Source organism: Semicossyphus pulcher, unplaced genomic scaffold (genome assembly GCF_022749685.1).
Source record: "Semicossyphus pulcher isolate SPU_LCO1_2020_fin unplaced genomic scaffold, fSemPul1.0.p SCAF_23, whole genome shotgun sequence".
NCBI classification, from domain to species: domain Eukaryota; kingdom Metazoa; phylum Chordata; class Actinopteri; order Labriformes; family Labridae; genus Semicossyphus; species Semicossyphus pulcher.
The window spans coordinates 7,129,987-7,386,595 of NW_027211697.1; the positions used below are offsets into that span (position 1 = coordinate 7,129,987).

At 41.2% G+C, this 256,609-nt stretch overlaps 19 protein-coding genes across 27 annotated transcripts; 6 read left to right on the forward strand and 13 right to left on the reverse strand.

Moving 5' to 3' along the window:
* Nucleotides 1-5,544: 5,544 nt before the first annotated feature.
* stxbp2 (syntaxin binding protein 2) lies at nt 5,545-15,766 on the reverse strand. 2 transcript variants are annotated; one of them, XM_069674821.1, is made up of 19 exons: nt 15,723-15,766; nt 13,358-13,407; nt 13,197-13,278; nt 12,910-12,986; nt 12,748-12,823; nt 12,541-12,644; nt 12,211-12,359; nt 12,044-12,128; nt 11,308-11,438; nt 11,050-11,157; nt 10,315-10,372; nt 10,143-10,208; nt 9,755-9,835; nt 7,976-8,117; nt 7,783-7,889; nt 7,589-7,687; nt 7,420-7,505; nt 6,381-6,538; nt 5,545-6,277 (listed from the first exon to the last, which is right to left on the reverse strand). In XM_069674821.1, the coding sequence occupies exons 1-19, from the start codon at nt 15,757-15,759 to the stop codon at nt 6,198-6,200; spliced, it is 1,776 nt and encodes a 591-aa protein (XP_069530922.1). In that variant the 5' UTR covers nt 15,760-15,766; the 3' UTR covers nt 5,545-6,197. The 2 variants fall into 2 exon arrangements, with proteins under 2 accessions (XP_069530922.1, XP_069530921.1); XM_069674820.1 differs by having other exon boundaries at nt 6,381-6,541.
* Nucleotides 15,767-17,235: 1,469 nt separating this feature from the next.
* pet100 (PET100 cytochrome c oxidase chaperone) lies at nt 17,236-18,726 on the reverse strand. 2 transcript variants are annotated; one of them, XM_069674838.1, is made up of 4 exons: nt 18,640-18,726; nt 18,361-18,447; nt 18,212-18,244; nt 17,236-17,743 (listed from the first exon to the last, which is right to left on the reverse strand). In XM_069674838.1, the coding sequence occupies exons 1-4, from the start codon at nt 18,655-18,657 to the stop codon at nt 17,654-17,656; spliced, it is 228 nt and encodes a 75-aa protein (XP_069530939.1). In that variant the 5' UTR covers nt 18,658-18,726; the 3' UTR covers nt 17,236-17,653. The 2 variants fall into 2 exon arrangements, with proteins under 2 accessions (XP_069530939.1, XP_069530938.1); XM_069674837.1 differs by having other exon boundaries at nt 18,631-18,726.
* Nucleotides 18,727-20,213: 1,487 nt separating this feature from the next.
* brd4 (bromodomain containing 4) lies at nt 20,214-52,743 on the forward strand. 3 transcript variants are annotated; one of them, XM_069674804.1, is made up of 20 exons: nt 30,756-31,405; nt 42,789-43,182; nt 43,560-43,697; nt 43,792-43,927; nt 44,004-44,344; nt 44,512-44,901; nt 44,997-45,125; nt 45,623-45,853; nt 45,946-46,172; nt 46,383-46,714; nt 46,839-46,934; nt 47,014-47,139; nt 47,293-47,400; nt 47,697-48,515; nt 48,624-48,730; nt 48,816-48,966; nt 49,070-49,200; nt 49,312-49,517; nt 49,770-50,052; nt 50,181-52,743. In XM_069674804.1, exons 1-20 carry the CDS (start codon nt 31,308-31,310, stop codon nt 50,247-50,249), a joined length of 4,512 nt encoding a protein of 1,503 aa, XP_069530905.1. In that variant the 5' UTR covers nt 30,756-31,307; the 3' UTR covers nt 50,250-52,743. The 3 variants fall into 3 exon arrangements, with proteins under 3 accessions (XP_069530906.1, XP_069530904.1, XP_069530905.1); XM_069674805.1 differs by lacking the exon at nt 30,756-31,405 and adding an exon at nt 20,214-20,247 and having other exon boundaries at nt 47,014-47,400; XM_069674803.1 differs by having other exon boundaries at nt 30,755-31,405; nt 47,014-47,400.
* Nucleotides 52,744-56,131: 3,388 nt separating this feature from the next.
* lpar2a (lysophosphatidic acid receptor 2a) lies at nt 56,132-61,454 on the forward strand. Its single transcript, XM_069674832.1, has 4 exons — nt 56,132-56,304; nt 56,930-57,682; nt 58,196-58,458; nt 59,584-61,454. The coding sequence occupies exons 2-4, from the start codon at nt 56,932-56,934 to the stop codon at nt 59,671-59,673; spliced, it is 1,104 nt and encodes a 367-aa protein (XP_069530933.1). The 5' UTR covers nt 56,132-56,304; nt 56,930-56,931; the 3' UTR covers nt 59,674-61,454.
* A 1,855-nt stretch (nt 61,455-63,309) lies between these two features.
* pbx4 (pre-B-cell leukemia transcription factor 4) lies at nt 63,310-86,012 on the reverse strand. 2 transcript variants are annotated; one of them, XM_069674830.1, is made up of 9 exons: nt 85,359-86,012; nt 82,937-83,050; nt 81,390-81,463; nt 68,447-68,691; nt 67,300-67,490; nt 67,053-67,188; nt 66,680-66,836; nt 64,380-64,466; nt 63,310-63,391 (listed from the first exon to the last, which is right to left on the reverse strand). In XM_069674830.1, the coding sequence occupies exons 1-8, from the start codon at nt 85,541-85,543 to the stop codon at nt 64,423-64,425; spliced, it is 1,146 nt and encodes a 381-aa protein (XP_069530931.1). In that variant the 5' UTR covers nt 85,544-86,012; the 3' UTR covers nt 63,310-63,391; nt 64,380-64,422. The 2 variants fall into 2 exon arrangements, with proteins under 2 accessions (XP_069530931.1, XP_069530932.1); XM_069674831.1 differs by lacking the exon at nt 82,937-83,050.
* Nucleotides 86,013-88,357: 2,345 nt separating this feature from the next.
* On the reverse strand, nt 88,358-92,188 carry LOC138603218 (kinetochore-associated protein DSN1 homolog). The gene is made up of 11 exons (XM_069674918.1): nt 92,154-92,188; nt 91,827-91,863; nt 91,415-91,691; nt 91,249-91,322; nt 90,708-90,780; nt 90,493-90,580; nt 90,309-90,359; nt 90,135-90,206; nt 89,886-90,033; nt 89,180-89,267; nt 88,358-89,089 (listed from the first exon to the last, which is right to left on the reverse strand). The coding sequence occupies exons 1-11, from the start codon at nt 92,186-92,188 to the stop codon at nt 89,007-89,009; spliced, it is 1,026 nt and encodes a 341-aa protein (XP_069531019.1). The 3' UTR covers nt 88,358-89,006.
* Nucleotides 92,189-93,889: 1,701 nt separating this feature from the next.
* atp13a1 (ATPase 13A1) lies at nt 93,890-102,935 on the reverse strand. The gene is made up of 25 exons (XM_069674811.1): nt 102,462-102,935; nt 101,560-101,649; nt 101,052-101,315; nt 100,594-100,749; nt 100,290-100,359; nt 100,094-100,200; nt 99,845-99,974; nt 99,652-99,707; nt 99,375-99,501; nt 99,125-99,262; nt 98,875-98,995; nt 98,595-98,752; nt 98,218-98,393; nt 98,013-98,123; nt 97,775-97,900; nt 97,580-97,688; nt 97,220-97,413; nt 96,215-96,311; nt 95,945-96,129; nt 95,581-95,695; nt 95,281-95,477; nt 95,027-95,169; nt 94,795-94,906; nt 94,567-94,710; nt 93,890-94,468 (listed from the first exon to the last, which is right to left on the reverse strand). Exons 1-25 carry the CDS (start codon nt 102,813-102,815, stop codon nt 94,358-94,360), a joined length of 3,591 nt encoding a protein of 1,196 aa, XP_069530912.1. The 5' UTR covers nt 102,816-102,935; the 3' UTR covers nt 93,890-94,357.
* Nucleotides 102,936-103,308: 373 nt separating this feature from the next.
* On the forward strand, nt 103,309-105,460 carry LOC138603146 (coiled-coil-helix-coiled-coil-helix domain-containing protein 5). The gene is made up of 4 exons (XM_069674836.1): nt 103,309-103,395; nt 103,625-103,765; nt 103,856-104,007; nt 104,800-105,460. Coding segments are annotated over exons 1-4 (324 nt in total). The 5' UTR covers nt 103,309-103,393; the 3' UTR covers nt 104,829-105,460.
* A 1,620-nt stretch (nt 105,461-107,080) lies between these two features.
* lmx1al (LIM homeobox transcription factor 1, alpha-like) lies at nt 107,081-122,285 on the reverse strand. Its single transcript, XM_069674833.1, has 9 exons — nt 122,242-122,285; nt 120,340-120,428; nt 119,432-119,621; nt 108,769-109,001; nt 108,105-108,268; nt 107,879-107,956; nt 107,664-107,784; nt 107,404-107,559; nt 107,081-107,238 (listed from the first exon to the last, which is right to left on the reverse strand). Exons 1-9 carry the CDS (start codon nt 122,283-122,285, stop codon nt 107,081-107,083), a joined length of 1,233 nt encoding a protein of 410 aa, XP_069530934.1.
* Nucleotides 122,286-122,755: 470 nt separating this feature from the next.
* Nucleotides 122,756-134,437, reverse strand: gmip (GEM interacting protein). Its single transcript, XM_069674812.1, has 21 exons — nt 134,201-134,437; nt 133,412-133,502; nt 133,006-133,102; nt 132,771-132,834; nt 130,457-130,582; nt 129,571-129,635; nt 129,290-129,397; nt 129,105-129,185; nt 128,688-128,849; nt 128,406-128,543; nt 127,842-128,032; nt 127,377-127,468; nt 127,218-127,280; nt 127,040-127,111; nt 126,806-126,948; nt 126,542-126,718; nt 126,307-126,444; nt 126,001-126,200; nt 125,572-125,896; nt 125,086-125,188; nt 122,756-124,265 (listed from the first exon to the last, which is right to left on the reverse strand). Exons 1-21 carry the CDS (start codon nt 134,250-134,252, stop codon nt 123,640-123,642), a joined length of 3,114 nt encoding a protein of 1,037 aa, XP_069530913.1. The 5' UTR covers nt 134,253-134,437; the 3' UTR covers nt 122,756-123,639.
* A 1,204-nt stretch (nt 134,438-135,641) lies between these two features.
* colgalt1a (collagen beta(1-O)galactosyltransferase 1a) lies at nt 135,642-143,362 on the reverse strand. The gene is made up of 12 exons (XM_069674819.1): nt 142,980-143,362; nt 140,438-140,548; nt 140,220-140,337; nt 138,630-138,764; nt 138,333-138,537; nt 138,103-138,222; nt 137,887-137,963; nt 137,655-137,761; nt 137,436-137,568; nt 137,228-137,355; nt 136,937-137,143; nt 135,642-136,844 (listed from the first exon to the last, which is right to left on the reverse strand). Exons 1-12 carry the CDS (start codon nt 143,201-143,203, stop codon nt 136,577-136,579), a joined length of 1,833 nt encoding a protein of 610 aa, XP_069530920.1. The 5' UTR covers nt 143,204-143,362; the 3' UTR covers nt 135,642-136,576.
* Nucleotides 143,363-143,477: 115 nt separating this feature from the next.
* On the reverse strand, nt 143,478-146,541 carry pgls (6-phosphogluconolactonase). The gene is made up of 6 exons (XM_069674834.1): nt 146,454-146,541; nt 145,861-146,148; nt 145,670-145,777; nt 145,447-145,548; nt 144,542-144,682; nt 143,478-144,113 (listed from the first exon to the last, which is right to left on the reverse strand). The coding sequence occupies exons 2-6, from the start codon at nt 146,122-146,124 to the stop codon at nt 143,967-143,969; spliced, it is 762 nt and encodes a 253-aa protein (XP_069530935.1). The 5' UTR covers nt 146,125-146,148; nt 146,454-146,541; the 3' UTR covers nt 143,478-143,966.
* A 372-nt stretch (nt 146,542-146,913) lies between these two features.
* On the forward strand, nt 146,914-160,676 carry LOC138603219 (zinc finger protein 271). Its single transcript, XM_069674919.1, has 9 exons — nt 146,914-147,313; nt 147,415-147,493; nt 147,580-147,682; nt 147,969-148,642; nt 151,987-152,060; nt 157,583-157,962; nt 158,207-158,346; nt 158,469-158,574; nt 158,655-160,676. The coding sequence occupies exons 1-9, from the start codon at nt 147,018-147,020 to the stop codon at nt 159,263-159,265; spliced, it is 2,463 nt and encodes an 820-aa protein (XP_069531020.1). The 5' UTR covers nt 146,914-147,017; the 3' UTR covers nt 159,266-160,676.
* Nucleotides 160,473-163,208, reverse strand: LOC138603139 (gastrula zinc finger protein xFG20-1-like). Its single transcript, XM_069674825.1, has 4 exons — nt 162,781-163,208; nt 162,547-162,668; nt 161,700-161,805; nt 160,473-161,592 (listed from the first exon to the last, which is right to left on the reverse strand). The coding sequence occupies exons 1-4, from the start codon at nt 163,055-163,057 to the stop codon at nt 160,748-160,750; spliced, it is 1,350 nt and encodes a 449-aa protein (XP_069530926.1). The 5' UTR covers nt 163,058-163,208; the 3' UTR covers nt 160,473-160,747.
* Nucleotides 163,209-163,303: 95 nt separating this feature from the next.
* vac14 (vac14 homolog (S. cerevisiae)) lies at nt 163,304-166,598 on the forward strand. The gene has a single exon (XM_069674815.1). The coding sequence runs from the start codon at nt 163,398-163,400 to the stop codon at nt 165,768-165,770; it is 2,373 nt and encodes a 790-aa protein (XP_069530916.1). The 5' UTR covers nt 163,304-163,397; the 3' UTR covers nt 165,771-166,598.
* Nucleotides 166,599-170,058: 3,460 nt separating this feature from the next.
* trim35-13 (tripartite motif containing 35-13) lies at nt 170,059-173,377 on the forward strand. Its single transcript, XM_069674823.1, has 6 exons — nt 170,059-170,460; nt 171,141-171,236; nt 171,315-171,545; nt 171,664-171,686; nt 171,801-171,919; nt 172,012-173,377. Exons 1-6 carry the CDS (start codon nt 170,059-170,061, stop codon nt 172,548-172,550), a joined length of 1,410 nt encoding a protein of 469 aa, XP_069530924.1. The 3' UTR covers nt 172,551-173,377.
* On the reverse strand, nt 172,722-178,914 carry slc27a1a (solute carrier family 27 member 1a). 2 transcript variants are annotated; one of them, XM_069674818.1, is made up of 13 exons: nt 178,523-178,914; nt 178,065-178,232; nt 177,573-177,967; nt 176,852-177,019; nt 176,121-176,190; nt 175,949-176,040; nt 175,751-175,860; nt 175,424-175,633; nt 175,221-175,347; nt 174,986-175,123; nt 174,587-174,751; nt 173,909-174,055; nt 172,722-173,734 (listed from the first exon to the last, which is right to left on the reverse strand). In XM_069674818.1, the coding sequence occupies exons 2-13, from the start codon at nt 178,229-178,231 to the stop codon at nt 173,577-173,579; spliced, it is 1,947 nt and encodes a 648-aa protein (XP_069530919.1). In that variant the 5' UTR covers nt 178,232; nt 178,523-178,914; the 3' UTR covers nt 172,722-173,576. The 2 variants fall into 2 exon arrangements, with proteins under 2 accessions (XP_069530919.1, XP_069530918.1); XM_069674817.1 differs by having other exon boundaries at nt 178,519-178,914.
* Nucleotides 178,915-179,057: 143 nt separating this feature from the next.
* ptger1c (prostaglandin E receptor 1c (subtype EP1)) lies at nt 179,058-182,930 on the reverse strand. 3 transcript variants are annotated; one of them, XM_069674827.1, is made up of 4 exons: nt 182,617-182,930; nt 180,727-180,769; nt 179,701-180,624; nt 179,058-179,583 (listed from the first exon to the last, which is right to left on the reverse strand). In XM_069674827.1, exons 3-4 carry the CDS (start codon nt 180,622-180,624, stop codon nt 179,341-179,343), a joined length of 1,167 nt encoding a protein of 388 aa, XP_069530928.1. In that variant the 5' UTR covers nt 180,727-180,769; nt 182,617-182,930; the 3' UTR covers nt 179,058-179,340. The 3 variants fall into 3 exon arrangements, with proteins under 3 accessions (XP_069530928.1, XP_069530927.1, XP_069530929.1); XM_069674826.1 differs by lacking the exon at nt 180,727-180,769; XM_069674828.1 differs by lacking the exons at nt 180,727-180,769; nt 182,617-182,930 and adding an exon at nt 182,080-182,129.
* A 1,408-nt stretch (nt 182,931-184,338) lies between these two features.
* LOC138603220 (adhesion G protein-coupled receptor E5) lies at nt 184,339-192,041 on the reverse strand. Its single transcript, XM_069674920.1, has 17 exons — nt 192,011-192,041; nt 190,241-190,387; nt 190,001-190,150; nt 189,408-189,530; nt 189,238-189,281; nt 189,030-189,134; nt 188,609-188,762; nt 187,525-187,647; nt 187,255-187,427; nt 186,998-187,162; nt 186,711-186,905; nt 186,333-186,550; nt 186,184-186,244; nt 186,011-186,102; nt 185,747-185,915; nt 185,564-185,659; nt 184,339-185,246 (listed from the first exon to the last, which is right to left on the reverse strand). The coding sequence occupies exons 1-17, from the start codon at nt 192,039-192,041 to the stop codon at nt 185,208-185,210; spliced, it is 2,085 nt and encodes a 694-aa protein (XP_069531021.1). The 3' UTR covers nt 184,339-185,207.
* Between the last annotated feature and the right edge of the window lie 64,568 nt (nt 192,042-256,609).

Consider the following 256,609-nt stretch of genomic DNA (forward strand, 5'->3'; position numbering starts at 1 on the left):
ACATCGATTCAGTTGGTACAAATTGATCATTATCTACAATTCAGAGCCATGGAGCTATGAAGGAGCTCCACCTGCTCAACTTTAAATAGAGGGAACGTGTGATCAAAGTATGACAGTTCTGCTATGAAAAGCTGTTAAATTACAGCGTTGTAGACAGAAGAAAGTGCTTGCACAGACAAACACATCCTGCATACATTTCACCTGATTGGAATGTGACATTACAATAATAAGGAATATAATTTAGCAACATTTGACAATGTTCTTTGTTTGTGCTGCAACCACTATAGACTTTTGTGTAACTTACTCGGATTCCAGCCTTTTTATTTCTACCATTTTCTTTTCCTTCAGAGTTTCCACTTATCCCTGGCAGGGAAGGAAGGGAAACACGCTGATCGTCTAGCCGCCGTGCCTGACTGGAGGCAATGATCTTGAAGAATTTATCAGCTTCTGCACCTGTCATGGAGTGTCAAGAGTTACTTCTGTGATGTCTCAGAGACCGAAAACACATACTTGACCTCACTGGCAGTGTGTTTTTCTAACCTGTGGACACATTATTTAAAGCACTTCCATTGTGTGTTGGTGTGGCAGGTGTACTTCTGCTGGGTTGTAACGAGCAACGCTGCTCTTCCATGCGACCTCTTTGTGCATGCTTCATAATTTTAAGGAACTGCTCCTGCTCAGCTGGGGAAGTCTCCTTAAAAATGAGAAAGAAAAGAAATAAGATGTAGTACAACTCAAAAGCAACTTGAACTTTAATTTTAATGTCTTACTTAAAAGAAGGGAAGAACTATTGGCATTATTGGCAAAACTGTAAGCTTTATATGCAGCATGAAATCTCACCTGCCGATGCTGGTCATTTATGGTATTGTTAAAGGAGGCAGACCTCTGCGGAGGTTTATCTGATGGGTGTAACATGGAATTTTCTTTGCGCTGAGTAGAAGGGGTCCCCAGATTCTGGAAGATTTGGGGTGCAGAACATCGCTGTTCATCCATTCTTGAGCCCTGTAGGATAGGATTCATTGATGTAATGTTGGATAAAGGCATTTTGTTGCATTGTTCAAATAGAAAAACACATTTGGGAACAAAATGACGAAAGCCTGGCGATGACTTTTTACAATAGTCTTTCAACCATGTATGTATGTTGGGCCAACCTGGACTTTGGAGACCATGTAACACAAGTAGTTTGCGTCCTTCTCTGCAGCAGTAGATTTTGATGTGGTACCTCCATTCTGTATCCCCGGCAGGGAGGGAAGACATGCTCGCTGGTCATCAAGCCGTCTGCCCTGAGAGTTGGAGAGAAGGCTGAAAAACTTTTCAGAATCTGGACCTGCAAAGTTGAAAAAGAGTAAACAATGTGTAAATATGTAAACAAGTGTTAAATATTAACATAGGAGAGCAATTAAATTATCATTCAGAATAAAAAATGCAAGAAAAAGAAACAGGAAGGCAAACATGTTTGTATTCTAACCTTTTGGCACAGTGCTCTCAGTAGACTTGTGTTTGGGTTTGGACTGGGGACTAACATTTAAGACACATCGCTGCTCATCCATTCGCCCGCGTTGGAAATTACTCATTAGATTAAAAAAATCTTCCTGGTGAGCTGGATTTGGGATCTAGATAGGGAAGAGGTATACAGTTCATATTTAGATCAGTATATAAATAATCTGTAATAAAAACTCTAGTCGTAATTTAACATAATTATTTCCTGGGTTTAACAAATGACTTGAACATCTACCTGTTTTTGAGATGTTATTTCTTTATTCTTTGGCCGTTCTACGTCAGAGCTCGGGCTGAACGAGGCTGAACGTGGAGGGCCTGAACCAGACGCGGTATTATCCGTTTTTGTTATTTGAGGTAGAGAGCATCTTTGGTCGTCCATTCTCGAACCCTGAAAATGCAATGAGTCAGTTTCTTTAGTCTCCTTTATGAGGCACACTTCTTTAACTAACACAGTTTCACATAACAATTAGTACATTATGGAATCATGTAAAAAGGTTACAAATGACTAATCACAGCTTTCTGTAAGATTCACTATTGTGTGTAATTAATTAAGTAAAATAATTGCTTACTCTGAAATTAAATTTCCATGAAAACAGACAGAATTACTTAGCGTACAAAATATCGGGAAAAATCAAACAGCTTTCTATATTTTAAATGTATGGCTGTTATGGCTTTGGTAGCATCGTACAAATTACATTCTATTTGCAAGTTTTTTTTCCCCCATTCTGGTTATATTTTTGTTCAACATTTAAAGTCAGAGCTGACATCACCACAGTATTTTGATACTGAAATCAATTGCTGTTACAATGGAAAATATTTTGTTTGGTGAAAAAGGAAAGCACTAACCTGGACTTTAGAGACCATGTAACACAAGTAGCTTGAATCGCCCCCAGCATTAGATGTGGATTTTCCATTCTGTAATCCTGGTAATGATGGGAGAGACACCCGCTGGTCGTCAAGCCGGCGGCTCTGAGTGTTGGCCAAGAGGCTGAAGAACGTTTCAGAATCTGGGCCTGGAAAAGAAAACAGTTCAGAAACTGTACAGATAATTCAGGAAAAATGTATAAAGTGGCAATTGCAACACATTTCCGTAAATCTTCACAGAGGCCGATGTGTCACATACTTGCAGCAGGCTTTCTGTCTGTGTGTTTGGGCGTGCAGGGAGCACTCTTGCTAGGATTCAAAGAACAGCACTGGTCATCCATGCGTCCACGCTGGCCATGGCTGATCATATTCAGAAACTTCTGTTGTTCTTCAGATGGCTCTGTCTATTAGACAAAAACAATGTGACAAAGATTTGACCAAATTGGTATTAATAGTAACTTTTAAATAACAGGTAAAAACAACCAGAATGAAACAGTAGAACGGATCAGACCTGGACTGAATTTGAGCGGTCACACTGAGAGGGAACCTGTAATTGGTTGTCTGGTGCCAGCAGAAGCTTCCTGTTTCTATCTGGAGTACTCTCTGTTACAGATATCTGAGGCGCAGAGCCGTGATGGTTATGACCTCTAAGTACCTGAAGACCTGTTTGAAGCAGGAATTAAAACAATCAACAATCAATCTATAAACAGAAACATGCAGCCAAGATAGAATCTGATGTACTTACCTGCAGGCGAAGTTTTAATAGGACTCAAGGCACAACACTGTTCTTCCATTCGTCCACGCTGTGAGTAGCTGATTATGTTAAGGATCTGCTCGTGCTCTGGGGCTTCCTGCAACTCAGCCAAAATAAAAGCAAATGTTTACTATTACTATCACAACCTATTGACAACGTTCTCCGCAGCAGTAAATCAGTTATACAATCATTTGTTCCTTCACCCAATATCAATCTTAACATTAAAATGTGTATTCCTATTATCTTTAATCTACTAATCTCTAACATCACAGTAAAAGTCCTAAAACACATTAAGGGGAACATTGTTAAATATTAATGTAATATCAAAACAAAACACAATTACAGTGAAACATTGCCAACAAATTGTGACAAATTACTAGGAAGATGATTGTGGTACTTTCAGTACCTTTGTAAAATTAAACACAATTCTGAACCAAAATACAAGAAAATTTAAAATACTTTATGTTTTGCATTTAAAAAAGCAGCAAAATGTACACAAACTGTCAAGCATAGGAATGATCGTTATGTTGCAAAGGTCTCACCGGCAGAGTGTTTGTAGCATCTGAGTTCAAGTCCACTTCAGCAGCTGCCATCATGACAAAACTATACAAAGGTCCCGAGCTTAAAACTTCACAAAATGTGAAACGATATAAATGCTAAACAAAAGTACTTCCTGTAATTGATGAAGAATACTTTCAATACATTTTAAACGGAACTCTTGTATATGCAGTGGAAATGATGATGCTCGTCCAAATGTGTGTTGGATATGGCTTGGTGGAAGGCTTTTAAATAGAGTTAAGTCCTGAGTATTAACCCATTACCATTAAGACCCCAGCCTGTGTGCCGATCTTAATATTACCATCTGTAATCCCAGATGAAAACATAATCCTCTGCATGGAGGGGGATGATCTTTTTCACTGTTAGGTGTATATATTCTCCCTTCTGACCCAATACTGTACTTAAAGTTCATTTCTGCATTTGCCAGGACCCACACTGTACATAAAGGTTGCTGCAGACATATGCCCAGTTTGTTGTTTTTTTCCCAGATGAATAAAATTGCCATAAAATTCATGTATTGGTAATGATATGAAAAAAACCTTTACATTCGTACCATGAGTTCATTTCTGCATGTGATAATTTACCAATGGAGAAGCAAGGTCATACTAAAATATTTCAAAACGCAAAACACAAGTGAAGTCAGTTAAGAAATGCTGGTGACAAAGGTTGTACAGTAAATGAGTAATGAACTTAACCTTAAAGGAACTAATACTTGATGTTCGAAGATTTACATTTAAGTATTTTCACTGATTTTTTAAAGTTGGGTTGTATGACGGTCAATAGTCAGTGTTTTACCTACAGTACATGGCATCAGCACAGATTCATACTAACACAGCAACTAAAGTATGTTCCACTGAGAGAGGGTTTGGAGCAAAACATACTTTATCCGATTAAAAAAAACAGCCACCTTACATTACCTCAATTACTGAAAGTGTACACTACGTTTTTAATATCTTCAGAACATCCCCTGTCTGTCAGACAGCCCTTTCCTGTGGCCCATATGTAAAGGGGGACAAATACTTCATACAACCCCACTTCAAAAAAATGTCAACTATAAGACAGGATCAGGACACTAGGAGAGCATATAAGAGGTGGTTCATTGAGGTATGAAAGACCAGCTCCAGTCATGTTTAAAACATATAAAAATGCTCTGCTTGAAATAATAAATTGTGTCTGAGAATTTTTTTCCTGCAAAATAAGTTTAATTACCTTAAAAAAATCCTCCCAAGGCATCTCGTCCTTCTCCCTCATTAAAAATTCCTGAATCTGCTATCCAACTATGCAAATTTAACTGGTTCAGCTTCTCCTTTTGTAAAATTACAGCCGAAAACGAAACACATCTCTACCATCGTTTAATGGCAACTTGTTGAAACTTAGGTAGCTTGAAATGTAGTAATTAGTAGTAGTAACGTTAACGTTGGTAGTCAGTCATGAGTTTGCAAAAATTACAATGAATGTTACAGCTGGCTGTATCACCGAAGTGGTTGCCATAAGTACGTTACGATATGCATAGCAACACCCCGTCCATTAACGGGATTGGCTCTTTAGATTTGTGACATCACAAACCCCGCCAATCTGAAAACTTGTTGTTCAGCCTGTCCTTGGTACACTGCAGTTTAAAAGCAGACAGGCCCAGCCATGGTGATGACTGCTTATGTTGTCCCTGGTATGTCTTGTAGCACATGAAGAACACCACACGTAAATGCTTACAAGGTTAAAGCTTTAAAGTCAAAAGATCTCCACAATATTTTCAAAATAAGAGTGTAGTTTCACTCTTGACTTTGAAATCAGCGTGTGACAAAGGATGTAAACATTTTGTGACACATTCAAAAAATACCTTGAAGCCAATTAAAAGTCTCAGGATACAATTCAAAGTGAATATTATGTTTCTTTAATTAATCATATTTATCAACAAAGAAACAAACACCCACCACACTTGTTCCCATCAATATATTAATGTACATTAAAGTACATTCTAAATGTGCAAGACTTCACAACACAGCAGGTAAGACATTTTGTCTGAGATGGAATTTCCTAAACAAGGAAAGAAAGGAAAGGTACCTGAAGAAAAAATAAGGTTTTCACACTCACTGAATATACGATACATACTTCTATTGACTTATATACATCTACATTAGACTTGGATACGATTTTTGGTGTGTGATAATCCAGTGTCGAATACAAAATTAGGCAAATCAAATATATTCTGTGGTAACAAAACAGATTCTGAATGAGAATAGTAACATAATCAAAATATAGATATTATCTATTAAATATTTTAATACAATTCAAATCACAATAGTATAGGGAACCCGATTCACGACAAACAATGACATTTAAAATAAAATAAGAATCACAAATGTTTCCTTCCATGGTCACATCAAATATAAACATAAAATTGCTTTTCTTTTTTTCACTTCAGAAGTCAGAGATGCTACGAAAGAAGACCAGCAACTAATCATCTCAAATGAAAGACAAACCCTTATTCCAGTATGCTATTCCCTGTCTGGGGTCAAACTATCTAACAGTCAGGATTGGGAACTTGGTCCAGACTCTTCAGGTCATTAAGGAAGCTGGTTGGAGTCAGGATGTGAGATGACCCTGTCAAGGAGAAAATTATATGTTTATAATGGAGAAAGGAAAATCATAATGAATGCATTTTGCATTTGCAAAAACCATGTTGGTCTCAACAGTGATTGCTTACCAATCAACACTTCCCATTTCCCATCAGTGGCCCGAGTGACTTCATAGGCAGAGCGCATCTCAGAGTGTGACACCCCACCAATCACAAAAATAATAAGCCGAGGGCCGGAGCGATATTCTGTCGGGGATTTATTTTTGTGCCAGTGTCCAAACCGTGCACTGCTGTAAAAGATATCAAACAATAATTGGTCATTAATTATTATTAAAAATAAGGTGACTTTGTAACAATAAGCAGTGAGTTTAATTACACTGAGATGATCCATAAATATTCCCATCCTTCAATGTATGTAATGCTTCTCTTTGATGTTGCATTTACATGAAACTGACCCTTGTGAATGAATGTGCGTGTTAAAAAAAAACTATAAATAGATTAGTTCTATTGTCAGCATGTCTGACACACATCTCTTTCCAGTCTGTAAACATGTGGCTGATTGGTCATCAGCAGAAGATGTTTCAGGAATAAGTCAACACACATGTGGGAGTGAGCAAGCTGCATTGCTTTCACAGTACATTTTATTGTCTTTTGGTTTCTACCACTGCACATCAAAACATTTTTTTTAACTTCCTTTCCAACTGTAATGTCCGGTTTTATATAGACAGCCCAGACGATATTCTAGTGTTGGCATTAATGACTACTCAGTTTGAATTCTGCACTTTGCAAAAAAAGGAAGTAGACAAGCATTGTGCATTATGCAGATTATGAGTGAACGCTGGTCCATGAGAGTGGTTTGTATAAGCACTATCATTCTCTGGGGGATTAAAGAGAATTCCAAGCAAAAGTGTGTTTGTTTAACCTTTTCAGCTTTCCGTCAACAGGTTGGCTTTAATTCAGTTATAGAGATAAAAGTTCTAATTAAACAACAAAAAAATGTCTGTTACACCAGTTGAAAATACTATTTGAGCTAGCTGTAATGTTTCCCTTTTCAGAAAGTTATATTACCCATGAAACCAATCTTTTCCATTTCAATACATTGTGTAATAATATCAAGTAGCATTGTGCCGTTTATACATGATAAAAATGTTCTTTTTCCAGCACCCACCTTACTGCAGTCTGAGTAGTGTTGATGGGAGCAGGATCAGAGATGAATGGCCACTGCTTTCTGTCCAGTTTGTCGTCTATGGCACTCTGCAGTACAGAAAACACACATTGAGTGAAAAGATGTGAGCACAACAGCAGCAACATCAGAACACTCTTTATGGATTAAATACCTCCATGATGTCTTTGATGGTGGGTGTCCATCTAGAGAGCTGGTATGTGCTCTCTGTGCGCTCCCTCCGGTCTGGCAGGGTTTTCCCAGCATTGCGGCCCTAATTAAAAACATGCACATGCAACAGCTAATGAAGGAGTGGATCTATGTCGCAATAAAATTGATACTGAATCAAAGTGCAATCAATTAATTCACCCCAGATATGATGTTACAGCCCAGGTTCTGCAGGTTGTTGATGATGTTGCTGTCTGCTTGTATGTTTGCATGCTGAATGAGCTTGGCAAGGTTCTCCTCCCCAATGCCTACATGGACAAACAGAATCTTTTTGTATAACAAAAATGTTATATTGGTAAAAAAAAAAAAAAAGAAAGACTTGATAAGGGCACACCTTTTTTCTTGTGGAATATGTACAGCAGTATGATGCGGATTTTGTCATAGGCCTCAATTTCATTGTTGAGGAGCACAGGAACAATGCTCTTCATTGCATCCTTTAGAGGCTCCCCTTCTGCATTTGCTCCCATTGCCAGGTCCTGTGTGAGACACCCATGGTTAATCATTACCCATGTTTGTAATCTGAATTACCAATTACGTCTGAGATCAGCTGACAGCCAACTCTTCGATCAGCTGACACGGGAGGATGACTCGCCCTTCAACCTTCATACTACTTATCAAACCTCTTACTCTCTTCCATGCTATGGTTTTAAGTACGCGGCAATAGCACTATTGCTTTGACTCTTTTACTAAACTACTTAAAAGGTTAATGCTGGTGTTACATATACTGAAAACTGCTCTTTCCAGAGAGCAGAAAAAAATGAAACTGCCCTAGATGGCACAGTAAACTTCCAGAGTCGCATTTATAATCCATTAACTATGTCAAAAATGTTGGCCACTTAACTTGGGCTTCATAATTCCACGTAGATTTGGGATTTCCCTCTGCAATCCTGGGCACTGTGCGCTCTACATAAAAACCCTAGCTAAGCTTTATGACGTACTTGGACTACGGCTTGTTAGGGCCAATCAACAACTGAAACTAGAGAGTGGTTGGAACATCACATATAAACACACTTATCATTTTGTTCATAACATTACACACATAGGTTTGTCTTGGTCTGCCCAAACAATGTAGAGCACTTAAACAAATGACAGCTGACAGAGAGCTGTTGCTGTTTGGATCATACTGTCCATCTTAGAGCCAAAACATGCCCATTGGATTAAAGAGGCGGCTTTCAGACATGTTGACAATCCATTAATGTGGTCGAGTGATTCACTCGTACAAAAAGGCCCCATTAACACTTGCATCTCATAAAGCCCCAAGTATGCATCGCTTGTCATTTCCTGTGTGCTTGTGCTACATCTGATACAGGACTAAATGTAGCAGAATACATCCGCTCAGAGACAAAGCATGTCTGGCATACAAACAACACAGAGGGGCTTGGCATTGGTCTGGATCGCGGCTTTATCCCTGGCTCATGTTGATGGAAGGATTTCTACATTACCAAGAAGTACACTTATGAGTTACTAAATGCGTTTACACTCAGTAATGACATAACAGCTCCTTCTGCATCTCTCTAGATATATGGATGTTTACGTCCGGTCTCAAGCTTCTTATGCAATATTACTATTACAATTCTCCATTAAATATCACAGGACTGTGCCAGTGGCTTTTAAATATACCCCAGAGGAGCTAAAAATAAAGACGCCATCATGTCCAGGTCACATTGTTTGCCGAGTGAGTGGGACAGAGAAAGTCCATCTCAGATATTCTCTCTAAGATACTTACAGTCAGTGACTAACACGGTGGGACATTTTAGTTGATCCCCTGCGATATTAAAACTACAGAGTGACAGATTGTTTTGCCAACAGCTCATGACTAGCCATATTCCAAGAATATAACATTAAATGGCCAAATGGTCATCTGCGGGTGCCTTTCTCTTCGGGGATTATGAGAACATAATTACATTTCTATTTATATCTCCAACTACAGATGTACAGCATAACTAAAGCTTCAATCACTTCACTGCCATACAATTGTTGATGAAATGAACTGGACCTTCACTGTATAATAAACCTATGCAAGCATTTTGTTGTTAAAATGACAATGCCTTGAGATAACAACAAAATGTTGATGAAAATGTAAAACAATTTTACACCCCATATGAGTACTTACCTGTTCAACTTCACAAAGCTTGTCAAGAGAGGCCTTGAATTTCTTCATGCAAGCTTCAGCAAGGTGCAAGTGAGTGGAGTACTGTATATGAAAATGAATAAAGAATCATTATTAATGAAGTTAATTGTGGTTAAAACATTATAGGACATATAAAATGTATTACAAACATTTTTCCAAGTCAATGTATTGGCAAATTAACATGTTCAGAAATTAAAGCTAAGCTCCACAGAAAATGCGTCTTTTATGAAAGCATGTTCAAAACACTGATTGAGGAACAAAATCTCTTTTTTTATTCGTACAGCCCTTATCTGAAACTTCCCTTTAAAATAGAACAAATATCATTAGATGATGATACCAATAGGATTTGGCTTTTCTTCAGCCCACTCACCATGCTCAGCTCCTTCTGATACTGTGGCATCTTCTTCAACATCTGAGACAGATCTTTTATGTTTGCCTGAAACACAAAACATTTTTCTTTAACATAAAAACATCTTAATGTTGTATTACAGAAATCTCTAATAATAATTGAACCAAATTCAGTATTGAAAATGAACACTCACATTGTCAGTGCACATTCTCTTGCTCTCACAAAAGGTCCGAAGAAGCTCTGTCACTTTCCTGCAACAGACGGTTTTTTTAAATTAGTCACCTGCGCAAGAGTCAAGTTAATTTGAGCAAAAAATATTATGTTGCTCAATTTTGATTGTTCAAGTACCTTAAGGGATCAAAATCTTAATAAATAATTGTAGTTTTAAATAAACAATATTTAATAATAATTTTGCCCAACGTTGTGGTAACCAGCTTTTAACAGACATAATATTTTACAACATCTTCAAGCAAAGTTTCTTAATGCAAATAAAGAAAAGTGCTTAATATGATCACAATATAAGTAATTAATTATTTTCAATGTGCTCTCTACTCTTTTATACAACTTAAAGCTATTCTTATATACTTAAGCTATAAACTTGGCTTGTGTTGATTTTGGAGCCCCCTGTGGTACACGCTGTGCCTCTTATCTCCTTGCTGATTTTGTCCTGTACATGCTTAAGTGGTGGTTTTTAACAAAAAGATAATCCTAACCAGTGAAAAATTCCTCAAAGGAGCTTTAAAGCTTACATTTATTTGAAATGTATAATATATAATATATAATTTTGAGAATGCACACACTTGTGTGTGTGTGTATAACATGAATTGAGGTTAAAGCAACGTCCAGGACCAGTTGAGACCGATTTAAAGTGGATATTCAAGTATGTAAGGATATGACAAATATATATTTTTAGCTGTAACAGACTTACTTAGTGACATCTGCAATGTGCATATGTCTGAGCTGAACCCAGAGCTCATCATCTTCGTCCAACAACACCTCTCTGTCATTTGAATTTCCAATTCCAGTTGTCTGATAACTTAAAAAAATAAAAAACAAGAATATGTTAAACACAAATATGGAGAGCATTTGAGAAACAATATGCCAAAGACAGCACAGTAACCTGGCATAGAAAATTAACAGCTTCTGATATACAGCATATATATATTTTAAAAAACTGTTCACTCACGAATAGATGTCCTGCTTGATGTCTAGCAAGTCGTAGGCCATCGCCTGTAAGGTCAACTCATGTAGAACAGGAGTGATGGGATCAAACCCACGGTCAACAATCAGCAGCTGGGATCGTGCCTTATCTGCACCCTAAAAACAACGAACATAAGGGACAAAAACTACTACTGATGAAAAAAATCAAATGTATATCACAGATAAAATTAAAATCTACACTAAGCGTGAAATATCACCACTTAATTATGCTATTTGTACAGCTCACACAGTTAAAGTTATATAAGCTTTTAGCAATATGACCATCTAAAGAAATATGAGGCAGCACTTCAGAACACGTGCAGGGTAGTACAATAAAAATAAGTGAAAGATTAGACAGCACAGCATGATGAAGCACCTCAGATGAGTGGGGGCAAAAAGAGGACAGTAATACATGCCTGTTGAGACCCATCTCAGGAGCAAGGAAATGTCAGCTTAGAAGGAAAGAAAAGAAGAAGGGATAAAGACAAAAAGGTCCAGCAAAAGCGTGAGAAAAACAAACATGAATGAAACCCAGAAACCAGAGGCCCACAACATGTAAACACAAAGAGTAGCAGAATCCCAAAAGAAGCTTATTCTCATCTACATAAAAAGTTGGTTTAGCATTTAAAAGCAGGATAGGAAATCAGTTCAGTATTTTCCTTTAAAGAATTGTCTTAATATAGTAGAGCACATAAAAATTGTTGTGGGGGGTAGTTCCTAACCTCTCCCATGCTTGGGTTGTCTGCTTTATGAGCAGTTAGGCGCTGGTAGACTTCATCAGCCAGTCTAGCATTCTCCTCCGGTCCCCTTAGAGACAGAGAGGTACAACACTGAATCAGTAAATCCAATGGCAAAATAATTGATAAGAGTTTAATGCAAGGCTTCTTACTTGCGGTATCTGATTGCAGGGTACTCTTTAAGAGTATCACACAGGGTTGCTATCTGCTCCGCTAGAGTCTCCATCATTTTGTCTTTTCCTTCTTTCGGCTTAGAACTATAGAAGGAGTACAAGGAGGTCGGATCATCCAAGGAGAACACCTGCAGGGGGAAAAGGGATTGAGGCTTGTCTCAAATTTGACAATATTATGTTCACAATAACCCACAGTGTAAGTATAATAGCTACTTATTTAGTAAATATTTCAGGAGCAGCTGCTGGTAAACAAAAAACAGAACTCTCTGAGAACTCTGCAAAGTTTGTTGAATTGAAAAGTCCCCGTACCTGAGACTCATACGGCAGGAAAGCAACGTTGATCTCTTTCAAAGTCTTGACAACCTTTGCAACTCTAGATCTTCCAATCTCTGCAAAGAGACCATCTGGACAGGCTATGGCAAAGGAAACAAATATTTAATTAGAAAATAAATATTGTTCATCTTTAAATATTTATTATAGAACATTTGCCACACACACACACAAAAACAAACTTACTGTCAGTGAAGAAGATGTGTGCTGCTTTGTAAGTAAAGACAGCATCTTTGAAGTCGTTCAAGAGAGCACGAACAGACTATAACATGGGACAAAAGATTAAGAGAATGAGAAGTTTAATACAATGACTGAATATTGTTGAGGGGACTCCGAGGAGGGGCTTACCTTCTCCACAGGTGAAATCAGATAAATTGCCTCCAAACTAGAGATGGGCTCCCTTCGCTTGTTGATGTCCTCCACAACTGAAAAGGAGAAACGGAGGACTTTTAGCTCAATCCAAAGAATTTAACTTGGTCGATATAACATGCAACTCTAGATTAAGTCTTTAAATTGTGTTGAATACTTGATTCTGAGCAGACCACTGCTGTGAAGAAAGGACCATTGCTCGGAAAGCAAATCTGATCACAGACTGCAGAAGACACACAAAATACCATTAACTATTTGAAACTTACTGGTCACCCCCTCTGCCAAAATATCAGACATCTTGCAGCAAGAGGACAGAATCCGCATGCTCATGTGATCCACAATAAGAACCTGAAGAAACAGATACACAGGGGTTACATTCAGTTTGAGAGAGGGAATCTTAAATCCTACAGGGCAACTAGCATTTTACCTTCCACTCTCCATCCTTCTTCACACTCTTGATGACCCCATTGAGAATTTCTGGAGAAGAGGGGGGAAAAAAGGTTTACACATATTTAGAGAAAAATCATCAGAAACATTTTGACCTCCACACAAGAGAGTTCAGCGAAACATGAAATAAGTTTTGGAATTTTAGTTTAGAAACCTGTACGGCAATTCCTAACAATGCTGTTTGTGTAAACACTAGCAACACAACACCATATTAATATTCTATGTGATAGCTATGATTTACACAACTCTTGTTTATATGGCTATTTCCAGAATTTATAAAAAAACATTCTTCTCTTTTTCAAGGATGACAAGGAGTGTCAGTTGATCTATCATAAAAGTGTACATGTATGTAAACATGCCTGGCTTTGTTGTTGTTTTTCTTGAAACCGAAATGTTAATAACTTCAGGGTGATACAAGGGAAAATGAAATATGACCTGTATAAAGCTTTGTTTCTCAATCTAAATCAGGAAACTGGAACTTTTTCTCACATTTAGCACTTGAATTGCCCAACTCAGTCAGTTGGTGTAACTTCCTTTTGTTGAGATTACTGTGTATGATGATCAGATAATAGCATTTTGTGACTTCAGTGGCACAACAGCCGCGATGTGGTTCAACTGGAAAACAAAATGGAAAACTGAGGTGTTCCATGGTGAGCCATCTTGCTCAAAATGCCCTGAGTTAGGGGCAAAAAGGAAAAGCGCCATTTCACACACAAGAAAAGCTGTTAAAAACTGTAAACTGTACAGAAGGAGGGAGAGTTTGGGGACACGACATAATGTACTTTTATCAACATCCATTTTTAAACTAATTAGAAACACAACAGTGCCTCCTTAAGACATAACATAATGGTTATAAGTCTGCTACCACAATAATAAACTTGCCAATTGACATAATAATTGTCTGGTTTTGAGAATAGAAAAAACAGTCACACAAAATGCCACAATGTGGAAAAAAACCCCCTCTTCTTTAGGGTTTTGGGAATTGCAAAAGTAAGATTCTGCACTTTATTTGAAGAAAAACATTAATTCTTTGTTATCAACCTGTGCCAACAAAAGTTGTAATTACAATGTTATGAAGTGTTTCCAGAAAACATATACAGTGTTAGTGGGGTACTTGAATATTTCACTGTATTGTAAATATATTTCTTTTCAGGTATTTGATTGTTGAGATGTGAGGGCAGAATTATAATCCAGCCCTTTAAATGTATTAATGATGATGACATATTTTATTTAGCATCATTAACAGAGACCAGGGAAGGGGGGCCAGTACGATCTACCGCTTTAACTTTACTTGTGTGGGCAACAATGTTGTTGAGCTTTAAATCAAGCTCATAAAGACATCTCAACATGCCATTACACCAACAGCTTCTGCAGATATATCCCAAGCCAAGCTCTACATATGCATGTATTTTATTTACATTAGTGGTGATATCACAGAAGTGAAGAAACATATTGCAAAACTCACAGATTAAAAAGATTATAGGCCCATTCACCTATACGTTATAAGCAAGTAGCAAGTCATTAATGGTATTGTGCCTGAATCCTAGGCAAGGTAAGTGTTACTTTAATTATCTCTAACTATCTCCTAGCCCCTGACATCGTGAAAAGGTTGTATGAATCTAATAGAAAAGTACATTTAAAAAGTTGATTATATCTGATTTGCATAATTCAAATGCTTAAAATGTTCACTTAAAATATAAATATAATGCTACATAACATTGCCATATCCTAATGCTATTTTTTGTGTGTTGTGCGAATACACAATTAAATAAAAATAAATAACACTAAATTGTTTTAAAATCAAATGTCATTTAATACTTTATAACACTCTAAAAGCCTAATGTATTTTATGGCGTTATTGAAACAACTGTTATTTGTTAAACAAAAAAAAGAAGAGAAAATGTGATTAATTTGATTCGTTCATCACATGCGCAGCAACTTCCTCTTACGTTAGCTTGCTAAAGTTAGCCTGTAACTTGGACTGTCACAACATTTCCAATCACAAACGCCGCACATATTTCTCTTTTTATGACCGCCAATTGTCACAACATAGGTAAATACATAAGCAAATTCCGTTAACAGCACATACAACATTACAACGCTACTTTTAATCAATGATCCATGTCGCGTAAACAATATATTCTTCGGTAATGTTAGCCTTTAATAGGGACTGAAGCAGGAAGAAACCTCTGGTGGAGCAACGTTTCTAGTATTGCTTTGTGTTCAAAGTTGAGCGTGAAATTCTTGAGCTCATACGACACATGTAAATAAATATTCAGTGTCTCTTAGTTTTAGGTTAATAAACTTTTGATAGCAGACAATGTTACGACGAATTTTTCACTTACTTTCCCCAACTACCGCTTTCAGCCCACTCGGTGCCATCTTGACAGCAGTCTGCTGGCGAGTCGGTCACTTCCTTGTTGTTAAAACCCGTATGGTTCAAACCACACAGCTTTTGACAGCGAAACAACGCCCCCTACTGTCAGACAATAGCCTTGCAAAAACTCATATGTTATTCACATTTTCTCTTGTGACCATGCAGTCCATGCAATACATGGCGAACATCTGGAAAATGTTGAATTTCAGCATTTTAGCATTTGGATATTTCTTGTAAAAAAAATATTATAATACCATATATAGAATCTTTCTAGTAAATGAATATCAGCTGTAAAAAGGAGCCAGATGTTAGAAAGAAATAAACACTCTATCCTGCCAGGAGACAGGCTGTGAGGTATCCAAACTGGCCCCTTTTCATAGCCAAATATATCAGCTATCACCTGATATGATATCAGGTATCATCTGATGAGTCTTGGGAAAAACATGTCATCACATCTTCATGATGGATGACAAGTCAGGCACTTTGGGGATGTATCCAAGACTTGAGAGTATTTGAACAAGCCAAGTACAGTCCCCTCACATACTTGGGAGAACACAGATAGCGTTGTGGATCTGAAGTAAGCTATGGTCTTATTTCTATGTTATACAGCCTATGCCAAATCCAAAACATTTACAACTGTTATTCCAAAGTATGTGTGAGTAAGTGTTATTTCTAAAAACTACTGTTACTAAAATCCTGGCTACTGGTCAATGTGAATTGGCCAACTATCCTTGTTTCACAAGGTGGCTCCTTTGAATTGAGATTAAAGATGTGGCCATGGGATGTGCAGCACAAGATACATCAACATAGCCAAACACACTAAGGGCAAAAACATTTTTTTTGTTTTTTTACAATAGGTGAAACTAAATCAACAAACGACTTTAATGAAAATCATCATTATAATTCCATGTTAACAAAAGCAACACAAAATGCCCAGTTTCACTTCCTCACATCCCTTTAACTTTCTAAATGAACACAGTGCATGTAATTACACTTTGATGGCAGTGATAAACAGAAAAAATATCATAAAGTCTCAAAGTATTACACAACTACATTATGTCTAGTGAAGGCATTTTTTTTTAAAGAAAATCACGTGATTGTAAATACACCCACATTAACAAGTTAAAAATGCAGGGTGACTCAGCACAATTCAGTGCAGCTCCAATACCATAGCCAGTTTTGCCAGAGGTATAAGGATGTGTCCAACACAAAGTGGTAAGCTGTTTTATGATCTGATGATGAGGAGTACAAACTGTGCCTTTAAACATACTAAAGCTATGTTTAAAGTAAAACATAACCCAGCCATTACTAGAAAGGCATTAACCCATCATAAAGCCTGGTAGTGGGAGCATCATGTTGTGGGAATGCTTATCTGCAGAAGGACCCAGACTTGTGAAAGTAGACTTTTCACTGAATGCAGCAACATACAGATATATCCATCCATAAAATAAATGAAGACATGCTGTGGTGTGAAAGTGAAATGTGGCTTAAGGGATCATTTATTTTGTTATAAGACAACCTTGAATTGGAAGCTTGAGATACCCAGCCATTATAACATTGTACTTGCACAATACAATACTTGCTGCCACAGGAGCCTCTAATGAATATTGTTGTTTTTTTTAATAAAACTCACAATATTAAGTAGGATAATAACAATAAACCCTCTTTCATATAAAACTCAGTAAATATTTTATGACAGAGCAATAACAGCATCTCAACTGATAAGGCATTCAAGAAGAAAGAACTTGAAACGTCTCTAAATTTAACAGTATATTATGCACACTGAATAGCAAAATTATTTCCTTCTTAGAGATTTCATATGCACCATCCTCATAGTCCAGTCCATCCAGTCCAAAAACATTGTGTTAATCCTTCTTCGGTGCTACTGAGAACTAAAGCTTAGTTCTCAGATTCCATAGAAATCTCTTTTAATAGTCTCTGCTCCTTACGAACACGCATCCGCTCTTTGAAGTCCTCCAACTCTTTCCTCTGAAAATAAATATAGTTCAGTGATTATTATCATAAATGGTGCGGCACAGTAGAACCTCTAAACGGACATAAAGACACTGTCCTACATGACACTTTTAGAAATCTGATAAAAAAACATACTAATTACTTTAAACACAACAATGCTTCTTGTTTGAGAGTTGAATCAACATGGGAAGTGTAGAAAAAAACATCGTAGGATTATTAGCTATTCTTAAAAAGATAGTTTCAAACATTCAACGATGAAACAGTGTCAAAAAATACATTAGCAACCTCTATATTATTTTACTGTGAAAATATAATTATGTGGCACTGCACAGTCTTTACCACTCAATACAAGGTGATGGCAACCTAAAGTTTACGTCAAAACATTGCCCCACATTTATTTGTGCTACTGAACAGTGTTTCTGCAGTTACTGCTAAAAAGATGTATGAATTTTTAAACACTTGAGTACTGAACATTACACTTACATGCATTCCCTCGTTAGGTGGGAAGATCTCCCTCTAGTCGCCATAAAAGATGCCATCATAATAGAGAAAAAGAAACATCTGTTATAGCAAGAACACCATATCTCTGAAGACTGGGTTGTATAATTAATAATAAAAGCAGCATTACTTACCTTTCTCTTTACGATGTACTCTTCAAAGTAGTCTGCTTGATTTGAGACCCAGAACATGGCCACAGGAAAGGACAGATACAGCATCATCTGTTCAAAACAAAAACAAATAGACGAGCCAGTGAGTGAGAGTGGAAAACTGTTATATCGTGACTGCAATGATAGTGACTAGCCGGAGCTAACCCCGAAACCAAGGCCGATTTCAATGACTGTAAACCTTAGGCCCAATAAGCTACATATTAAGTGACGTAGTTAAAAAAAAATCCTACTTACTCTAAATACCTCTATTTTCACACCCATTATCACAGCGACTAATGCTCCAACAGAAATGATCTAATAAGCGACCATCGGAAAAGACCTTCAAAGTACTTCCGGGTTTGTAGAAGGTCCAATCATCATAAAGCCATGACGCATGCACTTTGGTTCTTCTTCTTCTTCTTTGGTGTTTTGCGGCAGCCGGCATCCATAAAGTTGCATTACTGCCACCCCCAGGTTTTACTTTTCTTCATTTTCCAACTATTTCCCACTGTCTCTATGTTATTGCATTGTCTACATAACATTGTCTACCTGTTAATTGAAGTGTACTTTTTAAGGTGCTGTGCCCTATCCACAGTCTGCTAATAATGATCTGTTCTCTCCGACTTGTCCCTCTATTTCTTGATATACCAACACTGCTTTGTATTTAATGTATGCCCTTAGTTTCATTATCCCTTAGTTGATGCTACTGCTGTTGCCAACTTTTTTTTTTTTTTTCAAAATTATGCCTCTACCATCTGTTTTTGATAATTTGATATTGATTTCAACAATTCCATTTTTTTTACTGCTTCTTTTTCAAAATTGTCTGCCCTCTCATTTCCTGGTATTCCTGAGTGTGCTGACCCACATGAAGCTGATACTTTTCCCTTGTCTTATTATGCACTTTGGCTGTGAGAAATACACATTTTGAAATAAAGTTGAAATAGACGAGCATGCGGCAATTTGTTCATATAAAATTGTTTCTCTTGATGAAAGACAATTTCTAAATTTTAAGCTTGCTTTTTGATCGCAGCTGACTTTGGCTTAATAAAAGCATTTTCAACGGTAGTTTGGTAGCTGTCCACTTAGGGGCGCCGCAAACCATTGATTGTGTTCAGATGTAGTTATGTCTGTGAATTTTTAGTAAGATTTTTAAAATTACCAGCAAAAAACCCTTCGGTGAATGCTGGTCCCGTTCTACTGACTGTTATTCAAGTGATTGAGTAAAAAGTAACACTGTCTTTCAAATCTAAAATATTTAAAAACAGTGTAACAAGCGATTTATAGTGCACCTTCAAACTCGTTTAAATGCCATTATGGCCATATCTGTTTTTATCCATCATGTCTTTACACTCGCCAAACGTAGGAAGAGATATCTTATACAGTCAAAGATAGAGACCTGTTAAATTTTTTCAGTGGGGTTTAACCAAATACTGTATATTTAACAGTAGTTAAAGCACTTAAAAACAACTGTAGAAGCTGTAACTTGTTTGTTAACGTAAGGATAGACTAGTGGGGATAAATACTGTTATTGGGTGATAACTAAGTATTTTTTGTTAAATGTGATTCCTGTCTGACTTTAACGGCTTAAAGTGCGTTTGAGAAGACGACTCAACTATAATGGAATATATAGTTTGGCCCTCGACCATATCTTTTATTTAAGATAGTTTTGTCCCTATTTGTCGTGTTGAATATGTCTGAAGTTTTTGCCAAATGTCATAAATCTACGGATACAATTGCCACAGAAGTTGCAGTCCGTGACACGCTCTTTACGTCTTCAACGATAGACCTACGTGTGACGTCATCGCCAACGAGAGGTGTTCAGGATCCTCGGAGAGACAGATCCCGCGCGCCCTGGCAACCTGATAAACCCAGGTAAACGCTGTTGTTTCGGCTAATTCTGTCAGTCAAGTTGTCTCAGTAGGCCGTATGAGTAGACAGCAAGACAAATAATAACAGCGGTGTGAAGGCTTGAAGGGTAGTTCTGATGCCCGGCGCCCACAGAGACCGTTCACTTGCACGGCGGCCTGTTCAGGCTAACGAGCTTGCTAGCTTAAGCTAGTTGGCAGTTGTCTATCAAAAGACACAATAAACGCACCTACATTGTGTGTCTCTCTGATATCCCTTGCCTGTCTCACCCAATGTTTGCCACAAATACTCTACTAATAGTCGGACAAATGCTGATACGAACACCGTGTTGGGCATCTATTGCTAGTTTGCTCGTCGACTGTCTTGTGTTATGGGAGACGGTGACGCCGTCACCGTGATGATGGCGCACACTCAGACTGGGGCTATTCGATGAGAATGCAGTCAATGGAGCTGATGACACAAAAATAACTGTAATGTCTATTTTCTAAAACGTGCTACCAAGAACAGTAGAACAAAGTGTCTTTACCTTTGTAGGCTTTCAGCTATGCACAGAACTGACGTCCATTACGAAACCCAAGCAATAATCTATGCCCCGTGGCCTAACGTCAGGATCTTGGCTCCTCGACGATGGTCGCTCGCCAACAGTCATTACTTTGCAGTTTATTGTTGTATCTGCCATATCTAGTGATGGTCCCTATCATAGACAGATGTGTTGTGGTCTGTAGTGTTCATGAAGCCGGGTTTTATAGACACAAAGCAGTGGCATCCAGCCGACCGGTGTGTGCAGATAGATTACTCATATTGAGGCCCGTTACTTAGCAAACGGTTTCTGCTGTTCTCACTTGTAAGAGGAACCCTGTATTGTATATGCGTGAAACGTTTTTTGATTATTATGGTTGCTGAGTGCCTCATGTGTAACAACTAAGTTATATCTAATGAAATCTATTTTTTTTACCTTCAGTAACATGCTGGCTTGGATATGTTCTTTTGCATAAACTTGTATAAAGGTTGAAGCAGTAAAAAGCTCTAGCTCTACTGTACCTGGCTGTCTATGTTTTTTCTTTGCCATCGCCCTTAAATAATTTGTTCCAGATCTGCACATATTGGGAATGAATGAAAGCTATGAAACTGGTTTGTGATGAAGTTGTGTGTTACTGCTTGGACATATAAATGTGTTATCACTGTCTACACCAAGTATGTAAATAAAGAGGATGAATTGGGTCAAAGGCCATGCAGCTACCAGGTAAACAGTAAATCAAACAAGCTCATAGGACTGAGCTTTAAATCACATTATTGCAAACTAAATGTTGTGCTGATAAGCTACCCCAAAACATTTCTGGACTCTAAAAATTCACTGCCAGAAAATATCTGCATTTGTGCTGAGTTATCAGAGTGTTGGCTTGATTTTGGTCAACACTATGGCCTATGCTAAGAACAAATTTTCTCACCTCATTTTATATATCAATTTAATTCCTTTTAAACACATTTTTTGGTTCAATTCTTCCTAGTTAGTTTCCATGGTAACACCATCCTTGGCCTAGTTGGGAATGACCTCTGAATGAAAAGAAGAGTTTGGTTCAAGGAACAATTGGGCGAAATCTATTCTAGTGTGTGTGTGCTTCATTTATAATTGTTGTCATTCTGTGGCATGTTGGGATCTGATGGACTATAATTGTTTTTTGTTATTTTGTGATGTCCAGATATTTATATTGCCTTCTCAGCTAACACCTATATTCTGCTTCCATTTCTAATACCACTGATGATGGCCTTCATCAATGGTATTAGAAGGCCCATATTGATCTATGCTTCAGTGTCATTAGAATTTGCCAGTGTAACACAGATCACTGGTTTCTGCTCTTCATCCTTTTAATAGAAAGCTCCTACTTTGTCACTTGAAGCAACAGTTAGCTTGTCTGTCACCCATGTGATTTTCAGAGGTCAAATCACTGCTGCTAAATGTCAGCATGCTCAGTGTTTAGTATAATAATGTTTAGAATAATCATCCTATGTTGGTTAGAATAAATACAAAAAATAGACAGCCTGAACTAAAATTTTCAACAGATCGAAAAAGTATGTGGCCTCTGATTGATAGTACATGTTGCTGGAACTTGTGTTCTATTAACAACGGTTTCCATTTATTGTTACTTCATCAAAACATTTCTTAGGCCTTCTTAAAAATGTTTTTTTTATACCTAGAGGTAGTAACCTATTTCAGAGGCCATAGGATCCTCATAGAGAACCATTCTGTGCCCCTTGCACCTGTTGAACCAGGTAAACACTGTTCACACAGGCACCCCTCCAAGACAATTTTTGGAAATTTTGAAGCGTACAGTGCTTGTGTGAAAGGAGTTTATAAATGAACTAGAGGTTGACCGAAAGTGGATTTTTAAAGGCCGCTATAATAACGATAGTTTGTACAAGGAAAAAGCCGATAGCGGATTAATCGGCCGATATCTCCCTACCCCCCCAAAAAAAGAAACTAATTTAAATAAACAATCTTTATCTTTATTACATATCCTTACACACAACTGTTGAACTGAAAGTCTATGTCAAATAAATAACAAAATAAAAATAGAATACCGAAATAAATAAAATAAGTAGTAAAGAAAATATAATCTGCAAATGAACATCAAACTCAAATTGTTGTGCCCACATTGTGCCCTTCCTCGTCCCATACAGGGACTCTGTTTCCTCCAGCTGCCATCTAATATAAGAAACAAGAAACATGTAAATCAATTCAATATAGCTATTAACTTAATAGGCTATCAAATAGATAATATATATATATATATATATTTATAGAGAGAGATATATATATACAAAACTTTATTATTTACTTTAATATATTTAATATTTATTTCAATCTACATGAATGATTTAAGTTGCACTTTATTAATCATTCTTAAATTGAAATGATACTGCAGTTGTTCTTTAAAGTCGCTGGTTTAATAAAACCTTTCTGATAAAGTAAAGTTTTACTAAAGTTACAAATTAATGGTTATTATCATCATGGAAGCATTCTGGCATATATTTGGTAGAAAAAAACAGAAACACTAATTCAGCAGACACAACGCAAGTAGCATCAAAGAAGTTACCATAAGAACCTCATTTAAAAAGCAAATGTATCGCCCCTGCGTCAGTCTCTCGCTCTTTTCCTTTAACTTTACCTACACATTGTTGTTCACAACAGTTTGTGTTGACGCTGTGACGTGCTTTACTCCTACAGCAGCCTGCCACTTCGACTTTGATAATAAGTACGGAAAGTATCCTTAAGTGTGATCTGCTGGATTACATCGTTGGAAATATGTTGGATTTCTTTACCTGGCGATGCGCTCTTCCGTGGCGTATATCAGGCCAGATGCCGCGCGTCCTGTTACATTTATAAATACCACTCTTACAAACTATTAGTGTTTGTGCACATTACCGGAGTGAGGGGGATCATAAAAAGTGTGATTTCATGTCATGAATGGGCAGTTGACGTTACGTGGTTGGATTATTTAGAAGAGAGAACGCCAAATTGGTACGTAATCTAAGTAACAGTTAAATGATTTATTTTCCTCCCTGCCTGCCTGTCTTGTAGAGATAACTTTTGAGGGGAGAAATAAACTGAAACGTGTCAGATATAATATGAATCACGTACCACTTGTCAGCTGTTCCTCGGTACAGCAAAGGTTTAGCCCCCACCCACCCCTCTCACGGTCTCCAAGTACGAGTGGCATTTCATGATTTTCTAACAGTTGTTAAGAGTATCCTCTGTAGTTGCACACGCAAACTTATATATTCAGCAAAAGTGCTCCTCCAATGATCAGATATGATCCAATTAGTTGTGCTAGGCTTGCACTCACTGCTAGCCAAATTGTAGCGAGCTTGCTAGCTAAACAGAGACAGCAGCATGAGCTCGGCAGAAAAGCAGTGAAAGTTAACGATAGTCTTATTCATTAATAATGCAATACTATAAACAACCACCTTATCATGATCATAATTTGTGAATAAATAACTTTCATTAATTATCCCAGGTACCTGCATTACCTGTATGTCACGTATGGAGACTCCATTAAAAAGGCGAATGCACGCGATGTACGTCCCCGTCTGAGGCTGCACAGCCATGGCCACTATCGGAGCCCAGATCCGCAGATGATTATAGTTTTTAATAAGTCCTATCGGGGCTGATTAATGATGAACATAGAGTACCTTGTAAAATTACATAAATAACTGTAAAGTACTCTCAGTTGCTAGTTTATAAGGACTGGACCTGATTGCATCTTGAATGCCCCTGTTTTCAGTCGTGCCAGGCTGCATGATAATACGACAGCATGTCTTGTTCAGCATGGATAAGAGCATAAGTAAAAATTTTACTCAGTAATTCCTGGAAGTCCCTTAAGTCCGGCCCAGGCATTTCAATTTCTCTTGGTTTTAATCAGGGTATGTAATTCATCAATTCTGCTCATGAAAAGTCATTTGGCATTAGTAGAACGTAGAGGACATACTAAGACAGTTAGACTTTGTCTCAGATGTAGGATGGGCTTGAGCAGAAATGACCAGCATCTTAAATCAGATTCCATCAGCCAGTGTTGCCCGGTGCAGAGTGCGGAGGAACAGTGTAAAGTGGGAGCACTTGGATAGGCTAAAGACTAGCTGGGCTGCTGCAACATGCAGTCACACCAGCCAGTGGCGGGTTGCAATAGTCTAGGTGTGAGATGAAAGGAGTCTGGACCAGGAGCTGCTTCTTTACACATGCAGGATTTAGGGAGCAACATTATCATACGTTTGGGTGTCATGTTGTTGGTCACCTGGTGATTGTACATACAATAATCCCTTTATCTTGTTATTGGTTTCTTTTGGTGCTTTGTGTTGCTAAATGCTTTACTCTGTTACGCATTTTGACACTTTATTATAAAAATTGTGATTAAAGGCCTTGCAGGGACAGATAGACATATATGTCAAGATATATGGCAGAAATTCACTTTAAGTCGTCATGTATATATACATGACAACTACATTTCTGCCAATGTCTAAAGGATTTTAGAATAGTAGATATTTCAGAAGATTTACCTTTTAAAATCTGATATCTTAAAAGCTGTCTCTCCTGTTTTTGTTGATGCAGCTCGCATCTGATATTACGATTGTAGCACTGGAAAAAGGTTAAAATATGTATTTCAATTAAAATGTCAATTCCACTGTTTACCCGATAAAAGCTCAAAACTACTCTAGAAAAACTGGAGTTTAGTGCGCAGTGTAAAATACATTGCTGGATTTCTAGAGCCCTTTTCCCACTGGTAAGAAACCCCACTAACACCCAGCTTTTTTGCTTAGTGGGAAAGGATACAATCGGCATTTTGACCCGGGTCAAATGACTCTGCAATAGACCCGGGTAATTATCGCCTCTGCTCGGATCGGCAATGATGGGAACACAAAACCCATGTCAACACGCTAATCTCCTGCGCCTTTCCGGCATGATGCTATGCTCCTTCTGTAACTTGTGCGACTCCTTGTCATCTCTGCTACAAATTCCAGCCATCTCTGTCCAACAGCGCTCAACATCATTCCAAATTTATTGCAGCAGAGTTTGATAAATAGACTGAATGAGTAATAGATACAGTAAAGACCTAACCACCGTAACGTCTTCACTGTTTACTCAACCTGTCTCCAGCGTGTTTTTGACGTCAGACGGTGACGCAGCAGAAAAGAGACGGAAAGGAGTATACTCCACTGGCAATGGAAAAAGGACAATCGGCATTTATTAGCGGGTCTTCCTGGGTCTGAAAAATCTGCGTCAACGCGCTGACTTCAGCAGGAAAGAGGTATTAGGGTCTGTATCTACATGATTGTCATGAATTTCAGAGGTCACTATGGCGGGACCCAGGTTACATATGATATTACTACTCAGTACCTCTTTTTACCACACGTTTTTTTATACAATATTACACATAAAGAAATACACAAGCTTTTTTCAACTCCAGGTCCCTGAAGATATCAGCTGTATGAAGTATTCTGGTCATTAAATGAAGTGTCTATAGACTTTCTTGCAGTCTGATCTCTGTGTGCACTACTGCCTCTCTGTCTGACCCAACCCCCCCAGACTAAAGGAAACCCTCTCCTTCGTGTCCCCCCTTAGTTTTGCTGTCATACCTTCCTCCTCCCCCATGTCTGAATAAGACCTCCCCCCACCCCTCCAGTAACAGAGCCATTGGTTTGGCCTCCTCTGAATTGCTGTAGGTTGGAGCTTTGTCACTCTGGCAGCTGCTGTATTGTCTTTGGGAATGGTGCATATGGCATGTGGACAGTGAAGTGGGTCTATTAGGACACTGTCTGGCTCCAGCTCAGATGAGCGGCTGCTTGTTTCATTTGGGAAAAGAGACATTGTGCAGTTTACTCACCAGTGTCCTGAAAAGTATACAGTGCACAGGTTGGCTCTCTACCTGCCTGATCTCTTGGCGTTTTGACTGATTTTGAAACTGTGAGGTTTTGTGCCAGATTGCATGCACAAGAGAGATAAGATATTGATTGAGAGGTTAGAGGTCAGTGGTCAACCTGCTTCTTGTAATGTATAGTAAGTACTTACACATAATGTTGTTGGTTTAATATACTCTGTTGGACAATGCAGTAGTTAATTGTTTAAGAAGTTATATAAATTTGTAGTGCCGGTTTAGTTCAGCGGTTAAATCGCGCGCCATATACAGAGGCCACAGTCCTCGATGTGGCGGCCCCGGGCTCGACTCCCACCCTCGGCCCTTTGCCGCGTTTCATCCCCACTTTCTCGTCTCCTGTTTCCAATACTATTCACTGTCCTCTCTCTCGCTCTCTCATATTATTGACATAAAAAAAAGTCTAGTGTTACTTCAACAGGTGTAAAAGGCTGCATTGTCAGGCAAGTTAGGCCCAGAGTAAACGGGCTCTCATTCTGTGTATTAATTCTGTCTTTGAGATTGTCTCTTGAGTCGTTATTCTGCCTGGATGTTTTGTAAACTTATAGCCCCTTTTACACAGCCAGTTGAAGGCGGGACTGTTATGCCATTATTTTGACTCACTATTCATTATAGAAGGTGCAGAGGCGTAATAGAGGGATGCCTGCGCTGTGTAGTGAAGTGGGAACTTCAGAGGAAGTAATAGAAGTGATTTGAAACTGACGTCTATGTAAATGGATGAGCCAGCAGAAGGGGACATCGCTGTTTGAGACACTTTTTTTGGACACACTTGGACAGTGATATTTGTTTGTTCAGTTTAAAACAACAATACCAGTGTAACAGCGGAGCTTCCTTACGGCGCTAATCAGAACCAAGGCTGGAATAATGTGGAATCTCTGTATAAAAAGGGCTTATGTTCATTGTTTCTACCATCATTACATAGAAATATCCCTGTTCCTTTTTGCAAGATTTTTGAGGCAGCATTTTCTGTTTTCTAACAAGGGTACAAAATTCTTACTTGCCCTTTACCTGGCCACAGGGTTGGAAATTAAGCACCCGCCACCTTTCAAATGCGGGTGTTTTTGGAGAGTGTCTACTACCCCTATTAAGTTAGCTATGATCAGTGTAGTCTGCAAGCAACTTGTCAACAGCTAACCACGTACATGTAGAACATATAGAGGAGAGGAGGTGCACAAAAACTGGAGACAGTAGAAAAGATGAAACAGATTAGGGGTGATTCGGACAAAGTGAGTCACCTCCTGTTTCTGTGCAGCTGTCATTTAAGCATAAGATCAGGAAGCACCCATCATTTCTTTCTGGCAGTGATGGAGAAACACATGGGAGAAGGACTTAGTATGTAGTATGAAGTATGTAACTATCTGGGTCAAAAATGTTGGTGATTTGACAATGTTTAAAACCATATAAATCCTTCAGCCAAAGGCTAACCTGAAGTTTTCTCTCAATAAGGTGGCTTTGGGGCAAAGTGAGCCAAATGCTTTGGGGTAAAGTGAGCCAGTTGTTCAACTTACACCACCATAAGGCTATAAAGTTACATTTCTTTCTTTGATAAAACAGTGTTTTCCTGTATGTAGCTATTGCTATTCATTTTACTAAAGAGCGGTCCAAATAGAAATGCCATAATAATAGCATGGTAAATAACAATAGCTTTAAATTAAACTGCTACTTTTGTTGTGTTGCTGTAGCTGAGTGGTGAAGCTTGATTTAATGTAACCGGTAGCTTTGCTCACTACACAAGACACACAGGCTGAAGAGGCTAGTTGTTTCGTTTTCCTAGATGACATTCCAGGCAGTGTTTTGTTCAGCATGACGCAAACATGCTTTGGATGACCATAAGACAACTAGTAGTTTCACTGTGGGAACTAAAAACCTGAAAGTGGAAACCATGAAAGACCATGAGTCATCTAAATGTGAATAAGAATGAAGGCACTTACCATCCTTAAGGATGTCAGTATTTTGTTAAAAGTTTAAATATTTACCTTATGTAGCATATAAATAATAATCGCTTGTATTATTTTCCACATGCAGTTACAGATGGTAAAAAAGTTGAGTGGCTTTTAGATTTTGGAATCCATCTGCTTCAAGTGCAGTGCAGTCACTGTACAGTAAAGAACTTCATTACTGGAGGTTACTCCTCTACAAGAAGACTCGGTGTGCGGTCTCAACCTTGTGCACCTTTTCTGTCACACTCACCGTTAGTCATCAGATAGTGTTTCCTTTATATCCCCAGTTTGACCATACTCTGCCCTCTGTTATCTCCTGCTTTCAGATTATTTATCAGTTAACCTTTAGCTTTACAATGTGCATTCATTGCAGTCACGCAGGTTTTTGGTTACACAGTGCACTAACAACTAATTTTGTTGATAGAGTGAAATAAGTCTTTATGCATTTGTGGTTATAAAATGTGGTACAAAAGCAAAACAAAAATCGATTTAATAGGAATGCACTGACCGATCGGAAGCGATCAATAACGGCCGATATGGGCTCTAATTAGGGGATCTGTGATCAGCTGATCACTTTTCAAAGTCACGATCAATCTGACCAATTGCGTGACGAAAAACTGAGCCACATTCACGCACCACACCGAGCGGATAGTTTTTTTCCTCAGTGACAGCGAAGCCAATAAAACACTCACTTGTGCAGGGGAGATGGCTGCAGGAGCGAATGTTATTTGGTTTTGAGTCTTTGCCTCGGACAGAAACCATCCCATGTTCTGAGGCTGAACCCGTGCTCTGTTGGAATTACCAGTGCCACTTGAGCCAAAGTTTAGAGGTCAGGCAACATTTATCCCAGGGAAGAGATCAGAAGTTAGCAAAATTCACTCATCGGATGCAAGCACTCGCTTTACCAGGAGGAAATCCTGCAGCCTGCTCCGGTGATGCAGCGCCACCGCTCTGTGACCCGCAGTGATTACAGACACAGGCGGGCTCCAAAGACGGTGGTCCGTTTAACACACTGTAAAAAAAAAAAGAGATTCACACTCTCAACCAACGGGACAGGGCTGTGAATGACTTCAAATTACTAGATCGCACTCAGTTTTATAATTTATCAAACCGAAGGACGGCTTAATATTTCTCCATCATCGTTAAAAATAAATCTGTCATTAACGGAAGTACAACTAGGTGAGATCACCCACTGCAGCGGTATACACACATGAGCCTATTGTTAAAGTTGTTAAAGTTCCTTGTTTGCACTTGAAGGTCGACCATGTTGTGACAGGCCTAACTGAACATTGTTTGTTTTCAGAGAATGGGTTCATTTGTTCTTAAAACAAGTCGTTTTTTAACTGGATGAACACAGAATACTTCTCCACGTGTTTGGGTGGTGTTATCATTTCCTATTTTTCTGCAATTGTTATCCTTAACATTATTAGGCTAAGTGTTTCAGAGCTGTCTCTTGTGGACACAGTTGATACAGAGAGCCCTATTTACTTGTTGTTTAACATGATTGCAGAGCCTACAGGTTTCAACTTATGTATTTGTTTATTTGCATTAATGGTCTACAGCAACAAGGCAGTTATCAAGTACAAGGGCGGATAAACACTAAGGTCATAATGTATTAATTTCTCTCTCTGTTATTATTTTTATAATCTTACAAATGTTGGAAAAATTCATTTAAATCGGTGATCGGCTGATCTCACTATTAAAAAATCGGTACCGGCCCTAAAAATCCTGATCGGTGCATCACTACTATTTAATGGATATTACTTGATCATAATTTTGCCATAATTGTATATTTTTAAACAGATTTTTTCTAAGATCTGATTAGTGAAGCAGACCAGTTGTCCACCCAAAATATGAATGTGGAGGAGAGGCTGGAGTGCAGATAAGAAAGGCTTTAAATTGGTGGGGGAAGGCATATACAAGATCACTCTGAGGGAAGAGTCAGTGGGGGTGGGGCATGATGAAATGGACGAAGGAAAAGACAGGAAGGGGGTGGGGTGATAAAGGTGTAACAGAGAGTGGGAGAGAGAGGAGAGCAGGACCTCAAGCTATTGATGGGGAAAAGAGGAGGGGTGGAATGAGCAAGCGCGTAAGAGAAAGGGAGGGGTGTGTGGGCTGAAGCTCCCCTGAATGAGGAAGCAGCAGAGCCATTTTTACTGTTGAGTAACTGCATGCTGGTCTGCCTGTGCTGGAGAGAGGGTGAGAGAGCAAGCTAGAGGAATAAAGTGCTCCTCCTGGATCTTATCGGAGCCCTCTCTCCCCTCTCTCGCCTTCCCCTCTCCTCCTTGTACACCTCTTTTTTGCGTCTTGTGTCCATTTAAGTTTGGGAGGCCCTGGAGAGGACACACAATGGAGCGAAGAGCCTGTGGCAACTGGGCCGTTGTACTGCTGAGAGGGGGATGGGGTAGAGAGAGGACCGGTTCACACAGCTAACACAGCCTGCCGGCTGAAGGCTCCCTCAGCCTTTCCTCCCCGCCTGGACCCACTGTTTCCAGGCTGAGCCCTTTAACTTCCAGCCTCTCTCAAACTCCACTTGGACCACACTGAGGATTACTCACCGTGTTCAGAGGGATTTTAGATACACACTGGAGCGTAAAGAAAAAATCCCTCCTGTGTTTTGGAGAACAGAAAGGGAAAACTAACTTCAGTGTAATCCTTTTTTGTTTTTTTGGTCTCTGTTTCTGTTAAGTGGAGTTCATAAATGGATTACAAGATGCATGCCAAGTCAAACGATTTGCTGGATTTTCAAAAACTGGACGCCCTTCTGGAAAAAATTGCACATTCAGTCTCTGTGAAAAGGTAATGTTATTTATGAGATAGACTCAGTTTTCAGAAATGTTTCCGACATCTAAGTATTTATCCGTCACACATACAAAATTGCAATGATGAAATACATGGTCACAAAGCTGAAGAGAGGGTTGAATTACAGACAACCTGGACTGATGGCTCTAGGGTTAATCATGTGGTTGGCACTAGATCTACTTATATATGGCATAGTATAACAAACCTTTTTAGACGCCTTCTGTATTGTATTAAGAATAGTATTGTTGTCCGGATTTCAGCCAGGACCAATACCCCTACCTCCTGATGAGAGAGGGGGGTGTGGGGGAAGCGAGAGTACTACAGAGGAAGAAGGGGGTTGTGTGTGTCGCAGTAGTAGAAATGTCTCCTAATTCCTGGTAGGGTTTGGCTTGCTTATCCCCAGCTGGAAGTTCAGCCTGAAAGAGCTGGCAGGATTCATACCTTTTCCTGTTACAATGTGCCTGACTCATGGTTAGTCTATTTGAGTCAGTTTGTGAGCTCATGCACTGACTCATTCAGTCAGTGCAATCAAAACTAGGGGAATTAGGGGAAAAGTTTACAACCTTGTGATGAATGCTGGTAAATAAATAAATATTTTTAGATGTTTGCATTTTTGTTTGATTACCCATATGACAGTAGTAAACAGATTTTGTGTTACTGGTAGCCCAGCATTGTACTTTCCTTGTGTTCCTTGTGTCTAAAAAGACACTGGAGGAACTAGGATTTAGAACCATCTGGATAAAAATACAGGTTAAGAAGTGAACTGTTACCATAGAAACCTTGGCAACCCTTGTTTTTCTTAAAAGATTGCAGAGGTACTGAAACAATTCAGCAACATGCCAATCACACACGATACAATGTGGAAAATGTTAGAAAAGTGAACTCTGCTTCATGCTTTTTGTGTTCTGGAAGTTTCCTTTGGCTGTATTTAGACTCCTTTTTTAAAATTGCGATAAAAGTGAGGACTTTGTCATTTTGCTGATTTTATACATCACCTTGAAAATGATAATTTCTGTACAGTCATGCAGGGTGTTTCCATAAGTGTTCTTTGTTATGCAGCTTCAGGTGTTGAGATAGTGGTAAAACTGTCTCTTTTATTGTTAAAAATTGAATTTATGATAGATTTGGACTCCAGCAGATGCATAAGTGATTTTGAATGGAGGAGGCTAGGAGTTGCATCAGGGCATCTTTGAATAGACAGGATTAAAGCAGCTGTGATGAACTTTTTTTTTGTTGACCAAAGAGATGTCCCTACTGCCCTGAAGTTATTGTTCTTCTTCTAGCATAGCATTTATTATGAAAGAAAAGTAAAAGAATGGTAAAATAACATTTTCTTAGTAAAGTAAACAGTTTGCAGGATTAACAATGATGAGGTAATATCTATTTGTGGCTTCTCAAGATTAATAACTTAAGTAAATTTGAGTAAACTTTGTTTCCGTTATGTTCATATACCAAGGCATACCTAACAGATTCGGGTTTTGTGATAATGGTAATGTTGTTGCAGAAGTTAATGAGTAAAACACAGACTCAAGAGAACTGGGAGAGCCGAAAACAAAAATGCCCTATTTGCACCATCTGCGATAAGTGGAATACGGTGTATTTTTCCTAAATATGGATCTAACCTATAAAAGTCAGCATTTTGCCTAACGTTAATAATGCTTTTTCACAGGTCCTAATATGAATGAACTGAAAACTTTGCAGCTATGTTTTGGTGTGTGTCTGAGAATGTCTGTCCCTTGCTCTCTGAAGCCACTTTCACACATGCACTGCACACTGAAAATGTCCCGACATTGTCCAGGTGGGCTGCATGTGTGAACGCAAACGGCCTGATTTATCACCCGACTTGATGTGAAATTTTTTTCTGCCAGCTTCCTAGAAAAATGTTCGCAACAAGTCGGGTTGAGCCGAAGTGTGAACGCAGCAGGTAATAGTCAGGAACATTTGCGATTGAGTGGGTGGGGTGATGTGGCTTACGTTGGCGGAGATTTGCTTCATACTTATGTCTTCAACTATTTCGTTTGTATTGTGGAAATGTCCTTATACATGTTGTAGTGATATAAACCCGGAAAACAGCTCTACCCAGGCACCCTCCTCACCTTAACCCCATCAAGTATTTGGAGATGTGTGAGTGGGTCGTCCTCTGTGTGGAACATGTGTAAAAGGCAATTCCGGAAAATGTCAGGACCTGAATTTGCTGAAATTGTCAGGAGTTCATGTGTGAATGTGGATTTATAGTCATGTCATAAGAGCCCTAAAAAAACTGTTGAGGGCCCTTATGACATGACTGTTGAAGTCCAGTTCAGATCAACCCCTTTTACATCCTATGCAAAAGTTGCAGTAGTGTAAACTGTAAAGGTGTGATGCCGATTGCCTCACCTGATACTTTGTGGCTGGTTGTAGAATGTCCTCCAGCTCACCCTGTTGTTATTCACAATGTGCATGGAAAACAATGTAAAGATAACATTTTTGACAACAGATCACTGTCATTGGAGAGCATAACATGCCTTGACACATTGAGTCAATAATCAGCTTTATGTTGTAATAAGGTTGTAGTAGAGTGTCTCTAGGTGACCATTGTCCCAAATTTTTAGTGTGGCTGGTACCTTTGGCACTAGTTGACTCCTTAGGCACCCGCTCCGCTCCTTTTCTCTGTACACGAGTTAGAAGCTCTGTCTGACAATGCAGCTGTGAAAGGCCACCTTTTTCCACGCGTTCCTGTCATATGGAAAATATGTTGTGGTCTGCCCTTGTTGAAGGTTCTGATCCCAGTTGCTTTGAGTGGCAAAGTGCCGCTATGTGCTATAAACACTCTGTTAATTGATGTCATGGGAATACACCGTTGACGGTTTATATTTCCTAGATCAGTCTTATTCCCGTTAGTGATCCACCTTATGTTATACTTATCTAATGTACAGTCAGTAAGGGGAGATGTCCTTTAAGGTCCTTTGGCATTTATCACCTAATTGGTTACCTTCATAATTTTTACATTCTACACAATCAAAAAGCTCTACCTATTGGAACTGAATGAATCCAGAACCCACTTGAGTTTGTAAAACATAACCTACATGTTATAAGTCTTCTAACCAATCTTCAGGGAAAATACTTGCGATGGAAGACACATCTCCATATGCTCTCATTGTACGGAACTGATGGCAAAATAGCCCCTGTGATAGGCGTTACCATCTTGCGATGGTGATGTCATTTGGAGCCAGAGTTGCGCAGTAGATATTGGCGGGTGGAGCAGCCGTAGCCACCGTAGCCACTGTAGCCACTGTAGCCACGTAGCCACTTCCGCTAACCAAAACACACACTTAACTTACCAAAAAAAAAAAAAAGCAAAGATCCCACACGCTGGCGTGCTTAACAGTAGAGCAGCTTCTTTGTGTTGGTCTGAGGTTAATGTTCACAGGCATGGAAACTTCAATGACTGTAGAGATTGTTTTAGTGACATTTCCTCTCGCCGTTCGTCCTCTACTCTGCTAATCCGGAACAGATCAGCTGCAGGAACCATGTTTGTCAACAGAGCTGTCAATCATCCTTTTTACAGCATCAAGTAACTAATTAAAAATGCACTTGGTCATAAATCAGCATGATAATAACTTACTAAAATGACAGAAACCATGTTTGAGAAAAATGTATTTGGCGTCTAGTTTGATTTTATAGTTTGACTCATGTCCCATCTGTTAACATGGAGGAGGCAGGCTTTATGACCTATACTGCAGCCAGTCAGCAGGGGGCGCACAAAATGTCTTGTCTTCACTTTTAGGGAGCGGTCATATGATCCATCTTTCGATACAGTATATGGTGCAGACAGACAAACAAATAAGAGCATCAGTGTGAACAATCAAGGAAGCCACTCCCTGGAGAAGGGTTGAAGGTGGTTTTATGAAAGAGTGAAAAGGCCAGTGAGTAAGCAGGGAGTGGTGTTCATGGACTCTCCACTGGTTCCATGAATTATTTATTTCTTTGCTTGTAAGAAAAACACAAAAAATCATCATTATAACACTTGGGGGGCCTCAAGTGGAATCTGCTGAAATCAACCCCCACCCTATACATGAATGATTAATAGTAAACATTAATGGGGGACATCCTTCCATTATGTTTTTACTACCCCTTCTATGTTGGACGGTCACTGTGATGCTGCACACAGGACAACATTTCCTAGTGTTAGATGTGCATTGCCCACCCCAGTAACCAGAGCCACTTCCTCTCCAAAAAAACATTCCACAGGAGTCTGCGTTGATGCATGTCCAGGTCAAAGGTCAACTGTTATTCCAGAGCTCAGAGCAATGTAGGACATGCAGCAACAGGAAGTGGACCTCTTGATTGACCTCCGAGGGCATCAGAGGGCATCCGCAGACTTGATTAGTCACACATGCTTACATTGCTCCTAGAGGGGTTTATTCTAATTTATCATATTGACAGGTGATTAACTTGAATATAATGACACTACTGATATCAACATCAAGTATAACTCAAAGTAAAAATCATATAAATGTTTACAGACCTACAATACTACTTCAGTGATAGTCTTAAGTTAACTAACTTGGGTCTCTAACTATGAACGTGATCACTTTCAAACAAAGTAATAACTTAAATTTGATAAATACTTCACTTTCGAAGAACATTCTTAACTGTTGCCATAGTTCCTGCCCTCAAAAGTTCCTGCTCTTGAGCTCTGGGGTTCGTCTTGCATTTATCTACATGTAATATCTATCGTTGAAATGACTCTACTCAGTAGAGAGCGGATCTCTGCCTGGTTTATTACGGCTGCATGAAGCTGGGGATCAGGGAGTGAAGGAACAGCTGTGTGTGTTCAGTGTGTATGCATGACAGTAGTGGTATGAAGGGTGGGCAATATGCTGTGTCAAGGTGTAGCCCGAGTGGTCTCTTTTTTGAACAGGAGCATCTGCAGGTTAATTTCATAGGGTACCTGACGTGTGTTTTCTTGTAGACAGATAGATACGCACTCTAATGTACATGCACAAACAAAATGCAAGATCCACCCAAGGCTTAGGATAATAATTAGTCAACTAATCAGTCATTTGATTGACAGAACATTTTGACGTTTATTAGATTTCATAATTTAAAAAAAAGGATCAACACATTAATCAATACTGAAAAGTTGCACCCCCATTCATGTTAATTTGAGGACCAGAATTTTTTCATGGCATTAATGTGTTAATGAAAGTAACTTGTTTTACTATTGTCAAGCAAAAAAAATAGAGGAACTGAAACTCCTGGTTGTTAAAATGTTCATAGTGTTTTACTTACTATGGGAAGCAGAAAAAAACAGGCTAAGCAGGTTGCCTTTCTAAATATGAATTCAACATCAGTTGTTCTTTTCTAATGCTATTTACTTTAACCGTGGCCATGTTTATTGGGTTTTTGTTTAGTAATGGGGGAAAGATCAAGACATCACAAACCAAACGACTGCAGTGGAAATGAAAACAGAAATGCACTGACCGAGCCGTTATCTCACGAGTTTGTTCCTAAAGCGGAGACTTGTTTCCCCCTGGGAATGTTTTGATGAAAGCTCACATATATCCATGCCTACAGTAGACTGTCCTCACATAACCCTGCAACATTGATGCACTTCCAGTCTGTGAGACTTTGCAAGAGTGGCTCTGCCTAGAGTGTCGGCTCCATCTGGATCTGACAGAAAATGATAGAGAAGGCTGTGTACCTATGTATTCGTGAAAAGACGCACATCATGCACATTTTCAAATCTTGATGTTGATGATGAAACAATATTCCCTTGTGCTTGAATGTTGTACAGAGTTAAAGCAATGGTAAGAGGTCAACTGCCTGTTGTCTCTAACTCTATTTGTGATCCCTCATTTTGTGTTTCAGTGAAGTGTAACTCAATACAAAACACATTGTTTGCATATCATCAAAGTTATTTTTTACAGAGCAAAAATAATAAACGGCACACTGGAGTTTGTACTACTATATTTTATCTCTATTCCCTTTTGCATAACCAATTCAAGTTGGGACTGATACTCCGTTATTCTGCCCTTACCATTCTGCCCAAAAGGTACAGAGGCAGATGTGAAGCGTGATGCCTGCTGCAATGCTGGATAGTGTGTAAAATCACACACAATATGACCGTTGGTTTGGTCCAGTGTCAAAAGACAAAGGCGGACAAAGGATCTTTGTAAATTGTCTTGTAGCGTGAGCCCACCTGTTGCTTGTCACTTGTGCAAACTGCAATGGCTTCACGATACCCCATCATAGGACAGACAGTCTTCTGAAACTATCAGTGCAGCAATCTAGCAAGTTTGATAGTTTGTCGGTTCTTTTAAAGAGTATCTCATCAAACAGGTATTTGGCAAGTATAGTGGGCTAAGGTTAACCGAATGCCATCATTAATAATTTATCATCATTGTAACACATGCCCTTGATGAATGTTGCAAAATAATTAAAGTGTGTAATCTGATAGCTAAATCTTGCTTTTCATGAGCAACAGTGTTTTCTGTGCATGAAAGACAGGGGCAGATAAATATCAGACAGACACGGGCAACAAGAGACTTTGGCAGAGTTTTTTTTGGCAGAGTTTGACCTGATTTTTCCCAGAAGTTTGCTTAGACTTGTCTTAGTTTGAATGCTTGAATACAGTTGACAGTTCCCTGTTATTGTGCTGCATGCAGCAGTATAGGCCTACTGGACGAGGCTCATTTTGTGGTTATGTTTTGATTATGTCTTTATGGAAGACCTGTTGTAGAACTGGCTTCTGTGCTATTAGTGCTTTAGATGTGTCTTTTTGTCATGCTTGCCTTTCATACATAACCTGTCAGTGTCTCTGGTCTTTTCAGAGCAGTTGCCTCGTCTGTGTCGACCATAGGTTTTGATTTAGTTGGACACAACATTTCCCTGAACATCTTCTGTACAGCTCAAGCCATTTAGTCAGCAGCCTTCCAGTTTGGTACACAACTATGTCAATGATGAGCAGCTGATACTCACTTACAGGCACAGACAAAACAGTAGAACCCGAATGCTGTCAGGTTTCAAGTTTGCAGAAGAAAAATCAGGAGATGCAGCAGCGGAACACAAAATTCAATACCGTCACGTCAAGCTTGGCAAGTTAGCAATGACAGGAGGTTTTGTAAGTGTATTTTCTACCAGACTTCCTGATAACTTGTCCATATGTTGTCTTTCTGGTTTTGCTAGGTCAGCTTTTTTTGTTTTGTCTTACACTTAACAAAATTTCTCACTGCGTTGTTGATCGAGGACAACTTTGCATGGCCTTTGTGTCACATTGAAAACATTGCTATCAGATATAATAGAAATGTTGTCTTCAAACTATTAAAAAATTATGGAATATTTCAAATGATTCTTGGTGATTTTTAAACATTTTACTGACATCTTGATGTCTTTCAGCCTAGGTCAGCCTAGGTGCTTTTTGAGGGAACTAGTTTGTCTTCCAGTAGATCCCAGGGTTCACTTACTGGCATTTATATATTTGTAAATGACCTGTGGAAACGTTGTCACTGGTTTGGTATCTTAAGCCACTTTCCCACTTGTCAAAAAACAAACTAACACCCGGCTTTTTTGCAAAATGGGAAAGGTTGCAATCGGCATTCAGACAGGAGTCAAATGACTCTGCAGTAGACCCGGTTAATAATCGCCGCCGCTCCGATCGGCATTGATGGGAACACAAAATCTGTGTGGACACACTAATCTCCTACCCCTTTCCGGCACGATGCTATGCTCCGTCGGTAACTTCTGCGACTCCTTGTCATCTCAGCTACCAATTCTGCCCATCTCCTTCCAAGCAGCGCTCGAACATCGTTCCAAATTTGTCGGTGCCGAGTTTGATAAACACTGAATGAGTAATAGATGAAAGAAAGACCAATGGTCAAGAGAAAAAGAATATTGTGCCACATTCCTTATTCTCTCTAGTTTTGACTTGTATTATAAATCCCGGGTCCCCTCTGACTGCACTGAGATTTTGCCCCTCCCCTATAAGTCCAAAAATAGATTCAGGCAATTGGACATCACTTTTCAAACGGCACAGGGAAAACAAACAGTCTGAGACAGTACCACAAAATGTTAAGCTTCTTATCCAGATCACCAATGTTTTCGTCTTGTGTGATGGAGCAACATAACTTCTGTTTGTGAAATCTGTTATAACTTATTTCCAAAATGAAAATATTTTACCTTTTTACCATCAAAGTCATCTACCATTTCCCTATTCTCTGCTGGCCTCACCTAATTTTCTGTCCCCTCATCCACTAAAATGAAAACTATGTAATGAAGCATAATTCTCAGCCAGGTTGTCACTTGAAGTCCAGCTCGAGCCGAGATGACTAATTGTGTTTATGATTTTTCCCATAATTGAACAACCCTTTACATCTGAAATGACTCTCTCTGAAATAAGACGATAGTCACAATATCATGAACACTTATCTGTGTTTTTTTATTTGTAATTTCCACTCATTAAAAAACTACAGCGGCCATGTGGTTACTTGTCTTTTTACATATTCAGTAATGCGATCCACTTTTAAAGTTTGGCTATATTGAGCTGGAAAAGAGCCATAGATGTTGTGTGCACATTCGTGCCTTGGGCTTAGACAACTTCTGTGCTTGTTTATTTTTGTCTTATTTGTGAGTTACTTTTGCTTCCAGCCACTAAAGTACCATCTGTGTTGGCTAGTACTGTTTCTTTTCATGTGTTGTCATTCAACATATTGGTCAGTTAGTCACATTCCCCACTGCGTTTTAGTGCCTTGGGGAGGCCAAGGCAGCGATCATGTGGTGTACAAACTGCTTCCCTCTTCTAAGAAAGTGACTCATCAAGAGTAAGACTAGTCACAGATCTATACAGTGTTCAGTGGTTTATCTTAAAGGCCCCGTTGTGGGGGTGGATTTCATCTTGCGAGACTGGAAGACGTACTTGTTTTTTATAGAAGCTTGAATACAAAACGTCATAAGTGTTATTCAGTATCATCCATTAAATTTTTTGTTCCCCAGTCTATTTTTAGTCAAGCATTTCTCGATCATTATTTGGCCTTGTGGCTGTCTGAACAGCCTCTGTGTGTATCTTGAATGTGATGTCCCTGGCTGCCTGGAATAGGACATTATGTAGGACTGAGCACTGAGTGGTGGAACACATAGTCCCTCAGCTGCCAGATGACGCTACCCCCCCCCCAGCCCTCACACCATCTATCAATGTTCGCCCACATCCCAAAACACTCCCTGGTCTTAAGACAGAGTGGGAAGACAAAGATCTCCTAAAACACACACTCACATGTTAGAGGCCAATTTGTTCCTCTGAAACACTCTCTGAAAGATTTTACAGTTATAATTTTGAATAAATACATGTCAATTTATTCATTTAAAAAAAAATATATATATATATAAGTAATAATGAAATGCCTGTGATTGTTTTGTGAGCGATCATTGAGTATGTTTGTGTGAATGTGTGTATGATATTTTTTAATACAAAGTAGGCATGAAATTATATAATTATGTTATATAAAGTCAAAACATTTATTCTGCTGTCTCCCTTTACTTATTTTAGCTGATAGTTTTTACATCTAGTAGCATGCACAGTTCTCCATGTTTCAAACTCACTGTTAATGCTTAAAATGGGGCTGCTGTGGCTCAGTGGTAGAGTCAGTCGTCTCTCAATCGGAAGGTTTGCGGTTCGATTCCTCACTGCTACAGTCACATGTCGAAGCAACCCCAAATTGCTCCTGGTGCCACAGCCATCGGGTATGAATGGACATAGATCTGATTGGAGACTGGCACTTAGGCCTTTGCCATCAGTGTATGAATGTGTGTGTGAAAGGGTGAATGTGACATGTAGTATAAAAGCAGAGTGGATAAGTACATAATAAGTACTGTCCATTTAAAATCACTTGAATCAGTAGGCAGAGTGGGAGTTTTCCGATTTGTGATGCTATGATGTATCCCACGAGTTCATCCTAAAACCAAGTGAAACTGTACAGTGAATGAAAATAACAAGGGGCATGAGCTACTTCATGCCGTGTGTTGTTTGTCCACTTCAGAAGGCTTAAGTGCTAATGCTGCTAAACAGCTATAGAAATGAGCCAAACATTGTTTAAACTTGCAGTGCATAACTTTTGTCTCCCCCCGGTGGTTGTAAAAGTGCTTACACAAATATTGATGATATATGCTTCCCATCTCTTCTTCCTGTTCTCTGCAACAAAGAAAAGCTTCACCAGTGGTTATGTGTGCTTTCCACACTGTTGATTGCTTTCTTCTTTTGCCAGTAATTCTTCCTCTATATGCAGAGTTTCTTTCTGTCAATAAAAGTGCACTCCCCACTCTGGCAAACCGATACCGCAACACTATGCGCCCGCGTCGGTCTCTGCTAACTGGTATACTGTCAAATACAGAGAGCTTCACGTAGACATGACAGGCTTATTCAAGACTGTTTAAACCTAATTTGCAAGGGCTGTATTAAATGTATTCACATGTGAATGTCCTACATTACATTACATATAATAATATGTACACTTTTAGACTCCCCTTCTCCTTGACAGAGAAATGAGCCAGAGGGACCTGTGTAAGGAATGAAAGATTGCCTGTGAGAGAAGTTTAAACCTTATCTACTTTGTAACCTCTGCACACTTCGCCTCTTGCTGCTAAAAGCGGGATTGTTGGTTTCTACAGTTACTGACATTTTCAGATGCCTCCTTTCAAAGCTAACCGAAGTCAGCAAGAGAGCTTTGTTAAATTTTGGGCTTGGGCTAAGCGATACAAATGGCCTCCAAATACAGTCTGAGTTCTCGTCATACTATACCTGATTTGTAGTATTAGTCCTGCTGCTGCTGTAGTTGCCACAGACTCAAGAAACACTTTACAGCAGACAGGTGTTTTTTGGGGGGCTTTTTGCCTTTTATTTGATGGAATAGCTGAAGAGAGACAGGAATTGTGGGGAGTAGAGAGTGGAGGATGACATGCACCAAATGATCGGCAGAACAGGAGTCGAGTCTGCGATCAGTGCATCGATGACTGTAGTCCATGTACGTGGGTCGCCTGCCCTTCAAACTGAGCTAAACCAGCGCTCCTGTTAACATCTTATTTGTGTCTGAATAGAACTTTTATATTACTACTATGAACAACAGGAGCTCAGAGTACTTTTTTACAGTAATGATCCAAGATAAAAAAAATCAATTTGCACTTTTAGACATTGTTCATCAAATTGAAGCAACGTCCCTGAACGTGAAAATGTTTTATCCAGTAACTATCTATGTAGTGAGGCTCTCGTAGTAAGGAGTGAGAGTTTTTTCTTGTTTTCAAACTTGATAGCATACTGTCCATCCAACATGGACACATTACAGTGAAATACTACCGAAGATTGTTTTTATAGACATGCTAATTACAGTGTGCCATTTTTTTCTCTTTTCAGAGAGTCCAGCGAGGAGTGCAATGGGATCAGCGGTGCTCTGTCAGTGGAGTCTGTGCCGGGGCCAAGACTGAACTGGTGTCCTGCCAACACCACTACCCCTGCCCCTGCTCCAGCTCCAGCTCCCGCTCCGGGGCCCGAGCCCAAGCCCAACCCTGTTAGAATGGGGGACGGCCTGGATGCAGCGCAGATGTCGGGCAGCAGCAGCGGCAGCAGCCAGGGGCATGCCCAGTCGATGGGCAACCCCGCACCTCCAGAGTATATCAATCCCAGCAGGCCAAAGCGCCAGACCAATCAGCTGCAATACCTGCTCAAGATGGTGGTGAAGGCCCTCTGGAAGCACCAGTTTGCCTGGCCCTTTCATTTACCAGTGGATGCAGTCAAACTTAATTTACCTGTAAGTACTGGCAAGTACCTCAACTCTTATGGACACATTAGGCAACATACAAATTATCACAGGGCTCTACGCATCTACATATACCAGCTGTACCGGCCTCCTTCTCTTCTCTGCAAAAAACACACAACATTGTTTGAGCTACAGGGCTCGTTTCCCTGCTTTCAGAAGACTTTAAATTGTTGCATTCATTCAACTGTTGTGTTGTAATGTAAAAACGTTTTCACACAAAAACATATCACACGTCTTTCTTGCAGAGTAGAGTGTTTCTATATCAGTTGACACATTGGTAGACCTGCTTTTGTCCCAAGAATCTGCTATGAATATAAAATGTGGGAAAAGTGTGGAAAACCATTTTACCTCATATGCAATCTTTTCAGGACTACTACACAATAATCAAAAACCCAATGGACATGGGAACAATCAAGAAAAGGCTTGAGAACAGTTACTACCGGAATGCCCAAGAATGTATCCAAGACTTCAATACAATGTTTACCAACTGCTACATATACAACAAGGTACATAGTTGTTTCCTGGAATCATTCTAATCATCAATACCAATGATTGCCATATACCTCTGCTTTATCTAAAAGTATTTGTCTCCCTCTGCAGCCTGGAGATGACATCGTTTTAATGGCTGAGTCTCTGGAGAAGGCTTTTCTTCAAAAGGTCACAGAGATGCCTCAGGAAGAAACAGAGATCGTTGTAATGACAGGGAAGGGACGTGGCCGGGGGCGGAGGGATGCAGGTATGTGACATACCTCTTCACATCCAAGACGCATTTTGTTGGAGCCGAATGTAAATGATCTTGTTCTCTCATGTAGGTCTGAGTCTAAAACCAGGGGCCATTATTGATGCATCGTCCACGACTCCTCAAACACGTGGTCTGTCAAACCTCTCAGCAGCACAGCAGACCAGAGCACCAGTGCAGGGCCCGCCTTCACTACCTCCACAGCCTTTGATGCAGGCCCTGCCGACCCTCGTGCCCCCAATGTTATCCAGCCATGCGCCACAGCTTGGAGCCCCCTACTCCCTGGGCCAATCTGACTGCGCTCCTCAAGTTCCCATCATGACTTCTGTGCCTCCCCCTGCTCAGACCTCCCTTCCCCCAGCATCCATCCAGAGCACTGCCCCCATGCTGCAGAACCCTATAACTATGACCAAAGTGAGTATGTCTGACACAGAGAAATAGGCTTGGGCAGCCAGGCACATTTCTGACCACGCTTGGGAGCATTAGAAAGCTGTGTTTGAATTTTGGCATCTCATTGTAATTACAAATTCCCTTGCCCTTTTGCCGAATTCTCTGCTTTCTGTATATTTACTTCTATCCAGCAAAGAAAGAGCCAGAAAAGGAAAGCAGACACTACAACGCCCACAGCAAATGACCAACTGAGTGAGTCTTCACCGGCAGAGTCTAAATCTGGGAAGACACTACCCAGGCGAGAGAGTACCCGACCTACGAAACTAATAAAGAAGGATGCTCCAGACTCCCAGCATCAAATAGGCATAGGCATAGGGATAGGACTGAGCGGACCAAGTGGAGGTCATAGCCCAAAGCCACAGGATCAGCTGGGATACTGCGCCAGTCTGGTTAGGGACATGCTGTCCAAGAAGCACGCTGCTTACGCCTGGCCATTCTACAAACCTGTTGACGTGGATGCACTCGGACTACACGATTATCATGACATTATTAAACATCCAATGGACCTCAGCACCATCAAGGTGTGTTTAGGAGTTTGTCAACAGGATCATAAAACATAGGAGAGTGGTTTTGTGTCATTGCATAAATATAATAATATTGTTAATTTGTTTCATAGGTAAAACTGGAGAACAGACAATACCGGGAACCCCAGGAGTTTGCTGCTGATGTTAGATTAATGTTTTCTAACTGCTACAAGTATAATCCACCAGACCACGAGGTGGTAACAATGGCACGCAAGCTACAGGTAAATATAGTCTAAAATGCACACAATGGTGCTTAGTTGAAAAAGGGCTGGCAGTTCATTAATGTAGATTCAAAAATCTGTCTTTTTGACAGACAAGTATATTATCAGCTATCATTTTTTCACCCAGGGATTAGTGTCACAAAATTATATTATTAATGCATTGGTCTTAAACACCAACTTTTATCTTAGACATGTGTCTTCTAAGTTGCAAACCTTCACTCTCAGAGATAAGGAAGCAACAATTAAAACATGTCACAGTATTTATATCAAAAGCCGAGTGTTTTCCATTGATTATTTACAGTAAACCACAAATGCTTTCATCAGGATGCTGCCTAAGAGCTTGATCAATGTAGCAATGAAGTAACTCAAAAGGTGAAGAAACGATTGAGTAATTGTAATTTGTTGTAATTTCATCGTTTGGTCATGTACTTTGGGTTTATACGTGAAATAATTACTTTCCACGTTTGACATGTGACTTTTTTGTTTTTTCGTTTTAGGATGTTTTCGAGATGCGCTTTGCCAAGATGCCAGATGAACCCGAAAGCAAGCCTCTGGTTTCAACCCCAGCTCCTCCACTTCACCATCCCGCCCCTGTGAAGCCCCAGCCTCCTCCTGCCCACATCGCCTCATCTTCAGACAGCTCCAGTGACTCTTCCTCGGAGTCTGAGTCTTCCACAGATGACTCTGAAGAGGAGAGAGCTCAGAGATTGGCTGAACTTCAGGAACAGGTCAGTGAGCAGCTTAGTATGGTGGCGGCAGCAAATTTCTCGTCCACTCCTTGTTATCCATCGCTGAGATTCGACCTCTTCTCTCGATACAGTTGAAGGCTGTCCACGAGCAGCTGGCTGCCCTTTCCCAACCACAAGCCAGCAAACCAAAGAGAAAAGAGAAGGAAAAAAAGGAGAAGAAAAAAGAAAAGCATAAGAAGAAAGGAAGCATTGCTGGCCTTTTAGAAGAAATCCAGGATGCTACACCTGTTTCTCAGCTGTCCAAGAAGACAAAGACCAGTAACAATAACAACAAAGAGGTATCCAAGAAGAAACCCAGGTGGGTGTTACACGTGCTCAAACTGACCGCCATGGATGAGTGTAAATTCTGTAAATGCTCTTTTTTTGAATTGCTCAATAAAGCATTCTCTGTAAATGTTAAAATCTGTGTTAAGTTGCAAAACACTGAAGGGTTTGTTTCTAGAAGGATAAAGGAATAACTAGAGGCTTATTTACACATTATAACAGATTTCTGTTTTGCCTTTTGTAGTAAAAAGGAAGGGATGAAAAACAATCATCCCTCCAACCTACAGCCGGTTCCCAGCCTAGAAGAAGAACTAGGGGCTGCTGGGTCATCAGCAACAGGAGAAAAGTGCAAGCCCATGACTTATGAGGAGAAGAGGCAGCTAAGCTTGGACATCAACAAGCTTCCCGGAGACAAGCTCGGCCGTGTAGTGCATATCATCCAGTCCAGAGAGCCTTCACTTAAGAATTCAAACCCAGACGAGATCGAGATTGACTTTGAGACACTAAAGCCTTCTACTCTACGCGAGCTCGAGAGATATGTGTCTTCCTGTCTCCGCAAGAAGAAAAAGACTGCAGGTTAGCCACCCTAGAAAACCAACCAACAACACTCACACCTTGCTGTGTGATTATCTGGTTTATTTAGAAATGTTGTGCTTTTTCTGGAAATGCATGTGCCAATTTTTTTCTCTTTTTTTTATAGTTGAGAAACCTGTGGAGTCCATGGCTACCTCTAAAAAGACTGGATCCTCTTCAGAGAGCAGTGGCACCAGCACAGATAGTGAGGCGGAGGGGACAGGTGACTTGCGCCAAATTTGTCTACTCAAATCTCAATTAGCAGAAATAGAGTCCCTAATCTTGATTTCTCTCTTTTTCAGGAATGATAAAGCCGCAGAAGAAAAAGAGTCAGTCGGTCAAGGAGGGGAAGAAGACGCATTCTCACATTCAGAGTGGCCCTGCTCAGATGGGGCTTCATTCCCAAACCGCAGGACTTCAGTCGAGCAGTCAGTTTAAGCACCTTCAGCAGCATCAACCATCTCCTGCAGGCTTCATTGTACCCCCTGTAGCTGCCCTAGAGTCTTCACAGTTACTGGAGACTAGCTTTGATTCCCTGCCTCCTTTTGGTCAGCCCCTCATGCATCTGTCCCACCACACAGGCAACTCCTCCTCACCTGCACCTCCACATCTCAATGCTCATTCTACTGGCCCAGTGTCCCCTGAGACCCACCCCTTCCTCAACCAGCATCCCATCCTCCCATCTCCAGGTAAAGCTTTATGCCGGATGCTGCACTTCTGGTGCAAAACTATAATGACTACTTAGATTAACAACGTTTCTGTCAGATAATTTCAATCTTTTCAGATGTTTAATTTCAATGACTGGTTTCTACTTTGATCTTGCTCCAACCAACAACTTTGTTTGAACTTGAGATCAAGAGTGGAGATTCGTCCGCACTCTTCTAAGTAACCATGTCAAGGATCACAATCACAAAATGATTTTGACAACAAATGTGTATTAACTGTTTTTCTTTCTCCTCTCTGTCCTGAAACTGTGCATCCTTAGCCTTGCACAGTACCATGCCTCAGCAGCCTTCTCGACCCAGTCACAAGGCAGCCCCTCTTCATCCCAAACCCCCTCAGCAGCAGCCAGCACCTCCTCAACAGCAGCCAACCCTGCAGCAGCAGCAGCAACAACAACAGCAGCTCCAGCCCCAGCCAGCAGCACCACCGCAGCATCAGCTCTCCGCTCAGATCCTCCACCCTTCTCAGCCCCTGCACCAGCGGCCCATGTCCCCTCCAACGCTCACACCCCAGGGCTTGCTGTCTTCCCAGCCTCCACAGATGCTGCTGGAGGATGATGAAGAGCCAGGGTCTACAACCCCTCTGAACCAAGTACAATTATACCTGCAGCAGTTCCAGCAAGCCCGTCAGCCCCAGCAGTCCATGCAGTCGCTCCAGGCGCAGGCTCGTCAGCAGCAGCAGCAGCAGCAGCAGCAGCAGCAGCAACAACTGCAACCACAACTCGGACAGACCTCTCTCCTACAGTCTGTTCAGACACAATCACAACTCTCCTCTCAACCCACACTGCCTCCTCCGCAGCTTTCTGTTCAGTATCAGGCTCAGCCAGCCCCATCACATCAGGCGCTACCCCAGCAGATGCCTCCACACCAGGCCCGCCACATGCAGCACGCTCAGCAGCAGCAGCAGCAACAGCAGCCACAACAGCAGCAGCTGAACTACCAGCAGGGTCCTGGATTAGCTGGCCAGTCCCAGGGATCACAACACAAGGTGTCCATGCCCCAAAATAAAGCACAGCAGATCATCCAACAGCAGCAAGAACAGCCCTCCCCTCGCCCAACCAAGGTCGACCCTTATAACACAGGTGGGTCTAAGAAGATGAGACTAAAATTCATTTTATATTTCTTGTAGAGACAAAACTGCAAAAAAGCTGTGTCAGCTGAAGTCTCACTCTCCTCCCTTCTGTTTGCAGGTCACATGAGGGACAACCCTTCCCCTCTAATGATGCATTCCCCACAACTCCCTCAGTACCCACCTGTCTCTCACCTCTCTCCCCCTCATAACATGCAGTCCAAAAAGGTGAGAAACATGCACAAGTTGGACACAGGCATGTGTTAGAAGTTTAGTACAGTGCTGATTGTGTTTTAATTTGCTTGTTATGCAGCAGAGGGCCCCTGGGAGTCAAGGTGGAATTAAAGAGGAGAAACTTCCTCTCTCGCCGGTGATGAGAGGAGAGCCGTTTAACCCTGCTTTGAGACCAGAACATCACAAACATCCTGACAGCAAGCCTTCTCAACCAAGCCATGGTCAACAAAGTGAGTACCAAGACTTATTTTTTCTGTACATGAAATGCATGAAAGAAAAGCTGCACATGATATTGAGACTATGCTTGTGTGCATTTGTCCTTGTGTTGAGTAGATGTGAAATCCATGGACAGCTCGCGACCCGTCATCCGCTCGTCTGAGCCCAGCGGGCCGCCCTCCTCTCTGCAAGACAAGGAGAAGTTCAAGCAGGAATCCAAGGCCCCTGTCGCCCCCAAAAAAGTACAGGTAGGTGTTATAGACACTTTTAAAATGATCTCCTCAGTTTCAGTTTTTAATATATGAACTTGCAGGATGTACTATTTGGTGAATAATTTGTCTGTGCGTGCTTTTTCTCAGGATGTAAAACTGAAGAATATGGGCTCATGGGCCAGCCTGGCACAAAAGTCCACATCTACACCCTTGTCTGCAGTGAAGTCATCGAGCGACAGCTTTGAGCAGTTCCGTCGTGCTGCCCGGGAGAAAGAGGAGAGGGAGAAAGCCCTGAAGGCCCAAGCCGAGCAGGTGGAGAAAGACAGACAACGCAGAGAACAGGACAAACTACGGTAAGGTGGTCTAGAAGAATGGGGACAAAATAAGTAGAGGGCTGCAATGTGTGACAGTGTGACGGCGATAAGCCTTTCTTTAATGTGTCGTGTGAGTGATCTTATTTCGTTGGCCTTGTAGTTTTATATTTAGTTCAGCCGTTTATCTGTGAAACATCCGGGATGGCACCGACGCAGCTGTGAACCCCCTACAGCAACATAACATGTATTTGACTTCACCTGGTGCGAGTTATTGGGCTAAATGTGTTCCAGGGGTCGAGATGAAGAGGATGTCATCGAGCCAAGCAGAAGGGTGCCCGAGGAGCCACGCAGACGTCTGGAGCAGCACATCCAAGCTCCCTCACAACAACAACAACAACAACAACAGCAGCAGCAGCAGCAGCAGCAGCAGCAGCAGCAGCAGGAGCCCCAGCCGACTGCCATTCAGCAGCCTCCTCAACCCCCCACGCCGCCTCAGCCTGCCGCACAGAACCAACTAGACCAACAGAGAGAGCTAGCACGTCGCCGGGAGCAGGAGAGGAGAAGGCGAGAAGCGGTGAGATAATTGTCTTATTATTTGCCAGATAGCATCATACTGAAGTGCAAATTATAGTTGTAGTTACATTTGTAGCTGCATAAGAATTCTTTTGAGAGGAAATGCTTATTTGTTTCTTTTCTCTCCAGAGTACAGCAACTATTGACATGAATTTCCAAAGTGACTTAATGGCTATCTTTGAGGAGAACCTATTTTGAGGCGAGGAGAAACTGAAACGCAACTGCAAAAAAAAAAAAAGAAAAAACTTGGATGATACAGACTTCCTCGAAGGAGAGATTTGGTGACCACGAACTACAGAGAGACACGGACTGTATGTGGATGTGACGGGCCCCCCGAGTACAAATGTTGGACGGGCAGTCACATCTCGCTTTGCCCCAGCGGACTGAACACACAACACATGGGGATACTCTCAATGTTTTGGATGTCATTTCCTGGGAATTTGGCATCGCCTGCCTGATATCTCGTAACAGGAGAAAGAGGACTCCTGTTGGCACAGTTGCCTTTCTTACACTTGCTTCTTATAGTGTTTGCGGGAGCAACAATAATTTGCAAGAGTAAAGACATCCCAATATCTATGAAAATGCTCTGATAATGTACTGACAGACTGCGCAGAGGTGTTTTGAAACTGCCAGATGTCGGAGGATGTGAAGAAGACTGGTCTTTTTATGTTCTGTTTTGTTTTGATTGTTGTAAGTGAACACATGACATGGTCGGGGGGGAGGGGCAACTTCCATACTGTAAATCATGTATATTTCTCAGTAGAGAAGGTACAGTTTGCCTTACACCTCTTTCCTAAACAGACAATTATGTTCTGTGGCCTGCACACATGGACAAACCAATAACATTTACAATGAGGAGTAGGAGCAGTGCAGAAACTTTTTCATCATCAAGTATCTACTGTAAAGAAGTATTTTCTTATACTACAATAACTGTTTATTTTGGATCCTCTTTTTTTTTTTCCTCTGTAGGTCTTTGAATCTTCACACCAACACACTCCACCACCTATGTCTATGCCAAACAACCCATTATCTTTTATGCTAAAGTACTTGTCCTAAAACATGGTAGGTAGCTATTGACAAAAACAAACCCTGAATATATGCATTATCACAGTTCCAGCAAGTATTTATCCGAAACAGAATCAGTTAAAGTTTTCATCCTGCTTTGTGTTTTTAATTTATGGCTACAACAGGAGTTTGTTAGCAAAAGAAGGGAAAGGTCCAGCCGTTTCCGGGCTCTAGTTTAATTATGATTTAACTGCAGGTGTAACACCATTATTTGTATTACACTTTATTAGACATGAAGTTGGAAATGTCCATATCATTAGCCTGGTCACGACAGTCACATTACTGGATCAGTTGTGTTTAGAGAAGGTGGACATCCCCTTGCTGTTCCCTCTGTGTGCGCTCGGATTTTACCTGAAGCTTTTGATGAAAACGTCAACAGGCAGAGTGCTCAACGCAGGAAGGGGACCATCAGGGCAATAGGATAAAAGACTCACCACTTTTCTGTAGCTGTTACTCAAATCAGGTTAAAAAAAAACATAGCTGAAGGGACTTGAAGAAGCTCCCATTAGTTTTTGCATCAAATGGTCTTCTAATTCACTGAGGGGCACAGTATCGACAGTATAGAATAAAAAGACAAACAATTACAAAAGTTATGAAGCGGAACATGCTGAAAAAAAACAGTTATGATTTATATCTTTGTTCTTGTTCGATAATAGTGGATGTGAGTTATAATTCTGTTCTAAGAGACATTGTTTTGACCGGGGATGGGTTGAAATCCGAAAGCATCTTATCCTCTTCACTTGTCTCTTTTGGTGTTTTTCTCCAGTGCCTGTATTGTATTGCAATTCTCGTTGGCTTATATTACACTTGGAGGGAGTAAAGAAAGGGGCGAGTCAGAAATGGGTGGTGTAATATTTGAACAGGGAGGGAGATTTTTTGGAAAAGTATGTGTAAAAAAAAAAAAAAAAACTAATAAAAAAAAGGAAAAGACAGCATTTTATATTTTACCCGTTGTCAATATTCGGGTTTTAAATTTAGTTTTAGCTGGACTTCTATGAGTGTACACACCTGACAACATCTTCTCATTTTGTTCAATCAGCTGATTTTAGGTAGATATGTTTCAGCGTTGCCACACTAGCGTTTAAGTCTGGTCTGTGAGTGTGACTTTGTAAATTTGGACGGCTGTGTGACTGCGTGTGTTTGTTTTTGTTCAAGTTTTTTTTTTAAAAGTGTGTGGTGCAGGGAGGCATGTTCCCCGATGTAGATAAGCATTCTATTGATGAAGAGAATAAACAGATAAACAGTACTTCAGGAGAACTTGTTTCTGTGCTTAAGTCACCTTTTTAATTTCTATAAAGTCCACCATATATGAGTATAGAATTTTTATTATTAGACTGGTTTTGAAAGGGTAAAAAAAAAAAAAACTTCATTCCTTTTTAGCCTTTGTTTCCCTTCTCATAATAACTGTTGGACATAATGTGCCATGAGTTCCACAGAGAATGTGCTGACCCGCAGCTCAGCCCAGAGTTTGCTTCATTCAGGTATTTTATTTTGTGTTAAATTTGTTCTGTTTTGGGGGTTTTGTTGAAACATTTTCCTCGATTATTGTTTGGTATGTGAGTGGTCTATCGAGGTCTCTGATTCAGTCTGTTATGATTATTGAATAAACTCATCTGTTTTATAGAAAATAAAAAATTAAACAAAATTCTGTCCGTTTTTTTGTGTGTGTTAATTTACCAAATTCTAAATGTCAGACCGGTTTTACACATGCAAGCTTGCTGCAGGAAGGAAAGTAACAGCAACTGCAGCCTCAGGCAAGTAGTTATCCACATCTGTAGCTGTGACACATGTGGGGTCTGCATGTGATGACTTACAGTGCAGCTTTTACTAGCATTGTTTTGCTTCTAAGTAAACAGAAGATAGTAAAGATCAATATGTGTGATTATCATAAAATACAATTTTATATATATATAAATGATAAATTAGATAATATAATATCTAAATAATTAGATATTAGAAATGTTTAACCTCAGTTGAACTTCTCACTGATGTCCATACCAGTGTCAGTGATGATAGCCAAATAATGTTTTCGGTTGTGCATGTATAGCCCTACTTAGCAGCATAATTAATTCTAATTAATGACATTTTATTTCAGGTTGTCGATTTGTTTTGAGAGTATTCAACGTATCGGTGTAGTATACTATCATGTCTGCCTTGACACCGTGTATAAACATCTTTGGTAGGTCCAAACCAGAGAAAACTAGCCTACTAATCGGCCTTATGTATTACAATTGTGTAATAAATTGACTTTTACATGCTATTAAAACGACCCTATAGATACAACTGTACAATTATAAAGTATAATGATAGTAATTGACAGGAAATTGTAGGGGGAAGATAATATATTTAATTGCGTATTTGTATTTATAAAACGTCTGATAAACGTTTTGGGGTTTTGAGGTCAAAACTATCCCTTAACACCGTTATATAAAATAATGTGTGTATTTTAGCCTGGGTGTATTCAGATTTATGAGTAATCACTGCCCTCTTGTGGACATATGGAAGAACTAAATTTTAGTGAGTTAGTCAAGGTAAACGTTTAAATATTCTACAACTTCCGGTAATTACTTTCAAGCTAAGACAAAAGGAAACAAAACTACAATGACTATGTAATGTATGTAACAATTCATTGTTTTCGTGCTTAATAAGAATTCTTTTTTTGGCGATAATTGTAAAAAATACGTTAGCTATGAATTAAATGCAGTGTTGGAGATCCTTATTGTGTCCACTTGTTACATGTTGACATCATATCAATGACCGCTAGAATCGTGTCGCACTGTTCTTATGAAATTTTAATACAATGCCTTAAAGAGACAATAGACTGTGATACAGCCTTATACGGGGAATGTTTTAGCATAACAGGAACAAGAAAAACGAAGTAATTATGACCCCATTCATATTATATAATAAATATCATATCATATTTGTGTCACTTTCGGTTTCTGTTGTTTTAAGTTTAGTGATTTTATTTCGAGTCCTCGCCGGAAGTAGTAGTTATGCCTGCATTAAAGGGCGTTCAACAAATTAAATGTTATAGTCGCTCGCTGTGACCACTAGAGGCCATCTCCATGGTGCTGTCGTAGTTCCGGTATCAGCAAGCTCGCTTACTTCCGCTATCATTCTGCAACTGCTACTGCTATGTTTTTGTGTCAACAATATCTCAGAAAAGAAAGTTTAAGTTTCAACGAACCTGGGCCTTAATAGAGGCCTATCTGCCATATATGGCCAATGTGACACAAGCACAGAGAGGCTCCTTCACAGAGAGTTCCCTAGCAGTAAGTAGTCTTGATAATAATGATAATAATAGTAATATTTCCCATGGATACAATCGGCTTGACAATGATCGGGGGTGATACAATTAAAATAAGTTGAAAGAAACATATATAAATATTGTTTTGAACAGACGCATTCCCTGCTGCCTATAGATGAGATGTTCATGTTTCTGAACTATCTTGCACTGGGTTCAAAACAGCGTGACCTTGCTGACCGATGTGGAGTCCTCCAGTCCTCACTCAGTGGAATTATTAAAACTTGGAGCAACTTTCTGTACACTGTGGCAGGGTCAGTGAGGATCTGGATACCAGAGGAGGAAATTAGGGAACATTGATCAGGCGAGTTCAAGGACTATGCAGACACTGGAGTCATCCTGGACTGCACAGAGCTGAGCATCCAGTGCCCATCATCACCACATCTCCAAAGTGAAGTGTTTTCTGCATACAAGTCCCACTGTACTCTCAAAGAGCTGCCTCGAGTTGCACCTCACAGGGCGGTTATCTCCACTGTATGCCAGCTCTATCAGTGACAAACAGATCATGTGAGAGTCTGACATTCCCTCCCTTTTGAGACCTGGGATGGCCCTCACGGTCCACAGAGGTTTTCTTGTTGATGACTTTGTGCATGTGTAAAATCTATAGGCCAGACCCTAGATGTCTGCCAACAATGTCTAACAGCAACTTTTCACTGATGTTACATTTGATGCAATCAATACACAGTTGTGTGTAGTGTGCAGTCTGGTAAACAAGTGCTGCCACATGGTTGCACAAAGCTGTAACAGCCACACAGGTGCACTGGCAGCTTTGTAGTTGCACAGGAAGGGAATCCCTAAGCATGAAAAGACACAAATTTGTTACAGTATACTTTCTTAATATGCACTTCATATTTGCTTGAGATTTCTTTTCTTTATGCCCTATTATAAACCAAGCCAAGCAACCTTGCAGCCTTTCTTATCTTGATTTAAACTCCAAATCAACTTAATTTAGTGATATATTGCAGTTCCCCACTGTGACCACAAGAGGGCAGGGGAGACTCATAAGTCTACATACACTCAGCTCCAATAACTCCGCCTAGTGACAAGACAGACATTATACCATATTAATACTTTCTGCAAATTATTTTTAGAGTAAAGATCCATAGACTGAAATACTACCTGACGACGAGGGGGAAAAAGTATTCTTAGTAAGTATCTTATTCAGTCTGACCGGACGCTTGTCGCCACATATCTTTTTTAACAATGTCAAAATAAAAGTAAAATACATAACCAGTATGCCCACCGCTGAGTTTGGAAATGTAAGATAATTTAGAATTAGTTTTGTCGTTTTATGAATGTCTTTATTCATACCTCTAATAACCGTCAGTGTTTATATAAGTTACAAATAAAGAAAAGTACATTTAAGTCGTTCTCAGTCAAAAGTTTGTTTTGTTGTGGTGCCTTCAGGTGCTCCTTCTAAATTACTCGGGACTGGTCCTGTTCGAGTTACCAGTGACAGTATTTATATATAATTTTTACGATTGTTTTTTCTGTTTTGGCGTCATGACTATATCGACTGATTCACTTGTAGCTCCACGTGAATAAAATAAATCCAGTTTAACATTAAGCTTTTTAAAAATATGACCACAAATTTGTTTAGGATTTGGAGACGTCCTCAAGGCAAAATATCCCTTTAAGAGGCAAGAGTGTGTTTGTTTTTTTCCGATATTTCAAGCTGCAGTTGGAGGCAGCACCGCTACCTGTCAGTCGAGTCCAGCTGATCCAAGTAAACGTGATTCAGAGGCGTCGAGTTGAAACTGTTGGTCGCATGGAAGAACAGAAGTGAGAGTAGCTGAGAGACTTTTCGTTTCATCAAATGGCAGCTAGCAACTCCGACTTTTTATCAGAGCTGTCTGGATGGAGGAGACTGTAAAAACGGCGGTAGGTTTTGAATAAATGATACAAAATGAAGCGTTTCTGGTGTAGAAAGTCCGGGTGAAAATATCTTCAGTGTCAGTAGCACATGTTTTACTGCAAGTTGATAAACGTCACATCCACTTAAAATGTGTTATATTTGACGGGCGTGTCTCTAATTTTAGTGCTGTTACCCTAGCATAAAATAAACATTTGGACTGTTTGTTGGACCAAAGAAGAAAAAGACAAAACAATTCACCTGTTTACCTACCTGGCTGCTTTGTGGAATCATCCCTGACACAGTAATGTATCTGTCCCCGAGACTTTAAGAATAAGCTGTGAATGTAGCCTGAATGTATTCACTCGGTACTGTTGATGTTTATCTGTATAGAGTCTCATGATAGCCCTGAAAAGCAGTGTGGTCAAGCTAATCCCGTTATGAGACAGTAATGTCCCGACTCACAAAATCAACAGTTGCATTTTGAATACACTTAAACAAACAAATCACTATTTCCAAGTTATTATAGCATTCAGTTTGCAAAGTTCATGGTGGACATGACTGTGTTACAAATTATACACAGTATAACCTGTTGTTGCAACCTTCAGAATACAGGTACACATGAAAACATAATTTCTGTTTTTATATTTGCAGTAATGGCCACTGAGAGCACTGTCTGGAATACCTGTGACTACAGCCACAATGTCACCTTCTTCTACAACTTGGTGGGTAAGAAGATCAGTGTAGCCTGGACACCACGGGACTATGTGGTGCTTGGACTGGGCTTGACAGTATGTCTCATTGTCGTCCTGGCAAACCTGATGGTGATGGCAGCCATCTTCATGAACCACCGCTTCCACTTCCCCATCTACTATCTTCTTGGCAACATGGCTGCAGCAGACATGTTTGCAGGTATTGCCTACGCCAACCTGATGTTGAACACCGGCCCCTGGACCAGCACGCTCACCAAGGAGCAGTGGTACATTCGCGGGGCTTTGATTGACATCAGCCTGACAGCCTCTGTGGCCAACCTGCTGGCTGTGGCAGTGGAGCGCCACCAGACTATCATCACCATGCAGCTGCACAGCAAGATGACCAAGCGGCGCGTGGTGCTGCTGATAGTCGGCATCTGGGCCGTGAGCATCATCATGGGCCTGGTGCCCTCGACTATTTGGAACTGCGAGTGTGATCTGGATGACTGCTCCACCATCGCTCCCCTCTACAGCCGCCGCTTCCTCATTTTCTGGGCAGTTCTCAACCTGCTCACTTTCCTTATCATGGTGGCCATGTACACCCGCATCTTCATCTATGTGAGATACGAGAGCAGATACACAGCTCAGCACACGTCAGAGACACGGCACAGCCAGACTGTTGTCAACCTGATGAAAACTATCTCCATGGTTCTGGGTGAGAAGTTGGGTTTTGCTGGATGTGTTTGTGTGTGTCACATTTTTAAGGTTTGCTAAATATTATTATAATAATAATATAATAATAATGATATTAAACCAGAAAATACGCAGATTCAGCAATCTTTCCATGAAAACACAGGTCTATAAAAAACTGTTGATTTAAGACGCTTGCTACTGGCCTCTTACTTCCCCCACAAACCAGTTTTGCAGCTCTAGCCTTTGTTTGTTTGTCAGACCTGGTCTGATCAAAGTAGGTCTTCCAGGTGAGACGGTTGTTTGGAATTTCCCGTATCACAGTGAAATCTCGTTTCTCATCATAAAACGCCTTTGATTTCTTAATGTCAACGATACCTGCCATTAGAATACTTTTACCGCCAGGGCATGAGTCACCTGAGCAAACAAGGCACAAATATGACTCAACGTTGCTACATTTTGAGTGTCAGGTTATCTCCCTGCTTCTGTGGAAGATTTTGAGTCAGAGTTTTGACTCATTAATATGACATGTCTGCAGGTGCCTTTGTAATCTGCTGGACGCCTGGCCTCATGACGCTCTTACTGGAGGGGCTGTTGGGTAAAGCCAGCCACGCCAATGCCTATGAGAAGTACTGTTTGGTGATAGCAGAGTGCAACTCTCTGGTCAATCCTATCATCTATTCGCTGCGAGACGACGAGATGCGCAGGACGTTCAAGTGGATCCTGTGCTGCCTGTGTCGCAGAGGTCCTGGCCAGCAGAGGAAGCAGTCACCTGTGGAGATTGCGTCACCACTGCCAGAGGTACAGAGTAACATTCCAAAAAGGTTATCGACCTGGAGTACAACAATCAACCTGTGAAAAGTAAACTTTATACCCTCACTGGAAACTTAAAACAGGCTGTATTCCATTTATATCAGAACCCGGAAACAAGGTTAACTGGAAAAGGACAGTATTGCTTAATTATCTTTGGCTCCAGGGTTTTATTTTTCTTACATTTCCTGTTGGTCAGTCATGCAGGTTTTCACTTACCAAACCAATGCATGTGCTGATATTTAAACTATATCAGGTACCTTGTACCCGCTCCTTGATTTATTGTTCATTACTTTTGGATTTTGTACAGTCAAGTAATTCTATTGCAACTTAATTGCCCAATTCATTTTGAAATTATTTGTCTGTGCTTTTTGCACTCACCTATTTCCTGCACATATGTACAGTTTTTAATTGCACCTGTTACCTATACTTATACGTATTGTTTTTATTGCCTATTTTTATCTTATTCTATTTGAGGTTATAAACTCGAAGTGCTCAATTTCAGTCTATTTGGCGGCACCTAGAGGCTATAAAAGGCTATTGCAGGCGCATACGTACCACATAAACAGACGTCTTCGGTTGGCTCCCTTCGTCACATCCTTTTTAGACTGTTTGCCTTCATCTGAGCGTTGAATTTGTTTCTTTTCCTTTGGATTTTCACGTATTTTTGGAGGTTGTATCTGTATCGATCTTTTCTTTGTTTGTTAAGCCATAGTACATTACTGGCAACACTCGCAACACTTGCAGAGACCAGAAAAGCAGCCGCTTAGCTCCGCCTACCCTCTCTGGCAGACCAACCGCTGCTGGGTAACGGAAAACGTGTCACTTACTGGGCGCTGCTTGTGACTTTTTTCCGTGAATGTCGCCACAGACACCTAGTCTGTAATAATACTATATACTGCAAATGCAAAGACTTTAATCAGCCATAGGCTCATTCCCCATTGTGTTACCTCATTCTGCGATAGATAGTGACTGCTGAAGTCTTTTCCTTATTTTTATTCTAGTTCTGTTAACAATTCTGCACCAAAACAAATTCCTTGTATATGTAAACCGACTTGGCAATAAACTCAGATTCTAATATCCTGTCATGCTCAACAAATTGTGTTTTGTCTGCAGGAAGCTCTTGGCTGCGTCCAGAAGTCAGAAGATCAAGCCGCCTGTGTGGAAGCAAACAAAGAAGACAGTTGGACGATGGCGGGGGTATGATGTCAGCAGGCCTAACATTGAAAAACACCTTTTTACTGTAATCTATCAAGCTCTCATTGTGTTGTATTGTCTCTGGTTTTTCTGCCAAACTACCTCTCGTCCATGTTTTCGTTTGTAAATTGAATAGAAAAACGTATAAAGATGCATCTGTTGAAAAGGATTTTAACCTGGTTGGACAAATTATTTTATTTCTCAGTATAGTGTTCTCCTCAGTCTCCACGACGCTGACAGATTAACATATTAACCATCAGATGGTGCAATCTCTCCTTTTATTACATTTGACTATCACAAGAGCATTTGTGACAAATAATAAAATGAAACACTCCTAAAATCTGAAATCAAATACTGAAAAATCACACTAAATCATTTTATTAATTTTCTATTAAGAACACTACAATTTGTCATATTCTTCCTTTTGTTTTACTCTTTCTAGAACAATTCTAAAGTTGAGGTATAAAAGGAGTTCATACAGACTCACAGGTCTGAAAACAGTGGGGGTTATATACAAGAGAAATGGAAAGACAGAGGTAGAGAGAGGGGTAAATACAAGGAAAAGAGGGGAGATACAAATATACTAATAAAAAAAAAAAGAAATCAAAAAGGTTTAAGAAGTTGTTTGGTGCTGTGGAAGTCATTTAGTCACTTAATCCAAAAGATTAAAGCATGAGCAACAGTACAACCTTTTTTATCATGTGTCAGTATTGTAGATCTTTTTGTAATATTAAAGGAGACCACAGAATTTATCCTTTACGTCTTTAGTGTTTAGACATGTACGCTTGCTGCGCATAGTTTTGAGGTGAGTGGACATGAGTGGTGCATAGCAGGAGCCAAGTGTGCATCATCTGCTTTAATGTGTCGTTCAGCCTCTCTTACTGTTACAGGGTGTCACAATTCCTTGTACATAGACATATTTAAATATTTTCTGGGGGAGGGACTGCCGTAAAAACAGTACATATCTGCTTGTTAACATTTGCTGTAAATGTGGGAGAGCTTAAATTTACAACTGTCCATAAAGCATAAAGACATCATTCATTGAATAATGAGCAGGTTTAAAACAGATTTAGAATTAAATGCTGCAAAAATAGGTAAATATTTGGGGAAGTGAGCGTAACTGAGGGTGTGACAGAAGTAGAGACTGAAGGGGATCCATAAACCTGTAAGGCAAAATACACCAAGTGTCCATTAGAGAACCTCAACTGATACAATTGTCTTTCCACAGCACCAAATGTTACACCTGTAAACTCTTCATTGCCTCCCGGTTATGTAACAAAGACCTAAATAATATTCAAAATTGATACAGAGTTATTGTGAATCCTGTGACACAAAGGCCAAATAAAACTGGCATCTCAACCAAACATCAAAGTTTATAAAAGAAAAAAAAAATACTGAAACATTACACAAACTGTACAGTGACATCCATTACAACAGGTAGAAAAGGGGGGAGGATGATAATTTGGTGTGGTGATAACGTTATTCATAAGATACACTCGTATGAACTGCGATGAGTAACAAAACAGGTAATTAGATGTGTGATCGCACATATGACCATCTTACAAGCTCAAGTTTTGTTCTGTAACATGGTTCAACAAAGTTTTGACTGACACTTATCATAAGGCTTTACCTTACTATCAAAATGCTTTGTTATTCACACAACAGTTAATGTATAAAATAGTTCCAAAGAATGAAAATTCCCCAAAAAACGTTGCAGGTTTGTCTTAAACAGAAGTTTTACATCACCCAGTGCTGCCTCTTTTTTTGGTAACAGAGGAGAGAGAGAAGCCCTTGCCCAATCGGCCGTAGAAGTAAAAACAAAACGGTTTTACCAGAAGGTGTTAAAAGTATGAATAAGGGGGAGAGCATACCGTCTATGCTCAAAATCAAATTGCAGATGTGATTTTAAGAGTCCTCACTCCTCTTACCCTCCCATGACGCCCCATAACGAAAAAACCCCAAAAGTCAAATCAAATTTGAGGCATGACAACACCACACAGAGAGACACAGATACAAATATAATTCCCTCCTCTCCTCAACTGAAAATGTGGCTGTGCACCAACTTCAGAGAGACACAGAGTAGCATTATTACATTGCTGAACGTGGTATTTTTGGTTTTGATACAACAGAAGGTTGTAGTGTGTTGCCTCGGGCTCACAAGCTTAAATGTTTTAAGATGGGGGAGGAGATCTCAGCTGAGCCCCACCTGGTGTGTCATTGGCTGGTGGAAGCACCCAGTCTCTTATAACTGCTTACAAAGGTCAAAGGGCACCAGCCAGTTTGACTAAGACATCCCAAGAACACTGTACACACGCCCACACAGAGACACACGCATCATAGCAATAAATGATGCACTTTTTCCTTTTTGGTCTGACTGTAATAATAATACCCTTTATTTTTTTGTTAATAAAAACGAAGCTAAAAACTTGGAAGGTTAAATGAAAACAATAATATCACGCCTAGAAGTCCTACATGCATGGAAGACAGTCACGTTTCTATATTCATGTCACGTTTGTCCCAATAACACATCGATGCCCCACGAACTTTCCATCCCTCTCTTCCTCACGTCATTTAGATGCTTTATTGAGCTCATTTTTGGTGGTGGCTGGTGCATTCTTGGTGAAACAGCATTAGAAAATAGCCTACAATCAAATAAACTAGTGGACAGAAAGCAAGAAGTAAAGTCTACAAGCCATCTACCAACACCCTCTATTGGTTAGCAACAAAAAGGGCTATTGTTACATCCACTCAACCAAATATAATCTCCTCTCTGCCCTCCTATTTCCACCAGCCCTATTATCGACTGTTCTGTCTGCTTTAGAACAGTGATCCCCTTAACTACCCATAACGAGGATGCTAACCGTTGTGCTTGACACATCGTTTATGTCAGCTTACTATGAAAACCACTGAAAAGTTTATGGTGTGTGTTATGAAAGGAGTGTGCATGCACATTTGTGCATATCTCAACTATTCCTTTAGAAATCTCCAACAGATTGAAACATCAAGCTATAAGGACTGGAAGATAAAACAGTGTCTTGTGTTGACTTGGGAGAGGGTGATCTCGGAGAAACAGATGTGTTGACAACCACTGGGGCAGCACTTTGGTACGAGCAAGTTGAGCAGAGCTCCCTGGTGATCTGTATCAACGGTTTGGCTGTCAAATGCCAAGGCTTCAAGAGATACAGGCAATCACACACAGTTTTCCAAAGCAGAGGGTCGAGTGCAGAGGTCAACAGTAAATGACAAGCTGTGTGAGTACTGTGTGAAGTTATCGTGCATATACACATAATGTACAGACATCATGATCATCTACACAGCTGGGTCAGTGGTTTCAAAAAGTCCTTGATAGTGAAGATGTTTTCTATCTGTCTCAGCATCAATAAGCTCCGTCCCTCTTGTATTCTGAGTTAAGGAGCTTCTAGCATTGAAGTGGAGCTGTGAGGTGGAGGCAGGAACTCCTCCTGACTACTGTTCGGCTGTCCTGTGTTCCAGCACAGTCTGGTGTTTTATGAAATGAGAGTACGGCCTTGTGTGGCTGTCTGTTTGAGAGACGAGGGAGTAGTGGAAATGAGTACAGAGGATGGTAGTCAACTGAGACCGCAGTCGGAATGGAGTCATGGCAGTGAGAGCCACCAAATCAGTTGGAGGTGTCGGAGTGGACGCTGCCAGGAGGACCAGGAGGGGAGGTGACCGAGTGGGGGTTGGCGGTGTCCTGCCAGCTGTTAGCCTGCAAGAGAAGAGAGTATTATTATAGGAGTTTTATATTAAGTAGTCCAAATCAGCTATATTTGTGCTTAGTAGTGAAATGATACATCCTCAAGATAAAGCAAGATAACAGCTGATTATATTCTGTATGTTGTAGGCGCTTGATTAAACATGATGCGATCGTGCATCTAAAACTCTTCACATTACCTGCACTGTGCTCAATTCTGATGCGTTGGGATATGTGGATTTACAGCAATTCTTAACTATGTTATTTTGGAGGCATGGTCACTACTTTTATTTTAAGTCTCCTTTCTAATCATCTCTAAGATTTGTGTTTAGATATATGTCTGTCAAGTCCCTAAAGCTGAATACGGTGATGGTGATTGAGACCATGACTAACTGATGAAAGCCTGTGTATTTTAAGTACAACAATGTGTTAGTCATGGCAAAGTTACGATGGTTGAACAAACAAAGAAAAGATCAATGGCTGTAGACGGCGATTTAACTTAAAAAGGGCAAAGTCCAAGAAAAAGAAACCGATTGGACATTTAATGAAGGCAAACAGGTAAAAGCTGAAGAGTTAGCTAACTAGCTTATCGCAGTAGGTGCTGCCAAACATGCAGGTATCTTTGGGATTTATACATTAAAAATGGGGTTGCATCGCAATGTAAAATGAGGGGTGAAGTTACCCATTTGCTTGCACATTATTATAAGTTACACTTATATTGTACATGGAAGAGAAATAGCGATCCCCCACCCTGATTACAGAAAACCCCATTTGTGTTCTTGACATTTAAGAAATCGGCTTACGCTAAGCTGACTGCATCCGGTTTACTTATGTGCATGTAATAACGCTGATTATTCTGTCTAGGGAACTAAATTTAAGCAATTAATTTCTAATCTTTAACACTTAACTAACAAGATAAAGATGATGTCTAGTGTAGCAGTTTGTCTACCAGAATGGATTTTAACAAACTACACCACAAAAAAAGCCTTGAGTTGGCACTTACATCCAGGCGATGAGGGGTGTAGAGGCCACTACCCGACAGCTCCTCATAGCCGCCCATCAGGTGTGTAGCACGGTGCAGGGTATCCACCTATCCAAGACAAAACACACCCACAAATTCAGGAAAACATTTAGACAGCTGAATAATGTTTCGTTTTTACAATACAACCAATGGTTGAACAGAGGAGTGTCCACAAACCTCGACTATATGCTTCAGAGTCAGTGTGTGCTTACAGTCCGTGCAGCACAACACATTAAGGCTCACACATAAACTACATGACTCTCCATTATACAACTTCTGCTCAAGTTTTTGTGGAAAAAAAAAAAAGACTGCAATTGAAGCCAAAACCAATTTTGTAGTCTGTTAAATTCTTAAAGCTTCACAGCGGAAATCTGTGGATCCCTCCAGAACAACCAAACTGTTTATATCTATAACAGACAAAAATAACACAGATTGTTCACTTTGAGGGAATTTATTTTGGTCCACACAAGGGGGAGAACATATGGAGAGACGAGGAGAGGGCAAGGAAAACAATGGAATAGAAGGGCAGGGCCTATTTGCTCTCTTAAATAGATACAGGGACTATGTGTATATCACTAAACAGCCTTAAACAAGCTGACATAATTCCTCTTGAGTGAAGCCATAAGCTCCTCACGGCTCAGCTTGTCTGTGTTTGTGTTGGGGGAGGACATGACGGGGTCAGAGGTAAAGTCGGGACGGGATCTGAGGAGGGGTCGAGATCGAAAGGAAGCTAGGCTAAGGGTAGGTGTCCTGGGATTCTGGGTGGCTAGGTTAACAGCATTGAGGTCAACTCTGCAGCTGTCCTCAGTGCATACCTGCGGCTGTAGAGAGGGGGCGATGGTGAGACCCTCCCCGTTGAGTGAACGCAGGCCAAGGTAGGTGTCGCCTGTGTGAGACAAACTGTATGACCCTGGTGACCCTGCAGGCAATATATATAGCCAATATCCAATCAGGTCCACAACAGTGTCATGGGGTCAGAAGGTCACGGTGTTCATGGACATTGACTGGAGGAGGTATATTCTAATATGCTAGCTACTCAGCTAGCTTATTGTGAATAGATTATTACTAAGTTAATGTGGTTTCTCTGACTGAACCGCCCTTCTGTGTGGATTAAAGATTGGACTTAAATTAGAGAACTGACCATTCCCTTTATCAAGAGTTGGTGTTTGTTTGTCATATAGGGATAGAATGAAGTGATGGCAGGTGGAGGCTCCCTGTCTGACCGTAGTGGTAGACACTAGACATTAGACACTAGAGGCACTATGCTGAGAAGGATTGCCTATATTTGGATCAACATTGGTGCATTCAGATTACATTGTTTGTATACAGTACATTAGTTTTAATTCTAATCTATCTCATCTAAAAATGCTAGTCCTCTAGTAATGCAATTTGCTGCAGCATTGCTACTTTTTTGCGTGTCAATCTCTATTTGTAGCAAACAAAATTGTGCACTCTGGCCATCATCCAGTCTCTAATTCCTATGACCACTTCTTACAAATAAAATACCCTCTGTCACAAATCGCTTCAAGCCCCACCTTTGAGTCTTAGTCTTTAAAGGTTCTAGCAAACGGACAATCCAAAGAGGTCACAAATATTTATAGAAATCACACATCTGAATGACTACCTGTTTCATCTGGCTTCCTGGGTAAATGGGAGACTATATTATTACTATACCCTCGGTGTTACAAGACAATGTACAAGAAACTGAAGATGCAAAGATTGTGGAAACTGCGCTAAACTGAGCACTTATCCTGCCACTGATACCACAAGCAATGGCTTTATGTGTTAGACATTTCAAAAAACAGCAGGAACTTTTCACACATGAGGATGTAGGGTAGAAAATTATTCATGATTTACGCAATACAATCAATTGCATTACGGTAAAATAAGCGAGCTTAAATAACTAGGTCACCTAAAGAGCTGCAAAGTAATTAGACATTTTCAGAATGTGACTTTCAATGCTTTCTCTTGAGTGCTGAATGTAACAAGATGGTGTTGAGGTTTTTGATTACAGCCAACACACTATATAATTCTGTGGATAGACACGTTTTACCAAAGATTTCATGCCAAACAAATGACTTCACACGACTCTGACCACACTGTGGCGGCTGGCTGAAAGCGAACTTGCAGAAGTAGGTTTTCCTCTGACAAATCAAGTCAGCCTTTCATACAGTCAGTGTGATTCGATGGTGTTCGGTTTTGTTTAGGAATAAATATGTATTTAAAAGGCTGTAAATGAGAAATGGCAGGACTTGTGGGTAATGAGATGGAGGATGTAGTACCTGAGTTGGGCGTTGCTGGGGAGTTAGCCTGGCTCGCCTGCGCAGACACATTGGCAGCATCCACCGCTGTTTTGACCGCGTAGAGGTTCGCTTCCTCCTGGAACTTACCAATGTTCTTCTTGTAGCGTATTCTCTTGTTGCCAAACCAATTAGAGACCTGAGGGACAGACGGTCAAATATTCAGAAGCAATTTTTCCTTTGTTTACAGCTGTGTAAGCCTTTTCAAAAGATGCTATAAAGTATGCACTGAAACTTGAGACAGAGGCCAGTGATCCTGGGTAAAACAACCAAAATAACCCCAGCTTTCACAAAATCAGCTACAGTGTACTTCACTTAGAGAATCCTGGACATAATACAGGTGGTATAAATTTACCTGAGACACAGTGATTCCACACTTTTTGGCCAGTTCCTCCTTGGCTTCCTCACTAGGGTAGGGGTTAGACAGGTGGGAGTAGAAATACTCGTTCAACACCTCTGTAGCTTGCTTGTTGAAGTTGCGCCTCTTACGTCTGACAAACAGAGAGAACAGATAATAAACAAAATGCTTGGAATGTAACAGCAACTTCAAAATAACCAGCCACCTATCACACACACACACACACACACACACACACACTAACCTGGCATCAAGGAAGCGTGAGCGTAGAATCATGACAGCCTCGCAGGTGCTCTGTTTGAGCTGCATCTGAATGGAGCTGAACTTGCGGTGGATGATGGCAACCATGCGCTCAATCTCCTTGGGAGAAATGGGTCGTGTGCGAGACTGCTCTCTCAGCAGGTTCATTACATGGTTGGTGAACTCACTACAGGCCTGGTCCATGGAGAGAGAAAGGAGTTTAATGCTACTGTAAAAATAAAAGGCCCTGGCAAATATGCTGTACAGTGGCAAGACATTTAGGCCTCAGCTGTCTGACTATATTGAAAGGTAACTTTTTATCTTTTGTTAAAAAAAAAATAATGAAAATAATAACAATTTGTTGTTGGTGAGATCATCTAGTGTACCAGAATTTATTCATTTCAAAATAATTTAATGCTCATTATGAAGCCCCCATATTTAAGCATCTGTATTGAAAGCAATTTATTTTAAAGCTTAGGTATGCTATTTATTTTTGGAAGCACTTTGTTGATTCTGTTCCCATAGAAACAGTGTCTATGGCAGTCGCAGACCTGATATAATGATTGGATGGCTTATCTGTCTCTTGACCTGCCTGCCTACCTGCATGAACTCTCCCTTTGCATTGCGCATGAGCGGAGACTGTCCCACGCCAACGCTGGCGAGCTACGTGCACATGAATGGCAGACAAAGGAAGTTTGTTTTGTGCCGTGGCTTTGAAATGTCTTTGGTTGGATAGTTTCACTGTGAGGGACTTCAGGGTACAAAAGAATAAGGACAAGCCCAGATTTCCTTTCTAGAGTTGACTATGACAGATATCTTTTTACAGCTTGTTTACTGACTGGTTGAAGTCGAGGAGTTATGTCTTTGATTGAATGCTATCTGCAGACTGCAAGCTGCCTGTGGCATGTGGTTGCCAATCCCTGTGCAAGTTTGCATTTCAAACAAAACTACAGCAGCTGATAGTAGTAATTAAAATGCTTCCAAACATGACAACAGGAGTAGCCAGTCTTTTCCATTTAAAGCGCAGCAATAAAATCCTTAGGTCACATCAAGTTTACTATGTATTTCTTTGCAAATGTATTTAATTATAACATGTTAAATTTTGTGGATGACAGTTCATGTTTAAGCATTATGTTCAGCTCTGTACACACCTGCTCGTACTTCTCCAGCTCAGAGTGATAGATCTGACGGATCTGGGCTAACTTGGCTCTGTAGTCGGAGTGTTCGATGCTGCTGTCGGTGGGTGAGCCCCCTGCTGCTGCTGCAGCTGCAGCTGCTGCGGCTGATCCTCCTCCCTTCTCTGGCCCTGACACACCCTCTGCGAGCAACATGTTGTCCAACCGCATGATCTGGGGATCTGGGGGGTCCTCCTCCTGCACACCTCGTATACTCAGCACTGCACAGGATATGGGGGAAAAGTACAGGGGTTAGGCAAGGGTGGTGTTTAGATGTAAAATGGAGAAAATTCAGTTTTTGTTGTCCAAGCTACATCACCTCTCTAGGGAAGAGAAAAGCTGTTTGTTTAAAAACTTTTTGAAAACTAACGGACCACACATTTCCCTTCAAGGCGTTGGAGGGTGCATAGAAAGGCGTTTCATCACTGCTAAAATTCAGAGAAGTACAGCCCTGTCAAAACCCAGTCAAGTTTCTCCCCTGAGTCATTGCTATGAGCGCCTGAGTGAATTCCCAATGAGCCTGAACTTCCTCAAAATGAACAGCAGAGGGCAGTGTGGTCCCATTGTGGCAGGCTGCCAGATATAAGGGCATGAGGCATGGGACCAGTAATGGGAGTGCATGTGCTGTCACTATGAGCCCCAGTGGCCATAAGTATAGTTATCAGTTGCTGCTCCCCACCACTGCATTATACCAGGACCTCTGTCAGCCTGCAGCCATGCTCTCATCTCTCTCTCTCTTTTTCACACACACACACACACACACACACACACGCTTACAGATACCACTCTGTTACTGAAAAGTTTTAAGTACCGACAACCACCTTTTCTTCAGAGCCCAAAGCTTTAAAAACTTAACTACATTTTCTCTTGACCCTTTTGCCTCTTAATCGTTCAACTTCAGAAAGTAAGAGTAAAAACTTGCTATCACAGCTGAAAATCTTGGGGACATTATATACAAACAGTTGAAGTATTCTGTACATCAAATTGAGATACTAATTTTACTTCAGTAATATTTATTGACAAAGTGATTTTAGTGCTAACTTGTTAAATTTGATTTTAGTGCAAAATTTTTAAAGTTTGGACTGTTGGCCACACAAAATTTGAAGATGTCACATTGCAGCTCTGAGCACCTTTAATCCACTTAAATAATTAAAACAATTTTTTAAAGGTAATGCCTTCTAAGTGCTTTCCATAAAACTGCAATTAAAGAAACAAAAAAAGAAACAATGGGTTTTGTGTGAGGTAGGCAACTGCAACTAAATACAAGGTATTTAAATTCAGAAATAATAATTAATCAGTCAGTCACCTTTAGTCTTGGGCCTGGACTGTGGAACAAATAAAGGGCGTTGCACAAGGACCTTAGGCTTTAACTCAGGTTATAATCAGTTAAAAGGTCAGGTGCTTTGAACGTTATCAGTAAGATCTTAAAATCAATTCTATATCTTACTGGTAGCAAATGCAGGTGTGCAAAAGTCATGTGATCTCTACATTGAGTGACAGTTAAATATCTTGCAGCAGCACTTTGCACAAGCTTGAGATTGATTTATAACTGAAGAAGTCACAAAGTGAGAAGCAGCAGGCTTAATGAGATGAAATAATTGCATTAATTGCTTTCTCATAATCAGCACAACATATAAACGACCTAGTTTGTGATACATTTCTGAGTTGAGGAATGCAAGACTGCAAAACTCTTTACATCAAAGTCAGGTTAGTGTCAAAAATAACTACACTACATTAGATGATCAGTCAACAGGAACTTGTAAAATGATTTCTGAAACGTGGCTGACAAAAACGAATGTTTCCATTTTGCTTGCTTTTAACTGAAACAAAATTCAGTGACATCAAACATTTAATATCCTTGAGACAGTTTCTTCAAGAGTTAGGGCAGTTGGGATAATTGTGTCTTCTTAACTGTGTCATCAGTATTGCTATGACAGGAAACATTATGCCTATGGATTATATGACCAAGTGGAAGCCTGAAAAGAGGAGGGGTCATAAATTTAGCCTTGGGGTAACCCACATGCAATGTCTGGTGAGACAGACGATGATTTACCTGACTGAGCAAGTCCTTTTAGATAGTATTACTAAGCAAACTCAAAGGATTCAAACTGAGCATTCCCCCATAAGCTATGAGGAGGAGGTCATTTCCTACTTAAACTATGGCTGTGTCTGTACTGTGAAAACGCTCTAAGCGGATTTTTAAAATATTATTATTATGGTTAAGAAATAAGAAAGTTAAAAGGGACAATTTTTGCAAACTTATATGGAGATAATTAAAGAAATGTGTCACAAATAAACATAGCACTACGTTTCCATACATGCTGATCTTTGTAACTAGAGATTAAGTTAATGAGGTAAAAGTCAATTTAAACAGTGGTGAAACCAGAGAGGACTCTGAGAGAGACAGACGCCAACAATATGGATGACAAGATTAATCCCAGTGGAAACTGGGTTAGGCGCTTGTCCTCCTAAGGGATTACGCTGGTTAGTCAAAGCTCATCACCAAAGGTTAGGGGGTGCATGAACTCTCTCATTCAGGGCTTCTCTTATTAGCGCAACTCTTACAATCTTATGAGTCATTATGTTTCGTCAAAGTTTCCCCCGTAGAGAGTTGTCTTGAAAAACAAGTTTGCTGGCGTTGAGCAGCCAGAGCTAACAAATGGGCCAGCAGTAGTGTAGGGCTAACAGATGTGAAAGAAATGAGGACAAAAACAGTTTTGCTTAAAGTTTCCAAGAGCTATGAAGCAGATGAGTTTTTGCTTTTTCAAACTTCATTTGATAAATGAGTCTGTTCCACCATTTAAGGCCTCTTATTGCAACACCCCCCCCCCTATTTTTTTCTTGTTCCTTCTTGTCTTTTTCTTTCCCTCTGCTTAGGTCTCTTCTCTCTCCAAGGCACATTCCTGCTCTGCTGCTCCCCCATCTCAGGGCTCAGGAATGCAGTAGACCCAGCCGCCTGAACTAATGACCCTGATTCGCCCCATCTCATTCCCTCCTCTTGTTCTTTCGTTTGAGTCATTCACTAACGATCTCCGTACTTCCTATCCACATAAACTATGATTAATCCATTGATCAAGGTGCAGACGTACTTGCGCTGTACCTGTTGAGTCTGCATTATTATTTGGGTGCTTTGCTTTGGCAAAAGTTTCAGTTTTGTGTCCTGACAAAATTAAGGCCATCTGGCCACATGCAGCTCTAATGGTATACAGTCATGTGTGGGGTTGATCTTCACTGTCCATTCACTGAGAAGTACAACTGACCTACAGTGAAGAGGGCAACTGTGGCTCTTGAAGCTTTTCACCTCTCCCCCCTCCCTTTTGCCCCCACTCCTCATTATGGCCCCCAGCTGTAGCCTAATACCCCTACATTCTCCTAATTACTCCAATTAAGCTGTGATTACCCACAATTGCACTCAAGCACAGTCTAGTGGCCTAGTAATATTATAGCAGCTGTTGAGATGAGTTAAGATACTGCACAGGAAAGGACCGTGAGACAGAGACGAGGGAGCACATACTCCAGCTTTGCACGAGACTAATAACGATGATAAAAACCCTACAGGTGTGAGAGCTTGTTAGTTGGTTCTTTTGCTCCAAAATCTAAGAAGTGTTGCCTTTTGATAAACTGGCTCCTGACATTGCTGCTGGGCTGGTTCTGTTACTAAGAGACTCAAACTCATAGTGCCGTAAGTAATGATACCTAAATTCCTTTTTTAAATAGGAAGGCAGCTCAAGGCCCACGGCCTGCATCCACAGCTCTTAGAACTCACACCATTATGCACACGTTACCACCCTAGCTGTGCTGTGTGGCATTGAGAGACGGAGCAAGCAACACATACTATGAAATATTCAGGGTATCCAGCTGGGCTTTCACTGCATACATAATCATTCTCATTTCTGCACAGCCAATGTGGAAACCGTGTGCTGTGCAGACACAACACCGATATATGAAGTGGGGAAGGTAAGGTTGAACAACCTAACCAGTGGTGTAGTGCTGTACATTAAGTATAATGCCTTCCACACATAGGGATAGATGAGACTTAAACGCAGCCAGTATATCATTGCTCAGCTCACAACACAAGCTTTATCCTTGTCTGTCTTTTCCCTCCCTAGCATCCCCTTTTTCACTCTGTCTCCCCCCAACACACATCCCCTCCCCCCTCTCCCTTTCAGCGCACCCCCACCCACCTACCCCAGTGCCCCCCCTCCCTCTGTTCTCCATTTCAGTCGAGTTCTCCATGTGAGCCGCAATCCCTCATGCTGTCAGCCCCCCCTCTCCCTCTCTCTGTAGACAGACAGGATTAGCATTTTAATTGCATCAGCTCCCTTGGGTATTCTCAGCCTTTCACTGGGAGAGAGCAAGGGAGCGGGAGAGAGAGAAGGATAGAGAAAGAAAAAAGGGGGGGAAAAAGGTAAGGAGAGAGAGAGGATAGAAGGAGAACCAAGGAGAATTGAAAAGGGAGTCACAGGAAAAGATATGTGTTCGAGAGGAAAAGAGACAGAGAGAGGGAGAGGCTACAGAAATCTACTGAATTCGGAGTATAGACGTGCCAGAGAGTGAACGAGCCAGAAAGAGTGAAAAGATAGTATGCTGAAAACATTATTTTTTTCTTTCATTACAGATGTAGTATTCAGATAAAGAGAGCGGGCCACAGAAAGATGGTTTTCATCGTGAAAATACACGACATGAATATGCAGATTTACCTTAAAGAAAGGCTCAAATAAATCTCAACTGAAGCTTTCCGGATATGTTAGGTAAACCACTGTTTAAGGATTAACAGCGCTTGCCTGATATATCGGTTTCTGGGAAATACAATTGTAGCTAGGGAAAGTAGGAACTAGGGCCAATTCACCTCTATTAAACTACTTTCTACAAACTTAAGAAGGAAAGTGTAACCCTAAAATTTATGGGAAGAACAAACTTCATTCTGAAACATGCAATACCCCGAGAATGGTTGCTTAAAACCCCCAGGTTATACTCTATTTCCAGATCCCATGAAACATCTCTCGCCTCTGACATATTTCTTAGAAGCAAGAAAAAGTATCTCAAGTAGAAGTTTGACAAAACTCAAACCTGACTAGACCAAACTATTATTTTCTTAGTACAACAAGTCCTGTGTAAGTTTGACTTACACTATGGAAAGAAACAGTTTGAGTGTCGTAAGAGAGACAGAGAGAGCAGATTCTTCAAAGTCCATGACCTTTAAATCCGTGCAGTGAAAGACAAACTTTGCCTTCATTATGTAAAGTTAGTCACCCAGTAAAGTTTTATTACGACTAGTGGTCTTTATCAATCCCAGAAGGAGCCTTGGTGCTACTGGCACAGTCTTTGAAAAAAATCCTTTGATTAAACAACTGATTGTCAACCTTAACAAACAAGTTCCTGTGTGCAAATAGCGTTCTGATTTGCCGTGCCATTTTGGTAGAATATTGGTTGCTCAAAAAAAAACACTGGGTTTATAAAATGTTGCCTTAGGCCCGTTGTAGAGTATGGCATTAAAAATGAATCATTTCCCTAATGGGCTTTTTGCCAAATGGATATCGGGAAAGGGCACATTTCCACTGCAAATCAACATAAAAAGTATGTACCCCATCCTTCTAAAAGGGTATTTTTGTTGAGTACAGTCAACTTAATGAGCCTAATCCATATGTCCATTCCTACTTTAAGCAGCTCAGGCTAATCAGCATCTGTTTTGGTTGTTCACCAGAGTCCTGTTGCACGCAGCCCCCTACTCTGACACATAAAACACACAGAAAGATAAACACACACACACACACACGCAGAGTGAGAGGTAAAGCATTGTGGTCTGATTAAGGTGTGAATTGGAGAACTCACACCTTGGGCAAACACAACACTTCAGTCCAACACATCATTAATCAGCCCTTAATTAACTAAAGAGTGAGGTGCGACACCCTTGCGATGACTACATGTACCCCCCTCTGGACGCCTACTCAATAACATACCAGGACACACAAATACACAAACAAATGATTAATTTTTGTTAGTACTTAATGTATTCAAATATCAGGCAAAATAGGATCTACAAGGATGTTTCCCTACACTTCAAATGTATAGTTTAGGCATAGTATCAAAACTAATTCCCCGGTAGCCATTACAATAGATTTTACAGGTTTTTAAATCAAAGTAGACTAAAAGACAAATTTTATCAGCTAACAAAAGATCTATTTAAGTTTAAAAATACCAACGATGCTAAAATGAAAATATACACACACTTAGCCACTTCCACAAGCAGTAAATGGGTGGACATGCGATAAATATCAGGTTATGCCTTTTTCTTATAACATAGTTTTGAGTAAAATTAACTTCACTTGCACGAAACAGTCAAGAAATATTTTTCCAGGTTTCAAAAAAAGTGGTGAAATAATGTAGTCGTGATGAACCTGGCCAATTCAATCAGGCAGGGTTTCTAGCTATGGTAGTAGAAATGTTTTATCAGCCTCGTTTAAAATCAAAATATCAACATACAGTTATGTTATACATTTTACATCTGCAAGCAGCTCGCTCATAACATGAATATCATTAAGTAAACCATAAGCACACTTGTATTGGTTAAAGGTTGTTCAAATGTATTCTTACATTGGGAGCATATTGTCAGCCAAAATAATAACACATCCTCATTCTTATTTTATTTTAGGTGATTGAGCAATAAGGATCTTTTTCAGGGAAAAACACTCTCACGCTAAGGCACAAGTGCTTAGCTAATAGTGTCTGAAAGGATATCTTAAGCACTGCTGAGCATGTGTGACTAAATTTCTAACATGATATCCCCAGTCTCGTAACAGTTACGCACAGAGAAAGACAGGGAGACATTTCAAAATTTCAAATGTCACAGGAGGAAGAGGAAGATGACGAAGAGCACCTAAGCAGGAGGCTTGTTAAAGCACTGCTAGGATCTTCCCCCAGTCAACTCTCATCAGGCCAGCTGCCTCCTGTGCTCATTAGCAGAGACTCTTAAGGAGCTCCTAAAGACTTTGTGAAAAATGAACGCTCATTTGAGAGGTCGTTAATTTGCACTGTTATGCAAATTAGGTGGCAATTAAGCGATAGATCAGAAGAGCAGTGCCCATTTATAACAAGTGAACAAGCATTATGACACAGTCAGATGGTGCCAGAGAGAGCTGATGCGCCATGGTTTGTCTGCACAGGTACTAGGCACCGCTTTAGTAAGGAATAACATCGATGTGCCAATAACATGTCTGGCTGGTCAGGATAACAATTTGCAGAGTGTTTTTACAGAGGGGTATCATGAAGTGGCTTTGCTGATCTGTACACACATTACTGATTGCATATATTAAACACCAATAGCAGGCAAAAAGGTGCTTCTAAATCAATCCATCCTTCTGTACTAAGATAATAAGCATCACAAGCTTCAGAGGGAGTGTTTCTTTAAAGTATCTGTAATGACCTAAAGCATTCTGCTAATCTTGAGGAGGCTAGTGACCCCCCCTTTCACCACTGCTGATGTTTCCATCTCTCCCCTGTATTTATGACATGGTGTGAAATATACAAACATACTGTCTAGGACAGCAATGTGCACTACTGCAGAGGGGTGGAGGGCTCCCATCAATTGTAATTAATCCTTAATTAGTCAGGATTAGGAGCTAGGCTCTGACACTCTCCCAACCCACTGCCACCAAACTAATGCAATCCAGCTGAGACCACATTTACATATCTTTAATTAAGGAGATGCCGGCTTCCTTTAAGAGTAAAGCCTAAAAGCAGTGTGAGAGGCATCGACATGCTGAGAGGGAGGGCACATGAGATGAAGAGGTAGAAGTCCGCCCAGTGGGTGATCCACGACCAATACTGATGGGTCACTCAATATTGTAGATATTTTTTACGTTGGCCGCAAACTGATAGGGCATGTGTGGCTTTAAATTAACAGGTAAGTAAGCAAAACACGGCATCTTGCCTATCAGTTTGTGCAAGACAAAATTTCAGCACCTTCTTTAACGAGTATCTGTGCCCACGTCCTGAATGTTAATATGTTTTATTTGCTTTCTCAAACTTTTTTGGCCTTTTTTTTCCTTTTTACTAATTTCTAAGAGCCCAAATGAGCCTACATAACAATGCACTTCATTGACACAATTCTTGCTGTGAATGCATGTAAAGTATTAGAAAATTATACTCTGTCGTCCATAACCAACTACTCTGGTCCCACAGAAATACTCTGTGACAGCAAAGCCAAGTCGCTGCTCTTTGCGAATCGTGGTCAAAATCATGTTGCAGCAAGCTGAACAATTCCACTGAGCGTTCCCCACTGAACAATACACTCAAGACAGCAGTTTCCCATGTCAATATACAGAAGCCAAGTTTCCTACAGGAATAATACCACATGGGGAAATCACTTGGCCCACACACCATTAGGCCTAGGCTGAAGGTTGGGGTGCTATGCCTCCCCAGTTTGAGTTGGGGGGTGGGGGGCGTTGGTGTGTCTGTCAGGGCCAGGGGTCTGTGTGATATTAGCCGTCTGCCAATCTGGCTTGGGGAATGGACACCGAGTAATTACTCCTGCTCTTACTGCCTCATCAATCTCCCTGTATCACTCCTGCACCTCCCACCCCCCACCCCACACACACACACACACACACACGCTATCTTTTTTCATCCTCTTCTGCAAAGGAGCAGGGTAAAGAAAAAAACGATTGAGTGGCAGGACACCGCAAAACACAACAGAGATTTCGGAAAGCCAATGAGATAATCTAGCACGACTGCAGAGTGAGTGTAAACAGAAAAACTGAGTATTTATGATAGAAAACCAGAGGCTGTCAACATGTTACAAGTTCGTATGAGTAGTCAAATTCTTCTTTTAAACGCGAATAACAGTAAACTTAAAAAAAAGGTGTGATAGCTTCACATAGGTTACATTTGTGCTTCAAACTATCTCATCTTGTTCGCACTTTCGGCTTGAAAGGCACTGTATGCTTCTCCTCATGAAGATATAAAGGGCTTCCCAGAGGTTCCTAACAACTCATAAAATTTTAATGCTTTCTTCTAAATTGGGCTCTTTGAAAACTAATAAAAATTAAGTTGCTTAAATGAGGCATGTGATTCACCACACTTCATCTACTTTGCCCTGTAAGAATTGTTGGAATACAAAAAATATTTGTTTCTTACAAAAAATAAGGGCCGACACCTGGATAACGCCAGCGTGTGAAGTTTTGTTGTCAACTCTCATTCCACTCACACCACTGAAATAATAAGATTAACAATTTAAAATTAGGTTTCTAAAGGTGTTTATTCTGGCTGTGAAAGCACGTCACAACTATGTGCGACTTGGAAAAGTGTTGTTTTGTTGTTTTTACAAGAACAATTGTGAGGTAATTTAATTAACATGTTATTATAGTCTGGTTGCTCAAATGGTAACATGTGTTGTTTAAAAGTTTGGTTACTTTTTTACTAGTTTGGAGGCAAACAGAAAATACTATAAGGATCTATTTAGATAAAACTTACACTACAAAACAGCAAAGAGCTGCACTTGTGTGGGTGTTTCTACAGGTTACAGGATATATCAGGTATAAACCACTTTAAACCACAGGCATATTAAATGCTAAGACGCTGCATGATGGTTTCTAATTGATGTTTTATTTTAACTATGCAGAGTCAACCCGACTGCCATATCTTAATTTAATTAAATACTCGAAAGCATGATCATTTGAATGGACAAAATTACTCTGAACATATTGATATAAGTTTATGAATTTCAACAATATTGTGAATTGTATTAAATCTTTAAATTGTCCTCCATTGTATCAATTGATAAGGTATTAATCAGAGATGCATACATGTAACCAGAAAAAGCGATGTGAAAAACAAATAAACCAGAGAGCGAGTTCATTGAGTTTGCTATCTCAACATTCATCCATCTTGTCAAAACATTAATAGGATGTGATGATGGGTTGTCAACTAGCCGCTTTGCCAAAAAACTAGCTAAGTGCTGCTGGCTCTGCTGGCAGGCATTGAATCTAAGATTTTGGTGCTTGTAGGTGGTTGGAAAAATAAGACACTTCCATCAGACATAGATGGAAGATAATACATGAGTGCTCTTAATTTTCAACCAAATAGTTAACTCATCATTTGAAGAATCGGGCATTGTATCCGTTCCAACTCAGAGGATGGTCAGAATATACAAAGAGAGAAGGTAGACAGCAAATAACCAGTGCCCAAGACACATTGACACTACTGGGAAAGTAACAGGGCTTGCGATACATTTCAGCTCTAATTCCATTTGAAAAACTATTTTTATAGTCATTTAAAATCTGTCCAAAAATAAACAACAGGGAACGTTCGGCCTTGAAAACGAGGGACTCAAGCAGGGTGACAGAACAGAGTGAGTGACAGATTCTTTGTTCTCAAGTGTAAAGCACAAGAAATGCATAAAAGTAAGGAGAAACACCTCAAACATGCCCAAACTAAATGAAAAACTTCTGAGAGTAACTGCAGTGGCTTGTGAGAGATTTTGGCATAAGCTGTCCCATTGCACCAAGAGCTATTTTTATAGCAAATACCCATGAGAGCGAGGGAGAACAGAACTGAGTTGAAGCAAAGCCACTGGCTCTCAACTTTGATCATTTCCCGTCTTTCTCCAAGTGCTTTAATTTCTTTTTTGGATTGCATCTTAAGTATTAGCGAGTATCAAATTTCACGAAGATGGAGGTCATGTTTCAAGTGAGAGCTCAGGACAGTGCAGGCAGTGTTGTAAAATGGGGGTGTTTTGGGGTGGTAGTGGTGGGAAGGGGGTACTGGCATTAGCGCAGAACATTTCCTTTACAATGAAAACAATCTAACCAACTGCAGCACTCAGAGGAATTCACCACCCATCCCCCACACCCCCACCAACCCTCCTCCTCCACCACCATTACATTACCATATCAAAGCCCTGAGTTCAGAGCAAGTCTTCTCTTTCAAGAATGGGAGCGAGGCATCGGGAGGGAGGGGGAGAGGACAAGACCGAGGCAGTAGGAGTAGACCCAAGACCGGGGTTTGCTTTTATCCTTGTTCGGTGTGTGTGTGTGTGTATGTGTGCAAAAAAAGACAGAGTGTGTATTTGGGTGTGCCTACACAAGTGCATGTTTGTTAGTGAAAAAAACGACTGCAGAAAATCTGTGGAGATACAAGAGGACTACAGATTGGGTCTTCCACAAGCTGCACTGAAGAGAAGTCAATTCAAATTCCAGAGGCACATAATGGGGCCTGCAGGGGGTCTGATGGAGTAGAAGAGAAATGCCAAAGCAGGTACACAGTGTAGTTAGGGGGGGCACTATATGGCAGATGGCCAGCAGAGTACAGGCAAAGATCATGGTTGGCATTTTCACCTTAAGCATGAATGTACTGTTAACCTGCCTCCATGCCTTGTCTGTTTTTTTCCTGATCAGCTTGCTGTATGAGTATTCATAGGCCCTGTCTCTAGTTTGCTGGGAGACTAAATGTGAAAATCAAAGTGAATGGCATTAGGGTAAATAAGACCACTGGTTGCCTGGGAAACAGTGTACCCTGCCCCACTCACTCAAGCCTAGCCTTTACTTTGGTCCAATCACTGGAGAGCAATAATACATTATTGACAGAGGGCCACAACAGGCAGCAGTGCAGCATTTTCAAATTGTATTTGAACAGGAGAGGTTTGCTGTTAGAAGACACACACGGCAAGTGAAAGAGAGAAAAAGCACATAGAAGGACAAGAACACAGAGAGAATGGCAGGGGGAGAGTATTCAAAAACGCACCCCATTTACAGTACCATAACCATCAATCTGCCATCCATCCCAGGCCTGCTCTTTTGAGCCACACTAGAGTCTGAGATAGCTGACTCGAATAGCTAACAAGATGAGAATAACCAGTGTGTTTACTTTGAGTCATTTTATGTGTAAGAGCATTCTGAGATTTTTTACAATAGTTTCCATCAGACCATTTGTACTTTACATTCAGCATTATTTGTGAAGACAGCAGCAGAATACTCTTTTTTTTTTCTTTGCATGTAATGTTTGGATGAAGATACAGCACTGATGTGCTTAGGAATTTATTACTACAACACAACTACCCTACACTGTGTGGTGTAGCTTTTTAACAGAGTGGGAGAAAAGAACATCCCTTTGTACTAAAATAGCAAAACAGTTTGACTGTAAAGCAATAACCCCTGTGGAGTTTTGTGAATCTGCCTGCTGTCAAATAACTGTGCATGAACTTTCTGTCAGGATTAGGTTATTTTCCAAATTCAATGATTTAGATGTGACAGTTTATCGTAGTGCTGCCCAGATTAGTTGATTTATCTCATCAGAATAGTTGGCAAATGATTTCCTTTTGATCGATTATAAGTGATTCATGATTTCAGTGAATTTTTTGTGTCTGTTGGTGGGACAAAAGAGGCTACTTCAAGACATCAGTTTGGGCTCTGGGGAACATTTTTCTCAATTCTCAGACTAAACAATTAGTTTTTTAATATTGAAACGAATTAAACAAAATTATAATGAAAGTAGTGACACTTGTAGCAGTAGCTTTTATTCCCCTGCTTTAGTAAACACTGGTGCCGTTGCACTACTGATGATTTATATATAACTCACGTTTCAAAGACACTGATCCACTAAGATCAGTTTCAGCAGGACAGTGTGAAGTCTGGACAGCGGCCAAAAATATTTGCAAGTTGCTGCAATAACTTGGCCAAAACACAAACATTGTCATGCATATTTGGAAGAATAGTAAACCACAGCATACACACTACATGCAGCTAAATAATTTCTTCAACAAATACGATCATCAATATTAAACCAACAGAGTTTTCTTTTGGGGCCCATTAAAAAGAAACTTGGTGCCAGGGAAACTGGAGTAAAGGCACACTACATCTCAACACTAGGTAAGAACCTGTGCAGACTGGAGAATACAAAGAGAACGAGTGAAGTAGAAACTCACCCGTCTTCTCTTTGATCTCACAGAGAACGCTGAAGAGGGCTGGCTTCATTCTGTGACAGTTCAGGGCATGCTTCCTGTAAGAGAGAAGAGGGAATAAGAGAGGGAGAGAGCAAGGAGGATTACGATAAACAGACCTCCATCTCAAGTCATTCCATGTCCTCCCCCATAAAAACAGGTAGAGAAGCTATATGTATTATGCATACGGCATATCAAGAGTTCAGTACAACACAGCAGGGCAGAGCCATGTTGTTTAAGGCCTTTTTCAATAGCCAAATGCCTTTGTCAGTGGAAAAACATCCCTGAAGCGTCAATCCGAACTAGCAAGAGTAATGTTGTCATTTGGATGCTTTGCACTGTGGGACAGGTAATGATGCCAAACCTCAAGGTCATCATTACTGAGCGCCAGATTTCAGAGTTCATACACAGCAATGTATTTTTCCTCTTACAGAAAGACTTGCTTGTTGGAAGTTGATTAGGAATAATTTGCAATTTGAGTTTTATCAGAGATAATCCTTATATTGATTTTAAAATTTGATGATAAAACTTTTACAGGTAACTCAAATCAGAACACCTTAGGGCCTTAATTTCTAATACTAATACACATCCATGCACTTACACACCCATATAGCTTACAGGTGTTTCAAACTGGTATGACTGGAGTACTGTAGCAATGCTGGGACCCTAAATGATTGCACACTTCAGTTGAGAACTGTACCGACAGTGAACATCAATTTCATCAGAGTGAGGGAGAGCATTAGTAGCTGAGAACACATACAACAGAATTCTTTTAGATTCAAACACGTGTGACGCACACATAACAAAAACATGTACCCCAAGCATGCGATACATCATACTACACCCGCATAGTTCATTGTCAGAGATGCTGTTTAACTCTATGTTACCTGTGTGGTCATAGTTTGCAGTGCTGTTGTATTATTGCGTTAATAAAAACGTCTCTGTAAATTTGTGTGACTAATTCTAAACACAGAGCAAAAGAGCAATTGGTGTGCTCTATGGAGAGGTTTACACACAACAGGCATCATTTATTGCAACACAGGTTTCAGTGGCAACAACTTTAATACGGAATTGTGCAAAATACATTTAAAGTTTAGGTGACAATTAAACAAAACCAGCATGAGGCCTCTGTATTTTTGATGAGCATGAATTGGAAAAACATGAAACAAGAAACACCTGTATTTCTTTTCCAAAAGACATTGCCAAAAGCACATTAAAAACAAGCACAGATGAATATGATTTGGCTAAACCTGACCTCAACACCAATTCCAGTTGTGAATGTCCACTGCAGTATTTATGAGGGGACTATAAAGACTAGCAAATAGTGCGCATACTTTATATTTCACGAAAGATTGCCTTTCTGTGAGAATATTGGGGCAGTATGGAGTAAGAGTAATGTGTCTAGCATTTAATTTGTAATTTTGTTCACCAATTCTGTCACTGCTGGATTTGAGTTGGGGGAGGGCTGCCATCAGCATGGAGGGTATGAGCAGGAGGGGGAGAAGGAGGTGCTCATGCGGTCCTGTACTGACCTGTGCTGGAAGTTGAGTGGCAGGCCACCCCCTGCCATGCCCCCCCCTGCTCTCCCTCCCTCTGTGGGGTCGTCTGATCCACCCCAATGCGCCGGCGAGTCCTCTGGCCAGCATCTGAACATATGGCGACAGGGTGAGAGGATGAGGGCGGATGGTGCGCAGGAAGTGTACTCTGCAAGACTGAGTTCTTGCTCTGCCTTGACCACTCCCCATCCCAACACACTGCCACCCTAAACAAAAAAGGTGTGATGCTCATGCAAGACACCTCACACATCGATTTGTAGATTATAACCTTTGGAAGGATTGATGTTTGGGTGGCAAACTTGATCAGAGTTAGGTATGATGTTGATGAAGACTTACACGTACATTTTAAATCATACCAACTGCTCTTTAATAGCAAACCTATTTCTTACAGCAAACTGCAGTAAGTCCTGAAGTATTGTGCAAGTTCTGGCCCTGTAACCTGAGGTAAACTTGTGAGGCAATCACAGAGTAACAACTCCAAACTTAGAGCAAGCTAGTGAATCAGCTAATGCTAAACTCATACTGTTCAAAAAACAAATATTTTACCATCAGCATTATCATTATCGACTATTTATACTGTGCACAGCATCAAGGATTCGATTTGTACCTGCCACACAATTAGTATCCAGAAATGACAATGAGCTTGAATCCTTTTAGTATTTATATTTCACATGTATGACATGGCAAGGGCATTCACCGAGTGGGAGTTTAGATTTACGTGCATGCAGCCTGGACAACTTTGAGACTTCCGGAGCAGCCGCACCTTTATTAGTTTTTCAGAATAGCCAGTTAACAACTGATACAAGGTATGCTACATGATTTCCTACACATTAACAGGCTATTTCATTCAAATGATTTAAATTTACAAGATTTCTTTCACCATAGTACAACCTTTTTTAAATTTTCAGCACAAATCATACAGGGGTAAAGTCCTTAAGAGGAAAATATTAAATATTCCAAATCAAAAATATTTGCAATTCTCCAAAAAAAACAGAGCCTGATTAAGTCCTCAAACTTGTACTGAAGAAAAGGTAATATCCCAGTGTTCATAGGCTGCTGGTATAGCATCATCCCTCCCCCTCACCACCATCTCATTAATAGAAACTCGATTTGCGGACAGCTGCACTCGCGTACACATTATAGGAGAATTGATTGCACCCAGCACACAATGAAAAGGATGAACACCAGGGAGGGAGGGAGTGAAAAAGGAGTGAATTAATTAAGAGAACCAGGTGGTCAAATGTTGGGTGGAAAATCACTAGCTAATGACACATCACACTGTGGCCACAGTCTTGCAGTGGACGGTTGTCTATTGTTGAAATACTGACGCTTCTTTTGAAACTGACCTTATGCTCCTTTAGCCACATGGCAAATGAGTGCAGGTCAGTTGCTCACTGCAGTGCATACTCCCAACGATAAATATATGTTAAAAAAAACCTAATGATGAGTAAAAAAAAAAAAAAAAAAGAATTTCTGTCATCACTGATACACATGGCTGATAAGTTGGACAATTGAGTCATCTTTACATTCACTTTAATGTATACACTCATTTGCATATCAATGACTAATGTTATTGGCACTCATTTGATGTGGAGCATCATCTCAGATACATGTTGTTATAATTAAGGAAAATCGAATTTTGCATAGTCTGTTTAGTATTATTTGAAAGCCTTTAAACATGACCAGGAGACCCAATTTACCTCAATTAGCCCAGACTTAAGCATCATAACACATGCAATGTCTTAGAAAGCATTTTGCATGTATTTGAAGCGCTTCTTGGTAGTTTTGATTACTGGTTTTAAGGGGATATATTATCCGCCAACTTGATGTAGCCCTATGAGGCAATTGGAAGATAACACGAACTCTTTAAGTAGATAAGATTTGCTTTCTCTATACAGCGATTTAAAAAGCCCTAAACAATATATAGTCCTAGCCTCGTGAAACCCCTTAAGCTAAAAAGAAATCATGCTACGCAAATACAGCTTTGGTATTTGGCAAGTTGTTATATGCATTTAATAACATTTTACTGACTCAATAGGAAGTTGCAACTTTTTCTGTTTAACCCTTCATTGATTAAACCATCAACATTAACTTTATCGCTGTATTTAAAACAAGTGAGACATGTTTTCAAACTACAGTTTACTATAAAACAGGATTTGAAGTAACAAAGAACCTCATTTGAAACTAACGTTACAACAGCACTGTTATGCGTTTGTTCAAGTTGCTCTGTAACAAAATGCATCGTTTTTTCAGGAGCGAATTACAATGTAACATCATTTGATGAATGTTGCTGTTACGGATTCTTTGAAACGTTTCGGTCCTTAAGCAGAAATAAGACACATACAGCGCACTTTAGCTTAGCCTTCTTGTGTGGAAAATGGCTCTTCGCCTGTCTTACCTGGCCTGTGCTTCGTCCAGGCTTTCGTCGGTGATGGCCATTATTTGCTGTAGGATATCCCCAATGTCTTGTTGAGGTTGACCGAGGGACTGCTGTTTCCTAACCGAGTCTGGGTCGCCGACATCGGCTTGTGGTAGTCCACCGAGTCCGGTGAGACCCGTCATCATCCTGGTCTGGTCATCCATACTTTCAAAGAAAACTCGCCGTTTTCCTCAGTCGAAGAATACACACAAATAGCTAGCCTGTTAGCTAGCCAGCAAAGTATTTTCTACGACAAATCATACAATACTTCCAAATGTACCCGACTGCAACGATTCTAAAATAGTTTAGGGCCGTTGTCATAAAAATATCGCACACACACGCTTTACATTCGCTTGTGTTTTCCACCTCAAGTCAATAAACGCGGCCAGGCTAACGTTAGCTAACCACCGAGTGAAAAAGCAGCTAGGTTAGTAGCTGTAGCCCAGCAGAAGAGCAGCAGGGACACACATGCACAGACTGTGTGAGCTTGCCAACAGCGCCTCGCACATTTTCAAAAAAAAAATGTTAAAAAGAAAAATATAACAATAGACGAACACTGTTCTCTGAATATAAAAATCGACTATTCAAAAAAGAAATACAGCGACTAAGCTTTCTCGCCGTCTAGCTCCTATCAGAAATCTCCTACCAAAACAGACTATGGTTTGCCATTGTTATTGATGTCGCGCGAGTATGTGGGATGATCTGAGCTGCGCGAGCGGTGTGCGTCGCGTTGACTATTGAACTCACAGCATCACGCTTACGGTCGAGTTAATCAATAGACTTCTTAAGACAAGACAGGTAGGTACCAATAGTAATACAAATCTATATTAGGTGATGTAAGGTTGACAACTATGCATAAAAAAAAGATAACATAACTTCCTTGACCCTATAACTGCATTATTCCGCCAGGTTACATGATTCTCCTTTTATTTGGCATTTACACAAACGGACAGCCCTTGACGTCATCAACATTGCTTGCAATATGATTGTAGGTTAAAGCACTTATTTCCATTTAATAAAGGTCCGTTCACAGAATGTATTTCTAAACAACACTTTAAAATGATTGTTTTTTGTTTTACATTCAAATGACTGGTATGGCATGCTATCTGAGTTTATGCCGCGCTTTTAGCCATTAACACTAGAGAGCTTTGTGTAACAATAACCCTCAATCTCTGATTGCTCATCTGCTGAAAAGATTCGTTTGAGAATATGCACGGGTATACGAATCTAAAAGCAAAAGCAACATCTACCTACTCAGAAGTATTGTAGTGTGCAATAGAAAGAACAGGAAGTAGCCTGATAATTTGGTCCTTCTAGTCAGTGTTGTTTCATAAGTTGTGCCTAAAAGACAATTCACTCTATGTGGACAAAATGTAGCAATTTCAACAGCAATATTCAATATCAAAGCAAAACAGTCCAACCCAAGAATATCATTCTGTCCTAAACCCCCAATGAATGAAACATCCCATCAGTTTTCAGTATGACAATGTTGACAGCACAGATTGAAAACAAGTGTCCTTGTTTTTTGCAAACTGGGCATTTCTGCTGTAGTTTATCACTCAGATCAGAGAGACAGCTTTCCAAGACAAATGGCTGGCTGAATGGATGTGGAGGAGAGCTGCAGCCAGCCATGCTGTACTGTGAAGAGATGATGGGTGTGCATGAGAGAGTAGGACCAAACTGGCAATGGTTTATGCTGACTCTCTACACATCCATCTACCACAATCTGTAGCTAATCAATCTAAAGTTAGAGACAACAAGTATAGAGGATACAATAAAGTTAAACAGTAATTGTTCTTTGCATGTGCAAATAGTACAAGTCATAACTCAGCTTTCTTGTTGGTTATACCACACTGAGGATTTTAACCCCTTAGATATTTAATTCATCTTACATCCAAACACTCAATCTTATAAGCAAAGAACAAAGTATTCATATACAACAGCAAAAAGAGCCCTTTGTGCCTTTCTTTTTCTCTAATAGTAGTCTACAAACAAGATATCTGGAGAGTCTGGTCACACCACAGGGACCTTTATCCAAATATGCACAGCATCGAAATCAAACGCTATAACTTCTAACTTGCCATTCACTGGGGGTCATTGAGGTTTTCAAAGCTTCTGTGTATAATACAGTTTTAAGTGAGTAGCTGCAGGGGTCACCATTTAACCCCAAAGTAAGTATCTATAGCTGTCAGGAGAAACCTTCCTCTAAAGTAAAAAGACTGCCAGTTTCTTTGTAAACTTCTTTATGTTTTTATTGTTGGGGATTCAGTTAAGGATCATTGCTGTGAAACTTCTATTCATTTGGATGCTAAAGCTGCCCTCCTCTCACCCCACAAGCATCAAGCCTCATTTTCATCTAAATAAGAATCGATCTCTCCTGCTGTGCACCATCCTCCTTTACTCACAACTCTCACGGTCACAACCCCACTTGTCTTCTCTGCGCTTGATCCTGTTCTTTAGTGACTACCTTGAACACAATAACAAGGAAATTTCAGCATATTGTATGTTGCAGATTCTAAAAGCAAAGCATAGAAAGTGATTACTGTGTATTGTTGGCTGCAGAGTAAGAGGGCTTTCTTCCTGCTGTATTCATAAGTGAAACGTATAACCTAAGAACATTTATGAATGAAAGGGTCCAAGAGATATGAGTGATATGGAACAAAGCTTTGACTGACTGGTACAATGTCAAAGCTTCGTTCTGCATCAGTGACCCAGCCAAATGCAAGAGATGGGGGTGAGTCACTGTGGGGGAGGGGCCTCCTCCTGAATGGTCAGGGGACACTGATAAGTGAAATGGTTTCAGCACTAAATAGAGAGTAAATGTGACTGAGAATGAGCATGTAAGAAGGATTGTACCAATAGACTAAGTAAACTGCAGAGCAAAATCCTTTAGTTTTTTTTCTCACAGCCTTATAATATTCAGGCTTCAGTAATACTTTCCTTTTATACAACTAAATTCCAATAAACAATTTTCTGATTACTGCAGTTTTAATGACACAGGAAAAAATCACCATGTTTAATAACAGGGTTCTGGCCTTTGCCATTTTTTAAAGAAATTTACAAAATAGAAGAAAACCACTGAAAAATTGTACATTCAAGACTTAATGTTATATTTAAGAAAAAAAAAAACATGAGTTTTTGTTCCTGAAAGTCGCTGAATTTGAATATTTTAAGACAAGTGTTCCTTTTAGAAGGCTTATAGTTCAAGAGGCACATTTCTCATAAACATGTATCGGTTACTTACTTAGGGACAGCTGCCAGTCTCAATTACAAGTTATGCAGGCAAGGATGCACATAATTAAGGCTTACAAGAAAAATCCACTCTAGCCATTCATGAAGCTCAGCAAAATTTTGTATAGCTAGGCAGTGCCACCCTCTGGTCAAAACCATGAACTACCTAGCTCTACTACCAAACCTGGCTCTGACAAGGATGGTTTTATTTGAGGCAAAAACATACAATTTGAGCTTACTTCGTTACAAAATGAGACAGCAAAGACAGAGTAATAAAACTATACATTACCAAATCATATAACATTAAAATTACCAGAAAATACACATAAGTAATGTGAGCATTGTATAAAATTCATAAAGTCCCATGGTCCATTACGTTGCCCGTTGCCAGGATGACTATGTAGCTGCAGAGGTCAAAGGTGCAGTCATAAGGTTCTTGACAATGTCAGATGAAAGATCCTGGAATCCTGCCTCTGCCGCTGTGAGAAAAATAAGTAACCATATAAAATGTTAAATTGCCACATTATTGTTGATTCCATAAAAAGATAAATAACAAATAGAATAATTACCCAATCGGCCACTGGTCTCTTTTACCAGTAACTGGGACTGCTCCTTTATGGACAGAAGCTCTCTAACCATCTTACCCTGGGTATCCATCTACACATAAAAAACACATAACATGACTTGATTAAGCAGGTCAAAACAATTTCATTACAGATGTAAATTGTCTAAAAAGGGTCCAATGCCTTTATATTTGACATTCAGTGTACTAAAAGAACTTACACGATACATGCTATAATCTATAATTATATACTGTATATTCTCGACAATATGCTTGCAACAATGACAGTTAAAAGTTTGGAAGAAAAGAACATCCATAGTTATAATTACCAGTATATCACTTTAAAAAATACAGTACTGAGCAGTACTGAGCCTCAGGAGGGGCCAAAACAGAAATAATGAAATATCTTGTGAAAATAAAACAAAAACAAAACTGTTTTGACTTTGTCAGCTGAGTGTGTTCTAAATCTAAAGTTAGGCTCTACTTTCCCTTTTTTGAAGACAGCATTTAGGCTGCCCATAAATCAGCAGCATCTGTTTTCTGTTTCATTACTTTTCAAAGCCAAGTAGCACTTCCCTGCCAGAGTTAATATTTTACCATACACCATCACACAAATGGTATATAAGAACCATACAGTAATGAAAAACCTTAGATTTAAGCTTTTGTTTCTTTTGTTTTTCTTATTAATGATACAAAAAAAAATGTCAACATACAATCATTGCCATAGTGTGAAACATGGGCTGTTGTCTACTGAGGAGACCCCGGTAGTCAGGTTTACGCTGTATGAAATTGTACTGTGAAGACCGGGCCGCAGATGTAGAGTCTAACGATACACCATTCTCTTGGCCCTGCTCCACTTTCCTGTAATGAATAAAGAACAGATTGACACAAAATTTAGGAGCTAATATTGACACACTTGAACACAGTATTCCTTAAGGACAGTACATATGTTCAGTCTTCACCTTTCCAACTCTTCTGCTTTCCTCTGGTGTTTGTTCAAGAGTGCCTCCCAAGATTCACTTTCAGCCTGGAGCCTAAAACACAACACAGGCTGGTAAAAAATAAAGAACCTAAGTTTCACACAATCTGTGTGTTATTTTGTGTGTGTGCTTATAGTGATATTAAGAACAACATGCCTATGGATTGCTTTCTGTAATGTTTCCATAGCTCCTTGCACTGTAGGATCACTGAAAGCACATAACAGACATAAATACAGTAGAAATTATAGGTTTATAGGCAAAAACATAAAATGGAAATAATATATATAATATCAATACAATGCATCCAGAGATTCAAAGAAATAAAAAATATCTACATTACCTGGCTGCACTAGCAGAGAGTGGATGATCCTGTGGTTCACTTTGTATATTTTTGGCCAGACAGTCGCACTCTTTTTGCATATGCTCAACTGCAACAAGGAAGATAGAGAGCACAGACAGGAAAAACAACTTAATATGAATATTTCTTGGAACCTCATTCAGTTAAAATGAATAGCAGCAAAAAAATATAACAATTGAAGCAGTGCAAGCACCAACCTTGTTTTTGAAAAGACTCCAGTGAGTTGTTTGGCACTGACTGCAGCGAATTTCCAGTTCTTTCTATTGCCAGCTAAAGACAAAGCAGAGGTGATAAGATAGAGATCCATTAAGTATTTTAGTTTTGACTTACTAAAATGTACACCCTTACAGTCTACTCATAATGTCTAAAACATTATTCTCTTGAGTATTTCTTTAGGACCACATTACATCGAGTAGGTAAGTATTCCTGAACAAACAATACATCTCTACACTCTAAATGTTTTGTTTCACTTATTTTCCAATAACACCAGTCTTATTAGGTCTTAACTGTGACTAATCAATAATGTATTTAATGTTTCTTTGTTTTTAGTAGACAAGAACAGGCTCATTTATTTGTTCATCATCTGGTTCCACAATATTTTACATTTTGTGAAATAAGGCGTTCATCTTAAACAGCTTATAGAGAGTGAGATGAAAAGCAACTTACTGTGCTTGAATATTTTTTCACATTTTGGCTGTAATTCATTTCCTGTTATACTTATAAACCTGCAACACTCACCTTCATTGATGCCTCAATCAATTTCTCGAACCTTGCTTGCTGTGGTAAGGATGGGTTTATGCTTTTGCACAAAACTGCAATAAACACATACACATGTATTTAAAAACCCAATACACTATTGCTATTATTCACTGATTACAAGGTGAAAGTAAGTCAAACATCATACCCCGATATGGATTCTGAAGGACAGGGAGAGAGCGTCGAGTTATGGTGGCTCTCCTCCAGGATTTCCTCCGTGCATTGGGGCTAACAGTGGGGCTGGAAGGTCCCTCCATGTTTTCCGTCTGAATTTCTTTTTTTTCTGTCTCTGAATGTCCTTCTTCTGCATCTGGCGTCTGTGTGGTGGGTGATGGAAAGTCGGTACGGGGAGATTTGTGTGGGGGAGCTGTTATACTGGGGCTTATAGAGGAGCATCTTTTCGATGTCTGTTTTGCTGAGTTGACCTTGGTAAACAGAAATTGAACAAAGGGTGAAGTAGCAGTGACACTGAAGCTCAGTAACTTAATTCATATAGGATTAGCTGAGGTGCTTTTAGTTAGTTATGGAAAAATGTCAAGTAAAAAATGTATCAATATTACCTCATTCTCGCTGTCAGCAACGGCGACAATTCCGAAACTGTAAGGAAATTTTGTAAATTTACTATGATAATTGACGTAAGAAATGTCAATAAAAACATTGAGGTTCTCCATCCAAAACACAATTATTAAATTGTCATTAGTGTTGACGTAACAGCTTAACCTGACAAGAAACTTATGTTGACGCTAATTTAACGTGGGTCAAACTCAGACGTAGATAGCAATTTGGTATTAACCGAGCTCAAAATGTCTAACTACACATTCACAGTACACTATCAACTTTTAATGCTACATTGGTTGTCGCGAAATGTGATGAAAACTGATACAAACCCGTCTTTTCCAGCTTCCAATTGTTTTTCCGCCATTTTTCTTTCAAATGCTTCCTTCACATCGCGCGCCCAACAAGCCAAACCCTGTGCTGGCCCAAAGGACCATGGGAATTGTAGTTTTACTACAACACATCGCCGTAACAAGGTTCCAATGCAAAGTTCCTCATGGAAGCAGGTTTACTACCAGTGCATGCATAGGTAGATGGATAGACAGATTTCAGAGAACCACACAACTATGTTGACATATTGCATGTTTTCACCTTGAGTTTGTCCAACTTCTGTTGCTAAGATTACTCGTTTCACAATCCCTTCGACATAAGGCTATACTTCCAGTCATTGCTTCCAACATTTCCCAAAGGCATTCTAATTTGTACATCGCTTATGGGCTACTTTCCGACCCCTGAGGTTTACATAGATGTTACAAGCAATTAGATATTCATGTATGGCTGTTTGAAAACCGGAACCCGACCGGCATATTTAATTTATTTCTTTCCACTGTGTCCTTGAACACGCAGAAAAAAACACTGTTCGATATTTCGAATCACGGATTGAAGTTAAAGCCACTGAAGCAATCCCACTGCCCAACAGAAACGAAAATTAAAAGAGGCATGCTGTGTACATTTACGCACGAGGCACAGCATTAATGACTTAAATCTCCAGACGGACAGGATCTTATGTTTATTAAAGTTCTGCATGCTGACCATCAAAGACAGGTAGGCTTAAAACGTTAATTTACTTATTGTTGCTGCTGGATCACATGGCTGTATTCTGTCCGTGCGTAATGGACACTCCGCGTAATGGGACTAACTGAACAGTGTTTTAATATCTGTGGGCACGATTGTCGGTGCCACAGGGAGTTATGTTTGAGTATGGTCATGAATTTACCTCCTAGTTGCGTGTGTGTGAGTGTGTCTCGGTTTCTGCTGTATTATAGAGAGCGTGCGTCTGAATGAGCGCGCAGTATGGAGAGCGTTATGTCGGTCTCGGTAGTTTTTGGCCCGTGCGCGGCTGGAGTAGGAATCTCCTTAAGGTGAGGCAGGTGTGCGTGGAGGCAGCGGTGATCTTGTCCACGTCTTCCTGCACTTCTCAGCAGATCGGTAACAAGCCGAAAGCAGTATCATGATTTAAGGAGATGAGGGAAACAAAAGCTTGCAGTCTGTCCCTTAAAGAAAGTGTTTTCACTGTATTAGCGAACACGCCTTTTTTTCCTTATGAGTAGAAGACTCGTGGTGTGAACTCTCCGATGTATGTCCATAATGCGCTCTCTAAATAGCAAACACAGACTGCGCCATAGACTTTAGACCAGGTTTTTGTTGGTCCAAGGCGCAGTTGCTTTCTGCGTCCTCAAAAAGTTTATGCAAGTTCATATCAAAGTTTTAAAACAAAACACAATCTATGTCTCATCTCCTGACATGCATGAGAGCATGTTGCCACATTTAACCTCAGTAAGTAATCACAAAGTTCACAAGCTTCCAGTCTTAAGTCTGATCAACTGATGCTTAATGAAATGGCATATTTGTTTTGACCTGTACCAACCGACCTGTACCAACCTTTTACAGTCAATGAATGTCTTTCTTTGTACAATGATGCCATATGCTTAAACCCAAAACATTATTTACTTACCTCATTCTGGGAACATGACAGTTCATTACCAGCTGGACATGCACATCCTTTCCAAGTGCAGACACTTGAGAACTTGGAAAAACACTTGACAGACTTCACAATTCATATCTGTAAGTCTTTATAAGTCTGTTAAAGATGTTTTTCACTTTTTACAAAATCAAGGTGAGGAATCAAAAACATCAAAACACTTTTGCAATTCTCTTAGAGAATGCTTCCTTTGTGTGCCTGTATGTTTCACTCTGGCGGGCACACAGTCTCGCACTCCACTCAATACTGCTGTCTTCATGGCCGTGTGTATCAGCAGGGAGAGACAGATGAAGAAAGAGAGAGATATGTAGAAAAGAATCAAGAGTTATAAAGGAAAAATAAAGATAATTGAAAACCAGAGCAGAATCACAGATGGTTAAGAAGGGTTAGAGCAGGAGGAAAGAAGGGATACACAAGAGTGCACAGTACTGCAGGCCACGACTGTCTCAGCTGTCTTGTGTTTATCACAACAGCTTTAATCCTTTTCCTCCTCCAAAGTCTTCTCTCCCTTTACAGTTTGGTTGGTAAGGGCAGTGGTTGTTGTTGGCACTGAGTTCAAGAAGGCAGCCTGAGAGTTCCTTTTCCCAGCAGGAACTGCAGGACACGGTCCACCAGCAGAGCGACGACAAAGTCCACCACCAAAACCTGGGCAATGATTAGTTTGAACTGCAAGGAAGTAAACAGGTCGCAGGTTACCACATTGGGAACAATATTATTACAGTTGTTTCAACTAAACAGTACATGGCAAAATAATGTCAGCTCACCTCCGTTGGAATATCTACAAGAGCAAACTGTTCGTTGAATTCTGGTGAAGAACCAGTCAGAAGTCCCACAATTGCTAAACCTGACAGAGCAATGCTCCATAGTAGTGGTCGATTCTCGCTGAGAGACTCCATGAAGGGGTGACCCTATTGGACAAAAAAAGAAATGCTGTGAGTCTATCATACTACAAGAGAAAGAAAACAAATACAAACGGTATTATGAATCAGTACCTTGTAGTTAATGGCGAAGGTGGCCATCTGCATGGCCATGGACATTATGTAGACAGTGCTGTTTATTAGACTGGGTTCAAACTCTTTATATAGATCTGCAAACATCTCCTCTCTGAAAAGAAGAAAGAAGAAGTGAAATGTAACTAAAATGTACCAATGTTAAGTTATTCAAGTTGCTACAAGTTGCTATTAACTCTGTTTTTCTTTCTAATTCTGTTTTACTGTGATTTACCTGGGCGGACTTCTGGTTTGTGCTTCTCTGTAAAGGTACACCAGACTACAGAAGTGAACAGCAAACTGCAGCAGCACAGTCAACACCGTGTAAAGATTGAAGATGTTTGGTAAGGGCCGCTCTTGAGACAAGGTTTTCAGTGGCTGTGTAAATATGAGGAAAAGGGTAATTAATATGGTTTCTATTAAAAACAGTAGCCAACCTGGCAGAAGAAAAACATTGAACCTTACAATGACAAAAAATTACAAAGTTACCTTTGATCTAGAGATGAAGAGGAAGCATCCAGCCAAGAGAAGACCCTGCAAGGTAGCCTGGAAATCACTAAACTTGACCCCCTCGAGGTAGAGTACAGACTGGCTGTAGGCCAGCACCAGGGCATTAAGGGCTAGGATCTTGAACATCTGGAGCGTTGTCACCAGAGTGCAACGGCCTTGCTTTATTACATGGCAGACTGTGGAGAAAGACAAACTTTCAGAAGTGGGGCCAGCTTTATGTTCAGACCTTTAACAACTGTGTAAAGAGCTGTAAAGAGCTAATAAACCAGTGTTACTCACTGCACTGTATAGAGGAGAGTTTTGAGGTGAAAGGGGCAGCAATGGAGGCATCCCCAAGTTTCACGACTTGTACCTGATCCTCTTCAAGTTCCCGTAATACTTGACTGATCCTCTCCTGTTACAGAAAGAGCATAACGGTTAGACCAGTGTTCTAAAACTTTATTATATCAATGAAAGCCATATTGATTATCCTTCATGAGCTATAAATATATGGTTTGGAAATGTTGGTAACTGGGGAAGAGGCAGTATCTAGTGAACATAAAAAACGTTCTGTACAGAGAAATATAATTGGGATGTAATTTAGGTTATTGGTAAAATAATTCCCCTCAGATTCAGGATGGAGGCCCTGTCTGAAGTCACTCACCTTTTGTGCTGCAAGCTGCTCCTCTCTCTGGGCCATCACCCTCTGTCTAGCTGCCCTGGAACTCAGTTTGCCTCCTGAACTGACAGGTGGTAAGGGTCTGGGTTCTGGTATTGGAGCCTCCTTTTCTCTCACCCTTTTCTTTTTTTCAGGCATACGCTCAGGGGCGTTCGCTAACAGAGCAACACCTGAGGAAGAACTATCATTACTTCACTCTGCTGGGGTCATACAAGGGGACACATGCTTCCATGCTTGGTGGTTGTTAAATCTTACCTATGTGGGCATGTTTTAGAGCTCCAACGTCATTTGTGCCGTCACCACACATCAATGTCACGTAACCCAGCCCCTTTAAACTTGTGATGACAGATTCCTGAAACAGAAAATACAACAATCTTTAAAGGTCAATTACTTCCAAAACACCCTTTAAGTTCCTCTTAGATACTTTTAAATTGTTACATGCAGTACTGTCAATCTGTCACACTCAAATTACTGATTCCCAAAATGAGTTTCTTCCAGTTATCCATCAGACCAAATGACTGGTGTCCCCTAGTTCAACGGTTCTCAACTGGTGGGTCGGGACCCAAAAGTGGGTCGCAGGGCTGTTTTCAGTGGGTCGCGGATGTGTGCTTGATGAGCCCGATAGTAGCTGCATTTATGTTGCACTTATTTTTGTTTAGTTCTGTATAAACAGCTGCTACTTAATGAACTGACACCTGCTGGTTATTACTGTGATGTTTCACTTGATCTCAGGTCCAAACTGCACAATTTTTCATGAAACAAATTTGAGGGGTTAAAAAATGTCAGAAATTTGGGTCACGATTTGTCAATAAGGAGGTGATGGTGGGTCCTGAGACTAGACCAGTTGAGAACCACTGCCCTAGTTTATAATACATGTCTTTTGCCGTTGTATTGTAGACTAACTAGTGAGACTTACATCTTTCTAAACTGTACTTTGTCTGTGATGGATCTCACTGTATTACAGTATTAAACACACATTTGCCCTCTGACAAAAAACACATAAAACTTAACTGACTAAAAAAGCATTTTTGCCATCTAACTGTGAAGAGGCTTTGCTTTAAAAACCTCAAAATAATGTCTGTTGTTTATGTTCAGTAAGTTATCCATGTCTTCAGAAAAAAATATATCACACCAAATAGGACCGAAACAGAAATGTCACTTTCTAATAGTATATTGTTAGCAGTGCTGAAGTGTTGAACAGTTCACATTTCATTAAAGTGTACAAAACAAATGACATACAGCTGCTGATTTGGGACCTACCTTCTGTTTTGGACTGACACGGGCGAACACTTTTATGTGAGGTAAGAGGTTGTTCAGTAGCCGGGGGTCACAGCTCAGTCTGGCCAAACCCTCCCCAGTTACACACAAGTCAAACTGATGCACAAATGAGGAAACACTAGGAGGAGGCAGCGGTACATGAACACTGCCATCAATGGATTCCCATTGCCACTCACCTGGAAAACAAAATTACATCAGATGTATGGTCAAAAAACCCATTCCTACTGCAAACTGAGTACTAAAAGAATATTTATGCCCTTTAGCTACTATCTACTGTATATTACAGATATTGCTCTCCACTTGAGTGACACATACAATCTGCAAAGTGATGACTTGTCTTACCCTGATTGGGGCTTGGCTGCAATATAAGTGTGTGTTCTTTCTGGATGAAGTGAAGCTCTCTCGCGACATGGCACGCTGTTAGAGGGTTGTCACCTGTGATCATCACCACCTGAAAGCACAGCGACAGGACGTAACCTTCTATCCTTCTTAAATTCATGCTGTTTGTCTGTTAACAATTGTGTGTTGTTTATTTACATGATGAGATGCTTCCTGGATTTCTCTGATGACTGCCTTGCTGTCACTTTTGAGGGGGCAGGACACAACCATGAACCCGACGAAATGCAAGTCACACTCCAGAGCATCCCGACTCATCTCCCGGACCTGTGGGACAGAAAAAGATTTCAGGTCTGTTTCTAATAAAAATCTTTTCTCGTCAGACAGGATTATACAAACAAACCAGAAAATATCTGAAAGAGGAAAATGAAATAAGCACCTGTTGATGACTGAGGTGTCCAATCTCTTTGTAACCCAAGGCCAGCACTCTGGCCCCTTCCCGGGACATTTCTTTGTGGACTTCATCATAGCTCGCTGGAAATTCTGCAAACTAAAATCAGAGATGCATTAGAACACTAATAGGTATACTTGATTAGGCTAGAGTATCTATAAATTAAGCTTGGTGTCTATGTGTCTTTATGTACCATTCCTCTAAGTGTCTCTGGAGCTCCCTTCACAGTTGAGATGTAGCAGAGTTCAGTGGAGCCGAGTTTCTCATAAGAAGCCAGGACAGACATCCTCTTCAGAGCACTGGCAAAGTGGAAACGCTGGTGGATCTTTAGTCCCTGGGTTTTTATGCCTCGGGGGAAGACCTTTTCATCTTTACAAAGACCAGAGTCAGTGAGACGAAAACTTAAGTACTGTGTCATTAAGAGCAAAGTTTAGTGCACTTGTCATATTAGATAAACAAGCTAAAACACAAATGCAAGGGCTTTGTGCAACATAAAAGACTATACTTGCAAGTTTGATGGACAGTATGTTGACCTGAACTGTGCATTTAGTGAAAGTTATTTAGCTGTACCTTTAGTGAGGGTCCAGTCAGCAGCAGTCAGCATGGCCTTCTCCAGTGGATCTCCAACAAGCTGTCCATCATCCAGGGTGACCAGTGAGTGACAGGTGGCCACCACCCGATGCGTCTCAACTGGGATGTCAGACACAGGCATCACCTCCTTTCCTTCTCTGTCATACACAAAAACATAACTTCACACGATCAGCTCAGTGCCTATGTATTTTATTGTTAACTAACCGAACAACTAACTGTGGTTTCAAGTAAAACACTTAGGATAGTTGGCATGGTTTACCTGAGGCCTGCTACTCCTCGTACCACCAGACTGTCACTGGTCAGTGTTCCGGTTTTGTCGAAACAGCAAACCTCAACTTTCCCTGCAAATGGTATCCTGAAGGGCTCTGTGCAGAATACATCTAAGTAGGGGTAGGAAAAGAAGACTCAAATGAATAACTGCTATTACAAGCTTTGAATAATAAGCTGCTTTGTCTAGTTCTCTTAATATTCATTTAACACATTCATTGTGGGAGCACAAAGACACATACAAAGTTTGGCCAGGGCGATAAGAGACGTATTAACCGCCAGAGAAAGCTCTATTGGGAGTTCTGGTGGAACCACAGAGGTGAGGATTAGCGTGCACTCCAGAAACAGCTTGTAGCGGTTCCTGCTGAGATCCTTGGTCCCTAAGGGGTAAATACAAGTATTTATGTTTTAGTATTTATTCCGTGTGCCTTTTCCTACAGCTATTAACTTCATAAGAATTACATCTTAATGGCTTGATTCTGTGCAGCTCACCTTCAACCCACACATAAACAGCAGCAGCAATGGCAAACACAAGGAGGAAGAGGATGAAGATGAAAGTCTCCAGGTTGTTTGCTGTCACTCTCTTCACACCAAAGAGGATGGTCCTTAACAGTTTACCCTGGAGGCAGGATTGAACACATGATCAGTACACTTGTACAGCTCACTATGTCCTAAACTGACAATGCTGTCAGTAAAATTGAATTGCATGAAATGAAAAACAGGTGTATTGTATGTTTATAATAAAGACATATAAAAGCAACTTCCTCACCTGAGATGTGTAGAATCCTGTTCTCAGGACATAGGCCACACAGCCATTGTCTACAGCTGCACATAAAGGAAAAGATTCATGAGCAGGCACCTTGTTTTTGATAATAGAGATGGCTGATAGATACAAGATTGAATACACTTATTCAACAGCCTATGTACGTTGTTGGTGACAAATAAATTAATTGAGGAATTACGTTTGAGTCCAGCACTGGCCTTTAAAGGGGGGCTATGTTGGACCACTTTTGTCCCCCCAGAGATAATGTGGAGTCTAGAGTCTGTCTGAAGGTCCAAAATTCGCTCAGAGTCCAAGTCCTCCACTGGTTCCTGCCCATCACATATTGACAGCAGTAAGTACAATACTCAAGAGTAATCCCATTAAATTTAAAATAAGTGAGGATAACACCCCAAGTCTACACAGCTCATCACATTAGTTTGCTTCTTACCTTCATCTGGGGCACGGATTCTCCGGTCAGCATGGCCTCATCTACAATACAACGGCCCCTGAGTAGCAGCACATCGCACGGTACCAAGTTGTCCTGGGGCGAACGGCCTGTGAAAATATATGTTTTAATCACACACTACAAGAATCGAGCTAAAGTTTGTGGTGAGAAGTCCTAAAAACGTTGCCTGTACATTTACCTATTGAGACGATGTCACCAGGAACAAGCTCATCACTTGAAATAGGTCTCCACTTCCTGTTGCGATATACCTGTTACAAAACACAGAAAATAAACGTGGGATACTTTAAATACCTGGTAAATATAGTGTAGAATTAATTTCTACAAACGGGACGAGATAGATAAGGTATTACAGCAGTAAGTTATCAAAGCAAAACTATAGCACTGGAAAAATGTAAATGCAGAGAAAATACAAATACAGTCATCATACCCTAAAATGAGAGCTGGAACAGGATGTTATCCTTTTAAAATTTGATTGAACCTACCTGGATCATGTAAGGCTTGTTTCCCATACGGCGGATCTCTGACATATTCCTCATTTGCTGCTGGACCAGGGAGGCCTCAAACGCCACCAGCATGAAAAGTGTGAAAACGCTGTAGTACCAGTACTCGTCCAAACACCACAGCCCCACACAGAACACCTGATGTATATATGAGAGAGAGACAATAGATTACTTCAAGTAGATACAGACACTATCATATCTGAAACATTCAACAAAAATTAAAAGTATGAAGTCAACTTTTACAACAAAACAAGTCAAATTATATTGAAACATTCACAGTCACACATAAAGACAAACTGCACGCCTGAGCAGGGCGTGATGATGCCTCGCTTGGGCTGTGTGGCTACTTTATCCCGTTGGGCCCAAAAATGAAAGCATGAAAAGTCTGTGACGCACAGTCACTGCTCAAGCATGTAGTCTTTACCAAGCATTACACATACCTGGAAAACAAAAAAGGGAGCTGTGGCCCTCTCTCTGAAGAGCTCCAGAAAATCTGGCACCATCATCTCAGCACGATTGGTGCCGTAGCGCTTTTCCGCAGCTCTGAGTTCGGTCTCCTCCTGGTACCCCCGCCAAGACTGAAAGTAGCCCATAGGATGGTTTATGGGAAATGCTATTGGAAAGAAATGTTTCTTCTCTTTGTGGTCAAATAGGTAGCGGATCTTCTGAAACTCGAAAGATAGAATCGCCTCCCCATTCTCATCCTGTTGGTCAAAAGAAAGGCAATAAAGAAAGAAGGAAATTCATTAAAACGTTTTTTAGTCACAGAATCTGCCTGTAGACAAGTCCAATCAAAATTGGAATAAAAATTATGAACGTTTTCCACTTCACTGGCGAGATCAAATGACGTGTAAAAACCTGAGCTTTGCAGACAGAACATGTGAGATCTGGAACATGTTTTCAATTATGAAAACTTACAGCATCCTGAGAGTAAATATGTGAACTGACCTGGTCCCTCTGTAGTGCCACGAGCTCAGCAAAACCATTGTTGGGAGTGGGTATGACCTTTGCCAACATAGCTTTGGTTGGGTCTGGTTCCTGAGCAGAGAAAATGAACAGGTGACAAATTCACACACTGTGTTAGGTTATATTTGGTATAGCTGTATGTCACTGGTACTGTGTCCCTCTCGAATTAGACAAGCCCTGACATACAGCTGCTTGATTAATATAAAGTTCATGCACATTCTTGACTTCAAAAGCAGTTTGTTATTGCCTTACTGACACAAACCTATTATATTTTTAAAGGATCAAGACTTTATTATACAACCGTCTTCTGAAAAAAAAAGCTGAGCAGCATCTCAATTGTCATGTTCATATAACCCTAACTTAACTTATTTTGTATTTTAAATTGGGAGTGCACAGCTGTTATTATGACCAATAATATCATTTTGTAAAATACACTCAAATACTTGTTGAAAGGGAAAGTTTCTCTTTCACTTCCCATTACTGTGAGATGAATTAAAACTTGACATAGGTTATATTCCTAACCTTAACATATTAATAATAATAAAAAATGGTTTTAAGGAAAGATATTTTCCATTTTCTGTGAAAATCATTTAGACAAAATAGTTAAGTGTTACAATTTGGTTCCTTAACCACAACTTTAAAGAAAGCTTTACTATTACTCTTAGACATCAGCAAAGTGGCTACAGAGGTCATATATAAAATTTGACCGGGGATCATAAGGCATACCCTACCATAGTGCCTTTAAGCAACGCATACTAATTTGATACCGGCTTCCTACCGGACATGAACTGTAACTTCTATGTACAGGGTAGGGGGGAAAGGGAGGTTCCCCGGATATATTAGCATACTTTTGCATTTTAACTGATGTTATTACTAATGTTTACCTTGGAACAAGTGAGCCAACAGTGCGCGTGCACGGACCAATAGCCAGACAGCGCTGTAAGGACGTGCGCGATGCCGATAGCTGCTAGCGCCAGGAGGCCTGCCTCCGGATACTCGGAGGCACCGTACACTCCTAACCATACGTACAGCCAACCTGGGTATAGAACAGCCAGAAACGGTAGGACAGTGCCGTGTAGCAGGCGGGGCCGTCGCCTATAAAGCGTCACCGAGCTCACCAGCTCGTCGCCGGTGCTGCTGTCATGCTGGTTGTGGTTCACAGAGGGGGCCATTTGCAGCTCACCCGGTTCCCGAATCCCGTCTGCAACCGTACTCCCCTCTTTCTCGGCGTCGTTCATAGTACTTTGCTCACCTCCCCAGTCCCCTCTCGTATCCACCACCACCCCGTCGTGCTGTAGACGGTAAAAATACGGCTTTATACCCGGAGCTGTGCTAGGTCCAGCCTTCAGAGCCCTTTTACTGAATCGCTCGGTCTCGGACCGTGGCTTCCGCATACGTAAACACGTAAAGACACGTCATGTTCTCTGAGAAGAGCACGAGTGAACCGGAAAACTCAACTATTGTTTTTCTCCAAACGGTTTGATTATGTTGTTTGTTGTAAACGTCATCTTATGTCTGAATAAAGAAGTTTCTCTGACATTTTTGTTGCATATGTTATTTAATGCTACAATTATGCGATTGGGAAGCTTCCCCTTTAAAAAAATCTTCGTCATTATATTCGGTAGGACATTGACATCAACTTAAACCAATAACATCAGAGAACAAATTCACAATAGTGTTTTGTCATCCAATCAGACAGTAGTGGGTGTGTACAGCGTAGTTGTCGTACAGACATGGTTCCACATGGAAAAATAGCTATTGGTGCTATAACCTTGATGGATCAGCTTCTTCATTGAGACAATCCTATAATAAGACCATGTAAGACATTTATAGATTCATTTTACCAACATTATATTTACTATGTCCTCTAGTCTAGGTAGAGAAGTAGAAATAGACTATATATGACATGCTTCTTCTTCAATCAGGTTTAAACAACTGCTTTAGTACGTTTGCCAATCATTTCGCAAGTTGATCACGGCGATTATCGCTGACTCATTGGATTCGTATACAATCACCAACTGATTTACATGCATTTGATACCTTTCAGGCAGGCTGCTATGGATATCACGGCAAAGTATTGCCACAAAGAAATGGAGGCATATGGGTCATGTGTGGCCTCCAACCCATCAACATGGCAAGAAAAGTGTCATGAACTGAAGATCAAGGTTGCACAGTGCACATCATCACAGTAAGGCAGCACACTTGTACATTAACTGCACATTTTACTGTTCCATCCACAATTAATTGTAACCTGTGTTTTTGTTTGTTTTTGTGATAGCCCAGTGATACAGAAAATCAGACAGGACTGTTCCAAGCAGTTTGTGGAGTTTGAGCGTTGTCTCAGAGAAAACCAGGACAAACCTACCTCCTGCTCAGCACATGTAGCTCGCTTTCTGGGCTGTGCAGAAACAGTGGACCTCAGTGGAGTGGGTAAGTTCATGCTGGGATTGGCCATACACGGCTCAAGGTCACATATAAACATATGTGAACGGAAGTGATTAAAGTGTAAGAGATAGGAATGTGTAGATTATTAATAGGCAGGGGATGTGTATTTTATAACAACATATGGTTAGTGCATGATGGTTGTTCAGACTTGCAGAAGTCTTCCACTTGGCATCCCTTTCATGTACAAATCACTGGTTGAAACAAACCATACTTGCAATCATTGATCACTGATCATGCCCTGTAAGCACACCTGCATACAAACATGTAAACACAGATAGAGGAACAGACACAAATAGAAAACATAAACACATACTAAGTGCATGCAGGAACACAAACACAGACACCTATTTACATTATGCACAGATACATACAGTATACACTGCCATAGATAAGGGATAATACACACTAGTAGATATACACTTAAGCAATATGTGTAAAATTATTGTGATGTGATTTAAATATTGTAAGTTCTGTACAATGTCAGAATCTATAATGTGCAAACTAATATTCTTTAGGTAATGATTATATGTTAAGAGCATTTATAAGTTAAAAAATATAGTCTTGGCTAGAAATGTTTTCTGCAAAACTTCTCTATCATGTTAAAATAACCTGTTACATTTTCTATTAAATTTTCCCTGACTAATAAACAAATACAAATAAATACATTTTCAGAAATCCCATGAGTTATGACATATAAAGAACGTGACTAATACTGAATCATCTTTGGGAGCTTTAACTAATACTCAACATATCAATAAATTCTTGTTCTTTTCCCAGATACAAATCCCGTGCCTCAACCATCATAAGATTCAGACATCTACCATCATCTGCAGATTTCTTCCATCTCCTCAGCAGCACTGATGAGCTGGTTTCACATGTGTCGCAGCCATGTTATTGTACATACAGTGACTGTTTATTTTTCTGTTTACCTCTGTGCAACTTTATGTAACAATTTATCTCACTTCAACAGAGATGTTGGAGATGACTGCACCAGAACTGTGAGTTAGATAGGAGTTAGTGTAGATAGTATTTCATTACTGCTCCATTTAAAAATAGCATTTATAATTGCCTGCATGCAAAGATGTCTGTTTTTATTCTAATGGTTATTGAAGAGTCTCATTAAAATTGACATCAGACTTGTGCTACTCATCCAGTGTAGTCATCCTTTACTGTCGTGTATGTCTTACCCTCCCGGCCTTGCCCTCTCCAGGTCTGAGTCAGAGTCAAACATTAAATTTCAATGTATTCCTCCTACACAGTTTCTCCTGACTAGTCAATGACTGAGAAATAGGGAGTCTGGGAAGAAAAGCAAGAGAAGGAGGAGGCACTCCACTTCTAATCAGCAAGACTACTGAGAAAGAGAGGGAGGATGTTGAGTTATGAGCCCTGTGACCACTAAGCAGAACAGACCTTTTCTGGTTCAATTATTAAAGCTTTGAAGGAGGTAATGATCGGAAAAGGACTCCTTTCATTCAAGTGTAATATCTTTGGTGTATACCAGATGAGAAAGTGAGAACTGCGTCGTAATTCATAATATTTAGGACAATAAGACAAGCGCACTCCAAAGATGAAACCGCAGATTGTATTGAAGATACAGCAACATTACATTCAAAGCACATCACCTAGCAGTCACTGAACAAAAAAGTAAGATAGGAACTTGCCTAATACCTCACAAATAAGTTACATTCACAAAAATATCACTGTAAAAATACAATGAGTCAAGGATTAGAGTTAAACAGAATGCCATGAAAGGATTTCACAAGCTGTAGCCGATCACTGGCACCTAAATGAAACGTGTATCACCCTAATCCTATTTTATTCTGCACCTCATCGTGAGTCCTCTCCTGATGTTTTCTGCAACACTTGCTATCCGACTTCAGTTTAGAGGCTATTCCTTTAGACCTACCTTGGGACACATAAATATCATGCTACAGTTTAAATATTTGCAGATTATCACAGAAGAAGGTACAAAATATCTACCTAACAACATCTAATTTGAGATGTTTGATAAGGAAATTTTTACAGAAGGTGACTACAATTACCTGTTACACAGTCATACTCACATATACATTTTGAGTACATCGTCATGTACGCAGTGTCCTAACTTTTGGGCATTTGTATTGGTCGTTTACTGCACAACTTCTTGATGTTAAATTATAAAAGAGAAGGAAAGATTTATGTAATAATAACAACCCTGTTTCCGCTTAAGGCTCTTTAAAATACCCTGTAGTGTTGACTAAATGCTAAAGAAAATTACATTTTTTGGTCCATACTTTAAATGTCATGCATTATCAAAAACTAAGAATGTACTTTGAAATTCTCATTTTAAATGCAGAGATTTTTTTCTCTTTGCAATCCATCTTCTTGGAGTCATTGGGCAAGTTCAATTGTAATCCTTTCCAGCACAATATCCTGAGCTGTAGCTCAGGTAATATAAACATACACACTAACCTGAGAGCAAAAAGTACTCCAATCCATATACAGTATTGTATACGCTGCAGTCTTTCACGCACAATAACTAATCACTAGTCCTGTCAACAAAAAATTAAGCAAAATACTATTTTGAGTTAGACCCTCAGCTGCTTAAAGATCTGCCGAGACGTCTAAATACATGTAACTTGATTGAGGAATTCACTTGCAACAATCAATTATTATTTGTAATTCATGATATACTGTATATATTAATGTTTGATAAGTGTCTTTTAATTGTCTTTTTTTGTCGGAAAGTGCCATGAAATGAGTTGAACATTACATAAATACAACAGGAGAAATTGAGGTCCTTTTACATATCTTGGACATTTACAGTGTCTGTATTTCCAGCATGTGATTCTCATCGAGGAATGGTCATGGAAACATTATGCTAATCTGCTGCAAATGTTTATTGTTACTTTGCCTGACTTGTGATGATTTTAGCCTGCGATAAAAGCTCAGAAGTGTGTTTGGGTGTCGGCATTCTCGTGGTGAGTGGTCCCACAGGCATGGTGATGGACAGACTCCATTAGCTGCATCTCTGAGGTGAAAGGTGAAACAGGAGGGGAAGGGTGATAGTTTATAAGGGTCAGGAGGTGAAGTAGGAGTTCTGCATGGAGTAGAGGCGGTCAATGGGGTTTCCCACTCGCCCTGCCAGGAGACTGCCATCTCCTGTTGCTAAGAGGCAGTCTCCAAGGTGACCGAGGCTACCGTCGCTGTCCAGGTCATGGAACACTGTCTCTGAGTCTGCGGTGAAAAAGAGCAAAAGTGTTTACAGCTAAAGTGGAACGGTCTATAATTATCACAGAGAGCACAGATACATAGACATAAACAGAATATGAGATAAGTGCTACTTTTTGGGGGGTAAGATATGTTTTCTTTTAAACTTGCAGCTTTGTCCTCCTGTCTCACCATAGGAGTGGAGCTGCTCGCTGCTGAGCTGTGGCGGTGTTAGCCCGTGTCGAAACGGCTCTCCGCCATAGATGTTTGGGTCCAGAGCGAGAAGCTGCTGACGTGGCAGAGAGGGATAGCCCAGTATCCCATCCATGCCATGTGTACTAGAGCCATCTGTGCAGAGATGAGAATCCCTTTAGTTATAACCATTTTATAGCTTATATTCTGAATTTACCACAATGACTCCTGCTATTGTGATTAACACGTTGCGCTTTTACCCTCACTGTCATCATTACTCTGGCGGCCTCCTCTGCTTGGTCCTCTCCGGGTCCCTCCCAGCTGCTCCTGTTCCTGCTGCTGCTGCTGCTGTTGCTGCTGTCGGCGAGCAATCTTTTTCATCTGAGGCAGAAAAACACACGCTGCCTGAATGAGTTTTTCTGTGTGTATTGTAAGTGAAACAGAAAACGTCCTCAGGAAATATGTAAGATCTAACCTTGGCTCTTTGGTTTTGAAACCACACCTGCACAACGCGCACTGTCAGCCCAGTCTCAGCAGCCAGTGTCTCTCTCACCTACAGGTTAGAGTTTTCATTGGTGTTGAAATGCAGTTTAAAATGTTAAACATAGCTGAAGATAGATTGTTATTCAGGCTGAAAATAATGCCCAGGTTTCTAAGGAAAGGATATTTATGTGGTGAATAAGTCAACATAGTCCACCCACCTTACGGCAAGGCTTAGCGGACACTTCAAAGGAGGCCTTGAAGGCACGGCGCTGCTGTGTGGTCAAGATGGTGCGTGGTCGTTTTGAACGCTTGTGCTCCTTGCCCTCGTCACCACCTTTCCCCCCACCGGAGCCGCCTCCACCCTCCTCATCCTCACTTTTCACTGAATAAGGGAAGCAGACAATAAAGCAGTCAGAGCAGCCCGGCAGGAGACGTACGTGTATTTGAATCTGATGTGACTGTTAGCGAAAACATCTCAGAAGTTAGGAAAAAGATATGTTTGATTCCATCATGTTCCAGGTCACTGGAGGTTGAACTCTAAGAAAACTCCCAGAATTCCTTTTGCCAGATTAGGCGGATGACAAATCAAGCTGTATTTCGGAAATGGAGTCATTACCACTGCTATATATCTAAAATGTAATTTGTTTTTTCAAGCAATCTGCCATTATGAAGCATTTTTTTTTAATGTAATTTACACATTGCCACTTTAACCCCCATTTGATCTTCAGGAACTGCTCCCTGGTCTGGAGTGGAGGAATGTGATTGAGATGAAATGTGCTGAAAAATATGTAAAATGCATGAATGTATAAAGAGTTTTGCTTAGATGTGTGTAGAAAAGCAACTTAATCTCTGTGTTTCAGGCGTATCACAAACCCACTTTACCTGATTCAGTTGGTGTAGGACTAATAGCTGCAAGCATTTCCCTCTCCTTCTCGTAGTCCATACGGCAGAGCAGCTGGCCTTCTTTCAGCACAAACTCATCACCTCTTTGCAGCCGGCGTTCACACTCACAGCAGGTGAAGCAGCCAAGGTGGTACACCTGGCCTTGCACGCGCATTATCAGCTCCGAGCGTCCAATCACCTGCAGGCAGGCGCTGCACTTCCTCACAAACAGCCTGGAAGTGCACAGAAAGACTCGCATGTGAAGGATACCAAGATAAAAAAAACCGTGGCATTATGGGAGTCAAGGCGGGCAGAGAGAGAGACTCTTGAATAGATGTTGAACTGTAATTAAAGATGGAGGCACAGACAAGGCGCTCTGATACATTAACCATCAGCTCAAAGAGATACAGATTAGCATAGTCTCTTAATTAAAGGTCGTATAAACATTACCCAATTCACAGAGCAACAAGGTGAACATCTGCTGAGGGAAATAACAGTAGTCTGCATTTTTGTGTTGCATTTTCCTTCCCCCTTCTTTACAGTAGGTGGCAGTAGTTAGCTTACAACAAGAGAGCTGCCTGTTGTGAGACTTTCTTTTTTAAAACCTGAAATGTTGAGATTTACTTGATGGGATAAACTCCGGTGAGTCCATATCCCACCCACAATCTTAAAGTACTTATTTAACACCGTGAATAAAGCTTATATGGAGTCTTTCTCAGGTCCATTGCTTTTCCCCATGACCACTTTCCTCCTTTTGTCCCTCCATCTCTCCTCCTGTGAGATGTTCTAACCGTTCGATTCCTCTCCTCCCTCACCATCTCTCCACATCCCCATTTCCATTCACAGGGCCTCACTCTATGCCATTAAATTCCTCTCAAATCCCTGCTCTTGCACTTGGTTTCCTCCCCCTCCCTCCCAAGTATTTTCTGCCAGCATTCCCAGTTCTCCCTCGCGCCCTCCCAGCCTGCCTCCCCAGTTCACTGAAACTAATAAAGACAGGATTAATTAGATTGTTGTTTAAACAGTGCGATGGCCAGACAGACGCTGTAAACTCATAACCAGGGATTGGGGATAGCATGGGGTTAATCTCTCTCCTCTCACTTATGCACACTAAAACACACAGACACACAAAAACATGGACTCTCACACACACATGCACGCACACGCACAGGTCGCACGCACTTGTCGAAATAAGTATAGTCTGATTTCAGATAGTCAGCCAACGACTATCACAATAACGCTGATGAAATCAGAAGATGCTTAAACAACAATATCTATTACCCAGGAAGATTTAAGGTGTAAGAAAGGGAAAGGGGCAGCGGATGAAGAAATGGAAAACAACAAAACAAAAACCTGGTCGGGAGGGAGGGGAGGAGGAGAGGGGAGGGAACAGGGGGAGGAAAGGACGAAGCAGAAGTGTTGCGGTCCCTGACCGAGTGATAGGAAGGTGTTGCTGCCCAAATCTGGAGTGTAAAGAAGGAGCCAGGTCTGCACATTAGAGCTCCTAATCTGTGATTCTGTCCCAAACGCAGCTGCTACAGCTAATCTTTCTCAATCCATCTGCCAAACACTTCCCAAATTCCCCAAATGACAGTGTCGCTAACTTAACATCATAAAGCAAACACAAATGTCCTCATTAACAGTCCTGCGAAGACCTTCTGTGACAGGACCTTGTGTTTAAATTACAGCTGGTCAACCTATTTTAATAAAGAAACATTGTAACTAATAACATGTTAACCATAGTACCTGCCGTCTAACACACATATTCAGCAAGGGAGAGCCTCCCCAGCCTGCTCTGCCGGGCCTCACTCTCCATCCAAACATCTTTAAAGCTTCCTTTCAATGTCAACAAAATACAAGAGAAGAGAATTGTCACAGGATTGCTTGACATAAGACCGATGATGCTGGTGGTTAAGTCCCACACTCCCTAATCGGGGTGTACACAGCACGGTAGGAATTTACTCAACATGGCAAATGAAGGCAACTTGGGGCAACTGCCTCAGAGGGGGGTCTGTAAGTAGATCAGTCTAATCCCTCTAATAGAAGTATTACTCACACTGGCCCTGACCAGGGTGAAGCTCCCAATACATCACTATGGATGTGATGGCTATAGAGCAGCCACGTGACGAGGTATATTTAGGATCTACACCAATTCTTTTACAAGTTATTCTCATTTGTTTCTGTTTTGGGGAAATTATTTATTAATTAAGTCACATTGGAAAGGATTTCTTTTGTTTGTTTTTAAAGATTTTTTTATTGGCTTTTGCCTTTATTCATAAGGAAGTGGATAGAGACAGAAATGTGGGAGAGAGTGGGGATGACATGCAGCAAAGGGCCGAGGGCTGAGCCTCTGTGCATGGGGTGCACGCTTTCACGGCTGAGCTAAACCTGGCTAAGCTAAACAATAGGCTTTCCCTAAATTATATGTTGTATGTTTGCATGATACTGATGAAACATTGATGATTTTTTCAATTTCCAGACGACAAAAATGTAAATCTAAACAGCTGAGGTATAGAACTGAGACCAGCTATCAGACACGTAATTCTAAAGAGGACTTTAGCATTGGATTTAGAAGGCTTTCCCTTAATGAAGTGTGATGTGCAATATTCATATGTACAGAATTACAAAGAATTACAAAGCCGGCAGAAGACTGTCTGCTTGTGAGCTTGTGTGATGCACAGAAACCTCGGGAACTTTGGCTGCAGGCAACTTTCTGCTTGGTGCTATGGATTTCTGAAGGGTTAGGGGGGCACAGCTTATTACAAGCTCGCTGATTATGAGATCAAATGTGGAGGCAGAAAATATGATGTGTTGTACGTACTGGGTGGTTATAATCAGCCCTTTCCTTCTTGCTTTATTGTATACAAACAGAATAACAGAACCCTCGTCTTCTCCCTAAGCTGTGTCATGTGGCATTGTTTAGCATCGGAGCTCCGAGGAGCCCAGCATTGTGTGGACCGCAACACAATCATTTCATAAAGTCTCAGAGCAATTACAGTTGTGCTGCTTGCTTTCATAACTGATTAATATTTATACAGGTAAAGATTTGCTTCTACGCGGTTTCTCAAGTACCCCCTGTTGCATGAAAGTGAGCGCAGAAGAAGCTAACTTGGACAAATTGTAGCTGCAGCTCATCAAAGAGCCACCATTATTGCTAATTTTGACTCTGAATGTAAAGCTTTAGATGCATTTCTATCCAAAACCATGTTATATGCTTGCTTCTGTTTCCAACAAATGTAATGTGTTCAAAATGACCGTGCGTGTGCTTAAACATTCCCTAAAAGTAACGGCACGTTTAAGGATTCATGGGATAGATGCAAAAAAACAAATGATATGCAACATTTTTACTTTTTAAGTTGTATTCTGATCAGTATCCATTTCTTAGAAATGTGTGTGTGGATGTGTGTGTGTGAGTGTGTGTGCGCACTTTCGGCGGATATTGCTCTGTGAAGCAAAATGGCTCAGAGCCAGGGTTCAGTAATCACATCATCTCCTTTTATTAAATCTCCCTGCACTGCTTCTGTGTTATTAAAATCTCCCAGCATTCCCCACGATACTCACTACCCCTGCCACCACTCACTAACACTCACTCACACAGATACACACATGTATATAAATATATATATATATTCAGTACAGTCACACACACACACACGCACGCACACAGACACATGGGTACATATACAGTCACATGCACACATAAACACAAAAATACACAGTTTGTGTAAACACAGATAAGGTGCCTGGGTACAAACATCAATAAAACACTGACAGATGCTCTCATTTGTGCCCCATCCATGCATCAATAAAGGAACATCATAAACAGTCCTCTTGCTCATTGAATGCTCTCAAATTTGTAAAAGCAGCGTAATAGCTGTTATCTTACGGCTGAGGGCCTGCGGAGAATGAGAGACATCCTTTAGAGGCACAAACCCTCAGCCAATCTCACAGTTATACAGTTACATGCCATGACTCTCACTGTAAATCGTTTCACACTGGTAATGAGACGAGCCCTACATGAGAGCAGCACTGATGCCTGTAATATTCAAGACAAGATGTAATGTACCTGTAAAAGTAGCAACAAAAAAACCTGCGTGGCGCACAAGGGCTGCATGATATGTGTCTCTGAGTGTGTGCGGTTTACACCTGATGCTACCAAGAATGAATGCTATGTGTGAGGATATATGTGTTTGTGTGTGTGTGTGTGTGTTAGTTTAGATAAAACAGTTAATCCCCAGGCCACCAGAACGCAATATCCTGTCTGCCCGTTTCTCATTTCCTGTCTGTCTCTGGCGGAGTGGGAAGCAGCAGGGAGGGGGTGGCGGGGGACAGCGGGACCCGTTGCCCCAGAAACAGGAGATACAGCCGGTCGATTTGAGAAAAGTCTACGCCGATCTCCCTATCTCTCCCTCTCTGGTGCGACCCCCTATTCTCTCCCTCTTTTTTCCTCCCTCTCTCTGCTTTTATTATCTCAGATTTAATAAAGCCAAGGCGAGCAGCTTGTTCTGCCATGAAACATTTATTAGCTGTCTGTTATAAAATTGTTGTGGGGGAGGAAAGATGATGGGGTCTCATCTCACATTATGCAAAAACAGTGGCAATATCACCCCCTCCTCGCACATGCACATGCACCCAGACAAAAATCTGCCCGTCCCTGCGGCTGTGTCCTCTCCTAAAAATTTAGACACCTCATCTGTACCTTCTGTATCCCGTCTTTGAAATTCCTCCCTGATTCATTCATACCATAAAATCTGACTCTTCTTCAAAACACAAAAACTCCCTCATCCCCACTTTTCTTTGCTTCCTTTTGAGCTGCAGGTTTCGCAGGAAGGAGTGTCTGAGTGTCCTCATGCATGTGTCATATTTAGCCTCTCACTATACACCATAAATTTTCTTTTGCAAACTAATAACACTGACAGAAATTATTAAAAGACAAAATCATATACGTCCTCACTTCCCTCTTAATAAATCTAGCTATGCAGATAGTTTCATTTGCCCTGGTTATGAGAGTTTCTGATCTCAGCCGAGTAACATTCTTTCCTTGAAAATAAGGCAACTCTTAAATGCAATGATTCACTGCTGTGCGCACCACAAACAAAACTCCATCCCCCTGCTCTCTCTTTTAGATGTTAATGTTTAACAACCTGAAGAAAAAACCCAAACTATAAGCAAAAAATGTGCTCTTCAGCAGGTCATCAATCACAGTTTAAACAGAGTTTCAGCATTCAGACTTAAAAAGTATTCTATCATATGCCATTGAGTCCATAATCTATAGGGATGGGGATAAGGGCCTGTTGTCTTTCTGATGTGTCATTGCATAATTCCCTCTAATAGTAATTCCCTGCAGCCTAGAGTCAGGCCTGTCATCACAGGACAGCCACAGAATGCTGGGTAATTAGCACTGTACCCAATCAGCCTTCCCCACCTCCTCCTCCTCCTCCTCCTCCTCCCATTCCCGTCCCGAGACACAAAGAGCCGCTGAGGGAAGGGAGGCGATTAAGAGAAAACAAGGGATAAACGGGGAGATAAACTGTTTGGTGTCATGGCTGCCATCAATCTCAACGAGAGCGAAATGAGGTTTGGAATAGAGAAATAATATTACAAAGCAGACAGTGATGAACGAGGGAAAGGATAGAGAGACAGGGAGAGGAATGGCGGGTGGGGTGGGGGGTACTGAAGGGGGAACCGGGGTAGAAGATGTAGTTTTCATCCTCAGTATTTTAGAGCAGGGAGACTCAGAAGTTCACTTATACATGCAGAGTAACTTGAGAGGATACTCTGTCAGGCGTCAGTGTTAGATTCACATAAAGCTACCTGGTCAGCAGAGGGAGATTCCATAACTGTGGCGGCGGGGTCTCCCTCTCTCTGTCTGCAAAGAGACGGTTTGTAAACCTAGATGTAGACGCAGTGGCCTCCACCCCACAGAGTGAGGTATTAAAGCCAAGGTTTAGTGAATATCCACCCTGGTGACCTGTTTTTCACAGGGGTGAAGCTGCCTTTATGGGGCTTACAAGGGAGCTCGCATGCAGGCTCCGCGCAGCCAGACTACCCTCCATTCTGTCTGGGCTCAGCACTATTGACCGGGGAACACTGGCCTTATACTGCTCTGTTTGGCAAGACACCTTAATGTGGAGCAAGTGTGCAGAAAGGCAATGACTGGGAAAATGTTGGTGTAGGGTGCTGAGCATGGTTGCCAGAATGCATGCATGCATTCAGGTGGTTTTATTGTCTTATCTTCAGTAAGGATGATATTAAATTTTTTTTCCCATCTTTAGAAAAAAAAACCTTCTCAGACTTTATTATCCTGCTCCTTGACAAGTGATGCATTGCACCCAATGCTCGTGGAAATTCAGAGTGTGGAAGGCGTCCTTCCTTGCCACTAAATTTATTCTAAAGCTTCTTTTTGAACATCTGGTCCATAACAAGAAGGACTTCCAGAGAATTTCTTGAGGTTTCAACACAAAAAATAAATCCAAAAGAAAAATCCACAAGATGCACTTCAGTTTATTGTGTCTAAATCCCCTCATTTCCATAACAGATTGAGAGCAGGGAATCTCTAAATTGAAAGCATACCTCCTGTTTTATTACAAAGATAATGATTGGCAGTAGCGTGATCGCTTATTTATTTCAATACGTTTCAGCCATGAAACTTAAATATAACTCACGACTTATATTCTTTAAAATTATATAGCGCTTCATTATTATGGGTATAAACTTCAGACAGCTGGGATAGGCTCCAGCCCCCTTGCGACCCTGAACAGGATAAGCCGTATAGGAAACGGATGGATGGATGGATGCAGGCATGCGCACAGATAAGACCCAAAGGGGGCTTGAGCCCCTGCCCCTGTGCCCTCAGAGTCAAAAAGTGCCCTTAATTATTATTATGATTATTATGATTATTATTTATTTATTTTTTACAACACTTACTTTTATGTCATCCATAAAGACATATGTAGGACAGTAGGACTTGGCTGTAATTTTCTAATTATTAGCCTTGCAGTCAATCTAGTCTAATCGTCATTAAAACAACGTTTTCTCCATCATGCAGGAAGCACCCTCTGAAGCAGGTAGTTACATTTTGCATGGTTTTGATGTTCTTTGTCACCCCCTCTCTTTATAGCCACTTTATTCAAATGTGATGTTTAAAAGTGTATATTGTTTGGGCATGTCACAGTTGCACAGTTGTGTGTTTTTCCTGTTAAAAAAACATTTTCAATTAGTCAATAAATAATTTTGATTTGGAAATAACACTGCCAGAAGAGGCAAATACAACTTTATCCAATGAAAGGCAAAATATTACTTATAAACATGTCAGATCTGTGGTTTCTTAGTGGAATAATGTGGTTCAGTAGAATATAAACCGTTCCCATGTTAACAATATAAGGTGTGATTATGGATGCCGGCAGTGTGACAACATCAGGTTGGGAATTAGTGCATGTTCATGGGGCAAGTGCCCTTTTTTTGCTTGAGCCCCTGCCCCCAAAAATGTCTGTGCACGGCCCTGGGTGGATTATAACCTTAGGTCCTACCCTTGTTGCGACATTATATCGTCTTTTTGAACCACTGGAGCGATCAATGCAGAATTATTTTAAAGCAAAATATCCTTTGAAAACATTAATCATGCAAATGTTGAATAAACTTTTGCCTCAAAGGCAATTTATCCCAGAGGAGTCGGGCTGGGGGATGGGTCACATTTCAAAATTAGATTTGTTCTCTCATTTGAATTGATAGACATTTACATGGGTTTATTTGTTTTTACCTCAACAGCATGCATTAATTATAAAAACTAAATTGGAGATATCTCCACAAAACAAATTTCTTTTTCAACGTCTTCTTTGAGGAATACTAACTACAGAAAACAAGCACAGCATAACAGCCTGCATGGTCTTTAGTGTATGCTAATGGAGGGGCAGGGAGGAGAGTTGTGCCTGTCTGTGTGTGCTGCTGATGTAATCAAAGAAAAGGATAAATTAAAAATGTTTGGACAGGCTGGAGATACTGCATGACGGGGAGATGGAAAAAAGCCAAGTGTGAGCAGGAAAGGCCGGCAGGATATCGCCTTAACATGCATGTATATATTACAAACACACATCCTTCAAAAGTAAGACAATACCTGACCATCAGTGCAGAAATCACGCTCATTTGCCTCTGCCTCTTGTTTCAGCTGGAACCAAAATAGAACGAAGCATCAAGTAAAGGGTTAAAAGAAAAATAAGCAACTCCTAATATTTCCCTCTACATTTTTATGCATGTTGGAGATTCTTGCACATGGTTATCTGCTACAAAGCACACACCTGCTGTAGACGGGGGAGTGTGTGTGTGTGTGTGTTGTAAGGCACTGATGGACAGACTGCAGGGAAAACAAGGAGACATTGTTGCTGATCCTCTGAAGGTCACAGTCAGCACTGCGTGCCAAGTCTGGCACAGACTCGCACAACAAGGCAACTATCCATATGCAATGTATAGGGGACTAAATCAACACATAGTGAATGAGCCGCCGACTATTAATTTGGATCTACAATCACAGTCATTACACGACGAGAGCAAATACGCTTTTTCATTCCATCACTGAAAATGAACCCAGTGCTTCATTTATGATAAACTATTGCCTCCACGTTTCCCACTCATTTTTCCAGATAAACGTCACACAATGGGACTTTCATCGGGCAGCTCCCCTCTTTCTCTCTCTCTCCTTCTCCTCTCTCTCTCTCCCTCTCTCTCCCTCTCTCTCTCCTCCAGATGTCAGGTACAGTGGGAGCGTCTGTGCTGCTGGATGCCGTCTGACACTTTTCAAAACAATGATAACAAGCTCGGGGCTCGTCCTTCAGCTGTCTCTCCCCGGAGCTCCCACTGCAGGCATGCCCACTGACCGCCGGTACACACCAAACAACCAAAACAAGACACACACACACACACACACACACACACACCACACACACATATACGACCTCAAATACGACCAATTATCAGCCATATGGACATTTTACTTTTCACATTAACTGTGAGAATTTATGAGAAAGGACCTTTTTAATCCATAATTATGATTCTGCACCAGTCAAATACATTTAATTGTTATTTAATATTTATTACAACTCTCAAGTTTCTCTTAACTTAAAGCAGACGACACAATAACAAGCTCAGATTAATCATTTGAAACCTCAATAATCCCTTTAAAATAACCTTGTAGATGCAGTTACACACTGTCTGCATGCTTTTTCAGTGTGTATAGATATTTCTGCTTACAGTCAGATGTTCACATTTAATGTTTGTTTTGTCTTGGTACAGTTGAAATGAAAAGTAGAAGATATATATATTACATTAGTGAGACACTTTGGGGATGTTGACCACTATTTAAAATGAAGCTTTGTCGGTTTAAGGAAAGCTTTCGGAGAAAACTCCTCTTGTTTGCAATGACAGACTTGTGGGATTGAACATGAATTTGCAATATAAAGTATATTTTATTAGAGGGCAATTATGGTAAGTTATACATTTTTATTATTGTATTGCACTCCCAAATTTCCCCCCAGGGGTAAATAAAGTATTTCTGATTCTGAGATTCTTTTCTATTTCTATATAATTTTTCTTTCCTAATCATTTTCAGCTTCATACTCCTTTTCATGCTGTTTTCTGTGAAGTTCATGGATTTTTTTTTTGCAATGGTTAAAGTGACTTACAAAAGGCCCATTTGTAACACATTGACAGGTAAATTAATTTCCTCAGTAACAGTCAAACGATGCCTTGGTGTTTGCTGAATTCAGCTGTTCCTGGAGAATGAACTGAGCTGTACAGATAAGGTGTGGGCAAAAGTGCTTATCTGGATATTATGAAGCAAATTTATATTTTAGTTCAGGGAACAAAACATGTTATTTGACCGTGTTATTCACCGGTAAACCTCTAAAGTGTGGCAGAAAGCCTCCATGTTAAACATATTGACAAGCTTCTTGTGAAGCCCCTGACTCTGACTTATTCCCCGTCACCTTCTGTTCAGTATTTTTACCTGGGTTTTTTTCTCTCTCCCTTTTTTTATTTAAACAGTTAAAAAAAAATCAGTTTTAGTGGTTTTAATTTCTTGTTGTGTTAGGCACAGTCTAAGCATATTAAAATGCAACCAGGTAAAAAAGAAAAAAAAGGAGTGATGATATTTAGATCAAATTACAGCCACAAAAGCTCAGCCAGCAAATACAGAGTAAAGAAAAATACCGTATTATGAGACACACTTTGGAAACCCAATATTGTCTTTTAGATCAGAATTATGTGTGGTTTTATCTTCCTCTTGTAAACATGGGTATGAGGAGGCTGAGGAACATGATTTGCTGATGATTCGAACAAATTGTAGCTTCACTAAAAACTATTGCAAATAAACAGTTAGCATTTGAATTATAGCCCTATATATTTTTTAAGATTTTGGAGGTTTACGCAAATAACTTAAACGTTAACGTAAAGAACGTTTCTATAGGCTACGTCACTCTATTTGAGAAGTTATTCCTTCTGCAAATTAAGCGATTTCTTTCAACATTATAACAAATCTGTAGGTGTGGTTTTAAGCAAAATTGTGCACTTTCATAAACTCTGAAAAACAGGTGCTATGATGAGGTCATGCATTTTCGACTACTATGGAACAAGGTGCACCATTAGCCCCTCTTCCGTGTGTGTGTGTTCTTACTTCTCATAGTCGTGCTTGCAGTAAAGCAGTCGGTCCCTGCAGTAACAGGTCCCGGTGAGCGCACTCAAACACACGGCGCACTTGACGCAGGTCTCGTGCCAGGAGCGCTCGTTCACGCGCAGCAGGAAGCGGTCGGCGATGGGAGACTCGCAGCCGGCACACAGCTCTCCCCCTCCCCTGTACTCCGGACCTGGAGGGAGCACATCAGTGCGTGGATTGAGACACAGAGGCAGGATGTTTAAAAGACTGTCTTTATGCATCTTTTCAATATGACCCCCTCCCCTCAAGGAAATATTGTCTCCATCCACCTCACGGCCATCTGTAAAACACTAGAGAAGTGTGTAACATGCTGTTTCACCGATACTTTGTATATTACAAAATAAATGTGTGTTGTCTCTATTTTACATGATTTGGCACAGAACACCTGCTGTCCCCTCCAACACAGAGGCATCCACTCTGTGACAGGTGTAGGTCTACTTAAGAGGCCGTAACCCACTATATGTGTTCCTGTTTTTAACCTCCAGATACAAAACTTCCCCGGAACATTTATTTAGTCTTATTGTAATTTTTTAACACTAATAGGCCTACATTTACTTTTTATATAGTCAGCGTAACAAGCGCAACTTATTTGGGGGGTATTTTTTCATCTCCTCTGGTGTCACTTTAACACTCATGTGTGCACTGATGGTGAATTCCTACTGATAAGTAGGCTATTAGTGATTTAATAATGCTTAATGCATATTTTCTCCGGATATTGATATGTTTTTTTTAATAATATTAACATTTTGTTGTCTGTTTAAAAAAAGAAGATTTATCACAAGTATCCTGTTAACTTTTTTAGTGGCAATAATTGGTGCTATCTTTTTTTCGTGTGGGCCTTTTTGGTACAAATTGTCAGTAAAACTCACCGAAAGGCGTTGAGGATGGAGGCTGCTGCAGACAGGACTGCTGGCTTTCCTCTGTTTTCATCCCTTCTCTCCTTCCCTCAGTGTGATCGCTGCACAAAGACAAAAACAAAAAACAAATCTTAACTAATGTTGGAGCTGAAACTCTGAAGTGAATCCATCGGAAACCGGGGAGTCGGTGAGGCAACGTGTAAGCCGATGCACGCAGATTATAATAACCAGCATTTACTAGATTTTAATTTAGAACCAAAATTAGGCAGAATTTACGCACACACTCCAACAAATGAGCAGCTTTGATTTAATTCGAGATATTAAAGGCAGAAAGGATAATCATGGAAAACCACACATATCTTGTGAGTGTGGTCCATGGTATCTTCATTTTTGTTTTAATAAACTTTATATTTGGTCATATGACGTTTAAAAAATGCACGTCAGCCTTTAAATATCACTAAACACTAAAAAAGAAAATAAACTCTAGAGAATAACATTTTTAAATATACCAAAAAGTTATTTAAAGAATGTGATTGTTTTATAATCCCAGCACCATTTTGGACATTATTTGGAAATTATTATTTGATTTTTTTTTTAAAATATATTAATTTATTACATTTTATAAATGTAAATGTTTTAAAGTGTTTTTCCAAAAATACGGTCAGTATTTTTATTGATTTATTTGTAGATTGTTATTTCAAATTGTACACATGTTTCATCAAAGTGACCAAACAGTAGGTTACCAGTTGAAGCTTTAAAAGACGCTGAATTCATTTTGTATATTTCAGAAGTCTCTTTAAATAAAATAAATTCAAAGAAATGCAATTTGTCAGAGGAAACAAGAATAAAAAATATCTTCAGTTTTTACCGGCATGTAGCCTTTTGCTTGCTGTGGCCGAATAAGATTATTTGTAGCTACAGCCATTATTCCAATTGGATATTGATTTACTTTTCATTTATTTATCTAATTACTGCTGTGACATTTTAAAGAATCCTGACTTTAATTTAAAAAGTGATAAAAGTTTTACTTTTAGGAAGTGATTCCGTAAAATCCACTGAATATAAAATAAAATGAAATACCAGGGGATGGCCGCATTGCCGTAGAAAATTAATAATGAAATAAACAAATGAATTATGTAAATGTTATCTGATTTGATGTTTTGCCTAATTGCGGGTTGAATACATTACTGACGTATTCGTGTAATTACACGTTGAGACTAACAGCCTGACGGTAAAAAATAAAAATCTTTAAATAGATTTGATTAAGTTTGCTGCAGGTCTTGTGGAGCTATAGCCTGCTTAAAAGAAGTATTCTTGTCATATCATATGAGGATCAGAAGAATCAACTGTTGGATCAATCTGGTGTTAGAGATGCTCACCGTGACGCACCTTTTGTGCGTAGGAGTTATTGTCATAACAAGAAGAAATCTGTTTATTATAAGGGTTTATTTAAATTGTCAGGCTTCCCATCGTCTTACTCTGAAGTTAGTTGAGCCGCGTGTTTTAGGTGTGATCGCTCCACTCAGAAAACAGCTGCTAACTAATGATAAACATGTAAAATAGTGACCATTAAATATCATCCACGAGGAGCTTCCGGCGACCTCCAAAGAACCGTTATTTGATTCTGAACCAAAAGATGAAATCGGTTGCCTTCTACATAATCTTGGATTAACAGAAAAGATCACACATAATAACATCACATCACAATAATTTATCAGGTAGCAAGGTCAACGTGACTTCTGTTTTTTTTTTTTTTTACCTGAGCATTTATAAAAAAAAACAACCACAAAACAACGTTAAACCTGAGCGAACATTGGTGCAAGAGACACAAAGGCTTCGATGCAATCACAAAATCATTTGGAAATGACAAGCCTGCCTTCACTGACAGCCTGTTCTTGAGTTGCGGAGTCCTACCTTGAGGTGAAACACACTCCTCCTGAAATCTCAGTTGGCAACATGAAAACCTGCGGGAACTTTGGGCCAGTAGAAGAACAGACGCGTTTACAGATTGTTCACCTGTATCTCACAGTCCGGAGCGCATGTTGCCTACGGTAATAATCCAAACACCATGATGACCCAAACTATTCTCTATTGTCTCCCCCTGCTTTTCTCTGGCAGCCGTGTGTGCGCTCTGACTGTTTCTGTGCGCGAGGAGGGAGGAGATGGACAGACAGAGAGGGAGGGAGAAGGTGCGGAAGATGATGGGGGAAGATGAGCGATGATGCAGCCTATTGATAACTCACATGAGGATGATCTTTTGCGTTTGTGCTCAATGACGGAGACTTTAAAGGGCGCAGGTGATGCGTAAAAAGACTGGCAGTGAGGCAATACTCCTTCCGCGTAACCTTCTATTATTCCTCTAACATTTTTCTAAATGCTTAAACTGTCTTATCCTGGTGACATATGATCAAAAGAACAAAGGTAAATGAAGATGAGAGCAGTTACAGTCAACCGTAATCCCATCTAGAAACCAAAAAAATTTAGCTTCACTTTACATTCTTACAGACTCCAAAGTGGCACATGTCCCTGATTGAAAAGGTTGATTTGAAAGTACCAAAAAGTGAAATCTAAACAACAATGTAATTTCAAAAATTGGTTTATTACCCTTCTACTATTGTGTCTGGAATGTTTCCCCACTTTGGGAAAAGACCGCCCCCTTGTGTCGAAAAAGGAAAGGTGCATTAAACATACAAAAATACATAACTTGAATAGAACACCAATGAAGGCAAATCTTTTTCATGTAGCTGCTACAAAATGTACTTTCTGCATCTATGAATTATTAAAAAACAAAACAAATACCATCTATATCTTTAATATACAAAACGGTATGGCATTTGTATTTTGCAGATAGTTTTTTAGGACATAATGTGTAAGAATTTTAGATCTACAGTCTTAGTTAGATGCATTTCTTAGCCTGAAATCTCAAAGAAACAGTTGTGTACTTTTAAATATACAAGATATATATATATATGTGCTAGTCTGCTGTGGGTATAAGAGAGATGGATGGTCGAAAAAATCCTGAAGAGCATTACTGCTAAAAAAGCTGCAGCATCAAAGTAAGCATCAGGCCTGATAAACTATGTCTTCTTTAAGAGTGACTTAATGAAACATTTAACATTTTGTACATTCATAGGATTCTTTTTTTAGTTACTTTTTGTGTTACAGTTACATCTATGCTGTTGTTGTTGAAGCATGTTATTCATGACAACTGCATTAATCTGTGACAAGATGTTGTCCCAAACATTAACGGTAAGAATAATGATTTTACATTGTCCAGTATGTATCCGTGTGTGATTGTGTTTCAGTATCTCCTCAGACAAACAGCTGCTCATCCTTCCCTGAGTGGCTGCGTCTCAGCTTCAGGCCCGACAGGATCTTCTGTGCTGGCGAGGTCAGTTTGTGCTCGACAGGAAGTGTCTTTGATGACTGACACAGAGCCTGACTCTGTCCAACCCTCGGCCTGTTATTGGAATGATTTGTGTTGAGATCGGCTTGACCCCCGGCCGCCACCACCTGAGCGCGCTCCTGTGTTGTGCTGGATGAAGTCACAGTTGCAGCTGATGTAAATGTTGAGTCCAGTCCCAGCATGTATTGCACAACCTGGCGGGGGCTCAGTGTCATGTCCACTTTGCTCTCTGCTGCACCGCTGATGTGGGTGTTCTCACTTTGGACATCTGAGTTTTGGGAGAGTCTAGGTGTCCCCGGCTCTGGAGAGGAGCTGCGGCTGCTGTCTGCACTCCCGGGACAGTCCCTCGCTGGGTCTGCAGGCTGTCTGGCTGCACGACACAAGTTGGGGAGACGGGGTCCTGGGTTGTGATGCCGTTGGTACTTCACAGGCTGTCTGGTGAAGCGATAGTGTGGCTGAGTCTCCAAACCACAGTCTGGTTCTCCCACTGGCTTACCCTGTGGATGGCTGGATGCCCCTCTCATAGCCAGGACTGAGGCAGAGGAGGGAGAACAAGCATGTGAATCATGAAGTACATCATAAGTAGACTTATTCTACGCTGATTTAAAAGTTATCAACAGAACTTTAAAACTAATTCTACAATTCTGTATTTGACATTTATGTAGGAATGTGTTTAGTTGTGGATAGACGCATTGAAGCTGCTTGCTGTTGTAGCCACAGAGAAGCACCACACACGAACAGCAACAGTGAAGCAAGCTAAGAAGAAAAGACCTTGGATGTACACGGCAAAACGAGAAGTTTGTTCACTCAAAAAAAAGCATCAAGATCTCTAAATGAGGTAAAATGTTCACATTATGAACTGGTTATCTTTATCAAATAATTGATCTGATTCACTCAGTTTTGACTAAAATAAAGGCAGGTGGCGTCAGTAAAATATAGGGGGGGGGGAGTCTTGTTTATAAAAATAACTGGAGGAAACTTGCAAAGTGAGAAAGAAAAAGGAACTACAACAGACTCTTGAGGCTTTTTGCACCCACTGTATCTGGCTCAGAAAGGAGCTTAGTAACTAAGTTACAGCAAATCATCTGTCCCTGAGACATAAAATAAGCAACCTATGAGCTGTTTGTGTTGTACCTTTAAGAGCTCCTGCAGGATTAATTAAAATAAAATGACCTCAAGCATTAAAGGCCCGACCAGACTCTATTATCTATAACTCATTATACCAACTCACAACTAAAAACCTTAACATCTAGAAACTACATGAGACATCAACTGTATGAATAGAATTCTATCATTGTCTAGTTCAACTAGTCTACTCAGGAGGAACTGCTCTGTCACTAAGTCCCGCCTACCTGCTCTCTCATTGGCTTCAGTGCTGAGCTGGTCCACTGCCTCATTGGATGAAGACTTGTCAGATATATAACCCTCGCTTGATTCTCTCTTGATTGTTCGACTCTGTTGGAATGACACAAGTTGAGTTGTGGGTTTACAGACCAGAGAGGTTAATTAGCTCCAGTATGAACAACCTTTGTCTTACCCCCACCCCCTAAAGGAAAGCCAACTTTCCTTCTGTGTCTCTTAGACATATTGCGAAGCCACCACAAATGTCTGCATTCTCTTTTTCTGTTCATAAGCATTAGCAGGGAAATGTACACATAATAAAGATTGACAAGAGGCCATGCAGGTCAGAGAGCAGGAGAAAAGCAGCAGCTGTCCAGCGTGTTAATCCTGGCAGAGTAAACGTGAGATGCCAAGTGCTAAGGCTCTTAAAACAACAGGTACAACAGCAACAACTAAGTCTGTGTTTAAACTAAAAGTTCCCTCACTGCTGTACTTACTTCTAGTGAGAGAGGCCGATCTCTGGAGGAGGTTTCATGTTCCGGGTCAGCGTAATCTTCCCCATCAAGGTGACAGGAAGCCCTGGGAGGGGTGTCAGGAAGAGGTGCAGTTGGGGCTGGGGGAGTGGGCGTACGGGTTCTTGGCTGGAGGCCAAAAATCGTGTCATGGTGTGTGATGAGGAACTCGACTAGTACAGCCTGGTAACTGGTCTCCAGCAGGGCGATCATTGACATGTCTGTAGACACAAGAGGGCGCAGCAGCGTTGGCCCAAACACAATACCCAAATTGCTCGGGGACATCTTGTTTTCTTGGTTCTCTGAAACCCTGTGAAGACAGATAGCAAAAGGATTACAGAAAATTCAAGAAATTAAAGGAAAATCTACAGAAAAGGTCGTGTAAAGAGGTCTGTAACTAAGCTCCATGCTCACCTTTGAAGGTGACACATCAGGTGCTGCAAAGTGCTGTAGCAATAAGACGGGAGTTTCTGTAGTAGCTTTTGCAGGCTGTTAACGATGTCCGTGATGTCATTAGTGTCTGGTGTAGGCTCCCTGTCGTTCAGGTGCTGAATGGTTTTACCCACCGCGATGAAATTATTGTACAGATCAAAGGTTAGCAAGGGCTCCGGGAGCTGGGAGAGAGAGCGGCATAGAGAGGTTACTCTCCGAGAGACAAGCTATGATAGATCTTAGTTTTCACGCTAACATCTCATATAATCAGCGAAATAGCTGCTGTACCTCCTTGAAGAAGTGTTTTAGGATTGAAGTGATGTCATGTGGTGAGAGGTCAGAGAGGTCCACCTGCTCTTTTTGCATCTCAAAGGCCTGACAGTGCTTCTGGACGCGAGGCTTGGACCCACTCACACGATACACCCCCTTAGAGAAAAACCAAAGCAGTAAAGAGTGATCAAAACAAGGCATACACTCGACAGACTTTTTTCTAGATTCCAGTCACTATGATGTAAAACAATACCTGGACCGAGAGAGCACGACTCTCAATCTCAGTAGTGCAGTGCAGCACCACAAATGGCACCTCGTCCGAGCTGTCACGTGACAGCAGAGACAGGTCAACTCCGAACACCGTCCCCTTCCTGTGCTCACACTCTGACTGACACACCTCCATACACTTCCTGTGCAAAGCCAGCCCGCACTGAGGGCAGAACAAGAACAGGTCAGAGGACATCACTAATCTCACTCAGCACCATGTGACTGTTTTTCCTCTCAATCGGCCTCTTACCTCTTCGCATTCGAACCCATTGACAACGATATAGTTGTCACACTGCTTGCATTTGACCATCTTGCTCTTCATCTTCCTGAGGCGGTGTGTCAGCGCAGCTCGTGAAAGTGTGCGCACCTTGACTGCCTGACCATCAAGGCCCTCTTAAGGGAGAGGATAAGGATAGAATCATGCAGTTTAATTCCCTTGGGGAGTTATGGTAAAATGTCTTTAGAGGTATTTTTTTAAACAAACCTGATTCTGATCCAATGTCCCGCTCCTCCAGGTCATCAGACGACCCTGTTTTAGGCGGCCTCTTCGTGTGAGCTTTAATTATGCATCCCAGTGGAGCAGAGAAACCAAGTTCATTTTTGCAAGGTTTCATATGCAAGTGAAAGAAAAGTTGTGGAAATAAATGCAGATTTGTGCTTACCAGGGCTGGACAGAGACTCTAAACTTCCTCCAATGCTCTCACCGTCACTGTACCCCGATTTCCCTAAAGTGCACAAAAACAAATGGGAAAACTAAAATTAGAAACAAGGCATAAATTATCTGTAAATATAATCCTGGTTTAATCACGGGGGGTCCTTACTGGCATCGTTATGTCGTCTGTAAGGGCTTTCATCTGTCGTCAGCGAACAGTCCTGCTGAGAGCTGAGAGGGTTGCTGGTTTTTCGCTTGTTCCTTTCAAATAAAAAGGATTGTGAACATCAGATATTGAATAAAGAGTTAACTGAATAATTGTATAACCAGTGGCTATTAAGCTATTTTTCTGTATGTTTTTGATTTGAAATTAATGACCTGAAACATCTGGGGAAATAAGAACAGAGTGAGATTGGGTAATCAAGGTTAACTGCTTGTACAAACTATTTAATTAAGGCAATAACACAAATACATCCCATGTGTAGTTTTTCGTCGCAAAATAGCAGCAATGATAACAATATTGTTTCATTTAATTCCTTTTCTGACATTAAACAAATACATTCTGATATTTTTAAAGCTGCGTATGCATATCATATCCACAGGAATCACTAAAGCATTGGTCAGTGTAGCGTACCCTTTGCCCTGAGGGAAATACTCCTGGAAGGTAAATTCTTGGAGAGGTTGATCGGGGCGACGCTTGCTAAGGATGTAGAGCAGGTAGGGCTCGCCGGGCTCCAGAGACCTGCATGTTATCTCCAGGTTTTGATAGCCGAGAGGAACGGGCTCTATCTGCTGCCGCTGGAAGTAAAACATGTTGACTGTGGCCTGATGTGGAGAGGAGACATGATGGAGGAGACAGGGTCATTTTACTCTTTAACAACAAAGAGTTGCATGAGTGTAATAAACAAGGTCAGAATACTGCTTTGCTTATGGATTTCTTTCTCAAATCCCAGAAGTTATTTGTTAGTTTTTCTTATGTTAAAGAGACAAGGCATAAAGCACTGCTTTTATTGTACGTAATTATATTCACATATGCTTGTATTTCTGCAGGGTTCACTATTATATAATAACAAATATCACACAACAGGAGACGTTATAAGCATCATTACTATACTTCCTGTGCATGGCATTACTGTTACATGTACAACCATTTAGAAAGCCCGCTGAAAGGAAGACAAATGTTTCTTTGAGTACAAACCTCCTTGAGCACACTGTCTCCCTGACAGATGAGCTTGCGAATGTGGGAAATAATTCTCTCTTTGACCCTTACTAACTCATCCTGGTGGGTCTTGGCATCATGGACACACGTTTTGTACAGGAACTCTGCCTCTGTTACCTGGTGGATTCAGAGAGAAGAGCTGCTTTTCACACATCTTTTACTATTATCTGATTGTATTGTTAAACATGAGAAGCATTCTACACAGTATTGAGCACTACACTGTACTAGTAGTGCATGTAACACATTAAGACAGACATTCACCTTAGTCTGGGCTTCCTCCTTTGACTTCCTCCTCTTATCCAGTGTTTTGATTCCAGCTGTGTCGTCCATAGCTTTAGCAGAGACAGCTCTAGCCTTGTCTAGCTCCTCGCAGCGCTGGAAGTATTGCTGACGAGCCTTCTTTAAAGCTGTCACTGAGTCATGCTGAAAACATTCAAGTGACACACAAACACACACAGAAAAATTGTTTTTTTTTTACTCTGAGCCTATGCAGTCATATATGTTATAAACAGTTTTTAAACAAGGTTTTACCAGACAGATTATTCATTCACAGAGGTAAATATTTAGCTTAAGTTGCCTCTTCTGGCATCTGGTTGTTTGTAATGTCTCAAACTTGAGATAACTAGTTTTGACAGGTCAATAAACTTCAAGTTAGAAACAAGATTCCTAATTCCTTACCATTCTCTTTTGTTCTTTCGCCCACTGCTCCTTAAACTCTCTGCGCCACTTCTCGATCTCATTCCTCTTGGCAGCTAAGGCCTTTGGAACAAAGATACTAGATTAAACACAAAGACGTAGCTGCCTGTAAAGGGCAAAGCAATTTTACTAAAACTCAAACTTCTCTAACGTGTTGACTGACTTACCTGGTGACAGCGGCATTGTATTAAGTCCAAGGTCTTTCTGCTTGTGAAACTGTTCTTGATGTCTTGGTCTACTGCCATTGTGTAAATGTACAGCAGGGGCATCATATCCTATAGGGGCAAAAACAGCTTCGATCAGCTTTTCAGTGGTGGAGGAATAGGGGAGGTAAAAGATTACAAACACAGTTCTATAGCGGGAAATAATTTGGATTTAACACTACAGCAATTCTGATAATTAAAAAGTAAACATTTTGTTTGTACACATCCAATAAATAAAGCCGTACCTGCTGAAAGAAAGTGACTTTTGCTGCTTCGGCTGTCTTCGTTAAATTTTTTGCAAATTCTTGTTCTGTCAACAAAAAATCATAAAGTTACATCAAGTCAACATAAGACTAGCAGATTGGAGTTTGGCCTTGATATGATGTTAGTAGTTTCATTTTCAACCAACTCTGTCATATCACCATGCATCTTTGTCGCTTCAGATAACTCTGCTCTCGCTAAAAATGGACGCTTTATTGTTGCCATCTCGCAATGTTGCTCTGCTATGTGCAATCCATGATTTGGGTGAGCTCTGCCAAGCATTACTCATCTGTTGCTCGCACAGCTGAGCAGGGCCACTCTTCTGTTGCAATAGACTTCAATACTTGGCAACTCAGTCTGAACACCTGCTTGATGATATCAGGATAATCACTGTCTATGTACTCCAAATGCACCCGTCTCCTTTATTACCCCGCTTTGCCCTGCTAATCTGCCCTCTAATCCTTTCTCTGTGTGTGCAGTGGGGAGCTCACTTGGGCGACTTCCCCACCCGCACAGTGAAACAACACAGACAGGCAATGTTATGGTATGTTAGTCAACCCTGTGACATGCTTAAAATATTGTAAAATATTGTGTTTTATTGATTAACGACATGAAGCAAGGCCGTGTAGGCCTACTTACTACTAATGTCTAAATGTATCAGACTTCTTTTTTTAGATATTTGTGGTTCTTGTGGCAATATTTCCAGTACTTATCCCAAAATGAAAAACTATTATCTACAAAAAAAAAGGGTGTTCACAAGAAATGTTTTTAAGTCACACCTACTTTTACCCTTTGCCCCCTGTGTTCTGCTGATGCCTTGACAGAGGCACCGCAGATATGTTGTGACATTAACTTGCATGTTACACTTACCCAAGCTGATTCTCTTCTCTATCCAAGCCAGGAGGTCTTTGGCGTAGCGGCACCACATCTTGGCGTACTGCAGCGCCGTCTCCACTCCACCCTCGCAGCGACAGAGAGCCAGGTCTGCTTCCTGGGCTGAGAGGGAGTACATCAGCATCACTGTAGGCTACTCACACTTGGAGCTGTACCAACTATAGCGGGTACTCTCCATTGGGGTACTCCCAACAGCTTGTCTCTCCTGGAGGACTCAACTTAAAGATATTTACTCGACTGTGAGAAACCCCCCGACTACTACAAATGATCAGATAAGATAAAATCAAAGTCACTTAGAAAAAAGGTATACACAAACCCAAAACAGGAAACAATGACTGCAAATTGCAAGTCATATCTGCTCCTCAGAATAAAGATCCTGTTGTTCCTAGAAGGTCTCAGCTCACTATAGGTATCTCTTGCATGTATGGATGGATTCTGCTCTCTTTATTCAATCCCCCCTTTGACACAACTGGGGAAGTGACCTGAAAGAGGAGGGCTCCTATGGTCAAATCCAAACCGCTTTTAGCTAAATAACTTCCCTCCTCTCCCCTCTTCCTCTCTCTGCCAGGCCCCTCCCTCTCCCACCTGTTCACCTCCAGTCAGCTACAAAAGAGACAAGCTGTGGTTAAAGCAGTCAACAAGTCCCCTCAGTGCCAATGTGCAGAAACAGACACCGCCATGTCAGAGCTCCGCTGTGGTCAGGCAGTAGGGTGTTGATATGACAACCACTGCACTTCTTCCTCTTTGACTCACACCAACGCAGGGCGGATGATGCTTGCGTTACAATCACGCGGCCTCTCAAAAGCTCCCCACACAACTTTCTCTATTGTTCCTCTCTGTGCTCCACTTCAAGTGAAGTACGCACAGAAATACCCAAATGTATTAGAACGCATTTAAATTGTCTTCTGTCGCCAAAATAAATAGCACAGAAACAACACAAACTTTCACTTCTTCTAACAGCCCACAACGCAGTGTCAAGTGTTCAGCTAGATTTGAAATGAGCAAGCACGCACTGCCAGAAAGAGTGCAACAACTTCTCTTTTAAGTTCCTCACTGTGACATGCACATTTTACTGTGCTCTGCTCTTTTGCACGGACAACAAATCCAGTTCGAGCGGTATAAAAAAAATCCAGTCTTCTCTGTCTTCAAGCAAAATCCACAACTCCAGAATAGTGAATGATTTGTGGCCAAATTGTGTGACCTCTCTTGACCTCTGTCAGACTTTCGTCTCTGTTAAAGAGAGAGGGTTTTTTTCAATTCAGAAAATGACCTCCACGCTGATTGTATGCTGCTTCATGGCTGTGGCCGTCTCTGCTTGGATAGGGGATTATCCTGGCAAGGTCCAGATTGCGGAGTGACAAGCTTTAAAGTAGCACCAAGTGAGGTTTACCTCCTGGTGTGTGACCCACTGGAGGTGGGGGTTGAGGGATTGATCGGTATCCGGTCCCAACCGACATTAAACTAGATTACCAACAAGCATGTTATAGTAATGTGCTTGGTGGATATTTAATTGATTTCCGCTTATATGAAATGTACCAGTACGCACATAAATAACCGTTCTCTTAATGAAATAGGATACTACACCAGAGACCGCAGTAAAGCTTGGACTTGAAGGCAGAAGAAGACACTAAAACATCTACAGACAGAGATATGACGGTTTCTTTACTCTCATAGCTATTGGCTGGCTTTCTCTGCATTTCTATTCCTAGTTCCTTAAACACTGTCTCTTCCTGTAATTCCTAATCTCTTACTCGGTGCTGTGACCTGTAGTTTAAGTTAAACTGAGGTTGGAGCACTTGGCATTGACTTCCTGTTTGAACTGTAAGTAAGTCCACTCCTCCTTGTCTCCCTTGTATTAACAGTCAAAACCTACATAACAGTGACATCGCCTTTTTCTATAGACCCCTCTGACTCTGCGTGTGTCTGAGGTAAAAACTAAGAGCAGCTGTCTGCTGCTTTTATCCATTCTCTTTATCCTAATCTTATTAGAACAGGGCAATTACAAGTTACAGCTAATTATAAAAAACAAGTAAACTTAAGAAAGCACTTCAGTCACTCCTGAGCACCATTACTAATTATCTGCTCTGATGTCAGACGCTGGTCACAGGGGAGTCTATGTAAAGTAATTGAACTGTTGATCTAAACAGACAGAGACTTGTGGCGACATGCAGCACAGAGGAGCTTTTTATCAATTGTTTTATGAGTTTCCATCGACTAGACGTGCACTGACTCACACAGAAGATCATACACACACCTCCACACTTCCTCCTCTCTTTCTCACATATAATACCTTGTGGGATTCCATCATCTTCACCAGCCTCCCCACATTTCTGTGCACAAAATGTGTCTTCACCCTGTTGGAAATAATGACAATATTACTTCCTGAAACATGGCAACAATAATCTATGAGCGGTTTCCTAGAAGCAAGCAAACATACCCAGAAACACTGTGTCACTGTGTCTTACATACAAAAGCAAAGCTTTAACATGCACAACAATTGTATGAAGTAGGTTTTAATCCCTTACAGCCACATCATGTTGCTCTTCGAGCTCTGCACTTTCTGTAGAGATGGATTCAGAGATGGACTGTGTGTCAATGTCTGCCAGCAGGTCCTCCCCTGAACTGAACACAGAAAGAATATATTTAAAAAGAAACACACACAGTTGTTTGTCTACAAGGCTCACACAAAAACTTACTTAACCTGCAGCCATGTTTCCATATGTGTGTCCACCAGACTGATAAAGGACTCTATTTTGCTGGGTTTGTCAATGTTATTTGAATATGGCTTTGAGCTAACAAATATATCTGTTGGGTTTTCTAAATGAAGCCAAGCTTACATTATCTTCACAGTCTTCAGGTGAAACTGAACAAGCAAAGTGATGCAGGAGACAGAGTATAAGATAACATAGTTTGTAAATGTGTAATACTTACGCAGAGATTAAAGATAAATCAAGATTGTCAAACTCTCTGAAGATCTCACTGTATCGCTTGGGTTCAATTCTATGATGTACCCTCTTCACATCTGAAATTAAAGAAAAGGAAAAGCTAAGAAATAATAAGATGGTCTTAATATTCCGCCATACATAACTACACTATCTTAAAACAACAGAAACATTCTCTCTAACGTCACGAAAAGTCATTTCTTTTTAATTCCTGATATAACTTGATATAAATTAAAGATATAATGCGGTGCTCAACCTTCCGTACTACGATTTCACTTATTTCACCACGGGTCGAACCAAAAAGTTAAGCAACTGATGATTTACAACAGATGTGACAAATAAGAAAAGGCAACCTCTCTTTCAGAGAAGACTCCATTTTGGTCAACCACATCCTGCTCGCAATATGTGTCACGTCTCAAAATGAGCATGAAGTCGTTTTTTCACACCAGCAGTGTTTCAGTGTAACAAAGAGAACAGAGGAGCAAGCGCGTTTCAACAAAGCTAGTTTTCAACTCAAAATCAACTCAAACATCATTTTTTAAAAGTTTGAATCTTTCAAGTCACAAAGTCCCTGAATACAAACTTCAAAGCATTTTTCAAGCTGTTCTACTTTGATGTAAAGTTTTGCCACACCACTTTGAATATAACTTAATTGTCTATTTTATGGTTCTTGAAGAGATTAATTTATGGAGTTAGAGTACATTTAAACATGATGGCTAACATTTCCTTTAAATGAAGTCAATGGCGGCCTTCCTCACATCATGTTCTTTGCGCTCACCTGTGGCCTGAGATGTCTCCTTGTCTGCCACCTCTTTTGGCTCTTCTTCCATTTCTGCACTTTTATCACAGGAGCAAGACCCTAGTAACGTCACTCACTCATCATCTGCCCTCAAGGTCACACTGCAATACACAATATGACTGTCAAATGGTGCAGTGGACAGGAAATCCACAAACTTATACACCTATGCTAAATATTTAGAGTGCAGCATCGAGCGAGCTGTGGTTTGAGCTCTCAGATAATCTTCTTGTAGAGAGGACGTTGGCAAATGTTTTCACCAGCATGGGAAGAGGAAGTGTGTCTTGCTGTCACTTTAAGCCCCACCTACATTATCACACCACATATTGTGAGAAGGTGACAGTGCTAAGGTTGTGCTGTCTTCGCATAAAAGATTTCTGGGCTCAGTGAATTAATTTGGGTAATGTTTAAATGCTTATAACATAGATGTAATTTGATGGAGTTATGTGACATTAATCTTGATATTGAAAGATATTCATAGCAACAGCTCAAACTTATTCTATAAAGCTAAAGAATGCATCATTTAGTAAAATAAAGTTCTTATTTGATTAAGTAATGAGCACATGCTCCAAGAATTATGGATTTGGTTTTACTGTATGTCCCACATAAGCGTGACTTAACAATAAAGTATTAAGATTTGAATTAGAGAAACGTCATTTGGCCTCATTTCATCAATATGTCTTCCGTTGCTCTTCCTCTAACATGGTGCAAAATGTGGTTGCTTTCAGCTCTCACAGTGAAAGTGTCAGTGAAATGATGACACCTTGAGGGCCACAAAGAAAAAACAAGTAAGAGGAAGCTCAGTGCTCCACACCAGTCTCACTTACCAACCACCAGGTGTAAGTGAGATCATAACAGGTTACTGTAACAGAGGCATCGCAGACAAAGTACTATACCTCTGTCACAATAACACAGCAAAGCTTGTGTTGTAAAGTTGCATATTATTGTTTGTGAAGTGTTTTTTCCTGTTCAATTTATCTTGGTCCAGGCTATAGGGTAACGCTTTTTATTAAGGTTCTTGTAGTAAGATTTAGTTAATAGGTAATAAGACCCTTATAAGTTGCTTATTAACATTAAATATATGTTAATAAGACTATATGTATATAAGTGTTAATAATAGTATCATAACCATGTTTATTGTTTAATTATAAGACACTATAAGAAACTTACCTCAGCTTAAGAGCGTTAATAAAAGCCTTATAAGGTTCTTATAATTGTTTATAATAGCATTACAAACTCATTTACCTATTATGCCATTCTAAACCCTTTTCTTGTTCAGTCTTTACTACTAAAAGCCACAGTCAAACGGGCTATGGCATTCTACTGTTGAAATTGAAATTTACACAACTTCCATTAACAGAAAATAATGGTCAAACCAGCAATATAATAAGCACCGAATCACAATTATAAATTCAGCTTTTTTAAAAATAAAACATTTTATTTCTTGTTGGTAAAATGCACTCCTGACATTTGGGTACATTCCATGGCAGACTGAGCTCCATTATTACCCCTAAAAAAATCAACCTCCTGGGAAACAGCGTGAAGTCAGCTTTAAGTTAGTATGATTAAGAGGCGGGGAGACTGGTGTGTGTTTAGATGTGGCAGGGTGGGTTCTGTTTATAGCCATGTTCCTCCCACACCATCACGCTAGGAGGCGTGTACAGTGGTTTGTCTCATCTGTAAGCATGTCAACAGCTGGTTGGCGGCGTTAGTCTGGTAACCATCAGAAAGTGGAGACAAGGGGCCCAGGGGCACAGAACCACAGACGTGTACTACTATAGAGGATATTCCAAATGCAACTGTGTGTTTAGTGCAACTGTTGCTCGTGTGTGTGTTTGGTTGCTTTGGTAAAGCTCTGCTGTGAGCATCTTTAGTGTAGCTAATGATGATTTAAAACAGAAATAAAAGGAAATACTGAAGATTACAGCAAAGATCAAGGTGGTTGTAGCATAATTAATTTGTATTCTTCAGATGTATGTAAAAAAGGCCTTTCACAGTGTAATGTCAAATGAAGACGAGATACTGTCTGATGTCTGAAATGTTACAGTCCGATTGCATTCTTTGCTGATGTATAGGTTAATCTCTGTATGACAGACAGAAGTTGGGTACTGCAAATGCCATCCAAATGGCAAGTCTAGTGCCTTTATAAAGTAAAACAACATAAGAGAATACACAGGACACACCTGATCCCTTTTAAATTGCCACATCTGGATAAATTAAATCTTTCTCAAAACTCTGATGCCACATCTCTGCTGCGATGCAAAATCAAAAGTATCAAAGATAAAACATGATTAAAAAAACTAAGGGTGTTTGTCCCATGCAACTCTACATTGTGACAAGGCTCTCTTTCAGTTTCTTTCATAGCTCGTCCCGTGCTGTACTGTCCAAAGGCGACTGGAGCACGTCTGAGTTCTGGGCCTCAGTGCTGATCTCAGCCTGCTCGTGAGTTTTTCCTGAGCGCGCTCTGTCCCAGTCTGTGCGGACCTTGTCATTGTCCCACACGGTGGAGGTCTCGGTGTCGCTGATGTAGCCTTTGTCGCCCGTGTAGTGCGTTGGATAAACTAGGAGAGGCTCAGCTGAGAATGCCTTCAGGTCCCTGGTTTCAAACTGTTCCATATAATCAGACCTGTGGAGGAGATGGTAGAGTCAAGACACTGAGCAGAAGAACATATGTGTATATGTTGTGTGTACTACTTTGGATAGTGTACAAATACTTACACAGGATGTTTATCAAACATGATGGGAAGAAACTCATCCACTGGCAAAATCCTTTTTAGTGGTTCAGCTTTCAAGAGCTTCTCTGCACCTTGCAATGATATCATATAGCCTAGAGTCCAATATGAATAGTCTGCTTCTACCAAGTTATGTACATGAGGCACCGCTTTCTCTGGGTGATCCACTTGCATTCTCTTCCGACCGATATAACTAGAAAGAAGAAGCAAAAGTGAGAAGATAGCAAACCTAAAGATCAAGGTAGATTTAAAGATGGTGAAGGGAGCACACACTCACATGAGATCCCAGTCCAGCCCTTCTTCCTCAACCTCACTCATCAAGTTCATCAGGCGGCGTTTGAAGAAGACCTCAAAGCGCAGGTCGTCTTCAATCACCAGGGAGGTCTCCAGACGTCGCTCCACAATCTAAGGCAACACAGATTTATCAATAAGTCACCCATCTGTCAGGTTGACAAATCTTGAAGTGCTTGGCTTTTTATGTTCACCTCTTTCCAGATATTATAGTGGGAAAGGAAGCATCCCAGCTCTCCCTTTGTCAGTGGGCGGCCATGATACGGGTCACTGTATCCGGGGAGCATGTGGATGCCCAAAGTATTCATTTCACTGATGTTCATGGCTCTTAAATGGAAAGAGAATGAGAAGTTTGTGATGAGAGAGCGAAGACGAATGTGATTAAAATTTGTGTAATAGATTTGTGAACTTACTTTCCATCCACAGCAGCAGTGACCTTACATGTAATACCCTGCTCATGTAATGCCCTCAGCATGCGGTCTCGACGGTCAGTCCGCCTCTGCAGGTTTATCATGAACACCTGCATATGGGAAAAGAGCCAGTCAATGTATTTACAGGTTTCTAAACAGCAGGGGGAGGCATTCAGCATAGAAGTGGATAGAGGGCCATTTTTGCAGACTCCATCTTCACAGCACTCTTACTCACCTCATCAAAGCCCAGTTTATCAGGTTGTTTTGTAGGAACGGGTATGTATTTGGAAGGCATCACTGGGGGATTGCGCACTACACGGTGAGAGGGAAGATGGATGCAGAAATGGTATAATGCTTATTGTTATCATTAGATAAAGCAGCAGTAAGTAGAATTTAAGCCAGAGGAAGACAGGGAGTTGGATGCAAAAGTAAGTGAGCGCAAGCTACTCACCATTAACCTCCAGCAAGGAGTGCATGAAGCTGTCAGCCTCGTCTTGCAAAGTATTGTGGGAACGCAGTGGCACAGGGAAGTAACCATACGTCTCTTTATTACATACGAACATTTGGACATCTGTGGAGAGCAGAGGATGCATATACTCTCTCAATTCAAACAGGTTGAAAGGTGCAGGATAGAGACACATGTGTAAAAGCTTTGGGTTAAAGCACCCGATCGTTAAATACCTGCCATCCGAGCCGAGTAGGCAAACACAATAATATCATCAAAAGCCCAGCTGTATTCTGGGTGTGGCGGGTGAAAGGCTAGCTGCCTGGAGGCCTCTTTCCTCAGGTCTATCAGGAAGGTGGAGTGAACCATGGGAACTGCGAAACAGCCCTTTCGCACCTGCTTCCTCATGGGTATGTAGGCAGGTGTGCGCTTATAGTAGCCCTGACGGAGCACAGTTGATTAAGAGTTAAGTTCAGACAGTTCAAACATTTTAAACTTACATAAGCTGTGACAGCTTATCATCAGTACAGTACCTGGGAGGTCATTCCACACCAGAAGTTTGAATAGGCTGCACGGGATTCCAGCATTGGAGCAATGATGGTTTTATTCTCTTTCATAAGCTTCCAGAGCACGTTGGGGTTTGTCAGGAGGTTATCACAGTCTGCCAGCTACACAAGGAAGAGAGGACAAGCAGTAAAAAAAATGTTCGTGAATAGTCAAAGAGGACTAGGTGTGGTACAATCTCGGAACCCATCGGCTATCGTCTGAGACGATATAGCCTCTGGGGACAATGGTGAACATGTCAGCTGTGTCCGGTTTAGCCAGCGATAAGCGATAAGGACTTCCAGCCAAGACTTCCGTTTCCACGTGCTGCATTGTTAACAGTCCAGTTAGCAACTTGAGAAGTGACTGTGTGGTTAGATCAAAAGTGAAGCAAATTTTGCCCCTCTGGATATGTCTGCACAACGAATAGTGTCATTTCTTGGTTCACTGAATCCCCTGGAAGAGCGCCCGTTTGTGGTGAGTCTCAGTTTCACTGTAAATAGTAAGTAAAGAGGCTGCAAGCTGGTTTTATTGCGGTATGAACCCGAAAAAGAAACGTGTCCTGCAGATTTGTTAAAGGTACAAATTAAGTTTTGTCAGGTCTGTCCTCGAGAGGGGAAGAAAGCTACTTTTAAAATGCTCGTTTTTTGAACAGAGGTCGGATTGATCTGATGCATTCGAGGAAGTCGGGAAATCTGAATGCTGAACGGCTTTCGTGACACAGCGTCAAGAGAATTTCTCTCAAGTTAAATTTTTAATCTAGAACGGATTGTTAGCTGAACTTGCTGCAGATATCTGTTTATAGACATTATTAAGAATCTAGATCATTGTTAGATGACCACTGATGGGAGCCGGGATGTCATCACGGAAGATTACGCTCTGCCTGCTTTTGCTTTCCTGCATACGCCGCAGCCTGCTGATACGTGATTGGGCAATACTACTCGGACTACAAGTGTACTAAAAACAGAAATCAGAACACTTGCCATCCCTAAAATCCACGTCCCAGGCCTACAGATTCTACATTTCTATTTAGAATCTGTAAATAGAGATTAGGTGCAGTGTAACATTAACCGACTCGGGCATCTACAGAAAAAAAATGCTGAACAGGCCAAATCCACAGGCCTTCATTTCTATTCTTTTTTTATGGGGAGAACGCTGGGACAGGTTCCAAAAATTTGTAGCACTAAATTATTGCAATTCTGGATGTACTTTGCTTCAAAATTATACCCCGCAGAAGCGAGACAATGTGGGCTGGGATGGGGAATACAAATAGAAATGTGCTCGGAGCTGCTTTTAAAATATGGTTCATGGTAAGGCAAAGTTTGCGTCGGGGTGAGGACGCAGAGTAAATACAGCAGATAAACTTTAACCATAAGAGACAGAAAAATATAACCGTGTGCTTTTTCGACACCCTTTCTGGTGCCTAAATTACGACTGTGGTTGTGCTTTGCACTTATCCTTCTGCTGCTATAATTTAACAATAAAGACAGTATGGGCAGATGCAATGGCATGCTTAAAATGGAAACAATATGAGTTATCGTGCTTTCTCGTGTCTGTAAAGAGTTGTTTCGTTGACCTACCATAAAGTAGTCCGCCCACATCTCACGAGCGGACTCCAGTGCGACTTGGCGAAGCTTCATAACATGCTCATAACGCTGGTCTGTCCACTGCTTTGGACCTTCTTCACTCTCATAACTTCTAAAATAGAGATTTGGACACAAAGCGGACTGATTTATTGTCTCTGTGAGTACTGTAGAGCAAAACAACCTTACACTGGAAACTCTTGTAAGTCACCAACCTTGGCTCTTCTTTTGGCCTCCACTCCACATAATGGTAAAGGTTCTGCACCTTGACAAGCCAGTCACGCAGAATGACTGTGGTGTTGTCCTTGTTATGATCAGTTGCCACCCTGTCAATGTGCGACAAATGTAAATGATTAGAAAGGACTGTATTCAACAGAAGAGGGATTACACATTATCAACAACTGAGGCCAATAAATGGGAAACAACAATGGTTAAGTGGAGCACTAGTACCAAAGCGGATTCAAGCTGAGACAAGAGCTGAAAGACGATACCCTGTCTCACATGACAAAAGCCCAGTGTTCACTTTTTGTAAGCTCATTGTCTGTGGCTGTGAACCCACACAAGTGTAAATGATACCAACATCAAAAACGAAAACACTGAACATCTAGTTTATATGGTTTAAGGTATTTTACACTTTAGGGTTTGTTAAATTAAGGAAATGTGGTGTACTAGATTTAAAAGGCACATTGCAGAAATGAAACTTGTGTAAAACAGCTTAGGACAGAGGGAATGTGTGAGATAAATTAAACTTGGTTAAACTGTTTTGACCTAGTCTACAGAGGAATGAAAACAGAGCTCGTACATCTGCCTGACTGTCTTCAGGAAGAAAGTGAGAAATGGTGCCACGGCCTTCCTGTTTGTCAGCCTTGCAGTGCATTTTAGGTCAAAAGTCTTTCATGCAAAAAAGGAACAGCTGCACTAAAGTCAGCTGAGTTTGTATTTCGTTCAGGACTGCAGCCAAGCTGGGTGCTTCTTACAGATTTCACATGGATCTGTGAGAACATCAGCTCCTTGCTAAACCTTTCCTTCCCTCACTCCTGCTGTCCATCCTTCCAAATTCCCAGACTTTGAATAACACCGACACATCCGCCTGATGTTCAGCTCTAATAAATATTTGTTAAAAGCATTTGGAAGATCTGAAACCCTGGAATACTGAGGCTCGAAGCATAAACCGACAAGTGGTGTTTTACTTACATCTGATGTATTGTTGCTCCAGTGGAGCAGAAATGCAGAGCTAATTGCATATACCAAAGATTTAAACGACTGCTTGGTGGCTCTTTCAGAATTTGTGGCTTTGGCATGCTTAAAAGCGGCAAAAAAAAAAGCTTTAGCAGAAAACATACAGCGTGTAGTGTTAACACCATGAAACAGCAGTTTACATTTTCCAGATGTAGCTTAATGTGCTTGCAAAACACGTCAAAACAAAACCGTCCTTTCCTCAAACTCATAAACAGAACACTTTAAAGACCACTGGTAGAAAAGGATAAATTAAACAATTTCACTCCTATAAAAGCCCCTCAATAAAGTGAAACTTGTTTATGGAGATGGTGAGTGAAGAGCATACCTTTCTCGCCCTCCAGGCAGTCACACAAACTGCTCAGAGCTCTGAGGCTGTATGCAAGAGGGGCTGTTGGAGCATGTTGTTTAGTTATTATGACAGAAACACCTCCCTTTCACTTCCCTCAACTTCTGCCTGGGCATGGCAGACAGATGTTTAAATGGTCTATAACATCCATTTGCACTTCCCACTAGATAACTGCCTTGGAAAGTTAAGTTTGTCACAATGACAGATAGGGTGCTCTGTAGGGTCTGGTATATGGCCTACAGATACACATGATTGGTTAGACATACTAGTGCATGACACCAGGTTTTAGTTTCCAGGTTTTTTATTTTTAAAATTAGGAAAAGTGTCCAGAGTGATGTATTTCTCAACATGCATTACACACAAAGTTCCTTAAGAGTGCTAAAACTTAATGTAAGTTAGTATTTTTTAAAGTGGAGGAGAAAACGTGTGTATTTTTTCCAGACTACATTCTTCACATGTTCCACTTCATCCCATAGAAACGCAAACTAATCTAGTCACAGATGGGGTTCCCTTTGGCTAAAGCTTTACAATATGGAAATCATGGGCTATAAAATCTGTGTCTGTCTGGTTCCCTGGCAGGATCATGTGGGAGTCAATCACTGCACCAGTTGATGACACAGAGTCACAGTGATACAAATTGAGGGACGTGAATACTGGAGGTCGATTAAAGCTATAAGTATTAATGGCCAATGCAGACATCACAATATGTCTCTTTGTTAGAGTTAAATCATACAGCTCCCCTCGTGGACACATCGGTTGTGTCCCCTCCCCTCCACGTATACAGATCAATGCATGATGAGCACAGTGACCAGATGTGAACACCTCTGTCAAAGTAACAACGGCTTCTTTAAATGCTCATTCGTGGTCTGAAATCAGACTAAGTTTGTAGCTACTTACTGTTTGTTGGGATTTGTCAGACATTTTAACCCGCAACATAACTTGGCTACAATGTTAGGAATATTAGCCCGTCATCCTGTGCGGGTCCGCCCCATTTTTACTAAAATCTCAGCCGACAATCAGACATGCCCCGTTAGTATATAAGATAAGCTAGAATTAGAAAGACACCCCTTGTAAACAGTACTTTTAGATCCTGCCTAGCAACCGAGATCTTAACTCTACTTCTTAGTTGCTTACTAGCTTTAGATAACTTAAATGTTCAGAGAATAACTTACCACAGAGCCATGCGTTCCTTGGGATAGTTGAGACGCTCAATAGTACCGAGGAAATATGGCAGAGAGTGCTCGGAGTTCCTGCAGATAAGGGCGACAAGCACCCGGGGAGCGAGTAGCGGAGACTCGGGGCTCCAGCGCTCCTCCGCAAAATATCCCCGGGCAGGACTGCAGCAGGACAGGAGCAAAAGGAGCAGAGCGGCGGGGAGGCAGGCGAGCCCGTACATGGCGAAAATAAATTACGAAATATACAAAAAAAACTAATCTAATTAGGTGGTTCTTGTGCCTCGTGATGAGACCGCTATATACGAGTTGAGTTTACTTAGAGCGTTCATCACAAAAAAGGAGAATCTGTGCAGCAGCTCCTGATGTGACAACACTGCGGAGTAGAGCTTTAAAGGGGTGGGATGTGCCATGATCTTAAAGGGGATGGACTAGTCACCATAAAGTCAGAGGCAACACAGAAGTCAAAGTTAAAACATTTTATTTTTTTTATTTCTGTTGAAATCAAGTGTAAGTACCAAAGACTATTGTTTTTCAGTTACTATCTTTGATATTTTACTTAAGGTGAAAATGCAACTCAGACTTGAGAGGCAAAAATACAAATATTATCCAGTCTATTGATGAGGTAACTTTTATATGTTAATGTTCCAAATACAAAGAAATATGTTTTTACATTTCATCAATCTAGCTTTCCCAACTTTACTAGAAAATATTTAAAAGAAATGTTTCTTCAACCTGCTCCTGAATAAAAATTGACATTTGACATACACAAAACTAAGTAAAATAAGTGCTAAATGTTATGCTGGAAGTTACAGAGGCGTCCCTAGTGTTTTTGGTTCATACTTGCTTATATTTCTTTACCTCAACTACATTAGCCAACAGCACTTTGAAGTGAAAGTAGGAATGTACTGCTCTATTTTCCCGTCCCCTCATTCAAGTATACACACCAATGTTGACTCCCTGCCTTTATTCGGCAGATACAAAGCATTACAGTTTGGCTCCTGAGCCTAGCCTCTCTACCTGGATAGTTAAGGAGGCAGCTGCAGGGTCATCAACAAGCCAGAACAGCTCGCCGTCAGTCGGAACAACCCGAGCTGCTGGATAAGCTGGTCCTTCTCTACCCTCCAGGACTTCCTGCAAGAAGAGGGCCTTTGTTAAAATACAACAGCAGTGTTATGCAAGACAGTAGCTTGAACCCCATTTCTGCTGTGCCTGAACGTCTTTAAAGTGCTAATCTATGAATGATTGCTTTAGTCAGGTGTGATAAAACAGAAGCATACATCTGTGCTCATCTCTTTTTCACTCTAGTTTAGTTTCAGTCCCAGCATGTTCTGTACTGGACTCTCTAAACTTTAACAACAGAATCCTGTAATTCAAGATGCAGAGCCTCAATAACATTTAGCGTTTAACATTTTACTTCATTAATCTATGTTATCTCCTTTTCACATTTACAGAGTTTGTTTTTGGACCTAGTCTTATTTGTTACTGTGTTAGGAAATGTGTTTTAAAATTCTAATTTGAAAGCTGTATGTTCAGTAAAACTTCTCAACCTAAAATGTTACCTTCAAAACGGGTGCTTTGCTTCCTCCAGTTGATACAAAAGCAACACAGCGTGCAGAGTTCACCACTGGTAGAGTCATCGTTACACGCTGTGGTGGCGGTTTGGGAGAGTCGCTAATGGGGGCCACAATCTTCTCGGCTTCCTGAATACAGAGTAAGTCAAAAACCCAGTCATCTTTCATACGTAATAAAAACAGTCAGTAAAAAAAGTGGCAATTTGAGAACCACAACTCTTGAGTATATAGCAACTGTCAAACCTATGATGTAACATGAGTCAGATTACTTCACAGACATGTGGCAAGGAATAGGAGTAAAGACCACAAAGTTCAAGTTAATTTAAATCAAAACGTGCCCTTGATCCATACATAGTCACGGGAGTGTCGTGAAAAATAAATCAAACATTGCTCTTTTAAATAGCCAATAGGGAAGAACATCAAAGTGTAAACCCCAACACGCCTCCAGTTCTTAATTAGTAGGCCTGCCAGGATTAAATTAAATAATGTGTTTCAAAATAAGTGCTTTAGCTGAGAAGTTAAATTTACAGAAAAACTGACAGAATGCCATGAAAGGTGCAACGTAATGACTGGTTGCACATTTGTAGACATAGAGTAAAATCATCCAACATGATTAGTTTTGCAAGTTCATAATTATTATTATTATTAATACTATTATTATAGAATAATCAACATGTATAATACACAACATGCATTTCAAAAATAGCTGTAATAATTATTAGTTTAATCGACTGAGATGTGTTTGGGGGACAATCAGAGTAAGGGAATCTCTGTATTTCTCCTTTTTCGTTATATATATATATATAGATATATAAAAAATATAAACACATACAGGTTAATAAATCAATATTCTGCCTTTATGTGTGGTAAATTAACTTAAGTACAACCCTTACCTCCAGAAGAGGGTGGTCTGGGAAGAGGGAACAGGTGTGTCCATCAGGCCCCATACCCAGCAGTAACAGGTCAAACACAGGGAAATCCTCACCTGGGAAGGCCTGTGTGTTTGGAAAAAAGGACAAACAACCCTGTAAATATTCGGCTAAAGATAAAAATATACAAGAGCTTATCTGTGTGACTTTGTGCCAAGAACCAACTTAACAGTAACAGATGTCGCACCTCTTTTAGTTTCTGTGTATAGTCCTCAGCACACTGGTTCACAGGCAGAGAGGAGTCTATTGTTAAGATGCCACTGTCAGGGATGTTGACCTTAGAAAATAACTGACCCTGGAAAAGAACCAAAAGGTTACATTTGACCCAATATGTTAACGTATCATTAACACATGCACACTTCTGAACAGATGGCCTACCTTATACAGCCCATACGTGCTCTCAGGATCATTAAACGGAACCACTCGCTCGTCACAGAAACCAACCAGCCACTTGCTGCAGTCCAGGTCTGGCAGGGAAGGCAGCTCTTTGCTGAGCATGGACACAAGGCTTCCTCCAGACAGCCCCAGGGTGAACCTGCCACGAGAGGTGATGGCCTTTTCAGCTCGAGACATCACCAGACGGGCCAGCACTGGACCAAGCTCCACAGAGGAGGGGAAGACCACAACTCTTCTGCCAGCCATGAGAAAGTCGTTTGAGTAAAGTTACTGGGGAGAAAAGAAAGAGACAGAGGGAGAGAGAGAGATAAAACTGGTTTTGAGAAATGTATAAGGAAGTAAACTGCAAGATTTTGCAAGTCATCATGATGTGCCTGGTATTCTACAAAGATCGTTTGTGTCGGTATATTAAAGTATACTTCACTACAATAAGCTTAACACTGCTATGTTATGAGACTGTTGCTATGTAAAGAGAGGATTTGTGGTAAAAGCTACAAACTCTTATTCTGGATTATAGTGCATTCGGTAATATTTGCCAAAGGAGCGATGCGCATGTCTTGACATTTTAAACAAACCTCACTGGAGCTCAAACTCTGCAGTAAAAAAATCCTTTTCTTTCCCCGCAGCGAATCTCAAGAGTAGAGTATCATGAGGAGGATTTTCAGTCGGCAAATGTAATTCTTCGAATTACTTCCTGAAACGAGTTCTCACCAGCCAATTATATTCTACGTTTAGACCGCACTGCATTCTGGTCAATGTAGTCCTTGACCAAGTAGTAACGCCGCCATAAAAAGTCAGCATATGGACTAATACGTTAAAAACAAGCAAGAACAAAACACCTCATCGGATTATTGCACATTTCTAATACCTAATATGAATGCAGACTTCATTACAGTATAATTATAAATTAATTTTGTAGTTTTTATTGGGTGGCGATACTTCCTCCCAGCCGGTAGGTGGTGACACTGTCTCCTATTTAACCACTTGAGTTTTGAAGCGACTCACGCGTTTCTTGTGAACATGCACACCAAGCTCGTGTCGTATGAAACTTGTAACATCATTGAAGAGTAAACATTTAAACCTCTCTACTGCAACAAGTCGTCCGCGTGCATCTCGGATCTTACAGAAACCTTAACATCATGTCGACGGTGTTCTCTTTCCAGACACAGCTCGTCTCCATCATGGACGCGTTATCCAAAACAGCTGTAATTGAAATAAGCAAACTGGTCGAGATCGAGTCGAAGATGCTGAAAATAGAGATAACTCGAGGGCGGAACGAAATAGCCTCGCTCACTGAGAAACTACAGCTGATGGAGAAATTGCTCTATATGGCACAGGGTGGCAGACAGGACGCAGCCACCGCTGCATGCATGGTGAGGGACGCTTCAGCGGACGGGATGTTTGAGCATGACAGGACAAGAACTCCAATAAAAAGGTAGGTTGGTTGAGTTTTCTGTTGAACTGGCACCATAACTATATCTCTTTTAAGAGCGTCACTCTTCCTGCTGTGTTAAATCCAAATTTGTTGAATCCTAGTGAGAACCCCTGGGGAAGCATAACTTCCTCCACTGAGAGGAGCAGTTTGCATCAAGGTGAAGAGCATGCTGCAGCTGAAGTGAGTCCTATACTGATCATTTCAGGTCACTATATGGTACTGTGTTCTTCTAACATGTACAATTCCTATTTTCCCCCCCTCACTAGCTCATTAGTCCTGCCAAAGAGCAGCCTGAATTGATAGTGGTAAAGGAAGAGCCACCAGAGTTGGACAATGGAGACACTGAACAAGATAGAACAAGTGAAAACAGTAAGTATTAGATCAAGTTTTACGTGTACAAATGCTGACTGAGGTCAATACCTTTTTGTATCATAAAATGGACTCTAATGGATCCTAATTGGAATTTGGGTTAAAAATAGTTTGTCAACAACTATTGTCAAAGTACCTTCACAAACATCATACTATGTTGTTAATAAATAATATATACACTCCAGTAATACTTGTAGTATAAAGAACATTGTATATTGGTTTGAAGCCTCTGCCTCATCAAGGTAAAACAATTCAAATATTTAACTTGTTCATATGTTATTAACAGGATGGAAAGCGCTCACAGACACTCAGAGGAGTCCAGAAGAGATGCAGCGTCCCAAACCTGTTGCAGAACATCAGCAGCATTTGTTTTCTGAAAGTTTTGTGAACCTTAGCACCCAGTCGTCTCTCACTGGACCTGGACGGAGGGAGACGCAGTGGAATCCACAGCTTAGACCTGCACATACAAACCTAGAGACTGGGAAAAGCATGGCTCAAAATGTGGCCTCCCAAAGCTTAAGTGTGCTCAGGAATATGAAGCTTCACAACCTGAGGAACTCGGCTGCTAAGAGGTTTGGCTGTTTGCAGTGTGGCAAGAGTTTCAGATGCTTTAGCCAGCTTGAAATACATCAGAGAAGTCACACAGGAGAGAAACCGTTTAGGTGCACACTTTGTGGAAAGCGATACGCACAAAAAGGGCATCTGTATACACACCAGCGCACACACACGGGGGAGAAGCCATACCGCTGTCCTATTTGTGGAAAGGGCTTTATTCAGAAATGCACTCTTGATATGCATCAGCGCACCCACACAGGAGAAAAACCTTTTGTTTGTATCAAATGTGGCAAGGGTTTTACAAAGAACTGTAATCTGAAAAAGCACCTTGCCGTACATCTAGATCCTTGTATGAACATGTTTGGTAGTGAATCTAGTGCACCTACATTTAGTGGGACATTCATTAATGGAACAACTTAAAATAATCTGCCAATGTTAATTCTCCTGCTGTTTGGTTGAAATATGTCAATAAAAAAGTTATCTTTGCTCACTCAGATACATGTGAACTTTATAGTGCTGATTGTTATGATGCTATAGGTGACATAAAACAGTGGTGTAAGTTTGATATTATGTTATTAATTAAGAACATACCATTGAAAGCCAAAAGCTTTCAGTGTGCAGATGTAAATAAGTATAAGCTAATGGGGTTGATTCAGAACATCCTTAGCAAAGCACACAGAATCGCAGAATACAACAATTTCACACACAAAAAAATTAACTAAAAATTAACTTAAAATGAAAATGTATTTAAGGTTGGTGACTGGTGGTAATAACTGTAATTGTATCACAATAGTCAAACAAAACAAATGCAAGTAGGCCACACCTAATAACGCTTTGGTGGACAGCAGTGGATGAACCCTGCGCTTTACTTTTCTAACAAGGCAGGGATCATTTCATCAGTCAACACTGCACCAGGCCTTCAGACAAAGCACATTAAAATCCTCCACTCAATGGAGGGAAATACAATTCATGGCTCTCTAGACTTAATTTAGCAAGACAATAGCTGTGTTTAAGGAAGCACTACCAACAGGGTAAGGAACACAAAAGCAAGTTGTTTTAAGAACCCTAAACAGAAAACTGAGTCTGAAAGAAAACAGGATACAGGCCATAATCTGTGAGGCATAGGGAGAATGGGGTTTACCTATGCAAGGCCTGTTTTTTAAAGTTACAATCCAGTCACTCATCTACAATACAAGGTGATCAGTACATGTAAATTGCTCCATTGCCACACACACACACATATATATATAGCATAACTTCATTACTTCCCACACGTATGCACCCAAAAGATGAAGTAATGAAGTCATGCTTGTACATTAATACCCATTCTTTACTACTCATGACTAACTAAGCATCCCATCCAAGAAGGGCCAAGAGCTCTAGCCAATCAGAGGCAGAGCAGGCCATAATGTTAATAAGCTGAGCTTTGTCGTAGGCAAGCAAACCCTTCTTCCACAAGTTAGTGTATAAACTATATTTTTAGCTGAATTTAATGGTTGGATACAGTAGTTCTCTAAACCTAAATTCACAGAGCAATATTTATTACAACAATATATTGTAAATATAAAATAGTTTACTTCAGGTTAAAGGCAGAGCTGGATTAACCTCCAAGGTATCCCCAAGGCAAGATTGCTGCTGCCAATTGTAGCCCACAGTTTCTAACTTTAAAAGTATCAAATATTGGGCCATCTGTCAGGCAGGATGGGCTTACCAAAGAAACCTATTTGTTGCATTATGGGAATTGTATGGGGATTTTTTAGCTTGACACATGTTAGGGAAGAAAATTGAAGTGTTCTTGGCCCCTTTACTTTGATGCTTTGATTTTGATTATTAATTTCCTCTTGTCCTTTGGCCCTGTCAAAGAGCCCTGACAAGTTTTAGATTAAAAAAAAGGAACAAAAATAGCGGCTGCATGGGGGCTGAAGAAGAAATTGCCACAGATTTTGACTTTGACAAAAACTCTTTTCTTTTAACTATGGCAAGGTTGAAGTGTGCTATAAAGTTTAAAGTTTAAAGTTTACCAGTTACACAGTTAATATAAGCCCTGTATTCAAATTCTAACAAAAGAGGACTACTGCCACCAGTGGAGGAAAACTGTGCACCTGATCATTTTCTGCAGAGCTACAGTGCCAGGACTTTGATGCAAGTTTTAAAGTATTATTTGTATTATTTATTATTTTCTCCTTACTTTCTTTATTCCTTTCCATGAACTTAATTTCCTGAAAACGTCAGCGTTATTTGAGGGTTTAGATTGACTTGTGTTTTAAGTACCTGTTGAAAGAAACTACTGAACTGATCTTTCTCTCTATTTTCTGAAAGTGACTTTCCATGTGTCACATTTTCTTACTATCATACATGAGGAACATTAGGTCTGCCCTTTATGGACATTAAACTGTAGATTGCAGCCAACAATGCTCTTGCTCTTTTCCTCTCCCAAAAAAGTGTTGGTAGAATTTGAAAATCTAATTGAAAGGCTTGATGTTCTTAACTCATAAGGGTTTGTGTAAATCTTCCTTTACAAATACATCTTTTTAGAAAAATTAAGCCCTAAAGTTACACAGTAAAGTGTCAAAGGTCAAATTGGAAGAGAGGCAGTAGTTCCCCTCACTACATGTCAAATTTCTACACATTGTTTGTGTTATCACTATTTTGACACGTTAGATTATTCAAAAACATGCCCAAACTTGCCTCAACGTAAAGGTTGTTGACTATGGCAGCGGGAGCTGAGGCAAGAAAATGTAAAGGCCAACGGTAAGTTAGTTTTAATAGCTAGTTTGAGGTAATGCTGCTTAAAATATCTGTCAAAGTTTGATATTTAGTCAGGGAGTTCTTATGGTAACTGATATTAACATAAACTCTCACAGTGATAGCGTTAAGTTAAATTGTATGTTAGCAGACAGTTCAATGCCATGCATTCGCATTCATTTACCGAATGTTAACAATAACATTGCACTAAGATACAGCTATCAGCCTGAATAAGTTAATCAAATTAGTGTGTTAACATTAGCTGGATGTGTTAGGGTCGTGTTTCTTCATTTATTTGTCAAATGTTAATGCTAGTTAACACAGAGGTTAACATAACTTGGAAGCTAGCTCAGTAAATGTCGAGTTATGTCATAGCTTGTGTGCTCGTTTGTAACTGAGGCTAACTTAAATTTGTTCATAAGTTAGCATTGGGATGTTAAAGACATGAAAATATTTCCGAGCTATCTTGATTGACCCCGCTATGATAAAGATGAGTCCACCTCGGAAGTTTTTCATTGGCCTGACATTAAGCAGTTTCAATCAGTGTTTAGAAACATAATTCAGACTTAACTTTCTACAGCAGACAGCTCAGAAATATTAGCAATTTTATTCTTAATTTTTAGTCTGTCATTCCATGCTTACTAACAATTTTTGACTGTCTTTGACTATGGCAATGACATATATTAATTAATTTGAGATTGCTTTATTGTCATCGTTGTTTGCTGGTGAATAGGCTGATTGTAAGTTACCCTCTGTGGATCTGATAAAATGATGAGTCAACTTGCTATGTTTTTATTTGCTGTGCAGTAAGTCCAGTATATTTTGTATTACAAACAGAGTCGGGAATTCCATGACTTCTTTACATCCGTACCGTATTATATTAAATTAAGATTTTGAATGCCCTAAGAACTCTTGTGTGCTTTTTCTGTTGTCATAATTTGGTGGACAACTGAATATTTGAACCATATTTAACTGTATGTTATGTGTTCTTGTGTTGTTTTCAGGGTCCCTTTGCTTCAGGGTCCCTCAGATGCTCACACAGACTGTCTACCATCTACTGTGTCAGGGAGGGCCAAAGGTTGGATCAGATGCAGAGTGAAACACATCTCCGAGGCCTGAATCAGAGCAGTGCTGATATTCAGTAAAACATCACTCCCTCTCATGTGATATTGCTTAAATCTTGAATCCTAATCCCAAAACAGACTTCAGCAAGCTTTATATAAAGATGTTTCTAATGTCATTTCCATCACTTTTTTCAGAATGAGAAGACATGGTCTTGGAAATGACGATGCCAGTGTTATAGATGCCTTTAAACAATATTTTATATATATGTAAAATAATTTAACTGAACACTTCATCAGCTGATTTGTGTTTATGGTATAAAGGTAAAACTTTAGTAACACAACGACATTGGTCAACTTCAAGTAAAGTGGAATTACAAGCTGTCTCACAGGTAGCAAACGGCATTGATCTTCCAAGTAGATATACGTTTTAACAACTATCATAACAGCCATGTACTGTGAGGATGATGTTTGTCCCTTAGAAGGAAATATGATCATTATCCCACCAGAGTTGACCAGAACACAGAGCAGACATGTTGAAACCCAGTTAGGTTGCTTGAAAGCATATTTACTGATCATGTAGCTCCCTCTAGTGGATGATATTCTGCTTTACTCTGTTTCAGAACTGCTCGTCTGAAGGATCAGTGCTGACGGAGAACTACCACTTAAAGCTGTAAGGTAGGAGCATCTTCTTCATCGTTTGCTTTGTTTTGAACTCAATAAATAATGATGATTTACTCACATTAATGCTCGTTGGGTCTTTAATGAACCCATCACTATAAGTTTGATAACTGCAGCAGATTGTTCGATAAGTCATTCATGTTCTGAATACCTTCAGTAATGCAGAGTCTACATGTTACACTGTTCCACATGTTTAAGGAAACCAAATGTTTTTAAAGGTCTTATTTCAGGGTAATAGGAAAAGACCAATAGTGACCTGTTAAGGTTCTTTGACATTTATTTGTTTTTTGTTTTTTTTTGCAGCCTCATTGTGTGAAACATTGTGCAAGTCTTGTGTTGTTGTCTCCTGACTCGTCCCTCTGCCTCTTTGGATGGACTGTTTTGTCTGGTCCTCTCTTTGCTCCGTGCTCTCTGTTGAAACAGACCAACATTACAAAGGTTAGTTGGATAAATACACAGATGTTGCAGACAAAAATATGTATATGTATATACAGTTTGCTTGTGTCTTTTAAGGTTGCCTGATAACTCAGGATAGAGAAAGGGACCTTTCACTTACTTGTGTTCTCAGCGTAGCCTGCATGTCGACACGTCGCTCTCCTGTGTCTTTCAGCTGCTCCTCTGCATTTATTCCTGGATCTCCTCTTCATCAGCTGGGTAACCGTACGGTTGGAAACTTCTCTGGATCAGAGCATCTTCTCTGCAGTTTAGACTTTTTGTTTCTTCTGCTGCTTTCTGCTGCTGAGGCCAGGGAGGAGACACTGTGCTGTTCCCTCTGTGTTCACTGTCAGACTGCACACTGAGGCCGGGCCGTTTGAACCTGAAGAGAAAGGACACTAAAGTTAGGAGACGAGCTGCAGAGGAAGAGCAGAAACTACAATGTCTAAAGAGCCATCTTTAAGGTTTGTGCAGTGATACAGGAGAAATGATGATAATGATGCATGATAAAATGACTTCTCTTCCTTACCTTACTCTTCATGTCGTCTCTCTTGCCCTCTGCGTCCTGGGGTCGTTCCTCATCTTTGGGCTCTTCTCAATCATTTCCATCTTGAAGTTTCGTGAAGAAAGACTTGAATATGAGCACTTCATGGATTCTCTAAAAAAGTAATAGCATTTTTTTTTTTAGAAAAGAAGTACTATAGGAGATAAGATAGAACTTTATTAACCCTGAAGGAAATAAAAGTGCCAGATAGCTCCAAAAATACAGTAGAAACTTAGAGAAATAAAAAGATAATAAAAGATAATAAAAAGAAAAACAATATTACAATAGTTATCTACAAAAGTCGACTATAATTATGAAGACATTTAGTATAGAGCCATTCATCTTCAAGTTACCTTGGTTACTCGGAGCGGTCCTTTATCTTGTCCTCATCTCTCTTGTCACAGGCCTGTTCCCTTAGCTGTTTCTGGCTCTCCGGGCATCATCATCCTGGGGCTTTGCTATATCCTGTCTCTCCTACGCTCCTCTGCAGTGAAGACCTGCTAAAGAAAATAGAAACCAAACAGAATCCTATCCACATTTTATGAATTAAATACTGTAGGAATCAAACTCACCTTTTTAATGTTCCAGTAGCACGCTTAGGGAATTAATTACTTACTTAAAAGAGATGCTCTTACCTGATGAACAAACCCAGACTCCACTCTGATGAACCACATGAAGTGGACTTAACTTATGCTAACTTAACTTAGACTAACTTAACTTAATTTATACTAACTTAACTTATACTAACTTAACTTATTACTATTTAAATGTATAATAAGTAGGATTTTTCTAGAATAATAAAATATAGACTTTTATAAATATAATGTACTTTAAATCATCACTTATGGGCCTCTATACATGTGTGTTGGTGAGTGTGTGTGCAGACACTTGTGAGACCCTTCCCTCTGCATCCATTCTGTTGTTTTTGTTTGCACAGGACGTTTTCAGGAGGGGTGCTGTTGTGGTCCCCTGAGCCAATCACAGTGTGTGGGTGAGTGTGGGAGTGGTTCAAATTAGCTTGCAACTGGGCCCCATTCAGACCGGTGAACATGGCGAAAGAGCGATGCAGAGCTGGCCTTCTTTCTGTTAGACAGGTTGGTGCCTCTGGTAGGACAGGCTAACCAGCACGATGCAGTCAGTGTTAGCTCGGCGGGGTCTTCTCGCACGAGAGAGTGAGCTTCTGGTGACGAAGAGCCCAGAAGGATGGGCCCAGTTTGAATTTTGTTGATAAAATGCAAGAAAATCCTACTTATTATACCTTTAATTCAACTTAACTTACACTAACTTATATACTATTTTTTTTAGGTTTTTTGTTTTAGATTCTTTAGGAATCCCCGAGGAGAAGTTCAGTGTTTCCACTCTGTTATTACAAACATGCTACAAAAACATAGGCCCGAAATACACACATGCACAAACGGTACCCTATGGCCATGCACATGTCAGAGTGAGGGGGCTGCACGTGGACATGCGCTCCGAGAAGTTGTGGGATTCGATGCACTGCTCAAGGGCACCTTGACAGTGCCCAGGAAAGGAACTGGCACCTCCCCAGCTACCAGCCCCAATTCCTTACTTGGTCTGTATCAGGACTTGAATCAGCCACCCTCCTGTTCTCAAGCCAAGACCCTACAGACTGAGCTACCGTCTACCCAACTTATCTTACACTTAACTTAAACAAACTTAACTTATACTAACCAAACGTAACTTATACTAACTTAACTTATACTAACAAAACTTAACTTATTCTTATTTAAATGTATAATAAGTAGGATTTTCCTAGAAAAATAAAATATAGACTTTTACAAATATAATGTACTAAAAATCATCACTTATGGGCCTCTTATACAGGTGGGTTGGTGAGTGTGTGTGCAGACACTTGTGAGACCCTTCCCTCTGCATCCATTCTGTTGTTTTTCTTTGCACAGGAAAATTTAAAAAAGAGATATATATATATATGTTACTGTAATTAGCTAGATAACAAAACTAACCGGATATAAATAATAAGATTGGACAGAGACAAAGGCAAACAAATTAGCAAAACTTTACCCTTTAAATGCCTAAAAAGTAGTGTTTCTTATAACGTCGCTTCAAACATGCGGGACTTGGTGCTGGCTTGGAATGGTCATTTGGAGTTCAGTTTTGTTAAACGGCTCTCAAATGAGATCAGTTAACCCTTTAAAAATGTAATTTAAAAAACTCATCATCGGGTCAATGCATCGTTCAGTCTGGACAGTAAACAAGCTGTTTCTTAAAGAGTAAATCTTACGTCTGGCATCCTGAAACAGTTCTGCTCCTTGTCAATGTTCAGTCGATGTCCAATCGATGTCCGGGGGAAAAAGTCGTCTAAGAGGTCGTTTTCTTGTAGAGATCCTTGGAAATTTTCAACTTTGAGAACCACTGCCGATTTATGCTGCCAACTGTTTGTTTGTGTCGAAAAGACTTTGAGTTTGTTTTTGTTCGATTAATAAGATGTTAGAACTGTCTGTTCTTGTTTAGCTGAAAATGAACCATGGTCCCAAACATGCGGGCCTAAAGGGACTTACAGGCTATGCTTATTTTTGTGATATTAATATCTCATGCTGTTTAAACTATAACTCGTTCACACCTGGCGTAAACTGTGCATGGGCAAACATAGAGTTAAGTTTTTATCAACCATCTGAGTTGTGATGTGATGATTTTACCCAGAAAATGGCATTTAACAAACTCTCCACCATGACAAAAATCAGGCTTTTATTTGTGAAATTATGATCAAAAACTTCTCAAATCAAATAACTTTATTTCATAGCATCAAGGAGAAACACAATGTAAACGCAAAAGAGCAAAAAATTCTAGATAAATTGGCTAGATAATAAGAGCTTTAACTGGACATGTGAAAGAAAAATCGATGTAGTGGAAGAGCATGCAACAAATAAAAGATTTTAAGGTAGAAAATAAATTCAGTTTGTTTGTGATGTTGCAGATTCACAGTTACCATTTCACATGTCAACATATTACAGTTATTCCTTCCAACCTTCTGTGCACTCATTTATAGTACTCATAGGGGTGGTCATAGATGAACAGATTTTACAGTAACACAAAGTGGCCACAAGATGGTGCTGTTCCTCAGGTAGCATCTTTGAGGTCCACTCTGTCAATCTTAACTCAAGTATTCCTCTAGTTTTGTAACCAATGTACACCTTTTGATAAAGTCAAATTAAAAAGCACACTCTGGATTTGAACAAGGACACTCAAAAGTTGGATTGATTTCTGAGGCGCTGATGAAGGCCATCGATCATCAACCTACATTAACCAGGGGGCGCTAGTGCGCATGTGTAAGATGTAGACGTGTTTAGCCAGCAGGGTTGCCAGGTCCGCGGTTTTCCCGCTGAATTAGGCTACTTTTTAAGTGTTGCCGCGGGTGGAAATTTTTGTGCGCTGGTTGGGTAGACCTGTTTTGCACGCAAATTACATGAATAATAGGCTATCTGTAAATAGAAATCCCCAATTTTTAGTATTATATTAGATTAAAGAAACATGACGCCCGGTAAGTGGGAAAAATACGGGAAGAAATACACAACGGACTGGTAAAGTGAAAACGGAATCAAAGAATGGATAGGACGTGTGGTTGGAGACAATACAAAAGCTTTTTGTCGGTACTGTATAACCGAAATCGCAGGGGGTGACAGGAGTGGTCCATGATGGATGCCAGTTTTGATAGCATCCTCCTCTTACCCACCTCTATGAACGTCTGAGTTTAATTAATCTGTGTATTTTATAATGCATTTGGCAATGATAGCAATGCTGTTAGACTTTAAAAGCAGTGTATATGGTTTAACAGGGGTAGATTTTGAGTTCTAGTATTGGGCTGGTTTTATTGGCCATTGGGCTGGTTTTGTCACACAGACCTGGCAACCCTGCCCACAACCCCTTGCGGCACAGCTATAGCACATATGAGGAAGGAGTGTCGTCTTTGCGCTGTGAATCTTGCCAAAATTTACAAATATTCAACCTTCTTATCAATATGATGTGCGACAACACAAACCAAAATTTCCGGACGCAGTTAGCGACTATCCTGAATAAGCTAACGAAGGCGGCTTTGGTTGAAATCGGCAACCTAGCTGATGAATGCTCCTCTGTCCTTCACGCCGAGATATCCCTGCATAAGACGGAAAATGAAGCGCTGAAGAAGAGGTGTTATTCTCTCGAGGTCCAGCTGAGAGCAGCGAGGGAGGCTCAAACGTACCCTGCACTTGTTAACAATGTCAGCCGTCGACACCCTGCAGGTCAGGATGGTCAGAAATAATGACAGACAGTCGTTTCAATGCTGTCACACCAGAGGGGGTTTTACCCAGCTTTACAGTGAACTGGCCACATTGTTTAGTGTCATAGCAGGCTAGGTAGCGGTATCTCGTGTCGCTCTGCATCGTCGTCTCTTCGTCTCGTTTTATTAGTTTGTGTTCATTTTACATTTGCTTTATAACTATAAATATATCACAATTTTATATATTATTATTCTTTTTTTTCCAGGACAGCAGCTGCATGCTCCAGCTATTGACGGAGTGTTTGGAAAGGATTGGTGCATGGATCTGTGGAGAGAAGAACAGAAGCTCCCCTCCCAGAGAAAAGAGACACTGGAGCCTGCTGCTATGACTAGCATGGGACCACAGGTCAGTGATTCCATTACCTACTGGTTGATCAGGATATTTATTGTCATGTGCACAACAATTATGCAGGCATGACTGAATGATCATTGTGTTCAAAGCTGTTCATCAATTGTCTTTGTTGGCAGGCAATAGACTTAATGGAGAGAGAGCCTGATCTAATCTTTGTGAAAGAGGAAATATACGATGATCATCCCATTGGTCAGCAGTTGAGCCTCACAGATAACAGAAAAAGTAAGTATGATCTAAAAAGACAAATAATCATCACCTTGATATTTTTGGGGGATTTAACAGCATTTCTTCTCATTTGACAGTTGTTGGACTTTTTGAGGAGGACAGCATGCTTCATAGAGCTGTTGATGAGCTGCAGCTTCACTCAGTGGAATTAAACAACTTCCCCATGACAGCCGATAGTCAATCACAACGCACCCAGACAACAATTATGGACAAGTTAATAGATGATGCAACAATGAGCAGTCTGGTGGACAACACAAATCCTCCTTCAGCGACTGGCGAATACTCAGACTACACAAACAATATCCACATGAATGCAACCAAAGAACTCACCCTTCAGCCAAAACCTGTGAAGCCCACAAAACAGTTTGAGTGCTTATTCTGTGGGAAAATATTCCACTATCTGAGCAGTTTAAAAGTCCACATCAGGCGGCATTCTGGCGAGAAGCCGTTCAGCTGCTCAGTCTGTGGGAGGCGCTTTGCACAGAAAACGTACCTGAAACTGCACCAGCGCGTACACTCTGGGGAGAAGCCTTACAGCTGTCCAGACTGTGGCAAAAGTTTTTCCCAGAAAAGCTCTCTGAATATACATCTTCGAACACACACTGGTGAAAAGCCCTATAGCTGTGTGGATTGTGGGAAATGCTATGCATACAAGTATGGCTTAAATCATCATCAATGTTTCAATTGAATGATAAATTGTAACACTGGTCTAACTGATCAGAACTGCTACGTAAAGTGCTCCCCATATCGCTCTGAGTGGCTCAACATGTGCCAGAATGTTTAAATGAAACAAATGTGCAGCAGAATTATAATATTCCATCTTTATCAAAGAAAAGTAAATGTTATAGCCGTTACCGGTGGTGTTGTAAACTCTTAGTTTGGTGTGTTTTAAGCTTTACTGCTAAGAGAAGTGAAGCAGCCACACAAGGGAACAGGGAGTCCTTTCTCGTGTACCATTGAATAGGTGGGATTCGGTTAGATTATCATTTAATATGGAACACTTTTGATGACCTCTGCAAGCCTTTAAATCACATCATAAGAATAATTGTCATATGTATGATGGCACATATGCAGTGTGTGTTTAATGTGAGGCGGTCATCCATACTTTGACAAAGAAAAACTTAATAGCATGTTGTCATATAGTGAGCATTACATATTATACCTCAGTGTCATGTTTCAGACCACAAAAGTCTTCTGTCGAATAATGCCAAAAGAATAACTTTGGACGTGCTCCATTGTTTGCACACATGTAGCATAAACCTTTAAAACTACCTCTTCACAACAATATAGAAGTAAAACGACTCACTCTGTTTGCTTCATTGCCCAAGTCTCACTGTCACGCTGCTTTCTATTTCCCATATGTAATACCTCATTTCTTGTGTGTAACTTTAGAGAAAGTGAGTGGGCCTATCTCTTTGAAAAACTGTGGAAGGAGGATGCTGTGTGTGGGTCTCATAATATTCAAATGAGTTCCAGAAATTGTTCAGGTTTAAATGTTGGTACTGTTCTTAAATGTATTTGTATGGTTAGTTATAGAGGACACATTTTGTTTTCAGTGTGCGGTCAGGCCAAACTATTGTTTTTTTCAAATGTTCATTTCTGTTTAAGAAATCACCCCTTTTTTTATTCTGTACTTAACTGTTATAGAACCAGAACAGAGCAATCGCCTGTACTAAGCACGTTTGATCTGTGATAATACAATATTCCTGAACCAACCACACTGACACAATTGTGTGGATTAATATGCCCAAGAAAGAAATCTGGTGTTGTCAACTTTTCCCCCTTTTTACTCACACCTGCATGTGTTTAACAAAGACCCATCAGATGTGCATAGTTCAGTTCAAGTGTAGTTTATTAAGACTCAACTGATAAAACTGATTAATTAGGTTAAAGGAAACTTCAGTTAAGATTAGTCAAAAAGTATTCATATAAAATGAGTTATATCAAATAAAGTTTTAATCCACAAGTGAACATTCATGAATGTTTCATTGTAAAAACATGAAGTGCTAACTGTTTCAATAAAAAAACAAGACAAAAACACAACACCGCTCCACATTTTGTAGAACCCTATACTACAGACAAAGTATTAACAAACATAACTGTCCTTACACCATCATCAGAAATAGTCCATGATGCTGCAGGGAACATTGCTACTGATAATGCATCACAATCAGTTGCTGACAGGTTTCAGTGATTCAGCGATTTGATGTGCCATCAAATGATGTTTCAGGTTGACCTTTTGCGTAAAGGTCTTCCCACATTTAAGACAGGAGAAAGGTCTCTCTCCAGTATGGATACGTAGGTGACATTTCAGATTGCCTTTCTGGGTGAACCTTTTCCCACAAAAGCTGCAACTGTAGGGTTTCTCTCCTGTGTGGACGACATAATGAATCCTCAGAGCTGACAGGTTTGCGAAGGCCTTCCCACACAACGTGCATGACTGACCCTTGGAAGAATATGGAGGCGCACATTTGTGCTTATTTAACTTGTACCTGTCAGGGAAATACTGATTACAATTGCTGCAAAAGTTTTCATTGTGTGTCTTCATGTGGAGTGTTAGAGTGCCCTTGTGAAAGAATGTCCTGTTACATATTTGACACGTGAAAATGTCTCTGTTTGGTTCTCCGGCAGTTTCAACATTAAGAGTATTTAAGTCAGCATGTGAGCCTTTATCAAGAGCAGCGCTGTTTTCAGAGCTTTCCTCAGATGTTTGCTGCTCGTCGTAGCTGAACCCACCTGCAGCATTCCTCACTGGCTCCTGCAGACTTTCTTGAATGAACTGTACATCATCATCATCATCGTCATCATCATCAAAGTTATCGTCAATCGGAATGACATGAGTGCTGAGGGCCTCCTCTGTGCCATTAAAGGATATCAGCTGCATGGACGGTTCCATACCACCTGTAGATACAACTTTGTCTCCGTCCTGATCAAATGCCTGGCTGCAAGTGCTGCTACCTCCCGAGTAACCAACTGACAGTTGCTCCGGTTCCTCGGCCATATGTTCTTCATGTTCTGTTGCATCATAATAAAAAGTAAAACTCAAAAAGTATGGAAACCAAATAAATCTGCAGCGTATATATATCCTTATCATGACAGTCATTGCCCCCTCACTCTCTTACCTTCTGAACTAAATGTTTCCTGTTGGCAGCTACTGGCAGGATCCTCCACACAATCCTCCTCTTTGATGTCAGTCACAGTAATTTGGTCAGAGTGTGTTGTCACAGACTGAAAAATAAAAAAGTCCAAATTTGAAATGGTAGTTCAATGCACCACTATTTTCCTTGACAACAAGACTTTGCAAGACTGCAGCAAAAATGAATCCAAAGTGGACCAATCAGCAGAAAAATGAATGCGCAATTTGATAATTGATTAACTGTTTGAGTAAAACATCAAGGCAAGTGTAAATCCTCTGGTTCCAGATTTTCTAACGGGGTGAGTTGCTGCTTTTAGAATAACGTTATTAATGAAATATCTTTTGGTTTAAAACAGGTGGTAAAAACCTGCAACTAAATGCTGTATTGCTGTGCTCTAAAGATGGAGGTTTTTCATTACCATTGACTTTCAGGGAGCTTTAATTATTTATTAAAAAGAAACAAAAATTCACAATGAAATTATTATGTGCAGCACTTGATATGACGTGTGTTTTGTTTACATGCATAGTAATATTCCGATAATATTACCACATTTAATGTTTTAAAGCTGGCTTTTTTGTTCGTTTGTTTTTTAACCATCATTTCCCTTCGAAAACAACACACACCTTAAAAAGCATGTCAGGGGCCAGGGAATCTTGACACTTCCCTTTTTCTGTTGCTTGTCAATGTGCATATTATCCAGAGTATTTAGTTGCAACGGAACGTGGATATTTTGTATTCTAAAGGCTGTACTGCATGTTGGACACCAGTAAACGGTTGTTAATTGTCTTAAAGATATTAAACATGTAATGCCTCATTTGCCCTCTTGTCTTACCTCATCAGCTAACTGTTGTGAGTCTGTGAATTTTTCGGGGCTGCATGGGTCTCTATCTTTCCACAGATTCATACACCACTCTTTTCCGAAGATCGCCGCTATAGCGGGAGATCCGGTAGACACTGAGAAAAAGCCAAACGATAAAAGTAGGCTACTTAAATAGTCCACTACACACAGACGCAAAAATTATGTTTTTCACATCCTCTAAGTTATTGTACTGTGTCACGTACGTACCATTGGGCTCGCTCTCGGTGTAACACATAGTTTGTACACCTACGCTGCGAGAACTTTTGCACATTTTGTGGGCGTCGCTTCTCACAACCGTAAGCTCGCACTCAAGACTGGCTACTTTTTCTGCCAGGCCTGAATTTGCAGCCAAAATCCGACACATCTCCGACCGCAGCTCAGTCGAGTCTTCTTCCACCAGTTTGCAGACCTGTACCAGGGCAGACCTTGCCATCGTCTCCATAATGTAGGAGAGCTGCGAGTTCAAAGAAAGACGACTGTCCATCGCTAATACCGGCTGTTACAATTCTTTTTACCAGATAAAATGTATTTATACAATTCAAGAAGCAAAACTATTACAAAGTTTAAAAATGAAAACATACGTTAGCTGTGAACGAAGCCAACAAAGCTAATTCTAGCCAACGGTACTCGAAAAGCGGGACCCAAATAACTGCCACTCAGTGACGTATTTCCGGCGGATACAAGCGATCAGCTGCTATGTATTAAAGGACTTCCTGGTTTGCGATGTGTTTTCTCCAATAAATTATCTTTAATGCAGAGACAGTTTTCTGGCGAATCAACCAAGATTTTAGTTGACAGGATCCGCTACAACCGCAGCTTCGAACATGAACACGGAGAAGGATTTTTCCCCTCTGACGCCCAACATTGTCAGGGCTCTGAATGACAAACTGTACGAGAAGAGAAAAGTAGCAGCCCTAGAAATTGAGAAACTGGTGCGGGAGTTTGTGGCTCAGAACAACTCAACTCAAATCAGACATGTTATCCAGATTCTGGCCTCGGAGTTTGCGCTTTCCCAACACCCTCACAGCCGGAAGGGGGGTCTCATTGGACTGGCAGCTTGCTCCATTGCCCTCGGTAAAGACTCAGGTCTGTATCTGAAGGAACTCATTGAGCCTGTACTCACGTGTTTTAATGATTCAGACAGCCGTTTGCGCTATTACGCATGCGAGGCCCTTTATAATATAGTGAAGGTGGCCAGAGGAGCAGTGCTGCCCCACTTCAACTTGCTTTTTGATGGTCTCAGCAAGCTTGCAGCAGATCCAGATCCCAACGTAAAAAGCGGATCTGAACTCTTGGACAGATTGCTGAAAGACATTGTGACAGAAAGTAACAAGTTTGACTTAGTGGCATTTGTCCCCCTGCTCAGAGAGAGAATCTACTCCAATAATCAATATGCTCGCCAGTTCATCATTTCCTGGATCCACGTTTTGGAGTCTGTGCCAGACATCAACCTGCTAGACTACCTTCCTGAGATCCTGGATGGGCTTTTCCAGATTCTGGGAGACAACAGTAAGGAGATCCGTAAGACATGTGAAGTGGTGCTGGGAGAGTTTTTGAAGGAAATTAAGAAGACTCCATCCAGTGTGAAATTTGCCGAGATGGCCAACATCCTTGTCATCCACTGTCAGGTAGCAGATGAAACCAAACTCACAAATGACCTGATCCAGCTGACAGCTATGACCTGGATGAGAGAGTTTATCCAGCTTGCTGGCAGAGCAGTGCTCCCCTACTCCTCTGGCATCCTAACTGCAGTGCTGCCTTGCCTTTCCTATGATGACAGAAAAAAGAATACTAAAGAAGCAGCCAGTGCCTGTAATCACAGTCTTATGAAGCTGGTGACGCCTGAGGATGATGAGGAGGAGGATGAGGAGAAAAGTGGAAGTACAGGGTCGCCGTCCAGGGAAGACAGCCAGCCAAAGATAGAGACAGACGGCAATGATATGCTGAATGCATCACAAGAATCTGTTGGTTTCAGTAACATCAGCTTCTTCACTCCAGCGAGTGCTGACAGGCCTCAGGTGACTCTGGACCTGGATGGTATTGTTCAGGTGCTGGACCGGCACCTCCACGACTCCTCCACTGGCATGATGACCCGCATTGCTGTGCTCAAATGGCTCTACCATCTCTATATCAAGACACCACGCAAAATGTTCCGCCACACAGACAGCCTGTTTCCCATGCTGCTTAAAACACTGTCCGATGAGTCTGATGAGGTGATACTGAAAGATCTGGAGGTGTTAGCTGAGATAGCGTCATCTCCTGCTGGCCAAACCGACCAAGTTGGCCCCTGCGACAGCACCGACAACAAACTGGAGCTCAAGGTCCCAGAGAGTGCCAAGCCAGGACAGCAGCCCAGCACAGGCTCCAAAGCAGCAGACTCATCCCCCTCCACCCCCAGTATGAACTCCTATTTTTACAAGTTCATGATCAACCTGTTGAAGCGCTTCAGTCTGGAGAGGAAGCTTCTGGAGAACAGAGGAGCCTTCATCATCAGGCAGCTCTGCCTGTTGCTGCATGCAGAGAACATCTTCCACTCAATGGCTGACATCTTGCTGAAGGAGGAAGATCTCAAATTTGCCTCTACTATGGTTCAGACACTCAACACCATCCTGCTCACTTCAGCTGAGCTGTTCCAGTTACGCAACCAGCTGAAAGACCTGCGCACTCAGGAGAGCTGTGTTTTGTTTTGCTGCCTGTATCGTTCCTGGTGCCACAACCCTGTTGCCACTGTGTCGCTCTGTTTCCTCACCCAGAACTACAAACACGCCTATGATCTCATCCAGAAGTTTGGAGACCTGGAAGTGACAGTAGATTTCCTGATGGAGGTTGACAAGCTGGTACAGCTCATTGAAAGCCCCATATTCACCTACCTGCGCCTGCAGCTCCTAGATGTGGAGAACAACCCTTACCTGATAAAAGCACTGTACGGCCTGCTAATGCTGCTGCCACAGAGCCAGGCTTTCCAACTGCTCTCACACCGCCTGCGTTGCGTCCCAAACCCAGAGCTCATGAGGACTGTGGATGAGTCCAAGTATATGGACTCTAAACACCAAGTGGTCTCAAAGCGTGCCTCTCACACTCAGATAGATTACAGTGAGCTGCTGCAGCATTTTGACCTCGTTCAGAGCAAACACCTGGAGGTCCGGCACCAACGCTCCGGACGTGCCTCTGATCACCCCGACAGGAAGCTGATATGAAGTCATTGTGCAGTGAGAGGAGGGGGAAAGAAAAATGTTAAGGATAAGAACAATATAGTAGTACTGGAAAGATGATCAAAATGTCATTGAAGCCAAAAAGTATTAATGAAGTATGATTAAAACCTCTTAGAGAAGCACTGGGTATACATTGTTTAAAACAAGCGATATCTTTGTAAATTTCTTTGCTGATAATAAGGAAATGTTTTGTACGATAAGAAACAACAGAAAATTGATTTAATACAGTTCAAACTATACACAGAAAAAGTTACTAGTTTCTGTGAGGATTTCTGTGAAGGAGAATGTGCTTAAATCTCATACATCATAAATTGTAGTGATAATGTGGCCATATCCGCAGTTTTATCATGCCCTCTCAGCAGCTGTTTCCAGCTAAATGAAATATTCACAGTGTTTTAAGTGAATCTGACATGCATGACACTGTTAAATAGCGCATTCTGTCATTTAATGTCCATGTGAACCACTGTATTTTCATGGTGTATCCTGTTGAGTAATATGAGTAGAGCATGCGTTCTGGATTGCCTTAATCTCTTGTCAGCCAGAAAAGAAATTTCATGTGTAGAGTATTGACCCAGGTCAACAGAGATTTTAGACTTCGGATGACTGAACTCTGGCATATATTCCTGTTAGAACTATATTGTTCCACCTTTTGCCATTTCTTTGTTAGTGCAGCTGATCAAAAATGTAACCATAGATATGTCCAGCTTTAAATTCTTTTTTATATTCTTTCAACTAATACGTATTCCTCTTACACTCTGTCTGTTTGGTTTTAAAGGTGCACTCATTTATCATTCCTGTGTAAAGATCAATAAAGTGGACCATGTGATCAAAAAGTTTTGCCATATCCATTTATTAAAACAAAATCTGTCATTAGAAAAAGAGCGAGAAAGAGAAAGCAGCAGACACATTAGCGCTAAAACTAATGACCATTTTCCTGTCTTTATGCATCCTGAATAACCTGCAGCCTTTTACAATGGTTTGGTGGATATTTTTGATTTATGATTATTAGGGTCATTATGCATCAAGCGACAAATGTGCACTATTACATCAATTTTACTGCTTTAAATTATGCTATTACAGTCTGTTAACTTTGCATGTAGTTTTTATTGTGAATATGAGAGAGGAGTCTACTGAAGGCAGCGAATAATAACAGCCAATTGTGTTCAAGGGGATGTTCTGTGATTTCTTATAGATTAGTACATTTTAGCCTTTTATAAGCTTCTTAAACCGTAAAATAGACACAGACTTGAACAATACTAATACATGAATACATGTTAATTAAAAGCAACTGTATTTTTAACCTTTTTTTTACTTATTTATTTTTATTTACATTATAAGATGTAACTAAAAACTGCCCTGTCCCAATTCAAGGAAGATTTAAAAAACGTTGTAACTCTTTTTTTTTAAACATTTTATAAAACATAATATATATACAACATAATATAAAGTAACACCATTACCTGCCTTAAGCTCTGTGCTCAAAATCAAAGTAGCTTTATAAATGGGCCCTTTATCTTTTCCGGAAGTTTCACTGAATTATAAGGTGTCCACTTTAATTAGCCTGGAGTTGAAAACCTGCCTTTAATGTGCATGTTTATTTCTGGTGAAACTGGAGAAGCTGGGTCTCTCTGCACTGCTGCAGCAGGACTAATGTATTCAAATGCAGTTATTCATGCATGGTACATTCTGTACATACGTGCTGACGAAATATAGGTCTTAGTGTCCGGTGGAGACCCATCAGTGCGGCATTGAGAATCACAGATGGAGGCTGACATTTCATGTCTGGGTGTGGACGAGTCCTACTGCTCTGTGTGTAGCGAAATCTTCCTGGTTCCAGTGGTTCTCTGTTGCATCGGTTGTGAACTAAGCTTTTGTAATTCTTGTTTGCATAAATTCTGGATACAACAGGGCACTAAAGAGTGTCCCCTCTGCTTTAAAGAGAACGTTGGACTTCCAAAGAGATCATGCAAAGCACACGGAGAGAGATTGCTTCTCCTCTGTGCAACTGATCTGGAGCCTGTGTGCACTATATGCCAGAGATCAGGCCTGCATGTGAATCACAGAGTGTATCCCTTAAAGGAGGCGTTCAAGGATTACAAGGTAAACTGAGATGGAATTAATTCATATTATCATATGTATATCTATGTTGCTAATACTGTGTGTAGATCATTTGTGTGAAATCCACAGAATTATGTCTGGGGGTCAAGTGTGTAGAAAATACTACAACATGAAGAATTAACTTTATTGTAAATATTTTTTATTCCTAGACGAAATGAAGCAGAAGTTGTGAATGGATAATTACACCTTATTAACCTGTTAAATGTCATAGTAAGCTCCCTGCATCCTTCCGTTTGCCCAGCAGGTGCTGCACTGTAATGACATCATCCTGTCATCCTCATTATTTCTGTTTGCCTTTGTATGAGAGGCCTGCATGCCAACACAAACAGATGTGTGTAAAACTGTAAAACCACACAGTGAGCAATCCATCTGTCCTTTCCTAATTAATTTCATCTCAACCATTTAGAAACTATTTTCTGTTTAATAAACTGTAGTTAGGTGTGGGGTTTGCATGTTCTCCCCGTGCATGTGTGAGTTCCCTCCGGGTACTCCAGCTTCCTGCCACAGTCCAAAGACATGCTCGTTAGGTTAATTGGTGACTCTAAATTTCCCATAGGTGTGAATGTGAGCGTGAAAGGTTGTCTGTCTCTATGTGTCAGCCCTGTGACGATCAGTCCAGGGTGTATGCCTCTCACCCAATGACAGCTGGGATTGACTCCAGCCCCCCAGTGACCCTGAACAGGATAAGCGATCGATAATGAATGGATGGATGAATAACAGCGAAAAGCTAAATTTGATTAAATTCTACTTAAACTTACAATATGAGACATAGTTGTAATGAACCTTTTAAAACACATCAAACTGACTAACAACAAAAGAATGCATAGTAAAAGGAATACCTGTGATCTGTTTAGTGACCACATGCAGCCTGACTTGTAGTAGGTGTTTCAGCATTTTGACTGTTACTATCAATGGCTCTGAACTGTGCCGTGTTACTGGCACAGCCACAAATCAAATTTTCACTTTGGCATCTCAGCATGACCGCCACTTATTTGGTCAGGGACTTCTCAGGATGTGTGAGTGAATGAACTTTCACTCCCTTTACAGAAAGTGTTCTAGACCAAATGACCCTTTACCTGTAATTTCTGTAATGTTGACATAATATATCCTAGTCTGACATAAATCCTTAGTCTGATATGTTAACGTACAAGTACAAATGTACATAATTTTGCTATTCTAGAACTCAGCACACACTTATAACTCTCCTGTCCGCATAGTTTTAAGCTTACTGTGTGAGATTTATGGCAAAATACAGTGAATTATACAGACGAGTAGAAGCAGCACAAGTCAACATGGTGTTTTCTAATGGCGAGATCATATTTCCTTTCAATCTCTCTCCACATTCTCTTGCCCTATTTTTGGTGCAGCATTGATTCTAGTTAACTTAACCTCACGACAAAATACTGGATTACAGTACAAACAAGGTCAGCAGGCTGTGAAATACTTAACTAACTAACCCTCAATACATCAATGATTCTATGTAAACATCTTGCTTTTTGATTCCCTCTTTTTGCCCTTTAAACCTCTAGCAAATGATCTGATTTGGGTTTTATATAAGAAGGGGAAATAACCATGATATTTTAAAAATAACCATGTGTCAGTTCTTAAAAAGCTGTTGCTGAGCTGAACTAATCTTGAACGTGGAAAAAAACCTTTTCCAATGGCCAGCAGGAGGATATTTCTTCCCCCACATAACTTCAGTCTATTTATATCCCCACCCTGAGACTTATTTTTGACATTGTTTCTCCATAAGCCTTGTTATTACACTGCGACAGGTTGTTTCAACAGACTACTCAAATAACGGACTAAGCGATCATAGCTTGTTGGCAGCATAACTTCAATCAAAAGACCATCTGAAGTGCAACTATGTCATCATCAGCAGAATCTCCTCTGAGATCCTTGCGTTATTCAGGCTGTTTACTCTGATCTGCACAGATACAATCCCTTATATGTAAATTAAATTAGCTCTATCCGAGGTGGGGTGTTTATTTGAGAACTGGCAATGTGCACGACCGACACAAGACGGCATTACACGGGATATGCCTTTGGGAGCTGAGGTATTAACACTTAATTCTGAGGTCAAGATGAGGTAGCCTTAAAGAAACATAGGAGGGGCCTAAGACCCTGCCTTGTCATCAAAGCCTTGTAAAAAATAATGGCCACCAGACGTGCTCATCTTGAGGATGACCTCTCCTGTCCAATTTGTGGACATATTCTTAGCCAGCCTGTGGTGCTCACATGCAGGCATAGATTCTGTAAATCCTGTCTGAATGACAGCTGGGGGGCACAGGGCGGTGGGGATTCACACTACTGTCCTCTTTGCTGGCGCCGTTCCTCCATGGATCAGATGGTGGTGAACTCTGTGCTGGAGAAATCCTGCGAGTCCTTCAAGACGGACAGAAGCAAGAATGACCCAGAGGCTTGTAAAGAGCATGGAGAGACGCTCACATTGTTCTGTTTGGAGGATTTGGAGCCAATCTGCGTTGTGTGTGGGAATGCAGCCACACACAAAGGGCACAAGCTCTACCCCATTGGGGAAGGTGCCCTAGACTGTAAGGTAGGCAAGTTAAAGTCATGGGGTTGATTTTACATTGGTAGCACAGATATAATGTTTGTTGTTGAAGTATCTGTCGCAGTGTTTGGATGCTGATTAAATGTATTCCTTTTAAACTAGTAAATAAGGTGAATTAGGTTTAATTTAAATGAGATAATGATTAACTTGACTGGTTATTTTGCAAATTAAATTTGAGAGGCTTTCCATAATTTCATGTATGTTTTTTAACATTAATTTCCCTCTACCGTTGTGCCACCCTAAGCCTGGTATTCTGATATGTGTGAAGGTGTTTGGCAGCGTTCATTAACATTCTATTTATAGATTTATATTTTTGGTGTGCTGTTGCCATTGGGGTCCCGAAAGGACTGAAACTCGACACCCTCAAGGTTTCTGTGATGATCATTCTACACTCAACCTCCTCAGCCTTGAGTAGTAATATGACATGAATCTGTTGGTTGCATCATTGTGTCCCTGTCTTCTAAGTTTCATGAGCTAAATGCTGCTTATGCTACCAGGGCACTAGATCTTTCCATGGGTTTGTCCCTTTAATTCGATGCTGCTGGGAAGAATACTGCTATGGAAGAGTATGTGGCAGCTGAAAGCCCCACATTGTACTGAGAGCTTGGCCAGCTGCCAGACTGACCTTGTTTTCAAGTGTTGATACCCTGTTACTGACTTTGTAGGAGGAACTGAAGAGTGCGCTGCTGCCTTTTAAAGAGAAGCTGCAGCTGTACAAGAAGGCGAAAATGGCCTGTGAGGAAATGGCAGAACATGTCAAGGTACGGTCAGTTCCAACAATACAACTTTGAACATAATGTGTGGAAGCCGGGGTACCCGCAAATCATATTTCTTTCCAGAACCAGGCTGAACACACTGAGACACAGATCAAAGAGGAATTCGAAGCCCTTCACAGTTTCCTGAGAGAGCAGGAGGCTGCCAGGCTGTCTGCTTTAAAGGCCGAGGAAGAGGAGAAGAACCTGATGATTAACCAGAGGATTGAAGAGATGAGCAATGAAATGATGTCTATCTCCAACATCATCAGATTAGCGGAGCAGGAGATGAACTCTAAAGATATCCCATTTCTTAAGGTAGATACGCCTGTGGATAAGACTGTTGCCTCAGACATTTCAAAAAGCCAGTCTTAACCAGAAACTTGCTTCCTTTAGCATCACGTGGTAACATTTGTTCTCTTCATTTCTTTTCCAGAACTACAAGGAAACAATCAGGAGGTAAGTGTTACAATCACAGCTAGACTCCTTTTAAGCTTTTTTTTTTGTTTTTATAGCACAATATAGTTCTACATACACAATTCTCAACAACTAACCTCTGGAATATGTTTTCAGAACCTGGCGAACTTCACTGGACCCACAAATGATTTCTGGTGCTCTGATTGATGTGGGCAAGCACTTAGGCTCTCTGAAACATAAAATTTGGGACAAAATGAAGAGTATAATCAAATATAGTGAGTCCCTGAAAAAATAACTAGTTGTGATTTACATGATCAGCTCTTTTTCAGCCACTAATGTAACAATACCTGTTTTTTTTTCTGTTTAGATCCTGTGATTCTGGATCCCAACACAGCGGCTAGCTGCTTCATCATCTCAGAGGATCTCACAGTTGTGCAGAACTCTACCCAGATCTTCAAACTACCAGACAACCCTGAGCGCTTTGACATCAGTGCTGAAATGCTGGCTGCGGAGGGCTATACGTCTGGACGCCACAGCTGGGATGTTGAGGTGAAGGACAACACTTACTGGGTGGTGGGAATAGCCAGCGAGACCATCAACAGGAAGGGCAAGCACATTCTGACACCAGCAGAGGGATTCTGGACTATAAGGTTTCGCAATGGAGAGCATAAGGCCTGCACTGCCCCATGGGAGCCGCTGAACATGACTAAGAAGCCAGATGTAATTAGAATAGTTCTGGACATGGACAGAGGCAAGGTGGCCTTCTACGACCCCAGAGAGAGGCAACCTCTCTACACCTTCACAGGTGTCATCACACCCAGAGCCTTTCCCTACTTCTGCACTGCATGCAAAGAGCATCCACTGAAAGTCCTCCCCACAAGGATATTATTGTCAATGGACTACTGATTCACAAAGGACACATCTAACAGTGTTTGTATGAAATCCACTGAAAGAAATGAAGGGCCGCTGATGCTTCAGAAGGTTTGATTATTATTTTTGAAAGAGATGCCAGTGATGAACTACAGCACTACAATTCTCATTTTTTTTAATGAATGACACCAAACAAAAACACATGTTTTAAAATATTTAATTTGAGTTACAAGAAAAAAATGTAGTCTGGATGATGAGAAATTGTAAATAGCTTTACATTGTTTAACACCTATATATTACAACTTGAACATAAAATGACAGTCACTATGTGTGACTCAGTTTTGCATGACACAAAGTCACTACTTCCACAATCTCTTGAGCTTCTTTCCAAATAAACAGAAACACATATCTTTAGCTTCATGAAAGGCACATACAGTAACAGCTTTTGTGTATCCGTAAACCCAAGCCACTAATGCTCAGAGGTTCAGATACGGTGAGTGAGATAAGTTTGTATTAAAAAAAAGATCCTATGGTTAGTGTTTACATATAGTTGCCACATATACTGAATGTTAAAGTCTGGTCTCTCAGCCACGTCCAACACACAGCAGTAACTCCATAGCTTCACACTCTAGTATTGCTTAAACCTACATAGAACTAGTCTCGCAGCATTCTTCAAATACGGGTTATACCTTGTAACAGTTTTCCATGATACTGTCCCTTGCTGTCCTAACCTACTAATTGTAACATGTATGCTTTTTAAAACGGGTTGTGATACCCACTCTTTGTGCGGTACTGCTCAAAGGCTGTTTGAGGTGCTTCTTTATCAATTTAAAAAAAGTGATTAAAAGTAAATAAATGCCTTCACATAATGTTCTGGTGTGTTACTCATACAGTGTTAAAACTTCATCTTTAACAATGCTCTGCCTATGTAAGTAGTCCTCTCAACTCTTGTTCCCTGAACGGGTCAAATGCAGGCAGGTGGAGCACCGTGACTGACTGATCCCAACATCAGCTTATGCGTTATCCTCTCTCACCCAAGACTATCCTGCTATAGCCTCCATGTCATAGAGACATTCTTCCCTCAGCTATAGCGGTGTATAGCTCCTCGTCTACGACCTCATAATGTGCAGCTCTATTGTTCAGGAAGTAGATCTGGTCCGTGGTGAGACGGGGGTCGTATCCCTCCCTCTGCAGCCTGGTTTTCTGGATTTTAAATGTACCTACGCAGGAATGTAGAAGAACATAAAATAGATTGTGATATATAATGATATGAAATATACTACTAGTCAAAAGTTTGGACACATTTTCTCATACAAGTGAATGGGAAAGTGTGTCCAAACTTTTGACTGGTAGTGTACACTGTGATGGTTAACATTTTTATGAACTTAGTTTACCTGTGGTGTCCACTTGTGGGGAGATTCGCAGGAACACAGGGCGAGCATATGGAGGAAGAGCTCGCTGGACTTTCTGCAGGAAATCATTGGAGTCAAAACTCCCTGTAGTGTCAGCAATGGCAGCCATGCCTGCCTTACCTTCCACACCTGGGATGACAGTTGAAGATTAATGTCAAATACTGAGAAGTGTTTTGACGTTCATGAACGATCCAAATTCTTTTGAACGGGTCTTTGGTGCGAACGACGGGAACCGAGTCATAGGTGAGAGCCTCTCTTTTTATAGTTGTGTCACCACAGCGTAGTGCGGACAGCGAGCAATATTATAACCCTCCACCAAGTTTGTTGTTTTTTTGTTGACATCTCTGTAGCCATACAGTGTTGTATCATAAATTATTGGCAAATCAGTGACGATTAATTGTTTCTACGTCTTTCTTTTAAATTGTAAAAGAGCAGAATTTTAAGTATGTCTGTGTGTTGACACGGCAGAAAATAGTGCAGGCAGGTTCGCGAGTCTGAAAAAAACAAAACGATGAGCTCTTCTTTTGAATGGCTCATAAAATCCGGCTCCCTTCAAAGAGCTGTAATTCCCAGAGTACAGTCAAAAGCAATATGCACAAAAGAAAAACAGTTATAGTCCCAATGTAACACCCAAATCAATAAGAACACAAAGTTAATCACCTGGCACTGCCACACCATACACAGCCACATCGGTCTGATCCAGAAGACTGCTGAGGGTTCCCTCCACCTCAGTGGTGGAGACATTTTCTCCTCTCCAGCGGAATGTGTCTCCACCGCGGTCACGAAAGTACATATAGCCCAGGTCATCCATCACCAACACGTCGCCTAGGGTAAACAACATAGCAAGGAAATACTTGACAATCTTGTGTGAAAAAAACTTGTTGAGTCAGAGTATGGATAAAGAACAATATATACATACTACTCCTACTGAGCACAGACAAAGGAAGCAAGGCAAGCGGACGTGCCTTTAAAGATACTGTTAAATGAGCACTGCACACTGTGTTGAATATTATGATGCAATAACAGCAATATAAATATGTTTCTGACAAGATTGCTTACCTGATATATATGCAGAATCATTTTTCTTAAAGACATTATGAGCGATCTTCTTCCTTGTAGCGTCCTGGTTAGCATAGCCATCAAAGCGCCGTAATGGGTCCTGCTGGTTGATACGACCCACCAGAAGCCCTGGCTCCCCTGCAAGACACGGTACAGGCTGAAGTTTCGGAGGATAAACAAAATTATTTAACTACATCTTGCAAAGTCTTTAGCGAGTAGCATAAGTATTAGTTACCAGGGCGGCACGGCATACAGAGGCCCCGGCTGTCACGAACGAGCTCCATGCTGTCCTCATCCACCCTCACCAAACGGATCGGGTAAACGTAGGGGAGAATGCGACTGTTGAATCCACACGCTCCCACCTGGCAGGACAGATTTAAACTATAATCCAATTCACATTTTATCAGTGAAAACACAAGAAACACTGTGACTGCTAACCTTTCCATCCATGTTGGCAATGCTACAGTTGCACTCGGTCGCTCCATAGAACTCGCCAATCTGCTTCACCCCAAAGCGTTCTGTGAAGGCCTCCCACACGCTGGGGCGCAACCCGTTTCCCACTGCCAGCCGAACTTTGTGGCCTTTTTCTGATGGCCTTTCTGGCTGAGACAAGAGGTAGCGGCAGATTTCCCCGATGTACTGCACCACCTATGATGGGAAAGCAGTCTTGTTATTCTGCTAGTACTTGTTCAAAATTAATCTTTCATAGTTATTGATTTTAGAAAATATGGCACTTCTCAATATTTTCCAAGCATTAGCTCTTACAGTGCAGTTGTGCTTAATGCAATCTTCCCAGAAGCGGCTGGCAGAGAATTTCTTCTTCACTACCACGGTGAGACCGTGGATCAGACACTGACCCACTCCCATGATGTTACCTGGAAAGAAGAGAAGCTAACACTTTGGTTATTCAAACCTAAAGCTGAAAACGTTAGTCATAGAGCGCTGTAGGCTACAGCTACATACCTGCTGAGTGATAGAGAGGCAGGCAGTCATAGATGATGTCATCCGTGCGCATGCCAAAGGCAAAAAACCCAAAGGCAGCGATTCTGTAGTAACTGTAGAAACAGAGGGGAGATTCTCAGACATCTATCATACACCGTGCAGAACTGAGTTTCTGTACCTGTGAGGAACTTACCGACTGTGAACCACAATGGCAGCCTTGGGCAGCCCTGTGGTGCCAGAGGTGTAAATATAAAATAGACGGTCTGCAGAAGAGAACACAATAGAGCATTACAATCACACACTGGCAGTCTGACATCAATACAGACGTCTTCACAGTGTTTGAGTCACTGCTGGAATGCCATCACTGAACACAAAGAATGACAGAACAGCAAATACAGTCATTGTATTCAATCAACCTCATGTTTTCCTGAGCAAATCTGATGCCAGTTTCTTAGAGTATATAGGCTGTCTTATATAGGTTATATCTTATATAGGTCTCTGGCTCACATCTTTAATCACTGGCTTACATGTTCATTCTTCTATAACAGATTCATTCAGGGAAATGATTTGGTATTAGGACACTGCAAATCTCAATTACTCATTGATACTTACTCCAGACAGCCATCCAGATAAAAAGATCAATATGTTGTATATGATCAAACAAAAACTTATTCATAACTCTTAAAGTTCTGCACAATTAAGTATTCCCCTCATCAAGCTTGTGTTTTAAGGGGAAGCAATTCATTTCAGAAAATAGAGTAGAAAAAGTATGATACATACACCTTGTCAATATGGAGTCAAATAAAAAAAAGTCGTCAGCCAAACACAGTATAATGACAAAGTTTGAAAAGAGGAAACTATTCATTAATATACAGATCAAGTCTTAAATTGAGTCAGAGTTCAGTTCAGTGATAAAGTACTCACCGTTCATGCCTTTTGCGGGAACACAAGGTGAAGGGGGATGTCTAGACGCCGAGGCTAAAAGTGGGTCAAGAGGTCGAGCATCCAGACGAGCCAGATGTTCTGCGCTGAGATCTCCTGTACAGAAGCGCACCATGGACTGGCTGAAGGATGAACTGACCTCCGACATGGCTGACATTTAATAAGAGTAACAAGACAAACATGGGAATAGAGGATAAAAGTTAGGTTACAATAAGAAAATACAGAACATGCATAACTAATATGTTGGGGAAATTAAATAAATGTCGACAAAATGAACCTTCATCAAGTGATACTTTCAGTATGATGTGTAATTATTTAGAAGTTTATATCTGAAGCTATGATGCCTTTAAAACAGACTAATTAAAACATCCAGGACCAGGGGGTGGCATGAAGACAAGAGCAACGTCAATGGGATCACAATGTGACCACATGACACATTGGAGACACAGTAGTTATCAATGTTGGTGCACACAAAAAATAAAAATTTCAGCGTGCCACCAGAGGACGAAATGTTTACCACCACACATGATGTTACTCAAAAATGTTAGATCCGTTTTTTACGACTTTTGCTGAATGATATTCTAAATACCAGATTAGAAAAGTCCTGCAATACTGCATTTTACAACATACATCTTCATTAACACAGATTTAAAACCTAAATGTTACTTTCTAGAGCAGCTTCTGTTGTTTAACACATTCTCACCATCAGCAAGCTCAGCTCCGAACACGATGGCTCGTGACCCTGACACTCCAATGCAGTGCAGGAGGGAGTCATGGCGGAGGTTGAAGTTGATGAGTGCAGCCTCGACCCCAACCTTAGACAAGCCCAGCCAAAGTGCCACCTGTAACGGCCTGCTTTCCATGAAGAGGGCCACCACATCCCCAGAGACCCATCCTTGATCTCTTGCCCAATGGGCTACTGCATTAGACAGCTCATCCAGCTGGGTGAAGGTCCAGGTTTCCCCTGTGGCTTCATAGATCAGAGCTGGTTTATTTGGGTGGAGTTTTACAGTCTTGGCGAATATGGAAGGGATGTTACCTCCATTGCGCATGTAGCGCCATAAAGCCAGCTTCACTCTCAACAGCACATACAGACCACTGTTGAAGGTCAGTGGAGGAAGACAAGGAGAAATGAGTTAAGATGAAGACCCACAACAAACATAAGCAGAAAAACATTTAGACATTTTCAACTCACTTGAGGTCTCTCTTGGCAGTTCGTGCTGCAATGTAGAAGTATTTCCAGCTTTTAGTGCCCAGATATACCCCAAGGCCTGCTGCCAGACTCCAGGACCAGGACACCCCGAAGAGACGCAGCAGTCCCATGGAACCCAGAGAGGCTGAGACACTCGCCGCATTGTGCATTCTTGTCATGGAGAAATGGAGAAAGAAGGGCTTTTATGTTGGGATTGGCATCAGTGGAAGCCTAAATGGATTTTTTCTCCGGAAGTTGAATTACTGTATCGCAGGCTGGTACACACCGGAAACTTTTTAGTCATTTTTATAGGCTGAAATAAGTCTATAAAATTCCTGAGCAGTGATAACGTTATCAATCAGTCAGCAGCACATAAACATACAACACCCAATGTCACATACGATATTATCGACAATTTAAGCAGAACATCCATATCCATGCATTGCAAACAACTTACCTACGAGTCAATAGACTGAAGCGATGTCACCTTTCACCCGATAACCCCGCCGCTAGACACAAGTTGTTGGTAACTTTCACGGAAACAATTAAGAATTCAAAATCTTCCTCCGGATGTTGAAAGCTTCGAGGAGATACACGATGAACTGTTTTAAACAAAACTTGTAGTTTCTAAGTGTTACAACTGTTTAACAATTAACTGCTAGTCAGCACGTCGTTGTTTAGTAGGCTGATAAACTGTCTACATTTAAACGAGATTTGGAAATATGTCAGACGTACGTTAGCGAGTCCTGTAGCTCAATATAAACGAGGGAGATTTAAATATTAGTGCCGAACATAAAAAAGTGGCCGAAATTTGAAAGAGAGTAATGAAGAGCAGAGCGGGTCAGGCTACTTTCTGTACTCCATATTGAATAGAGTCATAGCCGAAGAAGCACCGCCCAGCTCTGGTGTGAGCTTCCTCCAGCAGCTCAGACATTGGTTGAACTTGATGCTTGTCAAGCTTTTCTCAATTTTGATTGGACGAAATAAAGCCCGCCCAATTCGCCAACCACTAGATTTGCAGGTGGCTGCTATTGATAGTAGCACCGGCTTAGACTACTAACTAAATGTTGTGAACTGTAGTGAAAGTCTGTGTCCGTCCCTCATTCACTACGGTGTCTTCCTAACTCTTGCATTGCTGAATCTAAACCTCATCAAGCGCTGTTGAAAATACTATAATATATGGCAACATGGCAACGTTTACATATTACATTTTCACAACACACATTAAAGAAACAATTTATTTCAGTCTTTTTCAGAAAAAAGTTCAACAAGAATATGGTCATTGCAGACTGAAGGCCTGCCTGTGTGTCTCTGCATATGAGCTATTTTCTGTCACTGTAGGTCTCTGTGTGTAGAAAGCACAGCAAACTCTGAAAAGAACTGCCCTCCTCAGCAGGATGTACACCCAAGGGTCCAAGATCTGATTCCAGGAGGCCATGCGTAAACCCAGAAGAATGAACCCATCCCTCTCATGGACTGAGGCTCTGGAGTTTTGGTTGAACTGTAGTGCAAGAATGTGGATCTGTAATGAGAAGAACAAAATCCGCTATTATTTTATTATCAACACTATTATTAAAATACCTTTTCAGTTTGTGTGCAAATGGAAGGTAGTTCTCTAATCTAAAAGAGAAGTACTCACAAGAAAAGGACTCCAGCATACACAGGAAACCACTGTGATCACCGCCAGTTGCACCATCATCTCCAGATCCAACGAACAAAACAAGGAGGAAGATGATGCAGACGATGAGTGACGAGTACAGTGAGTTGCTGATTTTGTTTTAACAGTGTGGGACTTTATTCTGGCCTTCAGCAATGCCAGACCGCTCAGTATGTTGCAGAGAAGGGACAGAGTGAGAGCAGTGAGGCCCAGACAGGAGAAGATCAGGGCTAGATTGGTGTCAGCTTTAGACTGTGATCCATGGATAGGCAAGAAACACCACGTTCCTGGAGACTGGGTAGTGTAAGTCCCCACAGCAAATAAAGGTAGCACTGCCAGAAAAAGAGAAAGAGAGGATAGAAAAAATACAACTCGCACCATGTGAGCCAATGTGATCATAGCAGCATGAAAAAAGGGCTGGGTGATGGCGACACAGCGCTCTACTGCCATAGCACAACCAAACAGCAAAGGGCATAAGCCAAAAAACACCATACTTGCCCCAAAGATCTGACAGAATGCCTTGGTGGGCTTCTCTCCCTGTATTTTATACCTCTGACTCACGTGCATATACAAAGCAAAGGCACCTGGGATCACATGACCTCCCAGGTCAGCCAAAAGCAAAGCCACTGTTAACAGCAGAAATGGTGCTTTTGATCGGCGGCGGAATCGGACTCTGGAATTTGCCAGGATGCCCAGAGCTGTGAGGTTAGAGATGGCGCCAAATGTCATAGTGAAGCAGGACATCCCTAAACTTGAGGATCTGACCGGTGGCCCAGTGCTGCTGTTTGACCAGGAACTCGATGTTTCAGATAAGTTGATCTTCAGGTTCTGGTGAAAGATGGATGGCGCAGGAGAGGTAGAAAATAAAATCATGAGTAGAGATGGTGTCCTCATCTTCAGTGTCATCTACAGGGAAAAACAGGCATATTAATAATACTTCCATTAGATCATACCAAGAGACTGAATGATTTTTTAAGCTAAACGTATCACGTAATTCTGCTGCCTTACATGTGTCAGAAGTAAGTCATAAACAGCAGGACAGCTGAGAGGTCTGAAATGCAAAGTTTTGTATTGATTATTATAATACATGCCTTAAGAGGCCACCTAACGATCCATTAACAGAAGTGGTCTGCCAATGGCACTTGGGATTTATGTTTTAATTAGTTAAATTAGTTATTAACTACTACTGCCAAGGCAATAATAAAGAGGAGTGGATTTAACTGTGCCAAAGTGTTTTTAGTCTCTACCTCATGCATCATGCAGGCACATGCTCACAGGGTGCTTGCTTTGAATACATGCAAAGAGCCTTCAAATGCAACAACAAAAAGGGAATATTTCAATGATCGAGCAGGGTTATTTGTCCTTACTACATGGGGAAATCACAGATGGAGGAACGATTTGTATTAAGAAACTTGACAAAGGCTCAGGCCAGGTTGAAATTCTGAAAATATTGTGGTTGCACCTGCAGCCAAGTGTATGCCCTCACACTTTTAACGACATTTACCGGCACATTGGTACGGAAATAAAGAACTTATGTCATTTCACGCTGCTTATATTTGGACAATTTGCACAAGATGCCCTCAGAGCACATATCTTCCACCATTTCTTTCAGATCTTTTACCTGCAAAGACTCCCTTGCTCTTTTATCTTTCACACTCTATAAAAACTTATCCTTATCCCATGCTTTCCTACATGATTATTGCTTGATTCACTTGATTCTGTCTACTATTACTTTGCTTTTGGCTGACCTGTCAAAAAAATCATCGGTATGCCTCACTTTGTCTGTCTCTAATGCAAACAGAGAACTTGAGTTTTAAAATAGAGGATATGTTATAACTTGGAATCCCTTTTATTTTGATAATCACACTTTTAAAAGCTTTAAATAAAACCTTTAAACAGCGTATAAAAATGTATTATTTTAAACAGCACATTTCGGCCTTGTCCTTGTTTTGCAACCTGATATTTAAGGTCAGGAAACTTTAATCTTTAGCATATGCTAATTTGCATGTGCAATTTCTATATTCTTGTGATACATCACACAGTAAACAGGCTTGATATTTGCAACAGGATGGTTAATGGATGACCTCTCTGCACAATGATTTTTATCTCAGGGACTCTCTGAGGTACGTGGGTGGAAATCTATGAAGTCCCCTCCACTGACAAAAGTTTCCACAAGGTCATTGACAGGTCATTATGTAAGAAGACAAGTGCAATCATAAACTGCAGCTTAATTTGATCTCTGTAATAGAGCGTGACCAACAATATCCTTTGGATCTCATACGTGTCTGATTTGTTAGGAACCTCTTACTTGGAGCTGCTTAGAAAAAGAAGTTTATCCCTTTGTCGGAACCAGTAACTCACAGCTGATCACGTTCTCCTTTGTCATCATCCATAGTCTTTTTCCTTCTTTCTTTTTTGTACAATAAATTTGTTTTTGCTCTGTTTTTCTGCTCTCCCTCTTTGCGCACCTACTCAGAGAGAAGCAACTTCCCTGGAGAGGGTGAGGAATTGACCAAGGCTGTGCATGTTAAAAAGGAAACCAGTCTTTCAGGATTAGGAGGATGATTTCACTGACAAAACTCTTGTCAGCCATGATGTTAGTTACTATAAAGATTCTACTTACACCTACTGAGTCTAGTGTGAAACGTCAAGGCTGTTTCTCTGAATCCCTTGTTTAATTCTTTGTCCCTTTGACTCCTCAGACCCCTCATTGATGATAAGAATACATTAAAAGTAAGACATGTTTAAAGATCACAAGCTCTCCTACAGATATGCACCTCTTACAGACATGCACTAGTCTAACCCTTTATAATTTATTTCAGCTTGCTCCACAAAAAGAATGTGTTTAGTATGAAGAAATACACATTTAAATCATGATAAATAATAAATGAAACATACCTTTAGATGACTCCAGATGCAAGTGTTCGTGATGGCTCAGAATAAATGAGAGAGGGCAAATATGTCCATCTTGGTTATCGCCGTTCACCATTGCTTGCTCTTGTCCTCCTCCCTTGCTTTTCCTCTGCCTTTCTGACACTATCTCTTTCTCTCAAGTCCGGCTGTCTCTGTGTCTCTAGAGGGCTCGGAAGCTATTTTATCTGCACTCACTGGACCTGCACTTTCCTTCCTCCTTCCCCCTCTGAGAGCATATTCCTTCCATCTCTTCATCTCCTCTGCTGATCCTTTGAACCAGCAGGGGTTCCAGCCATCACTTTCAGTCCGTCATATTGATCCAGTGCTAACTGAGTAGCTATAGTTGGCCTCACTGAAAGCACTATTCCTTGATAACAACGGGTACTGATGATTATCACTCACTGCGGCTGATGTAAACATGAGCACAGACTCAGACATTAGAGGAGTTTTAATGAGCTTGCTGATAATTTGATGCCTCGCGGGTTTCCGCTTCACTGTGGGAATCCTGTTTGGAAGCTTAAGACACTCTGATCTCACACTGAACATCTTCATAGGAAATATTTTGGAATATTTTAGATTAAAAAACATTTTCACTCCCCAATGCTTGTAAATGTTAAGAAGGAAAACTGTGTTTAATCTGCACTGAAGCAATATCACACTCAAGGTCATGATGTTGTACTGAATATCAGCACAGCTGTGATTTGGTCGTAGACACGAGGCCGCAGGCCTTGAGTGTGGTATTGCTTTTATACAACAGTTATACAAGCAGCAAATCATTCTACTTTTTAAAGTAGTAAAGAGTATTCCTCAACAACAGACTATTTTTTGCTCAACCAGCTCAACTAGTTCTACAACTTAACTGAAACTGTACTGTTGTTGCCAACCCAAACATTCTGCTGCACTCTGTGTCTGCAGGTTACAACAGATCAACTGTTTTCCTCATGTACATTTATCTGTTTGTTTTAATTTATCATCAACCAGTGAAGTAAGAGTCTGCTGTGTGTGTTTCAGATGCATGATCAGTGTAAACCAATGACTGGTGTAAACATACATGGTCTGCTGTAATGTTAATTCATGGTATTCAGAACACCTGGCTGAGGATGAGTGATACACAGAGTGAAAAGTCCCAGTGATGTTGTTCTCTATATCAGCACTCAAAGAATGCCTCTTATCCAATCAGATTACTTGGTGGGAACTAACTGTTGTATAATCATCTGTTATACTGTAAAATGAATGATGAAAATGGTCAAAATGAAGTACCAATGTTAAGACTTTTTTATAAGATAAGACAAGATAATCCTTTGAGATGATCATAACTGTTTGTCACGTAAACAGGACAACAGAGAAGATCATCTTCTATTTCCTCTCTAAGTACTGCTTCTACCTTTAAAGTGTTCCAGCAGTAAGCAAGTTTCATAACTCTGAGCGTCACACAGGAATGAAGAAAACATTTTACAAGTACTTTTTTTTTACTCTTTAACAAAACTAACTCAATATTTCTGGGCGTTGACATAAAATACATTAAAGAAATATATGCATTCATCCTTCAGCCGTTCAAAACCAATATAATATATATTTTGTAAATCAAGAATATGAGTTGGATTACTTTCACAATGAGGTAGCCTACACATGAGGTACATCAGAATATTTATTAAATTCAAAACTTCCAGCAGATGCAAAAATATATATATATAACACTTAAAGACAGTAAAAACACAGTTATAAATAATTTACACAGTGAAAGGCATACAATGAATAAAATGAAAATTGAGAACATGAAACAAAAGATCATTATTAAACTTGTGCTAAAACCAGTGTTAAAACAGTACTAAGAGTCTAACAGACAAACATAAGAAAAGTGACACATGAAATTTCAAGTTTTTAAAAATTATATTCCCTAAACTCTGTAAAAGAAAACTATTTTCAAATATTTAGAAACGATATGTTAGACATGTTACAGCATGCTGAATGGAGCAGGATAGCAGTCACTCACTGTAATACATATTAAATTGCACAGCAGTATACACATACTTACATTTATTCTTCTGTCTCACAGTTTTTATACTTACACTCTTTGTTGGTCACATTTAGATAATATCAATTTCTGATATTGTTGACAACATATACAGAGAAAGTCTGCCATTGACTGATCTCCCTAATATCATTTTTTCCAACAAATATAAATGGATCTTCTTTAAACCTTTGCAGAACTAGTTAAATAAATTGCCATTTATGATATTCCAATAGTAAGTGATGGCATAAGGCACACTATGGACTTTAATCAAGGATCATCTTTAATACTTTACTTAAATACCACAACATTGACTTTTTGGGGATAGTCTGCATCACTGATGAATGTCATCCCTCATTTCCAAGGAAATGCTTATTTTGTAATAAATTATAATACATATTCCAGTTCCATTTCTATATCTTAAACTACTTTAAAACAACATAAAGCTAAAGAAATAGTATTTACAATATTTTGCAGTAAAGTCATCTGGTGCATTGGCTGCATATGGCAGGGCAGTAGTTGGCTGTGATGAGTGGACCCTGCTCCCACGTGACTGTGCAGCTCCTCAGACGTGAGACTCTCCGGTGTCGTGGCTCTTGGATGCCTGAGGAACACAGGGGGGAGACACAATTCAATCTTCTGCCTCGACTGAGCTTTGATTAATGAGGACAGACTCCTTTGTCACCAAGATACAAAACGCTTCACCTCATACATCCAATAATACCTTGTCATCATACTTTTCAAAGGTTTACACTTTTGACCCACAAAGCTTTAATAAGCGTTTAGTCCTATAAGTTATAGAAATATACATATATGGCTCTAAACACATGATATATTTCATCCTGATAAATTAAGAGGAAGTGGAACGTAAAATTATTTGATTCCACTTGAATCAGAGACACAATAGAAATCACATCTTACTGGAGTTTTGCTGGAGCTGGAGGAGCTGAAATTGGAGTAGCTCTTCTTCCTGGGTGCACAGCATTTGGCCAGAATGTTTCTATACTCGTCCCTCACCTAAAATCAGAATAAAAAAATGAGTATTGCCACCAAAAAAAAAAGCAGCAGAGCTTGTTCTTTATTTCTAAGAGGATTGTGACCGACCTGTTTAGAAAACAGACAGTGCATGACGAAGAGCATGACCCCCTGAAAGCTGCCAAAGATTGTGAACAGGTAGGACATTGCGATTGTGCGCTCCTCAAACTGGAAACATCCAAAGATCCACATGGTGCCCAAAACACACAGCTGAGCCACTGCAGTGATGGTGAACACCCTGCAGGGGGCAACGAAGACACATAGAGGTCAAATCTGAGGAACTTAATCACAACATTATATTTACACAGATGTTGTGGGCGAGTGTTTGCTCACTTTATTTTCTGCAGACTGTCCAGGTCAGGGTTTAGACTTGAGAACTTCACCGCCAACTTCCACACAGTGATGAGAAAGAAGAATATGTTTATCTGAAAGACAACAGAGGTTTTTTAAAAAACAGTGAAGACAATATTAACCCCTTTTCATCTAATAATTATCTTCTTACTCACAATGATGATGAGACAGGCAGGGCCGAAGAAACTCCAAATGAAGTTCACGTCTAACCAACAACTGCAAGGCAAATTTAGAGTTAACAGAGCAGACTGGGCGGACAGGTATTCATTCAAATTAGAATAGCATCAGCATAGAGGGATCTTACTATTTCTCAGTGCCATATCCCTTGGGGTTAGCTGAGGCCGAGATAGCGACGATTACAGCTGGGACTCCATAGCCGCCTGCCAACATGTAGAGGGTTTTGAAGCTGGTGTTAAAGACCAGGACCACCATCCTGAAGAGTTGTATGCCCTCCAGGCACATCCAGCAAAATGCGGCCAGGTAGAAGAAATGCAGAAACCCTGCAACCACTCCACAGCCAACCTAACACGGAGAGGAGTTAAAGTGGGGGAAAAATAAATAAGTGCTGAATCAATCTTAAGCCGCAATTTAAATACTTCCCCTGTCATATATTTAAAGGTTTCTGAAATGTTACCGCGCTCATCTTGGCAGTGCAGACATTTTAACTCTCATTAGTATTTACCGGGTTCTCTGTGCGAGTGATGCCTGAGAGGAAGATAATGTTGGCGAGGAAGAGGCTGATGCAGAGGTGCAGGTGAATGGTTGTTCTCGTGCTGTGGATGGAGCGGATCAACCAGAACGTCAGGATGCAGATGAGCAGGCAGATAAGTGACAGGGACAGACCCACCCATGTGATCAGCTGCAGCTCAAACGTGTGCTGTTTAAAGAGAGAGAGAGAAAAGTTACATTACAGAACACAGAAAATAAAGGGTCATGATTTGTGTTGTATTATCAACAGAGAGTTTGTACCTCAATGTCATAGAGCGCCATGAGCACTGCAAAGCTGCTCAGGTGATTGCAGGAGCACACGGTGTAATCAGGATTGGACTCCACCACACTGCAGCCGTGATCAGACCACCTCCCTCCTTCCAATGAGGAGTTCCAGAACACACACCTGTGGCTGGATTTTTTTCGCTGTGAAACAACGTAGAGGTCACGCACAATATAGATGTCATGTCTTCTAGTAAGTATATAAATATAGTCCTTAATAGCGAACTATGTGCTACCTTTTCCAGGTGGTTAAAAGTTAACTTGACTGGCTCTTTGAGATGGCTCGTGTCTGTGTTGCTGACAGAAACAGTCACCACTTGGGAGTTGATCTTAAATTCTCCGTCTGCTTGTCCGCTGAGGGAGTCATTTACCAGGTTTGCATAGCTCAGCAAGGACGCTGCTGTAAAACCTTTCACAATCACAGCGGGAGAACATTGGATTTAATGGACACCCAAGTCTTTACTGAAAGTAGTTACACATGGGTGAATTACAGTCATGATCATTACCAGGGTAAGAGGACGGATCTCCAGCAGCTGTCTCCATCTGGATGTCCAGACTTGCTTGCATAGATGATAATGTCAGAGGTCTTTGGGGTAAGTAAGCACCTTTGTGCAACCACAGCTGCAGCTCTGGAACCAGATTAAAAACACAACAACTTTTAAAAAAAATCATCTTTATATCTGTTTTTCTGTTCTCTGTCTGTCAGTATAGAAAACTATAATGTAACATCTGAAGAAGTTTAAACCTCTTGAGGAAACACATTGTCTTTGAGCTTTGTCTAAATTGTACATATCTTTTTGAGTGTTGATGATTATCAATGTGTTCAGTTATAATTAACTAGGGATGCATGATATATACGATTTGCCGATTTACGGTATACCAATATTTTCCAACCCTGTTTGCCGATTGTCGATTTCGATACCGATATATTAGGCTCATGTTTTTTTCCACCTAATTGCAGAGAGCATCAAGTGTCCCCTGTAGTGAAATTGATATCATGCCTACTCTTATTGTTGTGGCCAAAAACTGCCATAAAGCTGACATCTTGCACCCTTCTTTACGCTTGACAGAAGGTACAAAAGGTCATGTGTCTGATCACTCACATTTCTGAGTGCACCTGAATGCAGCATCCCCCCGAAACATGGCAGTGGAGACATGCCCGGACTTGTTCACTGCACCTACTACGGAGACATCAGTGAGCTCCGACGGACTCTTGTGTGTGCATGCATGAATATCTAAATTAGTTTTGCACTGATGTTTATGTTACTCTCTGTTAGCGTCAGCTTTGGCTGCGAGTGTATTTTCGTTGTGTTTGATGTCCAGTAAAATGACGAGAATGTGGGCTAACTGTTAGCTAGTTAAAAGTTGTGAAAGTTGTTTAACTTCTATTTATTGGCTCAAGTTAATGTCGTAGCATTACATCAAGCTTTTTTAGGGAATCATAATTAATTCATTAATTATTAATTCATAATTAAATAAAGTGTTATTGGGGGGAAATATTGGCAGAAAAATGTGCCGATATGTCAATTTCAAGCCATAATCTGCAGATACCGCTAACGTGCCGATAATATCGTGCATCCATATATTAACCTGTGTGAAGAGAAGATGTATTTGTCCCCGGGGGCCTCATCAAAGGTGCTATGAGCTTCAGTGTGTTTTCCACCAAGTCCAGAAAGATGGAGACTTTCCTGTTATCCTTGAAGGCTCCACTAGACAAGAGCTCGTCGATGGCAGACAGCAGTCTCTGCAGCCACAGGAGGGGAGGGGGCGAGAGGAGGGGGGCGACATGAGCATGTGAGGGGAGAAACAGGAGACAGTCTGAGGCAGACTCTCAGGCTGCATACCGCCTCAGGTCAACATAAACAGTCTACAAAGTTGTTCAGAGGCATCTGAAAGCCATGTGACTGAGCCTGGAGGAGGCAGAACTTCCTGTTTCTTCGGTAGTTGTGAAGAACTGGAGGATTTTTTACATAATCACACTGCATTTCAATGACTTTATGTGAAAGAATACCTCTAGTAAGCCCTCTGCGTCCAGCACTGTTGGATTCTCACTTTTTGTAAGCTCCGGGCAGCTTTTATTCAACTGCTTCACCAGATCATGGGCAGCGTGAAATGTCTAGGAAAGCAATTTGACAGGAGTGAAACAGAAGCACGAGGCAGTAGAAATATGTATTGAACTCTTCTAAGAAACTCGATAAGAGTTCCTGGTGTGGTATTACCTCACTCAGATAGCTGATATCGTTGAAGACATCACAGTTTAACGCTGGGGAAACAGGAAGTTTTGTTTCATTAAATGTGCTTGCTGATGACTAAAGCACTCACATTATGATCATGTTTGGTTTAGTCTTATTTATATGTTGGGGAAAGTTGAGCACTGCTGTGTTCTTACCAGTGCAGCGAGAGCGTTTATTGCCGTAGTTAGTATACCCTGCATGGCAGGCACAGTAGTGGCCACGGGAATCATGATGGCAGGTTCCACTTCCACAGATTGTCTTATCAATGATACATATGTCTAAATAGAAACCAATCAGGGAGAGGAAAATGGTTACATGGTGTGTTGCAGTCCTTGCTAATGGAACATTAAATATCCTGCTCCATTCGTAGGTTTGTAAAGATAATGCAGAAATCCCGCGCATGCACAGGGAGAACATGCAAACTTCACCCAGAAATGCCCTCTATGTCCTAACTGGGATTCTAACTAAGACTCTTCAGACTGTGAGGCCACAGTGCTGACCACAGCACCGCCGTGCAGCCTGCATTCAGATGTAAACTACACATTTATGTCGACTCCTTAAAAATGTGTCAGTAAGCAAACTTTACTGCAAATAACTGTATTTTTCAGTCTTCATATTCAGAATAGACACAGTGATAGCTACCCAGTGTGTTAAAGCATCTTGCATTGTGACCACAAACTGTGCCCCCCTGACATTCATCAATATCTGCATGAGGAGGGAGAAGCGGAAGTGCTGATCAGCGTCTTACCTTTGCATGTGGGTGTGTCAACAGTGCCAAGACGTTTAGTTCCAGTTGAAATGAATCCATCTTCACAAGTGCAGGAATAATATGGACTTGCATTTGTACATGTGGTGTTAGCTCCACAGATGTTTTTGTTGTCGAAGCACTCATTGATATCTTAAATCAAAAGATGGAATTTCAGGACTTTTATATTTTGATGAAGACTGCAGCTGTGAAATTACTGAATTAATATTCAAGATAACATACCTCGACATTTCTCAGATGTCTCAGGAGAAAAAGTCTTTTTTTTCGATTGTGTGAGGAAACCGTCATGACATTCGCATTCAACACTGCCAATTGTGTTGTTACAGTGTGCATTCAATCCACATGGCTTATCAATACATTCATCTACATCTTAATGAAGAAAACAGGGATATCACTTAAAAGTTCAATCAGAGATGGTTTGATTTCACATAAATCAAGCCATCACAAACTTTTACTTTCTAGTTTCCAAATGCAAAGCTGAGCCATCTATGACAGGTGCCATAATAATACACAAGTTTACGGTATTATTTTTTTAAGTAAGGTTTGCATTTTATACCTACGCACGGATCTTTGTCCTTTCCCTTTTCTTTATTCTTCCGATATCCTTCTGGACAGCCTGACAGGACTGCAGGGAGGGAGAGGTGCAGAGCTGAAAAGCAAGCAAGCGACTGTCAGTCACAATTCATCACTTCTGAACATCTGTTAAAATGCAACGCCTGTGCTTAACTCCTCTCTAAAACTCATTCTAAGATATTTCACTGCAGCTGTGGGGACAGTAAAGGTCCAGTTTGATCACAGAAATAACTCCGGGTTGCGAGTTTTAAAAAGGCTCTGCAGTGAAGGTAGATTCCCTCATTCTCTGCTCTCATTTCCTCAAATTGTTCCAAAAGCATCTGCGCCATATTTCAAAATAACACATGGTCTTCTGGACAACTCCGCTTCCTATGTGTGAGGAAACGTCGGATGGCACAGCATAAGCACAAAACAGCATTACATTCTCTGGCTGTAAGAGTGCAGAGTCAGTCCTCTGTGGCGGCCTAAATGGCACCAGATGGCTGTAATGTGGAAACAGGAAGAAAGAGTCCCCTCACACTATTTACCATTAGTGGTTTATAAAGTAAAATTAATTCATTATAATCCTAAAAAGAAGGAACTCATTTCTTATAAGGGGTCAGTTCGTCCAATCACAGATAGCGGTATCTGCCCACGCAACATTAATGTTGACTCAGAAAGTGGCTGTGTGAGTTCGGATGTTCCAGTTGTTTTTAGATTTAGTCAAACAAAATAAAATATCAAAATATTGTAACCCATGGCAACACCTGCTGTTTCTGCTTTTGAAAGAAGATGTGTCACAGTGTGGTTACTATCAGGCAACCAATAATGTGGGCGCTGTGCGGTGAGGTCATAGTGTATAAATATCTCTTTAAAGCAGAACAGAGGTCATCTGTGCAGTGCACGGATATCGGGCTGCTGTGGCTACTCTGAATGTATTTCAAAGCCACATTTTTTCGAGAGTGCAATACTGTGATCATTTTGTTAGTTTGACTTCACATAAGATTTGGTCTCATTTAAAAGTTGTCAAACAGGCTAAAAAACATTTTAGAAACATATTAGATAGAATTGTGCCCATTGAGTCTTTTACAATAATTGTATTAATTTATCTTAATCATTTAAAATGTCTTTGTAAAACACTTTTGACTCAAGTTGTGTTACACTGGTATTAACTTTGCTTTGCAACACTTAAGTTGACTTAAAGTATAAGAACATTTCATTCTAAACTTATTGCACGGAATCATATTTTGTCTACAAAGTCATCGTACATTTGAACTTCCACAGAACACATACAGAGATATAAATACCCATTCTACCCAAATGTGAATGCTTCTGCAGCTTGTTAGTTTCCCTCCTTGAAACAGAACATTTTGAAACTTCCTCAGCATTGGATTTTCCGCCCCAACTTTTCTGCTCAAATGGATGACAGATGTGACTCACCCAGTATCAGGAGGATCCACCTGCCCGCCATGGTGGAGATGGAGACACTGTCCAAAGGAAAGCTTTCTCTGCTCTTCTTGTCTCTTGCTTTTGGTTTTCTCTTTTCTTCTTTTCTCTTTTTAAAAACGCTCCTGGTTGTTTCAGTTAAAATAAGGATGCTACACTAAATGCTGATGCAGGCAAAATAAAACATATATATATATAATGCTGGTATCAGTGGTCTCTCAGCTTATATAACTATCTGCCTTTGCCGTCTCCGTCTCTGTCTCCCCTTTGAGTTTTCATTGGCAAGAGGTGACATGCTGAGCTGATGGGTTTTGCTGCTGAGGGGTTCCTCTCTCTCTCTCTCTTTCATGCTCCCTCTCTCTCTTCCTCTCAGAGTCACGCCTCTGACACAGACGTTTGTAGGGGAGCTACTTTCCAGGCACTTCTGCTCTTGATTGGGAGGGGTTACACTGAAAGGAAATGACTGTACCAGCTCACTCAACTCTGCTTCCATGACAACTACGTGTTGCTAAACAGTGGGTTTTTTTCACAGATAGTTTTAGTCTCTTTCAGTATCTGTCTGTCTCTGTATCTGTCCATCTGTCCTCTCTGTTGGTTAGTGGTCAGTAGCAGTTTCATTGTTGAAGTCCTGCTGGTGTGTATGCACGCCCATAAGTTGGGCTTTAACACATAGCCTGCTAACTATGGTGTTGACATATATACAGCTTTTAGCTCTGAGTGCGGGTCTGCTGGAGACAATGTAACAATGGTGACAAAGTTGAGCTTCATTTGGAAAGTAGTGAGAAAAAAACAGATGAATATACTGTGTATACAGTATATGTTACAGACTCCCTAGAACAGGGTACTTTTTGTTAATATGTGAGCAGAGGATGCACGTCATGGAAAAGTGTTGGGCAAACTGCTTCTAACCAAGTATCTTATCATAAGTTTAGATGCTTGTCAGTGATGCATCAGGACACCTTCATTTCCTTTTTTTCACGTTTGATTTTCAATTCCCCTGCGTCACAAGCTGCTCTCCTACTTCTGCAGACTTGTAGGGTTTGTGCACATGCGCGGGCTGTACTCGCCGAGCATTGAAAATCTGAGGAAATTCAGACATGCTGGAAGCATTTATAAGTGCAACTATATATATAACAAAGCTAATTGTTACGTTTTCACCAAGTGGCAAGGTCAGTTTGGGGTCTGAACACACTGTGCCCAGGCTCACTGACAGGCGGCATCGTTATTACGTAACGTCACACTTCTAAACAATGAGGCGGGCTTTGGGCCTTGAGGGCCTGGGGGACTTGGAGGTAGCAGACAGACGGTCTTCAGGGACTGGCAGTGTGCAGCTGTGATAGGGAGCAAGCTCACAGAGGGACTTGGACATGTACTGACATTAGCATGACCTGTGAAAAAACCCTGCCTTCAATAGGCCTTTAGGTGTTTCAGTTATTTTATATGCGCCAGAAATGACTCATTTGTTCCACAAGTGACGTAGTTATCAGAAGCTTTTCCACGCTCCACAGTTGTTATTTTAAGCAGTAGTTCTAAAGTATTCAACTAAATAGGAGTAATAGGATAAGTTTTAAGATATAGATGGAAACTTTTTAAACAACTGAACCTCAATAAGTTCCTTCAAACAAATTACTATCAAACAAACATGAACCAACATATGGTGACCACATTTTTTAATAGTATTCAGTCCTCAGTCTCTTTTGGGCGTTCCAGTAGTTGGCTGTGGTCGACATTAGCGGACGAGTCTCTGACACACTCTAGATTAAAAGGCAGAACTAGAAGACAGGAAATGTGTTGCATTAAAATGTGACTGTGAATGACAGGAAACTTATATCTACTGCAGAAATCACAGAAGTGGAAACATGAGCTGATGCACCATGGGGGCTTTTTCCGTGAAACATATTGACTTACATAACATGGAGGCGGATGTAAGGTTGGGGCTGATTTTCAGCTTGTGCCCAAAGTATGTGTTTAAATGTTATTAAATAATCCAGATAAAATAAGAGTTTACATTATTGTAAGAAATTATAAAGGAGATATCTAGTCATTGATAGGTCATAAGGCCCACACGTAGAATCCACATTATGGTCAATGTCAGTCTGTGTGTGACATATTAATGTAAGAAATGAGCTTGAATCCTTACAAGGAGTGTTTAGTTCAGAAGCCAAACATCACCTCTGTACATAGTCCCTCTTAAAATAATCATTCTGACCTACTTCAGCTCGCTAACTGAACCATCACGTCTTCGCTACAGTTTAATTCTAGCTTCTTTTTCAAAGGGCGATTTCCAGCCAATATGATCGTGGCGAGCATCCAGCGCTTATCCTGATATCTCACAAGCCTCTTCCGGCCCGCACCAAGATAGTGTACATATAGAGATTTGTATGTTTTGTGTTAGCTGTGTTTGCTTTCTTTTCTTTTTCTTAAACAATAAGGAGGGACCCGAATGTGGCCCAGCTGTCTCAACAACTTCCTGACAAACCCTGAGCAAAAAGGTCAGAGTGGAGACGGAGCAGTCTGGTCACAGTTTCTGTCTCACACGGATGACTTGGACAAAGCCAATTTCAAATGTTCCATTTTTGCATCTTTGAATCTTTTCAAAGCCGCCACACTCATGACGTCATCCTCATGGCTTTTGCAGGGTGGAAAAAATCTGTCCTTCCACATACCAATTTTCTTAACCTGCAGATGTGACTTCAGTAATGGCTTTATTATGTTATAATGACTTTGTCTTGCAGCAGCAGTCATGGTCTTCCTTCAATGAAAACATATTTATAAAAGCTTGTTGAAATAATGTTTCAGAAACTGCTGTACGGCACAAACTGGACATTGTTTTCACTCTGCAGTGGGTGGCTGTTGGTGAAAATGCTGGTCTGTTAGTTTATGAACCACATGCGGGTGTTTCTGGCTCTGCTGTTAAATCTTGCCAGGGCTAGCTGTGCACGTTTTGTTTGGAGAAAAATGGCCTAAATAGTAAAATGAAGCCAAAATGTCTGAATTTTTTTCTTCTTTCTTTCTTTCTTTCTTTCTTTTCCAAGTGCGACTGCATCTGTTGGAAACTATAAAGTCAGTAAACCATAAAAACAGCTTTACCCTAAAAATTCCATTCCCCTTTCTTTCTTTTCTTTTCAAAGGGACCAGCAGCAGGAGGAAGGACCTTTGCTTTATATCTGCCTTAATTAGAATAAAGTGCAGAAAACCACAGCAACATTTTCCACAGGAGAGTGCCTTTAACATCAATCACCAATTACTGAGCATCTTAACATACATTAGGATTTGTGTAGCTGATTTAATCGGGTTAACTTCAAACCTTATTCCACATTTCCTCTGCATGATGGGTTGTGTTCGTTTCTCCCCCTTACTTTGGTGTTCCAGGTCATATTTGACCGGTCTGTTTTAACTGCTCTTACATTAACACAAAAAACATTAATCATCACCAAATTTTGTTTAATATCTTTTTAAGCTTTAAACAATGCCTCAGACTAGTGTTTAACATGGATAACTGCAGTGAATATACAAAGAATAGACATTGAAAATGTATTCCAAAATGCATCGATATAGTCTTCCATTTCTGAGACATCCTCCTCTATCTCAACTTCTATCTCCTCTTCACCTGGTTCAAAAATATGGTCCAATTGTTCATTCTGAAATGTGTGGTTCACGTGGGGGAATGTGTGGACGTGTATGGGGATGTTTTCCATCTGATGGATGAACATAATCTAGTGTTACCCATTCATTCACAATCAGAATCAGAATCGGGGTTTATTGCCAAGTAGGTTTGCACATACAAGGAATTTGTTTTGGGGATTTTGGTGCAGAACAATAAACACAGAACTAGAATAACAATAAGTAAAAGACTTAAATAGAATACGATAAGAAATAGGCAATAAGAATAAAAATATAAAAAGCAATACGTACAATACAAAATATGTACAACAGGTGTGATTAAAAACTGTACAGATGTCACGCTCACTGGTGCTGGAAAAGGAGAACCCAAAAGCACGACAATCAGGCAGGCAGGTTGAAAGGGAAGATCCGTTTATTCAGTCCAAAAAACAGGCAGAGTCAAAACCGGGAGATCAGTCAATCAGGCAAACAAATCCGACAAGGGGCAGGCAGGTATCCGAAGTCCAATAAGGCAAAAACAGGGTCAGCACTAGAAGGCAGAATAGAAAATACTGGAAAGCTTGGCAAAAATACACACAAGACAATCTGGCAGGGATCAAGTGAAAATGACTAGAATATATACTGAGGGACTAATGACCAAATGGACTGCAGGTGAGAAAATGGGCGGGGAAAACCAGGTGAGGGAAATGAGATGATTGCATGGCAGGGAAGAAAGGCAGGATCTGAAATGACAGGAGAGTTAGTGATAAGACATGAACCAAATAAGAAAAAAACAAACTAAGAGTTAGTGTAACTATGTTACAACAGATGTGCCTGATATTGAGCAGTGCAAAGAGCTTACAGTATAAATAAAAATAGTGCAGTGTACAGACAATATAAAGTCCAGTGTGCGTTAATGTAACGCATAGTCCGAATTAACCCCTCAGTCACTTAACACTTGTTGACGAGGCTGGCAGCAGAGGGGAAGAAACAGTTCTTGTGTCGGGAGATTTTGGTCCTGATGGAGCGCAGCCTCTTGCCAGAGGGGAGGGTCTCAAAGAGACTGTGTCCGGGGTGTGAGGGATCGGCCTCGACCTTAGGAGCCTGGAGGTGTTCAGGTCCTCGAGAGATGGCAGATTGCAGCCAATCACCCTCTCTGCAAAGCAGATGATACGCTGCAGCCTGTGCTTGTCCCTGGCAGTGGCAGCAGCGTACCAGACGGTGATGGAGCAGGTCAGGATGGACTCAACGATGGCGGTGTGGAAGTGCACCATCATTGTCTTTGGCAGGTTGAACCTCTTCAGCTGCCGTAGGAAGTACATCCTCTGCTGTCCCTTTTTGATGAAGGAGCCGATGTTCAGCTCCCACTTGAAGTCCTGGCTGATGATGGCCCCCAGGAAGCGGAGAGGCTCCAAGGTGGAAACAGTGGAGTCACTGATGGTGATGGGGGCGGGTGTGGCTGCTTTCTTCCTAAAATCCTCAACCATCTCATGTCCTTTGGCTGTCATTTTTGACCAGGAACCCCACAGGTGTTACAAAGTTGACTAAACCACTCGTCGACTAAATCGGTCAGATTTGACCCGAACATGACAGAGGGTTAAGTATATAAAACCTATGACTTTATAGAGGTTTTTGCTAAAATTACACATTTTATTATTGCAGGGCTGCATGGTGGTGCAGTGCTTAGCGCTGTCCATTCACAGCCAGAAGGTTTCAGGGTCAAATCCTGGGTAGGACGTAGGGGGCCCTTCTGCGTGGAGTAAGCATGTTCTACCCATGCATGCGCGGATTCCTTCCGAGTACTCCAGTTTCCCACAGTCTAAAGGCATGCTCATCAGGTGCATTGGTGACTGATCAGTCCACTGTGTACTCCGCCTCTCGCCCAGTGACGGCTGTAATCGTCTCCACCCCACCCCCCCTGCCCTGAACAGGATAAGCGGTATAGATAAAGGATGGATAACTTTAAATGTGAGATATTTTTCATATTCTTCTTCACTTTATTCAATTTTCTTCTCATTACTACTAAACCTAATTTGGTGCACAATCTTATCAGGCTACATTATTTTTATACGGGAGCACAACACGTGAGCTTCGACGGATCTGTCATAGTTGTCAAAGTTATGTAATAAACAAAAGTCTGAAAAGTTTCCATGTGAATAAATGTGCGATGTTGAGAGAATGACACTTGAATGCAGCACCCTGCCCCGTCTGAGCTGAATGCCACAATGTGTGCAAAATGACATTTCCCTTATATAGCTGTGAAAAAATAGCTCTCATGCACATAGAGGAAGTGATGCCATGTTGTCTTCACTCTTTCATACCTTCGGGCTCGACTCTGTGCTAAAAGTGGAAGTGGTGCGAAACTATTCACACTTTCTGAGAACCTTGTGTACTGAAAAATTGACCACGACTTTTTAAAATGATGTAACTTATGTTGCGATAAAGATGCTGCCATGTCACCTCAAACAAAAATAAAGGGGGGGTTTGCGCTTTGAATGCGGTTTGAATTTGACTACACGAAGTAGTTCCCATCATGTCCTAATCCCTCTTTTCTTCTGATGACTGGTGAAAAAAAAGCTTTTTAGCTGTTTCATCCAGCAAAACACAACCAGAAACATGACACTAAGTTATGTTCTGAAAATGCAGCACTATCAGGCACATTTTCCCTGACAGTAAGGTAACATATTATATAATAGATACACTGTATAGTTGAGCCTTAAAATAATAATCATTTATAAAAACAAATTTTACAAGAAGCATTAAACCCTCAGGATTTCTTAGCTAGTGTTTTTAGTGCTAGCTTTGCAATATTTGGGGCACTGGTTTGGCTCGGTTGGTAGAGCTGGCGCCCCATGAGGCTACAGTCCTTGTCGCACTGATCGCAGGTTCGACTCCCGGTCTGCCGATCCAATTGGCGCACGTCATCCCCCACTCTCTGCTCCCCACATTAACCTGTCTCTCTTCGGCTGTCCTATGAACAAAGGCAAAAAGCCTAAAAAATTATCTTTAAAAAAACCAAAAAGCTTTGCGATATTTAGAGATGTAAATTGAGTTCCGGTCATGTGCTTTTTAATTTTAGCTCCTGTGTGAATTTTCCAACAGGCCTTTTGTCCACTGGTTTGGAAGGAACAAACTCAGGTCAGTGCCAAAATAAGCAGCTCACTGTGAAGGTTTCATCACAGTAAAACAGCCTTATCTAGTGGAAAAACGGTGTATTACACCATCAACTGATGAGATCTCCCTGCAAATTAAACTGCAAATGAGCACACAATTAGGATATCCAGTGGATGTTATAACTTGAAATGTTTATTCTTTTATATTCTTACAGTCTATATCTGTAGATGCATCAGTGCATCTTGTGTGTATATGGCTTTTTTTTTTCAGTCTGTTTATCCACGAATAATGTGTAAAAAAAATCTGTGGAGGTGGAGAAGATTAGGGCAGACATTTTATCAGTAAAGACATTAATATGAGTGATAATTTCCCCTGTTGAGACTAATACTACTCATTTGCTGTGTGCAACACAAACTGTACCTCCTGTTATTGGGTTAAAAAATTAAGGTGGATCTGCTGCTTCAGCAAATTCAGCAAGTTTAAGGAAAACTCTTTAAGATGCTGATTTAAGCATTTTGAACACGGAGCAGGTTTACATGTACAGTAGCACAGCCAGAGGGCCGCTCCAAGGCAAATGATCAAACCATGTTTTATGTTAACAGAGAAATACTTGCAAACTTGCAATGCAATACCTTCCCTAACCTCGCAGCTTCCAAACTGAATCTTTTAGACTGTGTTAGTTTTGATAGAACTGGTCTGGATTATGCACTGAAATTCATACAAATTATATTGTGCATTTTCTGTCATGATTTTAACATGCTCTACCTCTGCAGTTTTACCAGGACAATCAAGAATAGGTTAATCATGTTATTGTTATTATCCTCTTTTAAAAACAATATGTACGTTAATTTTTTGACAGATTTACACATCAATCATCTCTGTCTTCACAGTGCTTCCCTTTGCACTCTTCCTGTGCATATTTCGTTGTTGTCATTGTCCTCTGGAGTGATCACAGTAAGGCCCAGTTAGCCTTCACACTCCACTTAATGATAAAAATGATGCAGTATTAGTATTAGTAGTTTGTGAGGATTTTGCATTGCTGTGTAACATGGCATGTCCTTCCTGTCCTTCTATGGGTTAAATTATTCCTGTGCATTTAAACAAACTGGGGTGGAGGTAGTGAAAAAGATTCAGCCATACTTTTACTACTGAAGCAAAAGCATTTAAGACTCAATTTGTAATATTACTTTAGCTTAAGCTGCCTTTTTAAAGTGTCAACAGCTTCAGCAAAGAAATAGGCTACCTGCTGGAGGGCCTCGGGTGGGCAGAGTTCCGTGCCCACAGAGCTGCATTTGAACTCAGCAGGAGATAGCCTACGTGAGCTACATGTTTACGTTCACAGCAGGGGGTGCGGGGCTAGCACTTTCAGAGCGGTACAGAAAATACTTGGCAAAGCTAAATAATTTAGTAAGAGGTCAATGTGTGTTAATGTTTGCTTTATTGTAGTCCACCTGGCCAGGTAATAGAGGTTACGGCTGCTGCTTTAATGCGCCACCCGGAGAGCGCGCCAAGTGACCCAAATCAAACACGCCCACGTCGTCGCGTAACCAACAGATGCATGCTGCATGTCTGTGTAGGCTCATGGTGGATCTTCCAGCAGTACCGACCTGTGTTTACCTTGGAATGTCAGGTGTACACAAGACTCACACAGAATGCCGACAGGTGAGTACAACAACAAACCCCTCTCTTCAACAACCACTGCGTCGCATAGCAACGAAGTTTTGTGTTTGCATACGCGTGCGTGCGTGTGTGTAGGCTTTGTGCAGAGAAAAAAAAATGGTGTTTGAAAAATGTGATCTAATGTTTGTGGGCTGGAGCTGATGTGGAGTTTTGTTGTCACTCAGCTTTTGTCTGCCAGTGCGGTGCTTTATCTCGCTATTAGACACTAAAAGACGGTGTATATTTATTTAATTATTGTATTAATGTGGACCACTTTTCTGGTTGATTCTTGTTGGGTTTATAAGGTTAAACTGGCAGCTAAGTGCCCGGATGTTCATGGTGTTTGTTCCACTTGTGTATGCTCGAATATACTTTAACTTCCTCAACAACTGCATCTGAACAAATGTCTCCAGCTTTTTAAACAGTCTTTTGGGTGCAAACTCCTGCATGTAAAAATGATTCCGTGTTACTGCTAATAGTGATCTGTTCCCTTTTAACAACACACGGAGAGATTGAACTGAAGGCCCACGACCAACCTCTAAATAGCTGTTGATGAACTGAATAATCTACACTCTGGTTTGAATAAACACTTCAGTCAGACTGTAAAAAAGAGACCAAGCGCAGATATTATCCTGCCCTGTGCGGTCTTTTATCAGGGCAGTCCAGGAGAGGCTGTCTTTTGTCTGTCTTTAAACCACTCAGGTCTGCTGGATCAGCTGCAGATGGAGAGTAAACCGCCAAATCGAGTGCTGAACTATACGAATTTGAATCCATATTTGCTGCAGACCCTCCTAGGTCTGTGATTTTGAATATAGAGTGGCACTGCTGGGCTACTAAACCTACCTGAAATTGACTCATGTATATCTCAGAGAGGCTGCACAGGCCTCTGAGGGTTCACTCTGCCCTGAGCTGCTCAGGCCTCCAAAAGACTGCGGAAAAGTTCATCATCAGGGAAGCTTTTACTCACATGGACTGCTTGTCCTCACCTCAGGCTCTGGCCGAACACCTCCTATGCTCAGGCAGAGATAAGAGCATGTAGGAAGAAGATAGCAGCCTTATTTTTCTCCTTATGAGTGCTAACCACATCAGACAACATTACAGCAGGAAGCAGCCCTCTGCAAATTTCTGCGGTTGGGAAATTAGCATGATATACTTACCAAGAAGAAAACGTCTTGATGTGAAAATATGTGATCTAAATAGGCTTGTTCAGGAGTCAGAAAACTCGCTACATGAAATTAATTTGGTCTTTTACAGGTTTCTTAATTACATTTTTCTCAAATCCCAATTTTAGATCATAACCCGAGATTTTCTAAACAAACTCTCTCCCGATCCTCACAGAGCCGTTTGATGAATGCTGCTCATAAATATTTATGCATACCAGTAAGTCTTTGCAGATTTGAGGCTTGAGTAGACTTGTTTGGACTTATGTGTTATTTTGGAAGTCTCAGTAATCACGTTAATGGCCCCATTCTCAGACATCATAAAACCCCCATTAAAGCTGTCACATCCTACCAAAGTTATGCGTAATGCACAGTTTATCGCACTTCATTATATTTATGATATATCTGTATCTATTTCAGTGTTTACTAAAGCCTTTGAGCCTATTAGCCAGATTAACTCGCAGACGTGTTGGCTGTATAGGGTCCATTTGATGCACAGTGGATGAAGGATGGTTGTTTGAGGTTTTTTAATAGTTAATAATTAGGATATTTATGTTCTTCCTGAACCCGCTGAATCCTGTAACCGCTGTGAGTACATAAAACAGTGTTTCTAAGTCGAGGGCGAAGCCTTTTAATAAACTATTGTTCTGAGTTTCAAGATTCTCTGTGAGGCTTTAAATTAAATTACCAAAAATGAATTACATTAATTTGATTATTATATAATTATGGTCGTATTACTGATGATCATTATGAGTGAGTGCTGTATTTAAAAACAGACTCAACCACTAACAGCGCAGCGTGTTGCACTCTGCAGAGCCCTGATGTCTGTGGCTAATGTAGATTTAAGCGTTCACCGCTGTCAGCAACATGCCCGATAAAGCCCATTTGTCTTAAAGGGAGCCCCTCCAGACCCATTCAGCTTATCACTAAGTTAATAATCATAGACTGATGTACTTCATATTGTATGAAACACATTTGAACTTGATTATGCCATCATTTGATTGCTGGCATTTACGGTTTACATGTAAATGTGTTTTGGCTCTTTGAAGGGCATGAATAAACAAAAAGCCGCCGTGCTGCTCGAGGGATAAATGATCAACCCCTTATACATAATAACATCAGGGTAATTGCATTGCACCATCCTCGATTGTGTTCATGTCTTCATACCATTAGTTGTGCACATGCATGTGTGTGTAATATAACAGAGTTGCACCCAAAGGTCTTTTAGGAGTCATGAGTGCAAAAGTGTTCAGATCCACTGGAGTCTTTTATGCTCAGGGTTTCTGCTTACACCTTAAAAATTTAAAAAAGTAATAAGGTTCAGTCGGGAAGTCAAAATATTGCTAAGATGCAGACGATGTCTAAATAACACAATCTGTTCATTTTATTTATAGACAACAACTTTCTCTATTCTGACACAAAACTTGCATTCTTCTCATAATGTGCTTTAAACAAAATACTATAAGCGTGAGCAAACTCTACTCTAGGTGTGATATGTACATTTCCAAATCCCACACCTTAGTTTGGGAGCTTTGTGTAATCTAGCGTAATCTTTGTGTAAGCATTTTACAATCCTTTTGAAGTCACATATAAGCCACAGAGATTTGTATATCTGTTCTCCTGCTTGATGTATTTGTCTGTATTGTTCCAACTGCTATTCATGCACAGCATGTAAAAAGACTGACTGTGTAGGAGGAAGAGAAAATAATTTATTTGGACATCATTTCATGAGATGCCTGAAGAACAACAATAGCTCCGTTCTAAGTGTGTGTTTTATCTGAGCACAGTGCGGTGCTAGCTTATCATGTGATAACAACTGACATGTTTGGCAACTCTAAAATAATTCAAAGGCTGTAAGCTCTACGAGTCAAAGATCCAATTCTGTCTCTGAGCCGAGGAAAAGTAATAATTTCCGAGTTTTATCGGCCCTGCTCAAAATCAGGCCGTGCGTTCCAGCTTAGCTTCAATCAGGGCTGAGTTTGCAAAGAGCTCCTGCTGTAAATGACAAACTGGAGATAAAGCAGGAGTCGGTCAAGGAGGCTGTGCGGCTTGTTGTGCTTGTGCTCAGCCAGCAGGATGCACTGCAGGCCCATCACGCACCAGGAAAACCATCACGCTGTGGAGCACAGTTCAGCCAGTCTATATGAATATTTATGTATGTGGGGAAATGAATGCCATTTTTCACATAAATGAATATCTACGCTCAAATAAAAGATTGGAGAAATGGCTGAGATTATCTTGTTGCCTAATGCTTAATTGAAGGCAGCTTCTAATTAGCTTGGCTATTATCATCCAACTTAGGAACAATCACTGAATCCTGAAACTTTCGCTGAGAATAGAATTTGGCCCTTTAGAAATACATTTAAAGCTACTGCATTATGAAGAATTCTAATCTGTGTCCTCTTGTCACAGACTCAACCACTGTGACCTCTTTTTAATTTTCATGCTGCTCAACATTAATTTAGCTAAGAGCAAAATCTCTGAATTAATGTCCCTTCATTCCTTTCTCTCCCCGCGTCACCCTCATTACATGCTGTGTAAGTGCCGGGTGTCTTACCTCTCACCGGGCGAATAGACGTTCACTACGGTGTATCTGCAGCAAATTTTCTTCACTTTTATTCTGAACGCTGCTCTGACTGAGACAAATGACACAGCGCTAGTTATATAGAATGGAGTTGTGCATTGAGCATTGGGGCTCTGAATGGATCCCTGTGGTTTTCATAAGAGTATAATTCCTTTGCTTGTGTCTGCTCTGCAGGCTGGTGGCAGCTCTGATTGTGGCCACACTGCGCGCCTGCCAGTGTGAATGAATTGTTCCAAAGTGATGTCCTGCACAAAGAGCTTACCTGGAAACAAAGCGCCACAGATTTAGTTTCAATGCAGCCGCGCCAGGAATTCTGCTTCTGGGCCACAAACACTGGCTCACCTGTGAGGTGTTTTCTGGCACGTCTGACGTCCGCATGCAGCAGGAGCGGCGCTGGTGTTGATTGATAATTTCTGAACCGTGGGCGATCAACACTCGCCCTCCAACCCGCTTAATACAGAATATTCTAAACGCATGCCGCCCAGCAGCCACCCCTCCTTCTCCTCCACTCTTTCTTTTTCCACCTCCCTCTGAATTATTGAGCTCTTTCTTTCAAGGGGACCAGTTCCTCTCATCAGATGTGTGGGCCATCAAGCTTGCTTCACCGCTCCTTCACCCGTAGCTGCAGCCGCCCCCATGTTGCCACATGACATTGAGGAAATCACTCACATGTCCCTCACTTACTTCTCACCCACTCCACCGCTTGCTCCCACTCAATCTTGTTTCAAGCTCCCACCCGCCTCACCCCTGCTTTAAATATCCCCGTCTTGCCATCACAACTTCTATACCCCTTTTCCTCACCCCGCCCTCCCTTTACACCCCCATCCCTCCTTCCATTGCTCTGTTTTTCTGTAATGTCACGGCCCACTGCTGGGTGTCACTGAGTTGATGGAGGGAAAAAATGGAGGACTGGGGCGAGGGAGTGGCTTGACAGGAGAGTGCGTGCGTGCGGACGAGTCTGAGAGACGAGGAGAGAGAGAGAGAGGCAGAGCGACAGACATTATGCCTGTGGGGGTGTCTTGTGTAAAATGCTCCATCCTGGTGAAAACACACTTGTCAGTAAGTGCGCCACCACTTGCAATAAAGCCACACAGCCTGGTGCTTGTGACTCCTCTCATGGTGTTCCATTAGTCTCCCAAAGGACTTTTTTCTGCAAACACACTGACTGTAGTCTGTTTCCATCCTCTTATGCAATCTTACGCCACCTGAAGCCAAGTACGTAGTCTGGCACTACCGTGTGCACATGGGGAAACTGTAGCATACTGATTAAACTGTTTGTAGTACTGCTACTCATGTTTACCTTGTAGGAGAAGCCAAATCAGCGCCTCTATCTGGCTGTGGAAGAAGAGCACAGCCCTCTTTGTAGAAAGAAAGAGGCGATGATGCCTTTATTCTCCGCTCTGTTGTTGTGGCTCTATTTTGCGCCTCTGAAAGCACTGAAGCGAACCTTAAGGATCCCTTTTAAAGGCTATGCTAGCAGCCCATTTGATCTAAAACCTAATCAGGGAGACACTTCAGCTTGGTGCAATTGCAACATTATGAGAGTCGATAAGACCTTACTGTTTAATACAATGATTTTCACGTGTCATCTCTCTTTATCGCTCAGGTCAGTCAATAGAATTGATTCAATCAGCAGCACAGCACAAAACACAAGCAGGGAAAAAAAAGAAATCAGCCATTCAGCGGCAAACACAATTCACGGTGACAGCCGCAAACATCTCAACCGCAAAGCGCTCAAACACACACATACACATTGTCACGCAATTACTAAACGGGGATTTGGGGATTGGGGGCTTTGAGGTGTTTATGTGCGCAGGATTTGGACTGTGAGTTTGGGTGTGAATTGTGTTTGAGGAAAAGACAGATGTGTGCGCAGCCACCAAGACAGTAAATTTAGTGGGAAGTGCTTTTGGAAAGACCCCCACAGCTATTCATACAGATTAACAGCAACAAACAGGCAAACAAAGCACAATAACACACTGCCAATGGACGGCCGCCAACTGACCGATGGCAACAATTGATTTATGTTGTATGGGATGTACGCGGGGTTTGGCATGTTAGGAGGCTAGCAAGAGAGAAACACTTGTAGTCTGTGTGTGTGTGTGTGTGTGTGTGTGTTTCTACATGTAGGATTAGGGTTGAGAGGTCTCTGGCATGAGTGGGTGGTAAAAATGCCCCAACTCCTGTGATACGTGATGATCTGAGGAGGAAGTGGGAAGTGGCTGATCCGCTCCATGTTATTAGTCGAGCTCTGTTAGACCATGTAATAGCCTCCCAGCGCAACAGGGAGTCGCTGTTCCAAGAGCCGACTCTGCCCAGTATGACAACCTGATATGGAAGATATTTGTAACGGCGCTACGGCGTAATTCGCGAGATGGCTGTGTACAGGTGTGTGTGTCAGTATGTGTGTGTGTGGCGAGCTCCTCAGAGTGTTTGCATAAGTGCTGATTCTGCTCTTCTAAACCCTTCAACTCTGCATTTTTTCACAGACTTTCCCCCCCCTGTGCTGTGCCCTCATCTCCTCTCCTCTCTTCATCGCCACACAGCTTGCCTCCTCGCCCTTTGCCTCAATTCGTCACACATACCTTTTCATTACCCCTTCTGCCCCTTCCAATCCTGCCAAAAAACAGGGCCCTCCAACGTCCCCTCCGCAGACAGGGTTGCAAACAACGTGAGGTGTAGCAGACGTCAAGTAATTCTCTGGAAAAGTGAGAGCCTGACATTTATGAGACAGCTTTGAACCTTGGTGACGGAAAAGGGTGTATGCAGTGTGAGAGTGGAAGCAGGTGATAAGAATGAAGAGGAACAAGTGGAAGGTGATTTCGCAGGATGAGAAAAAAAGCACATGATACAGACTTTTTTTGACAAAGGAATAAAAGTCAGACAGTTCTGGTCTTTATGATCAAGTGTAGCTGAAGGAGAAAATGTTTCTGTATTATGTGAGAAAAGTAAGGTTTGTATAAGATTGTATTTCTGAGTCTCTCCAGGTCTTGCATGGAGAATCGTATTTCTCTGGAGGGCACCTCACCTGTTTGCTGCACTTCAGATAACAAGAGGTTGCCAAGTAGCACAGCAGCATTATCACTTTTGAAGATTACACCGAGAAAAATCTACGTGCCGATCTTAAAAAGGAAGCGCGTGCGGCTTAATCACACGCTCTTAAAAACTTGCTCTTATTCTGGTCTTTCAACTTTTGCTATTTCTGCACCACAGAGAAAATGTTGGATCGGGTTCAAACACAAAAGAAGCTTAGACACACACTGGAACATAAACACACGCAGTCACACACACGTACACATGTACACACGGCCCTCTCTCCGCACTGTGTGCATGCTCATGCAACCATACAGCATATTTAGCTAAGTAATAAAGCAGCATTGTTTAAAGAGAGGAAAAAAAACAGCAAATGAATCAATATACACCCCCCATGCCAGGGCATTTTATGTGGCATCTGTTTTCCATTCCTTTGCTCGGCACAAAGAGCTGGCCGAGCGCCCCGGCTCTGTGGCCAATCTCTCTCAGCCAGGGTGGAGGTATGCAATCTGCATTGGGCTTCATCTCGCTGGAGCTCACAACAGGCTGGCTGAACATGCCTCTGTCTCTTCCCAGCAGTTTGGATGGACATCTAACAGAACGAGTGCAGAACAAAGAGAGAAAGCAACTGTTTGTTACTGCTTTACCGGAGAGCTGTAATGCACTTTACTGTGAGCTGGTGCATTATGGTATCACTTCTCCAGCCTGTCCTGTTTTGCCAATATTACACTTACTTTGTTGTTTTGATCCGTAGCACTTCTTCTTCTCTCCTGTTCCTCTGCTGGCCTGCATCCCTCCCTCTTTCCCTCCGATTATTTGTCTCCCATCTCTTGTGTGTGTTTCTCTCTTTTCCTCATTCATAGTTCTGTAGTACTACTGGGATCTCATTAAGCCACTGACTTCAAAAAATAAAACATACTGCAGAGACAAAATGAGGGATCCATATATTATAACAAAACTGTGTTGTAATGAGATTTCCTTTTCCCTTCTCTGACACCTTGCGCCCTTCTCTATCCTCTCTTTGCCATCTTTGTCTCACTGGCTGCCTTTGTCAATTCAATTAATTTCAAACAGGCTTTATTGGCATGACGGAGGCATTCTGATGGTGCCAAAGCTCCACAAAAAAGAGAAAAAAAACATGCTGCATTATATCAGCCTCTCCATGTCTTCCCCGCTTCGCAGCCTTAGCGCACCCCCACTCTCTCGCTGCCAGCGTGCAATCACTGAAGCCAGCCGACAACGCAAAATATCTCCTTCCTCCTCGCCCATCTTCCTCAGCTCCCCGTCTGTTTGGGGTTTTTCTTCTCTTGTCCACCTGATACAGCCCTGAAACTGAGGGAGTCTATTTGTCTTCCCCATTAGAGATGAAACAAAGCCAGTATGGAAAGACTGGAGGCTATAGTGTCTATATCTTTGCTTGTATCCCCTCTTAACCCTACTTGCCCTTGTGTCCACCATTGTCCTCCCTCCTTTCTCTCTCTGCTTGTCAAGTGTGTGTGTGTGCACAGTAGCAGGTCTTAGTATTTTACCATCTCTTTAGGGCTGAACGATTTATCCGATTGCAAATGCGCATGTGCAGCAGTCACTTCGCAGGATGTGCGATAGTGAACCATAATAACTTTGTGATATCACTTTAGTGCAGCTTTCACCAGAGCACACGGAGAACTGACTGCTGTGCATGCAGAGTCTGAGTCACCTGCGGGTAAACAAGCACGCAACACTGCAGACGGGCGGCCGTCTCTCATTCTGACTACTACAGTCACATGTCAGAATGGCTATAGTTTAGAGCTGTCACTTTTCGATATATCATTCGAACCTGGTGACATATTAATAGTTCGAACTACAATGATGTGATCGAATTAAAAACTGAAGCACAACACTTTACGAACAAATTACTAATCTGCTTTCCAGAGTCCCAGAATGCTCTCACATTTAAAGACGTGTGCCTTGTATTCCAACAGATGGCGACAACGCGCTGCCTGCTACAAACCGATGCAGGAAACCAACGAGCCAAGCTGGCGTTAACCTTTCCTACTTTACCGTAGTCAGAAAGCACGGGGGAGACTTGTCATTGTTCTGCTCCCAGGCCAACTCCCGTTACTTTAATACGCCAGCAGCGTGCAGGAAGCGAGACACGGGAGCGCGGCATAAACATAGCCTGAAGTGTGCATTAGTTGTTGTTGTTTATGGCTACCGATCACTCTTTTCTCTGCTCTTCCGCTGCTCCGGTCCCCGACGCTTCACGTAACTCGTGCACACACACCGCTTTCTCGCACTTGGCTCTTCCCAAAAGAGAGTTACACTTCTAAGACAGTGCTACACAACACCAATGCACCTAATAAGCGCTGTATGTTCTACTAAGTAACCCCCTTGGTCACATGTCTGAGCACTCTCCCCCCTTAGGCACTTAGGCCTCATCAGTATATGAACGTGTGTGTGAAAGGGGGAATGTGACATTAGTGTAAAAGTGCTTTGAGTTGTAGTCCAGTCAATTTACCATTTAGTTATGCAAAGTAGTTTTTTAGTGTGTGTAATCCCCATCAGCGGCACCTCGTCCCGGTGCTCGTAAGTGCTGTGGCCTCAAAAACGGGCCGGAAACAGAGTGTTTACTTTAAGCAGCTACACCTGCAGCGCACACATGGCGGGAGGTTGTGTGTGCCGACAGGAAGTAGGGGACGGAAGTTACTGTCACTGGGCTGATTACACACTGTGGCAATTACGACTCACAAGTTTGTTTGTATTCATTTTATAAAGACCTGGACACTTTATTTTTTTATATCTAAATAAATATCGCAGAACAAAAAGTTATCGCAATGTCCATTTTTCCCAATACCGTGCAGCCTCACATCTCTTGCAGGCTTCAGTCCCAGCTCATCATTTGTGGCTAGCTTCTTTGTCCTGCAGCGATGAGAGAGCTGAAGCCGATCCAGGAGTTCCTTTCAAAGACATGTAGAGGCTGGAACTGGGAAGCTGCAACCAGTCGGATTTGTTACACGCGGGTGAACTGGGAACGAACCGGGCCAGGGCAAGGGTGTGGGTCGGAGAGAGGAGAGGAGCGTCCTGGGAAAATATCGTATTATTTTAATCGATCAACTCCGTGAGTGCGAGTACCACCGAAGGTCTGCCTGTAGAGTGACTACTGTCTGATGCTCCGAGGACTTCCACTGAGATCAAGAAGCTGCGGATGTCGATTGAGGAACGAGAGAGGGAGAGAGAGCGAAAGAGAGAGAGAGGAAACAGAGCAACGGGGGAAAGCCAAAGAGAATAAATAGAAGGATAAAAGAAATCTTGATTTTGTCTGAGAGAGTATTGATTTTTTCCTCTGGGTTGGCCATGTGCGCACAGCCTTTTATTAGTTTAGAAACAAAAAAAGTAGAATGTGGAGAGAGTTGGCGTCTGTGTGTGTGTGTGTGTCTTGCCTGGCTGCACATTTTGCATGTGTTTTTGTTCTGTGTAAGAGTTTGTGTTGCCTGAGTGGCATGAGTATGTGTATGCGGTGTGTGGGTTTGTGTGTGTGTGTTTACAGGGGCCCGGCTATTGGACTGGTGTACGGGCCTGCGTGGTTTGGAGCCCCTGGCTGGTTGGAGATGTTGGGATTAGGGGGAGATTAGAGCGGTGATTACACAATGTCTTCGCTCTAATGATCCCAACTGTTTGTTCATCTTATCAGCCGCGCTGCACTGGATTCCACGACTGCCGCTGATACGAGATAACACACGCATTACTCCACCCGTACACCCTGCCCTCCGGTCCCTCCGACTCCAACCAACCCACCGCCGCGCTAGTCAGAGAGAGAGGAGTGACCTGGGCGGAGTGGGCAAACAAACCCTGAGGGAAACAGCGAAAGAGAGAGAGAGAGAGAGAGATGGACATGTACTGTAGGAAATTTGTAGACGGAGAGGGTGACTCGCAGGGCTGACCCCTCGAGTCCACAGAAGCATTAGCCAGAGTGCTCATTGTTCACTGAGACAATACAGTGACCCCCCGGAGAGCCCTCAGTCTGCAGTGAATGTACCCGCAGAGCCGCAGCATATTACAGAGGGAGCAGTGGGTGGAAGCAGCGATAAGGTGTCCAATGTACTCTGGAACACAATGTGGTGTGAGTGTATGTTTTCTGGCTGTTGGGGAGAAATATGAGGTTATTAGTGTGTGTGTGTGTGTGTGTGTGTGTGTGTGTGCATATTTCTCTGCAAACAGAAACAGTTGTAGCTGGTTTCATTCAGCGCATTGGCCTATGAAATGATGGAGAGCGTCTGTGTGTTTTTAATAAAGTAAGGATGCGCAGATTTGTGTGCTTAAGAGTGTTTGCCTAAATGTGCCTGAGTGCAAGAGAGAATACAGTATATGTGTGTATCAGCATGTGTGTGTGCACTTCTCTCCATGCCTGCATGCCACTCTGATCTCCCCATTACAAGGTCGATTAAGCCACTAATCCCCAAAATACACGCGTCCAACAGCACGACACCGGAAAAAAAATTCTCTCCCAAGGAAAAAAAAAAAAAAAATGGCTGAATCTTCCCTTCCCTGTTGCTCGGAGCTTAAGCCACACACCAGTGCAGCGAGCGTCAGAGCATGAGCACGGAAATGTGTTTTACCTCCATAACCACACAGGCAGGGGATTAACAGGCACCCTAAACCCTGGAAAAGCAGCTACTTTTACACTTCTATGGCCTCCGAATAGAAAAAAAATTAATACACAGCCACAGTGACACAGCAGGAGTTTGAATGCTATATTAGGTGTCATTCATGGTAGCTGAGATTCACAGGTGTACTCTCTTTCAGGCTAGTTTTGCTACGTGGGACTGTCACGCTCGGCAGCTGCAGGAAACAGATGAAAAAGATTCAAAAGCGCTGAACGCAAGTTTATGGAACTGTGATAAAAATCTCCTTACATCCAATTTTTTTCTTCTAACTTGTACACATGCTCCGTGCTTTTCAGATCCTCTCTTCCTCATTACTACATGCTGAAAACCAGTAATTAGTGTGGCTCTTTACTCATGCATCCCTGTTGTCCTGATTGCTCACAGGATGGGATGTGGAGGAATCTGCACAGGCGTTAATTAGAGTTCTTGTGTTTGGCGAGGAGGCTCCATCAGGGAGCTGGACCAGAGCAGGTGGTCCGGGGGCCCTCGGAGCCATCCGAAGTCCATCATCTTCTTCCTGACTCACTTGGAGCCGTGCATGCTCAAGTTCGGGGTGGCACTACACCATAGCTGTGTCCCAATCCACAGGCTGCAGCCTTCCAAGGAGGCGGTCCACGGAGGATGCTCCATTCATAGCCAAGCCAAGCTGAAATGAGGCGGTCTGGTCTACCCTAACGACACCAAACACCGCTCCTGTCGCCTAGCTACAGGTAGCTAGTGGGCTAACTAGCTAGCATAACTAACTCTGCGTAAATTAACCTATTATTTTAAAGATCATTTGTTTCAAGGGCCCTTTGTGACGCAATCAGCCTTCAAAATACGGCCTTCGAAGGCTGCAGCCCCTGCATTGGGACACAGCTTAATGCTGCTTGGTTTACATGTTGCTGCTTGAATGGTATAGATGTTTTGCATTTGTTAAGAAGAACAGTATCCGATCTCATTCATTCCTCATTTTGGTTGTTCTTATTATTTTGTTTGAAAGCTGCCATTATTTGCACAAAAGCTGCACCAGCCTATAGTTCAAATTTGGGCCTGGATACAACATTAAACAAACCCAAACAATGTTTCCCGTCAGGTGTTCTGCTGCCGTGTCCAACAGTTGCTCTTTATCCACAAACCATGTAGCTACACATGCTGAGTGTAGAATAAATAATCTGCGCACTCTGAACCTCATGAATGTTTTATTTGTTGCCCTGGATGTTGTTCAGGAAGAGTCCCCCTCTGTTTGCTAAATGTTAGCGCTCTGTTTTTCTAACGAATGCCAGCTCACTAACCTGAATGACCTCAAATGTTTGTACAACAAACATTAGCTGGAGTGGCTCGGTGAGGAGCTACTGTAAATACAAATATAAATACAGAATTCATTATTAGAATGAGTCATTTAGTCGCAACAAATCTTTATGAATGCACCGTGGTAAGTATCCTGTAATTCTATGATACATTATAAGATTTTGACGTCCCTGAATTCAGCTTGCAGTGCTTGAGTTGTGTTTGCACTGTTGGACAGTTATTGCAGGAGACGAAGGAGAACATATTTTGGAAGGTGCTGCTTCAAATTATGTGTGTATGTTATATAGAGGTTTTTCACTGGTTGAAAAATAATTTTATTTTTAAATATTTATTTTTTTAGACTTGTATGTCGACTTACTTTATAATTATTATTATTATTATTATTATTATTATAATAATCCGTCCATCCATTATCTATACCGCTCATCGTGTTTAGGGTTGCAGAGGGCGGGCGACTGGAGCCTATCCCAGCTGTCATTGGGCGAGAGGCGGGGGTTACACCCTAGACTGATCGCCAGTCAATCACAGGGCTGACACACAGAGACAGACAACCTTTCACACTCACACTCACATTAGCACCTACGGGCAATTTAGAGTCACCAATTAACCTCACGAGCATGTCTTTGGACTGTGGGAGAAAGCCAGAGTACCCGGAGGGAACCTACGCATTCATGTCCAAACCGGGACTCGAGCTAGGAATCTTCTGGCTGTGTGAAACTAAAAAATAATTCTAACCACAATGGAGGATGTTTGGAGGGGATGTACTGGACTGAAACCAAACTGCTAGTTCTGTGTGTACATACAGTCTGATGCATCTTGTTTATTTATCCCACTTTATATAGTTATTGCAATGATGACAGCGTAAATGCATGTTGAGTTTCCTCATATCATGCAGGCCAAGTCGACTCCACAGCAATTCAATCTCTGTAACTTTATAATGACAGATGTTACCTTTCTCCACGTCCACCACCCACATACTCTACCTAACACACTGTTTAAGTCCCTGTGTGCAGTAGTAGTACGCACCACGCTGTCTGTTGCATGTTCCCATGGTGTCTGCTGTAATACGCGTAGCTGGTGGTCTTTCAGATGCCTGCAGGGGTTTAGATCTGTTCTGCTCTCCAAGGATCACGTTAACACGGCTGACCTCCATCTCTGCAGGTTGTGTGCTCTTGGAGATCTCTGTCTGCGAGTCTGTCGCTGGCTGATGTGTGTTGCATCAGCAGGAGCGGCCCAGGAGAGGCTCCGTCATGACCCCCAGCCTAATAGAAATGTAATGAGTCAGAATTCTTGTGAGATCTGTGTCCAAACAACATCTTGCTCTTGAAGTATCTTGTAATCATATATTCTTATATCAGATGTTGCTGGAAAAGATTTGCCAGTTTTGTGATAAATTCAAACTAAGCATATGGACGGTAATAAAGCTAATTAGCATCTGGCTTACTGAGGTAATTAGTATGAAGCAATGCAAGTGCAGACAGTTCATTTGTCCTGCTTACTTATTGCCCATGAATGCATAATAAGCTATGTTAAGGGCACAGGTGATGTATTGTAGCAGTGCAGGCCAATCATTAATAATGGATGTGCGTCACCTCTTCTGAAATTCTCATCAACTGCAAAGTGAGAAAATCCACCAGAGGTTCAGACACATTAAAATGAAATTACATGTAAATGATCCCTCTCATCTCACCAAAATAGACATCGGTATCATCCTTATTTGTTGTAATCGTCTTATGTAACGATTAAAATCGGGTGTGACTTTGCTCCATTTTCAATAAAAGGGCTCCCTGATTTAAAGGGCTAATGTTAACAGTATTAATTATGGTAATAATATATTTAAAGTGTTAGATGTATCCCCATCAGTGCCTGATTTAAGCTAAATACCTGGTTTATCCTCGATTATCTTCTAATGAGTAAATAATGAGTGTTTTTCCACAAACATAGCACAAGAGTGCCTCAGTTATAATCTCCCAGTCTGTCGTGACAACCTCAAAAGACGTCCTCATGACAATACGTCTGCTGCACACCATCAAAAGTAAGAAGAAACTACAAAAGACATCACACAACTCTACATGCAGTTAGAGGAAAATTAATAGGCTTTCAAGGAGAAGCATTGTTAAGGTACAGACAGATGAAGACATTGTTTCTATTCAGGCAGAATTTATTCAAACACTTAACCGCATTTTTTCCCTTCTCTCATGCTCTCTCAGGGAATCTGAAGAGTGCAGGTGTCGCCTGTGGGTGTACGAGCATGTGTATGATTTTGTTGAGAGTATTATTTTTTTGTTGTAGTGTAATTATGTGGTGCACTTTGCAGAGTGCTGCTGCTGCTCCAGGTGACCAATCAATGAGTAATGAGAGACCCACGGACCTGTAAGAGATTGACTGCAACCCGCGACCCTTTCGTCTCATTCAGGTCTTAATCACAGAGCTCCCGCGGGACGCCGTGATGCATGCCTGGAAATGTTTGGGCCTGTTTGACTCTACAGGGGTATGCACTCCCCAGACCTCATCCCTCCTCCTTGTCCCTTCTCCCCCCCCTCTGCAGCCGGATGTAAGTGGAAGGGAGGAATTGAAGCCGGACTGTAGTGTACCTGAGGGGGCAAAGTGGTTCTATGAACGGAGCAACGAAACGGCTCATGAATAGCATTTTAACCTGCGGACAAAGTCTGCAGGTTAAAATGTCCACTTTCAATTGGTCAGGGTCAAACAGAGAATGGTGGAGAGATTCAATGAAGTCATTAATGAAAACTACTGGTATCTACAGGCAACCTTATTAAGTCAGGGCCGCTTTTTAATTGCATTTTCAAAAGGCTTTTCATTTGATCGGTGTTTTTTCTTCTTCTAGAAGCAGCATGGGGCTCTGCAGGAAACGCCGTTCGGTCCTCTGTCATTTCTTATGTATGATTAATATTCAGCACTGGTTCTCCTCTGCTTTTAATCATTCTGGTCATTATGAATGTTTGGCCTTAGCACACCCGCACGTAGCAAACCTCAACGGCCCAGTCGAGCCATTGTGGGATTTCCATTCGACTATTTAATAACGGCAAAGATAAAGTATGTCTCTGTCACTGCTGTCAGCGCTGAAGTCCCCTGGTTTGCCTCGATTTGATTTATTTGGAAGGATAAGTAGCGTATGTGGGAGGAAAAGTGTTGCTGTTAGACTGCATTATTCATTGTAAAATTGTAGGGTCAGTTTATTTCATAATGATAATGTAGACACATCTATACTGAAAATGTTACCACAGTAACAGCGGATATCTGTGAGGAGGGAGGGCTAAGGAAAAGGGAGGGAAAGACGTTGGAAAAGGGAGGGAAAGACGTTGTAAAAGTAACTTTGAGTGCCTCGGAAAAATTAGGAGGCATGAAATATTCAACAGTTAAGGACCGCAGGCAGTTTTTAATACACAGAATTAGACACCTGCACGCTGAAAAGAGAGTGAAAGAGAAGAGAGCGACAGGGAGGGAGAGAGAGAGATGATGATTGAAAGGCAGAGGAGGAAGGGATGAATAGAGTGTGCCGCAGTGAGCCTGTCCCTTAGGAGCACATTAAGTGAACAGTTCTTTGGTGTGTAGGTGTGTAATGTCCCTTTGTAAAACCTGCCCTTGCTTCTATAGCAACACGCCTCTCTGGCTCGATGCACCGGCGTGTAAAGTCGGCTCTGCACGCCTCCCGATAACCACCGTCCTCAAGTGTTCCCACACTCCGTCACTTAAGCGTAATAATAACACTCCTCCCCATTGTGCTTGAGCCGCTATTGTCATTTCATTCTGACACTGAAAGTGCTTACACAAGAGCTAATTTGTGAGATAAGTTTACCTGTGCATTTACATGGAAAAACCTTCCAATATCAGCCAGAAAAGCTACACTATTATGATAAATGTTTCCCCTCAGGCAGCAGTGGGCTGATTTTAAGGTCTGTTAAGTAATCTGTGACCTCTATCGACCTCTATTGGCAAGCGGCAGGAATTGCAACAACATTAATAGTACTCATCTCCTCCTACACAGCCAACGCCCCCCCCCAGCTCCCCCACCCCGTCCCAACTGCTCCTGCTCCCTTGATCCGAGGTAGTCTGTAACTGAAACAAACAATGAAGCCATACACTCACAATTGAGATGAATAGGGCGGCTAATTATACCAGAGATCCAACAGAAATAGTCCTTAAAAAGGTAATACATCACTATGCAAAATACAAAACACTGCAATGATAGTGCTGCTGTGTCATTTGCATTTTTGGCTTCGTTGCCTTTGTAGCTAAAAAAGTTAGAACAAATGTTAAAAAAAACGTTCCCTCGCTTGGAGCGCCGTCCTCCATCATTAAGCCTCCATCGTTTAGCGCTTGATAATGCAAGTGAGTGGAACAGGAGCTGCTGATTTATAAAGAGGGTATGAGCTGGGTTCTGGCCAATAGAAATGATCATTGAGTCATTTGTATTGATCAAAACTCATATTACCCTCCTGTGGATATATTATAGTTATACTGTGGTGATAGGACTGCACTTATTCTCCTTATAGAATGTGTCTGGATTTATTCGAAACATCAGCTCACTATGCTTAAAAAAAAGTCTGGATGTTTTTTCAGTGGAGCCGTCAAATGAGCTTCCCGAGTTTCCCCCATTAGACAGCTTGCATGTTTAGCTGCTGCCTGTTTGGTCCCACCGCCACATGGTCAGTACTACGCCTTAGTGTGGAATACGACCAAAACCAAAAAAAAACGCATTGTCTGTTCATGGCAGATGGGCAGATTGTGCACACAAATCTTGCCTCTCCACACATACACAAACACGCGTTCATTGAGTTATTTTTTGCCGCTGTGCATATTTGAGATGTCTGAGCTTCAAGCGAGGAGCGGTGTGGGGGGAGAGAGCCGGTTGAGTGGATGTGACTTTGTGCAGCAAAGCTTCTGATAAAGCCACTAAAAGACTTCCTAAGCTTCACGTTTACCCCCAAATATGTCATCTGGGATTAATTTTTAAGCCTTGGTGGCTAAAAAACTATTAGGAGGCTCAATATAACTCCCACTCTTAAATGCCCATATTGGTTCAAGAAGACAAACAAAGTGAGTTGATTTGGTAAACAAGTGTGACGGGACTCATAAGGGCTGTTTCCCATTTGGGCACTCAACACCTGTTTCCTCCCAAAGTGAAATAATTCTTCCGCTTAAACATTGTCTCTCAAAATTAAGCAAATCCCTCACAAGAATAGACTAAGTTTACTTTGAGTCCCTGCTTGCAGGGAAATAAACTGCTACGCAGCATCTGTTACCAGCCTACTTGCCAGAATTGTATCACCAGTGTCCATATGGTCACCGCCACACAATGTCACTACCTTCATAACTTAGTTTTCTTAATTAAAAGAAATATTCCTTTCCCCTCATCTCTTGCAGTTATTGGAGGTAAATTTAATAGATATTAGTGGTGAAAGAGACGAGGAGACGGGCAAAAATAGTGAAGGTAATATAATATAGGAAAGTGTAAGAGGACACTTAAAGAGTGATGGATAGTGTGGAGTCTGGAAGCTGTGTGTGTGGTTGGCCGAAGGAGGCATCTTGTAGACTAGTCTGCTTTTGGGTAAAACATCAGCCCGGACATGTAAGACATGCAGATATTCTACTGTCTGGTAGGATGTTTTTACAGTTTGTATTGCTGCAATATGTCTGTCAGATCCTCTGTAGCACAACCTCTGTGCAAACATGCACTCATACTGACATTAATAGTAACTGCAGCAGAGAACACACACACACACACTCAAAGGAAAGGAACACATGCATCGACTTGGCACTTCTTTGGGCAGCACAAAGAGGTCATATTCATTTTCATTGCTTTCAGGGTTAAGTGCTTCTCTTTTCATCCTCTCCTGCTGCAGGGCCATGACAGCTCTGCTAGCCCAGGAAAGACATCTCCATTTCCCCTGCTGATATGGACAGTTTTTATCTTATTTTGCACATTAAGGCAGGAGGGAAAAAGAGTGAGATGCACAGACACCACACATTATTAAGCATGTGATCAGACACCTTCCTCCCGACAGGTGACAGTACAGTGAAAGGCTTCAGATCCGGATATACTATTTATAAAGATTTCTGCGCCTTTCATTATTATTAATTGCTCCTGGGGAATTTCAGCACATGTTGGTTCCCTGTCAATTAAGTGCACAACAGTGGAGACAAGCTCACCTCCGTTGGCCCTCTCCTGCAAGCACAACTGCTTTTTTTTTTCTCTTCTTCCCAGGAATCAATTCTCAATGGTAGACTTCAGTAAGCTCATTAGGCTCTCGCTAGGCACCGACTCCATTACGGCTGCATAATTACCACAGTTCTGCCTTCATCCCCCTCTCTGAGAGAAACACCTTCATTCTGAGCCTGACAGTGATTATTGTTATGATACATCACTTGGGAACTTAGAGCTGAAAACATTCTTTACATTGCGCCGTATCACATCTGCGTTCTGTGTGCGTGTGTATTTGGATTAGCTGCATACAATAAATATATTACGAAACGTCAGCTCCTTTAAAATCTGCATTTGCAACCGTTTGCAGGCAGCTGATTTAGTTATATTAAATATGTCTCTCCTCTGTGTAGATTATGTCTCTGTTCATGTTCACCGCACACGTTTGATGCGCCTGTCTTATGTTCATCAGGTTTTCTCCCATGCATAAACAACAATGGGCGTTTATATGATTTACATATGTTCCTCTGCTCCTGCATATGCAATTGTGCGAGCTTGTACGCTCACATGAAAGTGTGCATTTGTTTCTGTTCCCCCCCTTGCTTGTGTGCGTGTGTGTGCTTCTTGTTATTTGTGCATGTGTGAATAAAAGCGCAGATGGGATTTGGGTGGCTAGGGGGAAGGCTGCAGTAGAAGTAGCAGCCATGCTTTGCCTGTCTCTGCTCACAGGCGGCGCAAAGGAAGTGTAACATGACGTGGAGATAATTAAAAAAGCAGGGGCTTGTATATTAAAAAACAGCAAAGCCCAAGGTAGGGCGACAAGGCCAGGGATCATTAGGATTCTGTCCATAATGCGAACCTAAACTGGGCCTTTGCTAACCACCCTGAAGGCAGAACAAGCATCTCAGAGAGCTGATATTTCATTACTCCAGTCTGGAGTGCGCCCCTCCTCCTCCGCTCCCTGGCTTGATCTGTACCTGCCTCATGGAGAGCAGGAGACTCTCCCCTGGGAGTTCAGCTCATACTGTGCAGCCCCACGTTGGACTCTGGACTGACAAATGACATTTTAAATCCAACCCACACATGTACAAGTGACTCAACAAGCACTTATCACTTGTCCTGTACATGCTACCTCTCTGAACATGTTATATTAAATGTTGCTGCTTGCGGGAAAAAAAACTTGATAAAAAATAATATGCAGGCCAGCTGCCATGAATATCAGCACACCGAGCTGCTACCAGGTACATTTGATTACTTTTAGCTCTCAATTCGCAGGAGAGTGATGGAGATGTGAGCTGTGAAAAAGGTGCAATCGCTGCCATAGTGTGTAAGTAAAGCGACAGGGGACACACATCATGTTGTTAACATTGAGATGTCAACACATCTGTCTGTCTTGCACATGTGCCGCTGTGAGCAAAGCCAACAACACGCTCGCACGCTTTAAATAGGTTACTTCCTGCAGAATGCATCTCTGCCCCGCTTTGTGTGTGCATTTCCTGTATCGGACTGTTTACACAGCGGCCCCTGGCCAACCCCAGAGCACAGGAATTGGCCACGGTAACAGCTGTAACAACAGAGTATATGATCTAATAGGAGCCCAGTTGTTGGGAGGTGAATATTTTTCTTGAGGGGATGATTAAATGAGAACATTGCAGAGGAGGTGATAGATGAAAAGAGAGAGATAGAAATGTGCTGGGAAGGAGTGGGAAGGCAGCAGATAGTGAGGGAGAGAAAGGCAGAAAGAAGTGAAAATTAGCAGGTGGGAGTAGAGGAGCTGAAATAAAGAAAAAGAGAGTGAGGCAGGCTGGAAGTAATAGACATATCATGGAGCAGGAGGGAGGGAGAGAAGGAGGAATGGAGTCTGATTGCTGGGGAGAGAAGTACAAGAATATTAGCTGTTTCATTAAACAGAGCAAGAGAGCCTGAATCTCTTCACATAGAAAGGTGTAAGTATCTTCCATTAGAGAGCTCCGGCTCCCAGAATACCCCGAGAACCGAGCTCTGCGCTTGGCCCTCATTTTCCCTCCATTCACCATAAAAGCAGGGTCGGAGCACAGTGCTGAGCAGTCCTGCCTGTCTGTGAGTTCGGGCGTCTGTGAATGAACTACATGTTTACACGGATCTATATTAGAAAGAGAAGATGTTATTCTGTGCAAGTGGTGTTCTAGGAATGAGATGATAAAATGAAACGCATATCTGATGCGCCGATGACCCTCAAATGTTCCGTGCGCTTTGGTAAACAGGGAGGAGGTTTTCCAGTTTGTGTGCGTCTATTTTACTGTATCTGTGAGAGAGAGAGAGAGGGAGAGCCGCAGGTGACTTCATCAGTCAGAGAGACGGGTGGGTTCCGTCAGTGTGACGGCCTCGTCAGCGGCCCATATTAAACACATTAAACACTGGGCCGGGCTCCTCATTAATCAGCCCAGAGGGATGACAGCCAGCTCTGCTATCGGCCCCATACATCCACGCATGCCCGGGGCCGTCTGGGCCCCAGGTAATATACCTCTTCCTCAGATAACACCGTGATAGATCGGCTGCAGCCGCGCTGATTGGGGCTCGCTAGTGTAATACCACCTTGTCTGGCTTTATCAGAGGGTCCCATTGAGCAGCCGTGGCGGATCAGCTTTTCAAGAGCCTCATGATTCAACTGATCTTTGACTGGAAGGAGTGTGTGGTGGTCGTATCAGCTGATTTAGAGTCCGACCTATAAGGTGCGACAGGTATTTTAAAGGTACCGTCCAATCATAATTGTCGTGTCTCCCCCCTCTTGGGGAGAATAATGACATCCTGTATGCAACCTGTCATATTAATTTTAACAGTGTTATTTACCCTTCAACAGCTTGAGAGGTGTGATTGATTAATTCTCACACTTCTCTGCGCTTCATGTGATGTGAGGTATTTCTGATATCACTTGGATACCGTGGTGTGTGTGTAGACACATGGAAGCTGGCAGGTTTTCTAAAGCTGATGCCTGAAACCACGAGATAATTTGTTTTCTGTTTTAAAAGGAACTGTTGGAGAAAATGTTAACTTTCCAGCGCTGCCATTAGCTCGCTTCTCCAAAAGCAATCTGTTTTTGCATTCTGAGTTTAATTGATTTCTAATTACACCGCCTACCTGAAGGCTGGCTTTTAATCATCCTTGGTCAGTAATATGAGTCTCATTCCTGCTTTACGCACACACCAAGCTGATCAGCCACAAAAGCTGACATCTCATCCATAACCAACAGTCCATTTTGTCCTACCTCACAGAGAACCCTGCCTTCAACATCCCCCTCAAAAAACAAACCGACCTCATTCTTCGGGAAAGCCGTCTGAGGATACGAGTGAGGGATGCGCAAATCACACCAATAATTGCTCTAGTTATTGGATCAGTTTGATTAATGTGGGTTCGTTGAGGGTCCTTAAGGAGAAGAGAATGTGTAACATTGATGTGCAGTGAAGCAGAGCGTCGCCCATGTCCAGGGGTAGATGGGGTTTGGTCTTCACCACTAGGTGTCTCTCTTCAGATGGGCTGGAGTCCGGCTTGGAGCAGACTGGGGTCAGACTCAGAGAAGCAGCTTGGAAAGAGAGGAAACAGGAAAGGGAGAGGAAAAAGGCAACTCTACTAGGTCCTTTGCTTCTCTTTGTGTTCCTGTTTGTACACACATTGGACTGTTTCCTCTGCTGCCTGGATAACCATAAAGGCTTAGAGCCTGGCTGTCGAACTGTGCTTGTTTTTCCTCCAAATAATCCTTCAGGTGCGTTCTGTTCACCTATTTGGCTCAACTCATTTGTGCTGTAAAATGCAGAACCGTTGCCTATAAATTCTGCAGAGATAAAATGTAAATCCTTGAATGTCTCTTTTTCATGTTTTCATTTACCCAACAACTACTTTGTATTTATTATTTTCCTTCCATTTCCACCTCCCACGGCCTCTCCTTCTGCCAAATCCACATTCTGTTTCTCTTCCTTTCTGGTTTTGTTGAGATATGCTACTCTGCATTTCCATTCCTTTGTCCTTCCCCCTCTTCAAGAGGAACTCACACATTTCCTCCGTGCTCTTTATTGTCTGCTTCTCTATTCCCTTGTATCAGCCGCAATCCCGTGCTACAGAGGTTACATCGTTTTGTATTGGAGGGTCAGAAGTGCAGCAGTATGTTCGCCCACGGGCAGCTTATCTCGGCAACGCCATAAGACTGGATTCCAGCAAATCCCACTGAAACCACATAACATATTCCAGCTCGGTGAAATACTTGCAGAATGAATAGAGAGTGGAAACTACAGCGCAGAAATACCCACACTGTGTGCTTTCATAGACAAATGTTTTGTGTTTGTGTGTGACAGTGTTCAGGCCTTCCGCAGAGATTCTCCGGAGTGTGTGGGGATGTGGTCAAGCAGCGGGCATCATGGTGCCACAGCCTGCCTGAGCGGCTTCTGCTGAGCTGTGGAACAGACACGGAGTGAGTGTAATTACTTCCATTATCACCGCCACACAACACACGGCGACAGACACGAGGAAGGGGAGAATTGAGGGGACTCAAAATGGGACATATGAGATCCACCTTCAACTCGTGCACGCCGACAGATTGATTGAGAACGAGTGAGTCATAGAGAGAGGAAGGAGGGTGAGAGGGAGGGGGATGAAATAGAAAGTATGCCTCGTTTGTGTGTGTCTGTTTGCGCCGTAACATTTTTCATGTTTGCTCACAGAGGAGAGCTGTGCCATCACTTTCTTTCCCAGCTTGTAATCAGCAGGCATGTCAGTAAACACTGTTAATGGGGGTGGACACCCTCTCCCTTCTCACCCAAGACCCCTGCAGTAGCTAATTGGGATAAATGCAACTCCATGCTTCATTTACACTCACCCTCTGTATTCCTTTCTGTCTTTCCCCCTTACGTTGGCGCCGACTTTAACCTCGCGCCTGTGCCCCTCTCTGTCTTCTGTTGCTCTCTTAGCTTGTGCTTGTTAATGGCTTCCCGGCTCATTGATACCCCAGATGTTTTTTATAATCAAAACACGGGAAACAGCAGAGTGGACACGGCGGCGTCGCTTCCACCAAGGGTGATTTAAATGAGCCGTTTGCTGTGTTTAACATGAGCACAAGACGGAAAATATATTAGGTTATGAATCAGATATGAGATGCTGTAAACAAATCCAAATAACTTGTTCCAATTTTCTCTGATTAGTTTAAACTACCTCGCAACAAAGACAGCGCACTGAAAGTTTCCTCATATGTGCACACTTCTTGTACCTCAGAGTAAAGAAATAACCAGTTGATTCGATATTATTCATTAGGTTTATTATTTCGCCGCTACCTCTCCGCCCATGCTCTGCCTATATATGATGGTGTAATGTATTCATGGCTCTTGCTGCACCATCATTGCTTTTGTGATGTAATCTCTTTTCCCGTGGCTTGGACCCCACCTGTGGGAGAAGCAGAGAGAGCCGTGAGTGCTTGTGTGATGTAAAATGCCTAATTTGGGGGGTGATTGATGGTTTAATATTGCAGCCTGCAACCTTGCTGCCCCCACCTACCCAATGAAGCTGCAGGCAGCCTGGAGAGCGTAGCAGTGTGTGTGTATAATGTCACTTTCTATTCTCACATTCAAACCCAGCTGGTGGAATTAAACCAATTCTGAGTTTGTTTGTTTTGGTGTGTGTGTTTGGATTTGTTTGTGCGTGTGTGTGCATTGTGAGCGTAGGGGAGAATTTCTTCCTTCGCAGCTCAGCTAAAATCCACTTAGATATATATTGACTCTGGTCTAGAGTGAGTGGTCAGTTATTGCAGCCATTTCTATTTTATTTAGTTTTAACCAATCTTCCTTCATCTCTCCTGTCTCATCTGTTTTCCCTCAGATGCAGTGCGAGTCCTGAGTGTCACTCATTACCATCCCTTAATGTCGCTAATACCCCCAAACCTTCTTCCTTTGTTGTCTCCCCGTGTCTCTCCTTTTCACTCGTCTGCGTGCTTCTCTCACTGTTATGTGTTATATTTAGAGGGTGCAGGGATTAGTGAAAGCTGATGATAAAATTGGTTGACAAATTTAATTGCCGATAACTAGTTGGTTACATAATCGTGTGTGTTTTTCATGCTGTGCGCGGACATAACATTGTCTTCCGGAGCTGAGTTGCGGAGGGGTGAGCCATCTCGCATCCTTACTATGTCTGCTGAGAGTTGTGCATGCAAATCAGCGACCAGGAAGTGATAGGTGTTAAATGGACTGTACTTATATAACGATTTTCTACTCAAAGCGCTTTTACACTACATGTCACATTCACCCTTTCACACACACATTCACACACTGATGGCAAAGGCTTAAGTGCCGATCTCCAATCAGATCTTTACACATCCATACCCCGATGGGAGCAATTTGGGGCTCAGTGTCTTGCCCAAGGACACTTAGACATGTGACTGTCAGGAAATCGAACCCCTAACCTTCCGATTGCGAGACGACCGAAGCAAAATGGCGGCGGCCGATGCAACACCATCCGAACACTTCTAAAGTCTGCGAGCATGTCACCCTCAGTGCTGCAAAGAATAGTATTGCCTGCGAGATTTGTAAAGCATAACCTTGCTTATCACGGGCGTCTCTGAGAGTCCTTAGTCCTCGTCAGGATGGAACAAGTCCTCATTAACCTTCAACGAAATGTTAAAGCTCAATAAGACCCATTAAGTCATTGTGCAGTTCATTATCCGATTAGTCGATTAATCGTTTAAATAATCAATGACCAGTCATCAATATAGTCCTTAGTTGCAGCCCTAGTTATATAAGCATCCTACATGTAAATTAGTGTGGCACCAATCCAATACGCTGGCCCAGTGTCCTACCATATATTTTTGATAAGGAGATCAGATTGCTTTAACAAAAGAATGACAGCTTTGATGTTTGTTCTGATTCCTTCGTGTCTCAAAGCCTCTCTGACATAAGTAACCAGTGTTCTTTTCCTGCTTCCTGCTAACGCCCAGTGATGTCTCTTCTTACATGACCATGAGTTGCTTTTGTGCCTAAACCAAGCCAATCCTTCCACATGCAGATGGCAGATTATATTACCATGTATATCATTTTGTAATGCTCATATGGATTTTGGAAAGATCTGCTTAACAATGTGGTCGCGCAGATTAAGGCACTGCATCAGTAAAGTGCTCATGTGCATCATTATGGAAGCCAACCACAAGCGACATATGGTCTTCTTTAGTCTGGGTGATTTGTTCAACAGATTCAGAAAGCATCTGCGCCATTGTTTTTTCTTATTTCACATTGTGCTAAAATAGCTTCAAAGCGATTCTGTAAAACTAACAGAACCCTGAAATTAAAGTTTGATTTAACACTTTTAAAGAAAGTTTCTTGACTATTCCAGAGTGAGGTTTTTCATGTGTTCAGTCAAGGAAACTAAAGGTGTGTTTAGACCAAAAGTGTAGTACATTTTTGTAGTCAAGTCAAGATGGTAAGATGGTAATCACAAGAATTCATGTTAATTGAGGGAAATTCAAATGCTGTGTCGTGAACATTTGAGTTGAGATTTTCCTGGAATTGTGTGATTGCAAATTACAAATGGTCAATCCAACCTCGATTAAAAAATATATATATTAAGAAATGCGGACATGACAAAGCATGAATTTTTTATACTATCTTTCAGGCAAACGTTCGACTTGTTTATAGCAATGAAATCCCTGCAAAATCTTTTTTCATCATACTGCTGTAGAAAGCCAGATTGCTGCCGCTTTCCGACTTGCTAGATTCAGACGCTCAGTGGAGACAGAAAGATAGTCGGTGTGCAGCTAAAATTGAACACAGGTATTAGTAATATACCATCCGAGAAATCCTGGTATCAACCCGAGCGTCTGACCTCGCTAACAGGACATCAGGCGTAGCACTGGTCATCCTCAAGCAGCTGGAAGTTACAGTAAAGTAAATCCCCACACTCCCAGGAAAAGGTAGAGAAAATGACAAGCAGCGTGGCCTCCAGGAGATGTAGAAACAAGAGTGACTGGTTAACCAACGCAAATATATATCAATGACTCTGTATGAGTAACACAAGGTGAATATTTGCTTTGCTTTCTAACTAAACACACCTGTCCATCCATTATCTATACCGCTTATCCTTTTCAGGGTGGCATGTCTTTGGACGGTGGGAGGAAGCCGAATTACCTGGGGAAACCCATGCACAGTGAGAACATGTAAACTCCACACTGAAAGCCCCCCTATATCTGCACCAGGATTTTAACCAGGAACCTTGTAGCTGTGAGGCGAAAACAAAAAGTAGAGCACTCTGTCGGCTGCTAACTATTTTGTATGGGCTGTGAGTGAGTCTGCTTTAAAGGAAGTGTGTCGCAGAATTCTCAGTTAACATGAGAAGAAATGAAGGATAGATGTTAAATAAAATACTTACACCAACACAGTGCAAACTGTGCCTTGAGATGCTGCTGTTATTTGTCAGAAAACTGACAGAGAAGAGGGCCAGGAACTTTTATCTTTAACACACGAGGATGAATATCTCTGCAGGAGAAGATCATTTTTTGCTTTTCCTCGATAGGGTCATACAAGTGGAAACCCAGAAATTTGATGAAATGCTGCTTGGCACAAAGTCATGCAAATTCCTAGAGAGAGTGGTGGGAAGCTTATTTAGTCGATGCTTGCTAAAAAGTAAAGTTCGCTGAAGCTTATGAGTGTTAAAACACCCACAGTAACAAGCGAGAAGTGGCAAAGGTGGTCAATTGCGTGTTAAGGCAACGTTTTTGGGCAAAATGTTGAAGCTTGTTATTTTTTATTCTGCCTTCTCACTGATCTCATCTCTCCTATGTATCCTCGCTTTATGCAAAGAGATTGTGGACGCTACCTGAGGAGCAGATAGAAAAATGAGCACCTGTAGCAACTTCAAAAGTTAGACAAAGTGCCCGTAGATCCTTCTGCATGTGTTCCTCACTCCCGTCGATGTAGTCGATCTGTATTCTATACAATTCTCGGTGGGGAAATAAATCATGCTTCTATGCCTCTGAGTCATCCAGCCGTGCAGAAACTGTGGTGTCATTATGTTGATATTTTGTCGACTATTAGCCATAAGGAACAACTGCTCACAGTCATATGCATAATGCCAACCAGTGTGGACAAGCGCTAAGAGATACATTGAGAATACTTTTTCTGAATTTGAAATGCACACACACACACACACACACACACACACACACACACGCACGCACGCACGCAGCACATGAGCATGTGTGTGGACACAGTCTCAAATGGTTGTTGTGCTAATATGTTTTTAATGTCTTTGGGATGCAGTCGACATCTCTAATTTGTTTTTGTCTAAGCTGTGTGCTTATGTGGATGGGGGACATCAAAGCAGTAAAAATAGCATTTCTCATTAACCAGCCTTTCCCTCTCATTTATTTTCCTCATGCTCACTTGCCAGTTTGTCCACATGAGTGTTTTTTTAGGCACAGCTTGAGAAGTTGTGAGGAGGAGTTGCTGGAGAAAAGATAATGGGCCGATGCTTGGTGTCCGTTTCCTGCTTCCTATACTCAGGCTGTCATCGCGAACTTATTGTCGTTTGTCATTTTCAACTGCGTCAAATGAAGTAACATAATGTGCCTGAAACGGCCGGTTTAGTTGTTCAAACTGACAGCTCTTTCCTTGGTATGAGTAATGGCCAAGATCAAACAAAAGTAACAGTTTACAGGAAGTGATTGGATTTTCATGATTAAAGCAGTAACTTTTCTTCCAAGTTAGTTCACATCATTGATTTCTGAAGTCTTATAGAGAGTGCTAATGTTTTTAGAGTAAGTTATTGCATTTAAAAAATAACAGTAGGCCATAGGGCATTACTTAAAGAGGGGCTATTATGCTGTTTCACATTTTAAGACATATATATAATTTTCCAATGTTGGATGTCCAGACTAAACGTGTTTGAAGTTTCAAATATGTAGGAAAAAGTATGTTGGAGTTATCACCAGGCTTCTCAGCTCAGTCTGCAGGCTGCTGTGAACGCCAGGATTCCGTTTTTTCTACACGCTAAGGTTTGTGACGTCACAATCCTGCACATCTGCGCATTTAACAGTAGAACAGCTTCAGTGTTAGTCTGAAGCAGACGTTCACAGATATAGAAACTTCAGTGACTGTAGTGATTGTTTTAGTTACGTCTCCTCTCACCGTTCCTCCTCTACTCTGCTAATCCGGAACAAATCAGCTGCAGGAGCCGTATTTGTCAACAGAGCTGTCAATCATCCTTTTTACAGCATCAAATAACTAATTACAACTAAACTTATGAGAAAAATGAACACGTGGACGTAAATCAGCATGATAACTCACTATAATGACAGACACCATGTTTGACAAAAAGGTATTTGCCGTGTATTTTGATTTTATAGTTTGACTCATGTCCCATCTCTTAACATGGAGGAGGCGGGCTTCATGAACCATACTGCAGCCAGTCAGCAGGGGGTGCTCAAAATGTTTTGGCTTCACTTTTAAGGAGCTGTCATGTCGTCCATCTTTTTATACAGTTTATGGTGCAGCCTCAGCAGGCTTCGGAGAGCTGGCCAATCAAAAGAAAGTGGACTTATAAGGGCGGGGATTCTTAAAGGGACAGAGCAGACTGACTCATTTCAGGCAGGGCCTGCACAGAGCACCAGTGTGAGAAAAATGATGATTTTTTTTAACTGTAAATTATGCTAAGCTACTCCACAGGTAGCACAGAGTGAAATGTGAAGCTTTAAATGAGCATAATACCCCCCCTTTAACATCATAATTGAGTCAGTAGGTGAAGGTAAACAAAGACAGTCATGTCCAACATTTAATTGACTTCCGCCTCAGCTGCACAGCCGGCCTGCTGTTGCATCTTTCTTATAAATTATAAGGTATCACTCGATTCATTTACAACTAATTAGCATGAATTGTATTTGATATTTGATAAGAGGTACGCTCAAGTTCATTTAAGTTAATCAACTAACTGTTAGCAGCAGCAAATGATTAATTTATATCTGTCTGACACTATTTTAATAAAAGGAGCATCTTGGTTATAGCAAAGCCCACATGGAATGGTTAATTGATGCATATGTTTAAATTAAGCTTCATCCTCTGCAGCCTCTTTATTTCAGACAGCATATTTTAGCTACATTGTAGCGTCTGTGTCGCCTGAATGAGGCTTACAAACAGATACATGTCTTCACATTCTTGTGTCAGCACCTTAATATGGATGCCTGTGAGCTGCATGCTTATGCTGTCATTGCTCCATTTAACCATTTTATGTGTATGAATGACAAAAGAACAAAAGGTAAAATTATACTGCTATTATACTTTGTAATGCTCCAGTCATTCTCACATGTTGATGATGTCAAGGTGATTAGATTTGGTTATCGCATCTCGATGCATGCTAATACGCTAACTTCTCTCATTACCACAACACAGCAGCCCTTTAAACAGTAGTATGAGCATCGGCTGCATACAAGTGGAGCATCCTGCCCGCCGTTTTGTAGGCAAACCGGATCTCACCTCTGCTCCACTGAACAGCTGTGCTCCACTGAACAGCTGTGCTTAAGCCGTAATTGTAATAAAATAACAAACATGAAGTATTATTGCAAAGAACCAGAGTGACAGGATTTCTCTGCTGATGAAGTATCTCACCACCACAAGGTGTTTACAGTCTAGTTATCGCTTTTATTATGACATTTTCATGTGTCAAAGTAGTTTTCAATCTTGCCCCTGAACCTCTTTCCAGATAAATGCAAAGACAGGACCGTAAAAGAGTAAGGAGAAGTCCCTGATATAATATCTTTCCCATCAAAGGTCAAACGCTAGATAAAAGCAAACCAGAGCTGTACTAATTTTTAGCTTATTGTATTTCAAATTACTGCGGTATATGTATTTTGTTGTATCTTCATCTTCATGTGATTTTTATTATACTGAATGCTTTATTTTTTTTTTTTATCACAGTGCATTTGTAAAGGGTCAACTACAGTAGGGACAGGAGTTAAAAAAGTCTCTGTGCAACACATCAGTTTCATGCTCTGTACTGGAACTATGTTAAACAGTGTTGGGTAACGTTACTTTTAAATGTAACTCGTTACCTTATAACTAGCATTAAAAAGTAACTTGTTAAGTTGCTCCAGTAGCGCCGAGCTCGAAAAGTGGCTGATGATATGCCATGGCACGTCCCACTGCATGTGCCGGTAGTTCAGCGGCATGTGCGTGGCCGATAGTATGCCACTAGGTGGCCAGCGACATGTGCCGACCCCCTCAGTGGTGTGCCACTCGTCTTCCAACGGTATAAATTGTTTCCTAACGATAGGTGCTGCTTCAAAATGGAAGGCCACTATCAGACTGTCACACCAGTACCGGCCCTGTTCCACCACCATGATGCATATGAAAATTTATACCAGTGGTCTTACTTTACATTAACTACCATAAATGTTTGTTTGTTATAGCATAGCCACTGTAGCCAGTCAGAGTAATCAACAGGCTAACAATAATATTGTTAACTGAGATAAGCTTTGCTACGAGCTTACTGGTTACATTAGCAAGAATATCGTTATGAAATTTATTTAGTTTCATCACTGACTTACCAAACAACCATACTTGCAATACACATGAAAGATGGATGCAAGAAACGCATCACTATGTTGCACTTGCGTTATAAAGACATAATAAAGATAAAATAAAGACAAAAATGTATTAATTACAAAAATGTAAAATAGACAGCAGGAGCAGCAAAAAAATTACTTGCATATTATGCCCTCCTCCCGTGCATGTATACACGACTGGTGGTGATCGCAGCATTGAAGAGCAGCTCTGTCCCTGCACACGCGTGTCAAAAATATGCTTCAAATACGTTACCTGTGTAGATTCCCTGTCAGTCTCCACAGACGTCTTGGTCTCAATATGATGCCGGAGTTAACATGGTCTCACACTGTCATTCTGCTCGCTCCATTCTCTCTCCCTCTCCAGTTACTAAAAGTCAATTTTGCCCCACACATCGCAGAAGTTCGCTAACCAGATGTTATTTTTCTGGTTTATTTATTCTCACGCTGCGCCTCCCCTGAAGTCCTCAGGCACCCCCCAGGGGAGGCGCGCCTCACACTTTGAAAACCGCTGCTCTCACGGATTACTTTTACCGCGTTACCCCCAACACTGATTTTAAATCGCATTGTCCCTATCAAATAAAATACAGTTCAATTCAAATATAATTAAACTTTTCTTTTTTTCTGTCGATTGTCCTTTAAATGTCCATCTTTTCACGTTCATGAATTAGCTTTTGCTTTCTTACACAAAGAACAAAAAACATTCCCTCTGCACTGATCTTGTTTTTTTTAGGGTTTGGCAGCATGTGGTGTTGTCTGCCCTTCGCTCGGCTGAAGTTGCATTGTGTTGCTTTAATTGGCTTGAACTCCTTATCTAAAACATGTCTCATTAATTAATCAAGAGGGATGTTTATGAATCACTGTGGAAAATAGTTATACAATCAAGTCAGTGCGTAATTAGAATCTTAATATAGATAATGTAAAAGAATCAAAGTTTAATAAATTATTACATTGCAGAAAATTGAAGGCAATCAGATTCATTAAGTTTCAGTAAAACAGAGCTGAATCCAAACAGGAATAATTGCAAAATTCAGCGGTTTGAAATAATGTGGAGCAGCTGGTCTGCCAGTTAAAACTACTCATTATTCTGCTCATCATCCATTCAGCTGCTTGTGAGTTACTATCAGAACGGTCAAATGTTGGTGCTGGAAAACGGTCAGCTCTGAAAGATGTGATGCTGGCCTAAAATTGTGATTTGGTTTCCATAGTGATGGCCACAGACGAGTCCATCCGTTAAACGGTGCCAGCGGAAATGCATATTTATATTATGTTTGTATCTCTTCCTGCTAACGTCACTTCTCAAGCTGATCTGTAGCTCACTTGAACCGTGCAGCTAACCCAGTAGGAGGTTACAATCACTTTTTATGAGCCTTTAAATGTTGTTGAGACAAGGAGTCTAAAAGTGATGTTGAAAAAGAACAGGAGAACGGTAATCATCCCCAGCCATAACAGAATACATTATTCTTTGCCTCTTCATGTTGCTGTGGAAACTGTTAAAGAGTCAGTAGGTCTGCCAAGGGTGTGCAGATAAACATGTCATGTGTGTGTGTGTGTGTGTTTGTGTGGATTGGCAGACTATGTGTTTTATCAATTTAAAAGCCGCACCGCCCAGCAGCAGCGCATGTAGGACGAGTTTATTTAAAAAGCAGATGAACAGATTCAAAGAGATTCACGGTGGGCGGGCGAGAAAAGAAATGAAAAAGTGATGGCGGAGGGAAAAGAAACAGACAGATGATGGGGGAGAAGGAGTGGCAGGGGACAAAAAGCGAGAGATGGGTAGAGTCTGGATTAAGAGGAGGGAGAGAATGCTTGAGATGTGGAGAGAGTCTACTTGTGACAGTGTGTACAGTATATATAGATTGTTATTGGGCCGTGTATTAAGCTCTCTCTGCGAGGTGCGATGAATTGGATCTATTAATGAAAGTGTGAGCCAGTGTGTGGTTGTGGATGCAGATACACACACACAAACACAGACACACACTGCGCTCCCTCTCCAGGCTCATATCATTACCCATCATTACACCCCCCATTTGGCATCAGCCGGCCAGATCGATCACGGCCGATAACTCTGTCTCACTGCAGGCCGGCCTATCTATCTCTATCGCACCCTCTTTCATATCTCACTTTCTCTGTATCTCTCTTTTTTTCACACCATATCTCCTCCCCCCGTCCCTCCCCCCCTCACACATCTCTCTCCTGCCTACAAACTGTATCACTTTCAAAATTACTTAAATCGGCCGCCCACCCTATCCTCCTTTGCTTTTTAGCTTTGCTGTCTCTAAAGTATCTCTTTATCTGCTGTCGGCTAAATCTCCCAATCTAACACTCACTAATCTCCTGCTGACTCCTCTCCACTTCCTCTACCATATTTCCCTAACTCATATCTCGGGCCTTTGCCACTGTGACAGGCATATCAATCACCTTGTATTTCCATTTGTCACTGACCTGCTTTCAGCTTTACTACAATACGCCTCCTCTTCTTCCACTGTACCCTCCCACAGCCTTTCATCTCTCTCTCCCTCCCTGTCACCCATATTGCTCTCACACCAGCAGCCCGGCCGCACCAGCTGTGTCTTTGCGCACGACTCACCGCTGCATCCTCTCTTCCTCTTCTTCTTTGCTTCTTCTTCCCTCCTCTGCTCTTCCTTCTCCTCCACAACCGCCTCCTTATGCAGCTCCTCCTCTCCTGACTCTGCACCCACTTCTTGTCTGCAGAAAGTGTTGCGTACATCCACACTTGAAGGCACAAGACTGGGCTAACTTTGAAAAGTTGAAAACAGATTTTAATGTGTGTGCGTGCATACAGCTTGTGCTTTAAAGGGAAAAAAACAGACAGACGGGCGTGGAGATGAACGCTTGAAAAACAGAAAAAGTAACTACATTTTACCCACGCTGATCTCATTTAAAGGCCTGCTAACATGGCCAGAGAAGGAGCGGCGCGATCGGCTGCTTTTCCTTCGCCGTCTCCTGTCCCTCTCTTTGCTTTTTCGTCTCTTACTTGATCTAATGATGCTCTTACTTGTGTACGTTCCACATAGATTCTAATTCAGTTTGGATGGAGCGGGTCTTTCAGGCAATTGTCTGCTGCGAGGGCCCCAGATGGATTTTTTAGTTTCTTCTGCAGCCATCAGAGATTAATGGGAGGAAGACGGCCACGCTGGCCAGAAGAGAGAGAGAGAGGCAATCAATTTCTCAATAATTCCATATTTACACATTCTCAGGTAAGAAAGTAATAAAGGAGGAGAATAAACACATTGTGTTGCAGAGAGAGCATCACCTCTCTCTTGACAAAAAAAACACCCTTGTGGGCGAGTTTGTGCTGTAATAAGTAAAAAAACATTGGCAGAGAGTTTTGATGAATCATCATTGATCGTGGTAACATTCTCCACATTAGCCTTAACTTTTATTTGCAGGCTTTTTGCATATACAAGCATATCTATTTGCACCATATACATGTAAATCCATAAACAAATGAGAGCTAACAGACACCTATTTGCTGAGATACACAGCTCCAGATCTTCACAAACAAACTTGCTGTGTAAATTGTTCATACTAATTGTTAGCCAATATAAACCGAAATAAGAGCCAAGCTGTACAATATATATATTTTTAAATACCTTGCGAGCCAGCTACTGCAGAGTCAGAGCCGTGGCTACGCTTTCATTCAAACGCAATCATGCAGTGACACGCAGCCTTTGTACTGTAGATTCGCTTTGACACAGTCTGTTTTCATGCCCACTGTTGTGACACCGTTCCCACAAAGAAATAAGAATGTGTGTGTGTGCACAATTCCACACAAGCATCTTAGTGTGCATTTGCGTGTGTCCTGAGGCGTATCACTATATTGCACTCGTCTCATGTCATAACACTGGTGACTTGCCAGACGTGTGCTGTGTGGTGATGTCATATTAAAAGCAGCCTAAAGCAGCAGGGCCCACAGTGCAGCATCTTTGGCCCCGTAATATCCCTGGCTGTCTGCAGGGGCTATTGTTTCCTGGCTCTCCTGCTCTTTGAGCATCTGGCTAGGAGAGTCTCTGGAGGCCGTGCAATAAGCCCCAGACTCGCTCCCTGCGAGCCGTCTCACTGACAGGAGATCAGGCTACATCAGTATGTGTTAGAGGTACAGCGGGATCTGAGGGATGGATCCTATTTCAGCTGATCCAGCACACTGAGAGCTGGTTGCCAGAGACTGGCTGAAAAAAAACTAACTTTGTACTCATCCCTGTGTGTGTGTGTGTGTGCGGACATGTGTGTGCCAGTTGCGCATGATTTGAGTGGGTTTTAGAAAAAGACAGCAGTGAAAGACAGTTGAGACGGTGTGAGAGAGACAGTGAGAGAGAGAGAGAGATGGAAAATATGTTTGCCCTGTTCACACCGATCTGTTTGTGTGGGAGTGCATTAACATCTATGTGGGCTGCAAGGGAGGCTGAATATGCAAAACAGTTGGAACAAAGGCTAATAACTCTGGAGCTGCTGTGCAAAAAGATGCTACATTTCCTTGACTTTTTGTGGAAGCCAAACGGGCTTTTGTGCTATACGGAGGAGGAACACAGGTTTTGATTATTCTTTAAGAAGTTTGGAGAGCTTATGTGAACCATGGGGAGAGATTTCCAGTCTCAGTGGCAAACTGACACGGGTGCATTTTTAAACTACTTAGCTGTCACATTTATTGTCTTGATGCAGAGTTCATCTGTTATGCTGTGAAATAAGTTTAAGGAGTGTCAGTGATAATACAACAGCTGAAAAGCTTATGAAAGAGTATTTAATCCAAGCGTCTATAGTGAGACTGTCAGGGAACAAGGAGAGGTGTCAAGACTTTTGAAGCCATTAATTATCAATTCAAGGGAGAAAATTAAGTAAATTAAAGGGTACAAATACCAAACTGAGGGTATAAAGAATATTGAGTGTCCAAATTCACAATTTACACAGTTGATTTGTACTTTACCCTCGAGACACCAGTAGAATTCGAGAATGTTGCTGCTCTCACTTAAATGAGAATTTTCCTGCTTAATCCAAACAGACAGCTCTATCTCAAACACAGAATGAAAGTGACAATCATTAATTGTTTTTATTTAAAAAAAACTCAACTTCCTTTTTAATTTGATACCAAATATGTGGCATGTGTAGCTTTTAAGACTGAGCCCCATTCCAAAAAACATGACACAAAACAACAAATAGCACTAAAACTGCTGTAAACAGCTATTTTTAAAAAACAATTTCCCTCAACTCGGGGATTAATGTTACAAGAACAGACAACAGTGATATGTAGTGTCTTTGGCAACTTGTATGAGATAAATATCGCCAAATTTATATATGGGGAAAAGTCGCCACGGCCCGGTCAGTCCTCCCTACCGACGGGGGCGCACTGTATCTGTCTCCGGCAGGGAAAGCCGGTTAGGTCCCGCTGTTTAGTGACGGTGATTACATGATTTCGAGCACAAAGCATAAACTTGCATCTTCATCGTTTTCCATTATGCACGGTGGTTCAGGATCTGACTCACAGCACGATTTTACGGCTCACATAAGATTGTAAACAGGGGGACACTTAGTCGATGGAGGCATTTTTAGATCTGGAAAAAAACGGATGGAAACCCGCCTGAGACTTCAATGGTACGACATGTATTTGTTGTTCCGGTTAATCGGTGACAACATATAAGTATCTACAATGCATGACTTTATTTTCCGTTTTTGATACACTAAAAATAACTTTAAAATGACGGGCGCTCTTGGGCGCTATAGTGAAATATAGAATGGGCGCTATGGGGTCTAGAGGGTTAAAGGCACAGTGTGCAAATTTGTGAAAGAATCTCACGACAGAACCCTCCTGGATACTTGGAAAACACATCCAGCCGTTGAATTGTTTCCACTGTCACTTTTGAAATATCTTTGCTATTACTAAAATATCTCCTGCGCCATTGAGGAGTTGAGGAGCGGGAAAAGCACTGATGCCATTTTTGTACGAGTGCGAGCTAAAAATGTGAGGGTTGTGTTGCATTTTGTAAGAGTGTGTGAACGGGGATCTGTGCATCCATGTGCTCATGTTTGCAAGAATAGCTTACATGCAGCAGAGAGTAACAATGTGTGTGCCTGTGTGTGCGCGCTTTCTTTTATTTCAGTAGTGGAAGGTTGCTGGCAGTAAAGGGATTTGAAAAGTGCAGTTTTGAACTTCTTCATGTTAGAAGTCAGTTTGATCAATGTCTGCTGCAGCTCTCTCTTGCTGCAGGGCACAGTGAACCACTGATAAATGAATTCCTCAGTGTGAGTCCGTGGACTGATGTGTAGGTGTACAGTGAGAAAAAAAAAGAGAACAAAAGCAAATCACAGTCTAAAAGTGTGTGTCTCCTTTGTGCGTGTACACATATCATAATATCTACACACTGTTTTTTTTTTGTTTTAAAAGGTGTGGGTGTTGTGTATCTATGAGCTTCTGCATCCGTCTGTGTTCACTGATTGAATCACATATTCAAAGCCTCTAATTAGTATCATGTTACTCGTGGGCTCGTAGCGGCTAACAAAGACACCAGTGAGTCTCTGGACTTTATCAGCCAGTCCAGCCGTGGAGCCGGGCTGGCAGTCAGGCCTCGGTGCCCAGCCTGGCCCCTGAGCCCAGCGGCCTGCAGAGGAACCCATGTGCAGAAAACCTTTTAGAGCTCCAGCAATCCGATTAAGGCAGCTTTTTTTGTGTGTCTGCAGCGCTGTTGATGCTGCGATAAGTGTTCTAGTTGGCTCCTCGGATCAACTCTAAAAGCACTATTTCATTAAAGCAAGAACTCAAATTTCTGAGTGGATCATTTTGGGTTTCTTCGTACATTTTGAGGAGGTGAGATGGATGGGGGAAGCGTGCGTGCATGCAAACACACGGACATACGCAGACATACGGCAGCAGCACGCAGGATGTGAAATGATGGATGCAAAGAGGAGAAGCTGCTGCTGACAGAGTGAGCGGAAGCTGATGAAAAGACTCAAGATTTTTTTTTTTACACATTCGATTTGAAGAAATAGATCGGAATTATGACTCTGTGTAGCCTCGCTCTGCGTGTGTTTATGATTGTGTGGTTTTTCAAAGACAGGTACAGCTTGAAAAGCGGCCATATTTACCTCTAAGTGTTCTGGCGGAGCGTCAGTAGGATGATGGATGATGTCTTCATCGGTGGCCAATTCTCTGAAGTTGTGGTTTGAGCGCTGGACTGAAAAACAAGATTACATTTAATGGACATTCACTCCCATCCAGAATTAACTGCAGGCTAAACACATACAGCTGCACACACATGCGTCCAACAAACCAATTCAGTGGCCAGTGTTTGAAGCTACTGAGAAACACCGCTTAATAAAATTACTCTGAATTTTCACAATAAAGTCTTTAGTGAGTATTGTTTCTACAGAGGGATGAGGAACACAACCTGGACTGTCAGCCGCATTAAATAAAAGGTATTTATCCTTCAATTGGCCATTTTACAGGGAGCTGTTTTATACTAGTTTTAAAGATGTGAATAAAATGCTAAGCAGAGTGTTCGTGACCTCAGTGAATTAGATACAAAATGTTTTATTCAGGAAAAATTGTATCTCTGATACAAATTAGGAAGCTTTTGCCATGTTGTGACCTTGATCTGAACGGATGTGGGGAAAAAAAGTGCTTTTATATTATCTTGCTCTTTAAAAAGGATTTTTTGCCTTGTAAAATTGAGACATTTGAAACGGAACATTTAAAATTCTAAGTAGAATTTCTAATGAAATTATTCATTTGGTTGCAGAAAGTGTTTTTTCTGATTAACCTTTAGCCTTTAACAGAACAAAACCTCAGTCTTTTAGAAGAGAACTATCACAGGAACACCTTGAAAAATGCCGAACTATGAGGCGGTGAAACGCTGGTAAAGTGACGGTTAAGCATTGATAATGCACCAAATGAAATTCAGAGCTGCAACAAGCAATAATTGAGTCTGATAATTAGCGCGCTCTGCAGGTAGCATCCTTAATTAACATGCTCCTAATTGAACTTTTTGTATTCTGTTAATTATCCTTACACTTATGTAGTCTAGTCATGCTTTCTGTTGTTCTTCCTCTTTCATCAACATGTTAACAATTACGCCACCTAACTCTGTGTGAGAATGTGGATTGAATTTGTAATACGGTTTCCAGTTAAAGGTGCACTATGTAAGATTTTACATGTATTCTCTGTTGTCAATGTGTGAAGGGATAGTAGAGGAACAGAAAAATCGAGACCTTCCCCAACTTTCTCTAGTGCCTAGAGACAACGCAAGCTGTGAAATGGCGACGGATAATGCCAACAAATGACCGGCACCCACAACAACACCAAAACACACAAGAATAAAAAAACAAGGAAACGTTTTATCTAGGGAAGCCCATCTGACCAAACAGGAATGTGACCGACGTTGGGGGGGGAAAAACTAGTCAACATCGGCAGGGCATGTGAATCATGAAGAGATTGCTTTTTGGGATCAAAATAGACCCAGAACCGGCTTTCTTGCTACACCTTGTAAGCTTGTTGTTAGAAACAAAACCCGTGTGCAGCGTTTTTTTCTCTCACCGCACAAGCGCTTCAACCCAGCTCTCTTCAGCCAACCTGCCCTGCCTGACAAATATTAGCTGATGCTTGTGATGATTTGCTGGTTCGCCGGCGTAATTTGCCATTTTGGTTACGAAGCACAATGCCAGAGTCATGCGGTCTATTTATGTTCGAGCTAGCTGGCTAACCTTAGCATGCTCGCTAACGTTTTGACTATCAAAATACTATCTGAGTGTGTATGTCTGTTATCTAGCTTGACAAATAACTTCGCCAGCTAACAAACGTTGATTAAATTATGAAGCAGAACAAAGCAAATGTGTATAACCATTTGTTGTCTTCTAGCCAATATCGTTGCATTATCTGCCTAGGCTAAGGTTAGCCAGCTAGATGTCAGCTGGCAACCGTTAGCAAACAAGCAACAGCCAACCGTGTCTCTAGGAATGGCGATTTTTTTGAAAGTTACATATGGCCCCTTTAAAGCACCAAATAGGTATGCAGAGCCAGCTGCAGCTCCCTATCTTCATCAGAGGGTGACCTTTTAGCACGGCCTCTCCCTGTATAGTTTTCCTCAGGGTGCGTGGATGTGGGCAGAGCTCGGCTATATACAGTTGGAGTACTCAGCAGGATCAATAGCTCTCTCTAAAGCTGTTCCCAGACACACCTGCTGTACCCGGGGTGGCCTTTGTGACACAGAGATAAAGAGAAAACACTCCCCAGGCTGTTAGTGTCTGCTGATCCCCTCCTGTCCCTGCATCCCCTCCTCCTCCTCTTCCTCCAGCTCCACCTGCACACAGAAAGATGGATAAATCAAACCGGCGTGACAGAGCAGAGAGTATTTCTAATATTTTCATGATCCACAACATTATTGTCGTGACTTAACCTTTCTTAAAGGCGAGGAAAAATCCCCCATCCATCCATCGCGGGCTGTGCTGAGACAGCTGAAAGAGCTGGAGGGCGGGGTCCATGTATATTTACCAACTCTGCGCTCCATTAATCAAAAGACACAGCATGTTGGCTCCACCTGTCTGTCAGTGTCCTCTCGCATTCGCTGGCCACTTCCTCTCCCCGAGCCACTCCATGATCTCAAACACTTAGAATGTGCATATTTAAGGTAACGCTCTCCTCTTTGTCTCCCTGACTCTTTTCTGTCCCTGGGATTTTGTTGCTGACTCCCATCTTCCACCTTTCCTTGTCTTTTCCTTCCCTTTTAACCCCCCATCCCGATTCTCGTCCAACTCCTGTATGCAAATTCCCCATGCTCCTGGAACAGTAGTAGTGTGTAGTATGAACGCGCTGTCCAGGCGGGTAAGAGAGAGTAATTTAAGCCTCTGAGGGCGCCGTGGGGCTTGGATCTAGTTTTGGAAGGTGTGCTGACAGTCAGCAATCCAGCACTGATCACACCAAAGTCACACAGATCCGTAAGATGTGTAACATCCTTGGGGGAAGAGGAGAAGTGTAAATGAGTTAAGGAGAGAGTGCAGAGGAAGAAGTGATTGTAGTTTTACCCACATAGACAGAGTCAACAGAGATGTCACTTTGCACCGAGGGCCATGTTAGCTTTGGAGCTGAGGTCCATTTGCACCTGACACGATGGGAGAGCAAGTTTTCTGCTTGAGTCCACATGTGTGCAGGATAAAAGCCACATTGTGTGTGTGTGTGTGTGTGTGTGCAGCATGAGCATATCTAGAAAAATTAATTTTGATTGCACCATTGTCTAAATGTTTTCAAAGAGAGAACAGTACGTCTCAGCTAAGAGCTTAGTTTTGACGGAACTGACGCACACTCAATACACACAAATACACGCAGACGGAAAGAGAGTTGGAGCTGAAGTTGGAGTTTGAGTAGACAAGCGTCTGGTATAGAAGCAGTTTTAATATGTTAGCCTGTCTCCCTGCTGGCTTCCCCTCCCCCTTTCAGGGACGGCACTAATGCCATTAAGTGTGGGACAGATCTGTTCCATGTCTGCAGGCCTGCCAGTCTACTGGTCTGCCCCGAGACCACTCTCCATCTAATCCTATCCTCTCTCTCCCTCCATCCTCCGCCTCCCCTCCACGCCAGAGACAGGAAGAGGCGGCTGGGAGAAAAATCTAATAAATAAATGAGAGGATGCAAGAGGAAAAAAATATATAAATTAAGTTCTCCGTTCTCGTAAATCATGTTGCCAACTTCCAGTAGACAGGAGGGCGGAGCTTAGGGGAGAAAGAGAGGGAGACCATAGGAGGAACAGGGAGGGGAGAGGCCGAGAGTAAGAGAGCGAGGGAGAGCTCGTGAGAGGGAGAGAAGGAGGGAGAGAGTGCGGGAAGCGTTTCTGTTCCACCCTCAACCTAGGCTCGGCTCTGGAGACTCAGCGGCGAGGTGTTTTTAATTGATTTTTGATTAGATAGACATGAGGAGGGGGGGTTGTCCATTAGCATGAAGGGAATGAACCTCTGAGAGGAAGTGAGTGAGAGAGGGAGGTACAGTGAAGGAGAGAGAGAGAGAGAGAGGAGAAGAAAGAGAAGCCGAGATAAAGAATAGTGGAAGACACTGTGAAGCGAATGACAAGTAAATAGATGTATATGCATATTTGATACGCACCGATGGGATAGAACATTTTCCTTTCATTCAAACTGCTTTGCAGCTTAATTGACTAAATTATCTGCTTTAATTATACATTATTACCCCTGGGTTTAAGGTTTTCACAGATAACGGCACATTTTCAAACCTGAGGAGAGACTCGGGCTGCATGCGCGGAGTTTATTTCAGGATAATCCTGATAACATGGAAATTCAGGTTCTTTGTTTTCTCCTGGGTCTTTCCTGCTCAGAGGTGTGCTCAGAACAGAGATAGAAAGTAGTATCCTTGGAAACAACTTCTTTATAGATGTTATACAAGCTGGTACAAATATACGTATACATTATCTATCCTTATTCCAGGCAGTGGTAACCCCCACATATTTCCCTGCATGGGAAGAGAGCGGAAAAGATGGAAGTTTTTATAAAGAAGGCTCCAAGAATCCTGGTGTCTGAGAGCTTCATATACAGAATTGCATTAAACAGGTTGATCCTGAGTGGAATTGACAAGTAGTGAGTCTGTAAGTCCAGCTAACCATGCTATCCTTTCTCCAGATGGAAGAGTTGGATCTGAGTTATATAACAGGAGGATCCGTGGGGAGCAGGGATTGTCTGGCCGTTATACCGGATAGTAAGACGGCACTATGAATAAAACAATTGGTGAAACACACATTGGTGAAAGAACATAAAGTTTAAGTGCATCATACAGGGAGAACAATAAGCAACTTTAAAAGATAAAATAACACCTTCGTCATAATAGTCTGACCAGTGGGTAATGTTTGCATTTACAATTATGTCTGGATTGTCTGTTTTCTATGAGGTGCTATGATGCTTATGACAACTTAAAGTTGTAATCTCGAAGATCTCAGTTTCATTCTCTTTGGCGACACCTATGGCGATAAACGGTAATTGCGGGAGCACACTTCCCAGATATCCAGACAGTGCTGCATGTGTGACGTCCACGATTGGCTCCGGTTGTAACTCTTGATTTTCCTCGCTGACGGTCGCTTTCCTTTTTGGACTGTTTGCTTCATCTGAGCGTCGAATTTGTTTCTTTTTCTTTGGATTTTATTATTATTACTTATTTTTGAAGTTGTATCTGTAGTCAGCGATCTTTTCTTTGTTTGTTCAGCCATAGTAGATTACTGTTTACTCGCAACACCTGCAGAAATCGAAAAAATAGACGCTTAGCTCCGCCTACCCTCTCTGGCAGACCAACCACTGCTGGAAAACACGTCACAAACTGGGCGTCGTTTGTGATTTTTTTCTGCAAAAGTCGCCCCAGACACCTAGTCCGTAATAATACTATATACTGCAAAAGCAAAGGCTTCTTCAGTGGGCCATAGGCTCAATCACCCTTGTGTATATCGTTGTCCTGGCTAGTGCAGGACAATTATCAATAGGTTGAGGCTAAATATCGATATTTGAATTTACAAATATATATATACGGTGCTCTAAACAGATATACCTGAGATTTTGACTCACCGTGTCACTCCTTCATGAAACCTCACGGTGGTGCTTATGACATGAATGAGGGTAACGTGAATGGAAATGAATTGCCACATAATGATATGCATAGCGTCACCCCGTCCATTAACGGGATTGGCTCCTTAGGTTTGTGACGTCTCAAACCTGCCAATCTGAAAACGTTTTGTTCAGCCTGTCCTTACACTGCAGTTTAAAAGCAGACAGGACCAGCCATGGAGATGACTGCTGATGTTGTCCCTGATATGGCTTGTAGCACATGAGGAACACCACATGGAGATGTTTACAAGGTTAAGCTCTTGATTTACACTGGAGGGGGTCTTTAAAATTATAATCTTTAAACTTTTCATTGAATTGGAACCTTTTTTTTTTTTTTACATATTTACAATTCACTCTGCATATCAAAGCTGTTAATGCAAACCAAACTTTTCCTTCTAGTACAGCTTCACATGAAAAGCATTCATCGTGTGACACCAGGTTCTGCTTTTATTGCACGGCAATGTATTTGACATCGCCATTTTTCATCCAAAATGGGTCTAAAAAACAAGACAATAGTCATTTCTGAAATTTTGTGTCGCCTGACCATTTTTATACTTTGCAGGGGAGTAATGGGACAAGACGCAGCGGATGCCGGCTGCAGGCGACAGGCTCCACACCTCCGACTTCTCAGCAAGGTAACTTTATTTTTCCCTGCTGTCATGTGGAAAACTATTTTGCCACGGACAGCATGAAATCACATCATGATGGCAGTTATTTTTAACTCACTTGTGTTCTTCTGTGCTGTCAACTGACACGACAGCTGCTCTTCTGTTGTATTTCTTACAAATTAGCTGCTCGAGGAATGTCTGCTGTAGTTGTAAATCACGTATAATAGCTTCGCTGTGACTGTCCTTAAATCAACCAGGATGGACATTTTAAGGATAACTATTTTAAATGTAGGATCCACCAGCATTTTTAAATGTGTGTGAAAGGGAGCTTCACTGTGTGGTGGGAGTAGAGTCATCAATAAGACCAAAGAGTCTGTAATCTTACATTTTGAAAGTGACTGTAGCCAGTTGTTTGTTAGAGCCTACAATTCACAGGCGGACATCATAAAGAGAGAGAGTCTCCTTCCCTCTCATGCTTTACCTCCCTCCAGTCTCAGCACAGTTATTTGCTGTTATTTGGAGATCGAATGCTATTGTTCTAGCTCCCCGAAATGAAACATAAACTGTTCCGCAGTTTCAATAAACTGCTCCAAACATGCTTGGTGTGATCACACTCTACGTGTCCCCTCATGCCAACTGCAATCGACACACAAGCTCCTGCTTCAGTCTCTGCTCACAGAGAAGGTGCTGAAGCTGAAACCTGGTCTCACTATTTCATTCAAATGACACATATTTTTGACAAAAACACATTTAGAGACACAAATCTGCGCTTGGTAAGCCTGTGATTAATTAATAATCACAATTCCATCCTTGGACACATTATTTTTATAAACCTTAATTAGTATTCGTTTGTAGATTTCAATAGATTAAGATGCCCAAGGATCTAAGCAGACAAACTTTAGTTGTTCTGCAGTGGTTACATAATTTAATGTAATGAACTGCAAACCTTCATCAGCCAAAGGCAGGCGTAGTGAGAATTACTTTTTAGCCTTGAGAACTTTAGTTTTTAGAAGGTGACATTATAATTAACTCTCAGTATTTCCTTTTAATTACATTAATTTAGAAGTCGATTCACCTACTTCCCCTCAGTGATCAGCTTGAATTCTCACACATGCGTGCAGGCAGTCTGCACTAATAGGTTAAAAACAGAGGGGAATTTACTGCAATTTCAAGAAATCCCGTGTAGGAGACCCGCACTGCCATAAATAAAAACAGAACTCTCCTCGCTCAGAAAAAAAGCTCTGACAAATGACCTCTCACATATTGATTGCTGTTCAACCAGAGCTTCATGCACAGCGTAATAACAACCAACAGCGAGCACAGTAGCGTAGATTTTTTTTTGTGTGTTTTTTCCTATTTGTCCTCAGGTTGAGTTTTAATGGCTGAGCAGACCAAGGAGAGAAACACAACACGTTATTCTCCAGCCATAAATTAGATTTGCACCTCAAGCAAACTTTCACTTTGCTGCTCGCTAACTTGTCTCAGTTCTCATAAGTTTTCTCGTCTCCAGACGCCCCCCCCTCTCTCACCCACCTCCCCTCTAAGTTCTCATCCTCCTGGTCAGTGAAACCGGTCCCAGCTGCACTTAAACAGAAACCCAGAGCTGCGGACGTAGACACATTCACACACTCCCACTCCCTCACTGACTCCCTCTGAGGCACGCAGGGTGAGAGTAATATCCAAAGTGCAGGTGGGACCTCGCGTTCGTAGCGAGGCTGAACAAAGCGGGGCGAGAGCATGAACAAAGTAATGGAGTGATGATCACTGCAGAGATTGAACAATCAAAGTGGGGAGGCCGGTGGTGGGGGCACTCATGGACTTAGGGAACTTGCACACTAATTGTATCTTATGACTAATTGGTAAATTAGTGAAACCTATTTCAAGGCGCCAGGCTAAGCTTTGGGGGACACCCACAGCTCATTATAGACTCATATTCTGGGCAGAGGAGGAGAAAAATAAAGGAAATTATACAATTGCTCAGGTGAGAATGGCAATTAAGCAAGTGCTTAAGAAGAGGAGGAAATGAAGCCTCATACACTGATAATTTACTATAGTCTCTTGTGTCTGGCTTTAAATCACCGCCGATCCGGGGCACATGTTTATGCACGGCATGGTGGGGGAGCAAGCATCCTATGTTGTTCTGTTTGTGTATTATGTGCATCAGCCTGCGTGTGTGTGCATGCACATGTTTTCCTCTGATGTATAGATGTAAATATGTATAATTATGCAGCAAAACTAAGGTTGAAATTGTTGCACTGCAGTTTTAATCAATTACTTAAATGCAAATGAGTGAATGATTTAATGATTTCACTGTAGTCAGTGTGCTCTCCCAGTGAAACAATAAAAACATCCTCCCTGAATCGTGTTTTTACACTTTAATGTTGTGATTTGAGCAGTTTAGGTCTGATTCTGTGAAGAAGCATTTCGCCTCAGGGGGTAAGAGGATGTTATCAAAGAGCAATAAGTCCTGCAGGATTTCAGAACGGAAGAGGCCAGATAGATACACTGCATAATGTAATTCACTGGAGATATGACTGTATTTTTAGATTCAGGCCAGTTAGATTCACAGAAAAATAAAGCAAATTTAGACAATAAACCCCAGCTAAACATCCAGAGTCGGTTAAGAAAGACGTCTGCAGAGTTGAGAACACTGGTTTAACCCGTTTCCCATCTTTGAGATTTGGCTGCTTAAATATTGATTTTCCTGTCGAAGATCACACAAATTACACGGCAAATTCTGTTAAAGGGGAGATGTTCACCGCTCCAGAGTGTACCACTCCTGAGAAAACTGTGCTATCCAAAAATACACGCAGAAGAACGAGGCTTGAAAGTGAAAGTTAGGAGGCAGATGGAGCAATCACGAGCCGAGATATGCGTGATTGAATCATTTATATCTTAGTCTATACATACGCCGTTCACACAATCACAAAAGCTGTTGAGGTGCGACAAAGAGTCGCTCTGATGAGTTCTTAACCTTCAGTTCATCTTATCTCATCCCTTCCCCTTAACACGCCATCGCTGTATTTCAAGTATTTCTTCACCTGGCTGTCTGCTCTCATGCTTTTGTTGCGTCTCTTCATCACCATTTGGAGGACATTCAGGATATTTCCACAAGGACACCATCGATCCCTCTAAAACACCCCCACCCACCCTCCCCAACCAATTTGCCAGCAGTAAAACTAATATTGTCTTTAATCAGATGCAATTAGGACTGCAAGTTAAGATCTCCTCCCAATTAAAACTCATTAGGCCCATAATGTCATTAGGGGAGTCTTGAGTAACCACTGCTTGCATAGGCGGCCTGCTCGACACAAACAACAACGGAGGCAGGAGCTGTGGCCCATGTGAACTGTTGTATAGGGGAGGGTGTTCTGGTTTGAAGTGTTTTTTTTTTAATCCTGTTCAGACACTTTTGTTGAAGAACCACAGAAACAAAATGTTCAACCTTCAATCTGGCAGAATAACTTAAGATGGAAATGTTGGCTCTAGCACTAGCCAGGACGACTTTATAGTCAAAGCCGTTCTGTTTTTTGACCTTGCGTCTACAAAGTGGAGCTATTTTATGTAAAAGTTCAAAAACTGCGTGAGTCAAAGTCTTTCTGTTGTTCAAATGGAGACGCTTTGGTTGTAAGATTACAGAAAAATCATGTCTGTCTGCTACTGTTCATCACCAAATGTGAATTATATTGCTCATCTCTTTTATACAGTTCCTGCAAGTACACACTTTTTAATTAAAAGTACATGTACTAACATTATTTTCATAGAGAAGAAAATAGGAGAAAGTAGGTCTTTGAAATTGGAGCATAATAAAATCTGGCACACATTAAATCATCAGAATCAAAAAATGTCTGTAATTTGAAATGACGTATATTGTGATTTGAAACTAATTGGCAAAAGTTATTACAGTGTTTTAGATTTTCTATCTGGCGTCCTTTTAGTCTTAAGGCTTTGAATCCATCCATCAGTCATCTGTACCGCTTATCCTGTTCAGGGTTGCAGGGGGGCTGGAGCCGATCCCAGCTGACGCGAGGTGGGGTACACTGGACAGGTAGTCTGTCAATCACAGGGCTGACACATAGAGACGGGCAACCTTTCACACCCACTCTCACACCTACGGGCAATTTAGTGTAACCAATTAAAGCATGTCTTTGGACTGTGGGAGGAAGCCGGAGTACCCTGAGGGAACCCACGCATGTACGGGGAGAACATGTAAACTCCACACAGAAAGGCCGACTTCATTCCAACCAGGAACCTTCTAGCTGTGAGGCGACAGCGCTAACTGCTGCACCGCCGTGCAGCCCAAGTTTATGAATACATCCATCCATCCATTATCTATACCGCTTATCCTGTTCGAGGCGCAGGGGGCTCGCAGCTGTCATCGGGCGAAAAGCAGAGTACTGAACTGATCGCCAGTCAATCACAGGGCTGAGACATAGAAACAGACAACCAATCACCCTCACTTTCACACCATGCAACTTTAGAGTCACCAATTAACTTAACGAGCGTGTCTTTGGACTGTGGCAGGAAGCCAGAGTACCAGGAGGGAACCCTTGAATGCACTTGGAGAACAGAGTAGACAGTAGCTCAGTCTGTCGGGACTTGGGAACCGGAGGGTGGCCGTCTCAATTCCCGGTACGGACCAAACATGGAATTGTGGCTGGTAGCTGCAGAGGTGCCAGTTCCTTTCCTGGGCACTGTCGAGATGAATTCCTGAATCCCCCAACTGCTCGGGGGCGCATGTCCATGTGCAGCCCCACTCACTCTGATATCTCTCCATTAATGCATGTTCATGGGGTCCTGTTTGTGCATGTGTGTATTTCAGGCCTATGTGTGTAGCATGTAAAACACAGAGTGAAAAAATGTAATTTCCCCCCTCGGGATTAATAAAGTATGTCTTATTCTTCTAACATGCAAATCTCACAACCAAACCGGGATTCAAACCAGGAATGGTAGTGCACTAACCGGGATCGCTGGTGCACTAACCACTGCACCACCGAGCAGCCCAAGTTTATGAATACACTGCTTTAGTTATTTAACTATTATAATACAGTACTGACACATGATATGTAGAAACACTTTTTACTAAATTTACTCATATTAATCTCGCGTGAAAGAAAATGAAGCCATAATAATTAAATTTTGTAACAACCCCGGGACACGTTCAGTAGAATTAATAATAGAGTTTTTTGTAAAAGCACTTAAAAATGAGGAAACCTGTAAAAATTACAATATTTGGGGAACCACAGTGGAAAAGTTGTGTTGAACCTCATGAATGCATGGATACTGTATTTGTCTACTTTATAAATGAACTCAAAAACAATCAATAACACGGTGGACCATGCACCTTCTGCGGTAGACTATAAACAAAAGCAGAAGGTCAAAGTTTAGATTTTCATTACCGACTGCAAAATAACAAAATAAATGTGTACAGACCTGATGAAACCGAAAAATGACCACAGATGCTCCTAAAAATGAAAACACATGAAGTAGCTGATTTTCTCTCTTGCTTGAACTACCCTCCATTGAGCTACTGAAATATTGTTGAGACACAAAAACTGCTGAAGGTATATTGAATTTGTGGCTCTCTGTCGTGCTCAAAATCAGTTCTTCATTGATTCGTGTGCCCACTGCTGGAGAATTTCTCTAAAACCTTGAGACCGAGCTACCTTGAAGTTAATGTGCTAAAGGCGCACAGGCATGGTGTTCCTGCTTGATAGAAAGTCATACTACCTCGACGCTTCCTTTGAACGCTCTCACAGTACACAGTTTACCTTGGGCGAGTAAATAGGTCTTAAATCTTGCCATTATGTAATTGTGCAAACTTTAAACTACCCGTGTAGGAATCCACTTTATATGTGCAGTGAAAAAGGTGAGAGAGTAGTGACAGAGAGATAGAGACGTAGTGAGGAGGGCGTTTATCTATATGAGGGTGTCACTTCCGTGGGTAGGGCCTTTAAATGTCTGTGTGACACCAATCAGCAGTAATTACCGCAGGGGTTTGAGTTTTCATCCCGCCTCTAATTGGCCTTTGCTGTCAATCAACAAGTGATTTCTGTTCACAATTGAACTAAGGGGAATGATAGAAGCAGCGATGGCGGGATAATTGAAAATAATTGAGCAAATTGCGTATTTGAGAAGTTGGCTTCATCAGCACTGCGGGGGCGGAATATGAGCATGTGGAGAGAATAGAGGTGAACAGAGGAAAAGCCAGATCTTAATGATAATGAACAAAACACTCGCCTCCATTTTGCCTCCACCCCCGAGGATCGATGTGCTTATCTGAATAATCAGCCCAAGCATGTCTCAATGTCACATGCATGGGAGAAGATGAGCACCTTTGATCTCCGCATCCTGAGCCTCAGCAGCTATTCAGCAGCCTGAGGGCTTACATCCTGGCCTCTTGAGCTGCGAGGAAGTGCACCTCTGTGGTGCAACTGTGCTGGAGTCTCTGCATATAATTAAATGTGTGAATTCCACACTGGGCATGTGTGAGCCTGAGAAAAAGAGAGTCCATATGTGGAGCATTTTTTGCATGTCATTTTGATTTAACGACTAATTTAGCGACATAATGTCTCTGCTTTCTATACTAACTTTATTTGGGCTTCACAGTGTGTGTGTAAGTAGCAGCATAAATCAAACTCAGTCTACTTCATTTTCATCCGTGGGTGGATTTGTGTATCGGATAAAGTAGCAATACTGACAAACTATTGGGACTAAAGGCAGTCCCTCAGTTTCAGTTGTTTGTCATCTCTTCCTTTTCTTCCTCCTACTCTCCCCGTCCTCGAGAGCTGCTTACCTTCCACAGTTTTGAAAAAAAAAAAAAAAACATCTCGCCTGCAATTTACATTTCCATATGCTGCCAGTGGCGCCAGGGAGAGTGGATAATTGGGTTGAAAGTGGTGACGGTGAGAGCAGGATAGAAAGGGATACAGAGAAGGCCAACTGAAAAAAAAAAAACAAGCCATTACAGGATGGTTTTCTTTTTTTCCCCTTCACTCGTCATTTTGCAATGCAGCTCTTAACCACTTGTGTAGCTGAAAAGATTTACCTTGGCCTCCCATTCTCTCTCACTCCGACAGAATCACTCTGTACTTGCCTCCCCCAGAGCCTCACTCCCGCCCTGCTACCGCCTCATCCATATTCATCCTGCGTCTCTCTCTCTCTCTCTCTCTCTCTCTCTCTCTCTCTGTTTCTCTCTCTCTCTCACTGTGTCACCCACAGCATGGCGTTAATACACCAATTAGTACTAAGAGCAGATAATGGACTTTGTCATATTGCAAAAGGGAAAGAGAGACACAGAGACACAGCGAGTGAAAAAGAGAAAAAGAGAGCAAGATTGAGAGGGCGAGTGAGAAAGGGAGAGAGAGACAGAGAGAGAGAGAGAGGGGTTGTGGAGTAGTCTTTATGGATGTGGTCTCTGAAAATGTTGAAATGCTGCGTTTGCTGTGAACATCCATCCAATGGAAAGAGCATGATGGGAAGAGCGCTCCGGCGGTCACAGGGTTGCTGTATAAAAGCTGAGGTGTTACACCAACGCTTTGCTGGCTCCAAATACTGACGTCTGTTCGCCTTTGTTGGACTTTTAAACCCATTTCATTGGTTTCTTCCCCTTTCACTACTGGAAATACCATACAGTTTCCTTTCCTGCCACTGCGTTCATATCTACGCCCACAGGCCTTCTACTTCACTGCTCTCTATACACAGGGCATGCATGCAGGACTACAAAGCCTTCCTACAGCCATGGAGCTTCTGTAGTGGAATATTTTTATTTCATCATAAATAGGATATAGATTTTTTTGTGCGTGCTGAAAATCTATCTTTATTCATGTTTTAACAACATGCAACATAATGGAAACAAATGCGGATAGTTTGTAAAGAAAAATGTGAGTCCAAAGTGCACAACAGTGATAAGCACTGCAGCTATAGATATGTAACTGACATCAACCTCATTTAATTCATGATAACAAATAATTCTATTTCAACCGAAAAAAAACAACTTTTGTTCTGATTGTTTTTATTCAGCACATTAGGAATGAAATGAAACTTTCATAACAAGAAAAATGTAATTTTGTGTTTTCTGGTAAAGGAGCTAATTTGTCAATCACTGCTGAACAAGGAGCCGTATAACTGTGAAAATAGGAGCTATTTGCAAATAGGGCAAGGTGTTATGTAAATAATGGTGCTGCATAAACATGAGCTCTGACTAGGAAAAAAAAAATTGGCATTAATGAAACATGAGCCAGAACAAATTAAAATATGCCAGCTGTATGAGCCCATTTTCTCCTCCCTCTTAGAAGAAAACAGGAAATATCCCGGCAAACAGGGCCACTGATGCTTTGTTGATAAAGTCTATCTTATCATGCAAGACATCGCCCTATTGAGAATATAAATGCAATGTGGAACACAAGTGAACAAAAAGAATTATTATTAACAATGACTGAAATTTTCACAGTCATGGTCGAGCCTGAATGAATTTATTCAGTGCTAGAACGTCCCCACACACTTGTACAAAAAAGCACTACAAAGCTCCACTGTGGCAGGCTCTTATCTTGTATTTCCTTTCATTTCTCCCATCCCCTGTGTATTTTAACCACTGCATTTATCAACACTTATCTGGATCATTTTATTTGGGCGGAAGCAGGAAAGTAATTATGATGTGCTATCTAAAAAATTGAAGTCTATTTTGAATAAAGCTGGATCAGAAAGTGAGCCGAAAAAATGTACAATTCCCGTGTTTCTGAGGTGCAGCCATTTATTTGAGAGCTTCTTCAGACGATACAGGCAAACTGAATACGAGAATAAAGAGTACCTTGATGTCAGCCCTGTCATTAACTTTGAATGTACAGAATTCTCTGCTGGAGGGAACTTTTCAAAAGCTTTCAGCTGACTGTGAAAGAACATGAATAATTCGTATATATTCTGTAATATTTTAATGATATGTTGTTGTGCTTTAGTCATGAAGTATATATTCAATGTTTTCTGTTCAACATTCTTTGTGTTCATCGTGTATTTAAAGACTTCCACATTGACTTTGACATAAATGTTCGGCCTGCACCTCAGTTTGCTCGCTTTGACTTACCGCGTTCAGAGCGTCAAGAAATCTTTATATAGAAGTCTTTTTCGTATCTGACACGTCTGACTTTCTAACACGGCGTTATTCATGAGTAAAGTGATCAAGCAGCGAGGGCTGCCGTATTTGTAACAAGGGACCGCTGCTTGTGTTTCGCGGGCCAATCAGCACTTAATCATGTGTAGTCGCTACTGTTGTTGCTAAGAGACCGGGGTACGATGCACAACTGCTCAGACTGTGCAAAGCATGACTTGATGCTGTGAATGTGTCCACATTTGGTTCCTGGTGGTCCATATTGTACGGTGGGCGATGAGGTTTGCACACAGCCTCTTGTGATTCAACAGAGCGCTGTGACTTTGCATGAATAACATCTGATCTTGAAAGGAAAAAAGCCTGACTGTGTGTGACTGCCACGGAGCACAAACGACATTATGCTGGCTGTTTATTGGCACAATGAGTCAGGCGGCCCATGAAGGTCAATTGACTGGGTTTGAGAGCAGTAGAACAGAGTAGGTACTGTGTGACAGAAGGCTAAGTGGCAAAGGCGTGTAGAGCCCATTCAGTAGAGCCCAATATTAGCTATCATAATAGAAAGTGACAAAGGCATTTTCAGAGGGGAGAGAGAAATTGCAACATGCACTGTGCACTGGTGCAATTATTGCATGTGATATGGAAGTAGAATAATTTCGTCTGGCAGTGTGGCCTTCCCCGTGTTCACCAGGAGACCTGAGACTGCCTGGGATTCATCCAGAGCTATTTTGGCAACGATGAGCTGAAGAAAAAGATGAAATGAAACAATTTGAGATATTATGCAATCATATGTGTTCGGTCGTAACGTTCAAAATTTAATACTGCACAAAAACAAAATGAGTATAATAAATCTGCCTCTGAACAACACTTTGTAACTTCTGCTAAACGGCAGCAACGATGTCTTAGCTTCTTATTTCAATTTAGTTATAATGTCTATGATGGTAGTGCAGCAGTAACACAGCTAAACAAGAATCCTTAAGTCTGTGGAGTGATGCACTAATGTCGGTTATGCAACAGTATCTAGCCTAAGTCAGTGCATATCCAGAGCCACATAAGGCTATAGCAGCAAAACTCCTGAGTGCACTCAATTGAGGAATGCTTTATTTCATTGGTAATACATTTGTCATTTACTTTACTTACTGTTCATACTACTGAAAAAAGGTGTTAAGTAGTCACTTATAGGTTCCATAGTGTGGCTTTTTAAAGGGAAAATATGTTTAATTGGTCAAATGTTCATTAAGAGCATTTTCTTCATCTATTTGTATGTTTGAATATTTCTGGATGAGTGTGTGTGTGTGTGTGTGTGTGTGTGTGTGTGTTCCCTCAGTGTTCTCAACCTACTCATCTGTTGCACCATAACATTTTATCATAACTGCATGGCTTCCTCCTGGTGCTGCACTTTCCTCTGTACTGTGATGTTGATGTAATATGGTGCTGTATATGATAAGCATAATACCCGACGTACTGTATATATGATGCAAACTGCTACAATATGTAACATAAATGATGCAGGGGAGATGCAGGATATGCTGTATGGAGCCTGTATGTACTCTACAGTGTTTCATATAATGTGGCATAGGCATGAAGACTCGCTATTCTTACACATACACCCTTTTGATGTGTCTGGACCCTGGCTGTAAATAATAGAAGGAAACTAATAACTAAGTCATACTGTAAGCATGTGAATAATTGATTTTTTAATTACTTTTATATCTAACAAGCTATAGGCCATCCTGCACTGCTTCTGTGTTAGGACAGAAAATATAGCAGCTTCTGGTCAGTACTGTATGTGCTGTACAGTAGCTGAGTGATGTGTCTGTAAAGAGTCTAAACTTGTTCTTTGCTATGTATTCCTCAGATTATTTTCCTTTTCTGCTCCCACCTGAAGAGCCCCGAACCGACAATTTATGACCCCCCTTCAGCCCAAAGCAGCACTCCATCTTGGTTCTTCAACAACTTGTCTGCCAGAAAAATAATCTTTAGAAAACCCATTTGTGCCGCCGCACGCGGGCACCGAACAGCGATGTTATAAGGACTTTGTCCCTTCTGAGAGTCAGTGTTTTGACATCAGGCAGACGTGTTGTCTTTACAGCTGCTAAACTAATGAAACAATATAAAAAAAGCCCACTGAGATGCATTTAGATTCAAGGCGGTGCACTTTAATGACAAATCCACAAGTCTCATGGTACAGACGACGTCGTTATTAGGACGCATGTATTTACACAATATTATTATGTCTTTCTTATTAATTCCCTCAGCATGCATTATGACAATTGTTGGACCACTTTAAATACATCTTTATCTCTTATTGAAAATATACCTGGAGTACAATGAGTCAGTTTGAAGCTCTTACATGAAAAGATTCTATCATAGCTAATAGCAAAAACTATTTAATCTCCTTTGAAAATGTACAAGTAACTAGTATTTTTCTTTTAAACTCCCTTTACAGTTAATGCAGTGGAGGCATTAGAGCACTG

Coding starts and splice junctions, on each gene's coding strand:
- slc27a1a (XM_069674818.1), bottom strand. CDS start 178,231: ATGCACAATGCGGCGAGTGTCTCAGCCTCTCTGGGTTCCATGGGACTG. Junction 176,191..176,851: donor TCCCGCAAAAGGCATGAACG/GTGAGTACTTTA, acceptor TCTCTTCTGCAG/ACCGTCTATTTTATATTTAC. Junction 174,752..174,985: donor TGATTCTGCATATATATCAG/GTAAGCAATCTT, acceptor TGTTTACCCTAG/GCGACGTGTTGGTGATGGAT.
- LOC138603146 (XM_069674836.1), top strand. Junction 103,766..103,855: donor GCACAGTGCACATCATCACA/GTAAGGCAGCAC, acceptor TTTTTGTGATAG/CCCAGTGATACAGAAAATCA. Junction 104,008..104,799: donor AGTGGACCTCAGTGGAGTGG/GTAAGTTCATGC, acceptor TTCTTTTCCCAG/ATACAAATCCCGTGCCTCAA.
- ptger1c (XM_069674826.1), bottom strand. CDS start 180,624: ATGACACTGAAGATGAGGACACCATCTCTACTCATGATTTTATTTTCT. Junction 179,584..179,700: donor TATGCTGGAGTCCTTTTCTT/GTGAGTACTTCT, acceptor TTCTCATTACAG/ATCCACATTCTTGCACTACA.
- vac14 (XM_069674815.1), top strand. CDS start 163,398: ATGAACACGGAGAAGGATTTTTCCCCTCTGACGCCCAACATTGTCAGG.
- LOC138603139 (XM_069674825.1), bottom strand. CDS start 163,057: ATGGACAGTCGTCTTTCTTTGAACTCGCAGCTCTCCTACATTATGGAG. Junction 162,669..162,780: donor CACCGAGAGCGAGCCCAATG/GTACGTACGTGA, acceptor GCTTTTTCTCAG/TGTCTACCGGATCTCCCGCT. Junction 161,806..162,546: donor CACAACAGTTAGCTGATGAG/GTAAGACAAGAG, acceptor TTTATTTTTCAG/TCTGTGACAACACACTCTGA.
- LOC138603219 (XM_069674919.1), top strand. CDS start 147,018: ATGTCGACGGTGTTCTCTTTCCAGACACAGCTCGTCTCCATCATGGAC. Junction 148,643..151,986: donor CATTTAGTGGGACATTCATT/AATGGAACAACT, acceptor TGTTGTTTTCAG/GGTCCCTTTGCTTCAGGGTC. Junction 158,347..158,468: donor TGACTAGCATGGGACCACAG/GTCAGTGATTCC, acceptor CTTTGTTGGCAG/GCAATAGACTTAATGGAGAG.
- trim35-13 (XM_069674823.1), top strand. CDS start 170,059: ATGGCCACCAGACGTGCTCATCTTGAGGATGACCTCTCCTGTCCAATT. Junction 171,237..171,314: donor AAATGGCAGAACATGTCAAG/GTACGGTCAGTT, acceptor ATTTCTTTCCAG/AACCAGGCTGAACACACTGA. Junction 171,920..172,011: donor GAAGAGTATAATCAAATATA/GTGAGTCCCTGA, acceptor TTTTCTGTTTAG/ATCCTGTGATTCTGGATCCC.
- LOC138603218 (XM_069674918.1), bottom strand. CDS start 92,188: ATGGCGGAAAAACAATTGGAAGCTGGAAAAGACGG. Junction 90,207..90,308: donor TTACAGAAAGCAATCCATAG/GCATGTTGTTCT, acceptor GTTGTGTTTTAG/GCTCCAGGCTGAAAGTGAAT. Junction 90,034..90,134: donor AAAGCAGAAGAGTTGGAAAG/GTGAAGACTGAA, acceptor TATTCATTACAG/GAAAGTGGAGCAGGGCCAAG.
- lpar2a (XM_069674832.1), top strand. CDS start 56,932: ATGGCCACTGAGAGCACTGTCTGGAATACCTGTGACTACAGCCACAAT. Junction 57,683..58,195: donor AACTATCTCCATGGTTCTGG/GTGAGAAGTTGG, acceptor ACATGTCTGCAG/GTGCCTTTGTAATCTGCTGG. Junction 58,459..59,583: donor TTGCGTCACCACTGCCAGAG/GTACAGAGTAAC, acceptor TTTTGTCTGCAG/GAAGCTCTTGGCTGCGTCCA.
- colgalt1a (XM_069674819.1), bottom strand. CDS start 143,203: ATGTACGGGCTCGCCTGCCTCCCCGCCGCTCTGCTCCTTTTGCTCCTG. Junction 140,338..140,437: donor AGGCCAAAAGAAGAGCCAAG/GTTGGTGACTTA, acceptor TCTCTATTTTAG/AAGTTATGAGAGTGAAGAAG. Junction 138,765..140,219: donor TGTGGGCGGACTACTTTATG/GTAGGTCAACGA, acceptor TTCCTTGTGTAG/CTGGCAGACTGTGATAACCT.
- pet100 (XM_069674837.1), bottom strand. CDS start 18,657: ATGGGTGTGAAAATAGAGGTATTTAGA. Junction 18,448..18,630: donor TGAAAATAGAGGTATTTAGA/GTAAGTAGGATT, acceptor TGTTTTGAACAG/ATGATGCTGTATCTGTCCTT. Junction 18,245..18,360: donor AGTACATCGTAAAGAGAAAG/GTAAGTAATGCT, acceptor TATGGCGACTAG/AGGGAGATCTTCCCACCTAA.
- lmx1al (XM_069674833.1), bottom strand. CDS start 122,285: ATGTTGCCAACTGAGATTTCAGGAGGAGTGTGTTTCACCTCAAG. Junction 120,429..122,241: donor GGAGTGTGTTTCACCTCAAG/GTAGGACTCCGC, acceptor GTCTTTGTGCAG/CGATCACACTGAGGGAAGGA. Junction 107,785..107,878: donor TTCAAAACCAAAGAGCCAAG/GTTAGATCTTAC, acceptor TTTCTGCCTCAG/ATGAAAAAGATTGCTCGCCG.
- brd4 (XM_069674803.1), top strand. CDS start 31,308: ATGGATTACAAGATGCATGCCAAGTCAAACGATTTGCTGGATTTTCAA. Junction 47,401..47,696: donor TCCCATCCTCCCATCTCCAG/GTAAAGCTTTAT, acceptor GTGCATCCTTAG/CCTTGCACAGTACCATGCCT. Junction 49,201..49,311: donor TCGCCCCCAAAAAAGTACAG/GTAGGTGTTATA, acceptor GCTTTTTCTCAG/GATGTAAAACTGAAGAATAT.
- pbx4 (XM_069674830.1), bottom strand. CDS start 85,543: ATGGATGACCAGACCAGGATGATGACGGGTCTCACCGGACTCGGTGGA. Junction 67,491..68,446: donor AGCTGGAGAAGTACGAGCAG/GTGTGTACAGAG, acceptor TCCATGGACCAG/GCCTGTAGTGAGTTCACCAA. Junction 67,189..67,299: donor TCACGCTTCCTTGATGCCAG/GTTAGTGTGTGT, acceptor TCTGTTTGTCAG/ACGTAAGAGGCGCAACTTCA.
- stxbp2 (XM_069674820.1), bottom strand. CDS start 15,759: ATGGCACCGAGTGGGCTGAAAGCGGTAGTTGGGGAAA. Junction 12,360..12,540: donor TCCTGCCGTATGAGTCTCAG/GTACGGGGACTT, acceptor TTCCCCCTGCAG/GTGTTCTCCTTGGATGATCC. Junction 11,439..12,043: donor ACAACCCAAGCATGGGAGAG/GTTAGGAACTAC, acceptor CGTTGTTTTTAG/GGTGCAGATAAGGCACGATC.
- LOC138603220 (XM_069674920.1), bottom strand. CDS start 192,041: ATGGCGGGCAGGTGGATCCTCCTGATACTGG. Junction 187,428..187,524: donor AGATCCGTCCTCTTACCCTG/GTAATGATCATG, acceptor TGATTGTGAAAG/GTTTTACAGCAGCGTCCTTG. Junction 185,660..185,746: donor ACTGTCTGTTTTCTAAACAG/GTCGGTCACAAT, acceptor TTCTGATTTTAG/GTGAGGGACGAGTATAGAAA.
- pgls (XM_069674834.1), bottom strand. CDS start 146,124: ATGGCTGGCAGAAGAGTTGTGGTCTTCCCCTCCTCTGTGGAGCTTGGT. Junction 145,549..145,669: donor ATACACAGAAACTAAAAGAG/GTGCGACATCTG, acceptor CCAAACACACAG/GCCTTCCCAGGTGAGGATTT. Junction 144,683..145,446: donor CAGACCACCCTCTTCTGGAG/GTAAGGGTTGTA, acceptor CTCTGTATTCAG/GAAGCCGAGAAGATTGTGGC.
- gmip (XM_069674812.1), bottom strand. CDS start 134,252: ATGGAAGAAGAGCCAAAAGAGGTGGCAGACAAGGAGACATCTCAGGCC. Junction 133,503..134,200: donor GGAGACATCTCAGGCCACAG/GTGAGCGCAAAG, acceptor CTTTAATTTCAG/ATGTGAAGAGGGTACATCAT. Junction 129,636..130,456: donor AGAGAAGAGAATCAGCTTGG/GTAAGTGTAACA, acceptor TTTTGTTGACAG/AACAAGAATTTGCAAAAAAT.
- atp13a1 (XM_069674811.1), bottom strand. CDS start 102,815: ATGAACGACGCCGAGAAAGAGGGGAGTACGGTTGCAGACGGGATTCGG. Junction 98,124..98,217: donor CAGAGACACTTAGAGGAATG/GTACATAAAGAC, acceptor CTCTGATTTTAG/TTTGCAGAATTTCCAGCGAG. Junction 94,469..94,566: donor TTGTAGATATTCCAACGGAG/GTGAGCTGACAT, acceptor ACTTCCTTGCAG/TTCAAACTAATCATTGCCCA.